At 45.1% G+C, this 288,358-nt stretch overlaps 5 protein-coding genes across 11 annotated transcripts in view; 2 read left to right on the top strand and 3 right to left on the bottom strand.

The window, feature by feature from the left end:
• The window catches only part of LOC144934162 (NGFI-A-binding protein 2-like), a 19,533-nt gene extending 15,956 nt beyond the window's left edge, over positions 1–3,577 (bottom strand). For 4 of the 7 annotated variants that reach the window (XM_078859720.1, XM_078859740.1, XM_078859730.1 and 1 more), the window contains exon 1: positions 3,149–3,398. The gene's annotated coding sequence lies outside the window, so the exon portion shown is untranslated. The other 3 variants (XM_078859712.1, XM_078859703.1, XM_078859692.1) reach the window with 3 other exon arrangements.
• Positions 3,578–12,817: 9,240 nt separating this feature from the next.
• PSMD3 (proteasome 26S subunit, non-ATPase 3) lies at positions 12,818–23,551 on the bottom strand. The gene is made up of 12 exons (XM_078859753.1): positions 23,249–23,551; positions 21,426–21,622; positions 20,553–20,690; positions 19,929–20,065; positions 19,635–19,825; positions 19,148–19,251; positions 18,612–18,726; positions 18,254–18,373; positions 17,704–17,807; positions 16,895–17,050; positions 15,469–15,519; positions 12,818–13,806 (listed from the first exon to the last, which is right to left on the bottom strand). The coding sequence occupies exons 1-12, from the start codon at positions 23,406–23,408 to the stop codon at positions 13,729–13,731; spliced, it is 1,551 nt and encodes a 516-aa protein (XP_078715879.1). The 5' UTR covers positions 23,409–23,551; the 3' UTR covers positions 12,818–13,728.
• A 9,222-nt stretch (positions 23,552–32,773) lies between these two features.
• On the top strand, positions 32,774–70,037 carry LOC144934192 (calcitonin gene-related peptide type 1 receptor-like). The gene is made up of 13 exons (XM_078859766.1): positions 32,774–32,872; positions 42,303–42,366; positions 44,255–44,342; positions 45,823–45,933; positions 46,076–46,188; positions 47,595–47,686; positions 48,505–48,631; positions 50,386–50,539; positions 51,280–51,340; positions 54,457–54,523; positions 59,632–59,850; positions 63,766–63,807; positions 65,896–70,037. Exons 2-13 carry the CDS (start codon positions 42,307–42,309, stop codon positions 66,106–66,108), a joined length of 1,347 nt encoding a protein of 448 aa, XP_078715892.1. The 5' UTR covers positions 32,774–32,872; positions 42,303–42,306; the 3' UTR covers positions 66,109–70,037.
• A 1,139-nt stretch (positions 70,038–71,176) lies between these two features.
• On the bottom strand, positions 71,177–175,330 carry VPS50 (VPS50 subunit of EARP/GARPII complex). Its single transcript, XM_078859780.1, has 28 exons — positions 175,176–175,330; positions 170,592–170,663; positions 168,055–168,168; positions 166,897–166,968; positions 164,540–164,593; positions 163,849–163,919; positions 156,504–156,621; positions 156,339–156,374; positions 154,738–154,820; positions 150,979–151,021; positions 150,107–150,205; positions 148,987–149,127; positions 143,329–143,437; positions 112,345–112,436; positions 111,832–111,926; positions 110,913–111,011; positions 109,014–109,104; positions 108,252–108,449; positions 107,528–107,646; positions 104,708–104,820; positions 100,364–100,485; positions 99,537–99,617; positions 84,576–84,718; positions 83,452–83,548; positions 81,278–81,436; positions 78,616–78,737; positions 75,769–75,958; positions 71,177–75,198 (listed from the first exon to the last, which is right to left on the bottom strand). Exons 1-28 carry the CDS (start codon positions 175,206–175,208, stop codon positions 75,079–75,081), a joined length of 2,886 nt encoding a protein of 961 aa, XP_078715906.1. The 5' UTR covers positions 175,209–175,330; the 3' UTR covers positions 71,177–75,078.
• Positions 175,331–180,495: 5,165 nt separating this feature from the next.
• On the top strand, positions 180,496–182,753 carry LOC144934203 (uncharacterized). Its single transcript, XM_078859789.1, has one exon. The coding sequence runs from the start codon at positions 180,677–180,679 to the stop codon at positions 181,784–181,786; it is 1,110 nt and encodes a 369-aa protein (XP_078715915.1). The 5' UTR covers positions 180,496–180,676; the 3' UTR covers positions 181,787–182,753.
• The last annotated feature ends 105,605 nt before the right edge of the window (positions 182,754–288,358 follow it).

Genomic DNA, 288,358 nt, shown 5'->3' on the forward strand with positions numbered 1-288,358 from the left:
CATTCCACTTAATATTCCTAAAATGCCCTCTTTTTTCGTTTTAACAAAACAAGGCGAAATGATGTGTGGCGTGCCGCAATAATTCCCTCAAAAGCAATCCAGATTCGGGCAACGAGGCCCTCTCTCGTCTGTGGTGGAAATCACGTTTTGGCGAGAACTTTCCCACAAAACAGTACTTAACTTTAACGACCCCCGGGGAAGTGATGATGGGGGATGAGTCCCCCATTCACAACTTTTCAGATTTTAGTTGAATTAACTCACCAACAACAAAAGCACGGCACGGGTTTCATCGGGGACAGGATTCTAGTAGTGTACGTATTGCGCAATTCATTGACGATTGACAGCACCACCACGGTGCCAGGTAGGCCTCGGCAAGGTAAGGTAATTTATCCTTTTTACCGGGTAAAAGGGTAAAGGTAAAGGGTAAAGGTGTCGACATGCCAAGGGGTAAGGTAAAGGGTAGGGTAAAGGTAGCTCGGAAGAATTACCCGGTAGGGTAAAGGAAGTGCGAAGTATTACCCGGTAAATACAGTACCTTGTTTACCGCTAAAAGCTCTGTGGCGCAGTCCGTGGCCTCCATTTAATAAGTAATCTTACAAAAAAACTGTTTAAAAACACGCTTTTATGAAATGTACTAGTAATGGCAGAACTACACGACTCCTGGAAGAAGCTTGCCACAACGTAAGGGGACCGTGGCCAATTACAGACGTCAGTTGAGCGTGGACAAATAAACCCAAGCCGAAACATAACATACAAAAAGATTGTTTTAAAATATATTTTTTTAATGATAGACTATAGTATTGTCATCAGTATGACATAAGTATACCAAGTTTGCAGTCAATACCACATTATGAAGTGGGTTAAAACTGAGTTACAAGATTTGAGGATACAACGACAACAACAACAGTGAGTTAATAGAAAGCGTGTAAAATTGGAATCATCTAGAGTATTCTATATGAATAAAGCGCTCTAACCTAGCATTTACCTGTTATAAACCTTGATCATGTGTAGTTCCCTAGTAATTACCCTGTAATCGGGTAATTTGTATGGGGTAAGGGTAAAAGGTAGGGTAAAGATAGGCTCGTTGCTTTTTACCTTTCACCTTTTATTTTACCTGCTAAAGGGTAAAAGGTAGGGTAGAGCGATTGTATTGTGGTAAGGTAAAAGGTAGGGTAAAGGTAGGCTCGTTGTTTTTACCTTTTAACTTTAACCTTACCTTCCCGAGGCCTAGGTGTGACGTTCGGGGGAACACTCAACACTGCGGTGAACAACAACGCTGACGTTCTCGTGGATTCATCATCGTCAATTCTCTAGCGAGTCTAGCCCCTAACATTGAAGTAAAATCACCGCATCACCACGCGAGCCCGTGCCACGTGGGGGGAGGGAATTTTGTGATTTGATTACCTAGCGCGCATAAGCAACCGCCCCGCCCGATTGGTCCGCGCTCACAGGACGCGAGCCGCGAGGACCAATCGCTGGCGTCGTCTCGTAAGCGCCGCCTTGTCCGCGCTAGGAAATGCAATCACGGGGGAGGGGGGATCCCACACCCCTCCCACCCAACCACCCACACGGACCCCACCGCCCCCACCCTATCCACACCCCCCATCCTTACCGCCCACACCCCCCACCCTACCCACCCACACCCCCCACCCTACCCACACCCCCCATCCTTACCACCCAGACCCCCCACCCTACCTACCCACATCCCCCACTCTATCCACCCACACCCCCACCCTACCCACACCCCCCACCCTATCCACCCTCACCCCCACCCTACCCACACACGCCCTACCCACACCCCCCACCCTTACCACCCACACCCCCCACCCTACCCACCCACATCCCCCACCCTACCCACCCCAACCCTACCCACCCAGACCGCCCGCCCTACCTACCCCCAACCCCCACTGTATCCACCCACACCCCCACAAAATCCACTCACACCCCACACCCTACCAACACCCCCACCCTATCCACCCACACCCCCACCCTACCCACACCCCCACCCTTACCACCCACACCCCCCACCCTTACCACCCACACCCCCCACCCTACCCACCCACATCCCCCACCCTACCCACCCCAACCCTACCCACCCAGACCGCCCACCCTACCTACCCCCAACCCCCACTGTATCCACCCACACCCCCACAAAATCCACTCACACCCCACACCCTACCAACACCCCCACCCTATCCACCCACACCCCCACCCTACCCACACCCCCCACCCTTACCACCCACACCCCCCACCCACACCCCCCACCCTACCCACCCACATCCCCCACCCTACCCACCCCAACCCTACCCACCCAGACCGCCCGCCCTACCTACCCCCAACCCTCACTGTATCCACCCACACCCCCACAAAATCCACTCACACCCCACACCCTACCAACACCCCCACCCTATCCACCCACACCCCACCCTACCCACACCCCCCACCCTATCCACCCTCACCCCCCACCCTTACCACCCACACCCCCCACCCTACCCACCCACACCCCCACCCTATCCACCCACACCCCCACCCTATCCACCCGACCCACCCACACCCCCCACAATACCCACCCACACCCCCACCCTACCCACACCCCCCACCCTACCCCCACCCCCCCACCCCACCCACCCACATCCCGCCTCTGCGTGGTTCTTCACGTCGCGTGTAAAAACAACAAAAAAACCCGCAGCACCCCCACTTCCACCGCTTATAGAGATATTTATTTATTTTGTTACTTTCGGACATTATTTTTAACACTTCGCGTTGCTAGTTCATCCGCGTGCTGCCCACGTGATTATAATATAATATAATGGTGGTTGTGGAGTTGTGGGTGGTGGTGGTGGATGGTGGTGGGTGGGTGGTGGTGTTGGTGACAACTTGCTTCTGCCCGTCACCCAGACGCCAAATTCACGAGATGTCGCCCCACGTTTTGTGCGGCTCGGCTGATGATCAATTGTAGTTTAAAAGTGCCCTCTAGAAAATTAAAAACTTGCTCGTCCGATCCCCCACAGATCGAGAGAGTACTCGTGTCCCCGTCGGGTTTCTTCTACTGTGTGTGTATATATAAAGCGCCTTTTTAATATATTGTATCCCCCCCCTGGAATTAAGTGACACTGCGCTTGGCAGATGCAGAATGTTAGATAGTCACCTGGCGAAATGTGGATGATGAGGACCTCTGTTGAAAAGCGCCGTTGATAGAGGAGATGTCGTGGCCCACCGGCTTCTCCCAAGTTCCTCTCGTCTTTGTTTCACCCCGGGCTTGTCTGTGGCTCTGGCTGGGAGAGCGAGAGAGAGAGCGAAAAGGCAAGAGCTGACCTGTGACGCCTTCCAAACCAGCGCACATTTGACGACAACACCACACTCACTCAACTCACACGGCACAGTTACAGAGAGAGCCTCCCCACACACACACACTGCTCACCCAGCCCAGTTGCTCTGTGCACTGTATTGGCCAAGCAGACACCACGCCACTCCTCTCTCCACCCACACAGTGCACGCACACACGGCTTACCCGCCTTCCCACACCAAAAAACCACAGCCACTGCTCAACACTCACCAGGGTACACACACGCACGCACGCAGCTCCACCCATACACCCACACACACAGCACATGCATTCACACACCCACCACCCCACAGCACATTCACACACCCACCACCCACACACTGTCACCCTCCCCACCCAGTGCGTGCACACTCACACACACAATGCCACCCCTACCTCTCTCTCTCCAGCCCCCACACACACAATCCGATCCCTCCAACCCACAAAGATCCCCCGTGTAGCCTGAACAGACTATTGGGGCAAGTGCTGTTAGCGAGCACCTGTGAAGGCACACGAGGGAGTGGATCAACGACACCACGCACGACCGCATTTGGCGATGTTTACACAACGCACCAGCTACTCATTTGAGGCTGAGTCGACCTAGGGGAGGTCCAGGACCGGTTCAGATAATCGTCACTGGTGTTGGCCGTGAGCTATAATCGAATTCGGGTCGTCAATCGCTCTACACGACACCCACAGCCACAGTCATGCATTCAACCTCACCTCCTTTGCCGTGTGCTCACCCCACAGCATGTATACACGCATAAAGTCCCTCCCCTTTACACCCCACAGCGCATACAATTTCACCTCTTCACCCACATCACACTGAGTCATACACACATGTGCTAACACCTCTCCACCCACAGGACTCCACACCACCCACTGCACGCACACATTCAGAGACTCACGGCCTGGCTGTTCACAGACCAGGGCAAAACCCCGACTCTTTCTACCCACTGCCACTACACACACGCACAGATCCCACCTCTCTCCACCCACGATACACATTACAGCAACCGCCCACACTACACACACCACACTACACACACCACACCTTACACACACACTGCACCCACACACTACACTACACACACACTAAGTAATACATATACAACAAACATCCCCCGTATAGCCTTAAACAGACAATTGGGGCAGCACCTATGTTGCCACCCACCCCCAACGGCATACAAGGGGGGTGGGTAACAACACGCCCGGCCGCCTTTGTCTCCCAGTGGCGATGTGTTTTTTTTGTTACACACCGCACCAGGTTCTCATTTGAGGCCGAGTCGACCTAGAGGAGGGCCAGGACCGGTTCAGATAATTTTCACTGGTGTTGGTCGTGAGCAGGAATTGAACTCGGGTGCCCGGGTTCGTAGTGCAGCGTGCTATCCACTCCACAAATACACGAAAAAGCCCTCTCTTTTTCACAACACAAAGCCATCCTCGGGCAGTGGCATTAGCCCAGTGACAGTTCGTCCGCGGTTCGAATTCATCAGCCACCCTGGTTATTATTGCGGGGATATTAACCATGCAAATTTGCGCCGTACGATTCACATTGGATGTTAAAGGTGTTAAATGGCATCATTCGCAAGAGTAGGCCATTGTATGTTGGCGTAATGGTCCAAATTTACCAAAAACATTTTTACCGATTAGCGCGGTTAGATAGGTAACGGTTACAAAATAAGTTCAACGTAAATACATGTCAACAATCATCGCTCATTATTGCTAAAACATTGCAGTGAGTCTTTCCTGAGTAAAGGATCATCATAGCTATTCCACCCACAGTACTTGGACCAAATTTCACCCTTTTACTCCCCGTTCTGAACCCGCTCTACTTACGGGTACATTACACGGAAACCTCTCTCAAAGCACGTACACGTGCTTTCACAGCCCAACAAGACCCACAGCAGCATACACACGCACACACCCCCACTCCTTTCCAACCACACTCGTCACAAACACAACCCCCTCTCTCCGCCCACGCTGCCACATACACATTTATACACACACACACCGCCCATCCTCCACATTCAGTGTACTCGAAATCACACACAACATACACATCCCTACCCCCCCCACCCCACTCGACAGCGCGTGTAAGGCAAGCAGCTACGCAAACCTCACTGGCTCTCCACCCACCCACCCACGCACTGCCAATCCACTCACGAACACACCAGCAGAGACGCACACACACACACCACCACAGCACACACATTTCCGTTTTTGTTACTTTAATCCACAGCGAGCATGTGCCCAGCCACGAATGCAACGCCCACAAACAACCCGAGGGGCAACAATAATCATATTCCCCAGCCCCCACGCTGGTTCACCCACAAAGTCTCCACTCACACGGCCCACACCACCCACAAGTTCCACAACCCCTCACCCACTCCGCCCACGCACAGCGCGCACCGTTTCACCCGCATGGGTTCTTGCTCATCAAGGCGCACACCCCGTGCGAGCTGAGTTGATGTCCACGTGCGAACTGAGTGAACGTGCACGCCGCTCGTATTCGCCCCCTCCCCCATAAAGCTGGAACCATGCCGGCACTTAACGTTTTTTTTTATTCGTGACACGTGGTGATCCCGGTCAGCCAGTTTCTCCGGCTATTTTACAAGGGAGGTGCGTGGTGTGTGAGCACAGCAACAACAAAGACCCCCCCCCCCCCCATCAACACAGCAGTGCAGAGACTAAGTACGGGGGGGGGTCCTGTTGTGAATATCGCACAACGAGTTGTTTCAAGAGTTGTCAACTAAACACGCGAATCGAGCGCAGGGAAAGGTCCCAGGTAGGTAGGTGCGAACAAGCAATCTCCATTTAACAGCGACAAAACGCAAATGTGTGGGAGCACGAGCCGCCGGAATAAATAAAGTAAATAGTTCGGGTACGCATGGCAAGGGAGCCTTGCGTTTTGGTGTAATATGGGGAAAAGTGAGGGGCGGTGAAGGGAGTCAAGAATCGGACAGAATCCAACCCTCATCACGTCCACAACGCACTTGCATTCCATAAGCAACCCATTTTGCACCTCGCCATGTCCCCACAACACCAAACACTTGACTATTTCATAACCACCCATTGGAACCTCATTTGCCAGTAAAAAATATGATAATTGGTTTTTTACCCTTTTATCTGGCAACAAAACTGACACATTATTTTTTTAAAGGAGTCATGTTTGCATAGACCACAATACCTGCAGTCATAATGCAAACAAAAAACATAACTCTGATAATGTATGCACTGTTCTTGAAGTTGATTGGTCCACACCCGAGATAGCTTTCATTAGAGCCTAGTCTCACATGGTGTTGGACCAGATGACGCCAAAAGGCGCACAACTCAAAGACAATGCACCATCAAAGTATGAGAACTCGGGGTAAGCATTTACACCATTGGAACCTCATTTGCCAGTAAAAAATATGATAATTGTTTTTTACCCTTTTATCTGGCAACAAAACTGACCCATTTCATAACCCATGAAGATGTGGCCACACGCCGACTTGGTCACTTTCAGATGTTTTCTTGTTCATGTTTGTTGTTTGTTGCGGTTGCACCCGATTCGAGAGCCCGAATGGCTCACAGGGCAATACCTAATACATGTCAGTCCGCATCACAATGGGCGGAGGAGATGCCATCCGCGTCAAAATTGTGCCGTCCGAGTGTGCGACATTTACCGAGTTGAAAGAGAAACGATGACCCGCGTCTGTCATTATCAGGAGCTAAAGCTGCCCAATGCAGTGCACGGCGTGCACGTCAAAACACCTCGCTGGTCCATCCACATGAACATATACTGATCACGCAGCCCGTCCACCCCTTCTCTTCCCACACCGACGCGTCAAAAAAAAGACAAAAGGATAAAAGACACGTGCGCAATTCTCTCCTACTTACTCGCACGTAGACACACATTCACCGAACGCCACTATCCATTACGCACCGTCCCACCTCATTACCCCACAATACTGCAAAACGCCAAAAAGGATACACGTGCAGCACAAGTATACCAAATAAACACAATAACATACACAACTCATCAACTGCAAGCACACACACATGCCAACCAATTAACCCGCCATTAAGTGACGTCTCCACGACGCCTGTGCCAGGTTAGGTGCACTTTGAGGCCACGTGAAGTTGTTAAAGGCTCACGGCCGACAGGAGGTCTCGGTGCAGACCCAGCAGGTGCCATGGGTTGGCTGACTGAGATGCCCGGTAGATGCACCACCACCTGTGCCAGCTTGTTGCATTGTATCCGCCAGGCGTTCAGCTCGTTGTTGTGAGCGTCGCTCCTCTGCCCTCCGTTGTTTCTGGAAGGCGACTGCCTCCAACTGCCCAGTAGCAGCAGCGTCCTTCACGAGCCTCCTCCACAGAGGCCGATCTTGACACCGCTGGTAGCAGTGGTCGGCAAGTCCACTCAGCTCCACATCCTCCCTGTACCGTGCCCGTTTAGCCCCCCTCTATGCGGTCAAACAGAAGCTGCTTGGGTAATGCGGTGGCTGGGCATGCGGGCTACATGACCCAGACAATGCAGTTTTGCCTACCGGAGGAGCTCACTGATTGGAATGTGTCCAGAACACACGCCAACACACAGGTCGTATACAGTACAGGGTGGTCCACCTGTCTTGTTAGCCCCAATTAATTGATCCCTTATATATTTTTTACTTTTCTGTTTTAGATAAACCCTACTAAAAATATATATTACGTTTTAGAAAAATAAATGGGGGTCACAAGACATCTGGGCCACTGTACATGATAAAACCAACACCATCCCACTCACACCCACGTGTTCACATGCATGCACACACAAAGACAAAGATCCCCCGTACCGGCTTTAATAGACTTGGGGCAAGTGCTATTTATGAGCACCTACGAATGCCGGAATGCCAGACGAGGGCTCTGCTGTTTTTACACACCGCGCCAAATACAGTACTCATTTTAGGCTGAGTCGACCTAGGGGAGGCACAAAACCTGCTCAGATAATCGTCATACACCCACACACACACCCCCACCCTTACTCACACCCACGCAGGTTTTCAGTCGAAGTGTACTTCCTCTCCCCGCCCACACAGCGCACGCTGGAAGTGAGTGTACATATGCATACACACTAATGCCACTTGAATATACAAGAATATGAGTTGTGATCAGGGCCGGATTAAGATTTTGTAGACCCCTGGGCTACTGGTACTGTGAGGCCCCCAGTAATGCTTTCAAAAGGAAAACAAAGTTAAAGAAAAAAATAGTTTTACAAGGCTAACAAATAAAAAAATTCAGCATTCACAAATGAAATAACTTTTCACTTCATCTCTGGAGGGTCCTACAGCTGGCGGAGGCCCCTAAAGCCCACCTTGCCTTCATCCGGCCCTGGTTGTGATAGCGCAAAATGTGTTGCTTGCTATGCTGTACCACCAAATTCTACAACAGAGAAGACGACATTTGCCAACCAGTCCTGTATGATGTCACGACTTGCGTGCTATACTGAGAGAGAGTCCCACATTAGTACTGCTTTAGCCGTTTAGGGAACTGCATTGTTCCAGCAACACACAATTCGGAAGCTGTCTCGCCAACCAGGCCCCGTGCTCACATGGCACCTGCTTTCCCCCCCCCGTCCCTTCTAGAACCTTCAAGAAGGTTCTTCTCATTCCGTCTTTCCACAAACCCTGTCCCTTGGTCTCTTTCTTCACCTCTGTTCCCCCCTCGTTTCTCTTTCCCATCAAATATTTCTCAGTCCTCAGCGAATCCCATTGCTTCCCTCCCCGCTGAGATGTGTATTAATGACTTACTAAAGGTGTTCTTCAGTAACCATTAAACCACTTTAAGATGGCCTCACCTTAAAGTAATGCCTAGGAACCCACGTGTGTCAATATATTGTTTTGCTATAGTAGACGATTGCCTCTTTAAGAACATTGTGGCTTTTCTGAATGGCTGTCTAAAATTGTATTCATCCCGAAATCAATGGGAACACAGCGTTACTGAGCGCGAATATGTATGTGACAAGTGCAGTGGATCTTGTGAAATTATTTCATTGAAGAGGGGCTATAGGAGATTCCTGTTGAGAGCATTGACCGGCTTGGTTGCATGGTTCGATAACGCCGATGTGCGAGTTCATGGGCTTGGGGTCACTTTACAGTCTAGCGCATCAGAACAAACACTCGCTCCATAACACCCATAGGGAGGCCCAAAACATACGAATCTCATAAACACATCCCTGCGGAGGGAGCTGGTAGGAACGTTGGGTTGCTCGGTCAATGGCCAGGGTCAACGGCGGCGTGGTGTATTCCGCATATATGGCCGACTATGAGGGCGTGCACAAGCCGGCGTGAGTAGGTTAAACGTTGAGTTTTATAAGGGCACCACGGGGTGACCAGTCCCTCCCCTCCCCATCCCCCACCCAGCGCCAGCCTCCCCACCCAGCCCCTCCCCGCCCAGCCCCTCCCCACCCTCCCTACCCAGCCCCTCCCCACCCAGCCCCTCCCTCCCACCCAGCCCTTGCACGACGGACGGACGGACACAATAATCCCCTGTGGGCTGGTGTAACCAGGAGGTTCCTACCAGTAAAAGCTGTACATATTGATTACTTATTTACCCAGAAAAGCCACACAGAGTCCTGCACTTGGATGCTTGGCGAAGACCTTTTATAGTGTATGTATGGAAATTGGAGAACCCAGAGGTCAGCTATGCAAAATAAAACAATACGAACTCACAGATGCTTGTGTTGTTTGTATTACATATGTAGGCCAGCATGGTACATTAGGCAATGTAGCTAACACCACATGGATGTTGTAGCTGGCTAGTTCTGATGTTCACAGCCCCAGGTACAGTCCTCTTGTAAGGCTGAATTCACCTGAATTGGGCCACTTGACTGATGTCCATGGCTCGGAATTGAAACCTGTTGCCAAGGTTGGATTCACGACTCGATGTACACACAGAGACCCATTTTTATTTTCGATAGCCCGTTTCTAATTTTGACTGCACCAGCAACTCACTTTAGAGAGAGAGAGGGCCATCTAAAACCGAGACACAACTCACATTAGATACCAATTTCCAGAACTTGATAGCCTGAAACCGAAGTTGATGGCTTTGTAGCGTTACAGTGCAAACGCACAAGACCGTACCCCATGCACTCAACCACGTAGGGTCGCCCGACACCCTCCTTGCCGAGGCTGTGCATTTCAACCCACGCATCGTAGAGTTCATACTCACACTGACGTGCAGTGTGACGCACACCCACCCACACATGCAGGCACACACACACATCCTCCCCATCCTCCCTCCCTCCCCCTGCCATGGAAACCACACTTATTTGTGGCAGCACTCGACCGAGGCCCAGACCCCCCCGCCAACTCTCCCATTGCGAACCACCCCACACGAGCATTGGCGAGGCTGCATGCAGATGGAGACACGCAGGCAATCTCCACTCCTTATTTCCGGCAGGTGTGTGCGACACCTCTTTTGAGTTCAGTTTAAACTGGTAGATTTGTGTATGTGAATATTTGGGCAGTGAAGTGCTCGTGGTATTTTTGTTACACAGATAAATTCGCACACTGGTTGTCTCCATTCTGGTGAATTGCCCGATGATGCTGGATGCAATTACCAGCGAAACGTTGTACTCAAAAAAAATTGTAAAAGTTGTGGTTTCACGCTTCAACACACCGGTGGGCTAAAGCAGTGAACTATTTGTCTTTTGTCAATGTGACACTTTTTTACTGATTGGCCGTGTCGGGTGGTGGAGGGTTACGACACATTTATAAATAACGCGATCTAAACCCAAAATCGTTGATTATGAATATTGGTCGCGAAAGCCTACGTGTTAAACTGGTTGTCTCTGTAGGTGTTTGGGTAAGGATTGGGGTTTATGAAGTTCCTCCATTACCCTTTGCACTAATATAGTTCTATATTAGAGCACATGCAGTCCATGGACGATGACAAAATTGTCTCTGCATACTGAGGTTATTTAAAAACTATCCGTTAAATGTCCCGGAACAGCAAGAAATAAAAGTTATAAGCAAAGTTCTGACTGGCCAATGGGAAAAGGCTTATCATTAATCAGCATAATACTGTAACTCTGGAGAGATATCTTTCAAAAGGTAATTATGAACGCGCCACTTAAAAATGGGTGATGTCTTCCGGAATATTAATTTGAATTGTATTAAATAAAGTGCGTCTACCAAAAGGTAATCCACCACTTTGGAGAGCCATCTTCTGGAAGATGATTATGAATGTGCTGCTTTAAGATAGGGAGAGGCAGCTTTTGTAAGATTATTTTGAATGACTGGTGGTGGTCTTCTGGGTGGTGTATTACTCTGGATAGCCGTCTTCTAGAGAAACAAATATTTAACACGTTTTCTGGAAGACAATACATTCTCCAGATTGACGCACCCCCAAAATTCGCTTTAAAATACAAGGGTTAAAATTGCGTGTCATAATCTTTGTTGTAAATACCCTGTTCGTGAATTTTAAGCCAAGTAGTTATACAACTTAGACCACTTATCAAAAAGTGTTCTAAGCGTTTAGTTAAAAAAACACTCGTGGGTTGACATTTTTGATCTCATTTAAAAGGACTCCTCCAGCAGTCACGTGTTGGTGTGTGACACACAGGCAGGATAAATTCGCTTCTGAAATGAATGTAGGACTTTTTTTGAAGATTGCAGGTGTAATCTTTGAACATCAATTGTTTTGTCCCAATTAATTCAGGGTTCTTGGTCGTGTTTTGTAAAAAGTGCATGAGGCAACCGCACGGGAAGAAGAAAAATGTTTGACCAGTTATTGCAATTTGAAAGCCTATTAAGCAAATGATACGGCTCACTTTCTCGGAACCAGATTAAATATGGATTAAAAACAGTGATCCAGCCACTGGCCTCATAATACAAATAAATAAGTGTGATGAGTACTGGAAACAGGTATCTATAATTAATGTTAGTTACTTATGAATACCCATTTGATTGAGCAAAACATACCAGCGTTAGAATGTGAAAAATGCACAGCAGTTGCGTAAGTCACCATGCCAGTCACCCTTTTACTGACAGAAACTAAGCAAAATGAATGTAACACCACCTCAGTTGAAACCATTTAAGCCTGGTAAAGTGTTCCGTACGGATTACCATTGGATATTCACCAAGCTTAACGGACCTCCACCAACATGTTAGTATCATTGTTTCATCAATAACACACTTTATATTCTCGGTGTTTTAGCTGGTACCAGTTATTACTAAAACGTGGTGTTTATGAACTTTTCTTAACTCGTTCATAAAAGTACAACAAAAAAACAAGTACCATGTTTCAATCTTGTCTTCTTGCGATTACAACCCTTATCCATGTTCTTCCTGTTGTATTCCAGCATTATTCACACGCGTGATGGAATGTTGTCTCTTCAAATTGGAAATGAACACTGGTTGAGACCTGGCTTACAGAAGTTGTCCCAAAAATGGCACTGCCATTCCCCCATGCCTTTCATAATAATTCAGAACGAAGGCCTTACATTCAAAGAAGCATCTGAAATTCGACAATGTTCATCAACAGTTTTATTGTATATATTTGCAGTTACTGCAGTAAAATGTTAAACTGAACCCATCAGGCAGTAGAATTTAAACGTTATTTTTCTGACTTGGAATAACCATTCTGGATAAAAGTATGACGAGTGGGCCAACCGAGTTTGACCACCAGCCCACCCTAGTGGTGAAACAGCTGTTATCAGGCAAGAATAATTTCACTCCAATACAGTTAGTTTCCCAATTATACCTTCATTCCAGACCAGATGCTGCTCATGGGATAAACATAAAAAAATGCAACCATAACGTTCCAACGTATGTATGTTGAACTTATTTTGTACCGTACATAGCCAACTACGCTAATCACAGGTACGGGGGGTGGGTCAACAAACTAAAGACAATAAAACAAAGGTCATTAACATGCAACTTTAAAGTTTTATTTTTGATGTATTGTAGCGTGGGGGTTAAGGGGGCTGGGGGTAAATTTAAACAAAAAAAAGCTTGAAGCGTGCATTTCATGTGCCAGGTCCAGATACCACTGATGATGCAGTCCCCAATGAGACTCGGCTCCTTCACAACGCTAATTGAAACCTGCACACTTTGCAATGCCCTTAAAAAAACATCTCTGTTTGGACGAATTTATTAGTTATGTTCATTTTAAAGAGCTCAAAATGACCCACCAAAAATAACTTTTTACATTAGTTTTGTTATTGGGCGTTCTAGAACGTTTTTCTCAACCCAAGCATACACGTGTCTAATTTACTTGGGGAAAGTCCCACTGCCCCTGCTTAAAACGTGTAGAAAAAAAAGGTTAATGGTATAACTCATGAAAGCGATGGCGTATTTTCACTCATTCCCTGGTGGCAGCCACTGTATGAGGTTAGGGGTGAGGTGTATGAGGTGGCTGATGGTTGTGCGAGGCTGCCCTCATGGGAAACCGTCATCGTCCTCCTCCGCCATCTCCTTAGCGAACTCCAGGTCCTGCTGCTCCCGCTCACGCCGCTCCTGACAGGCACGTGCCGCAAACATGACCAGTGTCACGCTGTGCCCAGCGGCAAGGCACCACAGCTCCTAGCCCACTCGCGCATCTACCAGCTCGCCCGCCTACCTCGCTCGCTCACTCATATGCAGCGGGACTTTGGTGACTTGGATAAGACAAGAGTTGCCTACATTCATACGTATGTTTTTTTTTTTAGGAACCCATGGATGTAAACACAACACTTTCTTATACAGGACGTACCCGTCACACACCTGGCAATGCATATATTTTCAAAAATCAAATAGGAACCCACAAAATAATTTAAGTAGATGGCACATGAGCAGGTAAAAGCACAGACCAAGTCTCTAAAAACAAATACACTTCTGCTTGTGGTGTTGCATGATGCCTCTAATTTAGCCTTTAAAAGGCACAAGAACACATCACTGATGATGCAGATGCACTGACAGCAAGCGGGACTTGTGATGTCATGTTGCCAGGGTGTAATCAAGGTGCACAATGCGGGCGTCGTGATTCCAGCTATATATGGTGTTACTATTTACTGTATCTGAACATAATCTCGGCGCATACTGGGCAATAAAACTGTTGCTGTATAACCAAATTCTAAAAATGTCTGAAAAATAAAGCAGTGACATATACAATTTTAACTCGCATCTTACCATTAGAGAGAATAATTTAAACATTACATACCAAGCTTAACTCCTCCCACTTACTCAAATCTTGAGGATTTATTTATTTTGTCCTGGATTTCAATTTCATTAAAATGGAAAGTCCTCCATTTCAAAATAAATTATTTTTACAACAAAGCTGGTGTTTGTCATAAATACATAATTGCTTCAATCAAGGTTTCTTTTTGGAGGCTGTCAAATACAGATTCACTTATGTTTTAAGCCAAGTAGTAAAATACAAATATATTACATTGCACATGAAAATATCAGCAGTGAATTATAAAGTAATGTATATAACTCATTAAGAAACAGCATACAATCGTAGTATACATTTTTAATGTGCAAAACACGTATGAATATACACAAAGACAACACACCTCAACCTATGAACATGACCTAAGAGGAACATTACCACACATTTCTCAGCTACTTGACATGCTATGCTGCAGTTTGTTCAAAAACCCATCCCCCCCCCTCCGCTAATCTCAGAGGCATCAGATGTTCAGAAGGGTAATTTTATATTCATAATTGCAAACATTTAACATTGTCACGCAACACTCCACTCTTGAAAATGGCAACCTATTATTGTCCAGCAAATTTAGCAAATAAGTTTCCCATATTTGGTAACCCTTTCACAGAATATCCTCGGGGGAGATGACGATCTACCAATGCAATATTTGGTGGTGTAACCTCTCTATCATTTTTTGTTCACCATTTTAAACGAATACAATGGTAATAGTAACATTGGCACACCTATAATACAAATCATCCCATAAATACAGAACTTTACACTGCCATTGTCACTAATGCTGTTCTATGGAAAAACAAAACTAAATAAACAGCACAATTGCTCAGAGTGGATTTTTAGGGTAATTACGAGTACTGTTGAATAGCTTATGTGTAGTGTGTATGGAGCCACGCGCACATCCATCATGCAATTGTGGAGGAAAAATAAAAGATGAATCTTGCTGCATGCTGAGGTCACTCGGCAATGAATCTCACCTCTGCCGACTCCAAGTCTTTGTTGTAAGACTTGGGAGGAAATCGCATTGCCTGCACAAAACAACAGCAACTGGTTACATCACTTGATGCTACATCACATGTCCATCGATTACCTATAGACCTATGTATAGCAATATAAGTATCAATATTAATTTTAATATGCAGTTTTTGTGCATTACTGGTGGCTGGACCGAAGATATGTAAATAATTGCAGAAGAAATGTTTTACTGGTAGGAACCACCTGGTTCCACCAGCCCACAGGGGATTATTGTGTCCATCCATCGTGCATCCAAAAATGGGAGGGGTGGGGCTGGGTGGAGAGGGCCAGGTGGGGAGGGGAGGGTGTGGCTGGGCTGGGTGGGGAGGGGCTGGTCACCCTGTGGTGCCCTTATAAAACTCAACGTTTAACCTACTCACACTAGCTTGTGCCAGCCCTCACAGTCGGCCATATTTGCGGAATACACCACGCCGCCGTTGACACTGGCCATTGACTGAGCAACCCAACGTTCCTACCAGCTCCCTCCGCAGGAATGTGTTACTAGACACAGCGACGCACACCTGCGATCCAGTGCTTTGGAGACGTGTTTAGTGGATCATGCGGTTTTTGTGAAATTCCCAAAACTCTTGAACTGTGAGGTAGCCAAACAATGACAGTAGAGCAAGAATTGGGTTGCTGAAGCTACGTTTGTGTACCTTTTCAGTGTTATGCCAATGCGTGGGTGTTGCCCTGGTATTCCACGTATACCACTTTCCATACACAAACTGGTGCTTAAAATGAATTTGGAAAAAAAAATCCGAATGCAAGTTATTCCTAATGCCTCAATATTTAGGCGAGGTTTTCCTGGATACATATAAAATACGTTATTATATACATTATCATCAACCAAAGTGAAAACAATTGGTGAAGAAGCAAAGACCTCAAGAGGTTCTGGGTTCATTGAAGTGAACATCTGCCCAAGCCACACAGCTATGCCTGGTGCGACCGCACCTCCGATTACCACTGATGGCTATGCACGGTGCAAGAGATGTTGAATATACATACGGCCAAAGAACCTTAAGAATATTCTTGGTTCTTTCGGTAAAGTCACGTAGGAAGGGAAATAATAATATAATATATAAAACAATAAAAATGATCACGACGTTTCGACTGCAACACAAGCAATCGTCATCAGGTGTGAAATCCAGAGCAAGAATTTTTTTAAAAAGTGGAATTTTTTTTGCTGTGAATTTCACACCTTATGACGATTGCTTGTGTTGCAGTCGAAACGTCGTGAGAATTTTGATTGTTTAATATTTTTATTATTTTATTATTTCCCTTCTACGTGACTTTACCGAAAGAACCAAGAATATGAATCCCTGCAGTCACGAAAGCTTTAAATCGAAATTTAACCTTAAGAACACCAAACGTTGAGACACTGGACCACACCTTCACAGACATGTTGTGCATCTCGAGGCAAAAGGCGATGCGCTGGTGGAAGGCGAGCTGCGGCTCACGAGTTGCATATATGTCAATGGTCTCCTTGGACTGCACGTAGCCTTTCTCGTGGTTGATGCTCGCCTCGATCACCCCATCTCGGATGGCCTGAGCGCGCACAGAACACACACACCCACATCACGTGGGCGATGGGACACTTTGTGGAAAGTGTTGTTATGACTATTTGTCTTGATACCATTCGACCAAAATTAACCATCACAGCTCAGCATGAAAACATATATCTACCTCGAGTTCTTATGGAACAGACACTGGTATTATTAAGTATAATCTTGTCATGAGAGCGTGTATTCTAATATTGGACCATATGCTCATAATAAGTGACTGAAGCTTGTCTAAGATCCAATCTATAAATGTCACAATTACCATGTTGGGGGATGTAATAAACGTAAAATAGTGTCATCTGCTATTTTGTTTTTGTGTTTAGTATGTTGTCCTTTCCCCGCACCTCCGATTAGCATGGTTGGCTATGTACCGTTCATACAGGTAGGAACAACAGGTTCCACACTGCCCACCAGGGATTATTTGTCTGTCTGTCGTGAATATTTGTCTGTCGTACACGAATGCGCTGTCCAACCAAGTTCCTACCTGCCCACTCCGAAGGAACCTGTTAATAATTTCAACATATATACATTAAATATCCTATAACATCAATCGCAAGAGTAGGCCCCTCCTGTGATAAAATTAGGTTTAAATACATGTTATCCCAGGTGTAAATATTGTACAAAGCAGGGCAATGTTACCTTCGCAACGATGAACTCTGCGTCCTCAGGACTGTCAAGCTGCAGTTTCTGGGCGATGTCAGCCAGTGAGATACGCGAGTACGACAGGCTGATCATACGCACACCTGTATGCATACGCACACAGCATGCCCACACACCCAACTCATCACAAAGCATATAGGTGAAGTTCCAAATACCAACACGATAGACCTATGTGATCAAAAGTAATATCAACATTGGAATATCACACGTACCACTTGCATGGTCGGCTACATACTGTGCGATAGAAGCTCAACATACATATGTGGTGTAATATTAATTTGAGCACATAGAATTGGAATATAAAAGTCCAATTTAGTCAACATTTTTTTACATAATCCAAACCTAAAAAATGCATATTTTGATGAGTGTAATGGCTAGCCATTTCACGGTGAAATCAGATGGCATAAGCTTAGGATTTTGCCGCCATGCAATTTAGACTCTACAGTCATGTTTTGGCGGCGAAACAGATTGGTATTTCAGCACAAATGCAGTGAGAGATGTGTGGTTGAAAGGATTTGCTGGAACAAACCTGTCTTTATCACGTTATGGCGCAGACGAATAATCAGAGTGTACGCGAAGTCTGTCTGGAACTTGTCTCCAAATTGCTCTAGAACCTGGTTGAACTTGGAAAGGTTCCCTGTCCGCACAGCTGCACCAGGGAGACAAACACCATCTTTAATTACCTCGAGCAAAACATCAAGATTTACTTTTTCATGATTATAAATTTTAATGGAAAATGTATGCAAACATCTAGCAGAAGCAACAAACATGGCTTAAAACCGACGTTATTCCACATTAATCGGGGCATCTCTATAACTTGCACTATTCTATGTAACATCTGCTCACATTTTTTTTCTAAATATGCATGTGCGCGCACACACACACACCTTGGGTGAGTAAGAAGTAAGGCATGAGAGAGCGCTTGAGGGAAGGCTGGCGGAACTGCAGACGGTCAGGGATCTCCCCCAACAGTAGCTCCACCACGATCAACAGCTTGTGAACCTGTCCCAAGAAGGAACAGTAAGAATATGAAGATACTAACACACATGAACACACGTCAAGACTGTTGAGCCAAGTGCTTTAGCAGTTAACTACTCAATGTATCACTGCACAGAAGGATCTGGTGTGGCCAACCCTTAGCTACCTTTGCCTCCTCTATGCTGTTTACAGTGCACTTAGTATTGATTTAATACTGAACAGACCTAGGAAGACCCAGTTTCAGATACCAAGTGCCAATGGTAAGGAAACAAACCCAGGATGCCAGGATCAAAGCCCAGTGCAAGAACTATAGCATTGCCATTCCCCCATACACACGTGCAAAGCTGACATCTCAAAAAGTGGAAGAATGTAAGAGCCCAGTAGTAACATGTGAAAACTGCCCTGTGGATGGGTTCATGCCACGATTTATTGTGCAATGTCTCACTGTCTGCTTGAAGCCCACGGCTGTGTGCTGTGGAGCTTTACGTAGAGCATTGGTCAGAGTTCTCCGTGCTTCTGAGTACTCCAGTTGGATGGCCTTGATGCGCCCTGCCACACAGAAAAAAACAGCAACAACCGATTTGCGTGCAAGACCACAAAAGGTTTCTGCCTCGCTTAAATGTTTTCCTTCAGTTTATAAAGCCTCCTATTTCCACCAACAAAACGGAAGACTTTATTCTTACTTGTTAAGAGCTCTTTTTAAATGGTGAAGTGGAAGCGATCATTGGATACGTAGGATCTCAACATCTAAACTATGCAAAACAGTGATTGTAGCACATATTGGCAACACCACAACACTGTTATGATAACTCATGCTTACAGCATAACAAAATGCAGAACACAACGTATCGGGCAATGGTCCGCTATATGTCTGTTCAAAGGCACTGCTAATAATGAAGGTGGTAGTTCATCTGGCAGGAGGATGTACTCACCAGTGTAGTAGAGATAGCGAGCCCATTCATTGTTGTTTGCCTGCTCAGGGAAAAGCGACTTGGATACGAGCTTTCCAGCCTGCTCATACAGGTTGTAGTGCAGGTAGTTGCGCAGCAACAGGTTGAGCAGAGTGGCCTGCCCATCTGTGTCATGCCTCAGCGTGGCCGTGCGCAGCCGGCTCTGCAGAAAGCTGCCATGTGCAGACAACGCGACGGGATGTTCAATACAGGTCACACGGCGAGGGGAAAGTCAATCATGTGAGCCAGAACCTTGCGTGGTTTCGCATGCCACACCTGCGGATGGAGTCCAGCCTGTCCAGAAACTCGTAGACACGCGAGTGGTAGAAGTAGCAACGTGCCGCCAACTGGTCTAGAGTGCGCCGGTTCTGGGATGCGATTTTCTGCATGAGGTCGTCGGAGCACTTTTGGGCCTGTTTGGCCGAAATGAAAGTGCAAATCCTTATTAGTGCAAGAAACACAAGCCACTATAGATTCATTTATGAATAGCTTCAACACTTAAGAGAGTAGCACATCAGTTAAATCTATGAACAGGTAGCACCGAAACTTAAATTTAACCAATGTATACATTTGTTGTACGTGTGCTATGCATTGGTTGGGGATGTGCCAAGTGCTTGTAATGCAAGGAATGTTGTCTTTAGATACATCTACGTAAACATGTTCCAGCCTCAGACAATAATTGGTGTGGAAAATAATGTTTTAAAGAACTTTCTTTTTGATAAATCAGTTTCAATTTGAATATCTAAGAAGTCTGATCTATATTAATTATACTGTGAGCTATGAGTACACAATTTTCAACCTACATGAATAAAACTTTGAGTTACACGCATATCAAGCTACAAGCATACCACAAGTTACATTTGAGCAGTGTGTGGAGGATGTGCGGTTTGGAGAGCTCACATCGTCGTAGCGCTTGCTGTCCAGCAGGTACACCACGCACAGGTGTTGCAGGTATGTCTCCGTCTCAGGCAGCAGGGGCTGTGCTGCCGCCTTCCCCGTGCGTGGTCGGAACGTAACCTCACCCTCCGCATCCATTGGCTGTACAGAACACATACCAAAAAGACAAGGAAATGTACAAGCCAACTAGAAGTTTAACAAGAGGATGATCAGAGTGATGGCTTAAGTCATGATTTATATAGGAGCACAAAGGATTTAGAGGTAAGACCCCCACTTAGCAGTGCCAGAACCTAACACTTAGGCAACCTATAAGGCTGCTGCCAATAAGAAACAGCACCTGTAATCCATCTGACCTAATGCAGCTGCAAATGATAACACTTAACACAAATGTATTGCATCCAAGAAAACAATGGAGCTGTTGCCCATAAGTGAACAATCAACATCGACACTAACACGCTTTTAGAATTTTTTTTTTTACTGGATCCATACACCGTAGAATTAAATTGTGGTTACCCTATGAAAAGATTTTTCTTTGCCAAAGGAATTTCGAATCGACACTACTGGCTCTAAGCCACCAATGGACATTAAGCACAGCCCAAAACTAACTTAGGCAGGCGGAGCATTTTACTTTCTTCATGCTTAAAAAATCAACACCACAAGCAGCTGCTTGCATTAAACAGCTTTCTTGAACTTTTCCTTTAGTTTTTCACTTAAAGCAGAACACGTTACAAGAAACAATCACCTAAGCAATTTTAGGTAACCATCCACATTTGTTTACCAAACATCAGTGCTAAACGATGTTCTATCAAAAACACAACAAGGGTGAAGCAAAGACGTGTGAAGGCGCGTGGAGGCAGTGTTGAGGATGGCGCAAACCTCATCAAAGAAGGTGAGGAGGAGGTCACGGGCAGGTGCTGCACCGCTGGATGTGTAGAACCCGGCGAGCGCCTTGCGCAGGACATGTGCGTTCAATTTGCGGCGTGTCGAGGGCAAGGCACGCAGCACACGCAGCACGAAGCGCGGCTCTTTGCTTGACACCGACTTCTCGATCTGCCGTACCTGTTCCTTCAGGTCTGAGGAAGACGTTATACCGGCACACACACACACAAAGTTTAATGTTAGCATTTAAGACTTCGGAAAAGCATGATGCATCAGAGTACTTCATTGAGGCTGCAACTTAAGGCTTTCTGGTTAGGACCATACCCACCAAATGTTTGTGTCCCTAATATTGCAGCCAGGTCTCCAGATGAACGTTAAAGTACTGTACACTCCACGTTTTACACTATGCTAATCAAACTACTTCCAGGGGGTACAAAGTAAGATTACCTTTAAGTCGTAACTGGGAAAAAAACATTAAATGTTAAATGACGAAATATTAAACAAAAAAAGCCTTCTCAGCCACAAAAGACTGGTGCCAACAAAAAACAGGTTGCATGATGTCTTCTGGATCTGACCACTCTGCATTCACATTTACAACACTCACATCCAGCGTGTGAACACCACATCAACAATAAAGGCCAAAGCTAAGCATCAAGAGAGAGAGAGAGAGTATACTTTCCTAAAGTAAGTTCACTTATAAATTATGTTATGAAAAACCTTCAAGATATTAAAAGCAGCAAAGGGGAGGAGGCTACACAGCTCACGATTGGAGTGCTGAGTCAATGCCACCAAGATCCCACCCCACTGAGGTTCTCAGACTATTGTACTGAATTCTCTCGTGTACTAAATTGTGTCAGTTTGGTCACGAATGACATACAAAAATATATTTTCAATTCCAGCTCATAAATTAAATCACTGTCTAATTGGTTTGATGATCAGTTTAACTGTCACAGTAATTGGTGGGAATTTGTGCCCCAAATGCATAAAATGGCCACTTAGTGTTTCGCACAAGTTCAGATAATCACTTGCACGGTCATTCAAGATACATGGCGTGACATTGCTGTGAGAATTCCTAATGACGGCGATAGTACACAGGAGTATAGACTTGGTAAAAAAACGTATATAAGTAAATCAATGGTGAGAAATGCAATGTTTATACCTTCATAAGGGATAAACTGAATAATCCAGATTACAAAATTCAATATAGTTAATCAACAAAACAAATCCGTTATCACATGGTCCAAGAGAATACATTTTCAGAGTGGGGGCCACTTTCGATAAGACATCATTAGTGTGAGGGACGCCACACATTTTAAACCATTGGGGGGGGTTTGACAGTACGATTATGGGGGTGTTTTCACATTTGTGTATTGTCGGGGTCCGCACGTCAGTGGCCTCACTAAAGGCCACTCGGGGCATATGGTGATTCGGACGATGATTGTTGACAATTATTGACTGAAAACGATTCTTTAGATAATAACGCTGCTGCAGCTGACAATTAACAATGACTATGCTGAACGTAGACTCACACTATTGTTAATCACGATGACACTGTTGATGGTGGATATCAAAACAATAATTTGAGCCTAATCACAACAATGGCACGACTGTTAAGATCACGATGCTGTTAATCAGACGACCCTACTGCTGCCAATCGCAGCCACTCCACACCTACCCAGGCCTCGACATCACCCGCGCGATGCCAACCGGGGAGCGGGAGCGAAGGGGGTGGGGGGGTACGTTAGGCCGCCTTCGAGGCAAGGCAACATATCATGGCACACAACACGCACAGCAAGGGACGACAACGGGGTCTCTCGCACCTTCCAGGGCGAGCGCGTCCGTCTCCTTCTGCGTCCGCACGGGGTCCGCGGGCGCCACGGCCTCGCCACCATCCGCCGCGTCTTTCATCTCAACGTCCTCCACCTTGGCCTTCTCCTTGTCCTTCTTCTTGGCGGGCTTGGCCACCGCTGCCTCCTTCATGGCGGACTGGATTACGTCGCTCGGTTGCGAACGAAACTTGAAAGTTGACTCGAATTTGCGTCTGCCGCCTTCTTTGCCCCCCACACCACGGTGCCTCACAATGACTGAACAGAAAAACGGCGCTTCCGCTTCCGGGTCAGGGGTCAGGGGTGGGAAGGGACGGGGGGGGGTACGGAACCGGGGGGGAGGGCGGGGCCAATAGGAGGAGGGCTGGAAGGAGGCGGGGCTGGGAGGGGTGGGCGGTGCCTACAGGTGGGCGGGGCTGTGTAGTATTGAATGAGCTGTGCGAAGAATCAATAGCCACCAATCGATACACTTCGTTCGTTTCTCAGTTCGCTTGTCCCTAGCGAGAGTCGCGTCGGCAGCATGTTGAGGAGGGCGGTCCAGACCTCCCTTTCCCTGGCGACGGAATCCAGCACTACATTGCTATACACCAGAGGTGGGACAAAGTCATTGTTATGCAAGTCCAAGTCGAGTCGCAAGTCATCAAATTCATGACTCGAGTCTGACTCGAGTCCAAGTCACATGACTCGAGTCCACACCTCTGCTATACACTATACAATACTATACACAGACTCTAGCCCCCCATTAGAATACACTATACACTACTATACACAGACTCTATACACTACTATACACTACTATACACAGACTCTATACACTACTATACACTATTATACACAGACTCTATACACTACTATATACTATACACTACTATACACGACACTATACACTACTATACACTATATACTACAATACACAGACTCTAGCTCTTCTTGGGGAATTCCCAGGTGTTCTCAGGCCGACATAGTCCCGCCAGCATGTCCTGGGCTGGCCTCGGGGTGTTCGCCCTGTGGGACGTGCTGCTGCTGCCCAGTAGAGTTCCAGGGGGATTCTATCGAGGGGTCATCCTCACCAGGTGCCCGAACCACCTCAACTGGCTCCTCTCGATTCGGAGGAGCAGCGGCTCGACTGAGGCTCTCACGGATTACCGAGCTCCTCACCTGATCACGGAGAGCGAGCCCGGCAACCCTGCGGAGAAACCTCATTTCGCCCCTTGTACCCACCATCTCATCCTTTCGGTCATCACATGTCCTTTGCATTGCACTCTCATGCCTTTGGATTGCACTCGCATGCTCACATGTCCTTTGGATTGCACCCGTTGGGTTGCACTCATGCCTTTGGATTGCACCACTCTTCGATTTTGCATGAACATGCTAATCTCTCACATTAACATAGCCACTTCTGTGCCCTCGTCGAGGAGGCCGCTCTCCTATCTAGCATGTAACTGACATGCTAATTTCTCACATTAACATCACTAGCACCGGCCACTTCTTTATGACCCTTGGGCTACACCCATTTCAAACCTTTTAAAACAGTCTGCCTCAGCAGCAGGCCATGTTTTCCCACCTGATGAGGGACGCTTTTGTTGTGCCCGAAACGTCGTGATTTCTTTTATTTTATACCTACGTGACTTTACCGAAAGAATCAAAGAGTATAACAACTCTCAACTAAAAATGAACATTTTATAAAGAAAACGGTTATCAACATGACTAACGTTGAATTATCCAGCGATATGGTTTCAGTCCTGTCTAAAGGTCTTAAATTTACTGTTGCCCCACGTACAATCCCTGTCGATGAGATAATTGCTGAAGTGCCATCAGCAGTTAGACATCTCCCCCATAATCAAGCTGAGATGACTTGGCATGAGGATGCCAAAATTATTGAGAACAGCAAATTGCCAAAAATAAATATCAACTTCAGTGAAGCAAAAGCCTCAAAAGAATTCAGAGCAAATAAAGATATCCAAATTCTTGCTGCTGATAAGGGCCGATCAACTGATGTGATATCCCGTAGGGACTACAATAATAAAATAAAAAATTTACTCGATGAAGGTACCTACCTTAAAATTAAATGAGACCCAACCTTGGAACGTAAAACAACGGCCATCATTGCCACGTCATCAATTCCCAAGGACGAGCAATACCTGATCAAACCAAGGGCATCAAAACCACCGAGACTTTATGGGCTACCAAAAATTCACAAACCTGGTGTCCCATTAAGACCCATAGTTAGTACAATAGCCACTGCCACATACAAATTAGCACAATACGTAACGAAACAAATACAGCCCTACATCGGTAGGACCTCTTCGTTCATAAAAAAAAACTCTGAACATCTCGTAAATGTCATTTAATATATTAAGCTTAACCCGAATTATATTGTCGTAAGTTTTGATGTGACTTCTTTAATTAACGAGGGTTCCGGTCAACGAGTCAATTAAATTACTCGACACTGGTAACGAACAAAGGTTTATCCAAAGATATCCCAAGACGAGCTGAACACTCTTGATTTGAAGCTTTCGTGACTGCAGGAATCCATACTATTTCGGTAAAGTCAGCAGACATCGTGCTGCTCGCAGCAGACATCGTGGCTATCGCGATTTTCACCTGAAGACGGGCGCTTGTGTTGCGTTCGAAACGTCGTGATTTTTTTTTTATTTCTACCTACGTGACTTTACCGAAAGAACCAAAGAGTATAGCTGAGCACTGTCTAAAGAACACCTATTTCTTGTGGAAAGGTGACTTCTGTAAACAAAAGGAAGGAGCAGCAATGGGCTCTCCCCTTTGTCTCCTGTGATAGCGAATTTGTAAATGGAAGATTTTGAAACAAAAGCAATAGCTTCAAGCACACTAAACCCCTCTGCTTGATTTAGATATGTGGATGACACATTGGTGGTCTGGTCACACGGCAAAGATACAGTTAACGAATTTCGAAATCATCTCAACTCGCAAAACCCATCCATCCAGTTCACCATGGAAGTGGAAGCTGACAGAACTCTAACATTTCTGGATATTCTGCTCAGACGGGGTCAAAATGGTAAAATAACACAGTGTCTACCGAAAGAAAACGCATACTGACGCCTATTTGAATACAGTCACACCATCACCCTGTACAGAAGTCTGCTCTTATCAAGACGCTCATTCATCGGGCTAAGAAAGTGTCAGATGGTGACAGTCTGAGAAGTGAAATTGAACAAGTTCAAGAAGTGCTGCAAATGAACAGTTACAATGATCTTCTTGGTTCTTTCGGTAAAGTCACATAGAAGGGAAATAATAAAATAATAAAACTAAAACATTAAACAGTTACAATGATGCACAAATCAACAGGGAATTGCATGCCAAAACCAAATAAAATAACAAAAGCATTGAAACTGCCCAAGTAATTAAAACGATCAGAATACCGTACATTGCGGGAGTAACTGATAAACTAGCCAGATGTTTGGAAAAACAAAACATCCGAGTCAGATTTGGCACGGTACATATGTAGGACTTGAAATATGGCGCGCAACGCGTTCTCTTGTGCTGTTGCTATGCAAGAGAGCAGTGTACAGTGGGGGGTATTTGAGGACGGTGTTGTTGTTGTTGGGCGTGAGGGAGACGCCGTTAAGAGGCGCGACAGGTGTTAGGGGTAACCGGGGGACACAGGCCGGTGATTGGTTAAGAGGGTGAGTGCTTAATGACTGGCGCCGCTCAGGCAGGAATAACAAAGTCATGTGAGGCTGGGGGCCCGGGGGCGAGTGGTAAAGCGGGGGGGGGGGGGAGATAATTGATTGGGACTGATTGGTGTGGATATAAAAGGATAGCGTAACGTAGAGACGGGAGTCTTGGTTGAAGCTGGAGTGATGGTGGCCGGTGATAGATAGAGCAGAGAGTACGATAACAGTGATAGAGAGAGCAGAGAGTACGGTAACGGTGATAGAGAGAGCAGCGAGTACGGTAACGGTAACGGTGATAGAGCAGAGAGTACGGTAACGGTGATAGAGCAGAGAGTACGGTAACGGTGATAGAGAGAGCAGAGAGTACGGTAACAGTGGTAGGGTAGAAGAGGAGTGTACGGACCTTGGGAGAGACGGAGAGAGAGCGGAGCGGAATCGTGGAGCGGAGCGAGCGAACGGGGAGACAGGGAGTGTCGTTAATGACGGACGGTGGAACGGAGCGAACGGGGAGACACGGAGCGGTAACGATGAGGAGGTGAACTCTAAGTGTGAATAAAGCGAATGGAAAGACAACCCGAGTACGAGTCCTACACATAAAATACAGAAATTCATATATGGTACAAAATATGTATTACCGAAGCTATCAACAGAAGGTGTGTACAGGATTAACTGCACTTGTGGCAAATGCTATGTTGGGCAAACAGGACGAATGATCAGCATGAGACTAAAAGAACACCAAATATATATTAAAATTATCCCAAATACAACTGTCAGCAGTAGCAGAACACGCATGCCAACAAGGGCACTCAATTGATTTTGATAATGTTGAAGTTTTGTGCAAAACTATAGCTACTACTAGCCAAGACTAATTAGAGAATCTATCTAAATCGAAAGAAATACAAATACATTTACCTGTTCGGATAGCTACCGACTTAGTGCTGCGTGGAAGCGAATCATCAAATAATACATTGTTTAAACGCATGCCTATACAGACCACCATACTTCTATAGGGATTACCGTTGGTAGGGCTATTTTAATACATACAGTGGACAGGAAGGACAAGTTCAATAGGCTCGCATAATGGGCGTTGACTCATTAACTCCGCCACCACCACTTTATGCAAGAGCACATAAGCGTGGTCACCACCTCTACGCCTCTATATCAGGAACGAAACAGGTGGACTTCTCCACAAATCTGGCTGTCGCCTGATGAAGCTGGTTGTAATTACTGGCGAAACGTCGTACTCAGATTGTAAATGGTGTGGCTTGGCTCTCCAACACACAACCGGTGTGCTGTACTAGTGACGAATTGGCCACGTTCTGTTTACGTGACAACCCTTTCTAGTTGGCTGTGTCGGGTGGTGGAGGGTTTTAACGACACATTTATATTTACGTGATCTAACCCAAAACACCTCTATTATTAGCAAGTACTGTCCAAACCCAGTCATAGATTTATTCATAGATCCAGTTAAAGATGTATTTTAGTCATTTCTGGTTTAAATTTAAATCCCTTCCCTTTAGAACTCACTTATCCTCCGCCATTCCCAAGTCAAGGGTCGTATATACTGACCCAGCAGCATAGCTTGAAAACTAGAGCCAAGCAACAATTTTAAGCATCATTTTGATCCTCAGTGACCCAGAATTAGTCAAGTTGGACTACATTTATTTCGGAAGCATTTTGGCTGTAGACCAGCGTTACAATTAAAATGACTTCATATTGGTCTTGTAAAACCACAAGGTGGCGTCACACGCACAAACATTAAACGGCAAAAGTGGCGCTTGTCAAAAATGTGTCGTTCATGGTCATCGGTAAATCCTCGTTCTGTTAAAGCCTCAGTAAAATTACATTAATGAATGCGTTATTTAATCCTCGGTATAAATTCCAGGGTTCCATGTAATGTGGTTCTAAGACCTTATCATGTAATATTAAAAGCATGGTTTGAATGTAAGCATCTATACTTATAGTGCATGTGATGATAGTTCAGAGAATAGATTAATTTGGTCAATCGTTAAGTCACAGCATGATGTTGTTGTACTCGCAGATCTCAAATGTTTACCATCTTTCGTATTAACTTACGCTTATATAGCGGATTATTTATGAACTTCTTTAAATGCATCATGTAAACATTGGTCCAAAACATCTGCCGTTGTATTTTGAAACCCCTATGCTGTACCGTCAACACACTCATTTGAATAGGGATCCGTCACGGAGAGAGACGTTGCAGAACTTTTCTCACCGTCTTTTAAAATTGTCTCTTTTAAAATATCTCCCAATTTATTATATTGTGCAGCGTACTGTTTATTCAGTATTTGTGTCAGAATCATGCTGTTTTTCTATCTACGTATGGCTAAGTGTGTTGTTCAACTATCAGTCTGTAAAAATGTGTGTTTGTGCAATTATTCCCACTGGGTTTAGGCCAACATGCTCACTGTATGTTAAATGCCTTACTGTATCTGTTGACAAGAGGATTATACAGGTAGGAACAATGTTCCACACTGCCCACCAGGGATTATTTGTCTGTCTGACTGTCTGTCGTGCATAAATATATATATAATATAAACAGCTCTTTGATTGGTGGAGACCTACTGCCGGGTACGGAGAGGGGAAGGGCCTAAGGGATGGGGGGTCAGGGGAGGGGCCTCAGGATATGGGGGGGGGGTCAGAGGAGGGGCCTAAGGGAAGGGGGTCAGGGGAGGGGCCTCAGGATATGGGGGGGGGGTCAGGGGAGGGGCCTAAGGATATGGGGGTTGGTCAGGGGAGGGGCCTAAGGGGGGAGGGGCCTAAGGGAGGGGGGGGTAAGGGGAGGTGCCTAAGCAAGGGGGAGGGGCCGATAGTTAAGGGAGCTTGGCTACCTGGCTGGCTGCCTGGCTCCCTAAAGTCAATTTATCTTTTATACAGGTAGGAACAACAGGTTCCACACTGCCCACCAGGGATTATTTGTCTGTCTGTCGTGCACGAATGCACTGTCCAACCAAGTTCCTACCTGCCCACTCCGAAGGAACGTGTTTTGCATGACGGTTTAAAGTATGTCCACCCAAGCCTTATTATTGCAGCAGGCTTAAGGTGAATGTCTTATAACCATTCCCTGAGTTGGATTCTGCTTTGGTTAGTAACACTGTGTATTTCAATATTAAGTCATTTAATCATTTGGTAAAATCCAGCATCTATCTGACACTTTTAACCACGACATTTTAATTGATTACAGTGTACAGTATTTGATTTGTTAATACACACATTTCTAAAACAGTGATATCGATTCTATGAAGAAAGGCCATGAGCCAAAGGGTTACCGATAATATATATATTCCTTTCAGGGCACTGTGATTTACCAAAGGCTTCAGTTTTAGCGCGACATATGTTGTTATTGTTTTAACACGTACATTTGTATCACAATAAGGTCTGTCTGAAAATACATACTGTATGGCACACGGCATGGTGCCAAACTTTTTTGGTGAAACTAACGCGTTGATGCACATATTATATAACTGATTGTAAGGCATGACATTTAAAGCCATACTTCGTTAAACTTTTAAACAGTGGCGGCTCCTGCAAAATCTCTCAGGGGGGGCAAATGTCTGGATGATTGATAAGGATAAGGTCCACCCATGCAATGGATAAATTAACAGCTTAAGCATGTAAATACAACTTCACTTCTTTAATATTAATGAAAAATAAAGTGACTCTTACAATACATCTTGTTTGTTTCTATACTCACTATTAAAACAAACCACTCAAGTTTATTTTATTAAAGATTCCACTAGGTGGCGACAATTTATATTGTTGGATGAAACGTGCTTACGTATGATGATGTAAGCACGTATGATGACGTAAGCACGTTAGGGCGAGCCCTCCCGGAAGCCATAGAGAATGCATTGCAGCGCCCCCGTTCGAAAAAAAGCATCTTTGAATGTAAGTCTATGGGACCACTCGGGGCGATTCTCAGCTGGAGGGAAATCGCCCAAAAAGAGGCGGTACTCCATAGAACGTAGCATGACGCTGATTGGACTATATCCAGAGGCACAGTGACGGCTAGCGTGACTCTGTGGTTGAATGACATTGGTGGTGCGTCGCCCAATCGCCCTAATGAAGAAACCGCCCCTGCTTTTAAACACAAATCGTGACCATTAGTTTCAACAACCAAACCCTAACTGGAAAGTTCTGGCCACTTCCAGGAACATTAGCAAATCACGTCTTAGAGCTAATGCATGAGCACAGAGTGACGCTTGAACATTTGTACATAATCATTCACTAACCCTTCGTATGTTGAACTTATTTTGCACCATACGTAGTCAACCGTGCTCATCGGAGGTGTGAACATATTTATATCCATTATATGACAGTTATCATGTGCTACGTATGAAAACATGCTTACAGTACTATATATGAGCTCCTAAGGGCACCTGTAAGTAGAGAGGACTGCGACGTTGGTTTGAAGGTCATTACTGCCTTGACGTCAACGTTTTACGGAATATTCAGATGTTTGCTCCAATGGAATAGGTGAATTCAACGAGAGTAAAGGATGCCTATGCTCATAAGAGCAGAGTTCTAGAGCAGCACTTATCTCTACTGGCAGCCCCGTTGGCAAATTCGACATTCCCATATTTAGGGACACTCTCGAAATCTTTATCATAATCCGATGAGCTATGAAGCTCGTTTTCACAGATGTCCAGCACTATATAGGATGACCACCAATGACATTCTCATATTATCGATCCCAGAGGGATGACACACACGATAACAATTCCGACAATAATTCATGCACATCATACAAACAAAGAAGACACACGCAGGAAATGGAGTCTCACAAACCAAACGATGTATACAAATGCATATTAGAATCAGAATATTTATTTATACTGGGGGCATCCAATGAGCTATACAGCTCTTTCTCACTGATGTCCAGATGTCCAGTATATACGTACACACACAGCAGCGATGCCAAAACTAGGGTTGTTAAACGATAAAAGATCAACTGGGAACCGGTTTTCCAGCTAGAATACTACTTCCAAAAGTCAGGGGATTGGAAATATTTTGCATTTCTAGTGGAATTTCAGTGAATCGCTGATTGGCACGCACGGACTACAAACAGCACGGCGGTCAAGGTAACCACGTGCCATATTTTTGCCCTCGTTTCTCAGAAAGTAAACCCCTGAAATTGCCTCGCTTGCTTACTGCCAATGGTGACGGAATGACCTCCCCACTGAAGGCAGCTCTACAGAGCGTTTGGTCTACTCTTCCATGATGATCTGGCATCTGGAAAGAAGTGAGTGGGCATACCCACATTTTATCTTACCAGGCACGGCCTGTCGATTGACTGTGGTGAAACCATTTATACTGCTGGGCGGATAGAGGCAAGGGGGGAGTAGGAATGGAATTGAAGAAAATCACCCCGTTGTTTTAACTGCCATGCCTGGAGAATGGAATCGAACTAACGGCGATATCTGGATTCCAATCCGCTGAACCGTCCCCCTACGAGAGCTGTTTAAAAACAACGAATATCGTTACCTTTATTCGAGACATTCGACTAAAAAACTATGGTGCTTCCTGTAAGATCTATAACCGTTATGAGTTACTGCTAACAAAACGAAGACATTTCGAGATAAAGCCGCACACCGGTAACCAGCTACATATATGTGGCTTTTTCATGCGTTGGTTTGATCAACTCTGGCCCAAAAACGCCACCAAAGTGCGCAAGACAGAATGAGATCAGTAAGGGAGGTGCAATGCACGGAAAGTTCACCCTCGGGAAACTGACGTATATCGGACATTTACCTCCCACCCACCCCCACCCACCCCCATCCTCCTTCCTCACTCTCCCCTCCACCAAACTCCAGGGGCAAAAGGACCGAGGGCTCAGTTGCAGCCAGGATAACAACCAACAGCACGCCGCCCCACGCAGAGATCCAGGGCGCACTGCTGGTGGTAGGGAACCCTTCTTTTGGACGCCGTCCCCACCTCCTCCCACGTGAGTATTGATCGGTGCGGTGTGACCGTCATAGGGCATGGAGATTGCACTGCCCCCCGTCAGTTGTGCGAGTCTCTCTGTGTCGTTTTGTGTGGGTAGTTTCGCCAAATGAATTAACGTGTGCTATCAAATACACAATGGTTTAGAAGGAGGTGGGGGGAGGTTTTCGCACAAATGATAATGATTTCGATGGTAAAGTTTGTAGTTTACCTGGATTTTATTTACGCGTTTGATTTTACTTGACTTTAGCGTAATGCGTGCAAACACACCTGCGTGTGTGTGTGTTCATTCACACTTTAGTTGTCGAAAGAGGAAAGATATGGGTCTTTATATCAATGAGCAGCATTAACTACCGTACTGCATTAAAACGTTGCTCTCTCTGACAATATATTGTCTATATATATTAACCTTATGGCGGGACTCCGGGGTCCCGAATAAACGGTCAAAATCGTAATGAATTGATTTCTTTTTGGCGACTCCGTCCCACCGCGCACAAAAACGCCGCGACCCACGTGGCGTGGATCATTCTGTTCTCGCGTCGTTGTCCAAGCGCAGCAGCGAGGACGAATGCGCAGAAGAGCTGAACAAGCGAATGCCACTCCATGCTCGGGTATGGGCAGGATCATAATAAGTCTTATCCAAAGTTGCTCAAACTGCCTACACGACTTAAGTCCTTTATTTGTCATAACGGGATGCATAATACAGTGAAACTGCTCTCTTATCTTCATTATTATTTGTGACCTACCAATGTCTGCAGCCAGGATCAATCGATGACAATCCTATTAGCTGCATATATTTAACAGATGAGACGCGTTGCACCGTTAGATACCTCCTGTTTGATAATACTTCTCTTGTCCAGATGCATCTGTGCAGATAGGTTTTTTTCGTGCGGTTAATCCATAGTCCCGACATACCGCTCGTATCAATGCGGATAAGAGGAGCGGCGACCCACTACTCTGTAGAATAACATTGGTATAAACGCTTGTTACAATATGCACAGCGCATTGAAAAAGGCGTGCTATTTTATGTACTGTTTACAAAGTGTGTTCACAAATCCACACTGAGAAACACGATGATTGACAGAGGGGGTGTAAATTATTTTTTCGATAGTGTATTTAAATAGAGGTACTGCAGGTAAGTAGTTTTAAAGGCATAGTTTATAGTTTAACAAGACAACACTTGCCACCATCCTTCAAAGCCATTGGTGAAAAAGAGCAAAGCTTTTGTTTACATTATTATATAAAATGTTTATGCGAGAGCCGGGGGCTTATGGGACCACGGGTCCCGCTATAAGGTTAATTTTATATCAGTCTTAGACAACCAGGCTGCTCTTAGAAATGAGATAATGAATCTCAATTGTCTCTCACCTGGCTAAAATGCATCAATCACTATTGCACATAAGACATCTTGGGTTTTGTAACGTATTTCATAAGGTTGTAAAACACTGGTCAACAAAAAAAACTTTTTTTTCTGGCCTGAACTTTTGCAGCTGTTTTAGACTAATTTCAGGGTGCTGATTCCAAATCTGATCTCAGATTTGCTCTATCACCTCTCATTTTTATGCTATAGGCATACCCAATTTTCATTGATTTTACCCGACATTAACTCTGCCACTTATGATTGTAAGTTGTTGCGAGTCAGTGACTGCTTTAGTGTTAAAATATGGTGCTGTATTTTTAGAATAGTGTGTTTATATTATCATTTTATGTAGATATACACATTTATTTAATATTTTTCTTCTGCAGTTTTTATTGAAAATGCAATATTTGATATCTCAAAAACCTGATGTGATAGACAAAAACTGATGCCAGATTTGGAATCAGCACCCCCAAATTACCTTAAAACCGTTGGAATACCTTATGCCAGAAAAAGTGTGTTGACCAGTGTAATATGCGGTGTATATGTATATGAGGCTATACACCAGGAGATAGAGTTACCTATTGCAAACCACACTATAAAGCATCATATATTGTTATTATATAGGGGTGGATCAGTGGCGCTATTTTAACCGAACGACACGAGTGCTTCTGGTCTGGGCTAACATCAGTGGTGAGTGATAACTGAACCAGTTCTAACCCTCTACTCCCCTCCACCATCTCGCACTGACCCTGGTGGTGAAGAATGGAGATCACGTCCCGTGACTGCCACTGTGCAGGCAGGCTTTCACACAGCAGTGGCTTTACAAGGAGGTGAACATCAAAACTTATTCATTCTATTGTACTACAGTGGCATTGGTGGCCTTTTGGTATCGCAATCCATTCTAGATCTGAAGCTTTCGTGACTGCAAGGATTCATGCTCTTTGTTTTTTTCGGTAAAGTCACGTAGGTAAAAAAAAATGCAAACAACTAAATTAAATCGGGTGATGACGGACGCTTGTGTTGCGCCCGAAATGTCGTGATTTAATTTAGCTATTTTCATTAATTGTATTATTATTTTTACCTACGTGACTTTACCGAAAAAACCAACGAGTATCACAGTCCAGTCGATTGTGTTGTGAGTTCAATGGGCAATGTCTTGTCTGTGTGAACTTGTATGTATCATTGTTACTACACGTGCATAGGAAGGTAACGTGCATATTAGCTGCGTCATGATATGCACTCAATAGTGTACTGCACATGGAAATCAACACGTTGTTGTCAAGTGTTTGTGTTGAATCAAATTTTTTGATAAAGTTGAATAGTCTGCATATATTCACGTTACAAATTGTTAGAATCTGCCCAACTATTATATTCTCTCAAGCTATATATGTGCATGCTTGTCTCGGTAAACTGCCCAGTGTGTTCTGAAAATGATTCACAGAAAAAATCGTATAACGATCAGATATTTAGTTGTTGCGTTGAACACAACACCACTCCGTGACGCATACATGGGGTTATTGAATAGCAATCAATATAAAGACACAGCGATGGGGGGGGGGGTACACTACCTGTCCATTAAAATAAAAACAACTGTATTAAATCAAAGACAGCGGTAGCAGTGTATGTCACTGTGTTTTGATGGATTTCCCTTGTTAGTCAGCCATCAAAATCTGTTGGCTAAAAACTGTAGCACATGCGTGTATTTAAAAATGTTTTATATTAACCAAACAATACCACGTATATGGTTCGCGCTCATTTTGTTGTGTTTAGATGTAGCAAACACCGTTATGATAGTTTTAGTTAACTAAAATGTTGACATTTATATTTAAGACCTTGGAGCGGACATATTCAAAGCCACGTACGACCTATAATACTTGATCACTCTTCATAAATACCCATTTTGCATGTGGGCAGAAACCCCAGATCACTTGGAGAAGTCATCAGGTACGAGGTGATTTATAATCCGTGGTCCGCATAGATGGATTCACAAGTATATTTTCGGAACTACCGTCTACTAGCCATCAGACAGCCATGGGTTACAGACAGGACTTCATTCATCGCTGACTTTTCTTTTCGTGTCGCTGGTAGACTGTAGAATGCATGTAACTAGGAACCGCAGTCATAGCAATGAGTATACTGGATGTGGTGTGCTGGATGAGGACATATTTCCAGGTCGCCAACGCAGAATACAATCGGGCTGGAATTAAGCCCTGATTTCGGGACTTTCACAAATCCGTGTAATCCACCAACCCTTGCGTATGAAACAGGACTATTTCCCAAACATCGCCTAATGTATATGTTTTTCCTTTGGATAGTGTTAGTGACGCACATTTTGAGTTTTTCGTTATTGTGCTTGGGCACCACCGCCAACGCAACGTATCCAACTAACGTGCCATCAAAGTGCAGTATATAGACAGGCACCACATCAGGTTGCTCACGAATTATACTGCATAGCCAAACTTCTGTCAGCTGTCTCTGCTCACGTGCCTCCCAGAGGACATGTATGGTTAGCGAGCCCCTCCAGGTGTCTCCCTTATTTTGCCGGCCAGGACTGTGGGCCCCCTTTTGGAACGCACATGTTTCCTGGCTGATGTCGACATTATCGGTACAACGTCGAAAGGAACAATACAAGGCATGTTCAAAAGGAACAGGCAGCAAGAGGTTAGGAAGTTGACATGCTCACACGAGCCACACCGACTATTCCCAGCATTATAGTAGCAGTCGGGCACAAACTCAGTTCATGGAAAGGGCGCTATACAAATTCCAAATGGAATAGAATGGAGACGGAGCTACCTGTTCTGTATTTAATTTCACACCATTGCCACGTGTGGTTAAATTCAGGGCAGAAGCTTTATGTTTATTGCTGAAAGTTAGAATCAGGGTTCGGGAAAACTATGCCTGGTGGGGGGAAAACGATAACGCGTAGAACAGACAACATTGTCTCCCTGAACACGACTCAGGGTTTATCACCGACTCAAAACATTTGAGTGGCATCATCCCATATCCATCTAACAAAAGGACACGACTAAAATAACAATAACAGTGGTTGAGACTGCTAATGTTTGGAAGACCAAGATGTTTACAAAACCCTCAGCCACTTAGCTTGAACATATGATGCATACGATGCATGTATAGATTGTCGTTAGATCTTTGGGGAATGTGCTATTAGTTAGGACCTAAAACATCTGGCACTGTGAAGGCAAGGAAAATTGGCGAGGTGTGTGGTAACATCAACGGCTTTGGCAATGATGAAATATTAATATTGACTACACATGGTGAATTGGTTTGGTCAGAACCACAAAAGGATGCTCTCGTATTTAAACCCCGAAGTCAATTTGTTGAAGGAAATATTACAAGGGTATGTGCAGTTATGGCCATGAAGCCACATTATAAGGCAGATAAGTGCTCATATAGGATGCCACGGAATGGGAGATGTTAACTACTTTGCCTGGTATACAGGAGGTCGTGGATTCAATCCCAACATTGACGCCGGTATATTTGGAGATGGATGTTCTCCCCGTGGTTGCGTGTATTTTTTTCTTCGGGTCCTCCGTTTTTTATATCCATATTTAGAAACATGCGTTTGGATTATTTGGCTGCTATAAATGTCCACGCGATAAGCCACTTCGTTGAACTATCATTTGTGGCAAGGTCGCTTCTGAAAAAAATCTGTAAAGTGTAGCTCAGTGGGCCTTACCTGGTAAAATAAAACGTTGGTTTTAGGTTGTGTTTGTAAAGACACACGTGTAACTAAACACCAATCATAACAATACCATTATAATACAATTATAACATTGGCTGGCAATACAAGCCAAATATCCATTGTTAGCTTATATCCCATGTGCCTCAGCTTAATTACTACTGTGTTGGCTAATGTCCTGGATATCCGCAGTTAAAGTACAAAGGTTTCACAAGCTCACAGCTCCCTGCTACATGATGTGCGCATTGCTTGGTCAACCACAATGTTCTGTGAAATTACTTGGGAGAAAAAAAAATGAATGTAATGCCCTGTCAACACATAATATCCATTTATATAACGAGTCTCTAATATTGTTTACACTTTTACTTTTCATGCCACAGTGTTGTCTTATGGTGGCCCAATTGCATAACAATATTATTGTTACCTAAGTATGTACGTTGAACTTCATTCGCACCGTACATAGCCAACTGTGCATGGGAAGGACATCAAACTAAACACGAAAACCAGTTCTAAAGAAGTTAATGTACACCACTGTCATGGGGATTATTTTACAAAAATTCACTGTGCTCGTCAATATTGTTTGGTGAATGCCAGGAGCGTAGATACAGTATAACAATGCATTTTACGAAAACTCAACTTTTCATACATTTTACCGGGGAAAGCCAACTGAGCTATGTAGCTCTTTTTCAGAAGCGACCTGGCCACAAATAATAGCTCAACAAAGTGGCTTATCACGTGGAAATGTATCGCAGCCAAATACTCTAAATAAAAAATGTTGATTCTAAATGTGGATGGGACAACCGGAGTACCCAGAGAAAGATCCACACGAATACGGAGAGAGCGACACGCAAACTCCGAATATACAGCAGGCAGCAGGGTCTGGATCGAACCCACGACCTATATACCAGGCGAGGTAGTTAACATCTCGCCACCGCGGTGCCCTATTGTCCCCGCAGTCTCTCACACCTGTTATGCATGGTGGTCACCTATCAAAGCCCTATCCTGGCCCAATTCTGGGTGATACTTTCTTTTGTTAAATACGTGGGATGCTTGTGGTATACTGCATGGCTTAAATCTTGTTATCTTCCAAAATCTTTGACCGTGTCAAAATCCTCCCCCCTAATTGTCAAGTTAATATTACGTGGTGTATTAGGGCTTACTTGTATCGATGCCGGCAACAGCTGATTAAATCTCAGATAGCTGGTCTTCAGTCAAGTTGTATGTGAAGGGTGCAAAATCAATTTGTCGTTTTATTCGAAATATAACAAAAAACCCAAACCTGAATTAATAGCAGAAATGTATACTTGTTAACCGCACACACACACACAGCTAACCCAGGTAGCTTCCCTCTCTGGGAGGGAACAAACAAAAAAAACCAGACGCTCTTGTGAAGCATGTATTTGGCCCAGTCGATGGCTGGTTAACCATGGCAGAACAATTCACAAAGCCACTGAGTGAATTTCCCTTAGGGTTTTTATGACCGCCTGCTTCAAAACACATCAAACAGGCTCTTAAAGTACTACCAGATTTTACACTTCAAGGGATTACTGTACTTATGGAACTATCCAGCTAAATGGAGCTGTTTGTATTATAATAAATCAAAATGGTTGTCCACAAAACACTCTGTACACTGAATGCTGTGCAAATAAACGTGTACGGCTTTCCGCAATCAAAAACGAGGCCATGAAATTTGGACATTTTTGTTATAATTCAGTTTGGATCATTAGATTTATGTACGCATAACCACGACTCTTTTTTCTGACAACAGATGGCACAATAATGTACGAATGCTCCAATTTATTGAAAATGCTTTGGCAGAGTTTCACATTCGTCCATCAATGAAGCTTCTGTTCTCAAGCAAAAATAATCACTGCCGATTTTTTAAAAATCTGTTTCACTCTGCCGAAAATTTTCCTATATCCTCCTTGTACATATACAAGGTAACATTCGAGTATGTTGTGACTTGGCCACTGTTCGTGTATTTTAACCAAATGCCAAAACTCACCAGTCAACCATCAACAATACCACTTACAATACTCCGTGAATTTCAACAGTTTCTATTGTGTACGGCGGACAATATAAACAATGAATATATACTTATAATGCTGCACATTATTTAACCAGGATGAACCCTTGAGATTCGTATCCTGTGTCTCGCAGGGTGCTCAAATATGAAAACAGGATGCAGTACGCATTAATTATTCAGAACAAGAATGTTATGCAATATAGACAAGCCAACGTGATTGTCAAAGCTGGAGATGTTATCCTGAATTCTGCTTTCTTAGTATGTTATGAATGTTGTCTTACAGACAAGAAAGGAGCTATTAATCCAGCCTAGGATTATTTTATCCAACATTAAAATGAATAAATATTCAAATTTTTTGCCCCATTATTTTTTGGTAATAATTAATAATTATTATTCGCAGTATGTTTCTTCATCATTAGACCTCCTTTGCCAGTACCAAAATATAATAATAGGGTTTTTCCCCTTTTTTCTGGCAACAAAACTGAAACCTTTTAACAAGGATTCATGTCTGCATTAACCACAATACTTGCAGTCAAAATGCAAAAAAAACACGCTATGATAATATATGCATTGTCATTGGTGTGGACCAATCAGTTTCAAGGTCAATGCATATATTATCAGTGTGTTTTTTGTTTGCATTTTGACTGCAAGTATTGTGGTTAATGCAGACATGAATCCTCGTAAAAAGGTTTCAGTTTTGTTGCCAGAAAAAGGGGAAAACCCTATTATTAGTATATTTCTTGTTTCAGAAATTCAAACAAACCTGAGGGGGTACTGCATTTTAAAAGAGTGGAAAATTAAATCCCAATGGCTTGATGGTCATGCACGGTATTGTTTTAGAATATATCTTTACTGCCCATTGTACACCTGTTTATAACGCAGCTAATAGTAATAACATTAATACTACCGCTGCTTGCTAAGTCAAGAGTGATTTGAAGTTTTCTTGACTGCAAGAATTCATACTCTTTGGTTTTTTCGGTAAAGTCACGTAGATAAAAAAAATCTATAAATGAAAAACAACTAAATTAAATCACGACGTTTCGGAGGCAACACAAACGCGTTTCTCTATTAGCTCTCTTCACTTACTACAGTGATTTTGGCTGTAACGGTTCCACCTGAAGACGGAAGCTTGTGTTGCCTCCGAAACGTCGTGATTTAATTTAGTTGTTTTTCATTTATTTATTTTGTACCCACGTGACTTTACCGAAAAAACCAAAGGGTATAAGTCAAGAGTGGTTGTCCTATGGATAGACATGACCCTGCCATATGAACGTGGAACATTAACCGCTGGGTCACATCTCCACCAGTGGACATCAATGCAGCCCAATGTTTTATTTGAACACGGAGGCACTTCAACTTTGACTGTATTCGTATTAATGCTTTTTTTGTAAATCGCATCTTCCAACACAATGGGACTTTCTCCAATAATATTGTTTTGGCTGGGACTCCACGGCCGTGGTTCAGGAGGAGTGGCTGAGCTTTGTTGGGACCGGAATTGCTGTCGCTGGCGGGGGACAGGCTGACATCCATAAAATATGTGTTTCACACGCTCGCACTTGCAGCTGCAGCAGCACCATTGTCCGCATGCCGTACCCTAACAAAATGGGCTCTGTTCCCCAGCTGTTTTCCTGTTGCATACATGACTTCACCGAGGCTCAATGCAGCGTGTGCAGGTGTAAACAGTGAACGTTCTATTTTGGTGAAATTGTTGTTATCATCTTTCTTCCAAAAATGAATGGACATTCTATCTGTCGTCCAGTGTGTTGCCAAGCTTGGTTGCGCCTGTAATCCAGTGACTTGTAGGTTGGGTTGGTGGGTTATGCAGAGATGTGTGCGATACCCACCTGCTGGGCAATAAAGGCAGTTGAGTAAGTAGGTTACGGATCTATCATATTTGTGGAAATTCAGTGTTACCTCATTTTAATGGCTTCCAGCTTCTACCCACACGCAATCCTTTATACAATGCATATTGGCCAACTATTCCCAGAGTCCTTCTGAAAACAAAACCATGTGAATCAATGAGGCTTTGATGTGTAAATAGTAATTATTATTACAGCACATTTTTCAAATTTATAATCAAGCGCCAATATATAATTGCAGTTCACCAAAATGTAGAAATGAATGTTGGCTTATTTCAGATCACACTTTGACGATTCTGGATCCACGTGGCACGAAAAACACTTTAATCATCATCTCCAACTGTTTCAGTTTTGTCCGCAGTTTTTTTTATCATTTCAAAATTGTGATACGTGGTATTTTTTCCCCCAACCTTTGCTTTGGCCTCTCAAGCCAACTCCAGTCATCATACAGCAACATCCGCTGCGATGTATTTTGTTTTCCCACAGAAAGATGGAGCGCACAGGGACCCCAGGAGCTTTGCTCCTCACCTTGGTCTACATGCTCGCCCAGGTGAGTGTGAGGCCCCACGCACCCCATCGGCTGTGATGATAGCCAACGTGCAAAGCATTGCTACAGTATTTTTTTCATGGAAAATTTCTGTAAAGATATTAATCCATGGGTTTCCATTGTGCAGCCACAGAGGGAGTATGGATGAATTGCATTAAAAGCTGTAGTATCACTTTATAGGTTGGCCTCCAAATCTAAATACAGTATTATCATGTGTTAAAAGTAAAGGCATTCGTGTATATGTCATTTTCCCATGTACATTGTCTGCATATGCTTATGCATGCACAACATATACGTGCACGTGAAATAGATTTTGTTTTAATCCGATGGACAAAATATCATGGCTAACTTAGGAATAAAAAAATGTATATCATCAATAGGTAGACATTTTTATTTTTGTTTGAAATGTAAACATCTCCGCAATAACAAAATATCTAACATTTCTATAGTAATATAATCGTGTATATGTGAAGAAATACTCTTGCAGTATGTACACTCTGGGCTTTTTGGTTGCACATGCCACTGGAATGAGTGTCTTACCTGGAGTTTCAAGTTCATTTCAAGTTCATTTATTAGGTACCTGGATTTTCAAGTTTCAAGTTCATTTCAAGTTCATTTATTAGGTATATCCCTGTGAGCCATTCGGCTCTTGAATCGGGTGCAACCGCAACAAACAAAAACATAAACAAGAAAACATCTTAAAGTGACTATGTGACTATGTGCAAACTGAAAATCCAGGAAAAAAAACTGCAAAAATTCCAGTAGAAGGTAGAACTCCGTGTTCATCCCCGTTCAAGACTTAGGATCTCATTGCCGAGACCTGACAGACCCTTTCGGGATACACCTTCATGAGGCAGGAGGCGGTAACTTACCCAAAGGTCTGGGAGTAAGGATTACATTCAAAAGATGGTAATACATTATCATGAGCAAGAGCATTTACTCTACAGTATTTGGAACAATCGGGCCTTGGGGTAACTTCGTAAAGAAAAGTAATATCTCGGTGCTCAAAACATTAGTTTACACTGGCGCGGCTGATCCAGTTGTAGGAATAGCATATTCCAATAGCGGCTACCCATCTGTCCGCCAAAGGACCACTGTTGACTTTCCATGAAGCAATACTCATTTGAACATCCTCTTTGGTTCTTTCGGTAAAGTCACGTAGATGAAAAATAAAATAAAAAATAAATAAAAGTCAATTAAATCACGACGTTTCGATTGCTGTGGTTATCACACCTGATGATGATTGCTTGTGTTGCAATCGAAACGTCGTGATTTAATTTACTTTTATTTATTTTTATTAGATTTCATCTACGTGACTTTACCGAAAGAACCAAAGAGTATGGATCCTTGCAGTCACGAAAACTTCAAATCTAGAATCATTTGAACATCCTCGGATAGAGATTTGGACTCGCAAACTTCCGCTGGAAGGGCAAACGTTGTAACCGCAGTATCGCTCGCCTGGTAATATCAGCAATACCGTGATAACCGTTTGGACCGGGGTCAACTTTCACGCAAATTCCTCTCAAATAAATTACTAAACAGGGAATCCCATGAGCCGCCATATGTTCAAAGATGGTCACCGTATCGCGCGCTTTCAGATGCGCTTCTGCAGCTGCCTGGAGCGCTCTTCCTTCTGATATTAGGAAGCGAATGGAGCTATGCACTTTTAAATATCATAGAGATTGAAAACTCTTTTGCGTTTAGTTCGTTGTCCTTCCCCAGCACCTCCAATTAACACGGTTGGCTACGTATGGTGTAAAAGAAGCTCAACCTACGTACACATTTCATGCGAGTAATTGCCAATGAAGTACAACATAGGCGAGGATGTGACCAAGACGTTGGCTGCCCGGCCACACACTTTATTTGACGAGTCGATTTTGCCTCGGTTCAGCTGCCCAGGCACGTGGACGCAGAGGATATTCTGCGCGCGCAGTACGACTGCTACAACAAGATCATGAGCGACCCCCCACACGCAGACGGTGAGATGGGATTAAACACATTCCTGCGGAGGGAGCTGGTAGGAACGTTGGGTTGCTGGGTCAATGGCCAGGTTCAACGGCGGCGTGGTGTATTCCGCAAATATGGCCGACTGCGAGGGCGGGCACAAGCCGGCGTGAGTAGGTTAAATGTTGAGTTTTATAAGGGCCCCACGGGGTGACCAGCCCCTTCTCACCCAGCCCCACCCTCCCCACCCTCCCCACCCAGCCCCTCCCCACCCTCCCCTCTCCACCCAGCCCCACCCCTCCCATTTCTGGATGCACGACAGACGGACACAATAATCCCCTGTGGGCTGGTGGAACCAGGTGGTTCCTACCAGTATAAATTCAAGTGAAAGTCAAAGTATCTTCTAGTTCAGATGAGCAAAAGGTGGTGCCGATTTATGTTGGTAGCCCTACGCCAATGCCTGCCGAATCAGTCACTGTCAAGCCTAGGAGGGATATTGTATTATTTTTGATATTTTGGTGTGCTTAAATGTATCCAGGGATTTGTATTAGTTGGGGTGGTTATGTGTTATTATTATTATTTTCAATTCATTTCAAAGAGTGGCTGCTACAACGGTTGATTCAAGTGTGGAGACAGTGGTTTGTTGTCGTGAAGCATCGACTGCCACATAACTCGCGTACATAATTGTGTGTGCGTGTGTACCTATGCATGTGTGTATGCATTGTGTGTTTGTATAAATATTTGTGTGCATGAGTTTTAAATGGGCCGATTTGATGTTTTGGAAAACCAAAATCAACAGGCAGTGTCTTTCCATATTGTCATTTAAAAAATACAAATGTTCCTTTTCGCCCAATTTTTGGCAAAACATGCGTCGACCTTTCCTTTACCAATTTGGAAGAATCGTCATGGTCATGCGTTTCGACTGATTCATCCCATGCAAATATAGCCCAGTGTCTCGTCAACATCATTCAAAACTTAATTATATGAACTGTACATATAAGGTCCTCTTAGTTGTTACCTGGTTAATTTTGTAAGACTGTTGTTATTGTGACTATGGGGTACTAGTGAGGATATAAACGAACACATTCATTCATTTTCATTTGAATGTTGTTGTGTTTATACTCTTTGTTTTGTCGGTAAAGTCACGTAGGTGAAAACAAAATAAAATAAAACTAAATTTAATCACGACGTTTCGGAAGCAACACAAGCATCCGTCATCAGGTGTTGCTTCCGAAACGTCGTGATTTAATTTAGTTGTTTTATTTTTATTTTATTTTGCTTTCACCTACGTGACTTTACCGAAAAAACCAAAGAGTATGGATCCTTGTAGTCATGAAAACTTCAAATCTAGAATGTTGTTGTGTTCTGTACACCTTAAAAAGAAGTCGATGTGCCCCCAAGCTGAAACAAGCATTGGATGGTGATCACGAGATAGTGGTGGAGCGTTCACGTTCCTATGCCAGGGACTCGTCCATCCATCAAGTGGTCCTCACGTGTGCTACCCCCTCTCACCAGGAGCCTTCTGCCCACGTACGTGGGACGGGTGGATGTGCTGGGACGACACTCCAGAGGGGACGATGGCCTCACAATTCTGCCCTCCATACTTCAAGGACTTTGACACCTTTGGTGAGAAGGAAACCTTCAACGTCGTGGCGGTGTTGTGAAGTGGCGATGCACGTGCTGCAGAACCATTTGAAGGCTCGGTGCGCCTTACGTTCTGCGGGTTGTGTTACTTCGCTGTACTCAAACGTGCATTATCCCGCTCCAGAGAAAGTTACGAAGATCTGCAACGCCAGCGGAGCATGGTTTCGCCACCCAGAGAGCCAGAGGACATGGTCCAACTACACTCTGTGCAATGCCTTCACCGAGAAGAGAGCACAGGCAAGGTCGCCGGGTCTGTAGCGGAGTGTGCCAACCACTACGCTACTGCTCTACACACACACACTCGAATACAAATATCCCACATTTAGGCTATAGCAGCAGGCTGTGTGAAGTTCTGTTCGCGAGCACCTATTTTAGTATTTCAGAAACTTGACCATTTACTTGCATACAGAATAACCGCCGTTCTCCACGAAGTGGCGGTGATGTCACTATGGTGCTTGTGCCAGGCTAGGTGCACTTTGAAGCCACATGTTGAAGGCTCGTTGACAGGATGTCACAGGACATACCAAGTTGTTTTGGGTTAACTGCTATTCACGCTCAAATGTAATGTGCAGCCACACACCATCATATATTACACACAAAGGACACACGCACACACACACTCACGTAGACCAGGGAGCATGCACTCACTTCATCACATGCACACCCACACAAGACAAATAACCCAGATTTATCCTCATTGATAACGGGAACACAATCACCCACCTCTCAAAAGGCACCAAATCAAATATTAGTGTATTTATGCTGCATATCTTGAGAATAGTCAAAAGGTCAGATTTGAATACCTTTGTCCACAGATACAAATGATCTGTGCACAGTGATGTGCAGTTTGTCCCATCCCTGAAAAGTCTTCACTTTCGATGCCAGGTGCTGCCAATACAGGGATGCTGAAAGTTTACCATACTTAAAATAAATGAAACCTATTCACTTCTCTGGTGGCAGGCATGCTCCAGTGGGGGAGGGTTAGCACACTGGTCTTGACTCTGAGCTTGGCTCCGCGCCTCTGAGTTGCGGCCAATACGTCTGCAAATTTGCGTGCGTTACAAATTGTATTATTATTAAACCAGAGGCGACTGGTTCTATCTCCTGGCGTCACAGTTAAAAAATAGGGTGCAAGTTTATTACATTATCCTGCCCTTGACGTCCACCCAGCAGTATAAATGGACACACGAGTTAGTCAATCAGCAGGTCACGTGCAGTGGGACAAAGTGTGGGTTTCTCCCACCTCTTCCAATACATCTGGCCACTGTGGATGAGTTGGTTAAATACCCTCTGGAGTGGGCTTTCTAGAACTCCATGTATGATGTATGCCGGTTGAACTTCTTTCTCACCGTATGCAGCCAACTGCGCTAATCAGAGGTTCGGGGGGGGGGACAATCTAAACACAAAAAGTGGTTCTAAAGAAATGCGTTTTCAATCTAGATTTAAAAGTATGTGGCTCCCGTGGCTTGGAGACACTTCCGCCAGCAGTGGGATGAGAAAGGCATTGCACCTTCACCATATTTCACCTCACTTGCAGAGGGGTTACTTTGCAGAAAACCTCAGAGCGCTCTGGGTGCCTGTTCTCACGCTGTACTGTGTGGTGTCTGTGTGTGTGTACGTTCCCGTGTGTGAACACCCTGAAGACCACGCTGAACATGTATTACCTGGCAGTCATTGGCCACGGCCTATCCATCGTCTCGCTGCTCTTCTCTCTCCTCATCTTCTTCTACTTCAAGTGAGAGCGCTGCCCCCCCCCCCCCCCGTGCCCACCAGTCCAGCGAAGGAGATCCCCGCTTAGCCTCGTGGGGTGCGACGTGGGCAAGCGATGGGGTCTTGCTCACCCTTGTTGGCGGGCCCGAGCTAAATCGCTTGAATTCCACATTCCTATGCTGGGAGTAAGGCATGTAATCCATTTCTACCTGCGGCGAGTCGACTAATTCGTCACGGCTCTGCGTCACGATTCAATTCAAGAATCGATTGCTTTTTGTGTCTTTGTGCAGTCGGGTTCATGTTAATGCTCGTTTGTCCTGTAACGTTTGCACAGTTTTGCTCACTTTATTAGCCCAAAATGTATGGAGGATGATGTTATTTCATACCGTACGTAGCCAACTGTACTCATGGGAAGTGCACATGTAACATAGTTATGTAATTTGCATTAATAACACATTTTTACACAAACCGTTCAACGCACGTATTGCGAGCGTGCTCCGTGATTATTGGTACCCCCGTCTATTTTCAATAGCGGTACGCATTTTAAAAGCCTTGGGGGAATGGTGGTCTGCGTTGACCCCTGGCTGACATTTAAACGTTCCTAGCGGTTTTGACACAGCATGTTCAAGCCAGATATTACGTGTCTGGCAGCCCCTCTTCTCCACAACTTGCACGCACATAAAATTTGGACACGTTTATATATATATTTTAAATAAAAAAAACTCCACGTACATATACCCATGAAAACCACGCATTCGTACGGAGGCTCTTCAAGCAATGCAAGTAAAGGCTTGCGTTGGAGGACATTTCTCCCCGTGGTTGGCTGCCCCCCGTGTCGTGCAGGAGCCTCAGCTGTCAGAGGATCACGCTGCACAAGAACCTCTTCAGCTCCTACCTGCTGAATTCCGTGGTCACCATCATCCTGCTGTCGATGGTGGTGACCAGCAAGTCGTTCATATCCTCCAACCCCGTAAGTGAAGCCCGCCCCATCGTATATCTGGATTTGGGTTCAGGACGTCCGTTTCGCCCAGATGGTTTGCTTCAGGCGACAGGACAAAAACGCGTAATAGGTAGACCCGCGAGGTTACCGCAATTCACTCAATCGCACCCTAAAGACTTGTTGTAACCATGAACAGCATCAGAACACGAACAGGCTGCACAAATCTACTTCGTGAATAGAAAATGTAAGACAAGCAACAGTGGTGCTATTACCGTGGTCATGCCATCCTAACTGTGGACCACATATAGTAAACCGCTATGGTCTGCGCTCCTTCAACAGAGGAATGGCAACACTACACGCACTCTCTCCTGAAGCCCCTCTCGTACTCGGCAGACCTCGATATTGGCATTCATTGCTGGGCAAATTGCCATCCACAAGAACAGAAGAATAGCCAAACCCTCTTTCTCCTCCCCTGTAATTTAAATCAAGTTCAACTCCTTGGCTTCTGTTTGTGTTGCTTCCTCAAGTCTGTGGCAACACTCAGAAGTGCAAGAAGCAGGCAGGGGTGGGGGGGGGGTGAATAAACTACATGATCTCACATTCGATATTTCACGGATTGTTTCCTTATGCATGTTCATGTTAATAACTTATCCACAGTGTTAGCTATGATAAATAAATGTAGCAATGTACCCCAATGACAAATGAGTACGGTTCAGTGCTCATTTCCGTTACGGGTCCTGAGCCGGTGGTGGAAAATTAATTTACAAGGATGGGGACCAATGCTTGCACATGAAAACCCACTGTTGACTTCCCTCAATGTGTTATTTACAACTGCATGATTATATTAGTTTAGTTCCATATTTAACGAGCATTTCCAAATGGAAAGCTGCTTAGGAAAAGTTCTGCAAAGTCATTGCATTTATCGCGAGCGTGTCCTACAACTTGTGGAACCTCAGTCTACCCCCTGAACAAATCACCAAATAACTTCCCGCAAAGCGGTGCACATTTTATCCGCCCTGGAACAATGCTGGGCTGCGTTGACCATCGACTTGAATTCCACGTGGAAATTCTCAGGACTGAAGTCCCAACAATCGATACCGAGCTGTGTGGACCAGTCCGCCTCGAATTAAAGTAAATATTACAAAATCCAAGTCTCCTCTGTTTACCACCGCACCCGACATGCCTTCACCTCACTTAAGTGTGCACTGCTCCACCCATCCCTTCCTTCCTTCCTTTCCCTGCACTCCATCTCGACCAACATCTCACCAACCAAATAAACCTCCATTACTCTCCCTCTGTAAACATTTATTTAATACATTCTCTTTTTTTTTACATCCTCACAATTAGCCAGCACGCGTTGAATACGAACGCCTGTAATTATCAGAGGCAGAGTTGAATCCTGCAAAGAGAGAGTCACCTCGTGTGCGACACTCGCCTGGGAAGGGACGCAAGGTACCCACGTTTCTGCGTGGAGTTGTGAGCATCATTCCCCAACTGCGGATGGGGTTTCCTGAACGTACTTTCATTTCCTACGGACACAAAAATAAGAAATTGGTTAAAACATCCCAAAAAGCAGTACACCATCCTTAAAATACGTTGTCACCGAGGCCTTCCTTTGACAAATTAAGCGCTGCACCGCACGGCACATGACCATTCTCGCAGTGACCCCTCCATCGAGTTCCCCAATGCCCTCCGTGCCATCCGAGCGCCGCCGAGCGTTGCAGCGAGTCGCCACATGCCAACCGTGCCTCTCTCTGTCACCCCCCCCCCCCATCCCACTGCAGGTGGGCTGCAGAGTGGTGCAGTTCTTGCACCAGTACCTCATGGGGTGCAACTACTTCTGGATGCTGTGCGAGGGCATCCACCTGCACACGCTCGTCGTCGTCGCCGTCTTTGCAGAGGAGCAGGAGCTCGTGTGGTACTACCTGCTCGGCTGGGGTGAGCATGGCCAGGCGAGCGCGAGACCCGGCGCTTGTGCTCAAGGCATGCGTCCGCGTGTGTTGTCGCGTCCGCGTATGTGCAAAACAAAAAAAAGTCTGCGAGGCCGCGTGTTGTTTTATAAACTATTTAAAACTACTATTAAACTACAATAGTGTTTATTTTACCAGGTAAAAACCCACAGAGCTGTACAGATATTTTGCAGAAGCGACCTGGTCACAAATGATAGCTCAACTAAGTGGCTTATACTGGTAGGAGCCTCCTGGTTACACCAGCCCACATGGGATTATTGTGTCCGTCCGTCGTGCAGGGAGGGGCTGGGAGGGGTGGGGAGGGGCTGGTCACCCCGTGGTGCCCTTATAAAACTCAACGTTTAAACCTACTCACGCCGGCTTGTGCCCGCCCTCACAGTCAGCCATATTTGCGGAATACACCACGCCGCCGTTGACCCTGGCCATTGACCAAGCAACCCAACGTTCCTACCAGCTCCCTCCACAGGAATGTGTATGTTTATGTAATTACAGAGTCCCTGACCTTTGAAAACACGCTTGTGCAAACCATGAGACAATATCAGCCGTGTTTGACTGATGTGTAACTACAGTAAGAAGATCTAACTACAGTAAGAAGATCTGTATGGAAGTACGGGTCAGTGTGGTGTCAAATGCTTAACAATGCAAAACAATGAATAGTGCTTGAAAAGAGCACACAAAGTTTACAAATCGTTATCAAACTCTCGACAGGTTTCCCGTTCATCCCAGCCATCCTGCATACCATCAGCAGGTCCCTCTACTACGACGACGAGTGAGTGCGATGTGCCACATTTGATTACCACACACCCAAAACACACCAACACTAACAGTCAAAGCCATCACGGAACCATGAAATGGAATCACAATCAGCAAGCGAAAAGCGTGCTGGGTTTGCTGGCTATAGCCATTCAACAGGTCACGGCAGCATTGTTAATCTTGATTTGAAGCTTTCGCGACTGCAAGAATCCATACTCTTTGGTAGGTAGCATTGTTAATGTTTTCACCGAATAATGCATTCACCAAATTAAATCCCATTCTATTATACCAAGTGACATTTTATCAGCTCGAGTTACCGTACTGGCATCATGGTTCGCACACTGGATTTACAAATCGAGTCGTCGCCGGTTCCAGTCGATCTCCTGGCACCAAAAGTTGAGACAATGGGCCACGTTTCTTAAACTCCCACCACCTCTGCCCGCCCAGCATTACAAATGGCTACACCTCGTTAGTCAGTCAGCAGGTCAAGCATGGTGGGGTAAAGTCCTGCCACCTCTTCTAAGACGGAAAAATAGGCCAAATACTCTCGCTCTCGATGGGGCAGTGGAGTGAAGGGCTGCACCTTGACCGATTTTATCAGCTGCTCCGTGCTGCACGTCACAGGAAGGCCACGCTTGAAGGGGAGGACTCTGTGCCCCCGGGCTTTGGGGCACAGTGGACACGTCGCAGCTACAGACAGCATTCGGCAGGGAGAGCAGGAAACCCGTGTGTCGGTCCTGCCGGTGACCATTACATTAATAACCGCTGCTATTGGAAGAAAAAAGAAATGTTAAACGCGTGCATCCGTGATCCCGTCAATCAGGCACCTCTGAAACAACAACCGAGCGCAAAGTCCTGAGCCAGCACAGATACCCAGCCCTTCCTGTTTGGCAGCCTGGGCGTACCCCGTTTCCACCGAGCGTGGCGAGCGTGTTGTGAAAGTTACTGTGAATCCTGCCATGGGTGCTCCGATCATGTACTGGTCGACGATACCGCTTCTATTACTACAGTTAGAGAAGAGTGGAGACTTTGGATGTATCGATCATCTGAAAACAGTTGCGTCTCAAGATGCTCAACAAAGAAACAGTGGGAATGGGCTTGGTAGGGGTGGGAGGGGGAGGAAGATCAGGAAGGGGGGGGATGTGATACATTATCGGTTTCAAACACAAATAAGGATGTTGAGATTAATACGCCCACACATCGCATACACATGCAATGTACGTGCCTACACACGCGTGCGCTTATTCTGCAAACGTTACTCATGTTCTTGTAAACGTACAGAAATAGCATTTTTTACATGGAATCTGGCCATATCACCAGTCAAAAAACTCTTAAAATTGTCATCTTGAAGTGTCATTTCCAAAGGCCCAAAATGCACATATTTAAATAGTGCTGAATGAGTCGGTTTTTTTTTTCAATCAAATAAAAAAATTGCAGGCTTTCATCCAGAATACATTTTATCAAAGGGGTTGCAGTTTATTTTCCCTTTGAAGTTAATATTAAGCCATAGACACCCGATTTCTAATTCCTCGTGATATTTCATGTTCGTGACGCGATTCACACGTTTGTTAAAATGGCTTTTCCATTTTGTGGAGGGAAAAAAAAACCCATGTGGCAGAAAACTGGAAACATATGTCAACTCTCCGACAAAGTGAGGAAGCATTGTTTTTTTTGTTAGCAACAAGCATGTTTAGGACATCTGCCTCTTTCCCGACCACCCCACGTGTTCATAGAAAAAAGGTTCAACTTTCCCAATAGAGTCCCAACAATAAGCTCCGTAAATAATGACACACACGACCTCCGATGCCGGGCATCTTTATTGTTAGAATGGCTCCTACACCGAAAATGTAAAAATTTTTTAAGTCTGTGCCTATCGACGACATTCCAAGCAACATTGTAATTAATAATCTGCCCAAATGGGTCGTTAAAAACCTCAATCGTTCGACAGCTAAACACACGTTAAATTGTCACTTGCAAAATGGAAAATAAATTTCAGGAAGTCTCCCCGAATTCCTGGATTTCATATTTTGACATCATGGATCTTGTCACAATGATGTCTGACGTACTTCCAAACGAAATAGCACATCTCATTGCAAAATTTGGTTTTTGACAATTGTTATTGAATTTACCAGCGAGCCGAATCGATTATAAAAATTGCACGTGAAATGCTTAAGGCGACAATTATATTTGTTTGTTTGTGGTGGAGGAGGCGTATAACGACACAAATTCGGCGAAATGATTGTGGCCTAAACCAAAAGTAAACTTTGAATCAAAACAGACTCGGCAGATCTAGTTTCAAATATATTTCAAGGATAGTGGAGGAATGACAATTTGTATACTCTTTGGTTCTTTCGGTAAAGTCACATAGGTAAAAAATAAAATAAAAGTAAATTAAATCACGACGTTTCGATTGCAATACATGCAATCGAAACGTCGTGATTTAATTTACTTTGATTATTTTTTATTTCTATTTTTTCACTTTTATTTTTATCTACGTGACTTTACCGAAAGAACCAAAGAGTATGGATCCTTGCAGTCACGAAAACTTAAAATCTAGAATGACAAATTGGTTTGAAGAAGTGGTAGTGTTCACTACAACAATACACCGCAATTTTACACACAGCTGCTTACATTTGTGTTAGCATGATGGTAAAAGCAAGCCAAGGATTGAGCAGAAATGCCTGCAACTGGCTACACCATAGTATCCGCACATTACGACTGGAAGGGGGAACAACAACAAAAAAAGTTCTAGATTTGAAGCTTTCGTGACTGCAAGGATTCATACTCTTAGTTCTTTCGGTAATATCACGTAGGTAAAAAATGAAATTAAAATTAATAAAAAAAAATCTTGATGCAGCAAATCTGGCTCTGACGGTCCCACCTGATGACGGAGACTTGTGTTGCCTCCGAAACGTCGTGATTTTTATTTTATTTTTATTAATTTTAATTTAATTTTTTACCTAAGTGACTTTACCGAAAGAACTAAGAGTATGTAACATAAAAAGTACTAAAGTTTGCGCATGCCGAGCGATGTCGCTTGTGCCACCCCAATATCGTTGTTATTGCGGTGCTGTGCGTGCGCTTGTGCTGTAGCAAATGCCATATCTGTGTGCATGCTGTGTGTGTGTACAGCTGTTGGATCAGCTCTGAAACCAGTCTGCTGTACATTCTGCACGGGACCTTCGTGACAGCACTGGTGGTGAGGAACGCTCACATATGCAAAGATCCCTTGTATCGCCTTAGCAGATTGTAGGAGCAAGTGCTGTTAGCGAGCACCTATGAAGGCCGGCACGGCACACGAGGTGGATGGCCAGCACCAGTTATTAATTTGAGGCCGAGTCGACCTAGGGGAGGCCCAAGACTGGTGTTAGCCGTGAGCAACAATGGAACTGCTATTGCCAGGTTGGTAGCACAGCGCGTTATCCGCTACACTACCGCTCGCCGCTACACTACCGCTCGCCACATATATGCACACACACACACACACTTGCATGCCCTCATAGAGGCAAAGGTGCCCTGTTTACACATTCAAACCGTTGGGGAACGTGCTGTTAGCAAGCATCAACTTTTAAAACCAGCACGGTACACGAATACGTTTGGAAGACCAACATCACCCACAGTGATCTCTGCATTGTCGAGGTTTACATGGCGCTCCTTTATGGCTCAATACATCTAGGGGAAATCCAGGACACGTTCTGACACCACTGGCCACCGATATTTGTCATCAAACACAACCTACCAGGTTGAAGCGCAATACGCCAACCACCGTGCCACCACTCGCCACAACACATGCACGTTCAGTTGGACACACATACACTTAAACATTTCTACAAAGGGACCTACGCTTACCTTGAACAAGGTATACGCCCAGTTCATGTACTATGTTCCTTATGAGACCTTGTGGTTTTGATTTCCTAATTAATGATATTTGTCGCAGACAATGTCAGAGCCACACGGTCACGATGCCAGCTACTGGGCCTTTTTGTCCCGTACTGCCCTTGTATGCCGCACCCTTCGGATTTGGTGTGTGTATATATGCTGCATAAATACTGAGGGCCCAGATGATTCAGCCAACCGTGTCTGATTGCCTCTCTCGCCACACAATGGGCATGGTCGTAAATGGACTAGCGAACAAGTACAGCCATTGGGGGCGTCTTAATCATTCCCAACACAATGGGTCACATCCCGATTGGGATGGTGTCCACGTTCAACCAATGGGTGCGTGAGCCACTTTGCTCCCTCCATTGACTGATTTCACGTGTGTGTCACCATAACCCAAACCCTCCCTCCAGGTTTTGCCACCCGTTTCCAATGTGCCCCAGCAAAAGTTACATTCATCCGGTGAAGGGAAAATGTCAAATAAACCCAAGTCCCCCTGGCTACTTCTGACCCCCACCTATCCCCCCCCCTCTATATTATCTAGTATCACACTAGGCGTCATTTAAGCACTGCATCTGCCTGTACCCAACGAACCGCATCACTTTAGAGAATTCGTAGAGATACACACAATCAAGATGGGGATAGCTGAAACACAGCCTAGTCTGAGATTTTAACCCCAAACTGGAGGGCATCATTATTTTGCCTCAGGCCAAACCCACTTTCCCATGCATTGCACTATGTTTGAGGTTTTGGTAATTTCTCAGAAAAATTGCAAGGTAGATGTGTGCAAATGAAATTTGCTGCCTCAAGCTCAACAGACTGCTGACATATCTATGTGGAGTTGGATTGTTCTCCCTTCATTCGTGTGGTTTTTCTCCAGGATCTCTGGTTACCTCCCAATCACGAATACATTCAAAGAACAAAACATCCCCTAGCAATGTGGAGGCTCAGTGAGGCCCTCCTGGGTAAACAAAGAAAGTTCTAGTACTGCTGTTTAGGTTTTTAGCGGTTGTGCTGTGTGGCTCCACGTCCTCAAGAAGCTTCCAGCACACAGAGCGCAACGTGGAACGTACCCCGAACAACGCACAGCACAACCAAAAAACACGTCAGAGAGCTACGAAGAAGTGTATGAAGAGTGTAAAGTCATTTCTGCTTGCCGCAACGTAAGCAGCTGCTGGCCTTATAAAAAAATTTGTTATCTATGATGAAATCCATCGCCACGCATCACTTAATGCCATTCCGAGAACTGCGTGTTCCCTGTGGCTCCAGGCTATTCTGACAGGCAAGGCTGACTTTGCCACTGTGGTGGCAATTTTTTTTTCCGCTGAGAAATGAACAACTCCCTCAGAGGAAATGCACCGTTGAGTGAAATTACTGCGTAAACATGAACTCAGGGCTTGGGATCGAAGTGGGTGGGTTTTGTCGTCTTTAGGGAGGCACTTGGGCTCTGGAGGCTGAGCAGGGAGGTCAAGGGTTGAGACTGGAGATTGAACGGTTTTTTTACATACTTTTTATTAACTCACACTGTTGTTGTTGTATTCTCAAATCTTCTAACTAAATTTTTACCCACTTCCCAATGTGGTATCGACTGCAAACTTGGTATACGTATGTCATACTGATGACAATACTATATTCTATCATAAAAAAATAAAACAAATATTTGAAAACATTATTTTATATGTTACTAGCAGGAAGTACCCGGCGTTGCCCGGGTCTTAAAAATATTTCAAAGCTACTCTTAAAAATGTAACAGCAGTGCGTACTGACTGTGGTGGTACCTGCTATGATGACAGTAGTGTATACTGTGGTGGTACCTGCTTTCACTGCAGTAGTGCATACTGTGGTGGTACCTTCTATGATTACAGCAGTGCATACTGACTGTGGTGATAGCTGCTATGATTACAGCAGTGCATACCGACTGTGCTGGTATCTCTTATCACGACAGTAGTACATGCTGATTATATATCAGTATTTATCGACTGTATAGCACAAAGTACTCACCTGACAGAGTGGCGTGGTGAGGCCTAGTCCCGTGCAGAGCCTCTGGCCTCGCCTAGATTGTCCAGCCTGCCGAGGTGGCACCTTGGCAGGCTGGGGCTGGGCTGCTACCCCTGCCCCCCCAGCCACGATCTCCCCGGCCGCTCTGCAGTAATATCTACGGCCTATAGTGGTAGCATCTAGCGACTGTATAGTAGTAATAACTGCACGCATCGGGGTGGGGGGGACATCACACAGTGAAGAATTTACCTGAGCGGAGCGTTTAGTGTATTTCATAGGATTTTTAACGTGAAAGAAAATGTCCCCCTCACTCCCACCGAAGGCGTGCGACTTGGCATGGGCCGTCTCCCCCACCAAAGGCGCGTGAGTTGGTATGATCGTGCACGCGTAAGAAATAAATAATAGTTTTGCGCACAAAAATCGCACTCAATCGCTAATTAAACTAATTTAAAGTTGACGAGTGTGAAAGAGGAATAGCGCTTGCTGATCGCGGGGCTTACGGCGTGGTGCCTGGCTATTTTGTTTTCACATAAACCCCACCGTTGGAGAGCCAAGCGAGCGACCACAAACAAACCCACAAAGCCACAATTTTTTACTTATATATGTAAAAGAAAGAAGAAAGATAAGATATATAGAAGAAGATGTTTCGGCTTGGCTCTAAATGTCCACGCTCAACTGCAGTTGGCTGTAAATGACCACGGTCTCTTACGTTATGGCAAGCTTCGGGGCCACTTCCTGGAGTCGTGGAGTTCTTCCATTGCTAGTATGGTACATTTCATTAAAGCGTGTTTTAAAAAAGTTTTTTAAAATATTACTTATTTTATGACCCAGAACAAATTGCTATGCCGCTGCTGCACTGTGTAGACATAACTCCGGGTTTCACTTGTGGCAAGGCCTGTGGCCTTGGGGTACAAAAAAAGCATGTTCACTATTACAGCTGTGCTCAACTCCTGGTTTATTAGAGGCTGTGAGCATATTCTGGCAATTGGGGTATTGCACAACTTTTGAGTTAAATTCTTCAAGTTCGCCTGTTTTTTAAAGATAATGTCTTTATTCAGGAAGGCATCGTGTTCCTGGGTAGATAAGCCTCAACACGTTTTTTTTCAGGAGAGTTCTGCTTGGGTTATTTGGCCAATTAGTGTTTTTTTACGTGAAAGGAAACTGCTTTGCCCAGAAAAAACCTACGAATGAGGCGGTAACCCTCAAGCTCCACACAGAATGGTCAGCAACCTACTTGCCACACTGCTTCCTAGAAACACCTCCCCAATGTCCCTGTAGGTGAGCGGACTGTCTCATGCACATTGATCTTTTAGTGGTGTACGGATCTCACCATCCAAGCTCCTGGAATTCCACGTGTGCTTTTCTTTGTCTTTCGTGGTAATTACCACTGCCTTTCAATGGGAAAAAGTTATAATCCACAATCCATTATTAAATCGTTAAAATTAGACAACAGTTAAAACTGCACGGTTAAAATGTTGGAAACATATTCCTTAAACACTTAAAAAAGTAATTATGGAAAAACATCAGTGATCTTCAACTGTGTCTATGTCAGAAACATTCAAAACAATTCGACCCGAGGTGTCGGAGAACGCCGGTGGCTCTCAGCTCTCGATGCGACGCGTCGCCAGCACCACGGTGCACACACAGATGGACGAAGCTCATATGATAACAGGACCCTGCGGGGTGGGCTGGTAGGAATAATACTTAGTACCGGTACAGGGATATCGACCGGGTATAGAGGAGTTAAAGAAAAAATTACTGTATTCTAGTGTAACGTTAATTAAAAGTGTTTGTTTTGACAAGAAACGCTGTGAGATTTAAAGACTCGTAGTCTTTCATTTCCAAACGATCAATTTGTTGAGTCCTGGGATAAATGTATCTTGTCTCTGTGTTAAAAAAACGTGCTGCGTTTCAATAAAGTAAATTTGAAGCGAAGTTTAAAGTTTCGCCGTGAGGCGCCGGAAGCGACGGCCATCTTGTTTAGTTCACATATCGCAGGGGGAGCGGGCGGCCATCTTGTCGGACAGACGGACAATCGGACGGACGGACGGACACATTAATCTATTGGTGGTCTGGTCCACTTCGTTCCTACCAGTAAAACATGAATACTGTCAAGCGTGAGTGTTAGTATCGTTTATCGATCTCGCCGAAGCCGCGATCTGTAATTCGTTAAGATACGTATGTTCATGGACACCCTCCATATAGTGTATTCACGCAATGATACGCGATTGAAACCAAATCCCCGCGATTAGCTTCATGACTCGATTCTGTTTTTCTTTCTCATTCAAGCAATTGCACTTGTTTCCCTTAAGTAGGAGGCAGCTGATCGAGAACTCACGATGGCTTCTCCACCTGTGCCGCTCGTACATACAACACTGCAAACGTAACTGTGCGCGCGCGCGTGCGTGTGACCCTCGTCTGCCATTGCAGGTGAATCTGTTCTTCCTCCTGAACATCGTACGCGTGCTCCTGACCAAGTTGAGCGACACGCACCGCGCCGAGTCGCACATGTACATGAAGGCGGTGCGCGCCACCCTCATCCTCGTGCCACTGCTCGGCATCCAGTACGTGTTGGTGCCCTGGCGGCCAGAGGGCCACGTCGCCGGAGAGATGTACGAGTCCATCATGCAGATCTTCGTGAACTATCAGGTAATGCATCAGATGTGCTTATCAAAGTGCTCGCCACAAATTGAGCATGATACCTCGCCGATCTCGTCAAGGAGCATAAACCATCACGTGAACTCCGGTCATCCTCGCAGCAGCGGCTTTTGGCTAGCCATCTGAACAAAGGCGGTCACCATATAGCGCGCTTTCATATGCCCTTCTTTGGCCGTCTCGAACCCTCTTCCTTTCGATGTTAAGAAGCCACTAGAGCTATATGCACTTTTAAATAATCAAGATTGAAAACTCATATATTTAGAACTGCGGTTTGTGTTTAGTTTGTTGTCCTTTCCTCGCAACATCCGATTCCCACGGTTGGCTACGTAAAGTGCGAAAGAAGTTCAACATTTATGCATTCAGCAACAACGGCCCCCAGAGATGTGAACTATTGGTGGACTATAAGGCCGTTTTGTTGCAGAATCCGAATTTTTTTTTTTCACAAAAGACCAGATTTGTTTTACTGCATGCTGAGTTCTGGAAAAACTCTGAGGCAATGGTCATTGAGTCCAAAGATGCCCAGACATCTTCGTCTCCCCAGAGTTGTTTTAACATTGCACAGGGTTCTCACTTAAGGCTGTGTCTATCTATAGGGGAGACGCATGACCGGTTCGAATGTCACTCGCCACTGATGTCTGCCATGGAGGGGAATCAAACTCGGATCGCCAGTTTCGACGTGCTGTGCGCTCTATCTGTATGGCCTTTATAGATTCTTGGCGTGAGTGCTGTTTGTGAGCACGGCACATGAGGCGGGTGATGTGATTGGAGCCACGCCTGTCCACATTTGTCTCCCCGGCTAGTGCTTGATGTTTACTCACTGTTTAAGATTCGAATTAAGGCTGAGTCGACCTAGAGGAGGCCCAGTACTGGTTCAGTTATATTTGGTGGGATAATAAAGAGCCGATATTTGTTTTTATGATGATTTGACATTTTCCTACTGAACCATGGTGAAAACTGTCCGTCTGAGAATCAATATAATGGGCCTCAAGCGATTTTATAAAAACGCCCATTAGCGTGTGTCTCAATTGTGCTATTGCCCTGTGGACCATGGCATCGTGCCAGGAATAAAACCAGAAGTTAATGCTGCACAACGACTTCTGGAACGAGGTCACTTTGCCCAACAGCATGTGTTTTTTCTCGTGATGTCTGTGAAAATGGTTTGTCACGTATCAGTCATCCAATTAATCCTATATGTGAACATTATCTGTCGGAAATAAGCAAAGTTAAATTCATAGAAGGTATCATCATCTCTGTACGTAATAATGCTAGATTATATTTGAGCCCTAATGAATTATTACAGTGATTTGGATGGGTATACATTTTTGTTTAACACGTAGGCTTTCACGACCAATATCATCCATAATAGAGTTTTTTTTGGTTAGTATGCATAAATATATGAATGTGTCGTTAAACCTGCCACCACCCGACACAGCCAACTAATAAGGGTTGTCACGTAAATAGAACATGCCAATTCGTCTCTAGTACAGCACACCGGTGTGTTGGAGAGCCAAACCACTAGCTCGTTGTAATTACTGGCGAAACGTCGTACTCAGATTGTAAATGGTGTGGCTTGGCTGTGTCGGGTGGTGGCGGGTTTGACGACACATTTATATATTTATGCGATCTGACCCCAAAAACCTCTATTATGAGTAAAAAGTTAACGAAGAAGTGGTGGGAAACGTTCAGGAGAATCAAAGTCGAATGAGAGCAATTCAAGGCCAACACGCGGATTTGGAATACTGTGAGAAAAGGGTTGTTGAAGGAATGATCGTGGGGAAGAGATAAAAGAAAGCATTGCTTGATATAAATCATAATATGAAGAGAAAAGCACAAGGTTCAGTTAGGACGAATGGAACTTGGACCAATTTACCTGCCCTCATAAATGAAACACAAGTGAAAGAACAATTACATTTGGGCAGCCGCCGTCTACCCCATCGATGCAGCCAATGTCACCTCATCCTTCTCTGGATGAACAATCGGTAGAGTGCGAGTTCAGTGGTGGCTGAAGTAGAATATTACTTTTGTTGGAAGTAAACAGTATTTCCATAATAGAGGTTCTTGGGTTAAATCACGTAAATATAAATGTGTTATTAAACCCACCACCACCAAACATAGTCATTGAATAAGGTTTTTTACGAAACAAAACATGCCGATTAGTGACTAGTTCAACACCCCCGGTGTGTTTGAGAGTAAACCCACAACATTTACAATTTGAGTACGACAAACAGTGTTCGTTCGCAAGACTGCTCCTCATCATGGGGCTGAGTATTTTTAACCCCCAGCTCAGAGCTTCCGTTGGAGAGGACCATAGAAAGAACCAAGAATATGAATCCCTGCAGTCACGAAAGCTTTAAATCGAAATTTAGGACCATAGCCTTTAAAGAGAAAATGCAACCCAAGAAAAACAAATGCCCCTCAACTCGGTGGAAAGTGCAGTCTCCGACCCTCATCCACTCTACCTCTCTAGCTCCATTCTTCTGCTATTAAGAGGGGTCATTGCCCAAAACGTTTCTCATTATATATATATTTTTTCTTGTGGGACTGGAGTGTTATTGACCGAATATAGTTTTTTATTTATGTATTATTATTATTTGTGCTGGCACATCACTGCCAACCCAGTCTCACAAAATAATGTATAACGAGACTGCGTGCCCTGAGCCTTCCAACACACATTTTGAGCTTCATTAACGAGAAAAATGATTATAAAGTTGTGATATCACAAGAACAGTAGTACTCATATTATTTGTGTCTTTCGGTAAAGCCACGTAGATAGGAAAAAAATAATCAAAACAATAACAATATCACGACGTTTCGTGGCTTTACCGAAGACCCAAAGAATATGAATTCCTGCAGTCATGAAAGCTTTAAGTCAAGATTTAACAGTAGTACTATACCGTGACATGTGATTTCCATGATTTTTTGAATACAGCAATGTATCAACGTTACAGGGGTTTCCTCTTTCAACTCACTTTAAAGATGTGAATGAAGCACCAAACTAGCGTTGTGCAGCCTGGAACACACAGCTTAGGTTTGTAGCTGCCAAATAAAAACTTTTTTGGGGGGGGGGGGGGTTGTGACTTCCTCTATGCAGGAAGAAACATTTGACCTTTTAATTTTAAAATAGTGACACTCATGGATACAATTGAACAGACACACACACACACTTGTGTCAAGTTGTGATCCAGAGCCTCTAATCAACATATTATTATTATTCATCCAGATTTTTACAAATAACTAACAGCTATACCAATACAGGAAAAAAATAAGAATAGGTTTTACCCTTTCTGGCAATAAAACAGGTGTTAAGATGTTCCAACACAAAAGAGAAATATTTTGCAAGGAATCATATCTGCATTAACCACACGTACTTGTGGCAACATGCAAACAAATATGCTCTGATAATAAATGCATTGTCTTTTAATCTGATTACCCTACACCAGAGACAGCTTTCTTTAGGGCCTAGTCTCACCAGTGTCAGACCAGAGAAGGCCAAAAGGCAAACGGTACCAATAGATTTGTAAATAGTTATACCAATACATTTGGAAATTGTTCTCCCAATACATTTTGAAATGAGTCTCGTTTAGTTCTGCTTCCTCTGATTAGACCAACTTCCTCACTTGTATTTCCTAAAAACTTCAGCAATGTTCTAAAATGATATCTGTATTTATCTGAGAATAAGTATTACCTAAAGTCAATGAATCTCATGCATTGCACTCTCAAATACGTTTTTATCGTTTTGCTATGCTCTCCTCTTAGAACATCTGGAAGTACAAATAAAATGTGTATATGTATTATACGTTTCTGAGTTCAATACATTGTCTGTCACGATAGTCAAATTGTTTGAAGGCATGCTTTAAATAATAAATGTTGGCACTAACGTTAAGCATGTGTGCTCTTGCTCCACAGGGTCTACTCGTCGCCACAATATTCTGCTTCTTCAATGGCGAGGTACACTCTCTTCTACACCAACAACAGCAGCCGCCGTTCGCCACTAAGTGGTGGTAACGTCACCACAGTGCTTGTGCCAGGCTAGGTGCACCTTGAGGCCACGTGAAACATCGAAGGGTCACTAATAGGAGGTCATGGGACAGACCCATGTGCCAGAGGTACCTGGGTCGCACAGTGTATTCAAATGTCATATTTGATTCCGATGATTCCACCCTGTATGATTATTGCAGGAATCACTGTTATTCTATGGATGATTCCCCTGTTAAAATATCCAGCTATTGGGAATGGGATTCTAATAGGGATTCTGCCACAGAATATAAGTGGAGTTCGATTGTGGTACTTTTGAAAATCGTTGATGAAATTAGCTTAGCTTTGCAAATTACAGCCATCTAGAATAGTGATTCTGGGCAATTCTAGGAAGCCATTATCATCATATAATGAATTTCTGATCTCTGGTGAACAGAATTGGCCCAATTAAACACAGATTCCTGGCATGGCATTCAGGCAAGATGGGAGGGCCCATGGGGCCTGGACAGGTGAGTGGAGGCTGGTAGGGCCACAGCCTTTACCCACGCTCATATGCAGCAGATTGCATAGAGGAACTAAGGGTGTAGCTGTTTATATGCTTGGTTATCGCCAATGCTACATACTCTATCCACATAACTGCCCCATGTATATGCTAGGCTGTACACGTTGCTTTGTGTATAAGCTGCTCCACGCATCTTCGTCAGCAATTGACTCGGTTAAGGACCATTCCTCGACTGGCCTCTACGAGGACAGCCAGGCCTCATTGGCCTACCCGTCGTTCCTTAATTCCATGCCAGAATCTGGATGGAATTGAGCCGATTCAATGAATTCGGCATTGGAAAAGCATTTTAAAGGGGATTCCAGTTCAAACCGGCCAGCTGCTATCTAGGTTATTTCCAGCCGGCCGATATCAATCCGAATCATCATTGAAATCGAATACACAGGCATCGGCCATTTATTTTAATGGCTATTCGACTGGTTGGCCATGCACTATGGGCTTTCCCTTCTTGTCTGAATGCCTGATGATGCCTCAGGCATGACAATTACTATTAATACCCACCAAATAACCAACTATCTTGAGATGAAATTAACTAGTCTGAACGAAGTCGCAGACTAAGATAAATTAGAAACATTATAAGAGACTACAGTGGACTCATAAAGAACACAAAATGGCAGTCATCTATGTATGTGTACAAAAAACTGATTCCACTGATAAGCTGACCTGATAAAACTAAGGGGGATAAATTGCATGCCTCTCACACCAAAATGTTTCCCTCCACATTTAAAAACATACATTGAGATGATTTAGAGTATTTTGGTTTTCTCAATGTCCAAATGATGAGCCACTTTGTTGAGCTATCATTTGTGGCCAGGTCACTTCCAAAAATAAGTTAATACCTCAGTGGGCTTTGTCTGGTTGGATGGGGATGGTTTAGTTGCATTTGTATGTGCTTGGGTTATTTGTTTAACTTTCTTGTACTTTGCACTGCTATCATGTTTTTGTATTGTTTGTTGTTGTAACGTTCTTACCCGCCCCGATTATGAACATTTAATAATGAAGAGTGGACTGCGTTTGTGACTGCTTCAGTTGGCTAGACGTATATATGTATGTACGTTGAATTTATTTCGCACCGTACGTAGCCAACCGTGCTAATCAAAGGTGCGGGGGAAGGACAACAAACTAAATACAAAAAGCAGTCTAAACAAATTAAAACTAAGAGAATACCTACAGACTCTAGGCCCGCATTCGGGAAAAAAAGCTCGCCTCTTGCTCGGTCTCTCACACAGCTTCGGCTCAGGCCTGAACCACTCGGTCGCGGCTCAGCCACGGCACGGCTCAAGCTCAGCTCATGGAAATCTTGAGCATGGCTGGGACCGCGCTCAAAAACGGCTCAATTTAAGCACAGCTTTGAGCCGGCTCACTTCCGCCAGAACCAAGCCAGAGCCCGAGCCATTTACTAAGAATACCGGGCCTTCGCTAACATTCCACATGTTGTCATCAATAGACGAGAACTATGAATTAAACAAATGTTGATTAAGCTCATTCCAATCCGCATGCAGGTCCAGGTGGTGCTCACCCGCCACTGGTCACAGTGCCGGCGGAGGCAGTTTGGCAGCGCTCGTGACGCGGGCCGCTCCTCCTCCTACACCGGCACGTCCATCACGGACATGCCGGGCTACACCTCGCACACGGGGTGGAACAATGGCGAGCATGCCAACGGCAAGTCCAGCGATGGCATCTTGTGCCTCAAGAATCAGCCCATCCCCATGTAGGCGGGGGTGGGGGGGCACCTCGTGTCCACTCCCACGTCCATGGGTGCACGTGGCAGAATGGTGCAGCCAGCGCTGCTAATTTCTACCTGTCCACCGGCACCTTCCGTCACCTCTTCGCGCATGAACCCAATGCCCCTTGTCTACAACGCCCAGCTGGAGACGCCTACACCCACGGCGTCCTCCCCTTCCACGGGGGGTCAGTGGCCGAGTGGACGAGAGCACCCAGCAGCGTTCTTCGCACTGCACCTCATTGTGAAACTCTGGGCGCTTTCAGGTCATCGACGTGACCCCTCTCTTCACCGCCTGAATTCACTGGGACATTGACATTGTTATCTGGGCCGGTTCACTGTGGAGGATTCATCCTTATCCGGGGACACATTATTATTCACACTCAGGAACACGGTCTACACTGCACCCAGATCCAAGTCTTCTTCCCTTACCTTCTCGTGGCCCTCGAAGCCACAGACGATGTGACCGCTTATATAGTGTGTTGCCAATGAACTTGATCCACTGCGTTTCTCTAAAAGATTAAACGTATCGACCTGCCAATATTTGCCCGTGCCAGTAAAACATGCTGCCACTTGTGACGACGTGGCCATGTCTGAGCCCCTCCCCGCCCCGCCCACTGCAGTAGGTCCTCGGTGCGGGTGCACGTGCGTGTGTTGTGGAGTCTCGATCGTTGGTGAGGCGAGGTTCACCCAGTATCCACGTGCGAGTGACACTTAACGTGAGGTTTTGCTGGTCACCACCGTCTTAACGCCTCTTGTGTGATGCGCGAATCAATGACCATCTCGTCAAATACCTACAAGCATATGTGATTGCTAAGCAACGTGAATACATGTTCTGGTTTTTTTCAGATTAGGAAAAACTAGACAGTTCTAAATTTACCTATGATATTGGCTTCTCGGAGAAAAATGAAAGTTATCAATGACGGCCATCATTTCCCAAGTGCCATTTCAAATGTGTCGAGTACGAGTCTCGTTTCCCATAATGCACTCGGTAAGATAATCAGAGCAGGTCCTTCACAGCTGCGGGGTTTGCTATGGGTGCCGTTGCCTTTTGTCCACACACCCGGGCATGGATTCACCTTTGGCATTTGTCATTGCGTGAGGAGCACGGCGGGGTGGAAGGTCCTGCAGAGAAAGTCACCATGGAGGAAACACCTTATGATAGTGACCTCATCAATGCAGCAAAAGCAACACAGCTATGCTTGCCAAGTCCCCCCTCTTACACGCAGCCACGCGTTTTATGACCATTTAATGCAAGCTTGTGTTTTTAGGAAAGCAACCAGTTTTGTTTTACCGTTGTTATTTTTATACAGAAATATGTAAGTATATTTTTTATTTGGGGTGCAGTTGTGGCGACATGTTAACTCCCTCGCCTGCTTTGCAGGTCGTGGGTTCAATCCTGACCCGTGGTCGCGTGGATTTTCCTTCGGATCCTCTGGTCTTTCCCTGCACATTTAGAAACATGCATTTAGATAATTTGGCTGCTATAAAGTTGCACATGATGAGCCACTTAGTTGCGCTATCATTTGTGACCAGGTCGTTTCTGAAAAAAGCTATATAGTTCAGTGGCCCTTACCTGGTAAAATACAAAAAATGTAATCGTTTAAACTATGACTGTCTCAGCAGCCAACTATTGTTTCTCATTCAGTGGATACTGTCTCTCTTTTATTAAGCAGTAGTCTGAGTTCATCAACGAAGCAATTTGAACGCAATGCAGAAACGCTGCACGCAAAGGCCATCATCAGTAACGCGGCACTCACTACTGTGGAATACCAGTCGGTGGAGGAGGAACTTTCAGAGCCAAAGCAGCCTGCACAGAACTCCCTTCTGGCCATGGGTGGAAAAAACCCGATTTTTCGAGCTTCTCCACAATCGTAGGCGCCAGTGAGTGCCTTAGCTTGTAATGGATGAAGCCCATCGTTGAGAAGTGCGGTTCTGCAATTAGAACCAATTAAACCGGATTTCTCCCAATCTCAGATGATCGGGTTTAATATAAAAAGACAATTAAACCCGATTGTAAAACACCCGACTGTGCCACCCTTGCTTCTGGCCAACCACAGGCACTTACAACAGCAGCTACAACAGCAGCAGCACACTGACACTGGCATGGCTGTTGGTAACATTGCTTCGACATTATTATTATGTCTGCCAACCCGAGGGGTCCTTTGCAGGCATTAAACTTAGCTTTTGTTTGAAATCTAAACTGAACACGCACGCAATCGCTTAGCAGCGATTAGCAAAGCTTTGTGTCACGATCACCTCATGCCCAAAGACATTTTTTTTACAAATTGGAGTTTTCACTTTATTGTGAAGGATATTCCGCTTTGGTATCGTATGCGTACTTTAAAAAAGAATAAACTTAAGAATGTTTTTTTGTTATTAATTACAGATTTTCTTAAACATTCACAGTTCAAATATTTTTGGCAATATATTTTAGCAATTTATTTTATAGGAATTTGGGGAGTGACCAATTATATTTTAACGAATTCTAATTAAGGATTTTATATTAAAATTGGTGCAATAAGGGCTGTCTTGTTTCATAGAATTTGTCATAATCACTATAATGTTACAAAGTGCAATTGTATTTGCCCGCTGAGCTGAGTTTGATGATTGACCTCACGTTCACTGAGGTTTATGAGTTATATCAACACCCAACATTTTCAACAATTTCCATGTTGAGGCAATGAACACCTTGAAATGACGACCCGCAGTTCGTGCAGAAGGAGGCACATCGATGAAGGCAAGATTGCAGTGGGAATCTGTTATGCTCGAGTGAAAATTACACTGCGTCATTTTATTTTGCTCAGCCTTCGCTAAAAACCCAGTACAAACATCAGTGAGACAAGGTAGAGATCAAGGTGTTTATCGTTCCTGGTCTCTCCGCAACAAAGACACTTAATGCTACTTTCTGTCACCTATACACACACCTGTGCTTTTGGATTTCTGAAGCAGTATCATTAAAAGCAAGATAATGACAAAGCACCCTCCGGTGCTGTGATGTTGACTGGTTATGAACTCGTTTGGCGCATCCTGAGTTGACAACTGCAAATGGAAAATCTCGAGCGGCGATGTGAGAGTGATTGCGTCGGTAAACTTTGTGTGGCCAGTTGCTGGCATTTGTGAGACATTAGATGGCCGCGTCTTCACAGCCTGCTCACGACACTCATTCTGGGCAGTGGACATTTTTGTCTTCTTACAAAAGCCCCCTCGAATTCAAACAAGGGGGGCGTCTGCGCCGTTCAACAGCCTCAGATGCCCCACCCGCTCTCCCACCTGTGCCTTACCTTGAGCAGTCATTCTTCAGCGATGCGATTCCTCGTACCTCGGCAGTCACATAACTGCGTGACATCAACTTGACGCGTGGCGGCTGGCTGCATTGATTCCCATTGCCCTCCCCACGCCACCCGTTGCGGTAATCTACACCGCAATCCTGTGAATGAGCAAGGCAGAGGCCACTGAGGTCGCGTGTTCAGAGACACGAGGTCTCGCAGGACGTTGCTACGGATGGATTAATAATCACCCGAGACGGTGACTCCTCCTGTGAAATTGATTGCATTGTTTTTCATGAAGTGGGATGTGGTTTGGGGATTGACGTTCCTCAACTCCCTCCCCCTCCCCATTACCTGGGGGGGAGGTGAGGATGAGAAGGGCAGTACAGTACAACATGCCCTGTTCACTTGTGGTCTCAAGATACCAACATTGATTCGGAGCCAACTATGTGGTATTCACTGTGTAACACTGATTGTAATAACGAGCGTGTGGTGTTGTGTGTAAAACGTGTAAGTTATGCCGATCCTAGCTGTAGTAACTAAACACTAATTAAGTCACTGAATATTGTTACAGCTTTGTTTTTACTATTGTATTATATTTAATGTATTTTTTTTGCTAACACCAAGTATTCTGCCTTAATAATAAAAGTGTGCGTGCATCAAATGGGTCTGCTATTCGTATGAAAATCGATGAAAAAGCAAATGCAATGTCTACGAAAAATGACACGTTTAACTTGAAACTCGATTTGAAGCTTTCGTGACTGCAGGGATTACTCTTTGGTTCTTTTGGTAAAGTCACGTAGAAATTAAAATAATAATAGAGTACGACGTTTCGATTGCAACACAAGCAAAGAGGTGAGACTTCGACTCCGTCTTGGTGCCGGCGTGGAAAACCGAACGTCTCTCATTGCGTATTCGCCAACAGCGGCACAAGAGCGACACTTTGGAAGTTGGGGCCGTCTTTCTTCACACTCAAGGTTCCTTGGTGGCTATTGATTCGAGTAAGGAGGCGCAGTGACACGTAATTTGCTAATAAAATCGTTTAATTACTGCTCTCATGCTATATTTAGCACTCACGAACCCGATTAGCGCGGTTTTGTGAAGCTACGGCCATCAACTTATTCGGAAATTCATTCAAAGGCATCAACACATCAAGTTGCTGCACACTTTCAATTCCACATTTAAATTCCCCATTTCCATTTAACACATTCCTGCGGAGGGAGCTGGTAGGAACGTTGGGTTGTTCGGTCAATGGCCAGGGTCAACGGCGGCGTGGTGTATTCCGCAAATATGCCCGACTGTGAGGGCGGGCACAAGCCGGCGTGAGTAGGTTAAACGTTGAGTTTTATAAGGGCACCACGGGGTGACCAGCCCCTCCCCACCCAGCCCCACCCCCCACCCAGCCCCTCCTCACCCTCCCCACCCAGCCCCTCCTCACCCTCCCCACCCAGCCCCTCCCCACCCTCCCCAGCCCCTCCCTGCACGACGGACACAATAATCCCCTGTGGGCTGGTATAACCAGGTTCCTACCAGTATGATCATTTATTCAAAATGTTCACCTGCAACATCCCTTGAAATGGAGAATCTTGTCGCAAAGGTGTCCAAGGTGTAAATTTCGATGGTCAGTATACAATGCTTGTTTGACTTTCAGATTCAAGATAACAAAAGGATGCCACACCCTTACGGCGTATTGCCCAGACCCTGTGTGAGCTCGGAAAACCTCACCTCAAAAGCTTACCAGACCTGTCCAGGCACACGTGAACACAAGGACGCATGGATACCTTGCTGAAAGTGTATTTATTGTTACATAGCCTTTACCTTGAACTGCACATCGTAATTGAAATGACGAATGCACTTGACGATCAGCGGAATGCAACAAAATGTACATGATCATTTTGCAGACGAGATACATTTTCATTGTGATAACATTGTGAAGAATAAGGCATCCGATGTAAGTCAATGTGAACGGGCCCAAATCACAAATGTTGGAGCAATATCAGGCAAAACACTACCTCTTCTTAAGATGTACACAACAGTGCACTGTATTCCCATTGAATGTTGTTCCATTACCAATTGTTCATGACTACGATGTAGCAGCTACAAATGCTGTCATATTCACAAACTAGTAAGTTACAATTATTTCATCGATGTAACACCGTAGTATTGTTCACATGTTAGAGATGTTTAATAGCAGATGCCATTACGCACTTGAATAATTGCACACCCGTTATTAAATGTATAACCTTATTCTACCATTTGCAAATTTCCTGCAATACCCATAATTCACCCCAATCACAAATATACAGTTTAACAATGTCACAGATGTGTTAACACTCCCTATATTCATCTGGAATGTTATTCACACATAAACACGAATTGTTTTACGTAAAAAAAGTCCAAGATATACAGACTGCCTTGGATAGAAAATCCCACAGGCATTAGCGTTTTTCTGCTTTCATTTCTGGTCGCAAATAGTTACCTACCTGGGGAGGGGGGTCAGTGGAAATCTGCGCTAGTTTAATTATTTTAACAAGCCTTTGTTTTAACTTAAGAGCAACTAAGCGAGGGAAAACGACAACAACAAGACTGCAATCATCCACCCGAGTGTATGTCCTAATTTCCTCCTGCGCACGTGGTGCACAGTCGAAAGAACACCTTGCTCTCTGCGCCCATCATCATCGCCATCATCCCAAGTCCTGTCTGTTGGGCACTGTGTGGAGGGAACTCAGATTGTCGTTCCAAATTGGGCTCAAAAGCGAAGCTGGTGGTTTTCCCATTGCGCTGTGCTCAGCGAATGGGAAGCTTCGCATGGTGCATGAAACGGCCCCCCCCGCCCAGCACATTCTACGAAGCAGGCATTCTCAAAAGTGCTAGATTGTTAACTCCCAATCCGCTCCACGCTGTTTGGAGTCAGTGGCTGTGGACTTCAGCCAGATGTCTCGGGAGGCCTTTGGGGTGGGCAGTAGCCCCCGCCATGAATCAGGTGTGAATACCGCGGTGATCCAGGGGCCACTTGATGGCACGGACAGACACATAAGCACACACACTCACACAAATAAACAAAGACAAGATCCGCCTTCCGCCCGCATAAGCACACACTACAGTATGCACATTCACACACAGTCCAGTAAAAAGGGTAACCAAAGTGATGAATTAGTAATGTGGAACCTGTCTGATTTTTATGACCCGTGAACGTTTGAGTTTCAGCACAAAGCACCCTGCAATAGCAACTGTCCAAGTTAGATATTGTCACATGCTGCATGCTACTTGCGTGCATACAACCAGTGAATACCACATCACCTCCACATTACTCCATGTTGAGTTGATGCAGTCAACATGGGTCATCAAGGACATCTTCATAGATTATACAATTTACATGCAGTCAATGCAGCCAAGCAGGGCACAAGTGCCTCCAATTTGTACACCAGACATCAGAATAAAACAAGGCACATGCAGCTAGTTGTCAGCTGAGATCAACATCCCACCTGGGATCTGTGTCAGAGATCTCAGGTACAAGCAATGGCATCAAGTAAATGCATTTCGATCAAAAAAACTACTTGAAAATGTGCCGTTTAAATAGTTGGAAATTTCCTACACAATTTTCTCTGGTTTGCTCCTATTTTGTAACTACTGTAATGCCATATTCTTGGTTCTTTCGGTAAAGTCACGTAGAAGGGAAACAATAAAATAATAATACGTGACCTTACCAAAAGAACCAAAAATATGAATCCCTGCAGTCACGAAAGCTTTAAATCAAAAATTTACTGTAATGCCATTCATTATTTTGACTATGCCATAGTGTTGTGCTCGCCATAGGATTCACTACATGCCTACCGATGTTTGCTTCACTGAGACAGGTTGCGATGTCTGTGAAGCTGGTGAATGAACTGCAATGAAGATCGTGAAATTATTCATCCACGCTTCAAACTGCTACAACAGACTCGGAGGCTTGGTCCCGTCTTATTAAGATACAAAATTTATTTTATACTTCTAACATTTGTTGAAGTTTGTTAAATCCTCAATTTATGTTTTGCCATCAGCCATCAAAGCAGTTCAACTTTGCAGCCACTGGGTGCGAACCAATACACTGACCACTAACTGCACGTGAACAAATACATTGTAATACAGACATTGAAAGTAATGCTTTGGCCAGGAAACCATCACTGCATCTCAAGAATAAAATATCACAACGCTCTTAGATGTTTAATCAATGTCTTATAGCAAATTATTGTGTGTGGCAGGAAACTGAAGAGGCTGAAGACAACCCACGCAAACGAGGGAAGAACACTCAAACTTGACGCAGATCAGTGAGAAATGCACTTTTTCGAGTGCTTTTCCAGGTGCCTTACGGCTACACACATAATATCGACACGATCCACTAACCCTGCTCATAATTCATTGGGATTATAGGCACCATACCCAAACAAACTGCTTATGCCCATGTATCATTACTCGACCAGCAGTCCATGTTCATATACACTGGGGGAAGTTATATACAGCACAACCGTTGATGAAAGAAAAGAGCCTGGGAGAAACTCCACATCTCGCGAAGATGGGTGCATTTCTTCCATGAGATTGTACATTTGGGCCACATATGACAAAAATGTATTCTCATGTAAGTCACAAATTGTTTATCCCATCGTAATACACTCGGAGAACTTAAAAAGATGATAAAAAACAGGTCCACTAACCGAAGCACATCAGCTTTGACAGCCAATATTGTGATTCAGAATAATGTTTTGGGTCAGACCACAGAACAACCCGACCTGATTTGTGTTGTCTAAACCTTCCACCACCCGAAATGCCCCAACATATTAAATTGACACCTGTGTGCAAACGTTGACCACGCAAATGATTACAGTTTCAGCTTACCAGTGAGTTTAATAGCAATTCTCAACAATTATAACCGAAATTCAGTGAGTAAATACCTCTATTTTTCACATTCGGTTGTGATAAATGTTCTTTAACATACCTGTGATCTAAAACAAAGATAATTAGCACGTTAAATGTTTGTTGACATGACAATTGAATTTATTTGGCTGCGTCGGCTGGTGGAGGGTTTTGTGCAACACAAATTTGGCCGAACTTGTGAATAAATTATGAATCACACGAACCGTAGTGTGCCACAGGAGAGCCGAAAAAAGTTACTTTATTTCCCATTTCACCTGAGCAAATTGCATTTCTCCCACTTATTAAACTTTCAACAGCCATACCGCGTGAAAAAAAAAAAAACCCCACTACATGGACGGACGCAGAAAGCAAAGCTTTAAGCGATTATATAATCTGACAAGTCTTCTGCTAGATAGGACTGTGAGAAAAAAATCAGACTCATGGCAAGTGCAACTATCTAACACACATCAACAGCATGTGCAGCCTCCACATACACCTCCCTACCTACACATACCACCACCTGCACACACACACAACAGGTGCACCACCACTCACACGCCACCAAGCATGCACTCACAGCAAGAGCACCAACATACGCACACACACACACACCTGCAGCGCATGACGTGCCACCATTCACGCATCTACAGCAACAGCGCCTCGCCATATACGCACACCCACAGCCTAGGCGCGTACCATGTGCACGTGCGCTCCCTTCCAGGCCTGTCTTCCGGACGAGGTGCAGGTGCAAGTCACTCTGCTTAGCCCAGTATGCGAGACGCAACCTGGGAGGAGGCGTGGCGTTAGCGCTTGGGGCGATCGGACTCGTCAATGGCGGTGAGCAGGCGCTGCTTGGCGCGCTTGTTGATGTGTGTTCCCACGCACACGTTCACCAGGCTGTTCAGCTGCCGGGATGAGTACTCCTGCGTGTAGGAGGAGGGGTGAGAGAGGAAGGCGTACAGATGAACAACACGTGGGGAGCTACCAAACCCCATTTCCTGTATGTCATGAAGGCCACACCTCTGATTAACACGGTTGGCTACGTACAGTGTGAAAGAAGTTTCACGTACATATATTGTGAAGGATCTTTGAATAATTATTGGAACTTAAAACAGACGAACGTGCAACAAATACAAATGCTTCCTGGAAGAATGATTCATTCCACTGGTTGTCCTTTGGACAGATTGGTCACAAGAATACAAAGGTGTAATGTACATCACAGGCTCAGAATTGATAACTGGCAGACACTCATCTGAGGGAGGAAAGAACTCTAACTGCCTGCTGTGAAGGAACTGAAAGATTATCAAACTAACGAGAGACATTGTAGTTGATGTGCAAGTGAGCGGGAAGTGGCGGAGGGGCCGCGGGGGTGAGGAGCTGATGAGGCTGGCGGGATACATCAGCGTGCCAAAATATTGTATTTATACTGGAAGAATCCGATGAGCTATAAAGCTCTTTTTTAACAGACGTCCAGTGTGTTTGGGTGTCCGCACCCGGTGCTCCTTGATCCAGCGCTCCATGTCCCCCTCGGTCAGGTAGTAGGCCTTGATGTACGTCTCCACGTAGTCCTTGTCTGGGATGGGGCGCAGGTCTGTGAGTCGCTCCAGCTTGAGCAGGAACTGCTGGAAGTCGAGCTGCATGAGCGCTCGTCCCTCCGTGCTGCACTTCTTGGCGCTCGCGAATCTGCACTCAAAAGCACGCACAGTTCAAATCCAAGCTGGGCCCACCAGTGTCGGTATCTTCTTCATCTTCTAGGCGTTTGTCCCACTTATGTGGGGTCCCAGTTCCTTGCCAACCTTCTCCACACTGCCCTGTCCTGCGCCATCTCTCTTTCCGCTCCTCGGGTTACCATGTCCAATCACACCATATTGCCCCACCTCCTTTTCTGCCTTCCTCTTGATCTCTTTCCTTCCACTTGCATCACTTGCACCTTCTGACCCACAGAATTTCCCTGTTGTCTCTCCAAGTGACCAAACCACACCAGGCTTTTCTCTATCATCTTCTCCGCGATTTCTACCACCTTGAGTCTTCCTCACACTTCTTCATTTCTCACCCTATCCTTCCTTGTTAAACCCACCATCCACCGCAACATCCTCATCTCTGTGACTGCCAAAGCTTGGTCCTCCCTCTTTCTTGAGCCCCAGCACCCGGCCCCATACAACAGCACTGGCCTCACCACCGTCCTGTCCAATTTTCCCTTCAACCAAACTGGGACCCTCTTATTGCACACCACACCAGTCATCTCTCGCCATTTCAGCCATCCAGTCCTTGTTCTTATTTCTCCTTCTAGTGATCCATCAGCACCCAGGTACTTAAACTCGTTCGTCTTCATTTACTGATCACTTCCAATTTGCAATCCTCCTGCATTATTTCCACTGAAATTTGCCACCATATTCTCAGTCTTTGTCTGCCTGATCCTCAACCCATTACCCAAATTGAACCGCATTGGGATAATTTCTGCTGGTTCTTACCGAATGTTACTCAGGACATCAATGTGTCGTATAAAGGCTCTTGTCCAAAATGCCAAGCCATCCAGCGGCAATGGTTTAATAAGCTATGCACTGCAAATGAGACTAGGATTTGTCTTGTTTAAATCATTGTTGCTGGAAAATTCTGGTCTGAAAGATGCATTGTTTAGAAGAATCACATTCCATTTTATTTCAGCAATTAAACAAATACAATCTCTGCTGTTTGCCAATTTATGTATAACTTGCAACAAGTTGTAATTTCTCATGGTGAAATGCAGACCAACAATATGTTTTACTGAACATATTAATGGAAATCGTTAAAACCACCAAATGCACCTCCATCCTTCACCACACCCTTAACTCTGTGGCCGGTCTTGTTTGTGTTATCTTGTAATAGCAGCAAAAGATTATTTAACTGCAACATTTATTGTAGAGTAACGAACATTAACTTTAACACGTACATTACTTGAGAATACAATAATGTCGTCTAAATCCCTTAAATTTGACTGTTAAAAACTAAAATGTTTCTCAGATTTAGAAATGCAAAGGAATTTAAAAAATAGCAGCCAGGACTGGAACTACATTTCTCCAAGACCACCTTTTTAGCTTTTGTTTCTAATCCAGATTATTAATACGTACCATTAACAACCACCATTGTTGGTAAATGAAGAAATAGTTTACGCAACTATCTGACCCAAACATAGCCCAGCTCCACTTTTTTAGTGGCGCCACCCAAATGCTGAACATTTCCATATCCAGTGGCTCAGGAACAGCTGCAGGATTGGCTATATCCCACGATATTTATCGAATGGAATCTATGGTTTCATCCCACCGGACAACATTTCTTTTGATGAAGCAAGTTTCAAGCAATTACTTAACCGCAAGTTGGCTAAATCCAACGAGGTCCGGGCAGCACTACAGGGCCTTATATCATATAATCACGGTTCTTATTTCGGTACATCAGGGCATTAGGTTATGTTTTAATGTGGTGTTATTGCTTTTATTCCCTAGGCCTTTCATCTTTTTTTATTAAGCCAATACATTTTAAAAAGTTGACGCCTATAGAAACACTGAGTATAAATTCCGTTGATATCATCTAGCATTCCAAAGTGTAGCCACAAATCTAATAACTATCGCTGCGGGAATTGTTAATGTTTGTAAAAAAAAAGCATTCAAGTATGAGGCAGTGTAACTATTGCAGTACCCCAAACCCTGCTTTTAATTACCATATGCAGAGCCAGCTAGAACGCCAGTGCTTCATAAGGGGGAGTCGCTATTGTACTACAGGATGTGACTGCACAAAAAAATGTACGTGCGTGTAAACACACAAACACAAAGATGCACATGCTGCGTGCCAGCTCGCATTCTAACGCTCATCATGCTGATATACAGCACGGCAATCTCTTTTAAAAAAATGTATTTTAAGTCGATCATTGCCACTCTTGCTCAAAAAAATATATGGACAATTGCTTTGGGAATGTAAAGCTTTGTGGTAACATTCCTATGTGGTTGGTGTAGAGGTTTTGTAATTTCCATTAAAAAAATATTTTTTTATTTTCAGGTTTAACAAGAAGTCGACAGATTTCCCGAAACAAAACTAAAATAGACTCCGACGTACTATTTCTGGAACTTTGTGAATAAACAATACAATAACAGAATGCGAAGAAAAAATTAAATGAAAACGGTTTAAGTGTCTGATTTACATTGTGGCATGACGTCCTCTCGTGCTTAAACTTGACCCTTTCTTTGGAAAATTACAACATGCTTTGACAAAAATTAACCTTATGTATCGTGAAATAAATCAAGCAAAGAATACGCACATTCCTCACTCACTGCATTTGTAGCTGTGCGCGTGTACGTGGAATCACTTACCCCTCCACCAAGGTGCGGTTTGCTAGGCGGATGCAATGCTCCCACAGGACATTCGAGACGGGCACGGGAATGCGAACTCTCTTCGATATCTCTGCCAGTCGCCTGCTGAACGCCTCAAACTCCTGTGGGGCATGCACACACGTGAGCGCTGCCATCAGCTAATGCCCCGGTGACAAGTGGAGTCCATACTTTGCATGAGCTTCCCTTAGTCCGACTCGGGCTCAAATGTGTAGCTAATGCACCGAGTTAACGCCAGCGCTGGGGCTGGCAGCCAGGTGTCGTATTAATGTTAGGCCTAGCAGCACACGAGCTGTATTGGCAATCGCGAGATGGTGATAAACAAATGCCCAGCTGATCAGAACTCGGGCAGTTTGGAGATAGTAATTTAAATGAACAAAGACGCACTTCTGGGCCTGTGTTCATAACCGAGTACTTTAGGTGCTACGAGGAGGTTCACGTGGTTGTGACTTGCGACAGAACTGTTCCCCGAATGTCAGAGATCGAGCAACAACCTACAGTCTCTGAAAGGCTGTGAAGTAAAAGTACGTGGGGTTTTACCGCTATAGGATCAACTGGTAACAAACATGAAACATGTATGATTAATATCTTATTTATAAAAGTAATTTTTTGTCTGTCTGTCTGTGTGTCTGTCTGCGCACACGCATTATGATGCTTTTAACTGACAAACTGTTGGGTTTACGTCTCAACAAAGTACACAGATACGACACAATAAGCCACCGAACTAAAAAGTGCTATTTGTTTTTCCCATCCGTAAAATGTAAAGTAGTTAAATTAACAATTTATTATTGTTATTACGAAGCTTAACGCAAAAAAACAGAAGCACAACGCTGAGGTAAATTCTGAAGTGTGATATTCCCCACCCCACCCCAATGTGTGCAGTTACTACTATAGAGTCGGTAGATACTACTATAGAGTCGGTAAATACTACTATAGTCAATAGATACCACTATAGTCAGTATATACTGCTGCAGAGTCAGTAGATACTGCTATAGAATCAGCAGATACTGTTATAGAGTCAGTAGATACTACTTTAGTGTCAGCAGATACTATACTCTTTGGTTCTTTCGGTAAAGTCACGTAGGTATAAAATAAAATAAATCACTACGTTTTGGGCGCAACACAAGCGTCCATCATCAGGTGGGAAAGCATGGTCTGCTGCTGAGGCAGACTGTTTTAAAAGTTTGAAATGGGTGTAGCCCAAGGGTCATACAGAAGTGGCTGGGGCTAGTGATGTTAATGTGAGAAATTAGCATGTAACTGTAAGATCGGAGAGCGGCCTCCTGGACGAGGGCACGGGCTATGTTAATGTGAGAGATTAGCATGTAACTGTTATAGAGTCAATAAATACTACTATTTAGTCAGTATATACGACTCACTCTATTGTATGTAGGGTGTGTAAGTATATATGCCTGGGGGGGGAGGGAGGGTAAAAATATTTTTTGAGGGGGGGGGGTCGACAATTTTCGGAAACCTTTGAGATCAACTATTTACCCCACACTTTCTATTACTTTTTGATTCTGGATTTTGCAAGCCTCTTCTAATTTTGTTGACGGACAAATGGACAGCCAAACGGACCGCCGGGCTTTCACAACAGCTTAGTATTTGTGTATGTTTTTGTCATGTTTTTAAGAGAAGACAAGTTTTGAAATATATTTTTCCCCTGGGGAACGCCAAGGACTTCCCGTTAGCCAGTAATAAATATTAACTATTTATAAAGTGAAATTAGTGGTAAAAAACAGCAGTTGTATGTATGTAGTATGTGTCTTGAACTTATTTCGTACTTTACATAGCCAACCGTGCTAATCGAAGGTTATTAGTTCCTTTCAAACTAATTGCAGATAAGAACAGAACGAGTCAAAACTAATGTTTTGAAATTGTGAAAGCAGCTGATGTATCAGTGAGTAGTTAATGACTAATGCTTTCTAAACAGCACTGGTCCCAACAGCCTAGAAAAGCTTACAGAGAAATACAGGTGTGTCTGTGTGTTAAGCATGGTCGGAGCGGTCGTGTTGTGGTTATGCGCTACGAATCCAGCGACCCGAGTTTGATTCCCGCTCACGACCAACATCAGTGACGATTATCTGTACCGGTCCTGGACTTCCCTCCGAAGTTGACTCAGCCTCACATGAGTACCTGGCGTGGTGTGTAAACACCGCCACTCGGGAGACAATGGCGCCCAGGCGTGGTGCCATTCCAGCTTCAAAGTTGCTCTTTAACATAACTTGCCACAACAGTCTGATAAGGCTATTTGGGGGAAATTTACCTTTGTGTGGTCCAGACCTGCATCCCAAAAACATAGGTTTGATTCCCAACCATGGAAACCATCAATGGCAAGCTCAACTTATCTTCCCCAGGTGACAACGTCATTAAATGAATAGATTAACTTATTCACTTTAAGATGTTTTTTGTTCATATTTTAGTTTTTTGTTTGTTGCGGTTGCACCCGATTCAAGAGCCGAATGGCTCACAGGGCTATACCTAATAAATTAACTTGAAACTTGAAAATGAACTTAACAAAGGCAGAGGGGAGTGGTACTAGCCCTCCCACCCCCATGCACTGTATTGGCCTTGATATTTAACTTCAAACAACACCTTCCCCCCTATTCCAAAGAGGCCACACGTGGCATCCTCGTCCCCTTGCCTTGAGGAGCGAGTCCACGTAGGGGCTGTGCTGTGACATAATCTCGCGCACGTCCCACTTGACGCCGGCCATGAGCAGCAGCGCATGCTCGTAGTCGATGGCCTTGGCCGCCACCATCCAGTAGACCGGCTTGCGCAGCTCACCCACCGTGCTCACCGTCTGTATGGGCACACATCAGCGCCACTGCGTAAACCCTCCCCCCTTCACATTCAGGGTCACAGTAACCTCCCAGCAAAGTTTCAAGGGAGCCCTTTCACGCGAGACAGGCCTTCTTGTGTGTGTATGCTGTGGTGGTGGGGGGGTAATAATGGATGAAGAGCAGAACGTTTGTGGTGGACAAGTGTACAGTGAAAACAAAGCACTGCCATTGTAGTTAACACTGGCTTATGATAGAATATATACAATGCGCTAAATGTGGACAGTGCCCCTTATTGTAATCTGCTCTTTAAAAGCTCTGAAAAAGGGCCATTGGCGAAAACATGAGTCCACTATTTATCTTTCCGGATCATGATGAGATATGTTTGGCCGACAATTGTAGTTTAAACATAGGCTATCTTATTCTTTGGGTCTTTCGGTAAAGCCACATAGAAAAAATAAGAAAAATATCACGACGCTTCGATCGCAATGCAAGCAATCGTCATCGGGTGAAAAAATAGCGAGAGAGCTGCTGAGGCAGGATGTTATAAAGGTTTGAGATGGGTGTAGCCCAAGGGTCATAAGCGAAGTGGGCAGGGCTAGTGAAGAAATTTGCATGTCAATGTAATATCGTAGAGCCACAGCCACATCAAGGAAAACGAGCAACGGTGGCTGTGTTAGTGAGACATTTAACCTGTTAATGTAAAGGCATTTAACCTGTTAATGTAACATCAGAGAGTCGAAAATAACTACTAAACATCACAGCCAGTTATGACTTAACCTAGTTAATAACGTCCTTCCAATGATTGCTCAGTTTGTACCCATCTTTTCGGTTGAAATTGTGTCTGTGTTTATATATCTGGATAGCTTCATGAACGAATCTTTGCTGATAGCCAGTGGGTTTGCAGAGTCGTCGTGGAGGTTGCCCAGCTCTCTCTGATCTTACATTTACATGCAAATTTCTTCACTAGAACCGCCCACTTCACGAATGACCCTTGGGCTACACCCATCTCAAACCTTTATAACATCCTGCCTCAGTAGCTCTCTCGCTATTTTTTCACCCGATGACGATTGCTTCCGTTGCGATTAAAACGTCGTGATATTTGTATTATTTTTTCTATCTACGTGACTTTACCGAAAGAACCAAGAAGAGGCTATCTTAACTCGAAAAAAATTCACAACAAATCGGATTGATAGAATGTCCAAAACGAATCATATCTTACGATAACGTACAAGATTTTGAGAGGCATGGGGAGAATGTCTGCTGCCTAGCTTCTTCTCTCTTATCTCAAATTACTTTTCTCTTTTCCGAATCACAACTGATCGCAACTGCATTGAAACTTTTGTCTTAAACCGAAACTTGATCAGAGGGTTTCAGCAGTGTACACGACCATGAGTAAAACATTCCATATAGAACAGACAGCAGAGAACAGGGAGGAGACGCCGATGAAGGAAAGGTCGACTCGCAGTGTCAACAGAAGGCCTTGTGGTTACTGCAGCAGGAAGGAAGTTGAGTGTGGTGAAGAGAAACAGGTATCGTTAGCAGCAACGAATCTATGACAGGGATGGCTATCGCATAGCAAATGTGTTGTGTGTTTAGGCGTCGGTGGAGGGATACAACTGCGGGGGCGATGCGGTCTCGTTCATGTGTGCGGTAAGGAGTGTAGCCGTGGCATTATATACTTGATCTATTTGACATATTCATTTTAAGTGATTTGATTTCCTTTCGAAACCTTTACACTCCAATAGTTTTTTGTACTGTTTGTTGTTGTAGCTTTCTGACCTGCCCCTACTGGATATCTGCTAAAAAGAGCTTCATAGCTTACGATGTTTCTCCAGGATAAATAAAGATTCCGATTCTGATGATTCGTGCGACAATGTAATATACAAGTCAATGAAAATGATGATTATGATGATGAGAATCTTAATGAGGATGATGTGCAAGGCTTTGATGTGATCAATTTGTGATGTCTTCCTTTTGCTAATGTAATGTTTGGAATTTGACAAACCTTTATCAACACCAAAGTCTCCAAACGCACCTGGGAGTAGAACTGCTGTAGGAAGGGCTTTTTGGCTTGAGGGATCATCGCATCGAGCTGGTTCTGAAGAAACTCAAACTGCTCCGCCAGGAACACCCTGGTGGGGGAGAGACAAAGACTGAGATTTACTGGTAGGAACCTCCTGGTTACACCAGCCCACAAGGGATTATTGTGTCCGTCCGTCCGTCGTGCAGGGAGGGGCTGGGTGGGGAGGGAGGGGCTGGGTGGGGAGGGGAGGGTGGGGAGGGTGGGGCTGGGTGGGGAGGGTGGGGAAGGGCTGGGTGGGGAGGGGCTGGGTGGGGAGGGGCTGGGTGGGGAGGGTGGGGAGGGGCTGGGTGGGGGTGGGAGGGGTGGGGCTCGGTGGGGAGGGGCTGGTCACCCCGTGGTGCCCTTATAAAACTCAACGTTTAACCTACTCACGCCGGCTTGTGCCCGCCCTCACAGTCGGCCATATTTGCGGAATACACTACGCCGCCGTTGACCCTGGCCATTGACCGAGCAACCCAACGTTCCTACCAGCTCCCTCCGCAGGAATGTGTTCCCCCTTCTCGCCTTAACAGACTGTTGGGACAAGTCCTGGAAGCTAACACCTTATGAAGGCCGGTACGGCACAAGGGGGGAAGAGTGGCCAGCACCACACCCAGCCACCTTAGTCTCCCCAGGGGCAATGTTTACACACCGCACCAGGTACTCATTTGAGGTGGTTGAGTCAACCTAGGAGAGGCCCAGTATTGATTCAGATGCTCGTCACTGGTGTTGGCTGCGAGTGGGAATTGAACTCGAGTCACCAGGTTCGTAGCACAGGGTTATAATCACTATACATTAAGACTTAATTATCATGGCTAGAATTAGAGACATGGTCAGGGTTAAGGCCTGTAATAAAAGTTAGGATTATGATCAGTATAAAGAGCATCCATTTAAATTGAAGACCTTTTGTTGAGGCTCGGATAATGCTAAAGGTATGGTAAGGGACAATGATTAAGGTTGGAGGGTGAGTACTTGCCATCCAAGTCTGATGAATGTTAAGGGTTATGATTAACGATGAGGGTCAGAGCTAAGGGTTAGCAGACTCAGAGTCAATGGTTAAGAGTTAAGGGCAGAGAAGGAGGCCCGCCAATGCTCACAGGGACTCGGTGGCAACGATCCTTTCCGCGAGACCATACAGCGTATCCGTGCGTATCAAGTCCACCAGCCGGCTGAGGTGCGGGCAGGGCACCTTCTCCCTGCGCTCCTCTGGCACACTCACCACAGGGTCTGTCTGAGCCTCCTGCGTGCGCACAAACACACACGTGCAGACACACAGACACAAAACACGCATATGTACCCAAATACACGCACACGCAAAGACGAGCATATACACACACAATGACAAAGATCCCCCGTATAGCCTTAACAGACTGTTGGGGAAAGTGCTGCTCGCGAGCACCTATTAATGCCGGCATGACACACGATGATGTTGACACAACGCACCAGATAATGATTTGAGGCCGAGTCGACTAAGGGGAGGCCCAGGACCAGGTTCAGGTAATCGTCACTGGTGTCGGCCGTGAGCGGGAATCGAACCCGGTTCGCCGGGTTCATAGCGCGGTGCGCTAACCACTACACTATCGCTTTCCATAAACACACACATACATACACAAACTCATTCTCCATTTAGCCTCATAGGTGGTTGGGACAAGAGCTCAAGATAATACATCGACTAGAATTGCTAACGGTTTCAATATTGGGCCAATAACAATGTCACCGGGTTTATGAAAATATTGGCATTAACTTTCAGAACTCAAACCCAAGAATGTTACCTTGGCCATTCCAATTTTATACTCTGCTGCATTTTCATTTCAACCCCCAAGCTCACCGACTGAAGTTTGAACAGGGTTTACGTCTTGAATTAAAAAGATTAATGAGAATATGATGCAATTACTATGTTTTCATCACTTATTTTAAACATGTATAATTGTAATTGGCATGATTAAGACAGTTGTGACAATGATATTAATTTACATATCTGAATTCATGTGTCAGTTATCAACTTTTCCAGCTCCTAATATCACCAGATACATTATATTCCAAAGCTAGATTTGAAGCTTTGGTGACTGCAAGGATTCATACTCTTAATCTTAATTTTAGAACTTTCGTGACTGCAGGAATTATTATTTGGTTCTTTCGGTTAAGTCACGTCTAAAGATAAAATAATAAATTAAATTAAATAATAGAATATGACGTTTTGATTGCAACACAAGCAATCATCATCAGGTATAATGAAATAGCGACATAAAATCTAACCAGAAAACTATAAACAGACATATTAGCAGACAGATATCACCAAGATACATAGAGAGAGCAACACAGGTAACAGAGAGAGGTGATCGTCTCTGTGGGGTGGCCTTAAATAGACAGAGGAGGGCGGACGCAGAGAGAGGGAGGGGGGTTAGAGAAAAAATTAGCATATCAATGAGTGGACAACAAAACGTGGTGCTGCAAGTGCGATGACACAGCAAGCAAGCCTGAAAATCAGGAGAAGGACACACTAAAATTAAATAACCTAGTAAAATATCGAAATGTAATGTCATACAACACAGAGGGTCGGTCAACACACAATTAACGCATAGCCTGGTTGATTACGTATTTCAAAGATTTCTAAGTTAGAATTTAAGTGTGAACATTCCAAAGAGAGGACACAGGCAGAGAGAACAAGTAGTCAGAGAGAAAAAAAAAAGAAGATAAGTTTAAAACTTCCCCGTAGAAGTGGTTCAATCTTAATTTTAGAACTTTCGTGACTGCAGGAATTATTATTTGGTTCTTTCGGTTAAGTCACGTCTAAAGATAAAATAATAAATTAAATTAAATAATAGAATACGACGTTTCGATTGCAACACAAGCAATCATCATCAGGTATAATGAAATAGCGACATAAAATCTAACCAGAAAACTATAAACAGACATATTAGCAGACAGATATCACCAAGATACATAGAGAGAGCAACACAGGTAACAGAGAGAGGTGATCGTCTCTGTGGGGTGGCCTTAAATAGACAGAGGAGGGCGGACGCAGAGAGAGGGAGGGGGGTTAGAGAAAAAATTAGCATATCAATGAGTGGACAACAAAACGTGGTGCTGCAAGTGCGATGACACGGCAAGCAAGCCTGAAAATCAGGAGAAGGACACACTAAAATTAAATAACTTAGTAAAATATCGAAATGTAATGTCATACAACACAGAGGGTCGGTCAACACACAATTAACGCATAGCCTGGTTGATTACGTATTTCAAAGATTGCTAAGTTAGACTTTAAGTGTGAACATTCCAAAGAGAGGACACAGGCAGAGAGAACAAGTACTCTTAGGTTTTTTCGGTAAAGTCACGTAGGAAAAAATAAAAAATAAATAATAATACAAATTTTCTTTTTATTATTATTTATTTTTACCTACGTGACTTTACCGAAAAAACCTAAGAGTATATATTCCAAAGCCTCTATTTATTTGGTTTGTGACAGCCATCACAATGGTATAAGTGAAGTATAATAAACTACGGCGGGAAACCACTTGACGGGTAGCACACTTTATTCACACTTGGGTTGTCATAATAACACGTGTTGTCACTACAGCTCACGCTACACGTTCCACCTGACACGGGTGGTAACTACTGCTCACGCTACACGTTCCACCCGGCTACACACACACGGGCATTCCAGCCCCGTAGCATCCGGGGGAACCTCTCGACCCACCCCAGCTTGGGTACGGATCACGACCACTGGGTCCCGTGGCCCGGTCCTCACACGGACGTCCGGCCCCCGGGTCCCAAGGTCCCGCCTCTGAGCCACACAGGGCCCCGGTCCTTACAAGGACAGCGGGACTAGGTGTCTCAGGGCCCTATCTCTTCCTCCTCCGTCTTCCGTCTTCACTGGTCACCAATTTCTCCTCGAGCGCCCGTGCGCACCGCCTTATATAGCCCTCCGCTCCAAGGAGACGGAGCCTATGCGGACCGCGATGCGAGCACCCACCCTAACCGACCAATCATCACGCGCTGCCACACGATCCCTTCTTGTGCCAGCGCACATAACCAATCCCCACGCGCTGCCACACGATCCATCACTGTCAGCGCGCGTCACCAACACACAGCCAATCACCATCACATAACCCATGGCCCCGCGCTGACCTACGATCCCTCACCGTCAGCACGCGTCACCAACACACAGCCAATCACCACGCGCTACCCCACGATCCTTACTACCAGCGCGTATCACCACTACATAAGCAATGGATTAAGTCTTCCAAAATCTGATTCATAGTATGTATATGGACGATGGTGGAGTAACCTTTACTTGCCACATGCCTACTGAAGTGGCGAGTTGCCCTCGAATTATTCTACCCTTTATGATCTTTGTGTACAACTTAAATTCGTACTTGGTGAATTGAAATGTACGGCTGATGCCGAGGTAATACGTTTCAAGTGTGATATTGGTCCACGCAGGCTGGCTGGTATTGGTGTCAATTCCAACTGGGCAGTATCAACCTCAATCACAATTCTTCAGCGTCAGTCAAAATTTCGATGTAAAGCTTTCGTGACTGCAGGGATTCATCTTCTTGGTTCTTTCGGTAAAGCAGAGGTCGCAAACGGGTTTTGATTCCTTACCCGTACCCGGCCGCACCAGGGTCGCAAACGGGTACCCGTACCCGGCCGTACCCGTACCCCACCCGTACCCGGGCGGGTACGGGTAGGGTACGGGTATCGGGTAGCCGGTTGCGACCTCTGCGGTAAAGTCACGTAGAAGGGAAATAATAAAATAATAAAACATAACAAAATACAATTCGTCAGTCAAAACTTTAAATTAAATTTAAACTCAGCTGGCCAGGCCCCATGCCGAGCTCTGCCGAGCTTGGCCTCCCCATAATTAAATGACTGTCAATTCCACAATCCCATGAGATTATGTATCAATTCCAAAAATAAAATCAAGATCCCAGGCTGTGGATCATGAGATTCCCTTATCTCTAACAAAAGGTGTAGCTTTGTCATCCCCGCACCTTCGATAAGCACAGTTGGCTATGTACAGTTGCTAAAGTTCAACATACATACATACGTCATATAAATGTCCATAGTAGAGTCACCACATATTTAAACCCACATAGAGATATCAGTTAAAAAAATTGAATGCTTAGTCATAGACCGAGGCAAAATATTGAAGCATGCAATGCATATGTCACCAAATTATGACCCCTTTTTAATTTAAATAAAAAATATATAAAGTCAATATTAATGTGATAATGGTAAAAAAGAAACATACCACTTATTAACCATTGAAAAAAGTAACACGAGTTCATTTACCCCATAATTATGACTCATTGTCATCAAGAACACATCTGTAATATTACGCACAAGGCTATGTCTCCCCGTGGATTTGTGAGAATGGTTTGGTACAGCCTGTCTTTTAAAGGATGGAGGGATAATAAGTGGATTTTGATCAACTGTGTTGCTGCTGAAGCCAAATGGAAAATTTAATTTGGTGTTGATCAAGGGAAACACTGTGCACGTGGAATTTGGGCCATTCTAAAGGGCAAACAGAAGTCCTGGGCAAGTCTCAGCTTGGCAGAAGTGGACAAAAAAAAAGAAGAATTTTCCCTGGACCATTCATTGGAAAGGATCCTTAAAATAAATAATATTCTGGACAAAAATACTGAAATGACCTAGTTAAACTTTAAATATGGTGACTATAAAATATTTTCAGCTGATAAATTCATTCAAAAGCACAGTCCAGTCGCACAAGTGTTTTATATATGGTGCACATTTCAGTCTTTTCAGTACACATTCACAGGTCCCATCTTCCAGGCATGAACACCAGTGTGCTATTCTAACCTACAGCATATCTGAGCAGATGAGTACTGGCCCATGGTACGAGCCACGCTCCCCTCTTGTTCTATACTGGCTCAGACATGTGGTTGGTGTTAAATGGTCTTCAGGTGCATCTCTTCTTGAGGGCCATCCACACAAAGAATGGAAAGTGTACTTGACGAAATAGCATCAGGCATATTTTTCCCACAGCTAAAGCACATTTCATACGGGGGAAGGAGAGTGGTGAACCAAAGTTGATGCGCAAAGTTGTTATGTGGGGTCTCATAGCAAGGGCTGTTGGCCAAAAGTGCAGTCGTGGTGTGAGCAGGGGGTTCAAACAATTAAGGAGTGCAACCCGACCGTTTAATCGAGACTGGCAAGACCAGTGTGCGATACAAAATCAAGTTATATAAATTCACATTTCATGATTGTTAATGAAAGTCACGTTTGTAGTTCAGCTTTAAAGGTGTTATTATAGACATGTGCAAAGGTGTACAAAGGATATTTTTCGAATGGCTGTAATTGGGCAGTGGTTAGTGCACTTCACTCTGAACCAGGTGACTTGAGGTCGAATTCCACTGACAGGAATCAGTGGCGAATGACAGCTGAACTCGCCCTGTCCCCGTCCCCCCCCCCATCAATAACACATTCCTGCGGAGGGAGCTGGTAGGAACGTTGGGTTGCTCGGTCAATGGCCAGGGTTAACGGCGGCATGGTGGATTCCGCAAATATGCCGGACTGTGAGGGCGGGCACAAGCCGGCGTGAGTAGGTTAAACGTTGAGTTTTATAAGGGCACCACAGGGTGACCAGCCCCTCCCCACCCCTCCCACCCAGCCCCACCCTCCCCACCCAGCTCCTCCCCACCCTCCCCACCCAGCCCCTCCCCACCCAGCCCCAACCCTCCCCACCCAGCCCCACCCAGCCCCTCCCTCCCCACCCAGCCCCTCCCTGCACGACGGATGGACGGACACAATAATCCTCTGTGGGCTGGTGTAACCAGGATGTTCCTACCAGTATCAAGCACTGGGTATGGGTGAAGCAAAGTTAGACAACCTCCATGGCCAAAACAGTGTGGGGGAAGCCTCCAGAGCAGTAAACTGACAGTAAACTTGGCGATGTAAGGTGCGAAAGAAGTTCAATATACATACGACAAAAGAGCTGCAGATGATGATTTTATATTTTTATACAGCAGTGCCATTTTAAACATCACGGAAACTCCTGCGAAACTCAAGACTTCAGTTAGCACCCATGTACAAGTTCACAATACAAGCAGCAGTGGGAAGCAGGCATACTTTAGGAAGTATTTCTCATTATTTATTTATTAGGAAACAATGTCGTAATACCACAACGACAGATTTGAGCTGGGAACTGTTGGTGTGCCTTTCTCAGTGCCGTTCCAATGTTTCCATAACCTGTTGTAAGTGGGCCAAGGCCATGCTTGTGCGCAACCTATGCCAGAAACCAAGCCACAAACTGCGTGGCCTCAAAGTGCAGCAAGGATGGGAATAGAAATCAGAACAAAAACCAAAAGGCAATTATCTGAGGGGTAGAAAAAAACATTGCAAACATCAATCAATGCAATATGAAAGGTAAATATTAAATTACCTACAGCGCAACATCGGCTCGGGCAGATTACCTCTTGAATGATCACATTACAAATTGCAAAACTAGGCTACAGCAATTGTAAACAGATATGTACGTATATTGAACTTCTTTTCGCACTGTACGCAGCCAACATTGCTATCGTATTAGCTAATATGTAAACAAACAAAGGTATGTATCAGTAGTTGGGATTTAATGTTTTAGACGCTTTGTTACGGTGAAGTTCAATGCAAGAGTTGTCTCGTGTTTGAGCAAGGCGAGTGATGGCAAGGTGTCACACGATCACATCACAGTTGGCCCACCGACCCGATCTTCAGCACTTACTCTTCTCTCTACGTGTGTTCTGAGGGTTGTGGCCCCTGATTGCTTAGGACTCAATTTCCAAGTGTATAGCTTTGTGGGGAATGACAGAACTTGAGCGCAAGGCCAGATTGGACAGTGGAAATCAGGCATTGTTAGTTGCTGTGAGGTGGGGTCCTACGGTGGCGAGATGTTAACTCCCTCGCCTGGTATGCTGGAGGTCGTGGGGTTGGATCCCGACCCTAAAGCCTGTATATTTTTAGTTTTTATGCTCTCCTTGTGGTAATTTCTTCTCTTGGTCCTGCGGTTTTTCCTAACACATTTAGAAACACGCGTTTAGATGATTTAGCTGCGATGAATTTCCACGTGATAAACCACTTCATTGAGCTATCAATTGTGACGAGGTCGCTTCCGTAAAAGAGATATATAGTGGACCTTATATGGTGAAAATAAAAATAGTTTAGTAGAAAATATGTTGATCCTTCTTGCCACGGCAACGAAGGTATTCTCATGTTGAAATAGGGAGAAAAAGATACAACGTGCTGGTTTGGATGCATAATCTGTGTCGTCAACGTCGCTGACAAAGAAGCAGTGAGCAAATTTATCTGGAAATATTGTTTAATTTGCTCGCTTTCTATCAAGGGCATGATGCTAAGGATGTTAAAAAAGTTTAATAACAAAAACATATTTAATGATCATGTAATGACAATAGAGTCTACCTGCGGTGTGAGTGGACTAGTGGCCACGGGAGATTATGACAGGGGAGTCAGCCTGCAGTGTGAATGGACTGGTGGCCACGGGAGATAATGGCAGGGGAGTCAGCCGCCAGTGTGAGTGGACTAGTGGCCACGGGAGGTAATGACAGGGGAGTCAGCCGCCAGTGTGAGTGGACTAGTGGCCACGGGAGGTAATGACAGGGGAGTCAACCTACAGTATGAGTGGACTAGTGGCCACGGGAGGTAATGACAGGGGAGTCAGCCTGCAGTGTGAATGGACTGGTGGCCACGGGAGGTTATGGCAGGGGAGTCAGCCGCCAGTGTGAGTGGACTAGTGGCCACGGGAGGTAATGACAGGGGAGTCAACCTACAGTATGAGTGGACTAGTGGCCACGGGAGGTAATGACAGGGGAGTCAGCCTGCAGTGTGAATGGACTGGTGGCCACGGGAGGTAATGGCAGGGGAGTCAGCCGCCAGTGTGAGTGGACTAGTGGCCACGGGAGGTAATGACAGGGGAGTCAACCTACAGTATGAGTGGACTAGTGGCCACGGGAGGTAATGACAGGGGAGTCAGCCTGCAGTGTGAATGGACTGGTGGCCACGGGAGATTATGACAGGGGAGTCAGCCTACAGTGTGAAGGGATGAGTGGCCACGGGAGATAATGACAGGGGTGTCAGGTGTGAGTACGAAGGGAATGGTGGCTACGGGAATGATCGAGGAGAGCGTGGTCAGGTGACGGAAGAGGACGGTAGTCTGCTCGTGGAGCGAGCGTCCGGTCAGCGAGAAGGTTCGGGAAGAGGGGGCATGGCCTCGGGCCGTATGCAGGAATACCTTGCACTTTCTTCTGGTTAGGGACCAGAGCATGGACCGATGTCAATAATGGATGAATGTCAAAGCAGGACCTTTATTTAGCTTGCAAATTTATTTTGGCCGGCGAAAACGTACGTGAAAATAACTACAGTCAATATAAAAACGTATATGCAAATAACTAGAGACTATATAACACATGTGTGCGAAACGTAAATAAACTGAAATAAAATAAAAATAAACGTAAGAATAAATAAACAAAACTAAATAAAGAAACAAAACTAAATAAATAATCAAAATAATACCTTGAAATATTTTTATTCTTGTGTAAGTAAACACTGTAGTATTCAACTGGTATCACAAAAATAACTATGAATTGTTTGCAGTATAATCACATAAGTACAGTATTCATAATATATGAATAAACACAAATATAAGAGATGCTCACTCAACGACTTCTATTCAAAGACTCAATGAAAAAGATGGCGCGTGGCGGGAACGTCGTGGAAGGTTTGGGATGATATCGGACGAAAGAGGAAAGCGCGTGGACGAAATCTGAAATGTGGTTATAATTGAAAACGGCTGTAAGAGCGAAGCGACGAAAGTCAAGTGGACGAAAGTCACGGTATCGCTGTATAAGGGAGATGCGTGGGAGACTCGGAGCTGTTGCAGTGAGGTCTCCACCTGTTCAAGTGAACGTGTCTTCAATAAAGAAACCATCTCAGGAAAAGTGTGTCAATTCGTCTTTTTAATAGTACCATGCATGGTAGGGCTACACTTAAGTGAATGCGCATGGAACCTTCATCTCCTCTGTGTGTGCATTGTATTCTGTGTTTTGCATCAGTCGGCTTTTACTCAACTCTTGTGTAGCAATAAGTGTGATTCCGTTTATCGATCTGCAGTAATGCTTGGTATTCTGGTTTTTGTTGTCCATGTATTATTTTGATTAATTCCGAGTCTGCTTCTTGCTGGTAAAACAATCGATTAATTCGAAACGAGGTCTTAGATAAATCCCGTGAAAACAGGAATAGTTAATTAATTAACCAGAGCTAATAACAACTATCTAACCCTTCCTGTGTGGTGGGATTTATTTGTTTGGCCATACATCACTACGTTGATCAGGGCTGCGTTTGAGATAAACTATGAATTCACCTAAGAGGAGTTTGACAAATCGCACACTGTTAACCAGTAAAAACAGCACCGTCATTCGATAGGAACCCTTGGTGAAAATAATGCAACACTAGATCTCAACTGTTCACAAACCTGGCTGTAACTGTTCATGAGACACCCACCTTGAGGGCTGTGTGGTTGGAAATAGATGGAAGCAAAGCTAATCTGTGTAGATTTTCTTAATTTTCTTTCCCCATTACGGTTTCCCACTACACATACACAAAAACTCCAGATAGAATTGTCCAAACATCCTAAGCAGGACCCTCCTTAAAACAATGTTCATGTTCATTAAGGCTATGTATAGGGTGGTGCAGTGGTTAGGACACAACAATATGACAACCAAGTTTGACTCCCAGGCATCGGTGTTGAACAATATGTGAACCAGTCCTGAGTGTCCTCCTTTGCTGACCGGCATGCTGGGATATTATTAAACAGATGTCACTACAGACGTCATGACCAACGTGGCCTTCATCTAGCAGTAGATAGACAGAAGGGCACTAAATGTTAATCATTATTAAAAGGGATAAATGACAAAAAAAACCTCTGGTATTATGATCATCATTATCATGGCCCCTAACTTGGGAATGTGGAAATTCCAGCACTGGTTCAGGCCTGCCAACAGACAAACATTCCCCATATAAGTAACAAATAATTCTGAATCTGGCTTAATGTATTGTATTCATTCATGGTTTTTTTTATTTTACGTGAGAAGCTCCAAAATGACGTTAGTCTTGTATGCGTTAAGAGCCAACATTTCGGAATGATTTGTAAATGGAAAATCAACTAAAGATGGGCGTCCTGTTGGCCCCCATGTGGGAGCCAATCCCTCTGAATCATTGAATCTGGTCCCTGAGGTACGGCGCCGCATCCTCACCCCACCTTTAACACGCCCTAAAAAGACAGTGCCATTCCAAGTCAAAATCACCACCTGAGCCAGAAAGGGCTGAGATAAGCTACAGCCGTGCTCCCAGAGGAATCGGCAGGGCGATGTCGCGTGCGTACGTGAGCGTGCGCACGTGCTGGTGCGCTTCAGCGGCGTGTTTATTTACAGTGCCAAGACAAGCTCTGGGCAATAGCAGCTTTGGGCCGAAAAGATCAATATGAATGATGGAAAAAAATTAATGCGGGGAGACGCTGTCCTAAGCTGAACCACAACAGCAACAGTTCCCCTCTGAACCCCAATGTACTATCTAAACACACATCACCGTGCCGATATAAGTGATCGTAAATTTGTGGTGCCGCTGCTTTTTTTCCGGCAGGAAGGAATTTTTTCAAGCCCAAATCTACAGTACAATGTGTTTTTGAAACGTAATCCATTTCTCAGAAATGTTTGTTAACTGGTATGAAAATAATTACTTCAAGAGCTTCAAATAGAAATGTACGTTATGATGGCCATGTTCCTATTTAGAGTCAATTAAGAAATAAAGATAGTTCTGCTTTATATTTTAACTTTTTTTTCCTGCTGTATTTTAAAGCATACTCTTTGGTTCTTTCGGTAAAGTCACGTAGGTGAAAAAATATAAAATAAAATAAATATTAAATCACGACGTTTCGGGCACAACACAAGCGTCCGTCATCAGGCGGGGACAATCACAGCAAAAACTCCTCTCAGAGATGCACAGAGATGAATGTAGAAACACTGAAGGCACATGAGATGTGTAGTCCTGGAAGATATTTATTATTGCCGTTGCTTATACATTTTTATGTTAAGCTAAGGGCTGTCTGCCCAAAACAAAGATTTAAAAATACCCATACACAGAAATTCACACAGTAAGATCTAGAAAATGGAAACAATCCACAATAATGATAATGCATCATCATTATCTGTCAAGTAAATGCAAAATAACATTTAGTTTTCAAATAATGTACCACCCTTGAAATAAATTTAAGAGTGCAAACTCTGTATTTTTGTTGTAGTGATTGTAGTGATTATACAATACGAGGGGGTGGGGTGGCCAGCACCACGCCCGGCCGCCTTTGTCTCCCCAGTGGTGATGTTCACACCACCACACCAGTTAATTGTTTGAGGCTGAGTCGACCTAGGAGAAGCCCAGGACCGGTTAAAATAATCGTCACCGGTGGTGGCCGTGAGCGGGAATCGAACTCGGGTCGCCGGGTTCGTAGCGTAGCGGCGCGATAACCACTACACTACAATGCGTTATGCTTCCACATGCGCGGGTCACGTGACAGATTTGACGTCACAGCTCACTTGCCGTGCAAAAAATATATGCATTATTGAGCCCCCCCCCCAAAAAAAAGTGTATTTTATATTTTTTGCATGGTGTACAGTCTGGAAAGTACCCACATGGCAAATTTCCAGTTTGTTGCATGTCGGGAAGTAGGCTAAACATTTTTAACAGACACACATATTCACAACTTTGCCTTTTATATATATGGAGATGATGATGAGACCGAGGTATACACCAGAGTTAACTCTGCAAGAACAAGTCTCATTATAATTACCATTTCTTCCGAACTGTCAGATCTAACCCTCTCATTCTACAACAAGGTAACTGTGGAACATGTTACAGTTGTGAGGTGATGACAATTACCCAATATCTGGAGTTTTTTAGGAAGAGGAGGTTTTGGTGGCTGAGGTACGTGCTAGATGCCATATTACATAAACAGGCATTGGAGCAGCCAGTCAGAGGTCAAAGGGAAGACCTAAATCCAGACAGTGGGGTGAGGCTGTAAGAATGCACCATGGAGGTTTTGTTTTAATTATACAACATTTTCAGGATATGCCATTCGAAAGTGATGGTGAGGTGTGGTAGTATTGAGCGCACACTGGCCATGAAAATTCTTGAACTTGTGTGTCTTTTGGCACATTAAGCCTACCTCGTGGTCATGAAAATATAATAGGGTGACCAATGCTCTACAGGGGAATTGCTGCGTGGCATTTTTAACATACAATTTATATGACAGGATCGTGGTTGCCACATGACTTTACCATGATAATTATCAATTGCCTAAAATTAAACATTTTCTGCACCCCTGTCTTCTTGCGAACACAATTCCCAACCCTCACTCTCCTCTAAAGCTTAAGTTTCACTCACAACTTGTCACGGGCACACCACCGACAGCACAGCCATCTCAACTGGTGTCGTCATCGACCTGGATTTATTTACAATATTCGCAAACAAAAGACAAATCACCAGAGCCATCAACGTCAACAATACATTATTATGATTGAGCTCTAAGTAGCCTATTGTAGATGTGCCCTCGAAAAAAACACCACAAATTACCGTAATAGTTATTTGCTGGGTGGGCTGTTTAATGACAGCCATTGTTCTCCAATCAGCGACGTAGTTCCTTGCATTGCTCACAGTTCGGTTTAACCCCCTGAGTACCCACTTTAAAAAAAAAATAAAGCTTATGAATACTTTAGAGTGTTATGCAAAAAAATAAACGAGAAGTCAAAGCCGGACAAATTGGATAAGTAAATGTTCATAGTGTGCAAGGGAATATATCATTCTGTTGAGACTCATAAAAAATATATTGCTTCATATTGTACATTCATAAAACGACATTTAATTAAGCAGTATGTCCCAACCTGATATAGTGCTCATGATTGGAGCTATCGAAAAACACAGATTCACAGTGGTGCAGAGTTATATGATTTTTTAAGCCAAACAAGGCCACATTTTTCATAATGTGTCCATGTGTCAGGGCAAAAAAACCACATGCTATGGGAGAAATTGTATGTCTGCAAGTCTATCGGTCGAATCACTTTCTTTAGGAATTGTCATTAAATAGAGTTGAATAAGGGCTCATTCTGTTTGGAATGCAACCAGACATCAATGGTATTGATGATAAGATATTTATAACCGATGACTTTGACCAAGATAAAAAAATGTGAAAACGTTCACCATACTAATCTTGATAATAAAGGTTTTTGGGTTAGATCGCGTTATTATAAATGTGTCAGAACCCTCCACCACCCGACACGGCCAATCAGTAAAAAATGTGTCACGTTAACAAAAACGCCAATTAGTTACTTCCTCAACCCACTTGTGTGTTTGAAGAGTGAATCCACACCATTTAGAATTTTAGTACTATTATGAATAATGCTGGTCGCGAAAGCCTAAGTGTTATACTAATCTTTTTGGATTTTCAAAGTTTCTTAACCCAATTCCTCTAATTTTTGAAGTTGAGGTTAGGGACTAATTTAAATAATGAAAACAAGGTCCAGGCATATTCTTTGTTCTTTCGGTAAAGTCACGTAGAAGGGAAATAATAAAATAATAAAACAACAAATATCACCAGCACGTGTCCTGTAGCCTTCTGCCAATGAGCCTTCAACACTTCATGTGGTCTCAATATGCACCTAGCCTGACATCACTGCCACTTATCAGAAAATGGCGGTCGTTGTTATTGTGTGTACATATAAGTATGTGGAGAGTGGTGGCACAATCATTAGCAATCTGCGCTACCAAATCACTGATGTGAGTTTGAAACTCGGCCATAGCTCACATCAGTGGAAAGCGATATTTGAACCAATCCTGACCAGCATGGTGCAGTCTTAAACAACCCCAAGACCAGCATGGCACAGTTAGGGCTTAATCCAGCAGTGGATTGACAAAGGGCTGTACATGTACACACAATGCATGGTGATCATGCAGGCCCTAATATAACAAAGTCTCGTTGTGAATTAATATTTTTCAGTAACGTTTTTGGGGAATCTTTGGCTAATTCCTTACGAAGTATTTTTATGTGGATGATAAAAACAATATCAAGATAAATCCCTATATCGGAGGTACACTCAATATCCCCATAGGCAGATAGGGAAACATATCTGCTATAAATTAATCTCATACAGGCACCTCTCTGCCCTATAGGTGCACATCTCATGCACAGCATCTCCGGATGATAAACCACTTTCATCTCTAAATTGCTGAATATCGCACATTTCTCTGAAACCAAAACGGTTGTCGTTGTAGCAGAGCGAGCTCCCACCAACAGAAACTGTCTCGCAACGGCGGATCACTTCACCTGCCACACCTACTGTATTCGTTGGCGAACGTATTGCACGTAATCGCAATGACCAGGCAGGTTTAATCAAAAATCGGCAACACCTATTTTGAGCCACCAGAGGCACCTCCAGGGCTGTGCCTTTCCTGCTGCGTGCGGGCAGGAAGGGGTTAAAGGGAGACATGCCCGGCACCCCCGGCTCCCAGCGGACGCCTCGTCCCATCCCACTTCCTCGCTTCCTGGGGAAGCCGTGGGTGAGGGGTGTACGGTGGAGCGCCTCTCCCGCAGGATGACTGCCACTGTCTCGCGCGCCGACTCCCCGGGGGACCTCTGTCTTGTGCGTCCGCTTTTTGTGCATTTTTTTTTAGGCCTTCTCTCTCATTTTTCAATCGGTTTTATTTTCCGAGTTTTTTTATTTTTGGAAAAAGCACAGCTGCACCATGTTGTAGAGATCCAACAGATTCACTGTATGTGGTACAATAATGTTGGATTAAGTGGGCTGAAGTGGATTAAGTGGGATGTGGATAATAGAAGTGCCGTTCGGTGGGAATTTGTTATTGAATTGAGACACTGGTGCCTGCGATATGCTTGCGCGAGTGGTCTAGCATGGTGTGCTGACAAGGCATTGAATGGTTTGGTGTCGTCAGGTGTTTTACCATGTGGAATGGCATGAGAGCAGAATCTCTCTTACCTGGTCAATGAGGCTCTCCTGGATGCGATTGAGGGTTGTGCGCAAACGGTTACTGATCAACCCCAGTCCTGTTGTCTCGAACTGAAAAATGGACATGAAAGAAATCACATTAGATCTATCATTATTATTACTGCAGTACATTTCTATTTACTACATTTATAACATAACATTTCAGACAATAACAATTCACGCCATCACTCCCCTCTCTCCCACCCAACACCCCCAGCGAGTTTATAAATTGTCAATTTAGGATTGAGATTCGTAAATAAATAATTCTGATAATTTTGCAGTTAACGATATAATTTCTCCATAAATATTAATAGCAACATTTTTATTTAAAGCTGTCGTGACTGCAGGGATTCATATTATTGGTTCTTTCGGTAAAGTCACGTAAAAGGGAAATAATAAAATAATAAAAATATCAAACAATAAATTTCTCACGATGTTTCGACTGCAACACAAGCCATCATCATCAGATGTGAAATCCACAGCAAGAAAATTTGACTTTACCGAAAGAACCAAGAATATAATAGTAACATTGATTCTGCTATAAGTTTCCCCGTGATTAGCCACTTCGTCAAGCTATCATTTTTGGCCATGTCGCTTCTGAAACAAAGCCATATAGATCAAAAGTCGGTATTACCTGGTAAATAAAAAATAGTGTTATAGTTTAGTTGAGAGCTTAAGAGCCGATATAGTAATCAAGATGAGTGCATGCGTCGTTTCACCCCTAGTTTCAATGTCAAAGTGAGCACAACTCCAGTGAAGAGCACTGTATATGCAGGGGATTTGGGACACAATGTAAACATGCGCTGTGCTGTACATGCCATGTGCTCGCGTCCGAAGAATGTGTACACGGCGTACAGGTAGTAGTCGAAGAGCTGCGACATGTACTGTACCACGTCAAACGCGATTGGCTGCAGCACGCTCATCATCTGCAGGTACCTCCCTGCCATGCACACACAAAGACAAAGATCCCCCGTATAGCCTTAACAGACTGTTGGGGCAAGTTCTGCTGGCAAGCACCTATGAAGGCCGGCACAGCACATGAGAGGGTGGGTGATCAACACCATGCCGGACCGCCTTTGTCTTCCCAGCCGCGATGCTTACACACCACACCAGGTAATAATTTGAGGCTGAGTCGACATAGGGGAGGCCTAGGACCGGTTTAGAAAATTGTCACTGGTGTTAGCAGTGAGCGGGAATCGAATTCAGGTCGCTGGGTTCGTAGCACAGAGTGTTAACCACTAAACTACTCGTCCCCATGCACACACGCGCACACATGTACACACACACTTGTATTAAGCTGCGTCGACACCTACATTTTGACTATGCCACTCTTTGTTGCAAGTCAAGTCACAGTATCTACCCACTCAAACAAGTAAGCAACAGGGCAGCACACATCTCTGTTGGTAGCCCTGAGTCAATGATAGATATTCAGCATGCTCATGGCAGTGGGCTGTCTACACGATGACTACTAATGATGGGTTTTGTCAACCCCTGAATAGGATTTCATCTCACAACCTTTCGATTGTGGGTCAAGCACTGAAATAATATCACTTATAATTGTTAAAAACATAAAGCTGTATTGTTTTGGCAAAGTAAATCAATGAAATGTGTAAATTGTGAAGTGCTGCTTGGTAGGGGTGTTCACAATCTGGTACTGAGATTCAAAAACCAGACTGTAACCTCATTTTTATCTTTCCACTCTAACCTCTCAGGAGAGTGTACATGTCATAATAGAGAAAGATCCGCTATTACTACATCAGTTGAATGCATTCTGTGTGCGTCATGGGGATTTTGAAACCACGCATCGCCATGTTGTACTGATCAGCATTATTTATATGGGAGCATAAATGTACAGAACAACACTGGACATTTCTACACTGCCCTCTGCTGCTGACCACGGAGCCTATAACAACATGTTTGTAAATGGTGATCACCTATCCAAGCGCTATCCAGGCCCAGCACCTTGTCATCTGCTGAGATCTAACAAGGTCTGGTCGATTCTCGACGACTAATTCTAGATTTGAAGTTTTCGTGACTGTAAGGATCCATACTTTTTGGTTGTTTCGGTAAAGTCACGTAGGTAAAAAATAAAATAAATTAAAATGAAAACAACTAAATTAAATCACGACGTTTTGGGTGCAACACAAGCGTCCGTCTTCAGGTGAGGACAAACACAGCGAGAGAACAACCGCTTAAGTATGCCTAAGAGATGCCTAAGAGATGGCATACTTAAGCGGTTGTGAAGACGGACGCTTGTGTTGCGCCCGAAACGTCGTGATTTAATTTCGTTGTTTTCATTTTAATTTATTTTATTTTTCACCTACGTGACTTTACCAAAAAAAACAAAAAGTCTCGACGACTAGGTCATAGGCGCATTGCTAAAACGGAAATAAACACGGATACATTATCATCATAACGAATGGAAATCATGGACTTTTGTTACCATAATTATATATTTACCATCAAAATGTTTTGGTTTTTCTCAAAATATACATTCAATTTTCACCATCTGTCAAGGTATATTTATCTACATCAGAATGCACAGAAGATAGCAGAGCCACATCATAACCATATAATTACTTTAAATAGAACACTGTTCACAAAAAATTCACTGTGTTCCTCTCAGCTGTGTAAACGAGAGTTTTACAATGTTTCTGCTGATTAAGCTTCTCCGAGGCAAGACTCGGCTATCTCCGAATCTGTGGACATTTTTCAAATGCGCCTTAAAACCTATTTATATGCTTCCGCTTATTAAGCGTTTAGTTCATTTAGTAAATGATAAAACATTTCTCTTCTTGGTTCTTTCGGTAAAGTCACGTAGAAGGGAAGTAATAAAATAATAAAAATAAAACATAATAAAACAATTCTCACGACGTTTCGGCCACAACGCAAGCAGCCGTCCTCAGGCGAAGAATGAGAACATTATCAAGCTAGGAGCTTATATAGGTGTAAATGCTGGGGTACCCCCCCTGGTGAGACACTGCTTAACCAATACATACTTCACCTGGAATGGAACCTTCTACAAGCAAATTGAGGGCACCCCAATGGGCTCCCCCCTATCTCCGGTTGTAGCCAACATCTTCATGGAGAAATTTGAGACGGACGCCATCCAGACTGCCACTCTACGCCCGACCTTATGGAAGAGATACGTAGACGACACTTTTGTCATCTGGCCACATGGCCGGCCTGCTCTAGACCAATTTCTCGACCACATCAATTCCATACACCCAGCCATCAGATTCACCATGGAAGTCGAAAATGATGGCAAGCTACCCTTTTTGGATGTCCTAATCAAAAGGAGACCTGATGGTTCAATGAGCCACTCTGTCTACAGGAAAGCCACCCACACTGATGCTTATCTAAAACCGGATTCCCACCACCATCCATCCCAGAAGAATTCCCTCATCAAGACTCTATATCATAGAGCCCAATGCATCTCCGACCATGAACACATTTCCAGTGAACTCAAACACGTACGCCAAGCTCTTAAAGCTAATGGTTACTCCGACTACACAATCCGCAAAGCCATCACTCCAACCATCAAGAAAGATCCTGTTGAGGAGCCTTTCAAGACCATCACCTTACCCTACATTGCTGGGGTCACAAAAAAGATCTCCAAAATCCTGATTAAACACAAGATCCAGGTCCGATTCAACACAGTACATAAAATCCGTGATCTGGTACCGTCTGTAAAAGATGTGATTCCAGACATACAGTACCCTGGCGTCTACAAACTAAGTTGCCTCTGTGGTAGCAGTTACATTGGGGAAACCAAACGACACGTCTCAGACCGTATTCGTGAACATAAAGCTGATCTAAAACACGGTAGGACAAACACCTCAGCCGTGGCAGACCACTGTTACAACTCAGTGGGCTCACATGACATTGACTTCTCCAAGACGGAGGTTCTCTGCAAGCCATCTGGCTATCATGAGAGATTCGTTCATGAGGCGATCCACATATACAAACACAGAGACAATTTTAACCGAGAAGATGGATTCAGGCTTAGCAATCATTGGAAGGACGTAATAAACCATTTCGATACACATTAGGGTGAGTTGAATAATACATAGTGTTATATTAAAATGTATAAAGTATAGGGTGGTTTACAGCAATACAGTATATAATTTAATGTTGGGTTTATCTATGGCAGTATATAGTACTGTATATGCTAAGAGAATAAAGTTTATATGGAAGTATATTATATACTTCTTACGACGTAGAATTGTAATTTATTATTTGCTGTTAGTAACTCAGCTTATTGTAGAGTACAGTAAGTATCAGTTTATATTTTAGTTTTTTATGTAGTTTTCACTTTGGTTTTCTACGTGGTTGTTTGGCAAATGCAGCTACATATCACTAACATTCCTTTCCTTTATTAACGCTGTTCCTTGCGCCCCCCCGTGGTGTTGTTGATCCTGCATAATGCATGGGCATAATGGGACTTTGAAACCCCTCCGCCCACCTCCTATGCATTGCCCATTGGTATGCTAAATTCCTCTTCATATGCACATTCTTTTGTTGGGGCGCTCCTCCTCGCTACACCTATATAAGCTCCTAGCTTGATAATGTTCTCATTCTTCGCCTGAGGACGGCTGCTTGCGTTGTGGCCGAAACGTCGTGAGAATTGTTTTATTATGTTTTATTTTTATTATTTTATTACTTCCCTTCTACGTGACTTTACCGAAAGAACCAAGAAGATGAATCCCTGCAGTCACGAAAGATTTAAATCGAAAGATAAAACATTTATATATATTATTTTTATGCTGAGTGTCTGTTGCTGTTGTGTCCTGTACGGCGCTTTGAGATCCTTGATGAAAAGCGCTATATAAATGCAATTATTATTATCTTATAATATTCGTGCGTGGAGCCAACAATGACTGGCTAAGACCGGCATACGCTACCAACATATGCAATACGGGCAGCCAGTCAACTAAAGTGCAGTGATGTCGCACAGTGTGGCTCACTGGGATATGACCAAATGAGACAAAGTGAATTCGTTTCGTGGAGAATCAGGCCTAAACAGACATGTAAACAAGTTCACATGTTGACACAAGTTCAATAATTATAAAAGGACGCAGGTCTGACACACGGTGCATGGTCAAGGCCTGTATACAGGACCTGGCTGTGTGGTGGAGGTGACCATGTGCACCCCTACTTACCGAAGAGGCGGATGAAGTTGAGAGTGGTGTTGGCGAGAATGGGAGCGTTCATCTTGTTTAAGCTGTAGTGTGACTCCGATTTTCTTTTCACTCGTACAGAGTCCTTTGAAACGCTAGGACATGGGATGGAAAAGTGAATTTTAAAGCCGACCAGAAGGAAAATGAATTCTGTGTTAGCAGCAAACACGAGTTAGTAGGATAGGAGGCCAAATAAAACAACAAATATTGCCAGGTTGCCATACGGTACTTTTTGGGGTCTTGTTCAACATCATGAGCAGATTTTTACCCTTTGGTGCTTTGTCTATTAAAATAACGAGCAGCCAACTCACATCAAAGCAGTGCACTGCTCACAAGCTGCACATTCCAATCAGCAAACCGAAACAATTGCAATAAACCATCACAACAAATGCACCTTATGGCGGGACCCCGGGTCCCAAATAAACCGAAGTCAAAATCGCAAATAATTAATTTATTTTTGGCGACTCCGTCCCACCGCGCACATGAACGCAGCGATCCACCTGGCACGGATCATTCTGTTGTCATGTCCAAGCGCAGCAGCGAGGATGAATGCGCAGAAGAGCTGAACAAGCGAATGCACTCCATGCTCGGGTATGGGCAGGATTATAAGTATTATCCAAAGCTGTTTAAAATGCCTAAACGGTATTCATAATACAGTGAAACTGCTCTCTTATCTTCATTATTTGTGACCTACCAATGTCTGCAGCCAGAATCAATCAATCACAATCCTATTACCTGCAGATATTTAACAGACGAGATGCGTTGCACCGTTAATTCCTCCTGTTTGATAATACTTCTCATCCGTATACATCTGTGCAGATAGTTTTTTTTTGCGGTAAAGCCATAGTTATTTGACAGTTATAAATTCAAGTACCAAATTATTTAAAAGGAATACATTCTATACTTGCTACCAACCAGTTGCTGATACTTTAATACTAATCATTGATTTGGGTAATATAGGCAATTCAAGATAAATTACAGCCCTCAACAGTTTAAGATTAATTTGCCATTTGAGCTATTGCCTTTACTTTCACGAAAACAACTCTGTTTACCACTGTGATCACGGTAGGAAGACTCGTCACTTCCTCCTGTTAAAATGGGAAACGAAGCGTGAGCCCAAGTGAGTCTTTGAGGTTTTTACAAGTAAACTACCAACGATCCCATTTCATTTAATAGCCCTTGAGTCAAACCCCAAAAACATAAGATGTGCCTCAACATCCCTTATTTCAACCGCAATGATCCCGACACATGGAGCAATAATGCATCGGCTTTATATCTAAAAACCATCGCTTGTTAGTTTTCAGTGGGCTACTGATTCATTGTTCAGACAACATGAACTGAAAAGTTGAGTCATCCCTCATTTTAAATTGTATCCAGTCCTCAATTTATGATATGATTTACATTACACATTGTTGTTTTAATGCTGTACTTGTACATTGCACCATGAGGTCGCATTTGAAATTTAGCATACACAAAATTACAAATTTCCTTCAGTCTCAATGTACTCTCACCTGATGTTAAGTACAGGGGTGGTTAAAAAAAAAATGTTAACACTTCTGATAAATTGCAACAATACCACAATAAATGTGCCTCCTTCAGACAACCTGGAGAAGATTACAGGCATGTGTAGTGACATAGCAGCGCTGACTGTTGTACAGCAGCTGCAACTGCAGGTGAGCACTGAGCTCACACGCCGTTGAGCAGAAACACGGTGTGTGTGCCGGCAGGGCGGAGGAACTGGGGCAAGAGTCACAGTAGACCTCTTGGCTCCGCCCTAGCCGCGCCGAAGGGAATATAAGCAGCAGAGAGCGAGAACTCCGTGCTGGCGGTTCTGGGATTGGACTCGTCTCGTCGCTGCCGCCTTCGTCACTGCCGCCTTCACCCTATCATTGCACGGCCGGACCATAGTTGGCTGTCCAGGTCGATGCCGTCGGTGTCACGTGGACAGGGTAGTGTCTGGGACGGGTCGTGAGGCAGCGTGGTCGTGAGAAAGAGGGAGCCCGAGTGGTGGCGTGAACTCAACAACAATAAAAGGGGAGGACGGTACCTCCTGCGACTACTTCATCCCCGACTGAGTGCGTGTGCGACGCATGCCACCCGCACGCACAAGCCTCAGGCGAGAACGAAGAAGAGACGCACGACACTGCACATGTATTGACAATGATGGCGAACAAATGGAGACTCTTTGACTTTTTAAAGCTATTAACATACATTTGTTATCATGTTACAGTGTATTAACCGTTCTTTTTCCATCATGGGACCTCCCCCTTGCCAGTATCAAAATATAAGAATAGGTTTTACCCTTTCTGGCAATAAAACAGTTGTGTTAAGATGTTAAAACACCAAACTGAAACCTTTTGCAAGGAATCACGTCTGCGTTAACCACATATACTTGTGGTGAACACGCAAACAAAACAACATGCTCTGATAGTATATGCATTGTCTTTGAACGTGATTCCTTGAAAAAGGTTTCAGTTCAGTGTTTTAACATCTTAACACCTGTTTTATTGCCAGAAAGGGTAAAAGCTATTCGTTATTTTTGCATTAAAAACGATAGTTTCATATAAGTGTTAAAAAAATAATTTTTGAAGCACCCTATGAAGACCGATCTCAACATCACTTTCGCTTCGTTGCCCAACGATTTTTATACAGCCGCATAGTCAAAAGTGACATTGACCTTAATCTGCACGTACCGAAAGGCTACAAAACAACTACCATTCGGCCTGATATAACAAGACCCTGTTTGGCCTGCCCACTCTCTACGGACCACATTTCCATCACTAAGCCACCCATATTGGTCACCTCCTAACAGGCGTCTCTCCAGTCTGCTCGTCCACAAAGTCCCTCTTGAGCTCATCAGCAACGTCGCTGTCGCTGTCCTCATCCTGGTACGGACTCTTCTCTCCTTCTTCCGAGTCGTACTGCAAGTGCACACATCAGCACAAATACGCACGCGCACATGTAGGCACGGGCCAGCCATCAGCGTTATGGACCAAACTGCAGAACATGATGCCACATGCAGGATTCTAAACTGGCTCTTTAAGCTTCAAGGTGTTCAAATTTAAATATTGGAATATTTTGATTTGATTGCTGAAAGGATAAATCAAGACATCTGATTGTTATGCCCTCGTATGAATGCGTTCCTTCCAGATTTCCATCGACATGCAAAAAGTTGAACTTTGTGAAGTCAGACTTGTCTAACTTGGTAACATAAACAACGGCCTATCATCATGAAAACATTTATTATAATTAATCAGCGTATATGACAAAAGCTAATGATAGTGTCATAATGACATACATAGGTCCACATCCAAGGGGAGCTATGTACTAAAGGCATATTTGCACAATGTGCAGGGTTATACATATAAGTCGGTTCTGAGCACTGCATGAGAAGAGGCAAACACAAATCCCTGCAGCCGCTTCTACATTGAGACCCCCCAGTTCACCAAGGGTCTTCGTTTAGGTGAAGCTAAGTCACTGTAGGAGACTCATAGCCTGGGCAGCCTGCAGTGGGCTTCGGACTCACCCCGTTGGCTGCGAGTACGTCATCTGAGTCATCGTCCTGGTCTTGCCGGAGACTCTCAAAGGGGTTGCAGTGGGAGGGGAAGCTTCCCATCACGGGGGTCGTAGGGGTGGCACCAGGAGTGGCTGCCATCTTGCTGGGTGAGGACGTGGGTACCAGACCGACACTGCCTCCTCGGCCCTGTGCTAAGAACTTAAACTCCTGTACGCGCACACGCACAGCCGCGACCAACAGCGGCAGCTGCTTAGTTATTTAAAAAAAAATTAGTCATCAAACAACTTCAGTTGACATTAAGCTTTGAACAATGTATTTTTTTATGCAGATTCAGTCAAGGGCCATTTCATATAGTGTCCGGTTTGTACATGAGGCCGAAAAGCCAATATCATATTCAAACTAAAATTAAAAAAAATCCTGCTTACTTGACTGCTAAAAAAATATACACTGTTTCTGAAAATTAACTGAAGACAATACACATATATGGCAAGTAAAACAGTTTAAGGTTACACATAAATGCTTAGCTTTTGAAATCTGATATTGACCAATCCTGAGATTTGGTCATAAGCCTTCTAAAGGGCACTTTCCAAATATTATAAGGCCGCATTTATTACACACACAGTGCTTGCCACAAATCAACCACAATACCTTGCTGATCTCATCAAGGAACATAAACCATCACGCAAACTACGGTCATCCTCGCTTTTGGGATGGTGGCAGGTTGGGATAAGGTGCTTGGCAATGAGGCTGTGGAGGGCACGATGTGCTTACGTGCAGTTGGAAAATGCTGAAGTTGGAGCGCACAGGACACAGTTCCCATGCCTCATTCTCCAAAAACATTCGCAGCTCCTCCATGCGAGTCCTATGAACAGACACAAGACCAAATTTAATCACGCAACCTCCGATTAGCACGGTTGGCTATGTACGTGCGAAAGAAGTTCAATATATATACACGCAACCCGAGTGCCAGAAACACAAAATAATTCCCAGTGTAGCCTGATGGACGTTAAGAATAATTAATGTTGTCAAGCCGTTACCTTGACTGGTATGGTACACAAGGCGGGGATGTGGCTGATACCATACTCAACATTTTCTTGTATCCCCAGTGCTGATGTTTGAACCAGATACTCATTGAAGATTACTTAAGCATGACACAGTATGGGTTCAGATAACATTGTTGTATAGAGCCGAGAACCAAAACCAGGTCACTGGGATTATAGCATCGCAAGCTAACCACTTCACGACCACTCCGAACACACAATCACGATTACACACACAATATTCATAGGCACACAAACACATTGCTGCGGAGGGAGCTGGTAGGAACGTTGGGTTGCTCGGTCAATGGCCAGGGTCAATGGCGGCGTGGTGTATTCATTAAATATGCCCGACTGTGAGGGCGGGCACAAGCCGGCGTGAGTATGTTAAACGTTGAGTTTTATAAGGGCACCACGAGGTGACCAGCCCCTCCCCACCCAGCCCCACCGCTCCCACCCCCCACCCAGCCCCACCCTCCCCACCCAATTCCTCCCCACCCAGCCCCTCCCCACCCTCCCCACCCAGCCCCACCCTCCCCCGCACAAGCCGGCGTGAGTATGTTAAACGTTGAGTTTTATAAGGGCACCACGGGGTGACCAGCCCCTCCCCACCCAGCCCCACCCCTCCCACCCCCCACCCAGCCCCACCCTCCCCACCCAGTTCCTCCCCACCCAGCCCCTCCCCACCCTCCCCACCCAGCCCCACCCTCCCCCGCACAAGCCGGCGTGAGTATGTTAAACGTTGAGTTTTATAAGGGCACCACGGGGTGACCAGCCCCTCCCCACCCAGCCCCACCCCTCCCACCCCCCACCCAGCCCCACCCTCCCCCGCACAAGCCGGCGTGAGTATGTTAAACGTTGAGTTTTATAAGGGCACCACGGGGTGACCAGCCCCTCCCCACCCAGCCCCACCCCTCCCACCCCCCACCCAGCCCCACCCTCCCCACCCAGCTCCTCCCCACCCTCCCCACCCAGCCCCTCCCCACCCAGCCCTTCCCCACCCTCCCCACCCAGCCCCACCCTCCCCCACACAAGCCGGCGTGAGTATGTTAAACGTTGAGTTTTATAAGGCCACCACGGGGTGACCAGCCCCTCCCCACCCAGCCCCACCCCTCCCACCCCCCACCCAGCCCCACCCTCCCCACCCAGCTCCTCCCCACCCTCCCCACCCAGCCCCTCCCCACCCAGCCCCTCCCCACCCTCCCCACCCAGCCCCACCCTCCCCCGCACAAACCGGCGTGAGTATGTTAAACGTTGAGTTTTATAAGGGCACCACGGGGTGACCAGCCCCTCCCCACCCAGCCCCACCCCTCCCACCCCCCACCCAGCGCCACCCTCCCCACCGAGCCCCTCCCCACCCTCCCCACCCAGCCCCTCCCCACCCTCCCCACCCAGCCCCTCCCCACCCTCCCCACCCAGCCCCACCCTCTCCACCCAGCCCCACCCCACCCTTCCCACCCAGCCCCTCCCTCCCCACCCAGCCCCTCCCTCCACGACAGACGGATGGACACAATAATCCCCTGTGGGCTGGTGGAACCAGTGGGTTCCTACCAGTATTAAGTGTTAGCCTGGTAGCACAAGAGACTGTTAGAATATCTAATTTCAGTGGTTTGCTGGGTGCAGTGGGCCATGCCTGTGGTAGTTCTTGAAATAGTTGAGGCTCTGCTTCCGGATGGACTCCTGCAGACCCTCTGACTTGCTGCTGCAAAACTCATCGCCAATATCCATCAACCTGAAACATATAGGTAAAAACTAAATCTACATTTATATCTACGTGGCTGCAAGACCTGAGATAGGAATGCATTGTGTTCCTAACAGTTCACTAGATAGGTTAGAAAATTGAGTAAAAGCAAGATAAAAATGTAATGATTTTTACTGAATGTGTAATAACAGCCATAGAGGGTTCACGTGGGGATTGGCTTGTCGGTCCTGCTTGTAGCCAATAAGGGTTGAGATAGGGAGCATGGCCCAGGCGTGATCACAGCATGTCATCAGGAGTGATTGGCCTAGCCATTCGGGGCCCCAGCTAATGGGGAGCCGGATGAGAGGCGTGGTCCCGGGATTGACAGGGAACCATCGAGATGGTCGAAGCTGTCCATGAACGATTGGCTGGGGGGACCACGTGACGAAGGGATTAAGAGAGAGTGAGAGGGAACGATCGAGAGCAGACTGGAAACTGACAAGAGCAGGGTCACGCGCGGACGGGGGCTCTGGGTGCCACGTGCGCGGTGGGGACTTAGTGCGAAGTCTGTCCTCTCTCCGTTGTCTGCCAGCAACGGAGAGTGAGTGAGTAAAGTGTATTGTGGAGTGGAAATAAAAAGGACTGATTCCGAAGCCGTCTCAAGAAGGATTATTATAAATGTATAGCCACTCCTTCAGAACAAATTCACAATGGTAATTGCTATAAGGAGATCATTTCCCCCACCATGAGAATATACAATTCATGCCAATGGCTAAGAGCTACCGACACCCCATCACTCGTTTGAACAGGAAGATACATTTTTACTTTAACCGACATGAGTCCTGAATCTGTTGGGCGCTAGAAGTCTCACCGGTTAATGATGTCCAGCACAAATATGAAGTCGTCGTATTTAAAGTGCGCCAGGTCAGTTCCCAGGATATAGGTTTTGACCTTCTGCTGAACATCCTACACTCATCACAGAACAACCAGCACATGAGGACACAATTCACATAAAGGAAAAACAACGTAACCGGCTGCTTTACTACCAAAACAAAACATAACCCGCAACATCGATCCTGAAATCATCCACCATCTCCAGCCTTTATTTTCACATTAAAAGTAATTTGCAAGAAGAACAGACCACCTCATTTACATGTCAGTGATTGAAGGAGACCAGTGAAAGAAGAGATCTGAATTAGGGACTTTAGCAGCTCCTGTTTTAGACATTAATGTTGGTTTTGTTCACATGAACAAGATATTCTATTGTTACAAATAAGAGAAACAGCACTCATGACATCTCCTAACCAAAGCCAAGTAAATGCCCGAGGTCAGCCTGGGTCGTTGTTCTACAGAGGTTTGGGGACTTGTTCGATAGATGCCACACCTGCCAGATACGAGTCAGGCCGTGCTCCAGCTTTTTTTGCACATAGCTGCGATCGAAGCATGGTTCTTCCGCCTCTGGGAGTGACACCTCACCTGCAAAATAGAACAAAGATAAAGATCCCTTGTATAATTTTTAAAAGAATGTAGGAGAAAGTGCTGTTAGCGTGCACCTATGAAGGCTGGAACGGCACATGAGGGGGTGGGAAGCCAGCACCACGCCAGACCGCATTTGTCTCCCCAGAAGTGATGCTTACACACCACACCAGCTACTCATTTGAGGCTGAGACAACCTAGAGGGGAGGCCCATGAGATGGTTCAGATAATCGTCACTGGTGTTAGCTGTGAGCGGGAATCGAACTCGGGTTGCCGGGTTCGGAGCGCAGCACGCTAACCGTTGCACTACCGCTCACACACACGCACGCAATGCGCACACACAAATGCACGGTAAGCAACAAATGAAGTCGAATGTTTTGTTCACCCAAGAAAGTCTTATGGAGTCTATAAAGGTTAGCACAATATTTATGTTTGGAATGTTAGGCAAACTGTTGCTTTAAAGTATCTTTGTATTAGGAAGTAACCCAGAGTACACACACTTGTAAAGAAAGAATGAACCAACTCAAGGGAGATAAGTCACCGACCTATTGTATAATTTCGTTGCTCAATCCCAACTACAATTCGTGTAATCTAGTCATTTGCATGTGGGGTTGGTAGATTAGAAATATTTAATCACGTGTTAAACAATTTACAAACGCCAGGGCTACAAAAGTGGCTTGTAGACAAAAGAACGTAAAATAAGCTGATAGCTTTTTGGTGAATACATTTTTGAGTGCTATTTCCTTATACACAGAGGCGTTCTACAGGCAGAACTGTTTCCCCATACATGCAAAAATTATCATTAAAAAATTTGGCAAACATCCCAATGCAGTATTTTTTTCTTCATACCCCCAGATGATTTTCTGGTTATCTAAAAGATATGATCATTAGAATGTGTTTTTTAGATAATATTTTGTATTGGTTTATAGGAAACTAAATTTCGATTTAAAGCTTTCGTGATTGCAGGGATTCATATTCTTGGTTCTTTCGTTAAGTTACCGAAATAACCAAAAATACAAAACTAAATGTTTCTTTGTTGTGTATATATGTATGTGCTCATAAAATGGCTACAAAAATATATGTACAAGACACATTTTACGACCACAAATGAAAAGGAAAGAAAACCACAGTGTCGGCCATATCTGTCCTTGTTTCTTAAATGTGTAACACATGGCTTCGTGTCACCTTGTTTGAGATTACTGTAGTTTCCCAGCAACCGCAAGGACAGCCCCCCTTCATCCCCCGTGCAGAGGGCTCACTGAAAACAGCTGTTCTGCATCCTCTTGGATGCAATTATTGATGTTATTGTTTTGCCTCTGTAGTGCAGTGTATGAGATGCAGCGTGCGCATGGGGCGAGCATCGAAGGCAGCCTGTGGGGGCTATGGGAGAGTTGAACTCTCTCGACACTTGGTCAGATAAACAGCACTAACAGAAGAGGCCATGTGTGCCCCAGCAGAACCTGAAATGTGACAGGCGGAGAAATAGAGGGGAGCGAGGAGGCAGGGCAAGGGGATGCAGAGATGGAGTGGGAATAGACATGGTTAGAGAATGAAAGTACGACATTACAGTGGTTGAAAGAGGAGGCCAAACGCGTAATAATATACACATACAAACAGGCGTAAATAATGAAGCAAACAGCAACAAATAAAGGGGAAAAACAAACGTGGATGAGGAATTAAAGAACAAGCAAAATGTTTCAAGTCATCCAGACACCGAGTTAAAGTGAGTACAAAATGTTAGAGGTGGTTAGTAACATTATAAACCTCTTGATGTATAATAATAGATCTCTTTTCAACACTTTGTTTCCTAGGAAAGTATTGTTGTGTCTCAGTGGGCTTTCACGTGATTCTATAACAAGAATCTGCACTGGACACATGTGTCTTTATTCTTTGATGAATAAACTTACTATATACAAAATGCTTAATGACTGCAGGAGCCACAACTATTCAGAGCCTCTGCTCGTTGTGCAAAAAGAGTCCATTCTCATTTGACGATGTAAACCTCGGTGAAAATGTAGCTGAGTGCATACAAATGCAGTGTACGACTCAAACCAGACAAGCCATGGCACGGTTCATCACGGTGTAAAAAGGCGAGGCGATGCAAACACTGGCACCCCCTTGCGTTACAACGAGCAAAATGTTTATAAATGCAATGTTACACGGTGAAGGGGAGGGAACGCTTTTGCTCATAACATATGAACGACAGTGACATATGCCCTTCCGATATAAACACGTGTAAACTTCCGCTGCCAGAAAATAACAAAGGAGCAAACGATTAAATGCGTAAAAAGCGGTAAACAAACGCAAGGTAAAAAAAACATAAATATAAGAATAATAGGTAGCCATTATGTTTCCACAAATAAACAAGCGATGGGACGATGTTTATCTCTGTTGGTGGCTCTAAGCGAGTGAAGAAAAATCCACATTCCCCTGGTGGGGAGGCATTCTCTCTGCAGGATGAACATTGATGACCTCCAATAAAGTATTTGTTATTTCGATTTAAAGCTTTCGTGACTGCATGGATTCATATTCTTGGTTCTTTCGGAAAAGTCACGTAGAAGGGAAATAATAAAATAATAAAAACAAAACATAGTAAGATAAAATTCTCACGACGTTTCAGCCATAATGCAAGCAGCCGTCATCAGGTGAAGAACAGGGCTATTATTTCCCTTCTACGTGACTTTACCAAAAGAACCAAGAATATTTGTTATTTGGTCGACCTTAAAAGGGTATGATGATGGACTGGATCAACTCCCGACTCGTATTTAAAGTCACGACCCTTTCGATCGTGAGTCACAGCTCCACCCAGCCTGATAGATACAAATCATGCAAATAACATTGAAGAGTCCCATGATTATTGATAATGGCCTCGGGGGTATGAATTAATGTATTACTGAGCTTGCCAGATGAACAAATAGCCAAGCCACCTTGTCATACTGACACGGAGAGTGTGCCAGTGTGCATTAATAACATGATGCAAGGCGTTGCTATTTAATAACATTTAAAACCACATTTTGAAGATAATTAAGAAGCACACTTTTGACGCAATTATTGTTAGAAGGCTTTCACTATAAACGGTCAAATGTGGTCTCTGAGCTTATTGTTTTCCTTGTTAGACTTTGCTCAGCTTTCTCTTGGTGTGTATCCAACTGAAGGTAAAAGCAAATAAGTATAGCATAGGATTCTACAAATGTGTGTAACGTGATATGGATAAGCAAGATAGATTTATCAGTACTGCAGGGAAGCTGCGTGGAAACTTGCGACTTGAGAGAAAAAACAATTAGTGAGCATCTCCACTCTGAAAGTTTTTCAAGTTATCTGCGCTCTTCATAAGGCAAATTTCTTTTCACGTTCATTCTACTGACAATACCAATTTCTTACACAACCAGTGAGAATCAGCAGGGTATTTGGAAGTGAAGAAAATGTCACTTCAACGTCTGCTCGAATGAAAATGAAAGCACAGTGGGCACGCTATCGGAATGCGCCAAAAGAGGCACAAGGTGATACGAGGCAATTTCCCGGAGGTTAGAGCGTTGTTCTCGAGGATTTCTCACCTAAGTTTCTGCCTCACTGCTTGTTTAATTCCCCAGCGTGGTAGATCCTGAATTTGAGCATCACGTGCGCTGCAAACTAATAAAAGAGATTAAACGAGCGATTCTGCTGTATGGTAAGGGTGTGGGATGGAGGCTGCGAATGAACCTTTACACAGCATGCACTGTCTGTTCTGCATTCACCTGCTAAAAACAGAACGACAAGATTCACCGTAAACTTGCAAGAAAAAAAGAGAAGCATGAAATAAGCAACTCAATATGGGATAATAATTATAGAGCCAACCACATTCCAGCCAACAATAACTTCAACAACAATTAGGAGCAAACATTTTGAAACGTTAGAATAATATTAACATTATTAATGAGATAAAATTGTTATTATGAACGGCTTTAATTACAAATGCACTGATATTGATAAAAATGAAATCCGATGCCACTGCTGTTTAAATATGACAGTGAGTGAATACGTGCACGGCCACACATCACCACTGAACTCTGCACGAGTTCCCGTCAGATATTTGATATGTGCATTCAAGAGGCAACACGCCCTACCCTGCCCGGGAACAGTGTGGGAATTGTGGATTGGGGGTTGAGGGTTAGGGGCTGGGCAGGGGGCGGAGAGGATGGGCGATAGCTTGAAGGGAGGGAACAGACGGAAGTGACTGGATGTCTGATGGGAATAAGGGCTCAGGGTGGAAAGGTAATAAGCTTCATTTTAAGTTGATAAGTCTGTGACACTATTTAAAATCAAAACGGGATCAAATAATTTTTTTTCCATGCACTCTTCCTCCTCCTCATCCACCGACATGGACACATCATCCTCGTGGGTATTGCAAAATCGAAAAAATATATACATCTCTAATGTGCTTAAAGCACAATTCTCTCTGGTGTCACAGGAAGCACATGCCTCGCCTGAAAGTTTAAGCACACGGAAGAGAGCAAGTGTCTGAAAGAACAGACTGAACACGTTCACGGCCACGCCTCGACACAAAAGAATAATAAAAATGCAAAACTCCCCTAGAACGAGAAAAGGCAAATGATTAGGGTTAAAATCTCCACCTCCTCTTCAAATAAACACTCGACAAGCGAGGAGGCTAGGCTCTGCGAGCTGGGACCCCGAGGGGTCACACGGCGCTGGCCTTTGGGGATTTTCCCAGGCGCGGGCGTCTCTGGGAAATGGTGCTATCTCGTCATCGCTAAAACAAAAGCCCTGGCGCCGTTCTGGCACCCGGAGCGGCCCGCACGCAGCGGCCAGCGGCCAAGCCTGGGGATGCAGCACGCTCGCTCGCTTGCTTGGCTCGCTCGCACGCCCGTCCGCTCGCTCGCTCATCCGCCTGCCCAGCGAGTAGGTGGTTAAGTCTGCAGGGAGCTGCTGCCAAGACAGCTTGGCTTATTGCAGTTGCAGTGGGCTTCGGTCAGCCACGAGACTGCATGTGCAGTGGGTGAAAGGGGCACTGGTATCAGCCGCCAACAAACACGACGCGGGCACAGCTAATGGACCCCAAAAATGACTGTAATTAATAAAACCTAGGGGATTTGGTAGCGGTGTACAAAGACTGATAACACCAAAAAAACCAGCGTCAATTACACTGCCTAATTGCGGAAACATTACAGGCTAACAGTTTGTGCAATGACCCTTCTGCTCTGTCCTTCTGTTCTAAATAAGTATTTTCCTGCAAGATATGTATGTTGAACTTCTTTCGAACCAACCGTGCGAATCGGGGGTGCATAATAGTCTTTGAAATAGTTTTTGCAATAGTAGTCTGTGAAATATTTGTTTGTAACAAGACAGTGTTAATCACCACTGTCACATATATTATGTCAAATGTGTGTTTCAGTGTATGTGCAAGATTTTACTTCTACACAAATGACAGAATGTCGACAACGATAATACTACTGGAACTAGAACTATCCAAAGGTTACAGGACAAAGGAAACAATTGATTCGCTTTGACCTTTCAACGAATACAAATGTTCAAGTAAAAATGCATTCAGTTAATTATATGTCAGGGTTGTAACACTCTGTAGGCCTCTTGGAAACAGTTTTTAATTAATTAGTGGATTAAGATTTTCTCGATTCCCACCTCAAACTGGAATCCTTTCAGAGATATTTCTCACATTTAGGAATTTGCAGCCGCATCTAAATAAAAAGACTTACCTTTATAAATCTTAAATAGGTTTTAAACTAGCAGTGAAAAAAACCCTTATATCATTAAATAATCGTGTGCAAACAAGATCAAATACATATTCACAGAGTGGAATAAAAATTTCGTACAAATTTTATAACAAGGTAAAGCTGCCATGTATTCATGTTATTGCAGAATGTTATTTAAACTAACGCAATAAATAAATATTTTTACATTTAAAAGCACCATTTGTATAATGAAGCCTTGAAAATTCGCAGTCTTTACACAGGGATTGGTTATGGCATTTTCTAAAGCCTGTAAGTGTACAATATCATGGTCTCTTTTGCCCATTTGCTTACATTATTTGGTATTCTTGACTGTTTAAGTTCACCTCAGAGGTCTCTTGCTCAATTACTCTAAACACATACTAAAATAAATAAAAACTTGCAGGCATCCAATCATATTTACTTATGCTGCTGAGGCATAAATTGCTTAGGGTGCTTCTATATTTGAAACCACACATGCTCCATGGGGCATCCAGCTGAGATGGGCCATCGAGGGCTGAACTGTGACATAGTCAGCTTGCGATATCAATGTGGGTACTGCGCATCACCAAGCAAGTGCTGGAGAGTGAAAACTACGTGCCAAACCCTTTTACTAACTGGCTCAGAGGCGTGCTTGAACAAATATTCGCTGTGCAGTACTGCCATACCCTTCTGCATTAAGACCCAGCTTCCCCGTGCAAACACTGCATGGGTCATCCTCCTGAGATTTATGGCATGCACGCACCAGTGCCACCATTATTGTAGTGAGTGTCTGTCCCAGGAGCGGACTCTGTATGTATGTTGAACTTCTTTCACACCATACGTAGCCAACCGTGCTAATTGGAGGTGCGGGGAAGGACAACAAACTGAACACAAAAAGCAGTTCTAAAGAAACAAATTCTGACCTGGAGTATACACCGGCAGTAGATTAGCGCATGATAATAACATGTACTGTGTGTGAAATGCCAACCTGAAGATGCAGTCAGGTGTATGTAGGAGGCATTACAGAAAGTAGGTTTCGGATTTCTTTTTGTGGAGGTTTTGTAATCCTGTCTTGGATTGGTTATTTTTTTTTCAGGTCATCCAGTTACCTCTTTGGGGTGAAAAATCCTTTAAAATATATGGTACATTGTATTTTAATGGAATTAAATCATGGGACAGATAACCTGACAGCCATACAATTTAGCATCAGGATAATTTCACCTATTATGGAGAAGGCAAGTTTCTTAAACAGCAGGTGGTGCAATACCTAAAAATAATTTCAACACGTCTAATATGCTGGTGGTGTTCTTGTAATGATGTTGCTGTAGAATTGCCCATATGTTTATCTATGTATTGTTGTACTAATTTAAAAGAATATTCACATACTAATAATAAACTGTAATAAAATACAAATATACTCTTTGGTTTTTTCGGTAAAGTCATGTAGGTAAAAAATAAAATAAAATAAAATAAATGAAAACAACTAAATTAAATCACGACGTTTCGGGCGTAACACAAGCGTCCTTCTTCAGATGGGGACAACGTAGCAAAAGCACAACCACTTAAGTGTTGCGCCCAAAACGCCGTGATTTAATTTAGTTGTTTTCATTAATTTTATTTCATTTTTTACCTACGTGACTTTACCGAAAAAAACAAAGAATATTAATCCTTGCAGTCATGAAAGCTTCAAATCTAAAATACAAATATGTTGATAATGGGATTTCTACTCAACAAAGGCCTCCAAAATGGGGTCAGGGGGCACAGTGGTGAAGTGATTCGTGCCCTTAACTATAAACCTGGTGATCCAATTCCCAGCCACGGCTAACAGAAACTTCCAACTTGGGTTGCCACGGTGGCAATATGTTAACTACCTCGCCTGGTATGCAGGAGGTCGGGAGTTCAATCCCGACCCTGATACCTGCTGTATATTTATATTTTTTATGTTTCTCCCCGTGCTCGTGTGGATTTTTCTCCGGGTCCTCCGGTTTTTCCCTCCACATTTAGAAACATGCGTTTAGAGTATTTTGCTGCTATAAATTTCCACATAAGCCACTTCATTGAACTACCATTTGTAGCCAGGTTGCTTCTGAAAAAGAGCTGCATAGCTCAGTGGGCCTGACCTGGTAATAATAGTTTAAGTTTCGTGTTTAGTTTCAAACATGAGCAAACAGGTAAGATCCAAAAGGGCAGTGGCAGTGTCCACAACAATGGGGACAACATATTCGAAAATGTCAACTTTCTGGCAGGGCCACTGGTGGAAGAAATAAGACATGTAGCGTCACATGTGGTGGGCCAAAATGATCACACATGCATGCTTCAAAGCCTCACCCTTCCTTGCTAAAGTTGGAAGGTTTTAAATCCGAACTGCAACTCCTAACCCCAGTAAGGGTTGTGCAATGTTAGCGGACGGTCTCGTGAGAATGTTAATAAGCGGTGGTTGGCGAGGGTGAAGCCGTGAAGTCAAGGCGAGGTCTGAATAAACATCCTGAAGGATATCGTCTCTTAGAGCCCCAGAGATACATAAGCCCGGCGTTGCATTAGGCCTCTGTGCATTGCACAGAAGATAGCATGTGCCCCTCTGCCCTTTGGCTGCACTGCAATACACAACAACAAAAACAGTTCAGCTCAGCAGACATGCAGTCACATCGGACCGAGCAAGCAGTCACATCGCTCACATTTGTGATGCTCCCGCGCCTCCAGATGCAACACTAAAACATGTTTACAGCCTTCCGTATATCTCCTGCTGGATGAAGAACTCGACATTCCATGAGAGTCGTGGGGGTTATTTGAACAGACTTCTACCATGCTGGTCAGTGTGCATTGGCCCAGGCGCAGTTCAGATGTCACTCATCACTGATATGAGCCTGAGCTGGGAAATGGATTCAAGACACTGGGTTAATGGCGCAGTGCACTAACCACTGTGCCACCACTGTACACTGGGTGCACAGAAGCTGAAAGTATGGGTAGATGGTAATAGGTTTTTACCCTTTTATCTGGCACCAAAACTGACACCTTTATACAAGGGTTCATGCTTGCAATAACCACAACACAAGCAGTCAAAATGCAAACAAAAAGAGCCAACACCATGTGAGACTAGGCTCTAATAAAAGCCATCTCGAGTGTGGACCAATCAATTTCAAGGACAGTGCATATCATTATCAGAGTTGTCTCTGTTTGCATTTTGACTGCTTGTGTTGTGGTTATTGCAAACATGATCCCTTGTATAAAGGTGTCCGTTTTGGTGCCAGATAAAAGGGTAAAAACCTATTACTATATCTTTCTACTGGCAAATCAGGTCTCATAATGTATGGGTATATGCATAGATGAGCTGCCATTACAAATGAGGTTGGTCTAATTGTGATGAGTCCACACTTGACTGCTTTATCTGCAGTGCAAAATAATCTCATTCGTGCTTTGTGCATTCACACTCAAGCCTTGATCGAGTCCCAATACACTTTTAAGCAGAGTCTTTTTAGTCGGATCTTGCTTAAGATGTGTCTCTAACTTGCATTTCTGTATATCTGGGAGTATGCTGCAGATTGGAACAGTCACTCTCTGTGCATTAACCTGAACTTTCAAGCAGCAGTCTCTTATAAAGCTAGAGCATTACCTACTATAATCACTCAGGAATGTCTGTCCGTCCCGCGCGTGACGTCACTCCACATGAGGCCCACCCCCCACGTGATGTCACTCCACATTAAGCCCACCACCCCCTCATTAATATTAATGAGTGGGTGGATTTTTACACTAACGCAGAGGAAAGTCGAGCTGAATTTAATAATTTATTATGCAAAGTCGCTTCAAATATGACGTTTCTTTACAGAAAGTGGCGGTAAATAAACGCCTTTAAAAAAGTTATTTTTTAAAACAACGGTTTTATAAACAACTTCGTTCAACTCACAGTCGAGAAGTACGTCAATGATGTGGCGCCTGCTCCCACATCAACGCTTACTTGAAATAATTGGTAATTTTATAAATGAATCTTCAATGTACTACTCGTTCACACTGAGCAGGCGCGCCTGAGACATGCGGCGCCTGCTTTTTATGTGAGGCGATTCCACAGTTTGTAATTGCTTGAAAAGAGGCAATTAATTTATGCCGATTTTGATACGGGCATGCATTGTCACCGGATCTGAGTACGTGTGCAAAATTTCGAATTGATTGGACAACAGGAAGTAGACTAACTTTTGATTACAAGATTTGACCACGACAAACAGGAGTCAAGTTAAATAAAACCTTTGAAAAATAAATCTATGCAGCACAGTGCTACATCCGTGCATGACGTCACTGCAAAAGAGCCCCCCCCCCTCCCCTTCATTAATATTCATGCCTGCGTGGAAATTTACACTGACACTCCACATGCCGCACTCCTCCCCTAATTAATAATCATGAGTGGGTGACACTCCACATGCCGCACCCCTCTACAATAACCATGAGGGGGTGACGTCACTCCACATGCAGCACCCCTCCCCAATAACCATTAGCGGGTGATGTCACTCCATATGGGGCAACCCCCCCCCGCCTCATTAATAATCATGAGCTGAACAATTTTTCTATTGAATATTTCAGATTTACTGCAATATACACCCGTCCTTGGACGGGCAAAAAAAAGTGTATATTATTAGTTGTTATCCTTATCAGTCTCTTTTATCTCTTGCCAAATACAAAGCTGCAAGGGACAATTTTCAAACGTGTCATCAAGCAAGCAAAACTGCAAATGCAAGCAAACTGACATCTTGTCCAGATGGCTCTTGTCAATTCTGGTCATTTGCCAAAGTTATTTCAAACAGTTTCTGCAAAAGTTGATTTGCACCAAGAAGAAATTAATCTGGTTTGGAATACTGCGATCGTATCTGAGATGGAGCGCCCGCTTCCTACCCCCCACTGGACTTCATAAAAGTCCATGTAAAGCAGTCAGGTTGGCTGAAGATCCAGCACTCACGGATTAATTTCAATCACTTGCTTATCTGTGTTCAGCCATCTCTCCTTTATCACACTTTTTTCGCTACAACCAAGGCCACTTCCCGTGATAGTCGCTCATTGATTCCTTCACCCATTTTGAGGACACCATCTACCAGACTGATGGCTTCGTCTCATCGAGACTGAGTTCAACCACCATTCACGACACACAATTCTCTGCACAGTTTGTATATTGTCCCCCATATTCTGCATGATTTTTCTCCGGGTTCTTCGGTTTCCTCCATGCAGATAGCTAAAAAAAACATACAATGCAACTGGTGTGGGTCAAATACCCAGATGCTTAGAAATGACCAGAAAATCCATAAAGTGAGAGGGCACAAAGCAACATTGTACCCAACTGCGAAAGCAAGGCAGGTAGGACCCTCCTCAAAAGTGTTGAGACTCAGCTATGCTTTCCTGCGCATATAAGAGTAATAATAATAACCGTGATGAGGGAAAAATTATTATTCCTGCACGATCCACAAACCTTGCTTCTAAACATTGTATTACAGGCATGTGCCACTATAAACAGAGTAATTTACATTAGTTAACTTCATACAACTTGTCTTGCAATGTATAGTGTTTTGGCTTGAACCGACACACATTAGGGGAAGCCATGCAGATTTAGCTACAAGTACCAATCAACGCTGGCTGTATTGCCAAACACCAAAAGGCATGTGTGGCAAGTCTTATTTCCATGGAAAGACTTGCAGAATTGTGCACAAGAATAATTCGCATGGGCTCTATTGACACAGCACTCCACTTCCAAGCCTTTGCAAGCAACCATCGGATAAGCCCAAATGCAAGGATTATATTGTTGCTGTTATTTTCCAGGGACTCACAAAAGATGACATGCCGCTTAGCACTATATTTATTGTGGGAATCATCCTCACTCCAAGCACAAACGACCGTCGAGATGCAATCAATCAAACTGTTGCACAGAACAGACTGTAACATGCTGGTGTATATTTATAGCTGGAGCCCCAGTGTGCTTTTCTTTATAGCGTGATGCAGGTCTGTTTAGTGCCAGGTCTCGAGTGGATTTCAGCGATCACCACAATCGCATGTACTGCCTTTACCAGAAAGGTTTTTAATGCTCTTCTAAGAGGTTTCAGATCCTAAAAATCAGCCTGTATGTTACTACATATATACTGTGTATGTAACATTTGAGAGAATTGTAAAAACAGACATTTTTATCTAAGCGAAAAGGAAGGAAAGCGATGACATTCGACCAGCTGGGAATCGTGATACAGATGGGTATGAGCAATTAAAAGGCAAAAAAACCCACTACGGAGCTCATGTTTCCCTTTCAAAGGCGATACTGCATCTCAAACGATACAATTAATACATTTATCATACACAGAAACCAACACACAAGTGAGGGCCACTAAAATATAGGTGGTGAGGTATGAGTGCAATGCATCATCTGCCCCACCCAGGCATTTGACGAAGCGGTCCCGATTGAGGGCTGCGATTCGATTCAAGAAAACATATTGTTCGTCTCATTTCTCTGTCATGTCTTTTTATGCCGTACAGTTTTGTTCACTCCTTAAGCCTAAATCTAACATTACAGCATATCATGTGTATATAGTAAAAACAATAAATCAAAAAAACGACTGGCGTGTTAAATTATTTGCATAAATCGTGAACCTTAACCGATTTTGATGAGTGAATGTAGTGATGCATTGTTAAACCCCTAAAGTAAAATACTCAGTCACTTTTTTACCACATTTTCAATATCCATTATAAATGTGAAGACAGCACTTGTTATTAATAATACATTAAAATTAGAATACATGTTGATAAAACTGCCTGGTCGCTCATAATAAAAATGTATGTAGATTGTGTAGTTTGTACAGCTTCATTATAGATTTCTCAAATAATTCTAATTTTAAGTTTTATTTGAACAAATATAATCGTTAACCCAATTAACGTCATCTGATAATCATCAATATGCTTCTCTAATAATGACCTGCTTTGGCAGTTTGGCCGATTCCTTTCGAATAATTGTTGAACGTGTGTGGAATAATTCTAGATTTGAAGCTTTCGTGACTGCAAGGATTCATACGCTTTGTTTTTTTCGATAAAGTCACGTAGGTTAAAAGAAAACAAATAAATTAAATCTTGATACAGCAATTTTGCTGTGACGGTTTCACCTGAAGACGGAAGCTTGTGTTGCCTCCGAAACGTCGTGATTTAATTTATTTGTTTTATTTTAACCTACGTGACTTTACCGAAAAAACCAAAGAATGTGTGTGGAATACCCAGAGAAACAGTTGACATTCAAGATACAGAATGAATGTCAGTAATCTACTGGCTGTACAGTGGCATATTTGCTGTTTTTGTAGATAGGCATCATATGCGCATGATGATCTCTGTGCACGCCACAATCAGCCGGACACGGAGGTGTGCGCCGACGATGATACCGAATTTCGACGTGTAATTTTTGTTAGATTATTTCTCGACTTCAGCACGTATACCTACGGTATATGAATGCGTACAACCCCACTGACCTTGCGTGAAACCACAAAGATCTGCATCGACACTAACAAGCAATTTGCTTCTGGGCACCCTGAATGCTACAGCGTGTGATTAATTACAGGTTGCTTGGCTTGGCGCTGCAGGGGCACGGGGCTGACGACGCCAACTTCTCAAGCGTGCGGCCAAGAATCACGTGCTCAAAACAGTTCTCTGGCGATGGCCGGGGGGCAAAATGGATGCTCTCAATTTCCTTAAGAAGTCTTAAACACAGATTTGGTTACACGTCTGTGAGCTTTGCCAGAAGGAGGGGGAAAAAAAACTACACCGTAAAATCGTGGGAATCAAGATATAGCCACCTGACTTTGGGAGGCTCGCAGAGATTACTCGTATTCCCATCTATCCCGCTCAGACGTAAATGAGTTACTGGCTCGCCTTCTGGTCACGCAGTGGACGCAGAGTTACTGCGTTCATACCCACTACATGCTGCAGTGACATGAGCTAATAGACATGCCATCTGGCACATATATTAGATTTTTATGAACTTAATAGAAATGTAATATATTTTTGAATAAAACCAACAGGTATAACATACATTAGCGCCCTCAAATGTTTCCGTTATTTCATTAAAACATTTGCTTTGACAAACGTGTACGATTATCTTAACGATACCAAAACATGTAATTCTGCAACACGAAAAGAGAGAGACTAACAACTTAAAAAAGTAAAAAAACACTATTCTCACATTATCTTGCTAACATCACCCGAGGACACACGAATGTGGTTTCAATTTGAGTTTGGCGCTCTTAAAAGTTATAAACAAAACAGATGTAGAACACACGTAGAAACTCGTGTGTGTGTATACGTCTGTTTTAAAATATTTTTTTCTTTTTAAAAATCTGTATGCAGAAAATACTCATGTTGAATACACTCCCAGCATTGTTGTCGCATACACAAAAGTGCATCATGGCCATCGTTTCTACTCTTAAAATAAAAATCACATTGTGGGCCTCCTTTCACACTCATGAATGAACGGAGTGCAATGAATGGTGTCTCATGCTGTCATGGCAATTTCTTTGACTATTCATCATTTTCAAGAAGCAACCTTCCAAAGAACATCCGTTGGCCAAAAGCTATACACATTCATCACATATGCAACGTACAATTTAACATATAAACACTCGTTTAATCACATTAAGGGTAACGGTAAGATTGTCAGGATTATTAACTTCTTTCCATCCTTCTTAATGTGCTTCGATACACTGGCAAATGTAACATTCGAGACGACAAACACAAAATGTAGTGTGGCCTGAACTGCAGACGTTGTTCCTCACAAGACTCAAAAGCACCATTTATCTTATAAACCCCACAAATGAACAAAGGATGTTGGTTGACAAAGTGAATCATTTGGACATGAACCACATGGAAAAATAGCCCGCTCAGTTATCCCCAAACTACAAAAAAAACCCACGATGAAATAGTATTCTAGTGCTAAATTACCACTCGGGGGACTAAGCTTGAAAAAGATGAATTAAGATGTGGCTTTGAGATCACACAGCTCTCTGTTTTGGCCCAATAAACGTTATGCGTCATCCTGTGTGTGCCTATACACATAAACGCTTGTACGTGCATTGATATACAAATGCGTGTTCTAGTGAAGGTTTGTACACAAGTGTAAAAAGACAGGTGACAGCACATTGGGACTGACTGGCATTGTTTGTTAATGTGTGTGTGTGCCTAATGCATGTGTGTGAGACACAGAAGGAATGGTGCAGATGAAGTTCGAGATTTGACCAATGTTCGCAATGAAGCAATGCCATGTTGGGGAAAGGGACATTTGTAGTGCCACATTCTATAGAAGATCATCTGTTATCCTGTTATATGCTCCATACGGTCTTGGGACAAGGGGTATTAACTCCCTTGTATGAGTCAAGCTGGCAATACAATTGTAATAAACGACTGGACCACGATGTCTGGCTCAGTGTCCTTTATTCGGTTCGTGCTGTACACCCACACGGCTGTCTTTACTCTGTAGCTTCTCCACGGTGCTGACTCCAATGTCGGCCCGATCCACAACAGCAGCCCCGCTGCTGTTACTCTCACACAGCCCCCCTTGGCTGTACTCGCTGCAACTCCTCTCCCTTTCGTCCTCTCTGCAGCTCTGACAGCTTCGTGCTGTTACTCTCTTCTCTCCCGCCTCAGCTGGCAGCCACACCGCTGCCTCTAACACGCAGCTCTTCTGGCTGTCTTCTCCGCAGCTACCCACCACTCCGTAGCTTCCACCTCTCTTCGGGGTTGGCTCCCGATGGCCGTCGGTGCCCCCCTCTTCTCACTCGCCCGCGTGGCCTCTCTCTTTTCCGCTCACACCCCGACTGACTTCCCCTTCCGGTTTACCCGCTTAAGGACCCGAACCTTCCACCCACGTCACATGACTCCACCCCCCGTGACGTCACATCCGGAAGGTCGCTTACGCCCGCATTACACCACCCTCCCCCGTAGAAAAATCCCAGCCGACCTCGGCTGACCAATAGCAAATCGTAATGCGGCGAACCGAGCTTCCCCCCCTAAAGGACACTAAGCATACAATGTAACAGCAAGAACAACAACAACAACGCCCGAGGCCGACACATCCCCAATAGATATCTTAGCATCCACCTGACCCACGATACCCATGCTACCCCCGTTCGCAGCGACGCACGACCCATAAACCGGACGCACAGCCCCCGGCGGGATGCCCAACAGATGGAAAATGACATCCGAAATAATAGTCGCAGACGCGCCGGAGTCGACCAAAATGCGTACGTCCACCCCTTGTATAGACCCCGGTACAGTGGACGAGCCCGTAGCGGCCGCGACGACTCTCCGTGCCAACTTGCGCCACTGCGTGACCGAGCGACAAGGCCCCGTCGAAGGGCATGCTTTAACCACAACGTTAGGATGGCGCAACGACGGTGATGGGTGAGGTGTAAAGCCTTGCCGAGTGTCTGGTGCGTGCCGACATGCCTGTTTCGGAGGATCTTTAGCCGACTTGTCCGGTGCCGAGGCCTCCTGCTGCGGCGGAGCCGGGAAGCGGGCCCAGCAGTCTCTGGCGTAGTGGCCCCTACGCCCGCAGCGGAAACATTCGGCCTCGTTGCGCCGAAGTGCAGGCCTTGCCTCCTGACGGCCCCGTTCTGGTAGCGCCGCGCAGTCTCGGCCCGCCGCGTCCCGTCCATGGAGCGGAGGCGGCCGTCAGCTGTTGAGGGCCCCGGTCATCCGGAACATAGACAGCCTGCGCAGGGTTCCACCCCAGCGCATCCCCTTCTTTGACGGGCCCCCCCGTCCACGCCGTCACTTGTTTCCAGCGACGGAGGTTGAATTGCGCATCGAGACACTTAGCAGTCGTCCGGGAAGTTAGCTTCTCATGCCCACACACAGGCATGGGGATCCCTAGATCCCGAGACAGCTCCAACATTTTCCCTAATATGAGAGGCTCGAGCAGGTCCTGTGGCGTCTCAGGATAAGCTGCCATGGCCAGCTCCAGCACCGCACCCCTGAACGCCACGGGCGACTCCTCTGGTGCTCGTTGACGTTGAGCGAATCGCCGATGTGCTTCATCTGGTGGCTCATAAGCATCGGCCATTTCTTGAAAAACACCACTTAAAGTTGCCTTCTTATCGGTCGTTATGGAACGGAAGAATCGGACAGATTCGTCGTCCAGGAGAGTCGGCAACACCTCCAAAGCCTCCGCATCGGTCCATCTTGCTGTGCGTACCGCCGCCAAGAAGCGGCAGGCGAACGCGCTCCAGTCCCCACCGACGGAAAATTCTTTAACCGTGGTAAGGTGGCGACTCCGACTCCTCTTCCCGCCGTCTTCCAATGGTGGTGGTTGTGGTGGCAAATTCAAAATGGCGTCGGCCCGCGGCGTGGCCAAGATGGCGGTTTGGCGCCGCGGAGCGCGCAAAATGGCGGCCTCTTGCCGCGTGGGCAATGGCGGCGGCAGGACAGGCAACGTGGCGGCCCGCGGAGCACCAACTGCGTCCTCCATCGTGCCTGGCGCGACGAGATGGCATAGATGCGCCAGGACGTCCTTAAGTGCCTCCAGTTGTACCGCCATCGCTTGCCATCGTTGATCCGCGTCTGATGATGTCGACGGACCCGCCACCGCGCCAACATCCTCCACTCCCGTTCCCGTGGTCGCCTCAGCCGGGCTCTCCCCCACCACCCCAACAGGATCCGTGGTTGGAGGGAGTTCGTCGTCGTCGGACGAAGAAGCCGATGCAGGCGCCGGATTAACTTTCTTCCTCACTTGTTTCGGCATGCCGTTGCACTTCCGACACCAGTGTAATAAACGACTGGACCACGATGTCTGGCTCAGTGTCCTTTATTCGGTTCGTGCTGTACACCCACACGGCTGTCTTTACTCTGTAGCTTCTCCACGGTGCTGACTCCAATGTCGGCCCGATCCACAACAGCAGCCCCGCTGCTGTTACTCTCACACAGCCCCCCTTGGCTGTACTCGCTGCAACTCCTCTCCCTTTCGTCCTCTCTGCAGCTCTGACAGCTTCGTGCAGTCTCTATCTTCTCTCCCGCCTCAGCTGGCAGCCACACCGCTGCCTCTAACACGCAGCTCTTCTGGCTGTCTTCTCCGCAGCTACCCACCACTCCGTAGCTTCCACCTCTCTTCGGGGTTGGCTCCCGATGGCCGTCGGTGCCCCCCTCTTCTCACTCGCCCGCGTGGCCTCTCTCTTTTCCGCTCACACCCCGACTGACTTCCCCTTCCGGTTTACCCGCTTAAGGACCCGAACCTTCCACCCACGTCACATGACTCCACCCCCCGTGACGTCACATCCGGAAGGTCGCTTACGCCCGCATTACACAATGTACACAACTCTGTTTCAAAAGCACTCTTAAATCATATTTATTTTCGTTAGTTTAGGACAAAGATCCAGAGTCTAGGATGGTAGTGGGCTGCTGTTGCATGTGGAAATTCAAATTGAGAGGCCAAATATGTTCTAAAAATATTAAAATTTTCAGGTGCTTTTTTCCACCTGTCGATTTTTGATTGATTTTTTTCTAATGGTGGCTGATGCATGTCAATAAAGAGTTAATTAGCACCAATTTCCCTTCAGGGGACCCAGCTTAAAACAATAACCATATACAACTCACGACAGCACAAGCTCTTGCAAATTATAACGGCCCTACAAAAGCCTTCACTCCAATCAGGAAAATGCCTTTAACAACACAACTTTCCAGAGGTTGCCCCCTCAAGCGGCTGTCCCAGTGGTCCGTGATTATTTGTTGCTGTTTTCAGTATTATTAAATTACAAAAAGCAACTGCCAGTTTCCCCCTCACCCCGCCAACCCCTGCACTCATTGAACAATTAAAACATCGATTGGGAAATCAACATCACGTGAGAATTCACTACAACTGACAAAAAAACACCTACAATAGATGTTTTCTCATTCCCTCTGGGGGTCAAACGCAGGACCCTCAGAGGTGCTGACTCAGTACCCTGACACATTGTACATTGTAGCCTTGAACCACCCAACTTTCTCCTAATTTGTAACAACAGTATTTTCTATGTTGACTCGCCAACAGAGAAGATCGCTGAAATAGATGAAGGTACACAACAATGATGTATGATTGCCGCAATTGAGAAATGCCTGAATTGTGGAGAACTGAGGGCGTAGCTTGTTACTGGTGAATTTAAATTCATCATCAGCCATTGTTAATCTAACGAACTATTTTACCAGGTAAGGTCCACTGAGCTAGAAAACTCGTTTTCAGAAGCGACCTGGCCACATAGCTCAACAAATTGGCTTATCCTCATGCGGAAATTCATAGCAGCAAAATACTGTAAATGCATGTTGGTTCTAAATGTAGAGGGGAAAACCATACCCGGAAAAAGATGTACGCGACCACAGGGAGAACATGCAAAATCCAAATATACAACAGGCGTCAGGGTCAGGATCGAACCCACAACATCCCGTATTTTGACGTAAAACTTTCGTGACTGCAGGAATTAATATTCTTTGGTTCTTTCGGTAAAGTCACGCAACACAAGCGGTTGACCGCTGTGGTTTTTCTTTTTTATTATTTTCATTTTTATTCACTTATTTTTTTTATCTCCGTCACTTTACCGAACGAACCAAATAATCCTGTATACCAGACGTGATAGTTAACATCTCACCACCGCGGCGTCCCACTGCTGAATGAAGGCCTCGCCAAGCTGTTAACTACCTCTGATGTTGCAACATCCACAAAACACCTGCCCATGATTTCATCGTTCCATATCCCCGGTGGACGTACCTCTCAGACGCGTTCCGTTTCTCGGCTGACACTCCATTTAAATTCTCAACCACCGTCCATCATCCCTCATAGTGATGTGTCCTGCCCAAGGACACTTTGTTTTATTGATAGTCTTAATTATATTTCGATTTAAAGCTTTCGTGACTGCAGGGATTCATCTTCTTGGTTCTTTCTGTAAAGTCACGTAGAAGGGAAATAATAAAATAATAAAAATTAAACATAATAAAATACAATTCTGTCAGGTCTGTCAGAAAGACAGCGTCAGACGCTGTCTTTCCGACAGACCTGTTCTTCATCTGAGGACGGCTGCTTGCGTTGTGGCCGAAACGTCGTGAGAATTGTATTTTATTATGTTTTATTTTTATTATTTCCCTTCTACGTGACTTTACCGAAAAAACCAAGAAGATGAGTCTTAATTATGTCATGGACCTGTACGTTCTATAATCCATGTGTTCCTCCTTCTGTCGCCCAGTGTAATTCAAGCATGCATCTCTCCAAGCGTCTTGGCACACATTTCAGCTTTTCACCATGTTATGGAATGTGTGTCATCGTAGGTAGCACGCGCTGATTAAACAAGTCATTTTTTCGGCACATCGGTGCGTTACTCTTAATACTCAAATTTAGATTTCCAAAAGTCATCCCAGGCCGCTCTGATCGCGACTTTTCTTTCATCTTGATTTCGCTCTACCATTAATAGCTGTCCCAGATACACATATTCTGCGGTGTTTTCCAGGTCTGGCCCTCGGACACATATATCCAGTTGTTTAGCAAACTTATCGTGCATTAACTTTGTTTTGCTGATATTTATTCTGAGCCCAACTTTACAGCCTTCTCTGTAAAGTTCTAACATATTCTATACGTTATAATGATTGTCATCAGCCAAACTGATATTGTTAATATTTTCGCATTTATTTCTCAAATCCAATTACTGGAAGAATATCTTACGTCCATGTGAATAACTTTGGCGATAGCAGATCACCTTTTCTGACTCCGCTATCAATATGTATTTTGGTACTTTATACAAGTAAACTGTGTTGATGTTCAGTGTTTTGTAAAACATATTCACTATTTCTTCATATTTATTTAGGCCATAGTTTGTGAAATCTTCGAGTCCAATGCTTTTCAAAGGCTACAAAGTCTAAGCACAATATTCATTCATATAAATTGGTCTTTTAAGAATCTGATTCATGGTTTGTTCATAGTCGATGGTAGAACCAATTCCTAAACCATACTTGCTACCGTGGTGGCTTCAAGTTCAAGTTTATTTTGTTTAACCCGGTGAGAGCTCAAAAGAACAGAATGAGTTTCATTTTCAAGAGTGACCTGGGTCAACGAAAATACAAAAATAAAAAGTACAGCAATGAAGTAAATAAATAAGAACAAAACAACCTATATCACACAATGAATTACAAATATTGCCAACATTTAACAATGTTATATCAAGGCTAAATAATACATCCCCTTGCAGAGCAAACCAGCACAGACAGATTACCTCCAGATTGGTCACAGCACAAAATGACAAAACTAAGCTATCGAAACATTAAACAGATATTGGTTGATCATATTGGTTGACTATAGTACTCATGTAAACAAAATGTGTATGCCAAAAGCTTAACCTTAAGAGGCGAATTTGAGATGAGGGCTGTTAAATAATGAGAAATGTTTTTTTCACCATATCAAAGTAAAAGATTGTCCTTTTGGTGAAAATATAATGGACCGAACTGCAGCTGTAAAATAATGGTAATTTAATGAAGGTTGCATGCTGACATGCACAAAAGGACACCCAGCACGTTCAGGGAATTGTGCATTTTCTCATGTTTTTTGTGAACGATGCATTTTCACTTTTTAATAATAAAACAGGGGAAAAGGTTGTGCTCTTGGCACGCCTGCCAGTAGTGGCCTACCAGGGGGTAGGGGTCGCCCGGGGGCCCCCTCTGCGAGATGGGTTCCATATGCGCTGGTGGGAGTGCGTGCAGACGTTTGTGCGTTTGTGTGTACACACAGAGGAAAACGCACTCGCTCCACATAGCTTTAGATTAACGCACAGACACCGGCACACCGTGCCGGAGGGAAGCCTCAGAATTGTACACGCACACACACGCGCACGCGAGAGTGGGACCCTGCAGCATCGACATCGTGGCATGGGGCAAAGCAGAGTTAACCAACAGCAAAGCGCACAAGGCTGTGTATCAGGAACTCTGATATAGACCCCAGTACCGGAATGGGAATGTGGAATTTCCATTACAGGTTCAATGCTGCTCAAGGAATTGAGCATGTATGTACGTTGAACTTATTTCGCACCATACGTAGCCAACCATGCTAATCGGAGGTGTGGAGTAATGCGTACTACCCAAATTTTGGTTGAGTATGGACACTCAAGACGCATCTTTTAATTGTATATCATATATTGTAAATGTTAGTAAAATGTATTAAACCCTTTAAAGAAATAAGCGATTATTAACAGATGTGGTCTCATCGCAAGAAGAATAACTACGCAGCAAATAAGTCCTGCCACATGACCCAATCCTACTCAATTGCAATCTATAATATGTGCAAAGGGCATCGATGCAGCCTAATGTTTATCACCACACATGCATCAAGTTTAAATTATGATGATCGTGATGGAGTGTCCGGGTGGTCTACATCTCCAATATGCTGGCCCGTGGGTCCAGGACTCACTAGTTTAAAGTCTCACTGCCACCCCATAACATTACTCAATGGGGACATTAATAACTAACACACACTGCTATCGGAGGGAGATATTGACGTTGATTTTTGTACAGACTAAAAAAAAACATCTCTTGCTACTTATTGGCAAGGCCAACCAAATTGTACCCATAATCATTGCACTATGCATCCCATAACTGTTCTTAAAATGAGCTATCTAATACCGAGTCTGTCAGTACCAGGGTGCAGAACATGTGCGCAGTAAACAAATGTCACAGTGTAGTGTGAAGGTTGTCTCGGCCAGCAGACAGCTAAGAGTTCAGAAGAAACTTTGGAATATTCCAGCCTGCCAACGTTGTGTAGAATACCAAACAAAATTAGCTAATTTTATTCAGATATTTCTGTGATAGTCACACTAAAGTCCAGCTCTTAAAGGGTTAAAACATAAAGGTCATTCTACACATTAAGTTGTTGAACTAGCATCCCACCCACTTTGTAAGTATTACTACCCATCATCATACACCACTGTTCCAGTGGTAAGGTTTGTAACAATGTGTTACCTTCAGCTCAACTCCGGTGGTGAAGCGGTTGCTGTGTGTGCGGTCACAGTGTATGAGATGAGGAAGTAGCAGAGGCCGCTCTATCCTCCCCTCTGCTTCTTTCCCTGACTTCCTGCCCACCTGCAGTCGTCATCACAATGAAGTTGTTTTCCCACTGAAGATGACTCCTTGTTGAATTGATGGCAATGTTTGGAGGTCCACTTCCATGCAATGCTCTCGAATAAACATGGTGGTGTCGGCAGAAAACTCCAGACCAACGACATTCTTACAACACATTCCTGCGGAGGGAGCTGGTAGGAACGTTGGGTTGCTCCGTCAATGCCCAGGGTCAACCGCGGCGTGAGTCGGTTAAACCTTGAGTTTTATAAGGGCACCACGGGGTGACCAGCCCCTCCCAACCCAGCCCCTCCCAACCCAGCCCCTCCCAACCCAGCCCCTCCCAACCCAGCCCCTCCCAACCCAGCCCCTCCCAACCCAGCCCCTCCCAACCCAGCCCCTCCCAACCCAGCCCCTCCCAACCCAGCCCCTCCCAACCCAGCCCCTCCCAACCCAGCCCCTCCCAACCCAGCCCCTCCCCACCCACCCCCTACCCAGCCCCACCGTCCCCACCCTCCCAACCCAGCCCCTCCCCACCCTCCCCACCCAGCCCCTCCCCACCCTCCCCACCCAGCCCACACTCTCCCCATCCAGCCCCTCCCCACCCTCCCCACCCAGCCCCTCCCTACCCTCCCCTCTCCACCCAGCCCCACCCCTCCCATTTTTTGATGCACGACGGACGGACACAATAATCCCCTGTGGGCTGGTGTAACCAGGAGGTTCCTACCAGTATAATTCTTTGCTGGACCTTGCCAGCAGTGCGTCAGATTATCTGTAGTGGTGAGAAATTCTGTACATTCATGATGTACAGAGGTACAGGTGCAGCCCTGCAATTTGTTAAGTATGCCATTGTTAGTGGAAGGGCCTCCACGAGAGCGAGCTCTAGAGAGCCTCTCTAGATGGTATTTGGCCTACTCTTCCACGCTGACCAAACGCCTTGTAAGAGGCGAGAGTACCCACACTTTACCCCACCACATATGTCCGGAATCAAACTTGTGACCTCTGGATTGCAAGTCCAGTGTGCTAATCAACACATTAAGACATGATGCATGTGCTACAACACACATTGTAATCACCATATAGCAAATAGCATTGTGCCCACTTGTTTGAGCCGAGACCCAGGGATGTATCATAACAAGTTACGTTTCTTAAATTGTATTTCATAAATAGATACAAGTGGACACATTGTGAAGGAAAATCTGTAATTGGTCACCAACGCTATTAGAATTGACCAACATCTGTGCACTCAAAAACTATCAAGATGCAAGTGAAAATTTCCAAAGGCTATTCTATGGTTCTTTCGGTAAAGTCACGTAGATAAAAAATAACAATAAAATAATAAAAATGAAAATATTTGTATTCTTTTTTATTCACTTTATTTTCAATTCCTGCAGTCACGAAAATTTTAAGTCGAAATTTTTCCAAAGGCTACTTCATAATTTGGACGTATCTAAACTGGACATGAAGGTGCAGCAACGTGCTTAGTCAACAATAAAATACGAAACACAGTACCCTTTTTGTTTTAGCTTGTTTGGGGGGATTACAGCGAGTTTAAATTAGTCAAAGAAACCTGAACCCACCCCCAGCTCACTCACTGGCCCAAACAACCCCTTGAATACACAAAAAACTTACAATGGCCTTAAGTGGCGGCGAATGTTTTTATATCTCCAAACCCATACTTTTGGGACCACCGAAAGTTTGTTGACGTTTTTAACAATCGCCCCTTACACCAAACCCACCGACCTCATCCTCCCTCCCCTTCGTGATCGGGCGCACGGCACTGAAACCCCTCCCCCCAACCCACGATTGTGCGGATAAACGGGCAAACACTGCGGGCACAGGAAGGCCAACAGCACACCAGCGATAATAACTAAATCAATAGGAAGCTCTTTAAGAGGCACCTGCTTTCAATTTAGTAAAGAACTGCAAGGGAGCACGGGTCGCAAATTAAAGCCACATTGAGCCCCCAGCTTACACGGTGCATGCCCTCTCTGGTAGATTGCCCCAATTCTCGTACACGTTCCCTATTATTTTCCCCTGCATCAAGCAAGTGCTTGCCACAAATGAACTACAGGTAGTCCCCGAGTTACGATGGTCCGACTTACGATATTTCGATCTTACGATGGTGATAGCGATACGACAAAATTGCCATCAACAACCTAACATTGTTCAAGTATGCAGACGACGGACAGAATATTGTGGAGTACAGTACAATATGATACATTACGATACGTTCAATGCATGTATGATAGGTAGCTTTAGCGATTTTACTTTTAAGGTTACCACGATACGATCAATGCATGTTAAACGTTTTTATAGCAGATAGGATTGTTTCCATAACATGTTTTCTATTAAATTGCAGTTCATATAGGTAGGCTAAGAATTTACCTTGTTTTTTTACTTTACATTTTACTGTGCAATACAGTATTGTAATTAATAAATACATACAGTATATAGTTTATACAGTACGGTACTTTAAATTGCTCTGTTTTGCTAAATTATCACCATTCTTTAAGACTCCTGGGTAGGCTAGGCCATCTTCGACTTACGATATTTTCGACTTACGATGGATGGGGTCGTCGTAACGCATCTCCATCGTAAGTAGAGGACTACCTGTATACAATACGTTGCTGATCTTGTTAAGGAGCATAAACTGTCACGCAAACTCCGGTCACGCTCGCAGCGGCTTTGGACCTGCCCAAACTGGACATCTGTGCAAAAAATAGCTTCATAGCTCATCAGATTCCTTCAGTCGAACTAAAGATTATGATTTTGGCTAGCCATCGAACAGAAAAGGTCACTGCATCGCGCGCTTTCAGATGCGCTTTTGGCGGCCGTTTGGAATGTTCTTCCTTCTGACATTAGGAAGCAATGGTGCTATGCACTTTCAAATCTAGATTGAAAACTAATTTCTTGAGAACTGATTTTTTTTGTGTTTAGTTTGTTGTCCTTCCCTACGTACGGTGCGAAAGAAGTTCAACATACATAGATACAAGTACTATACTCTTTGGTTCTTTCGGTAAAGTCACGTAGGTAGAAAAAAATAACAGATCACGACGTTTAGATCGCAATAACAAGCGACTGTCTTCAGGTGAGAGGAGACGGTCGCTTGTTGTTGCGATCGAAACGTCGTGATCTATTCTTTACCAAAAGAACCAAAGAGTATGGATTCCTGCAGTCACGAAAGCTTCAAATCAATACAAGTACTGTTCAATTAAAACATCTTAATCGTGCCGATATAAAACAAATAAAAGGCCCTACACGTTACATTTGATCACTGGTTATCGTCATGTTTTACACCAAACAGGATGAGGTATCACTTCATGAAACCAGGATGATAAACAATGTCTTCAATAAGCAGCTAAAACTGCGTTGTTGTGAGGTGACGGGCTATGGCTGAAGAAAGCCTCCTCGGGATCGGGAGTCGTAAATATGTTTCACAGTGATGTGTAAATGTAATGTTAGGAAGACTAGGAAAAACAATCATGGCATTACTTATGAAATTGAGCCTGCTTACTACTATTACTACTATGAGCCAAGAATGTCTGTGTGTAACGCACGTGACGTCACTCCAGTCCCCCCCCCCCGTCATGAATATTAATGAGCGGGTGGATTTTTACACTCACGCAGAAGGTCGAGCGGAAAGAAAAACATTTTCCCGCAAATTTGCTTTAAGTTTGACATTTCTTTATTGAAAGTGAATCTAATAAATAATTATACGCAGCAACAAAGAATTTGGTGTCTTTATTTATTCATTCAACACTTGAGTCAAAAAATGTAAGTCTAATTTATGCTTCTACATTATGGTATAGTAGACATTTATCGGTGATTTTCCACATATTGCATCGATTTCCAATTTATTTCAACCCCAGCAACCGAAAGCAGAAGAGAATATAGTATCAGAGCAGTGAATTTGAACAAATTGAAGGTCAGTTTATATACAGTGCTACAGTGACACATTAAGTGTGGTGTTTTATGATGTATTTTTGTGCAAGAATAACTGCCATTAATACAGTGCTACAGTGAACTGCAGTGAAGTGTTTGATTATATACTTTTGTGCAAGATTCCCTGCCATTAAATTTACACAAGATGGGCAAAGCAGCTATTGGTAATAAACAAATAGCTTTAACCAGTTTTCTGGTAGAAGCCAAACATTTATTCAACAGACCTCATTTAGAATACTTAAATGTTGTCACTTTCTTACAAACCATTTTTCAATTCACAGTGAAACCTCTCAAAGCCGAATAAGGGTAAGGAGTCTTTCCAGTGATGTGGGCATGTCTGGCATGCTGCAAATATGTAAAGAATAACTAACTACCAGGATGCATGTATGTTTAACTTCTTTTGCACCCTATGCAGCCATGTAATTAACTCAACGTTTACAATTAATTTTTTTTTTTAAATCACTACTGTACTGGTTAATCCAGGTCACTGACAACAAAAATTAACAACAGGGAGAAAGCCGAGGTTCACTGAATGTGGAAGTCTGCAGGGATTTTCTGACAGGCTTGAAGAATTACGTTCATTTATCAAGTGAATGTAAAGTAAATCACGTGAGAAAACCAGAGGAGGAACAAACGCATGTGGATGACCGAGGCGTGCACGGGAATTGTATGGAAATAAATTGTATTTATCACAATGGTTGGGTATAGCATTTTATACTTCCTCGTGTTGACAAGCATGTGGATTGACTGCAAAATTCCATATCCTACAAAAATGACTAAATATTGGCCACGGTGGTGGTGGGAAGTGGATGTGCAGTCATTGGCGGATCACCAATTACTGCAACAAAAAAAACCCAAAGTAAATTTGGTTTAACACTGACTATGGCTAACTTACAGGTCTGAGAATAATATTGGTGTGCCAGTCGTGTGTACAAGCAGAGTCACAGCATAATGTGGAAAAGTGCGACTCCAATTTGCAAAGGATAAAATGTGCCCATTTGATGGATTTCTTTGGGAAAAATCCTTTGAAAAACTCTTCTGCAGGCGTTCTCTGACGTACTGATCTGCAAGAGTTCAATATAGATTATTTATCTCATGGTAAGATGTTGATAATAAACTTGAAATACATTTTGAGAAAAATAACAACATAACGAGCTACATGTAAATTAAATAGGTTGATTGACCTGAGACCTACAAGGAAAGGAATAATTAGAGCTGCATTGCGTGGAGTTATCCAGATCCAGAGAATCCAAAACAGCAAATGCGACTCTCTAGAATTACGAGTTTAAGTCAGAGGATTAACATTTATTATTTGATAACTTATTGGGGCCGAATGCACGCGTTGGCAAATGTCCTTTTCTGTTCGATTGGTGGTGAAAAAGTGCCAAGTTCTCCATTGCAATGGGGAAAAACCACCAAAGTAATGCCGGCTGACTTTTCCCTGACCTAAACAGACTTCTTGATATGACAATATAAGAACATGCAGTAAATGGGGATATTTTCAAAAGTAAGTTATTATAAGTAAAGAATCTCGTTCAAAAGCACTCACCATAAATCTAGAGTCTTCCAGATGGCTCATTTCCTTAAAATGTACTTCAAGTTATAGTAAACAATGTGTCCATTTGTAAGTGTTGTTGTTGTGTTAAGTTTGCGTGTGTTTTTGTGCATGAAAAATATTGCATTGAAATTCATGCACTACTGTCCCCATTTTCTCAATAAGAAGCCATTAAAATTCCTATCACGTTCACCGAGTCCTCAACTTACAGGACAAAGCATATACCAACATAAGTACGTACCTGGCTCTGTGCTGGGGAGCAGTCATTGCAAAATACTTTATTTGTTGATACGAAGAAAATGTGGAGTGCTTTTTTAAGTTTTGTGTTTTTGGAATAAAGACAATGTTTTGAATTACAAAGCCATTTCCCAAACATACATTTGGAACCTATGTAGGGGAAAAGAGATAAGGTCCTTCTCTGACCCAAGAAAAATAATGACCAGTAAGTTCCCCCAAAACCTCAATACGCATGAGCTGCTAAAACATGTAAAACTATGTCAATGTTGACTAAACTTTCAAAACATTAAATGGCAGAGGCTTCCACTCAGCCATCTCACCATAACGTTGCGATTATCTGAAATGGACCTGGTACCAATTAGTATAGATTAGGAGGCATTCATATATACAGACACTGCACGTGTAATTTATGTTTCGTGCACACAGCTTCCTAACCTGTCTTAATGGTGGCACGATCACATAAACCACAGTGCCCCAGCAGACTGCAATTTACTGCAGTTCAGTTAACCACTCCGGTTTCGGAAACTCTGCACAGTTGAACTTGTGGACTTTTGGCTGTACCGTGATTGTTACAGAAAGTGCCTCATTCACCCCTCACATTATTTATAGAATGCTGAGTGCATACAAATCTCCACCTGTATCTCTGCGCTACAAATCAGGAAGCCGGACGCTTGGTTTCTTTGTCTTGCATGAGGGGTGGGCCTTCTCAGGGAAACTATTTTTATAAAATGCTATCCTTCACCGCCCTGTGATATATTTTTACATTAAATAATTGGCTATCTAGATTTATTTTAAATTAGAAACATGTTTGCGTATAGCACAAGTTAAAGATTTTTTTTAAACCTTTGTATTACACTTTCTGACGGTCCGTGTAGGTTTCACATACGGATTGCTCTCACCAATAAGAATGCCTATACCAGTACGGTAATGACGTGTTATTGCCAACATCTGTAACAGGTTATATGGCTTTTCATATGCCATTATTGTAATGACGTAATTTTCTCACCATAATTGCCAAACAAATCTGTAACAGCAGGTGACTGTGTGCCATCACCAAGACAACTCTGTGAATTAGATATTACACGTCTGTTGTGCATCCGAGTGAAACTCTTTAAATGAAACATTACATTTGAATACGTGACAATATCTTATGAAGACAAAGATACTCCATACGCCTCCTCTGCCAAATACTGTGAAGCTAATGTAAAACTGCAATTTTCCTGTACATATATTTGTTACGTACAAGAAAGGCAATGGCAGATGAATAGATCCTGGGCCAACAGTGTGTGGCCAAGCGTTGATGAGGTTATTGCAAAACCCTGCATGTTCTCAGCAAAAACACTTCAAGTGTATATGCAAGAGAGGGGAATTGTGCTGTGTGTGTGTGAAGTTTCTGCTTGCCGTGTATGTGCGTGGGGAAGTGACCCAGTGGATAGCACACCGCAGTATGATTCCCACAGGTTTGTGTCCGGGCCATGGATAACACAAATAAGCAAGACATATCTGAACCTGTCCTGGATTTCCCTGAAGTGAACTCAGCTTGAAATTAGTACCTGGTACAGCATGTGAATATAAGCACTGGGGAGACAAAGGTGGCCAGATATGGTGTTAGCCACACTAACCCATGTCTACAATGCTGGTTTCACGAACGGTAATTGCCTCACCAGTTTATATGGTCAAAAGGGGAGATGTTCGTTTTTGTTGTGCGTGTCTGTATGTATGTGTGGGGGGCGGTGACGCAGTGGTTAGCATGCTGCGCGACAAACACGGTGACCAGAGTTTGATTCCCGCTCAGGACCAATAACAGTGGCAAATATTTTAACTGGTCCTGGCCTCCCCTATGTCGATTCAGCCTCAAATTAGTACCTGGTGTAGTGTGTAATCATCACCACTCGGGGGACAAAGGTGGCCTGGTTTGGTGCTGGCCATCCACCCCCTCGTGTGCTATGCCAGCCTTCATAGGTGCTCAATAACGGAACTTGCCCCAACTGTCTGTTAATGCTATAATATGGGGGATCGTTGTATTAAGTGCTTATTAAAAGCACTTGTCTCTTGATCATAATAGCTCTTTTCTACTGGAGGTTGTTTTTCCACTGATGTCACATCTGACTTGCATCTGATGTAAGCTTCACGTGTTCAAATATACAGACACAAGTTATTAACCCTGCCCTTGCTTCACCCAGAGACAGATTCAAATGTCTTCAGAGGACAGTGTCACATTTTGGTTTTGGCTAGGCTTGGCAAAATCACCATTGGAGAACCGCACATGACGTCAGGGCCCCACACCGGCGCGGCTTGCACATGCTGGTGGAAAAGTGGGATAAAAGGCTAATTCTGGGATATTTTACCTTTGTAGCAGATATGTGTGTGGGTGGGGGAATGGGTGCGTGCATGCAGGCCTGACCGTCATGCTCGCGATGCCACTCCATGGTCTGGTAGTAGCTGTGCATCACCTCCCAGAGCGCCTTGCACAGGTCCGTCATGCAGGGGATGTAGCTGTCCACGGTCACGTGCTGCAAGGAAAGCCCAAAGTGCCGTCAGCTAGGACCAAAATCATGATAATTACATTTCCAGATTCTCTCAAGACAATACACATCAAAACCGAAAGTCAATTTTGCAAAGCCATCATCCGTGAGAGGTAAATTAAATGAATAATATATAAATATTTAAGAGATTATCTGTATTGCTGAAATGTTATGAATCATTAATACAGAACTGTATAATAAAATAACTTGATTTAGAGTCCTTCCTACATTTCATATATGTACTTAGGAATACTACCAAACTCGAATTTGAAGATAGCAGCAAGTTTCCCCATACTATGACTTCAAAAGTTTGATTTCTATATTACTGTTACTTGTGCACTGATTTATTCCGTTGTATTTGTGTTTTGTAATTGAAACAAAAATTCTGTTTTTATATTAACCCAGATACCTTGCTGATGTGGTTGCTTGGCCTCTATATGTAATGCCATAATTTACGTCTACAGTATATAGATTGATAATAGGTTCTTCCTCTTTTTTTCTGGCAACAAAACAGGTGTTAAGATATTAAAACACCAAACTGAAACCTTTTTACAAGGAATTATGTGTGCATTAACCACAATGCTTGTGGTCAGAATGCAAAAAAAACCATACTCTGATAGTATATGCATTGTCCTCGAAACTGATTGGTCCACACCAGAGACAGCTTTCTTTGGAGCCTAGTCTCAAACGGTGTTAGACCAGAGGACACCAAAAGGCCTTTTTTACTACAGATATATGCTTGGTGTTAAGCCAATTTTCTGGAAGGTCGTACCCATCACCATTCATGTGTAGTACATCTTATTATATTATTCCATCAACTCAAGCCCGAAAAATACTGGAATTTTCTTTTTTATGACTTTATATACAGGGGTGCATAACTGTAGTGTGAAATTGGCTATTCTTATTCTTGGATTTTTCGGTAAAGTCACGTAGAAGGGAAATAATAAAAGAATAAAAATAAAACATGATAAAAAAAATTATTATAAAATAATGAAAATAAAACATAATACAATTTTATATTATAATAAAATTTGTATAATGTTTTATTTTTATTCTTTTATTATTTCCCTTCTACGTGACTTTACCGAAAGATCCAACAATATGAATCCCTGCAGTCACGAAAGCTTTAAACCGAAATTTGGCTATTCTTGCCGAAGCCCAATCCTGATTGTTTTTTTCTCACAGTTGCTAGATAGGAGGCGATGGGTGTACTTAGAGACTTACATAAGGGTGAATACCGAGTAGCCACAGCACTCTCACACACTGCCCTACTTTGGGACTTGTCAAAAGACAAATGATTTGGGTTTCCTGGCTCTCGCTATGCTCAGCCTGGCAAAACACTACCAACACGTGCCAGTGTGGGGGCTTACAATCTAGCTGAGTGGCACGACGGTTTATAGCACAGGAAGGTTGAAATTTACTCGCATGGTTATGATTGAACCCAGCCTATTATCACTTCAGCGCTCAAAGAAATTGTTCTAACCCTGAGGAAAGTCAACACGTAATTGTCATCGAGAGAGACTGGCCTCCATCAGAAGCATGGGAATTTCCGTACTCACTCTGGGCCGCCAACGGAGATGAGCACTTTCCCATTGCTTAGATAAGTGGGGAGACACTTCAGGTTGACTTTGACATTGAGTCTGAGAGCAGCCCAGTCTGATTGTCATCTCCCCTTCAGCGTGCCACCCCGCTGTCCCTGCACTTTTACACGTCACAAACCAAAAGCCTCAGTTTGAGGAAACTTAAAACCCATGACTCAACCCAGGGATGTTGTAGACCATGTTTAAAATAATGGCAACTATTTGTACGTCACGATTGCAGACGTAACAGATGGTATAACTGCACACGAAATGTTGGAGGATGCCACTACACCAATACCATATGCAAACATGCAAATGTTATCACACATGCCCATATTAAAGATGGAAGCCACTTGGTGGGTGGCCACTAACCCACATCACAAGAACCCCCATACAGAGCTGAACAAATGAGAGTTGTGGCACTGTGTATCTGCCCTTACTCTTTCAAAAGCACTGTCATAAGTACTGAAAATTGATGCAGGTGGTGCTAATATACAACTGCTGGATAATAATAGGAATGTTTTCTTCTTATAGTTATTGTAGTTTATACCTAGTGTTTAGCAACTATCATTTGTTTTTGTTTTTTACACAGGAGGTTAAATCTTATCAAGGTACAAAGGATTTTCAGTGAATGTATTCCAATGCAACAATGAGAAGACAAACAAATTATCAATACAGTTGAATGAATTCTACAGTCACATCAACTTGGCAATTGTTTTGACTTCATTGAACCTCCCCCATAAAACAAATGCACAATTCATAATTACATACAATTTGTTTAGAAATGAATTCACCGCACGTTTGCGTGTAACACAAGATAATAACGTCTTACACAAACAATGAATTCATTAACTAATGCGCGAATAAACAAATAGGCACTGGGCGAATTTCACTCAAGCCTGAGGGCTATAAATCAGCTGAGAAGTGGTCTGCATTGGACGCCATCCTATCGTCGCTATCTGGGCCCCCTGCAACACGGCCAGAGCCAGGAAGGAAGCAGACATAATGCTGTCCTGCCCAGCCGCCCCCCTCCATCCGTCCATTGTCCGCACTTCTAAACAGTGGAGTACGAGTCACGGGCGCACCGCTCGCTATCACGCTTACCATCGCGCACACGCAGACTCACACACACACAGGTTATGTTTTGCAGACAGCTTGTGGAAGTGGAGTCACTTGAAAATGAGTGCTCGCATGCTATTGTATGTCTCATGCCAGTGCGAGGTAAGGCTCAATGGCATGCCACAGACAAAGACACGGGTGAATACTAGAACCAAATAGTCACCAATCACTTTCACAATTTACTTCCGTATTCGGACTTCAATTCACACTAGTCAATGATATCTTACTCATAAACTAACGAGGTGTGGGACTAAGGGCATAACAATGGTCATATACCATGTAACTGCAACGTTATTCAATTAGAGTATGTTTCTATTTTTTTTTAACAGTGTATGTGGGTATATGCTCAAGCAAAAACACCGCCTCCGCCGCCTTTTGCTACTGCTCTAGCTGCAGAGGTGCTACCGGTGTAAATGTTCTAAAGGATGCCTCAAAGCTGTGGCCATCGACTGACACAGCAAAATAAAGTGGCTCGCAGATAAAACAGCTTTGACACCCCGAGTGGGAAGGTTACCGACTTCATTCTAACCATACTGCTGATCTGATACATCAAAGATTTTTCAAGTATGTTAAGGGCCAGGTGGTCATTTCAAACCATTCCATCCTAACGAAGTAAAATTTATATGAATATATTGAGCTAGCCTTTTGCTCGTCCAAGGACGGGTGTATTTTAGCAAATCTGAAACTTGCAAGCGAAAAGCAGACCGCGACGTGATATTCATTGCATGAATTGGTGTGCAATTTGTAAGGGTGCGGTGACACAGACCTATTTTCATTTTAAGGTTATAATCCCTTGTTCATCATGACGTCCTTTTTACTTTGACGTCTCAACAGCGTTACGGAGATTGCGTGACGTGGGGGTTCTGCCTTTGTAGTGAGGGTTGTAAGTTGACGCTGAGGAGGGGGGAGGAGGCACCTCGCCCCCCCCATGTGCAGTGACGTCACCCGCTAATTATTATTAATGGGGGGGGGGTGTCCATTTGGAAGACGTCACCTCTTCATGATTATTAATGAGGGGGGGCTGGCCTTACGTGGAGTGACGTCACGCACAAGACACGCAGACATTATTGGCTCATGATAGTATTTTATAGTCGTAAATACATTCATACACTCCAATGGGAGGTCACTCGAATTCAGAACTCATTTAATTTGACAAGAGTTTAAGCATGTATGTTATTTGTCCATGTTTAGTTCTGAATAACGTAAAGCTTAGCGGAGTTGTACAGCCAGTGTTAAGATGCAAACACATCCATGTAGGTACGTTGCCTGTCTCCAACATTCTACAGCAGGGATCCTTTCAAGGTTTGAAAGTGTGTCGTGATACGGGAAATCGGTGACTTGTCTTGAAGAACTCTATGAGTTATCCCGTGATTTAAGTATTGTTCCAACAAACATTAGCAAAACACCCTCATTTATTTTGGAAAGGTTAGTAGCGAAAAAAATAGTCTGCTTGTTATTTTTTTTCAAAGGTCACTCCTTCGCTCACGCATATGCAGTGCTCCCATGTAGTCACTGCCATCTGTTGGACATCTCGCTAATGAGGCCATTAAAAAAATTGGGAAATTAAGCTTTAGTGATTTAAGTTGGTGACAGCCAACCGAAACAAAATTTCACTTCCAATAAAAAGGTGAGCTACTGCACAACGCTCGTTGTTGTTTTTCGCCCGCACCTACGATTAGCTCGGATGGCTGCATACGGTGCGAGAGGAGTTCAACATACATACAATAATGTTTCATGAGGCAGATGTTAGTCTTTAAAAAAAATGTTAGGCAAACAATGGCCAAAACTGGGCAATCTATTGAGGCTAGCTACTGCCAAGTGAATTTAGAATTTCCACTTGAGGCTTGGGGCCATCAATAGAGCCACCACATATGAGCAGGGAGATGATTTTTCTTCGTTCGACTTTGAAAGAAATAAATCTTGCGAAGGTGCTAAGGCAGTTTTCCCCAAATCAATAAGACATCCAGCTACATTTTATTCCAAGGTACAAGTCAAAAGTTAACTTCTCTTCCAGAGTACCTATTCAAATAGCACACTATATGGATGTGAAATTCAACCACAAAGAACAATGATCCTGCTCATCACCGCCGTGTTGGCTTTGGCAGACTCCGTGCTCACCAACCCATGACTCAAAACACACAAAGGACACTGCTGCAGTTCAAAGTGCTTTAACATTACTATAAAATCAAGAAAGAATAGAGCAGGACCAATCATTCATTCATTAAGGGGCTAACAACAAACAGATGATTGCCTGTTTTCGCATGAGTATTACGTTTCGAACAGGGCAGTATTTTAATGTACAATCAATTATACCCCTGAATGTTTTTCAATAGTTTCAACAAAAAGAAAAAAGAAAGAAAACCCTCCTTATTTTCAAAAAGTCTCATGTGCATTAAATACGTAACACACTCAGTGGTAGCATATGGGAACAATTTAAGATAATTAAAAAAGAATACACGTCAATAGAAGGCTGCCATTCATTACATCCATTGTTGTAAAGCTTCAAGTTCATTGCATAAACTGAATCCATATGTACCTACCAGCATCTACACTTTTACATACACGTGTTTAATATATACATACACATATTATACACAAAGACCCCCTTTGAGCCTAGGTAGCCTACTGGGGAACGTGCTGTTCTCAAGCACCGTACTAAACCTTGACAAAACACATGTTTGGGTAGTATGGCCGGCATTTACCTCTATGGCGGTTACGTCAGTCACAACATACCTACAAGGCCCAGATGACCAGTCCTGGCTGTGAACAACACATCAGGGGCCCGAGTAAGCGAATCATCCCTCCACTCGCCGTACCACTGCTCACATGGACACGTACCGAGCACAGGTCCTTGTACTGCAGCTTGTGGAAGCGAGTGTCCGCGCCGGAAGCACACAACTCCACGTAGCCAAGCACCACTTGAAAGGCTGTGTTGTGGATGGCCTGCGTGAAGTGCATGTGCATCTGGTCCATGGCAGTCTGTACACGTTCAAAAGCAACAGACACAAAGTCAGTGTTTAGACACTACGGGCCGTACATTCAAACTAGTACATTGTGAATTAACCTGAATTGCCGTGGACACGTTTGTGAGAGCACTCGAATCGGCAGACATGATGCGAGTTCTTGCGTCTTCAAAATTTCACTGAGACATGTGCAAAGGCCTATGGCCAAATCACCTAGCATGCGCCTGACCTCATTAGATCTCGGTAGCTAAGCAAAGTTGAGGCAGAATTGTGCTTGGATGAATGACCGCTCCATGCATAAAACAGATGTCGCAGGGTGCTGTGGCACAGTGAAAACGGCGCACTGAGATTCCCGGATGAATTGTGCTTCATAAATGTGAATGATATAATTAAAATGGCCCAAATTAGTATCACTATGACACAATAAGGTTAGCACTTACACTAATTTAAGATATTGCCGCTTTATTTAGGACAACTAATTGATTTGAAATTACTAATATCAATTAAGAAACGTTATTGTGATAACCACTGTAATGTATTCATATATGTACATTTTAATCAACGAGTGAAACTTTTGAGATACATTAGGTTTTTATTTAAATGTTACTTTCCATAAGTGGTCAAAATCTGTCAAAAAGAGTAACGGATGGGAGGGAGAAGTAGTTTTATTTTCCCTTCAAATATAGTTGTAGGTTATTTTTCAGGTTCAGATTTGGGACAAAGATGCCAGACCACAATCATCTCCTTTTGCACACAAAGTATACAGGATATGGTGCGAAAGAAGTCCAACATATATACATGAATTCAGTTTTAAAGCAGATGGCATGAAATGCATTGGAACATTTTTAACACACATCACCATGCGGAGGCAGAAATCGATGTGTGAATTTACAGGTAATATGGCAAGTGAACCGCGCATTTATCAGTCCTAATTATTGTGAAGTAAACCATTGCAATTACGAGACAGCTCTCATGTGCCTGCACATCAAGCTAACCTGCGTCTTGTCCAGCAGTCGGTACGCCGTCTGCACCTTGGTATAGTGCACGACATCGAACAGCTTGCACGTCTTGGCCAATGCCACGTCCAGCTGTTCCTGTACACAAGCAACACAATCACATGGAATCAGTCGTCGCCTGCATTCAGGCTCAGCAACCAGCACAACTAATCCAACTCTGGGAGATTAAGGACATACAAGACCTCTACACATTTTCTGCATATGAGAGTAAAATGCTGGTTTTACAAATAGAAGTGACAATGAAACAGTTTGACTGATGAACTGTGTTACGGCTTGTCTGTGGTGCCGGCTTGTATTACTGTACGGTTGTTTGGCCTGTCTCTCGAATTTTCTTCTTGCATGGTTGTTTGGCCTGACTGGGTGTCTATCTGTTCTCACCATCTGCTTCTTTCCCAGAGTGGGTCACCTTTGTCACTGCATTCTTGTTAGGAATTGTGGTGGTTATTGTCTCGCTGTCTGTTTATATTATTTGGCCGAGTATCTGCCATTGCCTCACTTTCAGCTTCTTTGGTTGCACAACTACCTCACTTTTTTCATTACAAGTCCAAATTGTAGAGGATGCAATGAGATCCTTGGAGGTTTTTCACTGATAAATGCTCTACTCACCTCCAAAAAAAATGGGATCTAAGAAAGGCCGTGAAACACCACCCTCGAAGGGATTGCTGTGAATAGCCACAATTCGCACCTGAAAATTTTTAACCCTTTTGGATCGAGTCCAGAAGCAGCCACTGCATTTCAGCCACGTGATAATGGGACCATACGGTCTGGGAGTGAGTCGAGGAGGCATGAACCGTGTGTCGTGAGCTGTCTGCAGGGCGCCGCAGCTGCACTTCCGAGTGTAACACCAGTACCTCAATTTGCTCCAAGGTGTCCTGAAGCTTTGAATTGAGTTCACTGAAATAGAATTTTAATTAAAATAAATCAGTTATAATAAGCATTAACTTACCAAAAGCAGTTTTTGCATGATAATTAAAGCATTCGGATGGGACTAGCAATTGTAAATCCAGCCGTAAATAAACTATGGGGTTACCATGGCATAAAAAAATTTCAGATATCATTGTAATAATAATGGCATTTAATTTCAATGTTAATCTTTAATGGCAATGACAATAGACAACCACTCCGATGACTATTCTCCTGCTGCTACCAAAATAACGATTGCTCATGCATTAAACATGATATATATACCGCATTAAATCACATTCTAGTACATAAACTACCCACAAATAAAATGTACAGGTAGTCCTCTACTTACGATGGAGATGCGTTACGACTACCCCATTGTAAGTCAAAAATATCGTAAGTCGAAGATGGCCTAGCTTACCCAGGAGTCTTAAAGAATGGTGATAATTTAGCAAAACAGAACAATTTACAGTACAGTACTCTATAAACTAAAAACTGTATGTATTTATTAATTACAATACTGTATTGCACAGCGTCCGAACGTACAGTATCGTACCTCGTACGCTGCTGCGTTTGCCTGCCGCGCGAAATTAAAAATATTTTACAATTTTGTCGTATCGCTATCGCCATCATAAGATCGAAATATCGTAAGTCGGACCATAGTAACTCGGGGACTATCTGTAGTGACATGCATAATTAACGGAAATGTTCTACAAAGTTCACTCATTGTTGATCATCATTACATAGGGGTTCAACAGAAAGATATATTATAGGCTATCACAGGAATGAGTGTCAGATTGCAAACATTGCCACTAGGGAGGCAAAGGTGGTCAGGCGTGGTATAAGCTCTACCTTCATAGGTGCTTGCGAACAGCACTTGCCCCTAAAGTCTGTTAAGGCTCCAACAGAGATCTTTGACTTTGTGATTGATGAAACCATCTGGTGTGGTGCTGCACATATTTGCCTACTAGCCACGAAGAATCGATTGCAATCCTCACTTGAATGGTTTATCTTGGTTGCCTGCTAACTCACTGAAGGTTGGCAGCCTACAAAAGCTCACAATGGTGGGGATACCGCACCCCCTGCTGGGCATATGGGGAACTAGTTTAACAGACGAATACAGGACTTTTTAATAAGGGACTCGCAGCGACTCATATCAATTGCGAGGTGCAAAACAGAACTTATATTATTAGTTGTGGCTCATTCAAACTACAGATGTTACAACTAACCTCTTATATCCTGGTTTGGGGTTTTGCCAACACCTCTGGGAGTTTGAATACAAGAGTTCCAAGTGATATATGGGGACACTCCCGACGAATATAGCCTTAATTTCAGATTTGAAGTTTTCGTGACTGCAAGGATCCATACTCTTTTGTTCTTTCGGTAAAGTCACGTAGGTGAAAATAAAATAAAAAATAACTAAATCACGACGTTTCGGAGGCAACACAAGCTTCCGTCATCAGGTGGGACAACCACAGCGCCTCTGAGTTGCGGCCGTTACGTCCGCAAATTTGCGCGCGTTATAAATTGCATTATTATTAATTTAGCCTTTCCAGCAAAGAACTGCACAGCTCATTAAGGGTTCAGAACAACCACAGTTGAGACGTAGGATTAGGTCAAATGCGACTTGACCTGGTGTTAATGCAATCTTGGAATTAAATTAACATGTTTACATTAACATGTTGCACGCATTTAAGAAAACCACTTTTAGTCACCTTAAAGCATAAGCTTTCATAGTTACTACAATGATCCATATTTGTTTTTGGGATAGGTCATATCATGCTTTCATGTCACTTCTAAGTCATGTTTAAAATTGCAACAACAACAAAAACGAATACAAAAGCAGCTCTCAAAACAAAACCTGCATAAAAAGGTATGTCAACTGACAATCACATCTTGTTTATGGTGTGCCCAACATTTCACAGTAGGTTCAACCAAACTGAAAATAATAATTCATCAAGGACTTAGATCTGTCTTTTAAAAATAGAATTACTTCAACTTGGCTTGGACAACAATAGAACCAATAGAAATACGTAAAAATTCAGTTTCCAAACAAGAGGGCTTCCACACTGGACTTAACAAAATGGTATGTTGTTTTTTGCATGGACCGTTTTTAGGCCCATCAATATATTTTCAAAAAATCTACCACTTTCTTCAATAAGCTATTGTAAAATAAATGTCAAACTACACTCTCAGAGGATATGTCAATTACTTTAAATAATCAGTGCACTTAATGTATGTAGAGGTCACCTAAACTTGAGTGAAGGGAGTAAATTAGATGAGGCTGCCAAGCATCAAACATTTGGTAAGAAAATAAGCTAAAAATGCATTGTATTGTTTCTGCATTGTTGAAGGTCAAAATTGGAAACGATAGCATTCCTGAGACATCAATCATTTCAGTTTCACAACTCTCTAAGCGAGTCGGTCAATGCCACCTAGCTTTCACAATGACTTCTGCACAGATTGAGTTGAACTCAAGTCGATCGAGGCTGCGTAAGGTAACGGAAAGTCCATCTCAGCCACTACAATCACACGTGGGGAATTAAATCATGACAAACTGTTTTCATAACAAAATGCTGCAAGCTATACGGGAACAAGATATGCAACTGCAAAATAGTATCGGGCAAAAATACTCCACCCAAAATTTCACATTATTTTAAAGCAGCCACTGGTTTCCAGGATTTTCCCACCAACCTCACTGTGGATGTGACTTGTTTGACTTTGCATATTAGCCAGATACATGAACATTATCCCCCATCGGCCCACAAAGCCACTGAATTATTTTTAATTTCAACAACAAAAGTACCCAGTATATTCTAGAAAAAGAATGTCATTGCAAATGGATACTAAAACACCACAAACGCGGCTTGGAAAACAACATGTGTTGTCCCGATTTAACCACAACTCAAGCGTATATATTGAAGCCAGATTAAAAACGATGTATGAACACCTGCTGGTTTGTTATAGCTCAGTCTCAGCTTGAAGCATTCAATAAACAAAGGGCACAGTATACATCCAGTGATCACAGATGTTGTAAATGTTTCGTAAAGTACTCTTAGGTTTTTTCGGTAAAGTCACGTAGGTAAAAGAAAAATAATAATAAATGAAAATAAATCAATTAAATCACGACGTTAAATCACGACATTGCCTAATGCCACATCAGAGCACCGAGTCACCACAGCTAACATCCTGGGTTTGAACCCAGGCACACACCCATTATTAAGTGTAGCAAGTTGACCTCGACCCAGTCACCCTGACTGTATAAATTCTAGATTTAAAGCTTTCGTGACTGCAAGGATTCATACTCTTAGGTTTTTTTTCGGTAAAGTCACGTAGGTAAAAAATTATAAAATAATAATAAATGAAAATAAATCAATTAAATCACGACGTTTCGGAGGCAACACAAGTCTCCAACTTCAGGTGGGACCGTTACAGATAATTTACTGTATCAAGTGAGGAGAAATTCAAGAGACAAGATCTTAAATACAAATTAAGGGGAGGGAGGGGCTTATCTAAATGTGGTCGTCAGGGACTGGAACGGTGGGGGGGGGCTAGAAGGGAGGGTACAATTGGAGAACCTCAACCGGGGTTACGGCCGATGTTGGCTGCCAAATCCAAAATAGCAGTACTGTTAAACGCTGGGGATGTCAACATTCGTAAAGTAACTAATCCTACCAACATATACTCTGTTGTAAGACACCACCGACCTGATGCAAGAGTAGTGGCTGAATGAGCTGACAGCATTCTGGCACTCGAGGCAGAGCTGAATGGCAGCAGGGAAATCTTCTTCCTGCACCAATACAGCAGGGAAAACACTCAGGCAGGGAACCCCTTAGCTCACAGCAGACACAAAAGTCAATCGGCACTCCCCCCAAACTCCACCATCAAGTCTGCAGATGCCTGCAAATAGCTAGACTTGGAGGGTGGGGTAAGGGGAGAATTATGAGTATGATATGCCTCCTGATGCTCCTGCTGTTGTGGAGTGACTCATGCAGCCAGCTATGGCTGCAGGGTTTTGGTAGTACATGTTGTTTGTCGTTTATTGTGAAAATTCCGTCACAGTTCCTATGATCACTGTTTCATTGCCTTATTATGGTGATTTCGAAAAGTTTACTGGTTTGGCCATGTTTGTTTGTTGTAGTATGGAGTGAGACTGATGGCCTTAATCTGGGTTGTCTTGTGGTTGTTGTTTGACTTGCATCCCACTGGGCTTTTTGCACAGCGTTGGTGTACGGTGTTTTTTCTGCAATGTTTTGCTGTCTTTTCTTGGATTTTCTGTTTGCACTTAGTCACATATTCCCTTTGGGATGTTTTCTTGTTCATGTTTTTGTTTTTTTGTTTGTTGCGGTTGAACCCGATTCAAGAGCCGAATGGGTCACAGGGCTATACCTAATAAATGAACTTGAACTTGAATCATCAGCCATTATCAATACACTGCTGGATGAAGGCCTACTCATGATGTCACCATCCCAAACAATCTCACAATGCCAAAATCCAACTCACTCCTCAGTAATTATCCTCTCTCGTGTATAGATATGTAAAAAAAGAGGTAAAAACCCCACAAAAATCAGCGAAAACCACAAACTTATTCTCGGACACATAATCTAATGCCACCGTAGTTACTGGACAGTGCAGTCCTCAACTGGGAATGACTGGCACATGAAGACACTGATAATGGGTCACCATTGCATTGCATTGCCTACGGTTTTGTTCTGAATGACTGCAATAAAAAAAATAGGTGTAATCTTGATTTGAAGCTTTCGTGACTGCAGGAATCCATACTCTTTGGTTCTTTCGGTAAAGTCACGTAGATATAACATAAAAGAAATCACGACGTTTCGGGCGCAACACAAGCGTCCATCATCAGGTGGGAAAGCATGGTCTGCTGCTGAGGCAGACTGTTTTAAAAGGTTTGAAATGGGTGTAGCTCAAGGGTTATAAAGAAGTGGCAAAATAGGTGTACTCCAAAATATCCCGTTATCTCCAGGACACGATATCGGCCTACGTTATATCAAGGACATGCACAGTTGAGCAAAATTACCACGTTCTCCACTAAGTGGTGGTGATGTCACTACAGTACCTTTATAAGGCAATGTCTACATTGAGACCATAGGAAGGGGCGAAGAATGTCATGGGGCCACACCGAGACGTAATGGGTTAATAGATCAGGGTGAGAGGCAGGCAAAGACTCCTACATTCCCACTAATTAACGTGGTGTATTTTTCTGAACAAACGTGCATTTGTGCATGAATAAACACGTGACAAAAATGCAATGGCTTAACCAGTCTTGGAGATTAAAAGCACTCACCTCTAGCATCTCACTCAGGCGCACATCTGTCCTTTGCTGCAACACAACACAGCAGGTGCAATCGATCAATACATATGCATCGCAGATTGGTGTAATAATAAGACAACACTGTACCCTTGTCGATGAACACAGTTAGTTTTAAATGTCAATGCCAATTTTACACACCAGCGTCTTGATGGTACGCAAGGACTTCAGTAGGCCGATGAGGAGCTGCCGCTTGCGCTGGTTGGCGAGCAGGCCAAGGCTGGCAGCTGTGAAGCCTTGCTGGGCAACCCCCAGCTGCCTGCATGCACCAGGAAATGTGAGCAGCACTCCAGAGGGTTCTCATAAGCCAGCACTGCCATGAGCTAGGCACCTGGGAACATGTGCCCCCACGCCAGCATTTAACGGTGCTCACTTAACATCGTATTTATAAGCATGTAAAACACAAACACAAAACCGTAATTCTTCTTGGCTCAGTATGTCCAACCACGGACAAATGTTTCGTGAACGAATGAGTCCCATGATTGCATTGCTCAGCTTATTTTGATCACACCACAAAAGATCCACGGCACGTAAATCAATGTCTTTTTATAGTGCGGTCACCATAAAACCAGTACAAAAACATAATTCAGAAAATCTTTTTTGAAAGCATGAAAAGAAAGAAGCATCTAAGGGAATGGTATTACAATGAGGGGCATGTTATATGTATGGATGACTTATGAATATAATTACTACCAAAAACAAATAACACATATATGCACGTGGATAGAGTGCATGTGTGTCTGTTATAATTAATGACAGACAGGGCAGACTGGTGCCTTCTGGATTGAAAAGGAACAAACAAAAGGCTATCGCAGCATGTGGGCATCAATAGAAGGAATTATCTCTTATCGGAGAGAAATGTAGCAAAACATCGAGCAAGATGGAGCATTGCACGTAAATAGCACCTTAATATTCTTTGGTTCTTTCGGTAAAGCCACGTAGGTATAAAATAAAATAAATTAAATCACGACGTTTCGATTGCAACACAAGCAATCATCATCAGGTGGGAAAACGACAGCAATAATTTTTTTTGCTGAAGTGGGAGAGAGAAAAAAAATTATTGTTGTGGTTTTCCCACCTGATGATGATTGCTTGTGTTGCAATCGAAACGTCGTGATTTATTTTATTTTATACCTACGTGACTTTACCGAATGAACCAAAGAGTATGGTTCCCTGCAGTCACGAAAACTTCAGTATCTTAAAGTGTGAAAACATTCTTAGATGTGCATCATCAAGGTGTTTGGCCCATAACAGCAATGCAAAATGCAAGTTCTGACCTGCATAGTGGCATAATGGTGGTGGGAGATTGGCTCCGGTCAAATGCTGGCCCAACATTTTACAAGTAACATAAAGTACTGAAAGTACTCGTAGGCTTTCGCGACCAATATTATTCATAATCAACGTTTTTGGGTTTAGATCGCGTTATTTATAAATGTGTCGTAACCCTCCACCACCCGACACGGCCAATCAGTAAAAAAGTGTCACGTTGATAAAAGACAATTAGTTCACTGCTTTAGCCCACCGGTGTGTTGAAGCGTGAAACCACAACAATTTACAATTTGAGTACGACGTTTCGCTGGTAATTGCATCCAGCATCATCGGGCAATTCGCCAGAATGGTGAAGCTCTGCTGTGTCTCCCGTTCTTATATAGAGCAGCAGCAGGGTGACGTCATCATTAACTCATTAACTCATCAGGTGCAAAGATTTGAGGGGGGGGGGTTATTGTAATTATATACTAGATTAGTAATCAGGCTATTGTTACGATGCGAGTTGTAGATTAGTAATCATTTGGAATGTGTTTTATGCACTAAAGACGAATTACCTAAATTATCAACAGAAGGTTTATATCGGATTAATTGTGTATGTGGCAGATGCTATATTGGACAGACAGGGCGTAACGTTAGTGTAAGACTAAAAGAACACCAGAGAAATATTAAACTATCGCAAACACAACTGTCGGCAGTGGCAGAACATGCATGCCAACAGGGACACTCAATTGATTTTGACAACGTTGAAGTGTTGTGTAAAACTAGTTACTACTGGCAAAGACTAATTAGAGAATCCATTGAAATTGAGAGAAACAGAAATAACTTTAATCGCTCAGACAGCTACAGGCTTAGTGCGGCCTGGAAGCGTATTATTAAATAAGATATATTACAATTCCTTATAAGGGAAACAGACACTAACTGATTACTAATGTTGCATAATCACAATAAAACACATTCCAAATGATTACTAATCTACAACTCGCATCGTAACAATAGCCTGATTACTAATCTAGTATATAATTACAATAACCCCCCCCCCCTCAAATCTTTGCACCTGATGAGTTAATGAGTTAATGATGACGTCACCCTGCTGCTGCCTTATATAAGAACGGGAGACACAGCAGAGCCTCACCATTCTGGCGAATTGCCTGATGATGCTGGATGCAATTACCAGCGAAACGTCGTACTCAAATTGTAAATTGTTGTGGTTTCACGCTTCAACACACCGGTGGGCTAAAGCAGTGAACTAATTGTCTTTTGTCAACGTGACACTTTTTTACTGATTGGCCGTGTCGGGTGGTGGAGGGTTACGACACATTTATAAATAACGCGATCTAAACCTAAAAACGTTGATTATGTACTGAAAGTACTGTTATATATACCACTTAGGACAGTTAATGAAGGCAGACTGGGATCAGTGTTAAGGTAAAAAGGGGCACATCTATTCCCATGTTATTGGCAGATGCAGAATATTTCAAACAATTATAAGAACACTTATTTTTATAACTTGCTACTGTTTGAAATTCATAAGTTACATTTTTAATCTAAAGTCACTCTCATGTCTTATTTATCATCCAAAGATTGCTTACCTGCCAGATGAACAATGTTTTCTGGTGTTGTTCTCTTATCAACTAAACAAATCATGCGATGACTACCTTAGGTAAACATCGATCGCCTTAAGATTAAGGATTTACATCTCAGTGGCCTCTAATTAGGTTCTAAATATATACATTATCCATTTCACAAATGATAACAGCGGTTTGAAGTGTTTCCCCCAAAAAAGTAAAAATGTGCTCCTAAGAATCCCTTCTGTAAACGTGTAGTATCATTTTAAAATACAAAACTGTAATATAAATAATACTGTGACACCTATTAACATTTAAAACAAATATATGATCTATTTAACAGCTAAATGAGGTAAGATCCACAAGAAGATGACCACTGAGAAGATGGAGCGATGAGATCAGCTGTTGTACAGGAAGTGGATGGAATATTAATAAGTAATATTTAAAAATACTTTTTTAAAAAAACGCTTTAATGAAATGTACCGTCCAAGTAATGGCAGAACTCCACGACTCCAGGAAGTGGCCCCGAAGCTTGCCATAACGTAAGGGGCAGTGGTGATTTACAGCCAACGTGAGTTGAGCGTGGACAATTAGACCCAAGCCGAAACATCTATATATATAAAATCGCAAATCTGTCTGTCTGTGTGTGTGTCTGTCTGTCTGTCTGTGTCGCCGGACCATACGCAGTTTCATTGGACGACCGGCGCGGACCACGGCGGTTGCTCCTGGCAACGGGTAGCGACGCATTCGCTGCGGGGTGGACGCCATTTTTAATTCCGTTAAAAATATGCGCACGCATTAACACGCGACTCTGAGGTAAATTCATTAAAGTTTCACGTCCTCTTCACTCCCCCCCACCCCAATGTGTGCAATTACTATTATAGGGTCGGTAGATAATAAAATTATAGCGATTAGACAGTATTATTGTAGCGCGGGGGGGGGGGGGGGGTAATGGCCCCAGTACCCAGCCTCAGCCGGATGGGCAATCTAGGCGAGGCCGGAGGCTCTGCACGGTACTAGGCCTCGACACCCCACCCGTGTCAAGCGACGACTTTATGCTATAAACTCGATATACCCAGCGTTGCCCGGGGGGAAAATACATTTAAAATCTTCTGAAAACTTTCAAACATTACATAACAATGAAATCTGTGTATATATGTAAGGTTATTAAGAAATATATTTTTCACCCGGGCAACGCCGGGTACTTCTGCTAGTAAGATATAAAAAAGATTGCTTAAAAAAATATATATTATTTTTACTGATAAAATATAGTATTGTCATCAGTATGACATATGTATACCAAGTTTGAAGTCGATACGACATTGGGAAGTGGGTTAAAATTGAGTTACAAGATTTGAGGATACGACAACAGACAGAGTTGAGGATACAACAGACAGAGTGAGTTAAATAAAAAGCGTGTAAAATATAGGTCTGTAAAAGATGGCGATGATTTGGGGAGCCCTTTATCCAGCAGCGAAAGGATCATGGCTAATTATGATGTTGTACCACTCAAAGTAGAAAACAAATTAATCTGAAATAAATTTAAACTTTGCAACAGAAACATGACAAGCATTCACACAAAGATTATTTCAATATTTTGGCTTTGCTGCTTTAAGTGACATTAATTAGCGAATTAAATCCAACACAGCACATGAGTAGTCCCTAATTACTGTTGATACATTGCACCAAGTACTCATTTGAAGCTGAGGAATTCTTGAGTGAGTCGAGATTACTTGGCACTGGTGTGTTTATCCAGCAATCGTCTGCTTCAACTTCAGCTGACCTGGGAGCACTAACACACAACTGCACACATAAATGCTACAATAATACGTACAGGAATTCAAAGATGCCACACATACAGACAAACACAGGCGAGTGCACACACGCACCGCGTCAATGTGCAGATACAAAACTCGCGCCAACATTTTGGAGCATCGACCGACCGACAATAGACTCTGGGGTGTTCTACTCACTTGCCCAAACTGCAGGAACCGTCTATGGCGAAGGCCGCCACTAAACTCAGATGGGCCCGCTAGTGGGAGCCTGCCTCCCCATGATGCATCAAGTGACTTAACTTCATCGGCTCTATTTGAGAGCCAATGTGCACTTTCACGATGTACAGTACACAATATTACAATTCGAGTCGTTAAGGACAAAGAGGATTGACAAATAGCATAGCATATCCAAATAACAGATAATTTCAGAAACGAAACAGAAAGGTGTACGAATAGAAAAATATGCACACAAGCACGGATGCGTAGAGACACACACACACAAAGATGTGTCCTTTAACCTTATAAACTGCTGGACAAGTGCTGTTAGAAAAACACCTTTTTGGTTGGCTAAGTAGGCAACGCAATGCCCAGCTCCCTAGAACTGATTTTCAATCGGATTTAATAAGATTCCCTCTTTCGAAATTCAATTAAAAATGTCATGATTCAGGACCACGACTTGTTGCCTCATTAATACTCTGGGTCTCATTTGCGGTTTCTGAACAATGTGTCTCATTTGTATTATCTGTGATGTTTCGCTTGCTGTTCTCGTTTGTTGTGTATCGTCTGTTAACCTAAATTACTATAATACAGAAAACATTTAAATATATTTAAAAACAATTGTAAATTAATTAAATATGGACAATGTATTGAATACATAATGTGCATTGCTGCAGCAGTGTATTGATGAACAAATGAACTTGTATGTGTGTCTAATGATTACACAATGCACTGGGTTACTCATGTAAGGGATGCAAAGCAACAGAAATATTCGCTAACACAAAAACACAAGACACAAGCAAATGTGCGCATGCACATGTGGAAGCTCTCAAACAGCCTTTCGCCCATATTCTATCTTGAATGTACCGTTGTTTAACTCTTTTCCAGAGACCGGGACGATTTGTCAGATGAAGAGGAGCATTTGGAAAACCTTTGGTGCAGGATAACTTTAATGTTCAGAAATAACCTAAGGCACATTTATTTTAAGTATCTGCTGAGACTAATGGTAACACACGTCTGTGTCTAACATTTACACCAAATGCAAGTGTAGCTAAGGGAGCTGTGTCAGATTTACTGCTTGTCACTGCATCTCAGACTGAGGTTTTTTTTTTACTTGAAACTCGAATTCAGTTTACACCAGCTCACGGGGAATGTCGAGTGACCTTCACGAGTTTTCTAAACAGAACAGCTGTGCTGTAGCCACATTAAATTTATTCCCTACAATTTCTCAAAAAAAATATGAAAGTGCCTTCAGTAGACTCTCCAGTGAAGGATTAGCCTTTACATCAAAATGTATTGGGGAAAAATAAACCTTTCAAACATGATTCAATCAAATGTGTCTTATTGCTATTTTATATTTTATTGTGAGTGCTTTGAAACAATATGCACCACGCATGATGTCTTGCATAGGTACTCAAGTATGGAAGAGAATACGGTAATGACGTACTAAGATATGCAGGCATATTTGCTCTCCTGAATCCTAAAAATGAATACCAGAGGCCATTTACAGGCACTCCAGCCGGGGTATTTATGCACTTAATACACCCTAAAGCCCACGAAGTTAACAAACAATAAACCAACTATTTCCAAAAGAATCACAGCTTCTGCTGCCTTTTTTATTATTTTCAAGCAAGGTTGACAACAGCATCTGTGCATTACCTCTGTCCATCCGTTATGGGAAGGGGGGAGGCAATATTAATTTTGTAAAGACTAATTGAGGGGAGGATGAGTAAAAGCCAGCTTACTCTGAATACTGGCTTACTCTCATCCGGCTTCGTGAGCTTTTGCTCGATAAAGTTGTGTTGCTACAAGGGACTTACCATTTTGACCGGTTATCCAAAACTTGGTAACACTAACCAGAGTACAAAGGACAAATACAAATGTATTTTGCTGCAACGGCTACCCGTAGATTTACCGTATTGCTCATTCCATACTTCCGAAGACAAAGGCGCGTTGAAAAATGTGATGCAGTTGATGCTTAAGCATATTTGTCTAATCTTGATTTGAAGCTTTCGTGACTGCAGGAATCCATATATTAAAGTAGCAACACTTTACAGAAGAACATGGCAATGTAAACAACTTAGACAAATATACTCTTTGGTTCTTTCGGTAAAGTCATGTAGGTATATATTATATACATTACCATGTTCTTCTGTAAAGTGTTGCTACTTTAATATAATGCTGAATAACATCTTCTTCACCACAACAAAGCCTAATTCCAAGCTGTGCTCAGACATATAAATTGCTTTCTTAACTTGGCAGATGTTATTTGTGCTGGATATGAATATACAAGTACAAGTACTTTGCATAATTGTGCAGCCTATCAAGTAAAAGTGTCTCCATTTTCAAAGGTGAGCAGCAGCGCTCATCTCTCTCTATCACGTGGAGTGGTATGCAAATGTATTCCTCTATCCCTTGCACAGCAAGTGTCCTGGAATGACGTATGAGAAGCTCAATGCACAGACAATGGGGAAATCCAGCAGCCTCAAAGCCAGACTGCTTCCTGACAGTTTAAATCATTCTTCTGCCAACAGGGAATATCTGGTGATGGAAAACTAGACGTCACTCTGTAAGGGACACCAGCTGTACGAGTGACAAAATAACTTGAACACACGTCCAATTTCAAGTCAATAAACACAATTTGGTGGTAGGAAAACTCACCCCCGTCCATCACAGCAGATGGCCTTGGCTTCGTGCAAGCTGGTCTGCAGCTCGGTCACCCTGCTGAGTTCCTGACACATAAGCACACAGTACAAGTTATTGCCGCATGGGGAAAGGAAGGCCAGATTTTTTTTTCCCACAGCGTAATTTAAAACAAACCATTATCTACCTGTTTAAATGTGACAGAATATGTATGTTGAACTTCTTTCGCACCGTACGTAAATCACTGATTATCATTCACAAATGATAATTCAACTAAGTTTTAAATGCACAGCAGGGAGCAGTTATGGTAACTATGACACACAGCGTCACAGTACTCATGTGACTGGTCACGTGGTCAATTAATTGGAAGAAAAGATGACAAGGTAAAATATCCTCGGCGTATATTTAGTTTTCCCACACCTATATTAACAAAAACTTTCCTAATGGTAAAAATTCCGTAAAACCAAAATCCCCCTTAACAGGTTTTTTTTTATTTTTGGTTGTCTGTCTGTGAGGGGGAATGAATAAAGAAAGTCTACGGTGGGAGATTCTTCAACCATGCCATAACATGGTTATTTTGAGGTCATAAATGTGCAGCCAATTGAAATACCAAATACACTTTAAAAAGCCTGCTATTGACATAATGTGGTCAACTGCAATTCGTAGTCATGTACAGGTATTTCATGCTACTTACGACTTCTGGGCTCACCTGTACATAGGCTGATTGCTTCTCCAGTATCAGGTCGGCAACCTTCTTGGACACCTGTTGGCAGGGCATTTATCATTCAAGCGGATGTGCACTGCAGAGTTAAAATAATTCACCCTCTAAGCAATCTCACATATTTTCACAATTCAGGAGTACAATTTTATTCAAATTTTTTTTTTTTACATTGTAGTGAATGCACTGAACCACTCGTCGCTGCAGGGGTCATTGATTAAAAAAGCGATTTGATGCATTGTACCATTTGCCAAATAATTGATGATGACTTGATGCATCGTTGCACCTCTACTGTGTGGGAATAACATCAACTGAATAAGCAAGACAACATCACGTGACTAAACAGCACCAAAAATCAATGGCAACATGTTCTGTATGTAATCTCTGCACTTCACACCAATGACTGCATGTGAACAGCTGAATGCCATTAATAAATAAGTAATATTAAAAAAAAAACATTTTTTAAAAACACGTTTTAATGAAATGTACCGTACTAGCAATGGAAGTACTCCACGACTCCAGGAAGTGGCCCCGAAGCTTGCCATAACGTAAGGGACCATGGGTGATTTGTAGCCAACGTCAGTTTACCGTGGACAATTAGAGCCAAACCGAACCATAACATATTAAAAATAATGTTTGAAAATATATGTTTTTTATTTTTTATGATAGAATATAGTATTGTCATCAGTATGACATAAGTATACCACGTATGCAGTCGATACCACATTGGGAAGTGGGTAAAAATTGAGTTAGAAGATTTGAGAATACAACAACAACAACAAACAGAGTGAGTTAATAAAATGTGTGTAAAAAGAAAACAATTTAAAGTACTGTACAGAAATAAAATGTTGATTTCATGCAGTGTTAATTGAAGGTATCATTAAACACTGTACAGTCATTAATAAATAAGTATACAAACGCTACATATATATTACCTCTATGTACGGGTTCGCAGAAAGAATGGTATAATAAATCAATTATAAAAAAAGTAACTAATTTAATTTAAACGCTCATTTAAATTTTACTGCTAGTGTTTCAAACTGCAGGTATTTTCAAGCCATTACCTTTAGACGCTGCATATGATTTAACTGGACTCCTTGCTCACTCTGCTGGTTTACTTCTTGTACAAAATATACTTTATATTTGCAAATTAAATATAGGTGGACTTTGAATATCTGCTTATCCTTTACATCATCTCTGGATTAAACCAATGGTAGAGACATATTTGATTTGACCACAAATAAAAGAATGACTCCTAAAGGGACATCATTCATGCCAAGGGTTAATCAAATGCAGTTCTAAAAACTCCACCACTGCAGCTTCCTACATGTAATAATGAACACATCCAGGTACAACTACAAGAATTACTTCACACATCAACCATGCTGACACAAACACAGCGCGTTGGCAAATCAGAATGGACAAATGGGATTTTGAGGGCTGGAGATAGACTGCACTGAGATAACAATGCACTGCTCAATGTGCCATCTTGGACGATGTATGTATGTGCCTGTCACTGATGTTAGTGGCATATCATGGACAGCTTGCCTCATTAACATGAAACTATAAATTACCTAGGAGGGAGGTTACACAAGCACACCGTATCGTAATTTGCATGATTAATTCACATCTCACACATCTCACCCATGTTGAGTAGTACAACCTAGGGTACAGTATTAATTCGATACTCAACTGTGTTCCAGATGGAATGCGCTCAGTAGCAAACTGTCCATTGGGATACAAATGGCGTTAAGTCATTTTGCTAATTAAAAACAGAGCACACATTTGCATGCAAGTGTGATGAAGTATTAATTTTGTAATAGTACTATTGTAAATTACTATGTTATTTTCATGACTGCCAAAAACAAAAATGCTTTGTTGCAATATCAAATATAAGGTGAAAAGGTATTGTTGGTCAGATGCTTTCAATTGGTTCAGTGGGTCTTGGGTTAATTTTATTCATGGGCAGGTAGAATTTTAATTTATTATATTTTTAAAGCAGACATCTAGCCAATTTTGCTTGATTTAGAAAAAAATTAAATACTCATTGACACTTACTTTTTGCAATTACTAAAAGCAATTGCAACTGAAATCAGCCAGGGCTGTTTTTTAAGCTGTGTAGATAATCAATGAACAACAAACTTTCTCTGTGGTCAATACATCCAACACTATTCCACGATAAGCACTTTTCTCACCACCTTTGCTGGGCAAACATTTTATAGACAAGGTAATGTGAGCACTCTGACTGCCACTGCTGACAAAAAGAAGCCAGAGCTTCCTCATTTGCTCACTGCCATGTGCGCTGCTACAGGGAACAAAGCGGGAGAGGGCACGGAGGGGGGCCTCACCACTGCCTGCTGCCGCTTCAGCCTGTCCCGGTACTCCTCCAGCTCGGCCAGCTGCATCACCTCAGGCAGCTTCTGTTGGTCGCAGAGAATTGCATGGGCACGGCTCGGCCAAACAGCAGTCATGGGGGCCAGTCGCAAGATGATGAGGTCAAAGGAATTGTGGAGTTGAGTGGTGAAATAGACTTTAATGCATTTTAAAAAAGTAAAATAGGTATTTGATGAGGACAACAAAGTTCGCTAAACAATTGGATGTGTATTTGCAAAGCAAAATATCCATGCTGAAAGCAACAAATATGGTAATCCACGGCATCCGCATGTGTATATTAACGTTATTATGACCTATAGTAAATTAACACAAGCCCAAATGATGTGAATTAGTAAATAGTTGAACCATAAACTTCTAAGCAACTTACATTTGAATTCAATATTACAAAGACATCAGGAGTGGGTTATTGTTAGGTGTAAGATTGTTCCAAAAAAATAGATGGGCATTGATTTTTACGGCTGCTGTCCTTTGAAATGTTTTATACTACACCTAACTTTCTTTGTGTTCTTCAAGAAATAAATGTCTCTAAATGTCACCTTCATGAACAATATCATAAGAGCACCCACACAAAATCCTTAAAAGATATGGAAAAACGCCAGCAAAAAAAGCGCCAATCAGCTCAATGTAGACAAGCATTCACACTTAATTAACAGAACTGCTTGTGTCATGCAATAATCTATTTTTACCAGAATTCAACGGAGCATGTGTGTTTTGTCGGGTGATTGCTACAAGCTGACTGCATGAGTTCTGGACTGTGCATGAAACCTAGTGGGGGTGCATCCTGAGGCGTGTATCCCACTTGTGGAGACAACGCTGATTTATACACACTAAACATATCCACCGCTTGAAAATTTTAATATATAAATACGTATTACAGGTGACGTTTTGGGCAATGATCCATATTCATAGCACATTTATTTAACCTTCAAGTCGTTTTTGTCCTGATTAACATTTGCTTCATCGCTGTTATTTAATTGAATTTGTTTTACTTTGTCATTTTCGTGAACCAGGCAACTCTTACAAAATATACTATTCGGTGAGTTCTTACCTGGTTAAACAAAATAAATCTCGATACATGAAACTCACAGTTTAACAGTACATAGCCCATGTACCTCCAGCTCATATCGCACGGGGTCGAAGGCCTCATCGTCGAAGTAGACCTTCTCAATGCTGTCGATCACCTCCTGCTCTGCCTCGGGGTTACAAGGGGTATCTGGCAGCTCCTCCTGCCCACGTACACGCACACACAATGAAACATCATTATACTTCTTTATTTAGCAGGAAAATCTCACAAAGACTTGATAATTTCTTTGAGGTTCTTGCATATGGATACCTGGTCAATTCTAATTCAGTAGTTCTATTCTTTGGATAGCCTTAAGAAAACACACATGATAGGACAACATTCAGAAACAAGTAGAGACAAGTCAGCAACTCGCTTGCTGTACTGCCCACATGCAGTACAATGCTGTGTGTAGAGTCGCTGAGTGTGAAGACGCTGGGTGCAAAGTCGCTGATTACGAAAACCCTGTGTGTAGAGTCGCTGAGTGTGAAGACGCTGTGTGCAAAGTCGCTGATTACGAAGACGCTGTGTGTAGAGTCGCTGAGTGTGGAGCTGCTGTGTGCAGAGTCGCTGAGAGCAGAGCTGCTGAGTGCAGGATAAGTGAGGTACAGAAGATATAGGAGCGGGGAGTTGAGTATATGTGACCGTACAGATAGTTATAGGTGTGCCTACAAATGGTGCAAGAGCAGGTGAAGAAAGTGTAAGCAGGTGACTTGTTACAACGTGTCGGTGTGAGTATTTTTTTAAGACACTACATATGTACCACCCAACTCAGCATTGTGTGTGTGGATGGCACTGTATACATTTCCATGCAGATATTTACATACATGATCAAGTTACATGTTAACAATGTGGAGCGATGTCAAGAAATGTTGTGTTGAAAAAATATATTTGTAATAACCTGTGATGAAGGGAATTCAACAAAACAGATATCGTATATTTTGTATTTTAATTTACCGTATTTTCCCGCATATAACCCGCGGGGTAGACCACTTTTTACAAACAAAACAAGGCCCTGCGGGGTATATGGAGGTGTGGGCTATCCCAAAAATATTTTACACGTGACATATCATAACTCGTTTAATTTCTTCATGGTAGGACTATCCACTATGCAACACTCACACCTTTGACTAAAGCACTGCTGAATAAACCATTCACACAAAAATTGCACATGTTATCACGTTTTAAATTATTCGAATCGTTTGTACAATGAAACGACAATGTTTGAAGTGGGCGCACTTTGTTTACTGTAATACTTTCAGTGGCTGTAGGGGGGTGCGAAAGTTTCAGCTGAGGCTATGGATTGCACAATGGGGAGGGCCTTAACAAGCGTCTACCAGACTCGAATCATAATTGCTGAGTCCCTTAGGCCGCTGCTATTGGCTGAGCATTATACAGTCGCGACCATGAGCTTTGTTTCAAACTTCCAATGGCTTTGTTGCCAGGAGGCAATGGCGTTACCGTAGTGCCGCTATTGTCTGCAATCCAAGGTTTTACTGTAAATATATCATGCAAACCATTAAAGCTACAAAAGAAAATACCTTTTGGAGAATGTTGCAAGCATAAGCAGTCATGATCATATAGTTTCCCTAGGTGGTTATGGATGGTGATATGACTGATTTGGGGAAAAACTCATGCACGTGTACCCATGTAGTGTATACCACCATGTATGAGCGTATACTGTACTTAACTATACTCCGAAGGCCTCATTACAATTGGCTGCACAGCAGGGGTTTTTCAGCATTCATACTGGTAGGAGCTCACATGCAGCCTCAAGCTCAGAGTTGCATGCTTTATACTTTTCCTGCATTCCTAGTTTGCAGGTTACAGAGCAATAGTAATATGACCTTCTCTTACAGCAAATTTAATAATTGTAAACTCGTTTTCTTGGTGTTTTAGGTTTTTTTGCTTTGATAAACACCATTTGAGTAAATATTTCCCATCTGTTACGATTGACACATGTGTAACCAATGCGTTTCTATAGGGAACACACAACCTTTCAGTGAGTAAGCTGGTTCATTTGCAAGTGGGGGAAAAAAATGTTATAAAAGCAGTATGTCACATTAATGCATCAAAACAAGTACCATGCAGGCTTCTGTAAAAATGCTCTGAAGATGCACATTCATGGCTGTACATTGAAATGCAAACACAAAACACAATGCAGCCAATTTAAGGCTTTGATTAAAAGGTAATTGTTAAGCTCGCAATCCAATCTGAGAGAGGATAAGGATTGGCTGATGTGCAGCCATGGGGGAAATCTTATTTCACGAACTTGATACAATATTTTACAAATCACAATGGCAGAAAGTAAACCAAGCATACTGCTCGTTCAATAAAATCGCTTCGTTGAATGTTAAATGGAAATACACAAGATGAAGCCAACTCCTACACCATAATAGGGAAAAGTGTTGCTTCGGTGGGTCTGTTAATCTTACAAATCAAAGTAGACCTTTGATATTAAATGTATATATTAAAAATAATTTGCCGTTTTCTAAGATGAAAATATGCATGCCCTTAAATGAATGCAGAGGCTTTTACTACAACAAAAATAAAGTTTAGTTTTTTCAGGAGAGATGGAAACTCACTAACCTTGTGTGGAGTCTTTGGAGGTTCATGTTGTAATGCACTTTCACTCAAATTCTCAGAAAAACTCTTGGAGACCTTATTAGAAAAAAAAATAAACAATACATGTTATAGATTTTGAACAGGCTTTGCACAATCTCATAACACAAATATATATTTAAAAAATATTACATAAAACTAAATATTTTCTCACGTAGATATTGGAGTGTGTGCAGCACATGGTGGTAAGCGAATCAGTCGTGTGTACGTTCTCTCAGCTGTTGGGGACCTACAGATTTCTTCAGTTCTTTCAGGCTAAATTCTATTCAAATTCTAAAAGACGTCAAAACCATTTGACATTCATTTGTGAACTCGACAAGAGTACGACTGCATGTTTCTGTTAGAGATGTATGTGGTAAGATGGACTGTTGTATGGCCCAAATGCACATCTCTGGCCAGGGAAACGTATTAAAGAAACAAGAAAATATTTTTCGATTTAAAGCTTTCGTGACTGCAGGGATTCATATTCTTGGTTCTTTCGGTAAAGTCACGTAGAAGAGAAATAATAAAATAATACAAATAAAACATAATAAAATAAAATTCTCACGACGTTTCGGCGACAACGCAAGTAGCCGTCCTCAGGTGAAGAACAGAGCTGTCGGAAAGACAGCCGAAGAGTCGTGAGAATTTTATTATATTATGTTCATTTTTATTATTTCCCTTCTACGTGACTTTACCGAAAGAACCAAGAATGTTGTAAAACCTAGCTTTCACAATTGCTTAATCACCTTCCCTGAAAACAAAAGCTAGCGTAACCTCCGTAATTCATCCAACAGGTGTGTGCACTTAACTGTACGAATATACCATTTAATATGCTTTGCATGTATACCATTTGCTACCTACATAGTCCAAATCAACATGAAATACGGTATTAATCAGAATGTCTTCACTTTCCAATGGACTTTCAATAGTGCTTTAATAGAACATTAACTCAATAATAATTAGAATAATTTAAGTATTTTATAAATCCACTCCTGGATGAAGGCGTTTTCGTCATGAGGGTTTAACCAAACTTCACCATGCTAATCAGTGTGGGTTGGTTAAGTGTGAAATGCAAAAACTGGTTCACGTATCAATCACCACTGATGTTAACAATGGCTAGAAATCGATTTCAAGTGGGAATTCGGTTCAGAGCGCAGTGCGCTCACCACTGTGCAAGGGCAGTTATTGAAGGCAAACCAGGATACAAATTATGAAATAACGAGGTGAATGACAGCAGGCTGGAGCATTATGTAAAGCTGAACTTAATCATGAAAAGCGCAACATCAATGTGCACCAGGACGAAAGTTTTGAATCGGTGCTATCTTTTATGGCAGAAGATTCATATGCATGGTCACAAGTGTAGCACCGAGGCTGTGTGTCTCTCTCACACTGTTCATAATTAAAAACTTGCCCTTTCTAACTGTATTAACTCAGATTTACTAACAATTAAGGACGTTTTGTCACACACACAATATTTAATATAAATGAACACACAGCCAACCTAAATCCTGAACATTAGTTCCAAGAGTGCAGATTTCAGGCCATGGTTAAAAAAAGAACAAAGCACAAAGGATTTGTCAAATCACCAACTCCAAAATATTACAAACGGACACATGTTGAAGTCATTAGCCTAGTTATAGCTATGTCTACAAATCGATAAGCTTGAAGACACTTCACATTTTCATCAAAACTAAGAATAAATTAATTGATCTGAAACTTGCCAGAATTGCAATGTCCATATTGGTAGAGTATTCACAAAAAAATAGCAAGAAAGGAATTTTCCGACGTTTTATGAAAGTGACGTTGCACACTGGTGCAATTAGAATCCATGTGGTAGGTGTGCACATTGGTGTAAGTACGTGGATTATAAATTAAACATGTGGGTGCTAGCACGCATGTGGAGGTGTTAAATGTGAAGGAACACATGAGTGTAAGCACATATACATTTGTTTGTATGCATATTTTAATGTTTTCTTGTACAAATATCTTTGTAGTCAAATTCATGAATGAAATGGAGGCTGGCTCCCCATTTTATCTTTGATATTCTTAAAATATATATAGATTTCATATCAATAACTCATTGAAAAGGCAACAGATTTTAAAAGACCAAGAACTGTCGCTCAAGTTGAAGCGGTTCTCAGGGCCACAAAGTCCAACAAGTTCCTAAAGAAGCCTGGGACTACATGGGCAACAGTGGCTTGCAAACCTCATCACTATCATACACAGGATAGGCAAAATCCAGAAAAAAATCTAAGCAAGCCTGAGCCATCGACATTTTTTATATCGCAAATCCACAAGGCGTGCGCTCCAGTTATAGGCCACTATCCCTGTTGTCCTCCACCTCCAAGCTGATGGAGCACAACATGCTTGCCAGGCTTTCCTCCATTATCGACCCCCAAATGCCTCACAAACAAGCCAGATTTCGAACTGGCCATAGTTTCTTGAACAGATTGTTACTTTCACCACACTCATAGAAGCTGGTTTCCAGCATCAACAGAAAACAAGCACAGCAATTATTGACCTATCTACTGCCTATGACACTGGTTGGTGTCATGGCCTGCTGCTGAATATGGCCAAAATCATCAGATGCTGTTCTACTGCACACCTAATCGACACGATGTTTATCAGCAACTGTACTTTCAGGGTAAACCTTGCTGGTAAACACAGCCAGAAGAAATTTAGGAACAATGGCCTCCCTGAAGACTTGGTACGAGCACGTGACTCTTTAACATAGAGTCATCTGTGTTAGCTGCTGAGGTCGTGACAGGTTTCTTTTTTCATTTATGTTGCTCTGTGCCCCTGTGCCTTTCCCGTTCTGCTGGAATGTGCACTGATGCCTACTTTATTGAGGGCAATATTGGCATGTAAAAAAAAATAAGTGACCTGCCATGTACATCATCTCGTAAGTTCATATATGCAAAAGACACAGTCCTTGCTGCACACGGCACACACTTGAATAGTTTCAGCTCAATCCACAGGGAATGCAAGTTACTATAAATGTTTCAAACTAGTTATGTAACGGCACCAATCACACATGTGCACCATGACACATGCGATGCGCAAGGATGGCACGCAGTGGCTATTGTATTGCTGTATTGTTATTCCTCCCCAAGCCCACTTACATTTCTTAACAGACAAAATTACATCTCAGTATGACACCATTTCACGCTACTCTATTCTTGTAAACAACATAATTTGATTGTTTGTCTCCATGCCCAATGGTGGGAAGACTCTTCATGTATCAAGTGTGCTCCGCTGTTGATTATACATTTCATTAACAAATTCATCATGATTTAAACTTATTCTCCTCACATTCATTGATTTATTTGTTCATGGTATGCACGCATTCTATATATTATAATATATATTTAAATGAACAGCCTTTATATACAAAGCGAAATTAATGCAGACTGCTGCTTGTGTGACTGCAGTGGTCAAGAACACTCACATTCCAAACGATTACCGTTAATTAATTATATGAAAAAGGTTTAACCATTTGCCATGATACAATACAGAAATGGTCCGAATGCCATAAACTCATAAAGTGTCTTAATGTAATAGCTAAACATTTTTCTTCAACATCCATTTGCCAGTAGATGGCGCGTTTCAAATGCCGTACTGTGGGGGCCGCACTGACAAGCGGGTAAAAAACTACTGCAGAAATGGAACCTTCTGCAGGGTGGACCACAAATCTGGAATCATGGGGGAAAATAACTAATTTCTTTGTTTCTGCAGGCCCAAAATGTCTCTGAGTAAGGAAGAACAAGTCCAGATAATTCAACTCGAAGGAAATCGGAGTCAGAGGGAGGTCGCTGTTGAATTTAACATAATGAATCCATACCGTGAGCCAATAACAGAGTTGTGTTTTTCCGATTATTGCAGACTTATGGGACACCCTGTATGTGAACTGAATGTATGTGTTTTGAAAGTGGTGTAAATGTTCATTGGATAAACGTACACCTATGTGACAGATGTTAAAATGTGTGTGTTTGCTACGTGTCACCCGCCACCCAGGAAACCCATGAAAACAACATGTTCCAACGCAAATAATGATCCAGGGATCGCCACATTTCTCATGAACACAATAATGGAATGTATGTATCCAAAAAAATCTGAATCGTAAGGCTCCTTTTCAGGTCCTTGTATTGGGATGTTGCCAATTTAAATGAGAACATGTTGTATGAAACTGAAGTATTGAGGAAATCGAACATATGAGGGAATTACATAAAATACTCTGAAGACGGATTCTGTTCACTTGCTGCGAGGACTTTAAGGCTTCTCTCCACGCTTGGGGTCTCGCGGTGTGCGGGAGGTCTTAAACTCTGGAGATATGGGTTCCTGGGGTCTACAGGCGGGTAGGGACTACAGCTTTAAGGTCTCTTGGCTCTAGGGTTTAGTGTCTTGCAGCCAGGGGCTCACAATGTTAAGAGGTTGGGAGGACCAACTTCTGAAGAAGCCCCCCCGGGGTCGCTTGCCGAGGAGAACTAGGAAAGCCGTAAGGCCTGAGGCCTATAGCCGTCTCCCGCCCGCTGAGCGCTCAGCTTAGCCCGCGACGCCTTCCAGACTCACCTGCCGGCTCATGAGCGACTTTATCTTCTGCATGGCCGCGATGCCGTGCGCGCCAGGCCGTCGGGGAACGCAGCGGGAGTGAGGGACCGTGAGGGTCAGACGGCGGCCGCGTCCAACAGGACCATGACACCGCTCCCGTCCGGCTTGACGGGAGTCGATTCTCGCACAGCGTAACACGTCTAGCGATTCCCAACATCGTGAATCGTGTATAGTTTATCATATACGCTACCATTCTCCATTGTGTTGCATTGAATTGAAAGGTAATATCAAAAGCAACGTCCTAGTCGCGTCAAAGTATCCGTTAAAACAGTTTAGCGATCAGGATTTATCGGTCATTTACTCGAATCGATTATTACAGATTCACATGTTGTATCGATGCCGTAATCGACACAGGGTGCGTTCCGTACACAAGGTGGCCAAGCGCCGTGATTGGTCAGTTCCGAGCGAGCACGTGACATAGGGGGAGGGTGGAGTGGGTGAGCGTCACATCTGAAGGCAGCGAATCTGAATATTCATTCGTATTGGAGGAATCCGAAGAGCTGTAAAGCGTCGATTTAAAGCTTTCGTGACTGCAGGGATTCATCTTCTTGGTTCTTTCGGTAAAGTCACGTAGAAGGGAAGTAATAAAATAATAAAAATAAAACATAATAAAACAATTCTCACGACGTTTCGGCTACAACGCAAGTAGCCGTCTTCAGGTGAAGAATGAGACACTGCCAAGCTATGAGCTTATATATAAGCTGAGTTGGAGGTGGAAGAAGAAGAGAGCCTTAACAAAAGAATGTGCATATCAAGAGGAATTTAGCATATTCATGGGAAATGCGTAGGAGGTGGGCGGGGGGGGGTTTTCAAAGTCATATTATGCCCATGCATTATGCAGGATCAGCAGCACCAAAGGGAGGGGGGGTAGCATTAACAAAGGGAGGGCATGTTAATAGTATGTAGAAGCAATGACACATGTGAATGGGAAAACGGTGGCAGGAGATCCGCAGCGGAGCAAATAATGCATTCCCTGTGGAGAACACAAGATACACAGTTAATGCCAGTGAGTGGACTGCTTTTGTTAAGGCTCTCTTCTTCTTCCACCTCCAACTCAGCTTATATATAAGCTCCTAGCTTGGCAGTGTCTCATTCTTCACCTGAAGACGGCTGCTTGCGTTGTAGCCGAAACGTCGTGAGAATTGTTTTATTATGTTTTATTTTTATTATTTTATTACTTCCCTTCTACGTGACTTTACCGAAAGAACCAAGAAGATGAGCTGTAAAGCGCTTTTTTAATCAGAAGCCCAGTAGGGGCGGGTCAGAATGTTACACCAACAAACAATGCACACGAAAACACGATAGGGGTGCAAAGTACAGGAAAGGTAAACAAATCACTTAAAAATATATAAAAATAAAAGTAAACTTTTTTTTTTATCTTACCAGGTAAAGCTCACTTAGCTATGTATTATCTTGTTGTTTTCAGAAGTGAAGAGGCTGAGGGGCGCTGTGCTGAGTCAGGAAATGTTTGCTCAACCTGAGACTGGGCAGGCCATAGTCTCTTTGCTGATGGCTTTAATCTAAGTTATCTTGTGGTTGTTGTTGTTTGACTTGCATCCCACTGGGATTTTTGCACACAGCGTTGGTGTACGGTGCTTTTTCTGGAAGATTTTGCTGTTTTTTCCTGGATTTTTCTAGTTGCGCATAGTCACTTTAAGATGTTTTCTTGTTCGTGTTTTTTTTGCGGTTGCACCCGATTCAAGAGCCGAATGGCTCACTGGGCTATACCAAATAAATGAAACTGAAACTGCTGTATGTCCAGAGTTACAGGTGAAAATGCCACTTATACTGGGGATCATGATTTGTATTTTACCCTTCCCTGCACGAAATCCTGCAGTTTCACTCGGTGGTAATCAATTTATATCAGAATCGTTATTTCTCCTGGAGAAATCCGATGAGCTATGAAGCTATGTTTCACAGATGCCAAGTAAATCCCCTAGAGACAAGGCTGACTATTCCACGATCGAGGTATTCTACTTCTGTGTTAACATTCAGTGACTAAGTATGATGAGTGTGTTCCAACAACTGGTCTCGCTTCTTTGATGATGCCCACAGTTGTGCCATCTGGTCCAGGAGCTTGTCCATGTTCATACTGTGAACAACAGTCTTCATTTCACGTGTGACATCTGGAACATCCTCTTAATCTGAAAATAGTTTTATTCTTGGGATTTTATCTTCAAAAGGGGTTATATATATGACATGACAAGCCTCGTAATGCATATATAAAAAACACATACCGTAATATAAATCAAATCCTGAAAAAACCAGGGCCTAAAATATACCGTATACATATTTTTGTAAAAGTGGATTGGTGACATTAATGGATGACCTATCTTAAGATTTGCTGATGACAGTCATAACAACCAATGGAAACGAACTGAAATATATGAAAAATAAAGACAACAAAGTGGGACTTAACATAAAAAGGAGATACACAACTGGAAAACACTGCAGTATTTATACACAGTATTTATACCTTGCAGTCACGAAAACTTCAAATCTAGACTGCAGTATTTCCGACAAAGACACCGGCTTTGACGTTTGCCTGACAGCTCAGGGAAGAAGTCTTGAAGGTACTTGAAGGCTGCCGACTCATTATCTACAGCTCTGACAAATTGTTTCATAAGGCCCAATTTGATGTGCAGTGGTGGCATCAGCACCTTCTGGGGGTCCACCAGTGGCTCCCACTTGACATTTTTCTTCCCTACAGAGAACTCGGTCCGCTGTGGCCAGTCTCACCTGTGGTAGTGCGCCTTGGTGTCTAAATCTTTCGTAGTAGTTTTTGTATTACTTTAGTATAAATACATGTTAATTTTGATTCATATGTTGTATTTTCTGACTTTATGTGAACGAAAAGACACAAATTCGCCAGTTTTCTTATTAAAAATAGGTACATTTTTAAATAGCACTGTCCTGGTCACAAAAGCAAAGTTTGTGGAGAATAATAGCCATTTTCTGTATTTTTGAGGCATACGCAATTAGGAAATAACACTACCCAGGAACAAAAAAAAATTGTTACACAGTGTAATAGGTGAATTATTTTGAGAAATGCTTAATAACGAATACTAACATCTTATGATAATTTTGGAATACACTTTGATATATATGGACAACCCTTCTGTACGAATGTAGCCATGCGTATTTGATAAAATTGGGTGTTTTGCACACTAAATAGATCAGCATTTGGAATACGTAAGAACAATGGTTGCACAACACGAGATAGGGCCGAGAAGATTTTGCTGACATGTGCTTTGTATTGTTAAACTCTTTTTTTCAGACGTGTTTTATCAGCCATTTTTGTGCAAATGAAGTGCTTCGAAAATGCACAAGTTTCATTACAGGTATATTATCCACGATAGATACTAAAACTGCTGTTGTTACCCGAACATGACTTGTAAATTGATGTTCCTCCTATTGTAAATCTACATCTCACCGAGCTATGTAGGCCACTGGTGTTGTGAAAGTAAAATGCACTAATACAGTTCAGGAAATCCAACCCGAGCCCTCCATGACTTTACGTTTGAAAGTGTAATACAGTACTACTGTGTACACACAAACGCGAAAAAGCACTCAGCCCTTGTGCATAAACCAAGTGGTGTATTGTGATCTTCTTGTCTAAGGTCACCATCAAAATGATTTTGAGCAATGTGACTAATAGGTCGGTGAGGCCGAGTTAGGGATTTAAGCTTGATGAAAGTTACCATCTCCCCGACTTTATTGCGATCACGTAAAGGGTTACAGAGACAGTAGCTTATACGTACGAATCATACTAATTGCGGTATTTAACATTGCGTATTAATTTGCGTGTCAGTAAGAAAAATAACAGTTAATTACATTCGTAGTGTCGGGTTGAAGAAGCATGCAGTACTGTATTGAGGCCGCATATACTTAAATAACGTGGACTGTATATATACTGCATTTACGCAGCTTGAACAGAGAACTTGGCACAGCAACTCGAGAATGTTGTACATTGTGGCGCTGAAGTTTCAAACCTCGAGTCTCGTCCTTTGTCAACAAAAAAAAACCACAGCTGCATTTTCTCTCATCACAACCACTACGCAAACTCTGTGAGAACATGCTTTTAACTGCACTTCAACCCCTAAACGCTGACTGCTACCGTACGACTTGCTTGCAAGCAGTAAACAACAATGTTGACTACTGTAGAGTAGCAATTATAAATGAAACGAAATGATTGACTCCGATACTACCGCCCCCTTGAGCAATGCGATCGGGGCCGCCCAGGAGTTCCCTTCCCCGGCTGAGTCAACTATCCGAGACCGCTGCCACCTCTCCCCGGAACTACAGGCCTCGTGACACTTTGGGGTAAAACATCACTAAAAACACTTGTTTTTACTAAAAACAAGTGTTTTTAATGATGTTTCAAATACGAAGAGCGGATCCAAACGTGACAACTGGTTTTCGCAGACTACTTGTGTATGCTAACTTGTTCCAATACTGTTGTGAAGTTTTTGTGATTTTTTAAGGATATTCCTTGTCTGGAAATGTAAACATTTAATGCAGTTGTGATATCTGCGGATGTGGCCGCTTCGAGGGGTAAACATTGCACCACTCTATACATTCGTCTATTCTAGGCTGGATGAGGGCCTCCCCACGTCGTGGTTGTTTGCAACTCACACAAGCCGACGTGGGTTTCATATAGGGAGCAGAGGTACAGATTATTCCCGCACTGCTATCTGCTGCCCACAAAACCAGGGAAAATACCATTATGAAGCCTCGTTACACACGTTTGTCGTTGTATCTTGCCGACCCGCCCATATCGGGCATGTGTGAAAGAGCTTCATAGCTCATCAGATTCCCCCTGCAGTCTAAGTAAATATTGACATGCTGAGCCGATGCCGTTTTATTTGTGAAATACAACGGAGGCACATTCTTGCATTTGAAACTCATTTCAGTCATTGTCAGGGCACATTTTTGTTTCCTCAGGTTTATTGCAATGTATATGTCATGTTGAAAACTCAGAACACAATCGCAATGAGCAACAACAACAACCCTCCGTGCAACTGGACGCGACCGCGACTCGGCGGCGTCTGACGATCCCGTGTGTAAAGCCGCGCGTTTCATTGGTCCTTTGGCCTCGGCTGCCGTGTCCCCATTGGCCACGCGGCTCACCACGTGATAGAAAAATGCAACAGCCAATCGGACGCGCTCCGCAGAACGGAACTTGCTTTCGCGCGCGCAGAGAACCCCAGCGCCGTCGACGGCAAAGCGACCGGGGATGCGGAGGGATCCCGAGGCGCTACTTTCTCTCTATATAAAGCGCGGCACAACTTTCACGATACATTGGTGAGAGGGCGCGCAGTGTCCGACCATTTAGTTAGTTTGGCACGCAAACTTCGTACTTTAACAATAGCTTTCCCCGCTTAGGGTTATTGTTTATTTACTCGAAAGTTTGTCGCTATTATACGAGTACACGTACTCGACACAACAACACCACACCGAGCATGGCGGCTGTGGTCTCCGGAGTGGCCCCGGGCACCATCGACTGCGACGGCCCCGAGGAGGAGGGGAGCGCGCGTCGCTGCGGATCTGGCCGAGCAGCAGCGGCCTCTCCCGGGCGGGCGGCGAAGGACGAGCGCCTCTGCGTTGGAGATGCTGCTGCTGCTGCACCCCCCCGCTCCCATGTTCAAACTCAACAACAGCAGCAGCAGCCGACGGCCAGCAGGAGGCGCCACCGACGGCGTCCCTCGAAGAAGAAGCAGCGGCGTTGGCGGCCCTACCTGTCGCTCTCGTGGGACGAGAAGAAAGCGATGGAGGAGCGTGAGAGCGAACGCGCCGCACGAATGCGCGCCGAGATGGCGGCCAAGGGGCTGGCTGTGGCCCCGTACAACACCACGCAGTTCCTCATGGACGAGCACGATCGCGAAGAGCCCGACCTGGAGCCCGCGGGCAGCGACGGCGACAACGACGGCGATGAAGACTCGGAAGAGGGCGAGGACGGCGGCGGGGAAGGTGGAGACGACGAGTTGCCGTCGCGGCTGCAAGGCGGTCGTGACGGGTTCCTGCAGCGCGACTTCTCCGAGACGTACGAGCGCTACCACGTGGAGAGCCTGAACGCCATGAGCAAGGGCGAGCTGGTGCGCGAGTACCTGGAGCTGGAGAAGTGCCTCTCTCGCCTGGAGGAGGAGAACCTGCGCCTGCGGGAGTGCCTGGGCGAGCGAGGCTGCTGGAGGGGGCCTGCCGTGGCGTTGGAGACGAAGCCAGCGAGCCGACCTCAAGCACCACTTGCTGCTGTTGCTGCTGCACCATCATCATTGCGTTCCCCTCCAGCCGCAGAAATTGTCACGCAGCAGCACCACCACCAGAGCACAGAAGGCTCTCCTTGCGGTGGTGGTGTAGAGGCCCCTTGCCACGGAGAAGGTGGCTCATTGGCGAAATCCCACGACATGCACGCCGGTGGTGGAGGAGGAGATGTGTCGGGAAAGCAGCAGCTGGTGGTGGACCTGCAGGCGGAGGTGGAGCGGCTGCAGAGGGAGAACGGCCGTCTGGCTCACCAGAACGAACTTTTGCAGCAGCAGCAGCAATCGTCTCCAGAGGCGAATGTGATGGAGTGAGAACGCCTCCCATGTGAGAACTGCCTCCCCCCGCACGTGTTGAGAGAGTTGGGGCCGATGGGGGAATGCCATCGTCCACCTTTGTTGGGATTTCATTTGGTCGATTCGCCCCCCCCCCCAGCCTATACTACTGCTGGCATTCTGATGGCATTTGACAGCGCGCCTAGCCGCTATAATCCTTGGCTCAGCCTCTCTTATTGGATTGTAAAGAAGCTCGTTTGGCCAAAGGGCTGCTGAAAAATAAACACGGGGCCTGGACTCGGCCAAATGTAATCGTCGTCTTTATTGGAGTAAAACGCACATTTGGTTTCTGAATTGGAATTTGTGCGCGTTAAAAGCCAACTCGATACGTCTCGCGTGCGGAATTTGTCTCCTAAGTCGTTTGTATTCGAGTAAAGATGTCGTTCGTCCTTGTTCTGCGGCGGTTTTAGAATTAATTGCTCATTGTGTTTGTTGTAGTTTATGGTGTCGTTTTTCTGAAAGTGTACCTTTTTTATGTGGTAATATAATTGGGCCAATTTTAAATGCCACCACCATCACCGAGTTAAAACTGTTCAGGACCTGAAATAGTTTTTTTAAATGACAAATAAAAGTTGGTCTCGATTCTAAATTGTTGTAAATAGTACAATTGTTGGGCGTTTGTGACTCTTAATTATGGCTGTGTATTCTGTACAGTAAATGAATTTACAGATATTTCATATTTTGCTTTAAACAAATATTTTTGTAATCTAGGCGAACGAGTCTTGCTCGCATCGTGTTTAGAATGTGGATGAAACTTTTAAATCTTGTGCGATTTCTGCATTTAATGCCGCTAAATTAGATTTTAATGCGATGGGTAATTTCGTTGGCAATTTGTCCAATGTAACATTTTATCTGTACACGTATGCAGGACGATGTTTACCCAACTGTTCTCAAGATACAAAACCAGCAAACTTGCAATTGGCTTTTTAACTTAATAAAGTGGGTGCATTTTGACTGACGTGTGTGTGTGTATTCGTTGCCAAGATAACGCGAGTTGCCGCAATTAAAAGCAGCAATTGAGTCGAGACTTGTTTCGCATTTAGCGTATACACATTTGTAAGAGGGTAAACATAGGTGGTAGTCAAAAGACCTGGCTTCCTGGGTAAATTTCTAAACCTTGTTTTGGTCTCCCTCGTATGAAATCCGGGTCAAAGGGTGCTTTAATCTGACATTGAGTCGCCCAAATGGGCAGACAACGACCTGCTGTTTCCGGTTGTTGGTTCGACACTTCATTTGGCAATTGTCACATTTTAAAAGGTCAAAGGAGCAGCCATGCAATGTCTTGCTGCTACTGGGTCCTCTAAGAGGGTATTTGGCCTATTTTTCTAAGCTGGCCAAACGTTTTAGGATGATCGACTCACTGGTGTTACTTATACTGCTGGACGGGTTGGGATTTAAGAAACGTGCCCATTGTTTCAACTGCTAGGAGATTGATGATTTGGTGGGCGGGGTTTTATCCGTAAGAGGAAACCCGAGTTCAGCAAACACGCCAATGAAAATGAATTTGCACTATACTGGATCCATTGGGCTGTCTTAATAATTATAATGTTGGATATTAGGTTGGGAATCTTTGCATCCTCTACCATATCAAGCACGCATTCGTAGACCGTCGTGGAGTTAACTTTTTAAATACTCTAAAATCTGAATTGTTAGATACGAGCGTTTTACCTCTTACTTTTACAACACCTCCGTACGTAGAAATGTGCTGCTTATCAAGAGGTTTTTGTGTTTAAGAGGCCACAAAACTCGAGAATGGAACTGAGCCTCTCTCTAGTGGAGATCCTTCTGCCAGTCGTGCCTTGAGCAAACAACGGCATGGCTGCACCTTTACCTTAATACTGGTAGGAACCTCCTGGTTACACCAGCCCACAGGGGATGATTGATGTCCGTCGTGCAGGGAGGGGCTAGGTGGGGAGGGGCTGGGTGGGGAGGGAGGGGCTGGGAGGGGCTGGGTGGGAGGGGTGGGGCTGGATGGGGAGGGGCTGGTCACCCCGTGGTGCCCTTATAAAACTCAACGTATAACCTACTCACGCCGGCTTGTGCCCGCCCTCACAGTCGGGCATATTTGCGGAATACACCACGCCGCCGTTGACCCTGGCCATTGACCGAGCAACCCAACGTTCCTACCAGCTCCCTCCGCAGGAATGTGTTCTGGACATGTTAACAAAAAATAATTATCCCCTGCTTTGGGGTTGGATGGTAAAAATCACGTGCCGTTTATGCAGGTATCGTGGCTTAATTATAAAAATGTAGACTTGTTTGCCATTTCCTTAATTTGGAACACCAAGCGCAACATCGCCCCCTCCTGGCAGACTAATGTCAGCGTGCAAGCTAGTGCTGTGTTTACCTTGGCCCGCACCTGGACAGATGCTCTATTAAAATAAAAGGTCGGCATTAGAATGATTGAGATGTGATGTAAGGTGCTTCGACTTTCAATCACCCTATAAGTACCAAGTCTCATCATTTACATGGTAAATAGAGATAATCAAATTATTTGTATTCAACAATGTGCTATATAATTTACAACTTGCTCTTTAGTGGATGTATTTCTGCTGCACCAGGGGGTTGTCAAACTGGTTTGCATTATATACTCGATTACATTGCATGTTTTATTATATTTTGCGAGCATCTGTTGATTGGGAAATGAAAAGACACTGAACTGGGATTTGAGAACTACTTTTTTGTTAAACTCCCAAGAAGCTTAAGTCTTCTGCCTTCCAGGAATGCAGCATGCTGCCTTGCCAATGGGCTCAACTCACAAGGTAATTAAACACCTCGAAGTGAGCTTCAAATATTAGATAAAAAAACCCCATTATGGTCGAGTTTAAGCAACTTCAAGTTAAAGCAACACTGTCAAGGGTGTACATTCATAAGAGATGCATGTGAATGCAAATTGGAAAGCATTAAAGTTGCAAACATGCTTTCATCATCAGCTATGATCTATTCAATGCTGGATAAAGGCCTCCCCATGCCAATGCAATCCTTAGCAGTCCTGCAATGCCACATTCCATCTTGCTACTGCACACCGGCAGTTCCCATCACTTAATCTTCATAGTGTTCATCCTCTTGGATATCTCTACTTTCAATTCTATCTCTAATTTTCCCTTCCGGCAAAACGTTCCTTCGAAGTGGGCAGGTAGGAACTTGGTTGGACAGCGCATTCGTGCACGACAGAAAGCTCGCGGTCACGTGACGCACTTCAATCCGGGAGCGTACATGTTTGGGAGGGGCTATGCACGACAGACATAATCCCTGGTGGGCAGTGTGGAACTGTTGTTCCTACCTGGATTATTCCTTATTGTTCCCTGCCCAAGCAACTTATTTTCGTTAACAGTCGTTGAGGACTCTCATTGACATTTCTCTGATGCCTGTGTTTCACTTTTTGTGTCTCAGTGTGATTTCCACAACGTAACTTTTCACACTTCTTTGCTTCATTATCAGCCTTTGATCCATTGTCTTGATCAGATGTTTCTGATCCATTTGGCAGCGTGTACTATAGATGGAAGAATTATGCATAAATCCACATTTGAGGTCCAGTATTTCATTTTTGTTTAAACATTAAACACGTCCATATTATACTGGTAGGAACCTCCTGGTTACACCAGTCCACAGGGGATTATTGTGTCCGTCCGTCCGTCGTGCATCCAAAAATGGGAGGGGTGGTGCTGGGTGTAGAGGGGAGAGTGGGGAGGGGCTGGGTGGGGAGGGAGGGGCTGGGTGGGGAGGGGAGGGGCTGGGTGGGGCTGGGTGGGGAGGGGCTGGTCACCCCGTGGTGCCCTTATAAAACTCAACGTTTAACCTACTCACGCCGGCTTGTGCCCGCCCTCACAGTCGGGCATATTTGCGGAATACACCACGCCGCCGTTGACCCTGGCCATTGACCGAGCAACCCAACGTTCCTACCAGCTCCCTCCGCAGAAATGTGTTGCATAAATCCACATTTGTGGTCGAGTATTTCATTTTTGTTTAAACATTAAACACGTCCATATTATTTTCATCCAGGCAGGGCTTTTACTCACTTTTCATAGTTCAAATGGCAAAGGTTACTTATTGAAGTGTGACATCTGAAATGCCCCATTTTCCTCCAAAAACTTATATTTTCTAGTACAAATACGAGTTTGTAAAGGGTATATGATTTGGTTTTGCTATAGAGATATCTGCATAAATTCTTCTGATAGCTGTACAATTGAAGGGGTCATAATGGGAGCATAAAAACTGATAAAAGAAAGTTGGTGGTTGATAAATCACAATTATCTCTTGGCATGGTATAATCATAATGTGTGATGGAGACAATGTAAAAAATGAGCAAATCTAGCATTACAAATTGTACTCATTACTATGCTAAAGTGTATAGCTTTAGTAAATACAAATTTCAAGCATTTCGTAACTTTTGTGCAACGATCGCACTGTGCACAGGCACTTGACCGTAAACACGTTCCTTCGGAGTGGGCAGGTAGGAACTTGGTTGGACAGCGCATTCGTGCACGACAGACAGACAAATAATCCCTGGTGGGCAGTGTGGAACCTGCTGTTCCTACCTGTATAAGTGTAGTGTATCGTGTATAGTGTAGTGTGTAGGTTAAACGTTGAGTTTTATAAGGGCACCACGGGGTGACCAGCCCCTCCCCACCCAGCCCCATCTCTCCCACCCCCCACCCAGCCGCCCCCTCCCCACACAGCCCCTCCCCACCCTCCCACCCTCCCCAACCTCCCCACCCAGCTCCTCCCCACCCAGCCCCTCCCCACCCTCCCTTCCCTCCCCACCCAACCCTCCCCACCCAGCCCCTCCCCACCCTCCCCTCCCTCCCCACCCAGCCCCTCACCACCCAGCCCCACCCCTCCCACCCCCCCTCCCCTCCCCATATGCACGACAGACAAATAATCCTTGGTGGGCAGTGTGGAACCTGTTGTTCCTACCTGTAATATTTGATCTTACTCCTTGCCTGCAGTCATACCAGAGTCCCTGTTTCATGATGAGGTTTTTTGTTAAAATTACAAAACAGGTTGACTAAGTATGGCAGGTTTTTTTAAGGGTCAGCAATATGAGTGCCACTATGCGGGTACGTTATCAGTAATTGCCCGATTACAAATTTTGCTTCCAAAATGTGAATTCAAATTTACCCCACAGGCTCAGAACACATCACAAAAGAAACACACTTCTGCATTACTCCAAACAGGGAGATACGCGGACTTAAATCGTACCTCAATGCAACCCGATTTCAGATGGCAGGTTAACTTGTGCCTGAAAAGTCCTTCAATGGTAACCATGGAAAAAACAGTACAGCTCCTCTCATCCATGACCCTGTTAGGCGTGTGACTTTTTATCCGTGGATTAAACAATCCGCAAAATCGCAGACAAGAGGAGTCGTACAGTGGGCCATACTTTGTCTATTTTCTGTAGGTTTTTGATTAAGATAATGTTGATCTATAGTCAGGGGAAAATACAAGTTAGTTGAACACGTAGGCTTTCGCGACCAATATCCAAAATAGAGGTAAGGGCCAATGCACCGGCTACATTACGGCAGGTCTGCAGATTGCCTGATTTTGACAAAAAGAGAGTCACAGCTGCAATTTAATCCAATTCATGTGCATTTTTTAATCCGGGATAACAATAGCTATTATGTTGAAAATAGGATGTTGAATCTTATTCTTGATTTTGCTGATCTGCATTCAACGAGGATGACAGGAATTTCACTGTAAACATGGTGGGTCTGCAGGTAAGTGTTGGTCAATGTTCAGTCCGGAAAACTCCTTCATTCTCAAATTTCATCTGACATTTCAACGTGATACTCTGAGGTAGTGTTCTTCTAAGAGGTGCCATATTCCACGAGACATGTTAAACCAATGTATAATTGACCTTTTAGGTTGTTTGTGGTGCCCTTGACAGTACAGTAGTGAACACGAGCATCCCAGATACAATTCCACGAGAGTTAAATAATACCTCTTCGTTGCTCAAATGTATTTGTAAACCAAATACATTTTTAAGGGGTGCAACCTTTTTATGTCTGGAGTCACTCTGCCTGCGTCTTCTGCCAATATAAATTGCAATGGAAGCATTTTAATTTACTAAAATCATACAAATATCAAAAGAACAACAACAACTCTTAAGCACTATTTTACTCTCTCCTGATTTTCGTTGTTTTTGGTATTTCACGTTTCCTATTATTGACTGATTGCCAGTAATATGGTGTTCTACTGCAACAATTACAGATCAAATACAGTCATAACTTTGAATTTTCATCGTGCTAGAATCATGCCTGGTCTTTGTTTTTTGAAAAGGCATTTTAATAGACATTTATGCAGTCATCTAAGTGCTCACAACAAACCAAGGTCTTATGTATATAATTAAAATATTTTTTATAGAAATATAACAGCTCAACCAAGCTTCAGTTTCATTTATTAGGTATAACCCTGTGAGCCATGTGGCTCTTGACTCGGGTGCAACCGCAACAAAACAAAAACATGAACAAGAAACATCTTAAAGTGACTACACGCAACAGAAAAATCCTGGAAAAAACAGCAAAGTCTTCTAGAAAAAACACCGTATTTCAAGGCTGTGTGCAAAAAATCCCAGTGGGATGCAAGTCAAACAATAACAACCATAAGACAATTTAGATTAAAGTTATCAGGTTAACTGTACTACAACAAACAAATATGGCTAAACCAAAACATTTTCAAAATCACCAAAATAAAGCTATAAAAACAATGTAACAGTGATCATAGGAACTGTGATTCAAATTTAACAATAAACGATATACATAACATGTACGACCAAACTTTGCAGCCATATTTGGCTGCATGAGTCAATCCATAACAGCAGGAGTATCAGTAGCAGAATCAAAAAATTTCAATACACCTTTAAAGATCAGGACACTATAATCAAAACTCATAATCATACGTTGCAGCGGTCATCCGGAATGATTCTGAATAGCAGTGGTAGCTAGGGGTGTACAACTCCTCTAGAGCAGTTTTGAGTGAAGATCTCACAGGTAGTGATCCAAGTTGCAGTTTATTGGCGATAGCATTCCAGACCCTGGGCGCATCAATAGAAAAGGCCCTTCCTCCAATATTTGTACGGCGATAAGGAATGTGAAGCTGGTAAATGAGCAAAGACCTTAGGTCATATTTGTTCTTCGAAACAGTGAGGAGATCCAGCAGGTAGTCTGCTGATTTTTTTGTAAGTACATCGTGAATAAATAAGATCTGATGCACAAGCCGTCGATCATTAAGAGACGTGAAGTTTGACCCAATGTAGAGATCGCAGTGGTGGGTCCTATATGGGCAGTTCAATGCAAATCTTAAGGCCGAGTGATAAATTGAGTCAAGCTTCTTCTTCTTGCTTAGTCCTTTTGCCGTGGCTCCCTCGGTCTGCTCAAGCACTCCGCCACACTTCACACGAGCATGAGCGACGCGTCACTCCTCACCACCATGACCCACACACCTCCTCCTGTGCCATGCCGGCCCCCATTTATGCTGCTCAGGAGCAGCACTTGCCCCAAAAGCACGTTAAGGCTAAATGTGTTTGTGAGTCAGTCGACCCGGGGCACCTGGGTCGTGCACATAGCCTGGCACAAGCGTCGTGGTGACGTCACCGCCACTTAGCGGCAAATTGCGGTTGTTGTTGTCACTGTTTGTGTGTTTGTGTGTGTTTGTGTGTGAGTGTTTGTGAGTGTTGAGTTGAATATCTGCACGATTTTAAACGTCCTGGGAGGCCTGCCTACGACCCGTCCTGGGCGTCACTAGGTCGTCTCGTGTGAGCAGCTCACAGACCTACGTTGAACTTTTTTCGCACCGTACACAGCCGACCGCGATAATCGGAGGTGCGGGGGAAGGACAACAAACTAAACACGCAAAAAAACTGTTCTAAAGAAAGTATATTTCAATCTGGCCCAGTGGCTTGCTCATATTCATTCATAAACCTTAAAGGATAATAAATACACAATACGAAAAGCCTGAAGCCTAGGGCTTTAGACGAGGTGCTGGCGAACTAGGCCTTGATAATTTTTTACTCAATAAACAAAGTAAATAAAAACTATCCAACCCAGAAGAATTCCCTCATCAAAACACTACACCAGCACCACCTAGCCAGTGAGTTGGAGCACGTACACCAAGCCCTCAGGATGAACGGATACTCGGACCGTACAATTCGCAAAGCTGTTTCCCCAGCCATGCGGAGACAACCTTCTGAGGATCCAACCAAAACCATCACTTTACCATACATAGCAGGTGTTACCAAAAAGAATTCCAAAATCTTAAACAAACACAAGATCCAGGTTCGTTTCAACACAGTACACAAACTCCGTGATTTAATCCCATCTGTAAAGGATGTGATTCCTGACATGCAATATCCTGGTGTCTACAAACTGAGTTGTGGTTGCGGCAGCAGTTACATTGGGAAACGAAGCGACATGTCTCGGACCGTGTTCGTGAACACAAGGCAGATCTGAAACACGGTAGGACCAATACCTCGGCCGTTGCCGATCATTGTTTTAATGCTGTGGGCTCACACGAAATAGATTTTTCCTAGACAGAGGTACTCTGCAAACCTACCGGCTACCTTCAGAGATTTGTTAATGCAGCCATCCAGATGTATAAACACAGACACAACTTCAACCGAGAGGATCGGTACGACTGAGCAATCATTGGAAGGACGTTATTAACCAGGTAAAGTCTTAACTGACTGTGTTTCCATCCTACCTGCCTATGTCAGCTGTTATTTCCAACTGTCTGTGTCTCTCTCTATACCTCTCTATACCTCTCTCATAGATCTCCCATGCTCACCCTCCTTTTCTACAGTTACATGCTAATTTCTCACATTAACATCATGCTAATCTCTCACATTAACATAACCAATTCCGTTCCCTCGTCAAAGTGGCCGCTCTCCTATCTTAAAGTTACATGCTAATTTTTCACATTAACATCATGCTAATCTCTCACATTAACATAGCCACTTCCGTGTACTCGTCTAGGAGGCCGCTTTCCTATCTTACAGTTACATGCTAATTTCTCACATTAACATCACTAGCCCCGGCCACTTCTTTATGACCCTTGGGCTACACCCATTTCAAACCTTTTAAAACAGTCTGCCTCAGTAGCAGACCATGCTTTCCCACCTGATGACGGACGCTTGTGTTGCGCCCGAAACGTCGTGATTTAGTTGATTTTATACCTACCTGACTTTACCGAAAGAACCAAAGAGTATGGAGAGTTTTTGTAGGAAGACACAACAGTGTTGTAGTACCTTGGGGAATTGCACCTTATGGCGGTACTCCGGGGTACCATAGTACCCCGGCTCTCGCATAATGTCCGTGATGCAGTCATTTTCAGTCTTTTGATTGTCGGCGATGCGGCAATCGACTCAACTCGACGAGCTGTACACGATGCACTATTATGCTAATGTTTGGCGTTTCGACATCGCGGTGTAGCACCGGTTTCGGATTGATTGGTACCCCAGTCGCGGAGTTAAGTATACCCCTGTAAAAAATAATGTCCCAGAAATAAAATATTTAATTGCCTCGGCCATTTTGTATTATTTGGTACCCCGGGGTACTGCCATAAGGATCAATTATTGTAGGCACCAACATTATGAAATAGAGGTGGACTAGAGCTGGTGGTTGGAATAATCTTGTTGAAAGCTGACCTTAACTCTTTCCCGTTCTGAGACGTCCAGCACGTTGCAGGGTTGGTCCCGTTCACCGCTGAATCTCGAAACACACACGCGGTCATGGGAACGGAATAGGAAGACATACATGAAAATTATCGGAATGGGAAAGGGTTATTAGCCTAAAGAAGAACATTTGTATTCACACCATATTTCCTACTATGACCTAAGGATCATGGATATTGAAGGTAACACAATCTGAAATGTGTGGAAAAAAGCGTAGAAAGGTGCATTTCTTGGATATACACTAACAGAAGAGGAGCCCATGGATCTAAAAACATGCGCAATTAGAGACTGTTAGGAAAGGTGGGCTTGGGTGGGGACGTGGCACGAGAAGGGATGATGGCCGGTGTTTTGAGATGAATGCAGTGAGAGCCAAAGGAGAGAATGTGCCTGAGAGGATGATCACTGTGGAGTTGAGGCTGATGTGCAGGAGTTAGATGGATTGTTGCATCATGAGACCTTGGGGAGGCTTTCGTCCAGCAGTGGAGAGATCATGGCTTAATTTTTTTTTTACAAAAGTGCACCATTGTTTATTCAAACGTAGTTTTGTAGATGGGGTTTGTCTTAATTTTCATTCAACCTATGCTGATATTTATTCCTAGCCTTTTAATAAATAGCTTAGGATGAACATTGAGTGGCTACCAGACCATATTCCGCACACCACATTAATACTGTGTGCATTTCTAATAGATGATAGTGTGAGATATATGTAATACTGCAGTGACAAAGCGGAATATACATGTGGCATTTATCCTGTATATCAAACATCATTGTGTCTGTGTGAAAGGCGTTCATTTCTACAGCTCTCATTTACAATCCTGCAATTATTCAGCCCAGACTATTCCCTGCACAGGTGGTTTTAACATGTAAATCTACAAATGCGGTTCCAATATCGAAGAAACAAATTAGCATAATTTTACAGTCTCAAGTCACATATGACCTTGAAATTCAGTCTGCTGTATGTGGCCTATAGGGGTGTTTAGAGTGATTGGAGTCTAAAGCTTCAGGTTTGCCTATCCCAGACTCTCATTACACCTGCTGTTAGTGAGGTTTAAAACATAGATGTTTCTGTGAAATGATGCAAATCCTACGTGGTATTTCTGGTTGGTAATTGGAGAGAACTTGGATCTCAAGCTGCTGGGATGTTTTCCTTGTCCAAAAAGAACAAAAACAAGTTATCATTTAGTTGTATAGAATATGGCAAGCGACTGTGAATGTGGAAGGTTTTTAAACTGATCACCAACCCTGACTTGAACTCGGATGAACAAAGATAGCCTGGAATGTGAAGTGCTTTTGGAAAATGTTAATACCCTATCGTTTTACCTGGATTATGCTTCTAATAGACTGATTAAGAGTTTCTTGAATTCCGTTTTTTAAACCTCTAATAACCCCTTATGAAGCTTTCATAAAGGTTTTCACAAATTTTACTGCAGTGTTAAAAGTTAATGTACAACGTTTTTTCTATGATACGCCATAAGTAATTTTACCTGAACATCTACATTTTACATTTCAATTTAAGCTGTAATAAAAACCTACGTTAGTAAAATGACTGAACTGAAGTTATTACTGCCACATTTACTGCATGAGCGCACATGACTAATACATTCATTTCCTATTATAGAAAATAATTGCAGTGGTGCCTAATATTTGCTTAAATGTGTTTATTCAGATTTTAACCACAATTTAAAAATACGCACATTTCGCCCCACATTAAAAAACAAACAAGCCCTCATTCACCAATGTATATAGTTGTATGAGTAATATAAATACACACAATCCTAGCCATACTGTACTCAATTGCCCATTGATAATCAACAAGGGATACCAGGCCACATCTGAACTTTGTTACAGCCATCATTAACATACTCGTGCCAATCACAAGCCTTGATTGAATCCCGATTGGAAATTCTGAATTCATGATCGGACATACACGATGGTGTGTATTTCTAAATTGAAAACTCATTTCCGAAATTGGAAACTCATTTTTTTCAACTGATGTTTGTGTTTGTATTACACTGGTCAACACACTTTTTCTGGCATAAGGTATTCCAACGGATTTAAGGTAATTTTGGGGTGCTAATTCCAAATCTGGCATCAGTTTTTGTCTATCACATCAGGTTTTTGAGATATCAAATATTGCATTTTCAATAAAAACTGCAGAAGAAAAATATGAAATAAATGTGGATATCTACATAAAATGATATTCTAAACACACTATCCTAAAAATACAGCACCATATATTAACACTAAAGCAGTCACGGACTCGCAAACAACTTGCAATCATAAGTGACAGAGTTAATTTCGGGTAAAATCAATAAAAATGGGGTATGCCGATAGCATAAAAATGAGATGTGATAGAGCAAATCTGAGATCAGATTTGGAATCAGCACCCTGAAATTAGTCTAAAACAGCTGCAAAAGTCCAGGCCAGAAAAAAATGTTTTTTTTTTGTTGACCAGTGTAATATCACTGGAACTAGAACTATCCAAAGGTTACAGGACAAAGGAAACAATTGATTCGCTTTGACCTTTCAAGTAAAAATGTTTGTGTTTGTATTATCCTTCCCCCGCACCTCCGATTAACACTGTTGGCTACGTATAGTGCAACATTTTAACGTACATACTGTACATGGGAAATCCGCACGAGATTGTTTCAGCAGGACTGACTCTGCTGTGTGCATGATAAACATGTAAAATAGGTGGCTGCTCGAATCTAAATTTTCCGTCCTCAGTATTGTACGGATTTATTGTGTGGTCGTGTCTAGCACTGGAATTGCAGTCCAGACGAAGCTATTGTATATTTCGCAGGAATGTGACCCCAGAGTTTTGATGGATTGTTAGTTTGGCATCCCGATTTAATTTCTAGATGGATTCATTTTTGTCTCATCTCTACTGCCTCGTTTGTATTGTTTCTTGTTTTTGTATGTCTTGTTTGTATGGTTATTTTCCCTCCTGGTAGTGTAAATATTATATTAGTGTATACTCTTCATTCTTACATGCACGGTTACATGCACATATCTACTGGACATCTGTGAAAAAGAGCTTTATAGATCATCGTACTTTACTGTCGCATGGGGTGGGACACCTCTCTCCCTTGGAGGCTTGGGGAGTCGTACCACCTCTGACACCAATCTGTGGGGGCCGACGTTCGCCCCACTGCCCTCGTTGGGCAGGTGGGGCGTGACGTCCGCCCCTTCCGCTCGCTCCTCCACCGCATCGATCGGCTCCTGCCGGGCCCCCGCCGACCGGATGATTGCCCCCCCCCCCCCGCGCTAGCGCCCTTAGCTAAACTGCTGGCGCACCGCCACATGGAGTTAACCCACACTCACCCAGTGTACACCACAGCCAACGCTAACGCAGGGCCGCGACCGCGCTCGCATCTGCGGGCGATTATCTCCTAGCACGCGCGCACGCGCGTTCACTCTCGCAGCGCGTTTTCCCACGCAGTCGCTCCACACGCGAATCACAGACACCACACCGATGCTCTGTGCTAACTTGTATTCGCGGCGCAAATACACACTACCTGGGGGAATATTTTGCGAAAAGAGCCTAGCCTAACGTTGCCTAAGTGCCCAGTCACTCAAACGTCCTACCACGTACCTCGAAGCTGTACTCACGGCGTCGCACGGACGCTGTAAGAGTCGGAGGGAGAAGGACGAGAGAAAACTTTACCTATCACTGCCTCGTAGCAGCCCTTGCTGGCATCACACGATGCTGCGAGCAGCTCGAGAAGGTAGGATGGCAGAGAGTGGGTGTTGTCAGCCAAGAGGTTGAAGACAAGAGATCGAAAATTGTCCCTTAACTTCAAAGGCCCGGGGTGACGTCGTACCGTGCAGTCAATAGTGCGCTTACCTATCGTCGTTCTTGCACTTGCACCTTTTCCTGCCTGTCCTATTCTCCTAACTTCAAAGGCCTAGGGTGACATCATACCAAGCAGCCAATCGTGCGCTTACCTGCGCCGTCCTCATATTACCGTGTCCTCCGTCGAGTGCCACGTTGGCGGCGACGATCACCTTATTGTCTCTCGTTGCCCATTGTCCAGAAGAGCGTCTGGCTGGCGAACACACACCCTGCGAGTGTGTATTTGGTATGGGGGCCGAGATGGGGGCGGCAGTGCCTCTGCGATTCTCCTGACCTCATGCTCTTCTTGCTTAATATTCCACCCTCAGTCCTCCCCCCAATGTCGTCGTGAATAACTTATTGCGGTTGGCCTAGTGAACCTTTTTTTTCTGCGCCCATACAATTTTAAGCCAACTTAGGGGCACCAAAATGTGACTTGTCCTGCGAGGTTCGGCCAATCTCCTGGCACCGGGAAACCGTGGGACTTTCCTCCTAGGGACCCTTCGGATGAAAACCCGTTGCGCCAGGCGATCCCCCGCCAGGACACTGCGGGTGTGGGCTCAGGGTGGGGGCCAGGGGGGAGTCGCGGAGCTTGTGGAGTTGCTCCGCGGACGTGGCACCACAGTTTCATCACTGGTGCACACCCGTATGTTGAACCTCTTCACTCACGAATGAAATAGGTAAGATATTTTCTTTTTTAATCAGTGCATATCACGTGCTATAACATGCAGTTCAGAAACATGGCTATTAATCAACAAAAATTGAATAATCTAGATCTGAAGTTTTCGTGACTGCAATGATCCATACTCTTTGGTTCTTTCGGTAAAGTCACGTAGGTATAAAATAAAATATAAAATAAATTAATTCACGACGTTTCGGAAGCAACACAAGCGTCCGTCATCAGGTGGGAAAGCCACAGCAAGAAACAAATTGCTGTCGTGGTCACAAGCAGCTCTTTTGCCCATAAGCCTGGAAAGATGCATGGTTGGAATTACATCAATAGAGCAAGAAGAACACACGGATTAGCGAATGTATGTAGGTTAAAACAAATTGCTGTCGTGGTCACAAGCATCTCTTTTGCCCACTACAGCAATTTGTTTCTTGCTCTGGCTTTCCCACCTGATGACGGACACTTGTGTTGCTTCCGAAACGTCGTGATTTATTTCATTTTAAAATTTTATTTTATACCTACGTGACTTTACCGACAGAACCAAAGAGTATAAAAATTGAATAGCAACTAAAAATATTGAAAAACAAGCCTGGAAAGATGCATGGGTTGGAATTACAGTAAGAGAACAAGAGGAACACACGGATTAGCGAACGTATGTAGGTTAATGACATAATTTAAATTGTGAAGAAAAGTGGAATTATGCAGGACAAGGGAAGATATGCGGCGAGAGTCGTGATGGAGTCAGCCGAGGAATAGAGTGCATCCAAGAGTCGTCGGTCGGTCGGGGAGATGGAGCAATAAAATCAGCTTGTGTGCAGGATTGTTACATCACAGGATCATGAGAGATGGCGGTAGCTTGAGAAGGCCTTCTTCATCTGGCAGTGAATTGACCATGACCGGTGATGATGATGAGTTATCGGCACCAAAATCAGATTGCATTCGATCAATTGAACCGTGGGTCTTCCATTTCGATGTATTCCAGGAGCGTTTATTTAAACAAGGCACTCCAACCAATTTCGACTGAATTGATTATCATCACTTGCATGTGGCCTGTTAAGCCAAAGCTACATGTGAGCACGATGTTATGAATGAGCCATCTACAAAAAAATCTGTTACACATAAACGCATGTTAATATACAAGTATATATCATGTCAATGCGCACACTGCAACAAATAGTGCTAGTAGATTCACTAATGTGCAGTGTGCACTATTTTATCCATTATTACAATCTGTTACTCTGCTGCGAGTAAACAGCATTTATATATTCGTTGTATTTTCGCATTGCAATCGAATGCTATTGTAATGCGAGCGTAAATGGGCGGGTCGGATGTGACGATCCGAGAGGGAGGAGTCAGGGTCACGTGGGGGAGAAGTTATAGCGGGGAGACAGGAAGACATCTGGGGCAGTCGGGGGAGTGAAGAGGGGAGATCACGTTGGGTGGTCGCCGTGCCTCAGCCTGGTGGCTGAGGGGCTCATGACGGCGCCAGCCAGCGGGGTGGAAGAGAGTGTTGGGGATAGAGACAGAGTGAGGCCACGCAGGGCGGAGGTTGGAGAGTGGCGAGATCGCCACACACACAGTAAGACTCGGCACCGTCGGCCAGCGGTGACCGAGCATGGAGGAACGGGGAGCAGCGGTGGAGCTGCAGTGAGAGCAGCCGGAGGACTGCACAGGGGACCTGCAGCGGAGCTGCAGGAGCGAGAAAGGCTACGGGAGCGAAGGCAGCTGTGGAGCTGCCAAGCGGGGAGGCTCTGAGTGAGGGCCGTGTGGGACAAGTGTAAAAAACCCAAATAAAGGACAACGGAGACAGACCCAGTGAACGAGTCCTTTATTACACTGGTGTCAGAAGTGAAACGGCATGTCAAAACAGCTCAGAAGAAAGAATATTCCTGCGCCATCATCTGCTACATCATCCAATGACGACGACCTTCCTCAGGCGGTGGACCTGCCTGCGATGGAGGAGGAGATTCGTGCAGGAACGAGTACGGGTCCGGGAGTCCAAGATGTCGCCGCGTCGGTGGACCCGTCTGCGCCGGAGGACGCGGACTTACGATGGAGACAGATGGCGGCGCAGCTGGAGACACTGAAAATCGTGCTGGCGCAATTGTGCGAGCTCGTCACGCCGAGGACGGCGTTGGGGGGAGCCGATGGTGGTCTGCAGGCCGCCGCCTTGCCTGCGCTGCCAGCGCCATCTGCCACGCGGCACGAAGACGCCATCTTGGGCGTGGCAGGGGAGAAACGGCGGGATGCCGCCATCTTGTCTTCACCGCGGCGGGAAGACGCCGCCATCTTCAACATCGCGGCGGAGAGGCGGCCTTGCGCTGCCATCTGGAGGTGCCGCGGGGTGAGCAGCCTACTGTGAGCTGCTGTTTTGCGAGGAGGAGCTGCGAGGAGAGGACGCCGACGCTGCAGCTGCTGGGGCGGGAGCTCTCCCGTCCTGGCTCGGGTGCGAGACAACGGAGCAGTCAAGTCATCGTTCGAGTCCTGCGAGGCGTCTCAAGTTACCACCCTGCCGTCCTCTACTCGCTGCAGCCCCGGGCGAGTCGTAAACGATATGCACCCGGCCTTAACACACACCTCACCCATCTAGCGTGTGCCGTGGGGCGATTTTTGTCATGTCTCGAGCGTGCGGAGCGCGGTTCGGGCTGTGTGTGTGTGTGTGTTCAGGATGAACGCACTATCTGCTTGTTGCTCGGTGTCAATTAGTGTGTGTGTGTGTTGAGAATGGACGGAGAGTCTGCTGTGCTTGCTGAGTGTCAAATAGTGTGTGTGCGCTGCGGCGTGGAGTTGTTATCTTGATGGCGAAGTTAATTATTAACTCGGGAGCGTCGGGTATCCTGCGCTGTACCATCTCGTGGGTTACCGTGTGCGACAGGCTTAATTGAAAAATATTTTTTTTTGGTGTATTGTGCTGCAAGGTGTCGTGTGCGATGTGGTTGTTTGCAAGAGAGAGAATATTTGTATTGTTGCTGCAAAGTTACGACAGGAATAATGGTGTGTTGGTTGCCTGCAGATCTGCTTGCTATTGTGCTTAAATGTACGCGTGTGATCGCGATATGCTGACTGCATGTGCTGTTTACACCGTTCTGTACGGTTACGGGGTGCGATGCATTGGTTGACTATTGGGGTTGGGATTGTTATTAATTGTGCGTACTTGTTTGGAAATTGGTAACAAATTCGAGGGGGACCCAAAAATTTGGTTATATGGGTGTTATGCACACGAGATTGCGTGTATATTTATAGGTAATTGCGCTTTTTGAGAGAGAGGGCGCGCGGTGAGGGTGCGCGATGACGCCGTTTTGGGTGGCTCAGATGTTAAGGGTGATGGGGCCGTAAATTGGCGCCAAGTGGCATCGCTCATTCGGTTCATTGCATGCGGCCAGGGGTTGCTTTGCGAGTTTGTGTGTGTAAGCAATCGGTTTTGGTAAAATATTGGTTAAAAATTCCCCGATATGACTGCTGTGCGCAGCAAGCTGGGGCTGTGCGTCTATCATTGGTGGGGTTGTTACAACGTGACGGGGGATGCGTCTTGTGACCCCCAGCAAAGGGCAGCTGGGGTGCACGCACGGGGAAAACTGGCGACGTGTTCGCACGTTGGGCCGCCATTTTGCGCGCACGCCGGGTATTGCGATGATGCGCTTTGCGCAAGGGGCCGCCATTTTGAGTGCGCGCGAGATATTGCGAGAACGCGCTTGGCGAAGGGGGCCGCCATTTTGAGCGCACGGGAAAAACCTCGGTGGGGCAAATATTCCATCTGTTTATGCCTGCTATTGTTGATTGGGTGATGCACGAGTTGTGGTCAAATCGGCCTATGGCTGATGGCTGACCTGACAGCCCGGAGGCGAAACCTCCGTGGTATGTCTCAAACTAATGGGCCGTGTGCTCATATGGCTCTTGGAGTCATGGTTCAGTTGTGCGGTGGCAGACTGAACCTGGTGTGCCGGGGGCTCACGGGATTTGGAGTAGAGGTTTTGTTACGTGCCAGCGAACGGGGTGACCTAGCTAGCATGGAGCAGGGATTCTCTATGCGGGTCCTCCAGCGGGAAGGGCCGCGGACTTGTTTCGCTCTGGGTTAGGGCGTTATTGAATTTATGAGAGAACATTGCCCCGTGGGGGGGGGGGGGGGTCGTTGGTGTCTGACCTTGCCGAGGGATTAATCTTCCCTTGGCTATAAAGCGTCAGACTATAAGATGCTGGTGTGTGTCCATCGCTGATGGGATAGTAAGGGAGGAGCATGGCCGAGTTGCTGCTCATCCCCGAAATTGCACTAGCCGAGAGTATGATCAGTGGATGTTGCTGTGGTTTGACGACCACGGTGAGGGTTAGGGCGAGTTAAACGTTACCGCTGGGGAGCGTGGCTCTCTCCACGTGAGGGTGTGCGACTGGGGGTTTTGTTGAGAGTGACCGTGGGTACATGCTGTGTACGTGCGATGTCTGTGCTGGTCCTCAAGGGAGGAATGCTGGTGGGCAAGAGCAGGACATTTTTTGTTGTTGTTGTTGTTGTTGTCACGTGTCAATAATATAGTCGTTAAAATGTAAATACTGGGGCTTCCATCGCGTCTATTTGGGTATTTATGGGGGTTTTCTTAAGCGGGCCGGATTTACATAATCTCCACTACCCTGGGGCCGGGTGGCTGTCGTGTACGACATGCTGATGTGCGTTGTTGTGCTGTGCCTCAGGGGATTGGACTCTCCTTCTCATCACAGATCTTCGGCGCCTGCCACACTGGGTGTTACCTGCTGTGCTAACTGGATGAGGACTTAAAGGAGCAATTGAGCGCCCGTTCGTCATTCCTGCTCTACCACTTGCTCTTTGATGTTGGACTTGAGCCGAGCGGATGGAACAGCAACATGGACACGCTCTAAGACACCACATTCCTGGGTTGTGCGCGTGTGCCATTCTTGCGTGTGGGTTGCCGTTGCTGTGCATTGTGCCATTCTTATTCTTGTTGTTGTTGCGCTGAGGACAGGCCGGTGTTCTGTTCCAGTTCCTGATCCCTCCCCTTTCGTTACTTGTGTTGTTGTTGTTATAATCTCCGTTGTGTCTGGGGGACTCCTGATTGTGATGCCTTCGCTCGCATTATTTTGTTCTGTTTCAGCCGAGGACGGCTGGAATTTTCTCTACGGGGGAGGGTGGTGTAATGCGAGCGTAAATGGGCGGGTCGGATGTGACGATCCGAGAGGGAGGAGTCAGGGTCACGTGGGGGAGAAGTTCTAGCGGGGAGACAGGAAGACATCTGGGGCAGTCGGGGGAGTGAAGAGGGGAGACCACGTTGGGTGGTCGCCGTGCCTCAGCCTGGTGGCTGAGGGGCTCATGACGGCGCCAGCCAGCGGGGTGGAAGAGAGTGTTGGGGATAGAGACAGAGTGAGGCCACGCAGGGCGGAGGTTGGAGAGTGGCGAGATCGCCACACACACAGTAAGACTCGGCACCGTCGGCCAGCGGTGACCGAGCACGGAGGAACGGGGAGCAGCGGTGGAGCTGCAGTGAGAGCAGCCGGAGGACTGCACAGGGGACCTGCAGCGGAGCTGCAGGAGCGAGAAAGGCTACGGGAGCGAAGGCAGCTGTGGAGCTGCCAAGCGGGGAGGCTCTGAGCGAGGGCCGTGTGGGACAAGTGTAAAGAACCCAAATAAAGGACAACGGAGACAGACCCAGTGAACGAGTCCTTTATTACACTATTGTACACACACTTTTCAATTATGCACATACAACTGAAGAGGTTTGCCCTTGAGTCTGAGTCACTTGAAGGCAGAGCATTCGCTTTCAAATAATGCGCTTCGGTGACGCTGCCATGGGTGTAATGACGAGCACACTGGACTTTTGCCATCCAGAGGTCGCCGGTTCAATCTCCCGCAACAACAGCTGAAACAATTGGCACGTTTTTTTTAAAGCACCCCCACCACCCTTCTCGCCTCCTTTTCACCCAGCAGTATAAACGACTACCCACAGTTCATCGGTGTGTTGTGTGTGGTGGGGTAAAGGTGGAGTACTCACACTCACCCTCTTCCAAGACATCTGGCGAGTGTGGAAGACTAGGGTCTCTGGGGGCTCTCTACGGCCCCCTCTAGCAGTGCTGTGAGCAAATAAATGCTGGACTGTACCTTGAACGTCTCCAAATTGTAATTTTATTCTCATTTCTCCATGAATGACACAGCTTTTTGATACGAAAAAAGCCTTGACATCTGCATTTTGTCGTGCCACAATTCCGATTGGACATCGTCAATGCTGTAAATATACAGTCGGCCCAGAACTGTGTTTATGTAACATTTAAATAATTCACACTACTAGCAGAGGACTTATCCCATTCAAATCCAGGCTCCTGGGGGTAGAGCACCCATGCTGAGGCTTAACCCATCGTCAGTGAATGATACAACGGGGACTGATCATCTACAGGAATTCGACAACCTTCTAGAAATAAACAGTATCAAATGGAACATTGCTCCTATACATACTGAACCTCCGTGAGGAGGACACGTGTACATTTAAATGTATTTTTGACAACCGCAATGGTGCACATCTGAGCAAAACCTGTGCTGGCATGACCTCCTGACCTTGATTTCGTCTGTGACATCGAGAGACATATACAGCGCTGAGGTCAGGTCATAACAAACACTGGTGCCTCAAAATCAGTGTTGCGTACATCATGACAGGACAGGCAGCCTGGGGGGACAGCATTGGTGGTGCCATCCCTGCAAAGAGGTATTAGCCGTGAGCTGCGCCGCATTGCAGATTCTTGTGGTGTGTTTATCACTCGAGAGAGAGGTGTCACAACCCCCTTGAACTAAGCCTGCCCCACCCATAGCTGCCCCGAGGAACGTAATTTTCACGTGTTTAGTGTTGAATCATTTTTAAACATACACGTTGTTAGAAGGGTATATCTTGAACATACACGTTGTTACAAGGGTATATATGTAAATAAGGAACATTCACTTATTCTACATGTTTGTTTCTAGATCCATCCTGCTTTTTTATTGTAACAAAAAAGTGTACTATTTCGATATCTGCTAGTTGGCTTTAAACTAGCTCTGTCACACATGAATTACATTTTAAATTGAATTACACAATATATTTCAAACTTACTTTTAATACTTCTAATATTTGAAGCAATGGAATTCTAAAAACATTATGCGGAAAGTATAACAGCACTGGCATGCTACACGCAGCCCTACATATACAAAAACAAGTTACATTACTGCAAAAACAACGGTACAGCTTTTTGAAAGCATCAACTGGTAAACATACCAACAGCAACCTCCCTCACCTAAATCTCAGGGGTCATCTGCATTTCCGATCGAAGGAAGGTTCTGTTTCTGAATGTGCTTGAGGTTTCTGTGCTGCCTCGTGGCGGCACCTGCAACACAGATGCGTTATGGCGAGATCACACCCACACGACACCTGTACTCATCACTCATTCTTAGAGGCCGTGGGTGTCGTGTGTGGAGTCTATTGATGTTCACAGCACTCCTGGATATATCTTCTCGTGCCTTTTTTGCTGCCAACACCAACTGGTGTGAGAGTGACTTGTAAAAAATCAGTGGGCATACCCTCCCAAACGGGCATGTGGCCACAGTGCTTTTTGTGTTCAGTTTGTTGTCCTTTCCCCGCACCTCCGATTAGCACGGTTGGCTATGTAAGGTGCGAAAGAAGTTCTACGTACATACATATGTTGCCTGCAAACCTTGTGAGCTAGTGAGTGTGTGATGTTCATCCAGATATCCAGTAGCTTTCATCCTTGCTCTGCACACACCGGGTTAGTGTTCATTTCCCCTCTGCGCATGTACAGGGCTGGATATTGCTGCATGCAACCACTGTGCCTGGTATTTCTGCACCATGTAATCTGGGTGAAGATTTGGGATTGTGTGAATATTTTCCTGGGGTCGTAGTAAACCATTCTACCACTGGTGCACAGTCAAGACTGAGTTGGGAAGGAGACATTTACTCCTCAACACCGGTTACACAGGAGCACCGCAATACTGACAACCTTACACAGGGCATATGACCAAACTTTGCAAGGCAAGTATGGCCACCGGTATTTGAATAGAACATTTAATACAATTTCAGTGCTGGAATTCTTACACAAAGAAGTGCATTCCCTTTGTTCCGCTTGTTAAAGCTTGTGCACACGTTAGCCTCGTCACCTGTGCCGTCATGTTTTCAGTAATTTATGAAGCCAAAACGTTTTAAAGACCTGTAACATGTCCGCAGGTTATTGACTGAACTAATGCAGTGAAATTGCAGTGACAAATTGTTATTACTATTAGGTTATGGTGAGCCATAGTTCAGTCAGCCTCAAACAAGAGAGGACGGTTTCTTAACCTCTAAGCCACACAGCGACTCTAAATAGTCGGCTGACTTGGGTGGATTCAATTACAAACAAAAACCTGAATTCTCTGATGGTGGCCTGATTGCTGCAGAATGTTCTCTGGTCCGTCAAGCATGAAGCCTGATATCGTGTGTTAAGCATTTTACAATATGGTTATGTCTGCCTGCACCCATAGGGGTCAGGCTATTAACACATGCATTATAAATACACAGTGTGTGTTTATATATTAAATAATATATTTGTGAACCAACCTAAAATGATCTGTTGACAGGTTCAACATAATACCACATGAATTATTTTACTCAAACAAGTCAAATGATACTCTTTGGTTCTTTCGGTAAAGTCACGTAGGTATAAAATAAAATAAATCACGACGTTTCGGGTGCAACACAAGCGTTCATCATCAGGTGGGAAAGCTACGTGACTTTACCGAAAGAACCAAAGAGTATGGATTCCTGCAGTCACGAAAGCTTCAAATCAAGAAGTAAAATGGTATGTTTTCCTGCTCCATATATTCCCACCCACTCATCACCCCCACCATGTTACATTTCACAACATTCCACTCAGCAATGGCTATCACAGCCATCACCTTGTTGGGGCATATTATCACCAAAAATCACGCCAATGCACATCATAAAGCATGCGACCATCGATCGAAAGATCTCTGAGAGATATCAGCTCTGAGTGGCAAGGTGAGACGTAGAGGTATTACACAAATAGCCCGGTCTAAGAGCCATGGTTTGAACCCAATTGCTCAGCCCAGGTGCTTTGAGGTTGCTCAGAAGAGCAGCACAGAATTCCTAGTCATGAGCTCAAAAGTAAAAAATCCAATCACCTTCCCCCACTCCTACCATGAGTGATGAGACAATGATTTGTGATTCGGGAACGATGTTTAATTGAAGGATACATTATTTTTGTCTCGTTTTACCATCTCATTTGTACTTGTTATAATTTATCTTATTTGTACTATTATGGTTACTCCATGAGCTTGAATTTAATATTAGCTTATAATTATAAAACGATTCCTATTCACACCATTCGATGCACGTATTGAGCATAACAATCATATTTGATTGAGCATGATGCACTTTGATATTTCTTTTTATCCGTTTACTTGGCAACTGAAAATGTTTCCACATATTTCATTATTTAGTAGGCTGTTATATTCAGATTTTTTCGTGTCTGAATTAGCCAAACATTCGGGCACAATATTTCACAAACAAAACTATGGCCTATTTGAAAAATTGGGCCATAATTTGAATTATCTCATTGTACAGTGTTACTAATATAAAGAAAATTATGAATTTCTTGAATTATGACTTGGATTTTTGCCACTTCTATATCCAGCCAACTCAGCCCATCACACCTTAGGGATATATTTTACAACTTCAAACAATAGTTTAAGTATATTTTTTGATGATCATATAATGAGATTGGGAAATGTTCCCTTGTGACTCTCGCAATGCATGGCCTCTTGAATATGACATCAGAAAACTACAGCAGTTGTTTCAATTACCTCGTTTTCTCAACGAGTCGTGTACCTTATCACATGCTGCTGCTGGGGAGTTGTTCACTGTCTGGGAATTCATCTTTAAAATGAATAGTTCTCAGAGCTGGAATAAACCGCATTGAGTGAAAAATCTAAATTTAACACGATAGGTAATTTTAGATAGTCATACTCTTAGGTTTTTTCGGTAAATGTGGTAGTCAGAGACTGGATTTAAATAAGCCCTTCCCCTTAACTTGTATTTAAGATCTTGTCTCTTGGATTTCTCCTCACTTGATACAGTAAAATTAGCTGTGACGGTCCCACCTGAAGACGGAGACTTGTGTTGCCTCCGAAACGTCGTGATTTAATTGATTTATTTTCATTTATTATAATTATATCTTATTATTTTTTACCTACGTGACTTTACCGAAAAATACCTAAGAGTATGAATCCTTGCAGTCACGAAAGCTTTAAATCTAGAATTTATACAGTCAGGGTGACTGGGTCGAGGTCAACTTGCTACACTTAATAATGGCTGTGTGCCTGGGTTCGAACCCAGGATGTTAGCTATGGTGACTCGGTGTTCTGATGTGGCATTAGGCCTGGGGAGCCTCTTGGCCAACTTTCACTACGATAAAAACTGTACGAGTTTCACTATTTTTTAAATTAAGGCTGCCCTATGGAGAGATTGTCCTTTGCCAAATCAATGTGAACATTTAACCCTGAGCTCAGGACAGCCAAAATGGATGATCCCCTCCCAACAATAATTGTACGGAGACACTGACTGACATTGTTCAAGATGTTCCACACTGCCTTCACACTCCTCAATCCCAACGAAGGACAGGGCTCGCCTCACCGGCTGTCTCGTCCACGGTGTCCTCCTGCAGTCCACGATCGTGACCACCGTTTTCCAGATGCAGAAGGGAAGCAACCCCAGTGCCACGACACCAGCGCACACAGCCGTGAATGTGCGCAACCAGGGCATGGGCCATGCACATCCTGCAGGAGGGTGGTGCCATCGGGACACGTTAGCCATGAGCGGAGCGGTGTGTGCCATCTTCCACTGTCATCGTTCACATATGTGCATTCATATTTCATTCATTCAAAACTTTCATAGGATAAGACATTACTGTTCAGCATTGAGAGATAGCTATTTACTTTGGCAATACTGTGCAGGTGTAGCATCAGAACTGTGGCCTGCGGTATATCTGATTTACTCTTGGGCAGGGATTGTTATAGCATGGTGTGCTGTGCCTGTGGCAGAGAGAGCGAGAGAGGGAGGGAGAGAGACAGAGAGCTGCCTTTAAAAAAAGAATTCAAAGGCAGAGAGCGAATTTTCATTTCCCTTCTATTTTATTCCAAGTTTGTCTATTTTCCACCGTTTGTGGTGGCATATTGCGACGTCGTGAGCTCTATATTGAAATGTAAATCACCTTCCCACTCACTATTATGTGGTGAAATTTTGCTGCCAAAAATTGTAAGATAGATATTGAATTGTGTACCAGGATGTGGGTAGATGACATTATCTCCACTGATATGCAGAAGCAGAAAATCAGGGAATGCATGTGGGTCACCGTCTAACCCCGATCGGGGATGGGATCCATGGAAGAAGCCGGCAAAAGAGAATGTGTCACATCTGTTTTCCTATGGGGCATATAATCGCATGAATAATTGAATCAGATAGTTGTCTTTGAAAATTACCTTATAATGTTAAATACAATAAAATGAACGCTTAAATACTATTTTACATGTTATATATTAAATATATATTTTGAGGGGGGTATTTAATTTCCTGTACTCTCCCCAGTGCTGATGTTACTTCCTGCCCCAGATGCGTATTTAAGGCTGAGTTGATTTAGGGGAGGCCTAGGACAAATCCAGTCACCACTTGTCACTAATAATGTCCATAGCCAGGAATCGAACCCAGAGCGTGTGTTTGCAGCGCAGTGCACACACGACTGAACAATTACGCCTCACCACACACAAAGACACAAATATACACAATCAGGAATTTCTATTCACCAGATAGATGGTCCAAGAAGGTGATTTTCACACTCCGTGCACATAGCACTTCCCGCTTCTCCAGCCCGCATTCCACACAGTCCCTGCATGCACAAAAACGGCAACTAGAAGCGGCTAGGGAAGGTTGGTTTCATACTAACCACTATGAGACATCTCCTTTACCAGTGGCAAAATATAGTAATAGGTTTTTACCCTTTCAACTGGTACAAAAACTGATACCTTATACAAGGGATCATGTTTGCAATAACCACAACACAAGCAGTCAAAATGCAAACAAAAATAAAACAACTCTGATAATGATAATGACGTCATCTGGTCCAACACCAATGGAGACTAGGCTCTAAGAAAAGCTGTCTCGGGTATGGACCAATCAACTTCAAGGACAGTGCATATCATTATCATAGTTGTTTCTTTTTGTTTGCATTTTGACTGCTTGTGTTGTTATTGCAAACATGATCCCTTGTATAAAGGTATCAGTTCATACTAACCCTTGCATGCATGGGAACACTCTCCATTGATATTTTTCACACAAATGTAGCTTTACAACGCCATATACTGAAGTTGTGGACAAATGGCTGGAAACACATCATTGCAGAATTTTGTATTATTGATTACAGTGTAAAACCCAGTGGTTAAGCTTTCATTAATAAAGCAAATAACAAGACAATGGTGAACATCGTGGAACAGATGCATCAATACATTTAAGCCAAAGAAGATGCTGCTTAATGATCCAGAAAAGTAAAAAATATCAAAGAGTGGAACTCTGCACCCCACGAACAGACTGCCTCATTCCAAGCTTGAGTGCTTGTGATGAGCCTAGCCTATCAATACAACATCATTAGTATGTGTTGTGGCCTATGATGCCTGCAAAGCCATTTTCCATTTCAAGCCACGAAACAGCCACTGTGCAGCCTGGTTCCACAGAAGATCATAAAATTAACTTTCTTTTCAATGCAATGGAGAAAATGTTCAAGATTAGCAACACTGTGAGCCAGCCATTCATGGGATTTAATTTGCATGTTTCTTAACAGGGAACAGTTGTTGATTTCCCCAGGAATTTTGTAAGTTTTGATCTGAATTATCAAAGGTGTGGACAGCTGAGGACAATAAAACGCTGTGCCATGATCACTCCAAAAGGTTGTCTTGGCGATGGGAGACAATGACTTTTGACCTTCACCTTGACATTATTTGCAGGACTACGTGTTGTCTACGCCCTGAAATAGAATATTGCTAAATCAATCTCCTTACTCAAGTGAAAAAATAAACGGTGCTAAATCAGTCGTAGAAATGCCAAATTCCTGTGTCAAGTTCACGCAGTGTTCATTTCGTATGTCTGCACAAAGTCATCCAGGTGGCTAAACATTACTGTGAGTATACAAAAGAGGACTTTCACTGAAAAATAATACATCTGGATGGTTTAATAAAGCAAACCAATGACTGTATGCATGTATGTTGAACTACTTTTGCGCCGTTCGTAGCCAACCGTGCTCATTGGAGGTGCAACTAATAAGATGCGTGACCACTGTGCATATACTATACGTGAAAAAACAAATAACAAACTAATGGGCTCATGCCCAAGGCATGAATAGAGCAATCTACCCATGAATGGGAGACGGGGTAGAGGAGGCGGTCGGGGGGGGGGGCTCCAGTAACAATCCCACGGCTCGGCCAGGCAAACGGAACTCACGACGGCTCTGATGTCTCATCCAAGCCGCTGTCTCCGAGTGGCCGAGGAGGGCCCATGGGGGGGGGGGGCGAGTGTAAAGTGATCGCGCGCAGCACCCCCCGAGCGGAGCACCCCGTCAAGCCGCGTGCCACCGGCCGTCACCGATGCGACGAAGCTCGCGAGAAACAGCCGGCCACTGTGTGTGCTGCGCAAGCTCCACTGAGCACTTTGTACCTCGACAAATTGATAGCAAAATAAAAAAAAACCCAGAGAAGAATGACTTTCGCAACACGAGTAGGTTGGAAGGAAATCCCTGAGATGTGCGCCGTTTGGCTGGCTTAGTAGAAGCACTGCAGCGGCCTCAATAAGGCAAAGCGAGTAAAGTTGATTGTGAAATATGTCGAATTGGAGTGTCTGTATGACTAAGTGTTATCTTCTTGTGAATGTGTGAAACTATGGTACTCTGACACATGCAGGTCACGTTGTTGGCAGCTTAGAGTGATTGCATGGAGGAAAAAATAAATCTATTCGGTTTCAACTTCTCTAGTAATACTTTACAGCGGGGTAGGGGGACAATGGAATATTTATTTTTGTGCCATAAACAGAAACCCTCGACTGGCCAACATTTCATGTCTACAAAACCGAGACATTCACATGAAAAAGCACACGTTATTTCACGCATGTAGCTGCTGCTCTTGGTGGACTTTGGGGTTGAGTGAACTCACACTGCATGACCACAGTGGGGCTTGCTTGTGATAAAAGTAATGTTGAGAATCTGTTTGCGTTGATTTGAAACAGTTTGCTGCTGCTGGATGTTGGTGAAAATGGTATTGAAACGACGGCCATTTAGACTAAGTGATTTAGATGACTGGACAATGCATGTCATGGTGCGTGACACTGGAGCGTAGAGAAGCGTAGAGGTAAGAATAGTTGATTGTGAGAACAGGTGCTAAAACAAAATAACGGTTCTACAAGCGAAAATTAGTGTTGTCCGTATGTTAATGTGATGATTCTGATAGAGCACATGTCTGCACAAAGTCAACTGGTTGGAGCTGTGAAAGCGTACACGACTTCACAATTTGAAGGTTGGGAGGTCAAATCCTGGTCAAGGATAAATATATTCTTTGAGTCTTTCGGTAAAGTCACGTAGATAGAAAATAACAAAAAATTCCCGACGTTTCGATCGCCTCAGCAGTCCGCGTGCTGTATTTTTTCACCTGAAGACGATTGCTTGTGTTTCGATCGAAACGTCGTGATTTTTATTATTTTTCTTCTATCTACGTGACTTTACCGAAAGACCCAAAGAGTATGAATTCCTGCAGTCACGAAAGCTTTAAGTCAAGGATAATTATCATCGCCAATTATCCCTCCTATGTGCATAAAACGAGTAGCACTCTTTTTTTTACGAAGTTAACACTCGTTATTCTATGGAAATATTGGCCTCCACAATTGAAATGTGGCTCAGCCACCAACAAAGACGGCTTGAGCATGGAGACAAATGTATAATTTTGACACACACTGTGACTATAATGTATATGTAAGTATGCTGAACTTATTTTCGCACCGTGCTAATTGGAAGTGTGGGAATTAATTAATAAATGTTTATAATTGTACACCAATAATAATGAATAATTCAAATGATCAGGCTTCAACAAATGTCCTTTGCCATTTCGTAACCTGAATTGGAATGGCACTCATTCAAGTAAACTTTGCCAAAATCTGGCCCCAACCCCAAAGCATGTGAACACGGACAATGCTAAGTAGGCTCGAATGTAATTAATCATCTTTATTGCTCCTGGAGGAATCCTATGATCTATTAAGCTCTTTTTCACAGATGTCCAGCGGTTTTACAGATGTCCAATTCAAAGCACCGTCAAGTCGTCCAATGGGGCTTTTCCTCCATGCACAATGTGCGCAGGATATGGGAAGTTGATGAGACCGCGGGGCCGGTGACGGCGGCCGTGTCGAGAAGTGGTGTGTGCGCAGGGGACATGGGTCGGTGGGTGGAGAGTGAATGGGGGGGGGGGGTTATGTTGATTTTTCTGCTACATGTGTGAATTATTAAAGGGGCCAATGCGTGTGTTTCCCCCATATTAATCATCACACGATGCGTGCAAACTCTTCACGCCGAGTTTCGACAACAAACGATGATGTTGCGGCTTTACTTTTCGACCAAATACAGTGAAATAAGTATGTATGAATTGCAAATAATTTAACGAACAATTATCGTCTTTCTTGACCGTGTATGTATGTTGAACTTCTTTCGCACCGCACCGTATGTAGCCAACCGTGCTAATCGGAGTTGCGGGGGAAAAACAGCAAACTAAACAAAAACAGCAGATTCAAAGATCTGTTTAGTCGTTGGAACGTGACTTCGGTTATTTAATTGCTCATTACATTGCTAGGCAATTTTCCAAATCGGGATATGATACACGATGGCGTGATTTGTGGATATCCATCACCAATATGCAAACAATGTATGTACATTTAAAGCTTTCGTGACTGCAGGGATTCATATTATTGGTTCTTTCGGTAAAGTCACGTAGAAGGGAAATACAAAATTTAAAAAATGTAAAAAAAATTATTGATATAAATTTTTTTATTTATTATTATTATTATCATTATTGTATTATTTCCCTTCCACGTTACTTTACCGAAAGAACCAAGAAAATGTATGGACACGTGCACACGCGGTCGCATCTATCTGCACGCACATGCTCTCGTCGACACGTCCAATGCATATTTAATACCACTGCACAGATGGTGATTCTCAGGATCCTTTTTAAATGCACTGTACAGTGCAAATGAGCAATGCTTTATTTATTTAATCCTCCCCTGCACTCTTCCACCGAAACCTCAGCTCTCGGTGTCCTCACGTCAACCGCTCGCTTTAATGAACTGCGCGTGTGCGCCTCGATCCTAGGCGCACCCCCCCTCCCTCCTCGCTCTCTCTCTCTCTGCACGGCGCGGCTGCTTCTGCTGCTGCTGCATGCGTTTGATAACCCGCGGTCAATCACCGTGACGCCAGTGGGGAGACGGCTGTCTTGGCTGGTGGGGCACTCCGTGCCTCGTCCTCACACCTCATTCGCGAGAGTTTGTGGCGGCTGTGGCGCCACGGACCGTTTCAGCACTCATCCACGTATTGACGTCCTATAGCATCGGCACGCGCGCGCGGGCCTTGATTGATTGGAGCCACTCACCGTGCCCTCGACGGAGAAGGATATCCACAGGTGGAGAGGAGGAAATGGTGCACTGCGTTCCACGATATCATTACATCATTGTTATTTTGCTGTCCGTGTCATTTTCCCCAAGAGCAATTTTATTGGAACAAGGAATGGCCCCCCGGGTTCTTGTACAAGCTGGGAACGACGCTTTGATGTTCATTGTTGGTTGGTGATGAAGTTGATTTGACTGCACGCAGCTCAGGGGTGTAAATCTGTGTGTGAAGGTACTTGAGACAGAGGAAAACGTATTGTCCTCTCGCAGAACCACATCTGGCAACCTCACTTAAGGTAGAGGAGGAAGCGTATTGATAAAAAAAAACACAGAGGGAAATCCAGCAATGTCTGGTTCTGGAGCTTTCACTGCCACATTTGTCACTTTACTGTCAATCGGGCGACTTATTTTGATGGAATGGAGCTTCGCTTAGTGTTAAATGCCAGCAGCAAGCATACATGGGAAAAATATAATTCCAAAAGCCACCCCTCGGCTCTGAAAATAATAAAAACCCAAGCTTTCCCGCAAGCGCATGCATTGCAGTGACCAACAATGCAGCCTAAATGATGGACGATAGTCTAGTCACTGAGCAACCTTTCAACGGAGGCCTAGATATGTCTGTGTTCTGAGGCCATCTAAAGTCAAGCGATATTGTCTTGAGTGATGGCCGCTTATGTGCCGTTATCACATGTCAAACACAAAGCTGGCGGCATGCAATCTTTCCACTACAAAATGGGCATGGTGGCGCATTCCTGTAATCCAGAAATTTCGGTACGTGCATGAGATGCCCATCTGCAGGGCCAATGACGTGTCTGTAGGAAGGCAGTATAGTAAGTAGGTTGCTGACTTCTCATTTTAGTGTTTGAGTAATGTTTCCTTGTATGCATGACCTTTATTTTCTGGACCCTCTGGGTTTTCTCCAAAATGTACAAAACGGAATCGGTCCAGTATCCAGAGCTGGACCCTCCTGTAAAATGGCTCTTGAGACTCAGTGAAACTTTTTGTCAGTAAATATGAATATATTATGATTCTAAACCATGTTTAGTGATTCACAGTGGAAAACATCAATATCATGTCTAATAGGACACGTGCTATCATTCACATACCAGGACACTCACTGCCATTCATGGTCTGTAGGCACTGTTCCTACTAAAAATGCTAACAAATGTCATCACAGTGTGTGTTCTGCCTCACGGCAGGTGTGGGGGTGTGCATACACAGGAACTTCCTGTATTGATGTTGAGTTTAGTCACGTGACCAGGAAGTTACGATTTGACATCCTCTAAGCCATGCGGCAGGGTGTCAGCCATTACACAGAGTACAAAATGGAGGCACAAATAGCGTCTCAATGAAGACAGGTGCATCTGTTCATTGTGGGACTTTAATAAGCATTGTCTGTAAGTTCGTTTATGTTCTTATAATACTGGGAATGCTGTTATAATGTTAGAATGGCCGTTATAATACTGTAAATGCCTTGAAATGCTGTTAAATTGTTATGATAAATATGAGGCCTAGTTAACAACGAAGCCTTCCACTTGCATTATTGTGAATGTTACTTGTAATTGAAAAAGCCGAGTCAGACTTGTACCCATGTAACCTTATTGAGAGCAAGGATGACAAAATATCTCACCCACAGTTCAGTGTTATGTGCAGCGCTGTACATTTAGGCTGCAGTATGGTGATTACACGATGTGCCCTTATTTAACACAGTAGCTTATTCTCTTGTATAGCTATTCATTACTAATGTAGATGCCTGGTCTATCCAGGATCTATTGTTGAGTTTCATGTTATCTAAGACAATGTTATGATGCTGTAGTGTTCATTCATTGTATTGATATTCCAAGTATTAACAGATGCTGTATTTGTGCTGTGTTTTTCCATCAGTTTTACTTCGTTCAATTCATTAAATACGTTTGGAGTCGGAAGTTCACCCGGACACTGAAGGTTTATTGAATGCGAGGTTATCTACTCGGATAGTGGTGCAACGCAGCGCACAGCGAGGCCGAGACAGTGTGATTCAATTATAATAGCTGCAAGTAATGCGTAATTGTGTTGTCATGACAACAATCACCATGTATGGTTGTTATTTATTATTTACGCTTTGTTCAAGACGACTAAGAGCGGTATTTGGATGAATAATGCACAAATTGACTCTCTCGAAGCCATCAAGATTTTGTCCAACACTCGAGTTTAGGGTCACGAGACCAGGTCATTTCATAAGCTCCCCTTCAGAGGACGGATTACCCATGATCAGGGGTTAAATTGCCCATGGAACGAGCTTGTGACTAATTCATTATTAGAAAGGCGATTTAAGACAAGCACAATGTCAAGGAAGCTGTCTACCATTGAATGTTCAGCTTGACCATGACTTTTCCAATGCATTTCTCTGTAATATTCTATACAAATCCTGTAGAAATTAAGAATTACATGTTATGTATATTAAGGGTTATACTAATGTTGTTTATATAATGGTGTTGAGCAGAGCTACACTGGTCTTTTACTCTACTGTATAACAATTAGCAGCAATTTTCAGGGTGTTTAAATAGATGGACCCGATTTGAAATCGCTATATCTCTGCAACCACGAACCGCCCATGAATGAAACTCTTACCACTTGAAAGGGCGGGGCATAGAGTTTCAAATGATTCCTGCTAGATGCCTCTCCCATCGCTCAAACAGCCCCTAGCCTCAGTCATTCGCAAGACACACTGCCTCAACGTTGGATAGGTCGCACAGGACCCCAAGACTTGGCGCTACACTCTTGGCCCCCAAGATCCCCAGACATCACACCCTGCGACTTTTTATTGTGGGGATACGTCAAAGACCGTGTTTTTGTGCCACCATTCGCGACTAATCTAGATGACCTCAAAAACAGAATCATGGCAGCGGTGACTTCAGTGGAAGAAGACACTTTGAGAGGCGTTTGCGAGGAAATCAACTATCGTCTCGATGTTGTCTGTACAGCAGGTGAAGGGCACATAGAGCATTTATAAAATGGTTAGTTAAACTTGAAAACTCATTAAACCGTTTGTAACTTTTTGTGTAATTGTAACATGTTGCCATCGTGAAATATACTGCTTTGAAATTGGGTCTATTATTTTCAAACACCCTCTATAAGGTCCTAGTGGCAACAGAGAAAGCATAACAAAATAAAGTCTGTGTACCTGGATTTCCAACACTTCTCCATTCACCTGGTGAGAGCTTTATGGCCCGTAGCTACGTTACAACAAGCAATTAATTATGGGAGCTGCACAGTATTACAGTAGATGGGGCTCATAGCATTGCAGGTCGTTTGAAACCTATAATAGTAGTGCACTGCTTTCAAGTCAGAAAACACTTAAGTGAAATTACTATTTAAGAGAAGTATATTTCAACTTGTACATTGCCTAGTGTCAAAATTGCTTTGATAGTTAAGAATAATAAAAATAGCATGTAATTGCTTTTGAGAGGCATCCTACTTTGATACGGTGGAAAGACGTTCAACATACATAACTAAAGCGTTGAGTGATTTTCACAATTCATAGCCTGGAAATGTGATTCCATTCTTAGAATTATAAAGGAGTGTGAATAGGATCATGGGAATGAAGGAATTGTGGGCAATATAGACAGAGTCTCTCATGGATTGTAGGCAAGACGGGAGGGCCCTTAGGCCGAGCTGGCCTTGTGAAATTGCCATTGAAATAACTATCAACATTTTTATTTTACCAGGCAAGGCCCACTGAGCTATATAGCTCGTTTTCAGAAGCAACATGTTTCTTAATGCGGAGGGAAAAATCGGAGGACCCGGAGACAAATCCATGCGAACAACGGGGAAAACACAACCTCCTGCATACCAGGTGAGGTAGTTAACAACTTTCCACAGCAGTGCCCTTGTGTGGTCGATACCTCGTGCAAAAACCTGGCCCGATTCCTCCTTGATCCAATGTGGCCTTCAGGCAAAAACGGAATTGAACCCAATATACCAGCTAAATGGTATCGACAAGAATCGCCCAAGCATTTACCCAGGACAGCTACGTGTGTATATATTATTGGCAAAACACCTTGCTACTCAATGCATCCCAGTCCCCCATGAGCATGCATAAGCAGTGTGCCCATATTGGCCTCCACTCAGTTGTTCAAGGCCCACCGGCCCTCCCATCTTGTTTGCCATGCCGGAATCAGGGAGGAATTTTGACAAATTCCGTGCACGAGGTATCGGCAATGCATTTGACTGGTGGTCGTGACCACCTGTAATATATACACCGTAAGCTATATTTGCAACGAAATTGCAAAATAATATAATTCCATGACACTAGCCTTCCATGGCAAGAATCCCATTCAAATGTAAAATCGCCCATACAAATATGTTGATTCCTCCAGGAATCGACCATGGTGATATCATTGGAATGGAACATTTATTATTTGGTTCTTTCGGTTAAGTCACGTCTAAAGATAAAATAATAAATTAAATTAAATAATAGAATACGACGTTTCGATTGCAACACAAGCAATCATCATCAGGTAATATCATCAGGTAATTGTGTTGCAATCGAAACGTCGTATTCTATTATTTAATTTAATTTATTATTTTATCTTTAGACGTGACTTAACCGAAAGAACCAAATAATAATTCCTGCAGTCACGAAAGTTCTAAAATTAAGATGGAATGGAACACATTTCCTTCAGGAATTACCCAGCTCCACTTGGCAATGACGTCTAGTAAAGAGACCATACATGTGGCACCTGCAAGCATCAGTGATGGATGGACAGAGCGGAATGGCATCCGAAGAGCTGCTTGATCTGCCACGAGCAGGGCTCCAGGCTCTCTGACAAGCGTCCCCAATCCAGCCCTTGTGGCACTGGCACCTTCCAATGTGGCACACTCCCCGGCCTACACACCACCCACACGTCATGCCAGCATGCATCTGTAATCGAGCCTGTAGATGGCAATACAGCAAGGAACTTTCTAACTTTTATTTGCGAAGTTTGAGTGCTATCCCACATATGCATAGGATTTATGCAAGAACTAATAGTTCCCACCACACGTGAAACTACTATTTAAGTGACTAGCCACACATTCATAGCAGAATCCTCTTAAAATTAAAGGCTTGAGTCTCAGAAAGGCTTGCAAAGATAAATACATATATCTGCATTTACTAAACATATATTTTTAAATAGCACACTCGTATTTTTATTCAAATACAGTCATAATAATAATCATTTATAGCCATTGGTCTACCCGATGCTGGATGAAGACCTCCCCATGCCATTCAGGCATGGCGGTCGCTTGGCCATGTTTTACCAGGCTGGTCAGTGCAGTTTGGAGAAAGAGGGGCCAATGTCTGGTTCAGACACCACTCGCCACTAATGTGAGTCGTGTATTATCAGCTGAGTGTCCAAACTATGGCACCATCGCTCAACATCTGAAAATTCCTAAAATACAGGGTGCTTAAATTTGTTTTTAACACTTCTGAGAATTTGCAACAATACCACAAGAAATGTACCTCCGGGCTCTGGAGACCACCTGGAGAAGATTCCAGGCATCTGTTGACAATAATGGCGAACAAGTGGAGTATCTTTGACTTTTTGAAGCTATTAATGTGCATTTGTTATCATGTTACAGTGTATTATCCGTTATTTTCCATTAAAAACGATAGTCCCATGTAAGTGTTAACATTTTTTTTTAAACACCCTGTATTATCCGACTTATATTTTGTTATCTGGCAATGTAATAATGGAATTGGTCAGGTTGCGTTATTTGTGATGGTATGAATAAGTCGTATATTCAAGTTGTATCAGATATTCTCTTAAATAGCAAAAAGAAGTATGAATAATGAAATTGGTCGTAAAAACGAATGTATGAAATTGTATAACAGAAAACAGCCATTTGTTGGGTCTTTTGGTAAAATCACGTAGATAGGTTCAAAGAAAATAACAAACTACGATGTCTCGGACCGTGTTCGTGAACATAAGGCAGATCTGAAACACGGTAGGACTAATATCTCGGCCGTGGCTGATCATTGTTTTAATTTGCAAGCCCACTGGCTATCAACAAGATTCGTTCATGAAGCCATCCATATATATAGACACAAACACAATTTTAACCGAGAAGATGGGTACAAACTGAGCAATCATTGGAAGGACGTTATCAACCAGTTTAAATCATAACTAGCTATGATGTTGCCATCCTACCACCTTCCGATGTTAGTTGTGCTTCACGCCCATTTCACAGGATTCACACCAACACAGCCGCTTCGCGCGCCGACTACCCCTCGGTTGCGGCTCTGCGATGTTCTGTTAACATGCTAATCTCTCATTAACATGCTAATTTCCACATGGCAGCCCTTTGATTGGTGGAAAACCAACCACCGTCTGGTTGGCTGCCCACCACTTGCATTATCATTGGCTGCTGACATTTGGGCTAGGCCCATTTCAAACCCTTATAAATTGTTTGCCTTTGGAAGCTAACCCCCCTTTTCCTGAAGACGACCGCTTTTGTTGCGATTGAAACGTCCTAGTTTTTGTTATTTTCTTTGAAACTATTTATGTGACTTTACCGAAAGACCCACAGAATATGAATTCCTGCAGTCACGAAAGCTTTAGGTCAAGAGAGAACAGCTACTCTGAATGGACAACTGATATCCTGTAGCAATCCCTGTCTTTAATCTGCATTGATCCAATTGTCAGCTTGACCTGGAAGCATTATCCCATCACACACAGTGTAATGCAGTACAGGGAAACCTGGGCATTTTGGGTTAAAATTACATCAATGTATCCAAGGCAAGCACATAACATGCCCCACAAATGATTGGACCATGCCAATGCACATAATCATAAGAGACAATAAAACTGCACTGCCTGGTTAGAAATTTGAATACAGTATCCCCAAATAAAATATTCAACATTTACCATTCATGACCATTTACTTGAAGGTGGAAAATGTTAAGTACAGGCATTAGGTAAATTGATTTAAGGGTTGTCGTGTGAGCAAAGTACAATTGATTTGTGCAACCTTGATTGGATTATAAGTTGGTGATTGTAGATTTTTATTGTGGTGTATATTTAATCAATTTAAACTGGTGCATTGAGATGTTTCACTAATTTATAGTCAGAGAGATGTCACTATGTGCATTTGGAATCACCTGGGAAACCACAACCTGGGTATACAGGAGGTCGTGGGTTCGATCCCAAACCTGATGCCTGTATCTTTGGAGTTTGCGTGTTCTCCCCATGGTTGCATGGATTTTTCCCTGGATCCTCTCGTTTTTTACCTCCACATTTAGAATCATGCGTTTATAGTATTTGGCTGTTATACATTTCCAGTTAATAAGCCACTTCGTTGAACTATCATTTGTGGCCAGGTCGGTTCTGAAAAAGAGCTAATTAGCTCAGTGGGCCTTACGTGGTAAAAAAAAGTTAATAGTTCAGTTCATGATCCCCGCATCTCAAATGTTCCGAGGTCACATTGTTCACGCACCTCTGGTCACTATAGCTTCATTACCGACTTCCAAGACACTATTTCTCTGTTTGTTGGAGCCTCTTGGTTCTAAATGTATCAAACTGAAGAGGGCTGCAGCATAGTTGTACATTACATAGCCCATCATACAGACTTAAATAAGGTGTATTAAACAATGATACAATCATGCAAATGAAAAAGGTACGTGCAATATCAATGACCATTACTGGTGTGTCATATTAAAATTATATAAACAATTACAAATATGATTGGATGCACGAAAATTGAAGTTTCTGTTTGTCTCCGTGTGTCTTCGTAACTCTCTAAGTAACACAAACAGACCATCTAATGTGCGATACAAAGCCAATAGGTCCATCACCATGTAATTCCAAACAAAGCAGAATTAACTTAAGACGTTGCAGGGATTACATAGCATTGAAAAGGACCATACCATGAACATAGGCTTAATACATGTAAAATATTTTAGACACACGTTAACTATGAAATATTTATATCCCACCGTGATTTTCTTGGTGGTTCAGCAAAACCCCACTTTGATTTCTAGACTTAAGGAAATATAGATGATGGGATATTGATGCTATATCTACCACAACAATGTGTGGATAATGCTGCCTTAAGCTCAGTACTGTGGTCCGTATACCTAATTTAGAAATAAATACTGTGCCCTATGAATACTTCCCAAAATTGTAGGCTTAAATAGAATGGGGAAAATTATATGGGAAGTCCACAGTGGAGTGGAAGCACCAAGTCTACGAAATGTGGAAGTCTGATCATCCTACACAAAACAAACCTACAATGTGTAATGCGAGCGTAAACGGCCTCGCGGATATGACGTAACAGGTGGGAGGAGTTGGGTCACGTGGGGAGAGGGAGAGCTTTTAAGGGCAGGAACCGGAAGGGCTGGGGGAGAGTGTGAGAATAAAGACAGGAGGAGGCCACGCAGGGCAGGAGGTGGAAAGTGGCGTGATCGCCACAGGTCGGGACTCGGCACCGTTGGCCAGCGGTGTCCGGGCACGGAGGAGACGGAGAGCCAGCAGCGGGGCTGCATAGAGAGCAGCCGTGGGGCTGCAGGTCGGAGGCAGAGAGGCTGAGTGAAGAGCCAGCAGCGGGGCTGCATAGTGAGCCAGCAGCAAGTCTGCAGGAGCGACGGCAGCAGTGGGGCTGCTGAGTGGGAGACGGAGGAGACTCTGAGCGAGACGCCGTGCGGGCAAAGTTGTACGAACCACAATAAAGGACAACGGAGACAGACCCAGTGCAAGAGTCCTTTATTACACTGGTGTCAGAAGTGAAACGGCATGTCAAAACAGCTCAGAAGAAAGAATATCTTCGCACCATCGTCTGCTACATCTTCCGACGACCTTCCTCAGGCAGTGGGGCTGCCAACGATGGAGGGAGAAATCGACGCGGGAACGAGTGGTGGCCCGGGGGTGCAAGAGGTCGCCGCTTCGGTGGATCCGCCCGCGCCGGAGGACGCTGACCAGCGATGGAGACAGATGGCGGCCCAGCTGGAGACTTTGAAGACCGTCTTGGCGCAACTGTGCGACCTCGTCACGCCGGCGACGGCTTCAGGGAGGCCCGGGGGTGACCAACAGACCAGGGCCTTGCCTGTGCCGCCAGCGCCCTCTGCCACGCGGCACGAGGACGCCATCTTGGGCGTGGCAGGGGAAGAACCGCGGGAAGCCGCCATCTTGCGCCCTCCTGCGAGCGGGAGGCCGCCATCTTTGACACGTTGCGGTGTGACGCCATCTTGAACATGCCACGCGACGCGCCATCTGCAGAGGACAGCGGAGCGAGGACCCGCAGCCGTCACTTGACAACAGTTAAAGAATTTTCTATTTGAGGCGATTGGAGTGCATTCGCCTGCCGATTTTTGGCGGCGGTGCGCTCCACCAGATGGACTGACGCAGAGGCCCTGGAAGTTCTGCCAACTCTTCTCGACGATGAGTCGGTCAGATTTTTCCGTTCCATCAAGGCCGACACTGAGAGGGGATTTTGACGAGATGGCAGATGCGTACGAGCCACCGGATGACGCTCACCGATGATTCGTTCAGTGCCAGCGGGCACCCGAAGAGTCGCCGGTGGCATACAGGGGTGCTGTCCTGGAATTGGCCATGGCCGCATACCCTGAGACGGAGCTTGACCTACTGGAACCCCTTATTTTGGGCAAAATGCTTGAGCTGTCGAGAGATTTGGGGATCCCTATGCCGGTGTGCGGCCATGAGAAGTTGACGTCTCGGGCGGCTGCGAAGTGTTTGGATGCCCAGTTTAATCTGCACCTTTGGAAGCAGGTGACAGCGTGGACGGGGGGGGGCCCATCGTGGAAGGGGGTGCCGTGGGTTGGGATCCCAAGAAGGCGGTGTACGTTCCTGACGGTGGGGGCCCACAGGAATTGACGGCCGCCTCTGCGCAGTGGCCTGCCCGCGGAGGGCCGGGGCCGCGATCTGCGCCGCCGACGCGGGAGCGTCGAGATGGGGGGAGCGCTGTGCGTCGTAATGACGTCGAGTGTTTCCACTGCGGTCGCAAAGGCCACTACGCCAGGGATTGCTGGGCCCGTATCCCGGGGCCGCCCCAGCAGGAGGCCTCGACCACAGACGTGCCGCGAAAGGACCCTCCTAGACAGGCAAGTCGGTGCGCACCAGACACCCGGAAAGGCTTGGCACCTCATTCATCATTGTTGCCGCGCGATACGGGTGTCGTTAACAACGGGAGGCCGCCGACTGGCCCATGTCGCTCGGTAACGCAGTGGCGTAAACTGGCACGGCGGGTTGTTGCGGCCGCTACTGGTTCGTTCACCTTGCCGGGTTTTATACAAGGTGTCGACATGCGCATTTTAGTGGACTCCGGTGTGTCCGCGACGATAATATCGGATGTCATTTTCCATCTGTTGGGCATCCCGCCAGACGCAGTGCGCCCGGTTTACGATTCCTGTGTAGCAGCGAACGGGGGAAGTATGGGAATTGTGGGCCAGGTGGACGCCAATATATCCATCGGGAGGGGTGTCGGCCTCGGGAACTGTGTTGATTTCGAGATCCCTTGCGGTTCCGTGTTTGTTGGGAACTGATTTTCTGGCCAAAATGCCCATTCTAATAAGAGTTAATCAAAATTGCATTGAATTACCGGGGGGTCGAAAAATTACATTTTTGCCGTCGCCCTGGGGGCGACCCGCTCCGGTCTGCCAGGTGCAGGCGCTGTCCGAAGTATCTGTTGACATTCCACCTGGTTCACAGATGCTTATCCCCTTGCAATATCGGAAACCGGTGCCTGGTCGGGAAGGATCGCCGGGGGTTTTGTTATCGCCGTCCGCAACCATAACGGGCGGATCGGTGCTGGTCGGGGCGCAAACTATTATCCGGCCGGACCAGCAGCCATTTTTGCAGGTGCTTAATGGGAGTACGGAGAATGTTTGCGTGCCGGCCGGAACGGTCGTGGCCCATGCCACAACGGCGTTCACGGCCCAGGACCATCTGGGCTGTCGGGATGTTGTTGCCGGAGTTTCGGGCCCTGCAGGCCAAGATGATCGCTGGGTCGCCGAATTGTGCGGTGAAAATTCATCCCTGACCGGGGAACAGCGATCCACGCTTCGCGCGCTATTGTTGAGTTATTCCGATGTGTTTAGCTCCGACGATTTGGACTTGGGACGCACCTCTCTGCTTTCCCATCACATTGACACGGGGGACGCTGCTCCGATTCGGTTGAACTCGCATCGGATGAGCCCGACGGAGCGAGACCATGTTCGTGGAGCAGTGGATGACATGCTCGCTGTGGACATAATATCTCCGTCTAACAGCCCATGGGGTGCGCCTGTAGTCTTGGTCAAAAAGAAATACGGCAAATTGCGATTTTGCGTCAATTTTCGCAAATTAAACAAGGTGTCCGTGGCGGATGCGTACCCCCTGCCGCGTATGGATGATTCCCTCGATGCCTTGTCGGGGGCGAAGTTCTTTTCGACGCTGGATCTCTCTTCAGGATTCTGGCAGCTTCCCTTCGATGAGTCCTCGCGGGAAAAGACCGCTTTCCGTACGCCGCAGGGTCTATTTCAATTGAATTGTCTTCCGATGGGGTTGAATGCTGCCCCCGCCACATTTCAGAGGTTGATGGAGCTGGTATTAACGGGGTTGCAGTGGGAGACATGTCTGATATATTTAGACGATATCATCGTCTTTAGCCGCACATTTGACGAACATCTACAGAGGCTGGAGGCGGTGTTCGCCAGGATGCGCTCCGCCAATCTGAAATTTAAACCTAAGAAATGTCACCTATTGCAACGGTCCGTGCGCTATTTGGGACATATAGTCAGTGCCGACGGGGTTGCCACGGATCCGGAGAAGACGGCATGCGTCCGCAACTGGCCAACCCCGGCCACGGTGGGGGATGTGCGTCGCTTCTTGGGGTTTGCCTCATATTACCGTAGGTTCGTTCCCAATTTTGCAACGATCGCTAGGCCTCTGCACCTCCTTACGGGTAAAGGATGGAAATTCAGTTGGGGACCGCCAGAGGAGGCGGCGTTTAAGGGCCTGCGTGATCGTTTGGCAACGGCGCCAACATTGGACTATCCCGATTTTGATCACCCTTTCATTCTGGACACGGACGCGAGTGACTCAGGCATTGGGGCCGTGCTGTCACAGTCCAAAGGTGGTGTGGAACGCGTGGTGGCGTACGGTAGCCGCGTCTTGTCCCCCGCGGAAACCCGCTACTGCGTCACTCGCCGTGAACTTTTGGCCATTGTCTATTTTCTCCGCCAATTTCGGCCGTATCTCTACGGCCGTTCGTTTATTGTGCGCACGGATCATGCGGCTTTACAATATGCTCTGAGGGTAGACCAACCATCTGGCCAGCTGGCACGATGGTTGGACACTCTGCAGGAGTTTTCCTTCCAAATTCAACATCGGAAGGGGGCGCGTCACGCGAATGCGAACGTGCTCTCCAGGTTACCGCAAGGATCCCCTTGCGCTTGCGCGTCGGGGACGCATAGGTGTACGCCGACCCAGCAGCCCCCTCGGCCTGTTGCGTTAGCGGTCGAGGTGCCTGAGGCTCCAGTGTGCCTGGGACCGGCCGATGGGGTTCTGAACCTTCCACGAGCAGTGTGGATTCGTGAACAAATGCTTGACGACTCGTTGGGGACCCTGCGGAGTCGGGCTGCAAAGGGAGGGGGGGGATTGGTTTCCGGGGGGACGCCGGGGGCCGCTCTCCGCGACGGACTGCTGATGTGGAGGGAGGGGTTACATGATTGCTGGCGTCTGGTTGTACCGTCGTCGTTACGGTACCTGGGGGTGCAGAAAACCTTGTTGACGTTGCAGCGAGACTACTTCTGGCACGGCATGACGACGGATGTCGTCGGGCACGTTCGCGCGTGTCCCGAGTGTGCCCGGCGGAAGCCGCCGAAACACCCATATGTGCCGCCGATACAGTCTATTCAAGTGTCTCGAGTTAACGAGTTGGTGGCGTTGGATATTTTGGGACCCTTCCCGCCATCCGCTAAGGGTAATAAATACTTGCTAGTTGGGGTGGAGTATCTCTCCCGCTGGCCGATGGCCTGGCCCTTGCCCGACCAGTCGGCGGCGTCCATTACGGACGCCTTTCTATTTGGATATGTCATGGACAAAGGGGCGCCGGAGAGGCTGCTCACGGATCAGGGCCGGAATTTTTCTTCTAAATTGTTGGGGGAGGTGTGCGCTGCTCTGGGGGCCAAAAAAATCCGGACATCCCCCTACCACCCGCAGACGGATGGCATGGTGGAACGACTGAATCGGATGCTGTCAGCCATGCTGTGTCACACGGTTAATGAGAAGCAAGCTGACTGGGATTTGCACATCCTTGGGGTACTCTCGGCATACCGGATGACGCCTCATGCGTCCACAGGATATTCTCCGTTTTTTCTCATGTACGGTCGCGAAAACGTGCCGCCAATGGATATGCAGTTGGGAACGGGAGTGAGAGGACCTACTAAGCCTCTCCCCGATTACATTCAGGACGCCGTTCGCCGCGTCGCTGAGGCGCGGGAGGGGGCCCGAGTGGCTACTGCCAAAACCCAGGCCCGAAACGAACGTTGCACTCGACGCTCGAAGGGGAAGTGCCCCTGGAAGGTGGGGGACATGGCTTGGCTGCATTGCCCGCAGGTGCGAGCAGGAACCTCCCCTAAATTGCATAAACCATGGCAGGGGCCTGTTAGGCTCATTGAGGTTCCTAACCCGCAGTCCGCGCGCGTTTGGTTCGGATCTCGGCGCTGGTACGTCCATACGTCTCGCTTGAAACCATACGTGGCCCCTCGAACGGAAGCGTCATCTCCTGATGTTGCCTTGCCGGTGTCTGTTGCCGCCGACGCACCCTTGCCTGTGCCTGTTGACCCTGCAAGAGCGCCTGTCGTGCCTTCTACAGACAAACCGGCCGTGACACTGCAGGAGGCAGCGGACTCTGCTCTGGGTGGGCCTACCATGGCTGCGGGGACACCTGGCCCCGCCGCCCCTCCATCCCCACCATAGACACGGTTGCGGGACACCCCGGACTCTGGTCCTTCGGGGGAACGGGACCTTGGCGTTGGCGGGCCTCCAATAGCGACAGGTGGTTTTGATCCTGTCGCTCCTAAAACCCCGTCGCGTTTTCGGTCTGCAGGGGGGCCGCCGCTCGTCCGGGACGGGCCGGCGACCCGCACGCGTTCGAAGTCCCTTTCTTTTCGTTGATTGTTGTTCTCGTTCTTGTTGTTATTGTTATATTCGTTGTATTCTCCATTGTCCGTTCACGGCTGATGGTTGGTGGTCGCTTGCATTACTTGTTCTGTTTCAGCCGAGGTCGGCTGGAATTTTCTCTACGGGGGAGGGTGGTGTAATGCGAGCGTAAACGGCCTCGCGGATATGACGTAACAGGTGGGAGGAGTTGGGTCACGTGGGGAGAGGGAGAGCTTTTAAGGGCAGGAACCGGAAGGGCTGGGGGAGAGTGTGAGAATAAAGACGGGAGTAGGCCACGCAGGGCAGGAGGTGGAAAGTGGCGTGATCGCCACAGGTCGGGACTCGGCACCATTGGCCAGCGGTGTCTGGGCATGGAGGAGACGGAGAGCCAGCAGCGGGGCTGCATAGAGAGCAGCCGTGGGGCTGCAGGTCGGAGGCAGAGAGGCTGAGTGAAGAGCCAGCAGCGGGGCTGCATAGTGAGCCAGCAGCAAGTCTGCAGGAGCGATGGCAGCAGTGGGGCTGCCGAGCAGGAGACGGAGGAGACTCTGAGCGAGACGCCGTGCGGGCAAAGTTGTACAAACCACAATAAAGGACAACGGAGACAGACCCAGTGCAAGAGTCCTTTATTACAAATGCTTGGCATGTGAACTATGCTGCTGACAGTGACATGCAACTACTCGTGACAAACGAAAAGCCATCTCTCCCATCTTCCAGTTACGAGGGAGAGAGATGATCAATGGAAGTGGAGAGACTGACCTGAACACAAGAGCCCGCTGGAAGCTGGACAGTTGACATCTGCACGTTGGTCATCCACCGCTGCCCTGGACAGCTGCTCCTCGTTGCTGTCAGTCTTCTCCGAGCCGTCCTTTGTCGTCGGGCTACAGTTTCCCGTTTCCAACTCCTGGGTGATCAATCTGGCCCCCACTTGTGCTGTCAAGGCTCCTATATTGGCGCTGTAACTGGATGGAGGCGTCTGATCACATGGGTCATCACTGCACGTGATATGCACGGACAGCAGCAGAGAGTGCAAGAACCCACGCGGCTTTACGACGAGAGTGCGGTGTGGCTGCATGCTGGGGCATCCAATGGCCTCCAGGCTGATGTTAAAACGTATCTGTGAGACATAGACAAAGATCTCCTGTATAGCCTTAACAGACTGTTGGGGCAAGCACTGTTAGCGAGCACATATGAAGGCCGGCATCGCACATGTGGGTGGCCATCAGCAACTCTGGTGAATGTAAATACAAAACTCTCTCGAAGTTGACAATCAATTTCCACAAATTTTTATTCTTGTAATGTTTCTGCTGTCCTCCCCAGAATAAAAAAAAAATCCAAACTGTTGCAATGTATATCAAACAAAAAAAAATCTCACCTTTATGTACACTTTCAACAAAGCCGATGTCATTCTCATTCGCCTATAGCATATGGCTCACACTGGGAAGGTTGCCAGTTGAAACCCAAATAGGGGGGGGGGGGTTAACTCAGTCCATTATCCCTATGTAGGAAGACTACAATATTCATCCTGTGGAACGACTGCCTCTCCATAATGAGAATGAGGATGCCAATGGAGATGTATGTTGAACTTTTTTTTATCACCTTACGTAGCCAACCGTGCTAATCGGAGGTGCACCATTGCTCATTTGAGCACAAGTACACTTTAACCTTTACTTCCTCTCTGCATACAGGTGAAGTAACAGCATAAAACGAAGTTCTTATTAAAATGTGAGAGTGACATTTAGGTTTCGACTCACTTGTAGTGTGTAACCGCACTCACCGCGTCTTCCTCGTCGTCCTCTTGGCACTGCTCCAGCCCTGCTTTGGCCTCATCCTGGCATGTTTCTGACACAGCGATGGACAGGTCCTGAAGGTTTCCTATCAGCTCCAGCTGGGATGTAAACTCCTGCATGTTACACGCAGGGGGCAGCCGTCATGCAACCACAATCTCACAGCGAGTGCTCGCAGAGCGTTTGCGAACACTCAACAGGACACAACCCTCATGAACAGGCAGGGGGTACAGCCCCTAAAGATACGCAGTGATCTGATGGAAGAAAGTGTCCCAATAGATCAGAGGCCTTACAAACAGCTATTGATCTTAAAATAGCCTTTTGAGTGTTTATTGATCTCATCAAGGCCTCCCAACGACGTGTCATGGGCAGTGGTGGCGCTGGTCATTGGGGGCCCTATCGGTTATATTTTTCTGGGGGGGGGGGCTTTTGGTTTTTAAACCCCCAAGTGAGATGACAGAGGAGATACATATAGAAAAGAGACAGAGATAAGGAACAGTGAGATGAGAGCGATGTGACAGATGTAACATGACAAAGATGTAGACAAAGATGGGGTTATATAAGAGAAGTGAGATGCAGACAAGATTATGATGAGATATATCAATTTGCGTATTTGATGTTTATTAGCTTTTTGTGTTTATTCTGATTTGAATTTGAGCTGATATTTGGCTCACCCATTGCTAATTATAGACAAAATTCAATAATGTGGAGTTATAGATAGGGTTGCATATACCAGCCTGACACTTATTCACAACTTAAACATGTGCGGGTCACATATGTGGAAGCTCTGGTTCAGGAACAGATAGCAGAATCTTGTAGTGTTATATTAGAACACATGTTCATTGACAAACTATTAATTAATCTTCATTAACATTTGCAGTCCTGTTTAATGAATTACATATGACCCTTATTATCTAGGTGGCCCCCAAACAAATTGTTATGATGGCCCTTCAGTGGGCAATCATAATCACCCAGTGACTGTTATGAGATTTAATTGACATGACAGGTAAACCCAATTGTGGAGCTATGTCCCTGTGCAGCGCCATCACTCACCCTGTACATGTTGAGGATAAGGTTCGGTACGATATGTGACCTGGTTTCTAGGACAACAGCCGTTGAGCCAGGGATCAGCTTTGAGTAGTTCTGCAATGATGAAAGGAGACAAAGTCAGAGTTATACTTGGATCAAGTAAATGTGGAAGTGGAGTTTGAATATGGCGCCTTTAAATAACCTAAATATACTCTCTTTCTACTCTGAAAAGAGTAGAAAGAGAGTGCTACCTCACTAGATGTTTTTTGTTTCTGTTATAGGGGAGTTTTATTGATGATGATGATGAGGAGGAAGAGGAGGTGTTTTCAGTTGGTTCCTGTACCCCACTGCTAATTTCCTTAAGTTTTATTTTAAATTGAATCTAAACAGACTCAGCAGTCGAACAAAAAATAAAAAAACCAGTGTCACGAATAAACAAGCAATAGGGTTGTGATCATATGTATTGGTGGTCGTGAATCATTGATGGAAATTCCATATTCCCTTGGTGGGGGGCAGTCTCTCCATAGGATGACCACGGATTATAAAAAAAAAAGTGACTGAAATGCTTTATATGTTAAAAGACCGCACCATTACACGAGGAGTGTGCCCCTTTGCTCATTATGTATTTGGTTGGGTTCTTGTAAATATCAATTAATAAATGAATGTTTATTTGTTACATGGAAAGTCCCATTTAGCCAGTTATCCAGTTATGTTTGCAAGGGAGAAACCTGTGGTGCATCAGCAGAGAACAAGAACATCAGAGTGATCCATATGGAATAACGGGCAACCACAATACCTTGCTGATCTCGTCAAGGAGCCTAAACCATCACGGGGACTCTGGTCATCCTCGCAGCGGCTTTTGGCTAGCCGTTGAACAAAGATGGCCACTGCATCGAGCGCTTTCAGATGAGTTCTGCAGCCGTCTGGAATGCTTTTCCTTCTGATATTAGGAAGCCACTGGAGCTATGCACTTTTAAATCTAGATTGAAAACTAATTTCTTTAGAACTGCTTTGTGTTTAGTTTGTTGTCCTTCCACCGCACCTCTGATTAGCATGGTTGGCTACGTACTGTGCAAAAAAAGTTCAACATACATACGTACAACAACGGATACTCTACCTGGTAGAGTTCATATTGGGTTCTGCTGACGGCGAATATGAGCTTGATGTTGTTTTCATTCAGTGCGTCGCCGAGCATGCCCAGTGAAGGGTACTCCTGCAGCCGTGAAAATTAAGATCTCAGCAGATCAGAGCAACTGTGGAAATGCGAACACGCATTAAAGCAATGAAGATACCGGGGATATCAATATTTCAAATGAGAGGCGATGTTCATTATTTATTCTCTTAAAGCATTATTAAATGCTTAAAAAATATAGTGGCATATTAATCTATATATATTTTAAAGCGTTCAGAGTTACGTAGGCAATCTCACCGAAGAATACGTAACTATGTTGCAGTCATTGACAAATAAAACTTCACCTGCTGTTCACATGCTCGCATTCATGTACATTTTTTTGCTAAAGCATGTTTGATTCTTTGTAAACTCTCATACAGTTGTAGTGAGTCCAACTGATTCGCAGACGTTGTTCCTTTTAGAGGCAACACCTTTATTTGTAACACGTAACACAAACGGGTAACTGCGCCTTTACAAGACACAACCTAGGGTGGTGACCACCCAGCTAATTACACTATACAGGGGAGTTACTGCTACGAAGGGTCGGACACTCACTCGGGTCTCCGACCACGTGGTCCCTCGTAGGACGAAGCGCTTTAAGTTTGAGACGCAGAGCTTCCAGCTTGTAGCACGAAGAGACACAGGTTCCTCTCAGGGACCCGCTTTATATCCCTCTCCGGTCGGGGCCACTCCGCCCTGGGCCCTGCCCGCCTTCCCGAACATTCTCATTCCCTCTCGATCCTTCAAGAGCTCTCTCCTGACACGTGATCACCCACTAGTCCCCTCACCTGGGGCCCCCTGTGTGGACAACCAGAGTGCCACGGCCCAGGGCAACCCTGCCCCTGGGCTGACACTCACCCCCTCCCCCTCGGGGGAGCCCCCACCACATGCTGTGTTTGGTGCCCGTACTATCCCAGTGCTCGCCAAGCCCCGCTAGGGCTGGTATTACACACAGCCACCCACACGGTGCTGTCCATGATGTAGGAACATCGAACAGCACGACCCTTCTGGGCCGACACCATACAGAGACATCCATGATGTCACTACATCACCCCCCCCCCCCTTTGTAGCATCCAGCCGTCCCAGCTGTCAACTCCCCCCTCAAAGAAACAATAAGTGAGATGCAATGAGCAAAAAAACACAGTGTGCCTCAACAATAACAAGAACAGTAATAAATACCCCAACCCACCTGTACAAAAATTACACTATATACAAATGTACAAACCAACATAACAACAGCGCAACAATAAAATAAGGAAACGCGAAAACCACGCGATCCCCCATACCATCACACCTCCCATCTTCGCGATGTAACAACGCTCACAAGCTCGATGGCGGCCAGGTTCAGCCAATGACCGCCATGACTGAGCGAGCGCGACAAGCAACCAACAGCATGGGAGCGTGTGTGCAAGAGGATCATGAAAACCGAATCTTTGAGCGAGTCCGTGATGCCCCCAGGGGAGGTAGGCTCGCTCACCCTGGAGGACCCGGGGGGAATGTGCAAATGTTCCGCCGAACCCGGCTCCTCACGGAGAGCAGTAGGCCGGATCGACGGATCCTCCACGCTTGGGACCTGCGATGATGGCATGCGCGACCGTGCAGGGGATGTCAGTCGTGTGGCACCTAGGGGTGGGACAGAATCGCTCCGCTGAGGACCAACCTCAATGGGCACACACCCAAGCTCGTCGGACATAATCGACACTCGGCCCCTGCGATGTGGATATGAAACTAATTCACGCGGCGCAATAAACGGTTTCAGGCGAGAGGAATGCATGAACCAACTCTGCTGACCGAACTTGATCTGGACACACTGTGGTCGAACAACCCGAACGATATCGACCGGCCCCAAACCAGGGTTGTAGTAATTTAGGCGATGTACCCACCGGCACCTGCGGGCAGTGCAACCAGGCATCCAATCATAGGGAGAATTACACACACCCTTAAGCCGTTCGTTGGCCAATTGTCACGACTCACAATTAACCCTGGAGGCTTCCCGCGCCTCGGAAAGCTTCTGAATAGTGAAGCGAACGCAGTCCGAAATCCTAGATTTATACTTTGCCGGCGTGGCCTGTAACTGTACATCGATGGGGGGGGAGGGGGTCATATTCCCTCCCATACATTAGAAAAAACGGTAAGTAGCCGGTGGATGCGTGCGGGGCCATCCTGTAAGCAGCGAGGACCCCAGGGATATGTAAATCCCAATCGAGTTGTGACTCACTGACCTGGTGGCTCAACATGGAAGTCAGAGTCCTATGCAGCCGTTAGACCATGCCATCCATCTGCTGGTGGTACGGCGACGTGCGCACCTTCTTTGTACCCAACAAAGCTCAGACCTCATGCAACAATTTAAAAGAAAAAATGTTTCCCTGATCGGTCAAAAGGCGTTCCGGAGCGCATTTGTCCATAACATAACCAGTGAGGAATGCCGATTGATTAGGGAGCGGCCAAGCGACAGGCCATCGAGAAAAATACTCAACTCCCACAAGCAGGTATTTGTTCCCCCAAGCGGTAGTGGGAAACGGGCCAAGTATGTCCAGAGCAACCAGTTTGTTAACACGCGATACCTGAATTGACTGCAAGGGTGGTCGGCAGGGTTTCGATGGTGGCTTCAGCTGGGCACACTGCATGCAACCCTTGAGCAAATCGTCCACATCCGCGGCCATGGCCGGCCAACAGAAATCCCGTTTGAGCGTGGTCAGAGTTTTCTGCACGCCCAGGTGCAAGAGCCGCTCATGCACAGCCCAAACAACCTCGCCTTGCAGGGCGTTGGGGACAACTATAGTGTAACTGCACAGCCCCTTGTCCCAATGCATGAGCAAGCCACCCCGCAGGACCACCGAGGCGATGCCCCGTCGATCATTGCCCCCGTCAGCTTCTCCCACACGACGCCGCAATTTAAGTAGCGAAGCATCTTCCGCCTGAAGGCGTCCCCATTCCACGTAATCCAGCCCGAGGACTGCACCCCGTGCATCCGGACCGGTGCCTGTGCCGCCTGTCGGCGCATCGGTAGATGCGGCGAGAGGAGGGGGCGAGGTCATATCAGTCAGTTTACATCACCCGGAACCCGAAAAACATGCACAACCTTTGGTCGCTGGCAACCGCGATAGGGCATCGGCATTCGCATGACGAGAACCCTTGCGGTACATAACGTGGAACAAGAAATCCTGCAGGATGTCCAACCAGCGTGATAACTGGCCTGATGGCTGATCCACACTTAGCACATATTGGAGCACTGCATGATCAGAGCGCACCACAAATCATCTACCATACAAGTAGGGCCGATACTGCTGCAGGAAAACCACAATGGCTAGCAATTCACGGCGCGTAACACAGTAACACTGTTCAGCCGGAGACAGCACTCTACTGCCGTATGCAACAACCCTCTCCACCCCATCAACAACCTGTGGAAAAACGTTACCAATGCCGATAATGCTAGCGTCCGTATCGAGGATGAACAGCAATAAGAAATCCGGATAGCGCAATTAAAAATCCTGATGGCATGAAATGCAGCCTCCTCCTCCTCCCCCGAATGAAACTTATGACCCTTAGTCATTAACGCGTGGAGAGGTTTTGCAATTGACGTGAACCCGGCGACAAAGCGGCAATAGTAAGACGCAAAGCTAATAAAACTGTGCACCTCAGTCACCGAGGTGGGAGTGAGCCAAGTACGAACGCACGCAGTTTTTTTCCAGGTCGGTCGCAATACCCGCTTCATCAACAATGTAGCCTAGATATCGGACCGATTTTTGAGGCTTGAATTTAAGGTTAGCCACACACATTTTGAGAAAGACAGCCCGCAAACGGCGCAAATGGTCATCAAAAGTGCGGCTGAAGACGATCACATCGTCGAGGTATATTAAACACGACTCCCATTGGAGACCCGCCAGGACCAGTTCCATCAACCGTTGGAACGTGGCTGGCGCGGAATGGAGCCCCATGGGAAGCCGGTTAAATTTGAACAATCTCTGGGGCGTGCAAAAGACCGTCTTAGGTCTCGAGACATCGTCAAGCGGAAACTGCCAAAACCCAGATAGGAGATCAAGGATGGAGAAGAAGTATGCCCCCGCCAACGCGTCCAGCGAATTGTCCATGAGAGGCAAGGGATATGCATACGCAACGGAGACCTGATTAAGCTTCCTAAAGTCGATGCAAAATAGTAAGCTACCGTCGTGCTTCTTTACAAGCACAATCGGAGCTCCCCAGGGACTGGTGGATGGTGAGATGATGTCTGCGGCCAACATCTCATCAACCGCCAGTCGAACATGTTCCTTCTCCACCGGGCTCAGCCGGTAGGGATTCTGTTGGACAGGGGCCGCGTCGCCCGTATCAATGTGGTGACTCAGGAGCGATGTCCTCCCAATATCGAATTACCCTTTGCTGAAAATATCTGAAAATTCACGCAAGAACATCCGTAACGTCCCTATCTGATCCGCGGACAAGGTACCACTTTCAGTGCACAATTTGTCAATCAACTTTCATCCACATCATGGGATTGTCGTGCATGAGACTCAGTACCCACATTCCAACGACGTCCCATCCAGACGTGCCAGCGACGCATGAGCCAACACCGTACCCTCTTGGATGACCGTGGTGTCCAACCCAGCATTAAGAACCTGAATAAAGGGTTCCTGGTTGTTGGATACCAACGGTTGGGCTGCCACCAACGTCAGCCCGCGACTGACCTTGTTTGAAGGTCCCAAGATAATACCGTTCTCCGTAGCCCCAAAATCGAGCGGTTTCCTCAAGCGGAGGGGAACCAACATCTGCGCGCCGGGAGGGATGCTCACTGTTCACCACACGAGCGCCTGCACCATAGCATTGGCCGCACACAACTAAGTGGGAGAAGGCAAAAATGCCATGCAATGGCCGGAAGGCAATTCCAAACAGCCAGGGTCAATGCGGATTTTCACGGGCATCCCACCAAGGAAATCGGTTCCAAGCAAACATAGAACAGCCAGGGATGCGGAGACCAGGATGTGTCATGACAATTTAACATCAGCGATGCGCACCTCGGCCGTTATCCAAACGATAATGCCAAATGAGCCGCCGATGGTGGCGAAACATGGTGCATCAACAGGGTCTAGAACCCGACATTTACAGGACAAATATTGTAAATCAATTCTGAAATGATAGTGGCCGACGCACCTGTGTCAACCAGCATCCTTATTTCCACACCCTCGATAAACCCCAGCATGGCAGATGAACCCGCGGCCGCGGCCACCACTCGATGGGCCAGCTCCGACCGGATCAGTGGACGAACGCTACAATTACGCGTAGGAATCCCCCTCACCCCCGCGCGACCGGGACGCGAACCGAACTGCCTAGATGGGTGAGATGAGGCCAGGGGTCGAGTGTGGAGTGCATCGCGACTCGCCTTAGGGTGCAGGGGAGCATAGGATGGCAGTGATGCCGGGAGGCGCTGTCATGGTATGCGGCAGCCCGATGAAACGTGCCCCGGCAGGCCGCAATTATAGCAGGTAACATGGCCACCCCTGGAACGAGACGAGGATCTCGGTCGCCGCTGCTCGTTCGTCTGTCGTGCATCCCCGTCACCCCGGTCGCCACCACCCCGGATCGACGCATATGCTGACACAGGCTCCGCTCCATCCGACGGCTCCGGCTCCGTACAAGACATGGCACACGTCACCAGCGCCCTGTCCTGCTGCAGAAGTTGCTGGGCTTGGATGCATCTAGTGACCTGAAGAGATGAGACATCGCTATCCTCAGCTGGAAGGATGATTTGGAGGGATTTCGCTAATGCCAGCAGTTTCTCGAGGACCAACGCGTCCATTTTAGGGAACGCGGCTTTCGCGAGCGCCAAAAGAGCGCTACGGAAGGCAAGGGCCGACTCATACTCCCCCTTCCGTCACGTGGCAAATTTGTGGCGCATATTCGCCAGAGGCTCATAAATCCATCTGGTTGAAGACCTGCGTGAAGGTGGACCTTTTTGGCATCGTCATCAAGGGCGGCGGGCAACGCATGTAGCGCCTCGGCCTCCGTTCATCCCGCCAGGTCGGCATTTGTGAGGAATCGCCGCTTGAAGGCCACCCAGTCGCCACTGGTAGCCGCGAACCCCTTAATGAAGGGAAGTCGCCATCCGCACCGACGGCGCATCTTCAATTTTGGCGGGCTGCGCGCTCTGCACTGATGACAAAATGGCGGCCGAAAGCGCGGGCTGCGCCCCCGAGTTTCCCGCCTGCTGCAAAATGGCGGCAGAGTCGCTTTCCACAAGCGGCATCGCCGCTCCCTACTTCGCCGGCGAGACTGCGGGGCTGATCTCCGCCAGAAGCGAAGCCGCAGCGTGGAGGAGCTCCGCGAGGTGACCGTGCGCCTCCCGGAGAGACACCCCCACCGACGGCGAAGCATCGAGCCGTCGGCTGGTGCCCTGCTCCGCCGGCAGCGTCTCCCCTGCATCCTCCGGAGCTGTAAGTGGCACGAGGTCCTTGTCCTCGCAGTTTGACGTCCTGGTACGTGGTCTGCGACATGTAGACATAGTCTACAGCTAGCTGAGTAACTAGCATGTTGGCCACTTCCGACACCAGTTGTAGAGTCCAACTGAGTCGCAGACATTGTTCCTTTTAGAGGCAACACCTTTATTTGTAACACCGTTACACAAAAGGGTTATTGCCCCTTTGCCAGATACAACCAAGGGTGGTGACCAACCAGCTGACTACACTATTCAGGGGAGTTACTGCTATGAAGGGTCGGACCCTCACTCGGGTCTCCAACCACATGGTCCCTCGTAGAAACGAAGCACTTCCAGCTTGACACGCAGAGCTTCCAGCTTGTAGAACAAAGAGACCCTGGTCCCTCTCAGGGACCCGCCTTATATCCCTCTCTGGTCGGGGCTGCTCCGCCCTCGGCCCTGTCCGCCTTCTTGAACATTCTCATTCTCTCTTGATCCTTCTCAAGAGCTCTCTCCGGACACGTGATCACCCATTTGTCCCCCCACCTGAGGCCCCCTGTGTGGACATTCCGAATCACGTGTCTACGGGGTCAACCAAAGTGCCACGGCCCGGGGCAACCCTGCCCCTGGGCTGACACTCACCCCCTCCCCCTCAGGGGAGCCCCCACCACACGCTGTGCATGGTGCCCGCACTATCCCAGTGCTTGCCAAGCCCCGCTAGGGCTGGTTTTCCACACAGCCACCCACACGGTGCTGTCCATGATGTAGGAACATCGAACGGCACGACCCTTCTGGACAGGCACCATACAGTGACAAATCCATGATGTCACTACACATTCACAAAAAATATTCAAGAAGCAATGGTTGCTCACCACCCTTGGTTCAATATACTTGGTGAAATTGATAGGTGACACAAGACAAAAACAGGTGATTGAAGGGGTTAGTGTTCCTTGTAAGAAACAAGTGTCTTAGCGTATGGCCTCTTCAATTCCCCCTCCTTCCCATAGCAATCGGGAGAGATTTGCCAATCTAATATTTTTCACTCAACATCTGAATTTTTTATCTTTGCTACAAGACTATATCACACTATTTTTTCCAAGTTGATCAAAAATACATAATTCCATACTTGTGACCATAACCATTTAACTCGGATGTATTTTGTCTTGTTATTTTAACTAAACATAGCTGCTCAAACAGCAGGATGAATTCCAGCAACAAAAAAAGGTTATTACTTATTAGAATAAACGCAAAAATTCCTTTCAACAGTTTTGAAGCAAACATATTCTGGAGTAGACTTTTTTGTGGACTTGACTCCCTCGCTCGCATGTCCCACGACTGCCCCTCTCCCTCTCTCTCTATCCCTCAAGAGTGGCGTGCATCTCAGCCAACGTTGCATCCCCTGCCCTCCCCCAATCAGCACCATGTCGGCGGCGCGCGTGTAAACGGAGCGCCCGCTGAGGTGGCAGCGTCCATCGTGGGGTCGCACCACTCCGGCCAGACGCGCGTCCAGGGGCAGGTGCAGGTCGGCGTCTGAGGCTACGAGGAGCACGTGCAGCGCACCTGGCCGCCAGCCGAGCTGCTCCTGTGTGGGGGCGCACACAGGGCCCTGAGCCAGCTCATTGCTCAAGGCCTCCTCTCTCGCATTGTGTGGGTCTATCATCATCATTGTCATCGTCGTCATAATTTATTACTTGACCACCGTGCCTTGCCCAAGTATAAAAACAAATACAGGAGCACCAGTGGAATTAAGCTGCGTATTTGCACAATGCACATATTTAGCATGCATGAACTAAAAAACGCTAAACATTTTCAAAACCACCAATAGCATGTATACACTCGATTTTATAATAACATAATTGTACGCTTAGGATATCCTCAACGGTTTGAATTAAGTGCGTTTTTAAACCTCATCTTAAATTGTGGTACATTTTCTGGGGAAATTGTACGTCATCTAACAGATTACATTGCTGTAGCATCATTGCAGAAAAAGCCCCATCAGCTCTTCTCAAATAGGTGCAATGAGCGACTTCCGCGACACGTTGTGTAGAGTGTACTTCTTGTATATTATTCACACTGGGCACAACACAGGCCAATATTTATTCCTTCTCAAACTGAGTACAACATTAGGTATTAACGTCTCTACTGGCTACACACAGCCGATCACTCGGCGTAGTCCCATCGTCCTCACTCGGCTACGCCGCTGGCTGGCTGGCATGCTTGTTACTTAACCGTGCCCGTACCTGTGATTCCCCTTCCAGGCCAGCAGGTGTTACACTGTCATTACATAGATATGCATTTGCACCTACAAGCCACTGTGTCAGTTGTTTCAAGTATCACTTAGGAAAGGGATCATTACACACAATTTATGTATACGTATTTTAACAGGTGACATGCGTTAAAATTCCAAGCGTTTCCCTGCTCAGGTTAGTGTTTGGTGTTGCTCGTGTTTGTTTACAATACTGACATTGTCGGAAATTACGCATTTCTTTTCTGCATAAGGCAGCCACCGCTGGTTTCCCACAAAGATGTCCTCATTATATCTGACCGCGATGGACGATGGCCCTAGTCGGCAACGATTTGTAGCGTGCGCTGAATGCTCCAGTTTGATTGTGAGATGAGTACACCGACTAGCTAGGATAATGCAACTATGTAGAAATATTTTGTCAGAGGTATTGTATCGGCATTACACATTACCAAAAAACGTTTACTCTGCAATGAAGTTTACAATTACATCTGCCAACTATTAAGTCAGCTAGTTGAACAAAACATGGCACACACTTCACAGTTTCCATTGTTTATTTTATACATGTGGCGAACCTAACATAAGTGCATGAATTACTTGCATTTGCAAGTTCCATACACAGTACACAGCATTTATGCCATGCTTTTCATGAAAATACACTTTTAATATATATTTAGAATTGTATCAAGGCCATTTCTTACATTTAAAAGATCCTGAGATGAAAATGTTTTGGGGAAAAAAAGAGGGCAAGGCTGCATAAACCTGAATTTGTGGACAAAAAGCAAAAGTATCTTCCCACCCAAACAAGATAAGGGCATTACACATCTCTCTTTGCATTCCTACGGTGAAGGCCAGTCTTTGCATAGGGCAGCCACTCTTGACTTCCCACAAAGAAAAGAGCAATTGTAAATACATAATGAACAAACACCTCTCCCCTAACCTTGCAGACGGCAGCCTGCAGAATGGCGTCCAAGCCGCCCTCGGGTGCGTCCAGGTTGGCAGAGATGCGCTGGCCTTGCACTCGCAGCGTGAACTCTGGCACTGGGGGCACCGTCTCCGCGTCCGCCACCGCCACGCTGCCCAGCGGCAGCGCGTGCCAGAAGGAGAACGGCGGGAGGCACACGAGACCCACCACCCTGGATGTGCGCACACATAGGTGCAACAAAGACAAAGATCCCCCACCCCCCCAAACCCCCGTATTGTCTGTAACAGACTGTTGGGGGCAATTACTGATAGCGAGTAGCACTTATGAACGGAAGGCACAGCAACACGAGAGGGCGGGTGGCCAATACCACACCCAACCCCCTTTTCTCTTCCTAGTGGTGCTGTTTTTACACACTGAGGCCTTAGGGAGGCCCATGACCGGTTCAGATAATTGTCACTGGTGTTGGCCGTGAGTGGGAATAGAACTCAGGTCGCCGGGTTCGTAGCGCAGAACGCTAAACGCTGCACCACCGCTCCCCACACATACGCACCCCAAATGCACATCCACCCGCATGCGGCTATACATGTGTAGTGACGTTGAATAAGTCACTGTAGCGCGTGCCGCTGGGAGATTGGTAGACAATAAAATTAGGGGTAACAGCCCGTTCTACCAGTTGCACCTGTGGGCAAGGCATGGAGCCCTCTGGGGGATCCAGAGGGGTGCGGGGCCGAGGACGGAGCCTGGCCACGCTGTTCAGGATGAAAGGCGAGCTGCGACTCACAGTCGGGGCTGCTGCGTCGTGATCTTCGCTCTCTTCAAACTGTGGGTCTGGCAGCATGTTGGCTGTCCCGACCCGGTATGTGGTTATCCCCTAAGGCTGTGAAGGCCGGAATAAAATAGAGAGAGTACCTCCTACTAGTGTCTGTGAATTAGCACACTACACACGCGATGCGATCTGATGTGTATCTATGGTCGCACCGCATGTTGTTCAGCATGAAATCTGACATTTAGCTCCGTGTCCTGGACGCTTCGGGGATTTAATACAATTTGCATTTTTTTTGTTAACTTCTGCTAAATAAATGTGCAGTTCTATATATATAGAAGCGCATGCTTGAGTTTGACAAAATATTTGCCAAAACCAATAATTTTTTCTTAAGAAAAAAAAATTGGTGGCAAAGCCTGCCCTCGGTGTGCCGTTCATAACAAGCTGGCATGCACAAGTCATGTCCCCCACATACACACACAAACCCATCCCAGCCAGCATGACTCGCCTGCATTGCTTTGAGACAACAGCTGGATGTGTCGGTATTATATTCCAAAGTCATGTGGCCAAAACAAAGAACCAATCGTGCATATACTGCGCTGTGCAAAGAAGGTATTTGAAGATTATAATGCAGGGGACGTGAGTCGTGCCCTATGTCGACTTGGGACGTGTATTTTTTGTGAAAATCGTGCTATGTGGATAATGCACATGATGGGGTCGCAGTCCACTCCTTCATCCCCACTCCCTTGAGAGGCACCGCTGACCCCTGCCCTCACTCGGTTTGCCTGTCGGTTTGCCTGTCGGTAGACTTGCGGTGAGGACCATACGTAAACAAATGCTGCACACGCGCTGCCCATTACTGAGAAGCGTGTGCACCACACAACCTACATATTGAATCCGCATGCATCCATGCACAAGCACAAACTGAATTTAAATTGACTCCACTGTGCCGGCAAATATATGATATTACTTATGTATCACTCATTTTCATGTACTCGCACTAACAAGCAAAGTTACAGCGTCTTCATGTTCAAACAGGCACAAGTAGTGCTCATGTCCATCGGTGGCCGTAAGACAGCGGTAGATATTTTCCACATTCCCTTGATGGGAGCGAGTCTATCCACAGGACAACCAGTAACCACTGGTTGACATTTCACAATACGCTACTCGTTTAATTAATGTCACATAAGTGATGGGTCTTTGCACCATAGAGTCAACACAAATATAAAGATCCGCCGTATAGCCTTAATAGACTGTTGTGGCAAGTGCTGTTGGGGAGCACTTATGAAGGCTGGCATGGCACACGAGGGGGTGGGTGGCCAGCACCACGCCCGGCCACCTTTGTCTCCCCAGTGAGGATGTTTACATACCGCACCAGGTAATTATTTGAGGCCGAGTCGACATGCGGGAGGCCCAGGACCGGTTCAGAATAATCGTTGCCAGTGTTTGTGGCCGTAAGCGGGGAATCGAACTCGGGTCGCCGGGTTTGTAGCGCAGAACTCTAACCACTACGCTACCGCTCCCCCACTGACAGACTCGACTTAGGACCTGACGCACCAGCAAGGGTTTAGACGGCGCTCAGGCAGGCTGCTGGCAAAGGGGCTCACGGGCTTGTCCACAAAGGCCCCAAACCCCAGGTGCAGCACGTGGTCCGCTCGACGAATGCCCGCACCACCTCCAGGGGGCCCAGTCCTTGGAGCTGCGTCTCCCAGGACCCGAGCCAACAGGGAACCCAGGTCCTTGGCCGCCCGAAAGTGCGGTAGCATGGAGGCCGAGGCGTCCATGAGGTAGTAAACGTCCAGTGCTGGCGGTGGCCCCAAATTCCGTCTCACCAGCAGCTGCACGCTTGCCGTGTCACCTTGCGGACACGTGGGTGAGAATTGACCGCCTCCGATTTAGCGCCTCCGATTATAATTAGCACGGTTGGTTACTGACGGTGTGAAAGAAGTTCAACATACATACAGTACATTGCAAAGGAATGAGAGAGGCTTTGACAGGAGCCTCCACCATAATCTTGAGTTTCTGCAGCCATAATAATTTGAATAACGTACTGTGGAAAATGATTGTTGATTGAGGAAAACCTCACTGAGTTGGCAGGAAAGACCCACCTGCAGAGGAGGAGGCAGTGTAGCAAGTGGGTTTCTAATCGGCTATATGTGTGAGGTTTTAATGTTAAGCATATGCATTTTGTGAGCACTCCAGTGTTCCTTCGTGTTAAAAAATACTTTCAGAGACGTACACCATCCATTCCAATGCAGAACCCTACTAAGCATACTGAGTCTCAATGAGACTTTTCTGGCCAAATTAATGCAAATGTATATAAATATAAATTGTGATGCTGTGTTGCCAGTGATTCACAAGCACAAATAAGAAAAGCTCAAAATGTCCATCAATAATGTTCTCATAAAAAATAATACATATATATAATAGACAACATTTTGGGCAATTACCTTTGCTATAAAGAAGGGCTGTTGCCTTAAACAACACCTATTTTCCTTTCATGGCCGTGTAAATATAAATACATATGTAGACTTAAAGCTTTCGTGACTGCAGGAATTAATATTCTTTGGTCTTTCGTAAAGTCACGATTGCTTGTGTTGCGATCGAAACGTCTAGTTTTTTTGTATTTCTTTCCTTTGAACCTATCTACGTGACTACCGAACGACCCAAGAAAATAATACATATGTTTTCATGTAAATCGTATTCCTACAGACTTTATCGCCTCTTTCCACTCTGCTTAACTTTGCCGAGTAACGCAGCAATGTACGCAACTTCGGCATGGGGGACCGTTCCGAAGCCTCGTGCTATCTTACAATGTGAGGGCCTGTCTCATCACATTGTGATGCACGTATACACACCGTCAACATCAGCCAAACCGGTTACGAAGCAGGGGGATAGACAGATGGGGAACGGGGGCTCGCTGCCCCAGACCACAAGGAGTCCCACCAAAAGGGGAAATGGTAGCTTCTTTTTTTAAGTAAGGGGGAAGGGAAGACAAGAGAATACCGAAACACGGCTGAAGAAAATAAAAACATAATAGGCGACATAAACGAGCAATCTTTCATTACAATCCTCTGAACCTGGGTCCCGTCTAATCTGCTGTGATTATGCCCCTTATCCTCAGTCCCTATCTCCCGACCCTCCATCCTGATAACTTATTTCAGCTATTGTATAAGGGGGGGGGGGGGGCATCTGGCCTCGAATTCTCCCTCCATCCCCTTGAGCTTATGGCTCAGGTGTTCCATACCTTAATGTGCCATAAGTGTACTGTACCATTGTTTCCAGTTGGGTTTTACAACCAATTTTAATATATGTGGCAGCAGTCAAGTATCGCAAGCCCCTGGGCACGGTCACTTAGTTAGCCCTCCTCCATTCTTGACACGGGGAAATGAGACGTGGCGTGCGGGTGAGCACCTGGACGGAGCCACACGGCGGCGCGGTGAGGTGACAGAGGCCCCCAGGGGTCCGACGGGTCCTCCGTGTGGACGCACGCGCCGGCTGTCCTGATGTGCTGCGACGCGCAACGCTCCGCCAGCAACCGCCAGACCGGTCCACAACGTCCACCTGGCCTCCTGCATGGCTGGGTAGCAGCAGGGCAAAAGCACACATACACGGCGGTGACAATAAATGTTTTATATATTTAAGTGTAAATCCTCCAATCAGACCTACAGCCTGAAAGGATAATGGTGTTAGCAAGTGCTTGTAGAGGCTGTAATGACGCGCATGTGAGCGGGTGATGTCAGTACCAGTGATAATGTTAAAGCTTAATTGACCTCGAGAAAGCACAGGTTAATTTCAGTAAGAACCAATTTGTACTGATATTGTTTATGATCAGAAATAAAATTGTTATGCAACCATGCATCTGGAGGGCCCGCATGGATGACCCCTTAGATACAATAGCATCGCCCATACAAATGTCGTGACATCGCTGGATGCCACCACGCTGTGGGTGCAGTACCGGCCCTAGAGGGGCACGGTGTGCGTTAAGTAAGGGGCAGTCCATAAATGACGTCACGCACCTAGGGGGGGGGGAGGGGGGTCAGACATTTGTGACGATGCGTGACGAGGGGGGGAGGGGGGGGGTTTGAGAAATGTGACGTCACATCAAAATGCGCAACTTTAAATAAATATGAATTACATAAGAATTGTTATAACAACACTAATTTTGATGAATTTTAATTAACTATTTTATTATTTAAATTTACCAAGGTGACCTTTTATTTATTCCATGAAGGAGCATTTTGCTTCTCCACGGGAGAATGGAGGAGCATACATTTTGTAATTTTTTTTAATGATTGTTATTAAACATTTTGATTATAATAATTCTACCAGGGCTTTTCATTCTGTGGAATGAATATGTGATTGCTATAATTGTACTCTCCATTTTGCTTCGTTATACTACGAAGTTTGAAGTATTTTTTTATAGTTATAATTACTTTTAATATTTTAAAACTATAAGAGAATTTCAATATAATATTCTGAACATCTGCAGTTTTAGTTAGAGGTTGAATATTTTAAAGTGAATTTTATGCAAAATTTCAGCTTTTCAACGCCTCCTTTTTAATACATAGTTTATCCTACAACATCAGAGTGCAGCGCCACATTAAATACGCACTACAATGATAATAGTTTAAAGTGATTTGAAGCATGTTTTATTTTAGAAATGGAAATATGGTTTTGGGGGGGGGGGCAGAGTTTTGTGACGTCATATTTGAGGGGGGGTGTGACTTTTTGTGACGCCGTGTGACGAGGGGGGTCAAAAATCGGCCAAAATCGCGTGACGTCATTTATGGACGGCCCCTCACATCGCTGGAGGACACCATGCTGTAAGTGCAGTGCCGGCCCTATAGAACACGATGTGTAGTTGCCGACCTAAGGGGAAGGTCGTGTGAGGCCATGGCACTCTGGTTGACCCGGGAGGACACGTGACCGGTTAAGATGAAAGGGGGGCCCCCAAAAGGGGGCTAGGGGGGGTCACGTGATTGGGACTCAGGTCCTTCCCGATGGTTCTGGAAGGGGGGCGTGGCCAAGGGCGGAGCCGGCCACGCCGCAGAGAATATAAGCCGGGTCCCGAGAGGGATCGGGGTTGTTCATCCTGGGAAAGAAACCCTTCGTCTACGATCTCCGTCCTTCGAGTCTTCCAGCACGTGGACCCGTGCAGATGCTATTGGTCCCGGGTCCGTAGTAACAGTTACGTGGTACCTAGTGTAGTTAGCCGGGTGGTCACCACCCAAGGTTGTTATTGTGTGAAGGGGAAGTGTACCCCGTCTGTTGGAACTAAATAAATGCGCTGCCTCCGAAGTCGACGTCTGCGGCTCAGTTGAACCCACGACACATACAGAAAACAGGACAACTCTCCTGCGTACACATACATGCACAAGAATAGCACACAGACACACACAATTGTAATACTCATTCTGTTTAAGGAAAAACACCATCTCTTTGAAGTGCAGCTTTGTTGATCAATGCTCAGACTTTAAAGTGTTATCCCAGTTGCGGGTGGAGTGATGAACGGTAGTGTAACGGTTACAGCGCTGCGCTACGAACCTGGTGATCCAAGTTCAATTCCCAATCACGGCGAACACCAGTGACCATTATTCTGAACCGGTCCTGGGCCTCCTGTAGGTCGACTCAGCCTCAAATGAATATCTGGTGTGGTGTGTAAACATCACCGCTGAGGAGATAAAAGCGACCGAGTGTGGTGCTAGCCCCACACACCCCCTCGTGTGCCGGCCTTCATCGGTGCTTTCTAACAGCACTTGTCCCAACAGTCTCTTAAGGCTACTCGGGGGATCTTTGTCTTTGTGGTGGGATGTGTGGTGGGATGTGTGGTGGGATGTGTGGTGGGATGTGTGGTGGGATGTGTGGTGGGATGTGTGGTGGGATGTGTGGTGGGATGTGTGGTGGGATGTGTGGTGGGATGTGTGGTGGGATGTGTGGTGGGATGTGTGGTGGGATGTGTGGTGGGATGTGTGGTGGGATGTGTGGTGGGATGTGTGGTGGGATGTGTGGTGGGATGTGTGGCGGCACAGCGCAGCGGGGCACCTCATGGGAGCACCACCCACACTCGGAGCCTTTCTGCAGGCACCCGGTGCACGTCTCATCCTCGCATAAGCTCTCTGCGGGACAGGGGGATGTTTACATCCGTCATTAAAAACCGAAAAGCTCCTGGCTTGAGTTCCATTCACTTTTAGTAGAATGTGTACACATTGGCGACGGAATCAAAATACTCGCCCCGATGTTGTTCATGGAGACATCTGCACGTTTCGATTTAAAGCTTTCGTGACTGCAGGGATTCATCTTCTTGGTTCTTTCGGTAAAGTCACGTAGAAGGCAAATAATAAAATAATAAAAATTAAACATAATAAAATAAAACAGGGCTGTCTTTCCGACAGCCCTGTTCTTCACCTGAGGACGACTGCTTGCTTTGTGGCCGAAACGTCGTGAGAATTTTATTTTATTATGTTTTATTTTTATTATTTCCTTTCTGCGTGACTTTACCGAAAGAACCAAGAAGACATCTGCACGTCTTTGTGATACATTGTATGAAAAGGGACATTTGCTAAAAAATACAGGAATTGTCCTGGATCCAAACATTGCCCATGGGGTTATTGATATATTGTGCCTAATCGTCGTACGGTAATTGTATGCAACTGTCTCGTAGCTGCAACACAGCAGTGCTGCCGGGGGAACGTGCAAGGATTACCGTAAAAAGCCACGCAGAACCACCATTGTTTAGTGTCTCTCCTCTGTGTGGCCACTCCGTCAGACTAAAATGTCACTCAGACGTTATTTCCAGAATTATTTTGTCAAAGGGCAACGATATGAAACCGGGATGCTGATTTTTGCATTTTTGTCATGTTGTCACAGTGCATATGGGTAATGCAAAACATAACATAAATACTGCAGTTTGTTTTAAATAATCAACAAGGATGCAATGAAACATCAATAATTTCAATTGTTCACAAATTACCATACGTTTGGAGCTTGTGAACTACTTCTGATAGCACGTGAGACTTTATTCAGTGTTTACGCTTACTGTCCCAGCAAACTGTGAATATGCCAAAAAGGTACAATTTGAACATTATTTATCACATCGTCTTACAAGATATTAATATATAAATAATAAGTTAAAATCTTGGATAAATGCCTCTTTTTAGAGAAGGCAAAGAGATGGGAAAGGCAGGAGATTCGGACTAAAATTTATCCACAATAAGATCCCAATAAATTACTATCGAGTAACTGGTTATACTTGAGCAGTGTACTTTAGAAAGTTAAACTAAAAATATCTCGATTTATTTAAAATCTTACACGCAAATAAACAGATGTACAAAAAAACATGGAAAATTACTTTTTTCATATGTATAAAATCTGAAAAATACTTTTAATATAACTAAATCAGGATCCGCGACTCACCTGTGCTGATGCACAGACAGAACAATATTGGTATGCTGATCAACGGTCGCATACTTGTCACTGCCAGAGGAAGATGCCTAACACCGGTTGGCGGCTCAGAGTCAGTACAGGTGAGTGATGAGTCGTGCAGGTGAGCGTGCAGAATGAAAGGAAGAGTGATGCGTGCACAAGAGGCAGGAGGAGTGCCCGTGAGACTGGAAGAGCGTTCGAGAGGGAGAGGTGGTGAGAGAAAACAGCGGGTGTCAGAGAGTGAGGGTAACGGGTATTGTGTGAGTGATGGAGACAGCGATGGAGAGTGTGCAGGTGAGTGTGTGAGAGGGCTGGTACGAGTGAGAGCGGATGACAACACGAATCAGAGTGAGGACAGAGCTCGAGTTGAGGGTTAGGCAGTGCGTGAGAGGGCCACGGTGCTTGTGATGGGAAGAACACGGAGGAAGAACACGGAGCAAGTCCACGCTACTGCCTCAATCTCGATGCAATAAATGAGCCAGCGAATTACGGTAAAACGCTCATCACGAAATATCGCATTTAAAAGGTGCACTCATCAGAAGGCTTGGCAGACACCTACCACTGAGGTATATATATGGGTTCAATGAGAGGCTGTCTCTATGCGAGGTTTTAACTGAAGAGCTTGATGCTTGATATAATCGCAAAGTTACCTTCAGGGTAGCTCCAGTGATAATGAATAATGCAATAGCTCCGGCAAAAGCGTTTGTGATCGTCGGTGCAGAACGTGTAGATATTTGAGTCTTGTACGTCTGTGTGTGATATCGGATAAGTACACGCACACGGACACCCTAACCAGCCTCCCCCCCCTTCCACCTCAGTGGGATCAAACACACAGCATGCTCAAGGGTGAGTGACTTGCAACAAGGGCTATCGTCCCATTGAGCAATAAGTGGCGGTTGATTTCCCACAGCTCATTATCCAACAGAAATGTGTAAATAAAAACAGTACCTTACACAAGGCTCCTTCAAACACAAAGTTTACCACGATCGCATGGAACTCTTGCCAGTTCTTGGATATTGTTAGAGATGTTAACCCTTTGGTATGCATAGCCGAATTAACGGATGGTTCAAATACAAACCCATTTCCGATACCACATGAGCACTTGCATGTAAGTTAACTGCCAAATTCACATTGCTATCAATTAAATCATAAAAATTGGTACGTAAACATCCTGTACTACTTTACAAAAATCGATATACAGCAGTGCAACATATCAAATGCTGTGTTCCTTTTTTAACATGTCATGAAATTGGAATCGTTAATATAAGTGGGTAATTTACTGTAACATAACATCCTCTGGACCAATTACAACTCATTTCATGGCCTACTCCTGAGTGGTTTTGATAATAAACTGGTTTCAGGACAAACGAAACATTTTATTACCTCAAGCTCAAATCATTTAACTCACAAGCAGTCAAAACGTTGTCCCGCATGTAAAATTACAGTACCTGAAGCCAAACAGTACAAAAATATTGTATATATTCTACACATATTACATGTTTCATATTTCCTATGCATAAAACAAACAAACGTGATTAGTCACGTTTATTTACACATTTGGCAATGTTTTTTTAAATGTATTAATGACTTCCATATGTCGATCAATGTGACAGTTAAATACAGGGCCTATGTGAACATTTATTCCAATGGCCTTTCTGTAGCAAGCAATGGGGAGTCACTCGAAACGTTTGCTCTGTAAGTTTCCCAGGTATAGTGTTGACTTTTGCGAGGCATATTTTTGATATATGCTTCTTCCACCACGGCCAATCGAGTTCCTTAAGCGTTATGCCAATAGCCACGTCAAGAACAGGGTTTCCCGATGGGAAGGCCAGTGCCTAAACTCAGCATGAAGTTGCCTTGTGGCAATTTTCACAGATGTCTGCCATTGCCTCTTGAAAGGAACAAGTCTGGGCGTGACACCAACCGGTTCTCCAGTTTACTCGCGAATACCTTCAAATTACTCCTGTGCAATCATGGAATGGGCTGTAAACGCCAAACAAGCAATGCTTTAAATAAACAAACCACTTGGTGTCCTGATCCGTCTCAATGAAAACTTTGCCAACATGTTTTTTGTTAAGTGGTGCCGAATTTAACGGAAAGGAAAACACAGTGCACAAACTTCATAAAGCAGCTGATGTCACCCTGGAAAGGTTGGCTGCATTGACTAAAAATGATACTGCTTGCTTAGTCAGCTCCAGATATCTTTTTAATTACATCATACCTACTTTATGATGTGTGGAATAGTTGACCAGGCTTATGTCATAAAAAGATAACAACTATCTTTTTGGTCTTTATTGACAGCATCAAAACACTCGTTTCAGTTTCTTAAACGAAGTCGCCAGTTTACTTGCAGATTACTCACAATCGGTCCGTTGAAAAATGTAAGATCACCTGAATAGAAATGTACAGGGCAACTTATTTATCATACTTCTACTGTAACGCCTTCAATGACGAGTCGCGTGTTTTGCACTGCATGGACTCGAGTCGTCGTAACAGCTCGGACCCCCTTGCCTCTGGCCAGACGTAGAAGGGTCTCCAGCCAACATGTTGAGGCTGCAACTGACCTAAATCTCCGGAGCAAATTCCTAAAGCGTCCCGCCACGGTCACCACCCACGAGTACTACATCCCATAAGCACAACGAATGCAGGTTGACCCACATTTGGAAAGCAGCTCGTGAGAGACACGAAATAAGTGATATAAAAAAAAGTTTTTAAAAACGCGCTTTAATGAAATGTACCGTACTAGTAATGTAAGAACTCCACGACTCCAGGACCGTGGTGATTTACAGCCAACGTAAGTTGAGCGTGGACAATTAATCCCAAGCTGAAACATAACATATACAATTTTTTTTTTTAAAAAGATAGATATTTTATTTTTAATAATAGAATATAGTATTGTCATCAGTATGGCATACGTATACCTAATTTGCTGTCGATACGACATTGGGAAGTGGGTTAAAATTTAGTTACAATATTTGAGGATACGACAACAGACAGAGTGAGTTTATCAAAAGCATGTAAAAAAATGTCTTAAAATATATGTTTTTGATTTTTGATGACATAATATAGTCTTGTCATCAGTATGACATAAGTATACCAAGTTTGCAGTCGATAGCACATTGGGAAGTGGGTAAAAATTTAGTTACAAGATTTGAGGATACAACAACAGACAGAGTGAGTTAAATAAAAGGGTGTAATAAAAAAAGCGTGTAAAAAGGACACGCATTCGTCTGATCACGTCCGTTTTGAATTTAGCCCCTCTTGAGACCAACGCAGGCAAGACATTTACACATGGTTGTTCTAACTTGCCCTCCTCACCTTGAAGTATTTTGGACTCAAAACTTTTTCATGACATATATATTCTTCAGACTGATGTATGTGTAATAACAGCCATAGAGGGTTCACGTGGGGATTGGCTTGCCGGTCCTGCTTTGTAGCCAATAAGGGATGAGCCAGGGAGCATGGCCTCGGCGTGATCGCGGCGTGTTAGCAGGGGTGATTGGCCTGGCCAATCGGGGCCTCAGCTAATGGGGAGCCGGATCAGAGGCGTGGTCCCGGGATTGACAGGGAACCATCGGGAACGAGCAACGCTGTCTATAGATGATTGGCTGGGGGGTACCATGTGACGAAGGGATTAAGAGAGAGGGAGAGAGGACAGTCATGAGCAGACTTGGGGACGACAAGAGCAAGAGGCACGCGCGTACGGGGCTCTGGGTGCCACGTGCGCGGTGGGGACTTGGCGAGAAGTCTGCCCTCTCTCTGTTGTCTGCCAGCAACGGGGAGTGTGTGTAAAGTGTAACTGTGGAAGTTGAAAATAAAAAGAACTGATTCCGGAAGCCGTCTCAAGGAGGTTTATTACATTGGTGTCAGAAGTTCTTCTGCGACCGTTGGGACGATCGGCAAGATGTCCAAACACCTCAGAAAAAAGAACCTGCCCGTGCCTCCATCGGAGGAAGAGGTCGAGACGGATGAAGATGAGCTGTTGGGGGCTACAGTCCCTATGCCGCCTGCTGATACTTCTCTCCTCGACGCCTCTCCGCGTCGACTGGGAGAAGATGCGACCACCGCAGGAACAAAAGACGGATGGCGGCTGATGGCGGAGCAGATCGAATCGTTACGCGCCATTCTGCTAAGTCTGGTGACCGCGGTGGCGTCCTCTCCAGCCGTGGGTCGCCAGATTGCGGATCAACTGGACGCCGCGGGAAGGGGTCCTGAAAAAGAAACTGGGTCCGCCATCGCTCCTGCCACGCGGGAAGAAGCCGTCGTTGTGGGCGGGCCGGCTGCGCGGGAGCCGTCGGCCGCCATTTTGGGCGCGCCTGCCAACACGCGGCCGCCGGACGCCATTTTGCCTGCGACGGGTGGGACGCGGGAACAGCAGTCGGAGACGCCCGCGGCGCGCGCTTGCCACCGCGGACATCGCCTTCCACAAATCAAAGAATTTCTCGCCGGGGGCGATTGGAGTGCTTTAACGTGGCGCTTCGAGTCGGCTTTTAGATCCGTCAACTGGACGGAGGATGAGGCGCTGGGAGCGCTACCTACACTGCTTGATGACGTTTCTCTGGGGGTCTTCCGCTCCATCCCAGCGTCCAAGAAGAAGACACTGCGAGATGCGTTCGCAGAGATGGCGGAATTTTACGACCCACCGACGTCAGCCACCAGAAAATTTATGTCGCGTCGCCGAGGATCGGAGGAGTCACCTTTGGCTTATCGGGGGGCGTTGATGGCGCTGGCCATGGCTGCCTACCCCGACGCGACGGCCGATCATTTGGATCCTCTCATCCTTTCCCGTATGCTGGAGTTGTCTCAGGAGCTCAACATTTCTCTACCAGTCTGCGGCCACGAACCGCTCACATCGCGATGGGTGGCGCGCTGCCTGGACGCTAAGTTTAATATCAAGCGTTGGGACCAGATGGCGGCGTGGACGGGGAAACCTGAAATCGACGGGCCGCCCTTGGGGTGGTCTCCACGACTGGTTGTCCACTGCTCCGACGACTCCGGCGACGACGACATGCTTGCTGCTGCTGTTCCGCATAGGGTTCCGGGACGGCGGCTGCGCGACCAGCGAGGTGACTACGCAGGCCGTCCATGTGCGAGGGCTGGGTCTTCCGACCGCCGGCCGACGACGGCCGCGTGTTTCAAGTGTGGCAGACGAGGCCATTTCGCCCGTGACTGCCGCTGCCGACCTCTGCTGTCGCCTCTTCTGCCAAGGGGACCTCCATCTCCTCCACCTGCTGCGGAACTGCAACAACCTCGGGCGAGTCGGCACAAATCGGACACCCGGCAGGTCGTGTCAAATCACTCATCCACTCGCACTCATTCTTACACTCCTAAGGATAATTTCACTTCTCCTGCACCACTTACATGCTCTGCTACACAGTGGAAGAAATTGGCTCGCAGGGTTGTGGCTGCGGCGTCGGGCTCATCGACGGTACGGGGTACCATCGATGGCGTTGACATCCGTATCTTGGTGGACACTGGCGCATCTGCTACCATCATTTCAGATGTTATTTTTCATTTGTTGTCCATTCCTGCGTCGCGGATACGCAAGGTTAATGATGCGTGTATTGCCGCGAATGGGGGAAGCATAGGTATCTGTGGTCAGGTAGATGTGAGCATCGCTATCGGAAATATTACCGCCGCAGTACCTGTGTTGATCTCTCGCTCGCTGGCTGTCCCATGCTTGCTTGGTACTGATTTCCTGCGCCGGATGCCGCTGAATATACGGGTCGACCAGGATTGTTTGGAAATGCGGGGGGTCGTAGGATGGCGTTCCTGCCTTCCCTGCTGGCCAGTGCGCCTACAGGTAACGCAGTTATGGCCGTAGTCGCTGCTACGGTGGAGGTTCCGTCGGGAGCTCAAATGCTCATTCCGCTGCGTTACCGAAAACCCCTTCAGATTGGAAGGGATGCGAAGGGCGTGCTATTATCCCCATCGAATTCGGTATCTAAATCCTTTTCTTTGGCGGTGGCACAAACGATCGTGCGACCAGGTCAGGCACCTTTCATACAGGTGTTGAATGGGGGACCTGACCGCGTTGTTGTTCCGGAGGGATCGGTGCTGGCTCATGCCACTACCGATTTCGCCTCTTGTGACGAGACGCCGCGCGCCCGGATGCTCGCTGGTGGGCCCCCACACGATCGTTCGCAAGAACGCTGGATTGCAGATTTATGCGGGGAAAATTCTTCCTTGTCGAATGAACAAAGGAACGCTCTGCGTTCACTATTACTACGGTACGCTGATGTTTTCAGCAAAAATTATTTGGACCTCGGCCGCACATCGCTTTTGTTGCACCATATTGACACCGGTGCGGCACCTCCCATCTGTATGCACCCTCATCGCATGAGCCCAGCGGAAAGGGAGCACGTGCGCGGGGCAGTAGATGAATTGCTGGCGGCGGAGATTATTTCGCCGTCCAACAGCCCTTGGGGCACGCCCGTTGTTCTGGTTAAGAAAAAAGATGGTGGTACAAGATTATGCGTTGATTTCCGCCGGTTGAACAAGATTTCGGTGGCGGATGCGTACCCCTTACCGAGGATGGATGACTCATTGGATGCTTTATCGGGTGCTAAATTCTTTTCCACCCTTGATCTGTCCTCGGGCTTTTGGCAGCTTCTCCTCGATGACGAGTCAAAAGCCAAAATGGCATTCCGCATGCCGCAAGGTCTCTTTGAATTTAATCGGTTGCCTATGGGCTTGAATGCGGCTCCGGCGACGTTTCAACGGCTCATGGAATTGGTGTTGGCCGGACTACAATGGGAAACGTGCCTCATATATCTAGACGATATCATTGTTTTCAGCCGCACGTTCGAGGAACACCTCCAACGCCTAGAGACGGTTTTTCAAAGAATGCGGGCGGCTGACCTCAAATTTAAACCTAGGAAATGTCACCTTTTGCAACACTCCGTCCGTTACTTGGGTCATATTGTCAGTTCGGACGGCGTGTCCACTGACCCTCTGAAAACAAAATGTGTTCAAGAGTGGCCCACACCCACTTCCGTGGGTGATGTTCGGCGGTTTATAAGATTCGCTTCCTATTATCGCCGCTTCGTTAAGAACTTTGCGACGTTGGCGAAACCATTACACGTTCTAACGGGCAAAAATCAAAGGTTTAAATGGGGAGTTGAGGAAGAAAATTATTTTAGAGCGCTTCGGGACCACCTCGCCACGGCGCCTACGCTAGATTACCCAGACTTCTCGCAGCCGTTCATCCTTGATACGGATGCTAGTGACATCGGCATTGGGGCCGTTTTGTCGCAACGTAAGGACGGTGTTGAGCGAGTGGTGGCGTACGGCAGCAGGGTTCTGTCCCCTGCGGAAACGCGATATTGCGTGACGAGGCGGGAACTTTTGGCAATTGTGCATTTTGTTCGATTGTACCGGCCGTACCTGTATGGAAGGAAATTCCTTGTTCGCACTGATCATGCGGCTTTGCAATACTCCTTGAAATTGGACCAGCCGTCAGGCCAATTGGCTCGGTGGTTGGAATCGTTACAGGAATTTTCCTTCCATATTGCATATCGAAAGGGGGCCCGTCACACGAACGCTGACGCGCTCTCGAGGCTGCCACCCGTTCCTCCGTGCACTTGCCTGACGGGCACGCACCGCTGCACGGCACCGCCCACCTCGCCCTGCCCGGTTATGGGGGCGATAGCTAATGAGGACGATACAGGGGCGAAAGCGAATGAGGACGACCAGAAGGTGTCGGTGGACACCGATGATACCTTACGGCTGCCGCATGCAGTCTGGTTACGTGAGCAGGAGGCTGATGCCTCGCTGTCTCCGCTACGGAAATAGGTAGGGAAACAAAAATCTCAATTGGCGGGATGGAAGTGGCAGATGTTCCGAGGCAAGTCGGGATTGTTAATGTGCACCGACGGGTTGTCTGACCGACCACGCTTGGTCGTGCCTACTTCGCTTCGCTACGACCTGCTTCGCGCTCTGCACGCTGATAAGTTGATGCACCTCAGCGTCCAAAAGACTTTGGCCGCGATGCAAAAGGATTTTTTTTGGGCCGGTATGACGGCAGACGTCAATGACTTTGTCCGCTCATGCCATGATTGTGCGAAGAGGAAACCGCCTCGGAACCACTATGTACCACCGTTACGTTCCATTGAGGTGTCCCGCATCAACGAATTGGTTGCTCTGGACATTCTGGGCCCGTTTCCCCCGTCGGCTAGGGGCAATAAATACCTTTTCGTCGGGGTGGAATATTTTTCTCGATGGCCGATGGCCTGGCCTCTGCCCGACCAAACGGCTGCGTACATCACCGACGCTTTCTTGAACGGGTATGTCATGGATAAAGGGGCACCTGAGAGGCTGCTCACAGATCAAGGGCGGAACTTCTCCTCTAAATTGCTTAAGGAGGTTTGCGACGCGCTGGGTACAAAGAAAATTCGCACTTCCCCATACCATCCGCAAACAAATGGTATGGTGGAACGATTCAACCGTACCCTCTCGGCTATGCTTTGTCACACGGTCAGTGAAAAGAAAACCGATTGGGACTTGCACATACCAGGCGTCTTAGCGACATACCGCATGGTTCCACACACGTCCACGGGATACTCACCATTTTTTTTTATGTATGGCCGTGAGAATGTTCCACCCATCGATGTGCAACTGGGTAAGCCGAGTAAACAACCGTCTCGCTCCTTGCCTGATCACGTGCGGGACTCGCTTGAACGAGTTACGGAGGCGCGAGAGGCTGCCAGGTGTGCGACGGCCCGTGCCCAGGCAAGGAACGAACGGTGTGCGCGTCGATCGCATACTCGCATGCCTTGGTCAGTGGGAGACCTGGCGTGGCTCCACTGCCCCCAGGTACCGGTGGGCACATCCCCTAAACTGCACAGGCCATGGCGGGGGCCCGTGACACTGATAGATGTTCGGAACGCACAGAGTATCCGCGTTCAATACGGAAACCGTCGGTGGTATGTTCATTCCTCGCGACTTAAACCCTATGTTGATGCACGTGTCGGTCCTTCATCCCCACTAGCTGACCTGCCGGGGTCTGCCAGGCCGATTACGCCGATTGCCACACCCGTTGATCCCAAGGGGGACTGTGTTGTGCCTCCTACAGATGAACAGGTTCTGAGGGCTGAGGAAGCCCCCGCTGCCCCCCCTCCAATGGGGCCTGCCCTGGACATGACCGAGAACCAACATACTTTTTCTTCTTCAAGTCTACCACCTCCTGTCGATCTGGCGGCAAAGCGACCATGCGCCGGAAGCGGAGAGGGTCCCGCGTCGCGTACGCGATCGAAATCTCTCCCGTTTCGTTAACGTTTGATCGTCTAGCTGTTCTCCCTGTTGTTACCGCGCTGCAGGGGCGCCCTAATGTATGTCGGGATTTACATGGGTGACTTAAGTGTTGTTCGGCGCGGGGACGCCGTCACCCTTTATTGTTAAACGCACCTTGGTGCCCTAATAAGATGTTTTACTGAATTGGTTGATCACCCTTTTCCCAGCCGAGATGGCTGATTTTTTTTCACCGGGGGGGGGGGGGGGGGTGATGTAATAACAGCCATAGAGGGTTCACGTGGGGATTGGCTTGCCGGTCCTGCTTTGTAGCCAATAAGGGATGAGCCAGGGAGTATGGCCTCGGCGTGATCGCGGTGTGTTAGCAGGGGTGATTGGCCTGGCCAATCGGGGCCTCAGCTAATGGGGAGCCGGATCAGAGGCGTGGTCCCGGGATTGACAGGGAACCATCGGGAACGAGCAACGCTGTCTATAGATGATTGGCTGGGGGGTACCACGTGACGAAGGGATTAAGAAAGAGGGAGAGAGGACAGTCGTGAGCAGACTTGGGACGACAAGAGCAAGAGTCACGCGCGTACGGGGCTCTGGGTGCCACGTGCGCGGTGGGGACTTGGCGAGAAGTCTGCCCTCTCTCCGTTGTCTGCCAGCAACGGGGAGTGTGTGTAAAGTGTAACTGTGGAAGTTGAAAATAAAAAGAACTGATTCCGGAAGCCGTCTCAAGGAGGTTTATTACATATGCATGGGGTCTAGCACACAAAGCATCTGCTCTGGTGCCAGTGTTCGTTGTTGAGAAATGAGCGCCTTGTCAAAATGTCCTACATGCATCAGTAAACATCTCGCATGAGACAACCACGCTCAGACCGCCATACAATACAACGGGGAGCTATGGGAGCTGCGGTGAACACTGATAACACTCATGCACTCACATTCACGGTTAATTAGAACCAAAATATGTTTGATTGATTCATGCAAATAAATGCTGGAGTTTCAGTTTTGTTTTCTCCCAGATTCAATTTTGCCATACCTGGGTAAGAGTGATAACAAATACAAAGCAGACAATCTGTCTCACCAAATAAGGGTCTCTCTTTGTCACCATTCATCATCATAGTAAAAGTAATATGAATTGTGGTTTCATAACATGCAAAGCAGAAAAATAGTTTTCTCCTGAAAATCAGCGAGTGGGCTCTGACAGTTGTGGCCTATAGGAGTTCGGCTTGGCTCTCTGGCAATGACAAACAAAACCGAAATGTCCCATTGCTCTGGTGATACGAGTTTTAATGAGATTGCATTATCACGTTCAGCATAAAAGCAACTGCAGACAGGGGGGGGGGGGGATGGCGTTGGCAGTGCTCTGCTGTGCACAGTATGTGTGTGTGCAGGGTGGGGATAGAGTGCAAGGCAAGTCTGCCACAATTGTTGAGTGTAAGGAGGACGTGTGTGTGTGTGCGCGCGTTGTGTGTGATTGGTGCTGCAGTGGTTCGCGCACTGCATTACGACCCTGGCGACTCGAGTTCGATTCCCGCTCACAGCCAACGTCGGTAACGAATATCCGAAGCGGTTCTGGGCCTCCCCTAGGTCGACTCGACCTCAAATGAGTGCCTGGTGCGGTGTGTAAAAACATCACCACTGGAGAGACAAAGGCGGCCGGGCGTCGTGCAGGACTAAAAGGCGACATGATGTGAGTTGTGTAAATGTATATGGAGACAAATGTAGGGTATCTTTTTTTACATCACCCGCTGGTAAATTGGTAATTAATCACTCAAGCGATGGTTTGTTTAAAATGCATTCTGCAGAAATCCACAGTTACCTGGCATTTTTTGAAAATCGTGCCCTGTTCGTATTTTTCACAGTTGTTGCAGATTAAAGGGGTGCGCAATTAAAGCCACTGCTTAGATATATGTGCTATCGACGTAATTTTAGACTGCTAATTATGCGCAGGCCATCGTGCAGACCTGACTCTCACGGCACTATACTCACTCGCGTGTGAAGACATCCACAGTAGTCGGTCTATTAACTGTCAGTGGCAGCTTATTGTACTCATTAATGAAGACCCATCAACATAGACACACTGATGGATTTTCAACGGAAATTATGGAATTATTTCACAGCATTTATACCTATTTAATGGTGGCAGTCAGTGAGTTGAGACGTTCAAATGCTGCATGGCAATAGTGGTCTAAAAATGGACACAATTTGCCGAAATGGCTCATTGAGTTTGATTAGCTGCTCGAAATTACCCAGCACGTCTATGAATTAATCAAACGTGTTTATAAATATCTCTCTCAAGTAAATGCATTTTATTTGAATGGAGCAAAACGAGGTGATGATAACAACAAAACACCTCCATGCAATAAGCGCTCCACCATTAAACCTAACATCAACTGATCATAGGGCTCTGCTCATCTGCTATTTACTGACCCGAGCCAGGAGTAGAATTTCCACATTCGTTGAGTGAGGTGAAGTTTTCTACAGGACAACGGCCACCACTGTTGACGTTCCACGAAAAGTGGTACTCGTTTTATCGACCCCCAAAGAGATGAAGGGCTGAATTGACCGCCAATTGAGAATCAAACTGGAAACTTAATGATTGAAAGCTGCACTCTACTTCTGTACAGATAATGCACCATAAAAAGGTATATTTTGAACTTCATCCAGTTATTCTTAAATACATGAATATGCAGCCGGTAATAATATTTTATCTGAACATGTATGGTCTCTAGAATAGGATATGTGATAATTGTACAATGCTTGTATATTCACTTTTGGCAATTTCAAAGACCTCAGTACATAACCCGAACTGAGAATATCTGTAGGAGGACATTTGTTATGGCCTTATCTCACAATGCAGTCTGGCTATTTAAACTGGTAAATATTAAATACAGACATTTAATACGCGCTCGTAGCATGCACAATGTCTGCTCAATAAGCTGTGCTTCGAAGAATATGCTTGTTTGCATAATAGCACCATACTAGACCAACACAAAACACATAACTGCTCCTGCATAAGACTGCGATCTCCCTTCAGCCAGCATGGTTATTCTTGAAGATACTTCTAACTAATTTCTGCAAACGGGGGGAGCTTTAATTACTTGGCTTTGTTGTAGATATTGCCGAGATTATAGCGTCAGTCGGAGTGAGAGGTAGGTACCTCTGGGCTTAGTATTGTGGAGCCCCCTATGGGCCACTGTTGATCCTCACCAGCGCTGGAGAGGCTTGGGTGAGCCCTGTTAGGAGAACATCCCGCAAGCTCTGAAATGTATCACCGACACTACGCACGTATAGCACAGCTTTGTATGCCTGGGGAGACTGGGACATTTAAGCAATGGCTGAGAGAGATGAGGAATTGGCATATTCTTGGTTCTTTCGGTAAAGTCACGTAGATATCAACATGACTTTACCCAAAGAACCAAGAATATGAATTCCTGCAGTAACGAAAGTTTTAAGTCAAAAAGTATTGGCACTTGCAATCTATTGATATAGAATGATACTGCATCTAAGCTGGTCCCCAAAGCATGACCCATGTAGAAGTAAGAAAAAAGTTGCACATAGAAGAAGACCTCATGATGCAGGCAGTGGTGAGAAGGAAACTGGCACTGTTTGGGCACATGTGTAGGATGGACAACAACAGGACAATTAAAAGTGTGTTGTTGGGAAAAATGGAAGGAACCAGAAAGAGGGAGACTTAACAGAGAATGGCTTGACAACGATATGAGAGATTGGTGCCAGCAAGATGTGGTACTACTTGAGCATATTGGCATAAGACAGAGGAAGATGGAAACGAATAACGAAATGTGATGACGCACATATGCCTGATACATGCAAGTGATAACATAAGCTTGTAACGTTTAGTTATTTTTAACAAGTAGGCTTTCGCGACCAATATTATCCATAATAAAGGTTTTTTGGGGGGTTAGATCGCCAGCACTGTGACCAGTGGTGGGTGAGCACCACCTGCACACGCATGCGGATTGGAATTAGTTAATAAACATTTATTGAATTGTTAGTCCTCGTCTATTGATGACAACATGTGGAATGTTAGCGAAGGCCCGGTATTCTTAGTAAATGGCTCGGGCTCTGGCTTGGTTCTGGCGGAAGTGAGCCGGCTCAAAGCTGTGCTTAAATTGAGCCGTTTTGAGCGCGGTTTCAGCCATGCTCAAGATTTCCATGAGCTGAGCTTGAGCTGTACCGTGGCTGAGCCGTGACCGAGTGGCTCACGCCTGAGCCGAAGCTGTGTGAGAGGCTGAGCAAGAGGCGAGCCGTGTTTTCACAATGCGGGCCTAGAGTCTGTGGACTTAATTTAGGTATTCTCTTCGTTTTCATTTCTTTAGAACTGCATTTTGTGTTTAGTTTGTTGTCCTTTCCCTGCACCTCCGATTAGCATGGTCGGCTATGTACGGTGCAAAATAAGTTCAACATACATATATATACGTTTAGGCAACTAAAGCAGCCACAAATGTCGTCAACTCTTCATTATTAAATGTTCAGAATAAGAATATATATTTATACTGGAGGAATCCAACGCGCGATAAAGCTATTTTTGGATGTCCTAATAAAAAAGAGACCTGATGGTTCAATGAGCCACTCTGTCTACAGGAAAGCTACCCATAATGATGCTTACCTAAAACCGGATTCCCACCACCATCCATCCCAGAAGAATTCCCTCATTGGTCCACACCAGAGATAGCTTTCTTTTGAGCCTCGTCTCAAACGGTGTTAGACTAGATGGCACACAGTGAATGTGTAGGGGTGTTAGAGAGAGAGCCCGTTATGCATGGCAGCCTATGGTAAACAAACACAGTAGGCGGGGCTACATGTGTGCACGAGCAGGTGCCCTCTGCGACGTCCGCGCCAGACACCCTGGGGGGTCGATTCGGTCATTATGATCCCCCGGGGCCCCACCCCTCAGGGAGGGGTTGGGTATAAAAGGGGAATGTATCGAAGGGCTCGGGAGTGTTGTGTTAGCTAAGAAGAGAAGAGGAAGACGTCCTAGATAGAGCCCTGGTCTCCCCCTGGCACGCCGTCCTTATCAGGACCGCGCAGGCTCGAGCCAGTGGCGTGGTACCAGAGCCAGAGCCAGTGCTGGTCTGGACTCTGGGTACCGGGCCCGACTGACCAGTGTCGGGCCAAGATAGCCTCCCCTAGCCCATTAGAGGAGGACTCAGAGGCAGGCTAGGGTTAGCCTAGAGGTGTGTCCTCAGATAGACGGGTGAGGGGGCCGATACCCCCTCAGTGTGTATGTCACAACGTATGGTGTTAAATAAACAAGTGTGCCTCCAACTCCGGTGTGAACGAGTCATAAGCGTTACTACATCTGGCGTCAGAAGTGAAACAAAGTACGAACATGGATACACGCCGGACGACTCGAGTCGGGGTACCAGAGGCAGAAGACACCACTGCAGTCGGAGGGCCCGAGACGGCTGAAGATGCCATCGACCAGCCGGGGCTGGGCGCATCCACGCCACAGCAGCTGGAGGAAGGGGAGCCGTCGATGGAGGGGCTGAGGGAGGCGCACGCGAAGCTGACCGAGCTGCTGTACGCCGCAGCCGCCATGCTCGACACCATCACGCAGCTGGGGGCTGCGGGACCGCCACGGGGCAACGGCAGCCGACGATCACAGCGCCTTCCCGCCATTTCCACGGAGCAACATTTTGAAACTCCCGCCATCGCCGCAGCTGCTGTTGAGGGCGTGGCCGCTCTAAGCATCGCGTCCAACGGCGGGAGTACAGTACCTGCCGCGTCACCACCAACGGGCGGAACGTCACCACGGGTGCGACCGGCGATGCCATCGCTGGTTCGTGCCGACGCTGACTTGAGTGAGGCGGACGAGGGAGTGCGTTCTTCCTCTGCAGCCGCTGCCTTACATCAGCGGCTACCTCCACTCAAGGAATTTGTGGGCGAGGATGGTGACTGGGGCGGCTTCCAGCGGCGCTTCCTCGCTCACCAGGAGATGGCACAGTGGACAGACGCCGAGGCTCTCCGCGCGCTGCCAGCACTTCTCGACAGCGACGCCCTCGCCACTCTAACATCGGCTTCGAAGGAGAGGCGCTCCACGCTGCGGAAGGCGATGCAGGTGCTGTCGGCGGTATATGGTCCACCATCGGACTGTCGCCAACTCTTTTACGATCGCCAGCGGGGGACGAAGGAGTCGCCCCTGGCGTACCGCACAAGCCTCCTGGCACTGGCGAAGGAGGCCTTTCCACGAATGGATGACGAGGGTGTCGACGCCATGGTGACAGAGAAGATACTTTTGCTGGCGGACGACTTAGACATCGTCATTGTCGCACAGGACGATGCAGAGATGTGCTCCCTCCAAGCGGCCCGTCTTCTCCACGCAAACCTGTCCTCTCAACGACGGAAGGCCAGCAAGGCGGCGAGCGGGCGTGCCGTCGCTGCAGCCACCCTCCCGGCGGAAGAGGTTTGCGCCATCGACCATCAACGGCAGCATGGAGCGGGAGTACGGGAGGACCGGGCCGGTTCAAGCCGTCTACAACATCCATCGTCGTCACCAGCGCTTCCACGCTGTTACAACTGCGGCTTCCGGGGCCACGTCGCCTCGGGGTGCCGCTCTCCTGGGCAGCGCAGGACGACACCTCAACGGGACGCCGGCCCTCGTCACAAGCTCCACCATCATAATCCGGCGAGTCGCGGCACCCCTCATGCTTGGCCCACGCACACGCCCGTCACACACTCAAACACCGCAGCGAAGGGGGGGCCAATATTGCGTACCATGGCACCAACACGCACCGCTCTGGGTACTCAGATTGAACCCAGCCAGTGGTCCGTGTTGGCCCATCGGGTTGTAGCCGCGTCGTCAGGGTCGTCGGCCGTTGTGGGCCACATCGATGGGGTCGAGGTGCGCATCCTGGTCGATACAGGAGCATCGGCGACCATTATTTCGGAGTTGATTTATAACATTCTCCCTGCCCAAAGCCGTCCTTTGATGCCTGTTAACGTGCCATTCTTTGCTGCTAACGGGGGTTCACTTGGCATCATCGGACAAATTCGTGCCCAAATTTGTGTCGGGGATATTAAATTGTCTGGGCCGATTTTTGTTTCCTCCTCGCTGGCGGTTCCGTGCCTGCTGGGGACGGACTTCCTGGCCAAAATGCCGATTAGGATATTAATCGACCAGGGATGCATTGAGCTCCCATCGGGCCGACGCATGGCGTTTCTGCCATCCCCCGCTACGAGCCGGACGGCGTTCGCGACGGTGCCGGCGTTCGTAGATAGAACGGTGCGCGTTCCTCCGGGGGCGCAAATGTTGATTCCTTTGAAACTTCGGCGGCCCTTCGCTAAGGGCATTGGGGCTCAAGGGGTTCTGTTGGGACCGTCTAGGGCCGGGGTCAGTGGACCTGATTTACTCCCGGCCCAGACCATAGTGAGAGGGGAAGGAGAACCCTTCATCGCGGTCCTCAATGTGGGCTCGCAGACGGTGGTGGTCCCACAGGGGACCGTGCTTGCTCACGCAACGCCGGTGCCCTGTGAGGAACCCGTCGCGAGTCATGTCGGCGCTGTCCCTGCACCGCGACCACATTCGGACAGCGATGAAGGGTGGCTCGAGGCGCTTTGTGCGGGATCGACGGACCTGTCAAATTTAGAGCGTCAACGTCTTAAGACACTACTAAGGGAATTCTCCGACGTTTTCAGTCGAGATAAATACGATTTGGGCTGCACTAATCTGCTGCGTCACCATATTGATACGGGTGACAGCGCGCCAATACGCCAGAATCCTTTTCGGTTGAGTCCCGCCGAAAAGGACCATGTCAAATCGGCTGTTGATGACATGCTAGCCGCCGACATCATTTCTCCCTCCAACAGCCCTTGGGGAGCGCCGATCGTCCTGGTTAAGAAGCAGGACGGTTCGTTGCGGTTTTGCGTTGACTTTCGGCGCCTTAACAAAATTACGGTTGCCGACGCATACCCGCTCCCACGGATGGACGAATCGCTTGACGCCTTGGCGGGAGCGCGATTCTTCTCCACATTGGACTTACTTTCGGGATTCTGGCAGCTTCCTCTGGACGATGATTCAAAGCCTAAAACTGCTTTCCGTACTCCGCACGGCCTGTTTCAATTCAACCGGTTGCCGATGGGCTTACACTCAGCGCCGGCAACTTTCCAGCGGTTGATGGAATTGGTTTTGGCTGGATTGCAATGGGAGTCGTGCCTGATTTATTTGGATGACGTTATTGTCTTTGGCAAAACTTTTGATGAACATCTCCAGAGGTTGCGGGCGGTTTTCCTAAAGATGCGGGCTGCTAATTTGAAATTTAAGCCCCAAAAATGCCATTTGTTACGCGAGTCGGTGCGTTATTTGGGGCACATCGTGGGACGCTCAGGTATTTCTACCGATCCCGCCAAAACGCAGTGTGTAAGCTCCTGGCCGACTCCCACCTCAGTGGGAGAGGTTAGGAGTTTTATTGGGTTTGCGTCGTATTATAGACGCTTCGTCGCTAATTTTGCGACTATAGCAAAACCCCTACACGCTTTAACATCAAAAGGGGTTAGGTTCTGCTGGGGTCGGGAGGAGGAAGCTGCTTTTTGCTCCCTTCGGGACGCTTTGGTAAACGCTCCTCCCCTGATTTACCCTGATTTTTCAAAACCATTCTTGCTCGACACCGATGCGAGCAACACGGGTATTGGGGGCGTGCTCTCCCAGGTGGTTGACGGCGTGGAACGTGTGGTTGCGTACGGCAGTCGGGTGTTGTCTCCAGCGGAGCAACGATATTGTGTCACCCGTAGGGAACTGTTGGCAATTGTCCATTTCATCCAACAGTATCGCCCATATCTGTACGGTCGGCATTTCACCGTCCGCACAGATCATGCGGCACTGCAGTACGCCCTGAGGGTTCAACAGCCATCGGGACAATTGTCCCGATGGTTGGAGGTCCTCCAGGACTACGATTTCCAAACCACATACCGTAAGGGCGTTCGCCACACCAACGCGGACGCTCTGTCGCGCTTGCCAACCACCTCCGAGTGTGCATGCCTCCTGGGGTCTGGACGTTGCAGACCTCCAGGGGACACATCGGTTCCTGTCTTGGCGGCCGCCAACGACGACGATACAGTAGTTACTAATTCGATCGAACAACAGGGCAAAGATTCCCTGTTGGGGTTGCCCGTCATTGACTGGGGGCGCCTCCAGATGGAGGATGTGTCCCTCCTCGGGTGGCGACGTCGCGTTGGCGGTGCGGCGGGGGGAAAAAGAGGTGGTTCCGACGCATGGGAAATGTGCCAAGGCCTGCTGATGCATTGGGACGGGAAGTCGCGTCGACATCGGCTGGTGGTCCCTACTGGGTTGCGGGGCAGGGTGGTATGGGCCGCTCATGAGCGCCTCCTACACCTGGGGACCCAAAAGACTCTCGCCTTGCTGCAACTTGATTTTTATTGGCCTGGCATGACGAGGGATGTTGGGGATTTGTTGGGATCATGCCCTCGATGTGCACAACGCAAACCGCCGGCACGGGAGTCTAACCCGCCCTTGCAATCGATCAAAGTGTCCAGGATAAACGAGCTGGTCGCTCTGGACATTTTGGGACCATTCCCCGCCACCCCCAGGGGGAATAGATATTTGTTGACTGGTGTCGAGTATTTTACACGCTGGCCTATGGCCTGGCCTCTGGCCAACCAGTCGGCAGCAGCCATCGTGGAGGCCTTTGTTCAGGGTTATGTCCTGGACAAAGGTGCTCCGGAGAGGCTGCTGACCGACCAGGGCAGAAATTTTTCCGGTAAACTACTCAGACAAGTCTGTGATCTCCTGGGCACAAAGAAAATTCGGACCTCCCCATATCACCCACAAACTGACGGGATGGTCGAACGGTTGCATCGCACCATCACGTCCATGTTATCACAACAAGTTTCGGACTCGCAAACGGATTGGGACCTACAAATTCAGGGGGTCTTGGCGGCGTACCGGATGGCACCCCATGCAGCTACGGGGTTTTCTCCCTTTTACCTCATGTACGGCCGAGAACCAGACCCGCCTGTTCGTGCCCAGTTGCAGATCCCCGTGCCGCAGGGAAAAACTAATCTGGCTGACCACGTTAAATTTAATCTGGACAAATTGACCGAGGCACGGGATGCTGCAATGCAAAACTCTGACCTCCGTCAGAAGGCGAATGAGCGCCTCAGATTGAGTCGAGCGCACATGCTGCAGTGGAAGCCGGGGGACAAGGCATGGCTGCACTGCCCCCAGGTGCCACTGGCAACCTCCTCTAAACTGGTGCGGCCGTGGCGGGGCCCTGTGGAAGTGGTGGAGGTGTTACGACCGCAGTGCGTGCGCATCAAGTGGGGGAAGCGGCGATGGTTCGTGCACCCCTCTAGGTTAAAACCCTTCTCTGCGGTACACAATCACACTTCACACGCGCGTGGCCAAGCATGTGGGGGGTCGGCCGACTCGCTGGGTCCGTCTCCGTCGCTCTCACCTAATGCCTTGCCGGCTGTGCCACCTTCAGGTGCATCAGGAGTGACGGGCTCACGCCCAATCACCCCTCCTGCGGATACCGAGGGTCACGCGGAGTCGGATGAATGCTCACCCCAAGACGGAAAATTGCCACCTGATGGTCCGCCACACGCGGTTACCCCGTGTGAGGGGCCCGCTGCAAGGACGCGCGCTAAAATGCGCAAACTGTTGTGAGGCCGGAAAATGTGTACATAGCTGTTGTGTTCATTGGATGTTGTGTGGGTGGTGTGTTCCCCACTCCTCGGATGTACATATGTTGGCTTCACCGTGTGTTGTGTGTGCGTGGTGGGTTCCCTGCTGATTGTATATAGGCTGTTTTTTTACGGAATTCGTATTTATTCGGGGGGGGTGCGACGGGTTGTTTTCTCATCTTGCTGTTGCGTTCTTGTTCTGGTTCCTGTTATTGTTCAAAAATAGTGAGGCACACGCGCGGTCAGGGGGTGAAGGCACCTTTATTGTCAAATTTTTGTATGTTGGCAGCCGGGACGGCTGCATGCTATGCGGGGGGGAGTGATGTAGGGGTGTTAGAGAGAGAGCCCGTTATGCATGGCAGCCTATGGTAAACAAACACAGTAGGCGGGGCTACATGTGTGCACGAGCAGGTGCCCTCTGCGACGTCCGCGCCAGACACCCTGGGGGGTCGATTCGGTCATTATGATCCCCCGGGGCCCCACCCCTCAGGGAGGGGTTGGGTATAAAAGGGGAATGTATCGAAGGGCTCGGGAGTGTTGTGTTAGCTAAGAAGAGAAGAGGAAGACGTCCTAGATAGAGCCCTGGTCTCCCCCTGGCACGCCGTCCTTATCAGGACCGCGCAGGCTCGAGCCAGTGGCGTGGTACCAGAGCCAGAGCCAGTGCTGGTCTGGACTCTGGGTACCGGGCCCGACTGACCAGTGTCGGGCCAAGATAGCCTCCCCTAGCCCATTAGAGGAGGACTCAGAGGCAGGCTAGGGTTAGCCTAGAGGTGTGTCCTCAGATAGACGGGTGAGGGGGCCGATACCCCCTCAGTGTGTATGTCACAACGTATGGTGTTAAATAAACAAGTGTGCCTCCAACTCCGGTGTGAACGAGTCATAAGCGTTACTACAAATGTATCGTCACTGCAAGAGTAAAAAAAATGCTAAATTGCCATTTTCCTTTGTGTTTATTTCTCCATTGATATACAGTAGCTGAAACAATGATTGTACCTGGGCTTGTGTAAAAGTTCTGCAGCAATAAACAAAAATATGCTGTGTGTACGTCATAGCCATTGGATCGTGGAGTGGCGAGAAGATGACAATTGTATCCTGGGATCAATATGTGGCATTTTAATTATTATTATTATTATTATCCTCTCGTATAAGTGGGATTTCTCCAGGTACTCTGGTTCATTCAACGTGCCTCAAATAAATCAAATTGGTGAAACATCCCAATTCAGTCTCGATTTGAAGTTTTCGTGACTGCAGGGATCCATACTCTTTGGTTCTTTCGGTAAAGTCACGTAGGTATGAAGCATAAAATACAAATTAAATCACGACGTTTCGATCGCAACACAAGCGACCGTTATCAGGTGGAACCGATACAGCAGGACAACTGCTGATTTAGAAAGATCTGCTAACAAAAAGAGCTTATAAAGGGTTTTGGTGGTATCGGTTCCACCTGCTGACGATCGCTTGTGTTGCGATCGAAACATCAAGATTTAATTTGTATTTTATGTTTCATACCTACGTGACTTTACCGAAAGAACCAAAGATAATTATAGATCCCATTTCAGGTCCCTCCTAGAAGAGTCGTTCGACACCGCGGCTAACCCAAATAAAGAGTGTTGTTACTCTTGAAATATCCATCATATGTTGATGCATTTCACTTGTATTGGTTAAAGTACAGTATAAATAAATCGAAATATCCATTTCTTGCGATAAAAATGCCCTCTTCGGCCAATGGGCTGTTCATTATGCCTTCCACCTGCAGAGGGCAGCATTTACTCGGATACTGGCAGCCGTTGAAGTTTCAGTGAAGTAAATAATTAAATTTTGACTCAAAACTATCGTGGCTGCATGAATTCATATTATTTGGTTCTTTCGGTAAAGTCACGTAGATAGAAAAATAATAAGAAGAAAGTGAATACAAATACAAAATAAAATAACAAAAAACAAAAACCACTCATGTAGACTGGAGCCTGGTTCTTCATCTGAATGAGTGTACTGGCAGGCTATAATGTGGACTGTAGTCTGGTTTTAAAGTTTGGTGAGTGTACTGGCAGTCTATAATGTAGACTATAGCAATAGTTATTAAACTGAGTGCACGTACTGGCCGTCTATAATGTAGACTGTAGCTTGGTTCTTAACCTGAGTGAGCGTACTGCCAGTCGATAATGTAGACTTATTATTTGGTTCTTTTGGTAAAATAATAAAAATAAAATAAAAATATGAAAATAAAAAACAAAAACCACGACGATCACAACACAAGCGATCGTCTTCAAAAGGAAAATGGGGAGGTCACTGAAGGCAACTGTTGATGATGGGGGTGTCCATTTGGAAGACGTCACCTGTTCACGATAATTAATGAGGGGGGGGGGTGCTACATGTGGAGTAACGTCACCCGCTCATGAATATTAAGGAGGGGGGCTGGCCTACGTGGAGTGACGTCACGCGCGGGACACACAGACATCAGACATTATTGGCTCATTATAGTAGTTTATATAGCCAGTGGCTTGCCAAGTACCATCGTCTTTGATAAATAGATTTCGTGTGAGCCAGCCGCATTAAAATAATAATCAACCACAGCAGAAGTATTGGTCCTACCGTGCTTTAAATCTGCCTTATGCTCACGAACACGGTCCGAGACATGTCACTTAGTTTCCCCAATGTAACTGTTGCTACAGATACAGTTTAGTTTTTAGATGCCGGGATATTGCATGTCGGGGATCTTGTCCTTCACAGATGGGATCAGATCACAAATGTTATGTACTGTGTTAAATCGGACCTGGATCTTGTGTTTGTTCATGATTTTGGAAATATTTTTTGTTACCCCTGCTATGTATAGCAAGGTGATGGTTTTGATTGGAACCTCAGATGGCTCCTTCCTCACGGTTAGAGTGATGGCTTTGCGGATTGTGTAGTTAGAGTATCCATTCGCCTTGGTGTACGTGTTTGAGTTCACTGGTTAGGTGTTCATGGTCGGAGATACATTGAGCTCTATGGTGTAGAATTTTGATGAGCGAATACTTCTGGGATGGATGGTGGTGGGAGTCAGGTTTTAGGTAGGCATCAGTATGGGTTACTTTCCTGTAGACAGAATGGCTCATTGAGCCATCTGGTCTCTTTTTGATTAGGACATCCAAGAAAGGTAGCTTGCCATCCTTTTCTACCTCCATGGTGAATTTGATGGCTGGGTGTATGGAATTCATGTGGTTGAGGAATTGGTTCAGAGCCGGTCGGCCATGTGGCCAGATGACAAACGTGTCATCCACGTACCTCTTCCACAAGGACGGGCTTAGAGTGGATGCCTGGATGGCGTTCGTCTCAAATTGTTCCATGAAAACATTGGTTACAACTGGAGATAAGGGAGAACCCATTGGGGTGCCTTCAGTTTGTTTGTAGAATGCTCCATTCCAGGTGAAGTATGTATTGGTGAGGCAGTATCTCACCAAGGCCGGTACATTAGCATTCAATCCTTGTGGGACCAAATCTTTAATGTTTGCAATGGTATCGGGCACAGGGACTTTGAACAAAGAAACTACATCGAAATTAACGAGCAAGTCACATGGGGACAGTGAGATGTCCTTAATTGACGATACCAGGTGAGCTGAGTTAAGTACAGAAGAGGTGGTCTTATCAGTGAATGGCTGTAAGGTCTCAGACAGTTATCGGGCCAGTTTGTAGGTGGGTGAGCCAATGGTGGAGACGATGGGACGAAGGGGTGTGCCCTCTTTATGGATTTTTGGTAAGCCATATAATCTGGGTGGTATAGCAGCAGAAGGTTTTAAGGAAAACCGTTTATTCTGTTCAATTAATGAAGCTGAATCAGTGATTATACTGTTCGTTTTTGTAACGAGGCTGTTGGTGGCATCTCTCTTAATTTTTGTGTAGCTACCATCAATGGTATTGTTGTACACGGTTTTGTCCATGATGACCGTGGCATTGCCCTTGTTGGCTAAGAGGATGACGATATCATCCTTCTTTTTCAATTGAGATAACTCAAAACGTTCATCCTTACTGATGTTGCTGACTGGTATCTTTGCGCTTTTGAGGGTTGCAGCGATGTGTCCCAAACCCTTAAGGGTTACATCGATCTGAGCAATGATGTCATCCACTGGTATGTGTTTGGGGGTGACTGTGAATTTCAGCTCTTTAGCCAGAACTGATATTAGACCATCGGAAATTGGACTATTACTCAGATTAATAACAACTTTGTCAACGTCTAACTTTTTATCGTGGGGATCTGGTTTCTTCTTGGAAAGGGGGTTGAACTTGGAAATCAGGTTATCTTTACATTTAGCTGACATTGTAGCGGCAATTATGTTATCTACATGTTCCCAATCAGAAGTAGACATTTTTTACGTCAATGTTAAGTGTAATTTCAAGAGTGTCTTGTCCACATGATCTAGTTCAGTACGGAGCAGTCTAATTCTCTCTGAGATCAGGGCCACTCAAATTAAGAACCAGGCTACAGTCTACATGAGTGTTTTTTTTTCACTTCATTATTTTTCTTCTATCTACATGACTTTACCGAAAGAACCAAAGAATAAGTAAAGAATTGGCAAGAACTATAACAGAGCACTTTTGAGTTGGTTTAACGAGTTTGGTTTTGGCTTTAATTGTATTCGGTGTTCTACATTCTACAGTGTTTGTCTCTCTGTCTGTGTGTCTGTGTGTCTGTCTGTGTACGAAACTTAGGCAGGCAAGGCTGCGTTGGCTGGGTCATGTAGCCCGCATGCCCAGCCACCGCATGCCTAAACAGCTTTTGTTCGGCCGGATCGGAGGGCGGAGGAGTGACGCTCACAACAACGAGCGGAGCGCCGGGTGGCTAAAGCACAGCAAGTTGGCACAGTAGGGGGCACAGGTGGTGCATCAGCCAGTCGTCTCGGTCATCTCAGTCAGTCGACCCGTGGCACCTGGGTCTGCCCCGTGACCTCCTGCCAGCGGGCGTTCGACACTTCACGCGGCCTCAAGGTGCACATGGCCTGGCACAAGCATCGTGGTGACGTCACCACCACTTAGTGGCGAATGGCGATTGTACGAAACTTACACGAAACTTACGAAGGATTTGGCTTGCAAACCATGGGGTTTACATGTAGAAAAAGTAGTCAGGTACCACACCATAAGCCCCGTGGTATTTCATTTTCCCATCAGTCAACTTTAAAGTAATGAAATAAAAATGTTGTGCTTTGCACATTTATTTATTTATTTCCTTCCGCCGCTCTGCGAGCGCCAATGCACGCATTTGCTCCTGCGCGACAAAGCTGACCGGGGGTCGCCTCTAGCAACGCACACGCGTTCGTTGGGAGGGGGGGGGGGGGAATTCTCTTTCACGTTAAAAATGCAAAAAAAATACTCACAACGCTAAGGTAAATTCTTCAAAGTATAATGTCCTCTTCTCCCCCCCCCCCACCCCAATGTGTGCACTTTACATTGACATGCCAATCTCTCCCTTTAACGCAGCTGCTGTGAGTACGTGCGGCGACGGGACCCCTTTCCATCTCTGACCCCGCCTACTTACCCTTGGGTGACACCCACCTCAAACCTAAATACAGTCATACCTCGGTATACGACCGCTTTGGAATACGTCGAATTTGGTACACGTCGTGTTTTGACGAGGAAAAAATATCTTGGGATGCGACGTCATGCTTGGGATACGACGCGCTTGCTAGAACTTGTATGGGTCGGGATGAGTCACCGCGTACCCGCGTATACCCCATTCACGACTGAAACAAAGCGCCGCTCCTCAGTCTGCCAGCGCAGTAGATCTCGTTCAGTGCACAACCCTTGCTATCAACTCCTCTCAGCAAGGTAAATTGATGTTACATTTTATTTTTATTTCAATTAATTGTAATTGATTTATGCATTTATTTTGATTTATGTATGCATTTTAGTAACAAGTAGTGTCTAAATTATTTTATACAACCCCATTAATGTATAATATGCCATATAAAATATAATTTCTTATACTCTGGAACGGATTATTTCCTTTCCCTTTATTTCTTATGGGAAAAATTCGTTTGGTATATGTCATTTTCGGTATAAGTCCTACCGTCTGGAACAAATTAACGACGTATACCGAGGTACCACTGTATAACCTCGTGTTGCAGCAGCCCTTTCCTGTTCAGCAGTTCTACTGCTGTATCTTTTCACCTGATGATGATTGCGATCGGAACATGGTGATTTATTATTACATTTTCTACCTACGTGACTTTACCGAAAGAACCAAAGAGTATATTTATATAGCAATTTATTTGAGGACATTTTCCCTCCTTACTTTTGACTTACATGCAACATATTGCACTTTTGTGTTTTACTAAAACTGCTTAATACGTATGCTTAAGTGCTTTCTATAAAATGACATGCAACATACATATCCACCTAATTACTTTTGAACAATGTATTTCTAGGCGTATAAATAACTTAGACATTTGAAAGGAGTTACGTTTTTTTTTTAGATGGTAATTTCTGTTATGCATTATAGTCAAATGTCAAGCCTGTCCAGCCCCCTTTTGTTTTAATACTTTAAAGTAATAATGTGGAACACACACGAACCCGTTACGCGACAGCCCAGCTTTGCGTCCTGTGTGGGCCACTTTCCGAGGGCTATTGTGTGTGTCCTTACGAGGCTGAGCCAGCAAATCATGCATAGCTATAAGCCAAAGAGGCTTTTCTCCCAATTAGCAACGTATAATACAGTATAGGATTACATGGAAACGATGTGTAGGTTGGAATGCACTGCACAGGCATTAATGACATTTATTTAACGTGTTACGCCCGTCAAGAGAGATTAGTCAGTCACTCCAACAATGCAGTCACTCTACTCTTACTTTGAGTATACCGAATATATTAACGAATGCGTTGCATTACTGGATGGCACATGCGGCCACAAGACCACCGATTGGGTTTGTACTCACGAGGTGCTTCTCAACGCCACGGTGTCCACTTGACAAACATCGTTGTGAAATACGTATTAACAGTGATGCCAACACACTTACCATCATCAATCTCACATGGTTAGCATTATTGCCACCGCAATTATTATGACCACTTTCGTCATCATTCCCATGACCAACATCTATAACAATAACCCATATTCAAGTGATTCTACATACTCTCTTGGCAGGGCGCTTCTTGGGATGTTTTGCCAATTTCTCATTGAATATAATCATCATCTTTTCGTGCGAATTGATGGATTTCCAGTATTGATTTTTCCAGCTTCCAATTGTGCACGAAGACTTGTTTTGCGTGTTTTAGTTTAATAAATACATAATTACCGCCGCTAGGCCGCATTAGTATTGCAAGGATACCATATCGCCTCTTCATACAATGATTTTGACTCCGAACGCGCACCACATTCCCTCGCCCTTGAAGAGAGAGAACGATTGAGAGGAGCGAAGAGGAACCACAGACAAGCGGGAAAAGGCAGCCACGCGGTGGGACAACGCCACATCGTATCAATATATTATCGACTGATGAATGAGTGTTTACATAGCGGGGGGGTGGGGGGGGACCGGAGCACCTAGAGAAAAGCTACGTGTGCAAAGAGACAACGCTCTATCCCATACAGATGGAATAGGTGGGGGGGGGGGGGTCCACATTTGCTGTACTGCCTGCTCCTGGCAAGTTAGCATATGACAACTCGATGCTCATAGGAAAGAGAGATTTATCACAGCATGTGTGGGATCCACGAACACTTGCCTCCACTTACAGGGCATGCACCACCAATTGAAGCATCGTTTGCATTGGAATTTTTCCCATACACAGAAGCTTCTGTGCAAAACGGACATATACCGTTCTGTGTCAAAGAATAGGTTGCATTTCCTGGAAGGGGTGAAGGCTCCTCTCTAGTGGCCAGAACCCTGTGTGTAAGTGTAATATCGTTGAGGACTCTTGGACGCCGGGGTTGAGGCACACGTATTTATTTCGCAACAGTTGTCACAACCGTGGACATACAACACTGGAGGGGGTATCGGCCCCCTCACCCGGCTAGCTGGGAATACACTGCTAGCTATCTCTGACCTACCTCCTAGTCCTCCACTAACGGGCTAGGGGAGGCTGTCTGGCCCGACACTGGTAAGTCGGGCTACGGTACCCGGAGTCCCAGAGCACTAGCTCTGGTTCTCGGGACCACGCCGCTGGCTCGGTCCTGCGCGGCCCTGACAAGGGCGGCGACCCAGGGGAGTCCAGGGCTCTAGCTAGACGATCTTCGGTCTTCACTGGTTTAGCTTTAACATTGTTCCCCCAGCTCTCCGGCTCATCCCCTTTAATACCAAAAACCCCCCGCTGAGGGGTGGGGCCAGCCCCCCAGGCTGCCCGGTGCGGACGTCGTTGAGAGCACCTCCCCGTGCACTCACGAAGCCCCGCCCACTGTGTTTGTTTCCCGTGTGATCCTATGTATACAGCCCCTCCGTAACACCCTTACATAAGTCTGAACGTTACCAACTTTGAAAATTTTAACTTAAACCTTGATTTATTCTCGACAGTATATGGGCAAGTATCTTTCATATAAATTGCATCTATTTTGTGAGAATGGACATTATTTCCCCTATGGATATTTAACGAATTTCAGAACATGTTGTTCTCATCATTAAAACATAAATATAATTCACATGAAATTAAAGTATTATGTGAAATGTTCGTACTTTTGTGGACAGCCAGCGCAACGAAGTGCTCACACGCTACGCTCCTTTCTTGTGGTAGTCCGTGTTCCCAAAATGCATTTCAGGCATTCCTCGTAAGAGTAAGACGTTAAGGGCGATCATGCGTCACGCTTCTCCACCTTTGTCAACCTGACCCCGCAGTGAGCCATATTTCTATAGCAATGCATGGTTTTAAAGGTTCAAAAAGAAACACACCGGCTTTTGTACACACGTGGAATCTCTACAGACCCAAGCAAACATGTGGTTAAATAACACATCTGGAGAACAGTTATGCGCCGACACTTCCTCATCAGTTTTGCTCATTGTGACTCTCCACGTTTTGGTTTGTACCTGAAGCGCAGTGACACTGAATCATCTGAAGAAAGGGAAAAACGGCCTCTATAGCTGTGGTATCATCCCGGCAGTAACAAGAGTGCATAAACATGTCTGCTGCTCTCATACACTACTCACTTGGCTATACTGAATGCTCACATTTAGATCGCGAGGTAGCAAATGTGGCTTTGTGGTTAGATGGTTGGCTGGTGGTTCGGTACTGTACATGGTACTCCATAAGATGCCACGAAGAAAGTTTACTTTTGCAAAGGAGACATACTTTATACATACTGTATTACCATTTATTGCAGGGTGTTTTTTTTATGAAGCTCATCAACCGAGACACTCCACATCACACAATGATGTGGAGCGCCTAGGTTTCGTTTTGGAAAAAATAAGATTTACATGTTGGGCAAACACTGCACTGCCTTGGCTTGTTTTACATGCAAGGGCCGATGCCAGTTAGAGTGAATGGAGGTAGACAGGGCAGCTGGCCTTGGAGAGACGCCAATATAGCGCTGGAATTTGCGACGTGATAAATGTTATAGAGTTGTGGGCCGTGGCTTTTATTTATTTATTTACGGAGCTAGTAAACACCTATTGGCATGAACTGTGTCAGGGTATATATAAAAAGGTTCTGGCTTGCAGCTGGGGAACTTATAAATGCCTTTCTGACTGGGTGGTCCAAATCTTTCCGTTTTCACCGTGGGCGTGTTAGCGTACCCGGTCAGCACAATGCGTTCTTCAGCTGAAGCAATCAACGATAATGAGCAGGAATTCCTTGCTCAACACTGCAGTAAATGTGTCATTATATATTACTGGTAGGAACCTCCTGGTTACACCAGCCAACAGGGGATTATTGTGTCCGTCCGTCCGTCGTGCAGGGAGGGGCTGGGTGGGGAGGGGAGGGTGGGGAGGGGCTGGGTGGGGAGGGTGGGGCTGGGTGGGGAGGGGAGGGTGGGGAGGGGCTGGGTGGGGAGGGTGGGGAGGGGCTGGGTGGGGAGGGTGGGGAGGGGCTGGGTGGGGGGTGGGAGGGGTGGGGCTGGGTGGGGAGGGGCTGCTCACCCCGTGGTGCCCTTATAAAACTCATCGTTTAACCTACTCACGCCGACTTGTGCCCGCCCTCACAGTCGGGCATATTTGCGGAATACACCACGCCGCCGTTGACCCTGGCCATTGACCGAGCAACCCAACGTTCCTACCAGCTCCCTCCGCAGGAATGTGTTACAATTAGGTTTACTTTTTGCATGGATGACCCCGTTTAGCCAGCCAGTTGCCCGGCTATTTTATAAGGGAGGTCCGTCGTACCTGAGCACAGCTACAATAAAACAAATACAACGTCAATATTACAGAGGACGAGTACAGGGTCCTTAAGGAATATTGGCCAACTAACAAAATAGGTATTTAACGGTTATAAATGAAACACATGTGAGTTAAAATCAGTGTAAGTGTAACATCACAAGGTGCACGTAAGCTTTAGATGTTATTCTAACAGTGACGTAAATTCACGCAAATCGAAAAAGACAGCATATGACTGCAGTAGCTGTCATTCGTCAAATCATTCATGAATTGAATAATTCCCAGAAGAGCTGTACCTGAAAGATAGTTTCAATATGCAAACATAATTATTAATAATAATTGCAGCCCTTTGTCAATCCATACTTCAACACGCTGCAAAGTGCAGGTTGTGAAAAGGGGGGGGGGGGGTGAAGAGACAGCACCAGTTCAGATAGAACACTCACCACTCATGGTTAGGAATCAAACTTAGGTCGTCAGGTTTGTACCGCAAAATACATAGAATTTTAAACGTCCAAGTGCCTCCCCGTAAAGTAATTTAGACTATCATGTTTGCTGGTGCCATTTCAATTGTGACAATCCCATATTCCTATAACAGGGGCCAATATGCATCGCTGTTGCTGAGCCTCAAAGGGGTATACATTTTATTACCCAAGAGTGGTTGAGAGCTGAGCCAACCCCAAATGGGATTTCAGCTCCCAGTCTTCTGACTGTGCTCTGCCACAGCACCACCCAGTCTAGATATGCAATAAAAACTAAACTTTATCTGACTGAACAAAACACTAGAAATATATTTAGCCATCTTGCATGGACCATATCTGGGTGATATTTTTTATATTATTACTTTGAATCGATAATGAGCATAGATGCATGACGTAGTTACTTCAAGACCACATTCAAGACCAGACAAATGTGGTCCTCCACCATGGCCTGCTGATAATGTTTTGGAAAAACGATGGATTGAGTATATCGCCTTTCAGAGTAGTGTCTTGACTGCAGATTTTTTGCAGGTGCTACGATCTCGTAAAGCTCACCATGAAAGTCGGACAATGTGCAATGAAGTGTTTGCCAAAGGCGTGAGCGAGTTTTAATTGGACCAGGTAAAGCCCACTGAGCTATATAGCTCTTTTTCAGAAGTGACCTGGCCATAAATGATAGCCCAACGTAGTGGCCTATCATCATGTGGAAATGTTTTAGCAGCCAAATACTCTAAACGCATATTGACTATGCATGTGGAGGGAAAAACCGGTGGACCTAGGGAAAAATCCACACAACCACACGGAGAGAGACATGCAAACTCCAAATATACAGGCGCCAGGGTCGGGATCGAACCTATGACCTGTATACCAGACGAGGAAAATAACATATCGACACCTCCATCTGTTAAAACACTTTGAAAGTACACATACACACACGGCAACGGACACAATTATAAAGCATCGCAGTGAACAGACCCATATAGCACTACTCTACAATTCAGGAATCAGACACACATTTCACATTGTAATTTTCAAACACAGCATACGTTGTTTGATCTCTTTGAAGGAATCTGGGTAGCTGGCAGCACACTTGAGAAATGCTTGAGAGCTGACAGAGGGTTCTTCCATAACATGTGGAAAGACCAATTCAATGCCAAGGCTCTGAGACACATACTGTATACAGTTCCTAAATGTTTTCGGTTTCATTTTTTTGTTCACACTAATTCTTCGTGAGTTGATATTAAAGCCCTTCCCCATTTCCCTGATCTCGAGGCATGAACCAGCAATTGAATGACTAGCACTGCATCTGGTTAAAGGTACGAGTGAAGAGTGCCAATAGCTCGCGATTGCCTTGGCTGTAAATAAGCCATCATGTCAAGCATTTGAAAAGCCACGGTTGATCAGTGTGTTCATACTGCTGACGTCCGAACATGTTTGCGCTTGGCTCGTGGCCTCAGGCAATAGTGGTACACCATGAATAAGTAAGTTGATCCTCTGCTATGTTTTTTTGTTTTGTCACATAGAGAATTACAGGAGATCGAATGATCTGTTGTAATGGCCAGTTTGCTTGTAAATTGTTTATGTTATACCCTAAGACCAGTCAGTGATCCATATTACAATTGGTGGATTATCACTATGGGAACCTCATTTGCCAGTAAAAATATGATAATGGGTTTTTTTTACCCTTCTATCTGGCAAAAAAACTGACACCTTTTTACAAGGAGTCATGTTTGCATAGACCGCAATACCTGCAGTCATAATACAAACAAAAGACATAACTCTGATAATGTGCACTGTCCTTGAAGTTGATTGGTCCACACCCGAGACAGCTTTCCTTAGAGCCTAGTCTCACATGGGTTGGACCAGATGACGCCAAAAGGCGCACAACTCAAAGACAATGCACCATCAGAGTATGAGAGCTCGGGGCAAGCATCTAAACTATGGGAACCTCATTTGCCAGTAAAAATATGATAATTGGTTTTTTTACCCTTCTATCTGGCAACAAAACTGACACCTTTTTACAAGGAGTCATGTTTGAATAGACCGCAATACCTGCAGTCATAATACAAACAAAAGACAACTCTGATAATGTGCACTGTCCTTGAAGTTGATTGGTCTACACACGAGACAGCTTTCCTTAGAGCCTAGTCTCACATGGGTTGGACCAGATGACGCCAAAAGGCGCACAACTCAAAGACAATGCACCATCAGAGTATGAGAGCTCGGGGCAAGCATCTACACTATGGGAACCTCATTTGCCAGTTTTGTTGCCAGATAGAAGGGTAAAAAAACCCAATTATCATATTTTTACTGGCAAATGAGGTTCCCATAGTGTAGATGCTTGCCCCTAGCTCTCATACTCTGATGGTGCATTGTCTTTGAGTTGTGCGCCTTTTGGTGTCATCTGGTCCAACCCATGTGAGACTAGGCTCTAAGGAAAGCTGTCTCGGGTGTGGACCAATCAACTTCAAGGACAGTGCACATTATCAGAGTTATGTCTTTTGTTTGTATTATGACTGCATGTATTGCGGTCTATGCAAACATGACTCCTTGTAAAAAGGTGTCAGTTTTGTTGCCAGATAGGAGGGTAAAAAACCCAATTATCATATTTTTACTGGCAAATGAGGTTCCCATAGTGTAGATGCTTGCCCCGAGCTCTCATACTCTGATGGTGCATTGTCTTTGAGTTGTGCGCCTTTTGGCGTCATCTGGTCCAACCCATGTGAGACTAGGCTCTAAGGAAAGCTGTCTCGGGTGTGGACCAATCAACTTCAAGGACAGTGCACATTATCAGAGTTATGTCTTTTGTTTGTATTATGACTGCAGGTATTGTGGTCTATGCAAACATGACTCCTTGTAAAAAGGTGTCAGTTTTGTTGCCAAATAGAAGGGTAAAAAAACCAATTATGGTGGATTATCGTTATAATTAATATATGCACGCATGTGAAGTCAGCATTGAAATAAGTGAAAAGGTCTTTGTCACAGTGTTACATTTGAACATTTAGAGGATTTCCAGCCATAGCAAAAAAGACAGGGGTAGAGAGGAATCTCTAGATTTAGGGCAACTGGGAAGGTGGCAATAGACTTTAAATGTGGGGAATGTAGTAAAATACAGCATATCCCATTCCTCACTGTTTCCATTTCCTGTTTCCATTCTGCACTTGGCCTTGCTTCAATCTGGCAGATGGAAGGAAGCAATGGTGAGGTGTGATGTCATCAACAGCTATAGCCGTGATGACCTCCTGACCTTGCGTTAACGTCTCCACTTTGGCGATAAAGCAGTGTTCTTCATTGCAAGGCCACTGGCGGCCCCTGATGACCTTCAGTCCAGCCCTGACGTGCGGCCCGCGACAATACACAAATGTAAAAACACACTCATTGTGATGGTAGGTTTTTACCCTTTTAACTGGTACAAAACTGACACCTTTATTCAAGGCATCATGTTTGCAATGACCACAACACAAGTAGTCAATAAAGCAAACACTCATTGTGCTGTCAAACCCCCAATGGTTTCAAATGTATGGCGGCCCTCACACTGATGATGTCTTATCGGCGAAAGTACCCCCCTCTGAAATTTTGGGAAGGACACGGCTATAGAGCACGGGTGCTTCTACAGCGAACTGTTCTTGCCATGGCAAGTCGTGGACCACGGTGGTTGTGGAACAGCACGGTAGGTGGCGTTGAGGAGGCTGGATTCGGCTACAGCTTGGTTTAAGCTGTGTAACTCTACGGCTGCACGGTCGTTTGTAATGCACACGTCAACAGGTGTGCAGTCGATTGAATTCACATCTTCAGCAATACGACTGCAATGAGGAGTACCGATAAACAATGAGAGAGCGTTCCACCTGAAGACGGAAGCTTATGTTGCCTCCGAAACGTCGTGATTTTTATTTTATTTTACTTTTATTAATTTTAATGTTTTACCTACGTGACTTTACCGAAAAAACCTAAGAATAAGAAAAATGAGAGAGCGACTTGGGGTTTCCGAATCCAAACTGTACTCTGTGGATGATAACGTTGCACTATCACCGTTAGTAATCTAGCTGCATTGAATATTGGTTCGAGCACATTACTTACAAACAACATTTTGTTATCCGAAATGTAGGTCGAAGATCATCTCAGCCAAACATCCCAGAAACAGAATCAGGTACCACTTTAGGTCCCACTTAATGGGAAGTTAATGGTGGTTATTATTTGGACAAACTGGCCCCTGTAATAGAAATGTGTAATTCCTGATATTAGCTCATGATCACCAATTTTAATTATTGCTCCTGCATTTTTTATTTGAGCAGGGAGATTATTTATCTTTCAAATACATGTAACTGTGAGCAGTTTTCATGAACTCCCCCACCTCTGTCCACCAAGCAGCAGTCCCTTTTGACGGTCTTGAAAAGGTCACAGTTTTCAGAATAGCGTTTGCATTGTCTCGTGTGCCTCCCTGGGGATTGTGTCACATGTTAACAGGGAAGTTGTAACCCGCCCGCACGGCCACACAGCGCGAGGTCGTACAGACGGGGCCCCAGACATAGCTAACCACAACACAGTACGATAGGACGCACCTCTTGTACCTGGCATATTCAGCCAAATGTGCACACGCTCGGTGTGTCACCAGTTGTCCCAATAGTTATTTTAAATTACGGGTTGTCACAGATGGCAACAGGGAGAGCCTCAATACTGACTGCTAATAGGGTGAAATCATGTCTTCTGTCTAGCTCTTTTAATGCAAGTGATGTTATTTTAGTTTAGAGTGTATACGATAGATGATTGTGAAAGTGGCATGATCCCAAAATAAACACATCGAGATTCAGTGTTGGGTGTGTTTATACGTGGCCCCTACAATTAACATGAGTCCTCTGTCTCCTGTGCTGCCCCTTCATTAGCAGATCAATTATCATCTCTAAAAAAAACGTATCTCGAAGTAGTATTAGTCAATGGGTCCAGACCAGATACTAGAACTGCAGGTTCCACCTAAGATGGCAAGACTTTAGTAGCAATATCGATTTATTTAGATGCCTAATAACTAATGGTGTTAACATTTTCCTCTTTGTATATTGGGTATATAAAGAAATTGATACAAACAAATGATTATAACCTCAGATGATATAAATGGAGGGGTGCGGCATGTGGAGTGACGTCACCCGCTCATGATTATTAATGAGGGGAGAGGTGCGGAATTGGAGTTCACGACCTTCTTGTGCGTTAATGTAAATTTCCACGCAAGCATGAATATTAATGAAGGGGGGGGGGGGGCTCTTTTGCAGTGACGTCACACACGGATGTAGCACTGCGCTGTGTAGATTTTTTTACCGTCACTTTCTGTAAAGAAACGTCATATTTGAAGCGACTTCGCGTAATAAATTATTTAATTCAGCGCGACCTTCCTCTGCGTTAGTGTAAAAATCCACTCACTCATGAATATTAATGAGGGGGGTGGGCCTCATGTGGAGTGACGTCACGTGGGGGAGGGGTCTCATGTGGAGTGACGTCACGCGCGGGACGGACAGACATTTCTGGGTGATTACAGTAGGTAATAGTGCTCAGGGGATATGCTGTGCTCAGGGGATATGTTCTCCAATGGTACACTGTTGTGAACGAGGTTAGTATTCTGCTGGTGTCTCAGAGTTGCTCACTTCCCTGTTCGTTTAGTTTGGATTGATTGGCTCCTTAACCTCTGCTGGTGCTGACGGTGCCGTGACACTGCATTAGCAGGTCTTTGAAGTAGTTTAGTGCCAAGAAAACATTTCCAACATTAATCACAGCCCTCTTAGGCTTGGTAACGGAAGCCAGTCGTAAAACTGGCAGGAATTAAATGTCCAGGTCATATGTGCACAAAGCATGTTCCAAAATCAGGTGGCACTGCATTCAATTATGCAATCTCACCATAAACACAGTGGCGATTCCTTTTGCCTTCCCTCATCCTTGCCTATAGTTTATCCCTCACGGTGTATGTGGCACATTAGGAATGGACCACTCTTTTAATTATTTACTCGTGCATCAATGGAGTAAAGTGTGATTTTGTGAAGGTCCTTATATGCTGTGCAAGTACATCAATGCACGTGTGTACACCAGCATGTAATACTGAGTCGGGCCTGTAGGTGGCTGGCAGGGTTAATGAGTAACCTGACATATACACCAGTCACGTGGTTAATGGCGACTCGATTGAGGATTGCTGTGTGTGACACACGTACTGTTGCATTTTACAGATTATCACAATAAATGTGTGTGCCATCGATTTGGAGCACCTGCCTACATCCTTCATTTCGAGTGTGCAACATGTACTCAGAGTGCCAATTTGTCTGTGAATTGAACGAGCCTCCCACGCACCTTCTTGCAACGGTGTCATTTCAGTGCCCCCCGTCTGACTTAGTCTTGTCACCCGTGGGACCCAATGTAAACCTCGCTGTGTTCTCTTATAGCACGGAGTTGCGTTCCTGAAGAACACACCGCATTATGGAAAAATCGCGTTTAAAAAAAAATGTCAGGTAAAGCACGGTCCACAATGATGCCTGAGATGAGTATGCAGGCTGAACAAAGACTGAAGCATGTGGGTAGGATCTAGAAGCATCCAGCAGCATCCCAATGCCCTTGTCTGATGCTACGCAAAGGCAGCCGTACAACCACTTATTCCTTCTCACGTTATATCCAATTCGAATCCACGTTATAAAAAAATGTGTTCCCTCATACATTCATCGCGTTTTATCCAATTCGCGTTATGAAAACACACGTTATAGGAGAACAGACTGTAGATGCAGCCATCATCAATGTCACAGTCTATCAACGCTCACATGAGCACTGGAGTGGCGCTCATCCCCATTGGTAGCCCTGATCCAAGTCAAGGATGGGGGTCAGCTTCTCTGTAGGGTGACTACTATTGATATCCCACGAAGCAGGTACATTATCATCCTGAGAGGTGTGATGGGCAGGGTCAACTCTCAAATGTAATTTTAACTCACAACCTTCTTATGGTAAGATGAGAGCTCTGACCGCAGCATTGCCAAGCCAGATGGAATTAAATGTATAACCTTTAATTAAATTGTATTATCCGTAGCATTGGCAAAACAAGAACTGTGTTGACATTTTTGCACAATAAAGTCCTGAAATTGTGTGGGTTTGGTTAAAGGATAGAGGTTGTGGGTAACATTATGGCAGTATGAAATGTGAGTCGGTTGATTGGAGAGACAGCACATTCCTGAAAGGACCACCCTGCAGTGGAGTCGTACTCAGGTATTTTTTCTCTCTCACAATAATGTAAAATCATTGAGCAATGGGCATGCCGAGAAGTTATAGCGTGTTAAAAAATTCCATTGCAGTGTTTGTGTGCGTGTGGGTGGACTCCCTGTGTCTCCATGCCAGAGAGATTCAAGGCATGCTTGGCATTATACTTCAATAAAGAGCCAAAAGAGACAACAATGATGGTAGTTGTGCGAGGGTATGTGATAATTGCATTCCCAAATACTACAAAAAATGTACCTGCAATGAAAGCTATGACCACCCTTAAATGCTTCATTCTTTTGCAGGGATATGTGAACATAAAAAACGTCCCCAGGTGAGGTGATTAATGGTGCAGTGTGTGAATTCCCATCTCAGTCACGTTGGTTCCATAGCAATGTCTCTGCCCATTATAGTAATATTCTTCTCAGAGGCCAATGCCTATAGGAATATTTCCACATTTAATTGATCCCAAACTTACCCATCCACGAATACCCCTGAAACACGCAAACCTTCTGGAATATGGTCGAGGCTCTGAGCAATTCGTGGATCGACGCTAAAGAACGATGGAGACAGCTTTGGACAAACAACAGCATCCCCAACGAATGTCTCGTCACTGACTCAACCATTGCCCCCCTTGGATTAGCCTTGCTTTGAAAACAACAGTCTGTGTCACCCATGCCAGATGTGGGCACCACATATTCAGGTGGAAAAATCAGAGAAAGCCCAGTGGCATGCGGCAGTGGAAATCAAGACCAGTTCATGGACTTCATTTTTAGACCATAGTGAACATCGGAAATTCAGCTAAGGCATTGACGACATCCATTCAGCTACCCTCGAGGCTGTACTCTGTCTATCACACCTAGATAATTGACCTATGATTTGCTTTACAAAGCCATATAAACAATGCGAGAACAGGAATGCGTAACTCCCCTTTTGATGAGCGTTTTACTCTGTAAAGTGTTGGGGAAGTAAAACAGTGGCTTTCATAGCCACACATATATCCTCCCAGCTGAATATCATTTACCATATGCAACATGGGCAAACATTCCCTTATAGGCATATAGACTGTTTAGGACAAATGCTGTTAGTGAGCGTTGTTATAGCACACACAGGACATGAGATGGTTGTATGGCACGGACCGCACTCAAGTACCTCTGTCTCTCCAATGCTGATGGTGGCACACTGCACAATCTACCGATTTTAGGCTAAATCAACTTCAAGGTAAGCTCACGGGAGAATCATATTTCAATCTCAATTTTTTTCCTCGCAAAGAACCAAACCCAGGTTCATGGCATCTTAGCACAGGGCACACCACACTGCTCCCAAAATGCACCCCACTACCCAATATAACACACGCACGCACGTACATATTCTACACAATGGAACCATCATTCACCACCAAGTGATGATGACATCACCACTACCACCATATTTTTCATGTTTTCTTTTGTGTCTGTTATGTGTGTCACACAGCACACACACCCACGCATACATGTGGAGTGACATCGGGGATGTCACTGTATGGTGCCAGCCCGGGAGGGCCATGGCGTGCGATGTCCCTATGTCGCGGATAGCACTGGGTGGGTTGCTGTGTGAGGCCGGCTCTAGCACCGCATGGCGTGCGATGCACGTTCATCGCGTACACCCTGTAGCCGGGTGTAGTACCAGCCCTAGTGGGGCTTGGTGAGCACTGGGATAGCGCGAGCACCACGCATAGCGTGTAGTGCGGGCTCCCCCAAGGGGGAGCGGGAGAGTGTCAGCCCAGGGGCAGGGTTGCCCCGGGCCATGGCACTCTGGTTGACCCCGTAGACACGTGATCTGGAGGGTCCACAGAGAAGACCCCAGGTGGGGGGGCTAGGGGGTGATCACGTGTCCAGGGAGAGCTCTCCAGAGGGATCGAGAGGGAGCTAGAACGCTCGAGAAAGTGGGTGGGGCCTAGGGCGGAGCCGGCCCCGA

Source organism: Lampetra fluviatilis, chromosome 1 (assembly GCF_964198595.1).
Source record: "Lampetra fluviatilis chromosome 1, kcLamFluv1.1, whole genome shotgun sequence".
NCBI classification, from domain to species: Eukaryota; Metazoa; Chordata; class Hyperoartia; order Petromyzontiformes; family Petromyzontidae; genus Lampetra; species Lampetra fluviatilis.

Bases quoted from the DNA above. Each gene is read 5' to 3' on its own strand.
- PSMD3 (XM_078859753.1), bottom strand. From the start codon at position 23,408: ATGAAGGAGGCAGCGGTGGCCAAGCCCGCCAAGAAGAAGGACAAGGAG. The intron at 20,691-21,425 runs GTTTGCGCCATC...TGTTCTGTACAG, and splicing joins TCCTCACCTTCTTTGATGAG to CCAATGGATGCGGAGGGTGA. The intron at 17,051-17,703 runs GTAACATTGCCC...GTGCGCGCTCAG, and splicing joins CAGAGTTCATCGTTGCGAAG to GCCATCCGAGATGGGGTGAT.
- LOC144934192 (XM_078859766.1), top strand. From the start codon at position 42,307: ATGGAGCGCACAGGGACCCCAGGAGCTTTGCTCCTCACCTTGGTCTAC. The intron at 59,851-63,765 runs GTAATGCATCAG...CTTGCTCCACAG, and splicing joins AGATCTTCGTGAACTATCAG to GGTCTACTCGTCGCCACAAT. The intron at 63,808-65,895 runs GTACACTCTCTT...ATCCGCATGCAG, and splicing joins TCTGCTTCTTCAATGGCGAG to GTCCAGGTGGTGCTCACCCG.
- VPS50 (XM_078859780.1), bottom strand. From the start codon at position 175,208: ATGCAGAAGATAAAGTCGCTCATGAGCCGGCAG. The intron at 108,450-109,013 runs GTAAGCACATCG...GTGCGCGTACAG, and splicing joins TCAGCATTTTCCAACTGCAC to GAGTTTAAGTTCTTAGCACA. The intron at 83,549-84,575 runs GTGAGCATTGGC...CTCCCCCACCAG, and splicing joins ATCGTTGCCACCGAGTCCCT to GGTGTTCCTGGCGGAGCAGT.
- LOC144934203 (XM_078859789.1), top strand. From the start codon at position 180,677: ATGGCGGCTGTGGTCTCCGGAGTGGCCCCGGGCACCATCGACTGCGAC.